The 260,094-nt window shown below is 49.0% G+C and overlaps 7 protein-coding genes and 2 pseudogenes across 14 annotated transcripts in view; 4 read left to right on the top strand and 5 right to left on the bottom strand.

Annotated features, from left to right (window-relative positions):
- Positions 1-24,362: 24,362 nt before the first annotated feature.
- On the bottom strand, positions 24,363-51,781 carry EPHA2 (EPH receptor A2). Its single transcript, XM_054579692.1, has 17 exons — positions 51,633-51,781; positions 46,878-46,945; positions 44,417-45,086; positions 36,208-36,363; positions 35,766-36,098; positions 35,138-35,253; positions 34,569-34,722; positions 34,040-34,139; positions 33,515-33,570; positions 33,112-33,237; positions 32,834-33,019; positions 32,584-32,645; positions 32,273-32,482; positions 31,893-32,042; positions 30,956-31,149; positions 30,198-30,353; positions 24,363-25,232 (listed from the first exon to the last, which is right to left on the bottom strand). Exons 1-17 carry the CDS (start codon positions 51,712-51,714, stop codon positions 25,127-25,129), a joined length of 2,925 nt encoding a protein of 974 aa, XP_054435667.1. The 5' UTR covers positions 51,715-51,781; the 3' UTR covers positions 24,363-25,126.
- On the top strand, positions 51,713-53,499 carry LOC129075612 (keratin, type I cytoskeletal 18-like; annotated as a pseudogene).
- Positions 53,500-84,801: 31,302 nt separating this feature from the next.
- ARHGEF19 (Rho guanine nucleotide exchange factor 19) lies at positions 84,802-93,460 on the bottom strand. Its single transcript, XM_054579624.1, has 15 exons — positions 93,031-93,460; positions 92,350-92,613; positions 92,071-92,179; positions 91,917-91,993; positions 91,333-91,595; positions 90,409-90,569; positions 90,156-90,308; positions 89,813-89,942; positions 89,590-89,664; positions 89,327-89,416; positions 88,991-89,151; positions 86,972-87,130; positions 86,625-86,704; positions 85,379-85,483; positions 84,802-84,959 (listed from the first exon to the last, which is right to left on the bottom strand). Exons 1-15 carry the CDS (start codon positions 93,443-93,445, stop codon positions 84,802-84,804), a joined length of 2,400 nt encoding a protein of 799 aa, XP_054435599.1. The 5' UTR covers positions 93,446-93,460.
- A 10,475-nt stretch (positions 93,461-103,935) lies between these two features.
- On the bottom strand, positions 103,936-107,331 carry CPLANE2 (ciliogenesis and planar polarity effector complex subunit 2). Its single transcript, XM_054579623.1, has 6 exons — positions 107,306-107,331; positions 106,797-106,945; positions 105,602-105,754; positions 104,881-105,005; positions 104,430-104,566; positions 103,936-104,185 (listed from the first exon to the last, which is right to left on the bottom strand). The coding sequence occupies exons 1-6, from the start codon at positions 107,329-107,331 to the stop codon at positions 103,936-103,938; spliced, it is 840 nt and encodes a 279-aa protein (XP_054435598.1).
- An 8,219-nt stretch (positions 107,332-115,550) lies between these two features.
- On the bottom strand, positions 115,551-193,049 carry FBXO42 (F-box protein 42). Of its 3 annotated transcripts, none has more exons than XM_054579689.1 (10): positions 192,831-193,049; positions 160,239-160,505; positions 157,334-157,450; positions 148,461-148,595; positions 124,890-125,043; positions 124,143-124,253; positions 122,624-122,720; positions 122,086-122,142; positions 120,824-120,940; positions 115,551-120,322 (listed from the first exon to the last, which is right to left on the bottom strand). In XM_054579689.1, the coding sequence occupies exons 2-10, from the start codon at positions 160,486-160,488 to the stop codon at positions 119,207-119,209; spliced, it is 2,154 nt and encodes a 717-aa protein (XP_054435664.1). In that variant the 5' UTR covers positions 160,489-160,505; positions 192,831-193,049; the 3' UTR covers positions 115,551-119,206. The 3 variants fall into 3 exon arrangements, with proteins under 3 accessions (XP_054435664.1, XP_054435663.1, XP_054435666.1); XM_054579688.1 differs by lacking the exon at positions 192,831-193,049 and adding an exon at positions 192,505-192,682; XM_054579691.1 differs by lacking the exon at positions 192,831-193,049 and adding an exon at positions 182,535-182,786.
- LOC129075628 (60S ribosomal protein L21-like) lies at positions 139,462-140,001 on the top strand (annotated as a pseudogene).
- Positions 193,050-200,022: 6,973 nt separating the features above from the next.
- SZRD1 (SUZ RNA binding domain containing 1) lies at positions 200,023-224,605 on the top strand. 6 transcript variants are annotated; one of them, XM_054579685.1, is made up of 4 exons: positions 200,028-200,108; positions 218,208-218,257; positions 220,054-220,305; positions 221,520-224,605. In XM_054579685.1, exons 1-4 carry the CDS (start codon positions 200,058-200,060, stop codon positions 221,620-221,622), a joined length of 456 nt encoding a protein of 151 aa, XP_054435660.1. In that variant the 5' UTR covers positions 200,028-200,057; the 3' UTR covers positions 221,623-224,605. The 6 variants fall into 6 exon arrangements, with proteins under 6 accessions (XP_054435661.1, XP_054435660.1, XP_054435658.1 ...); XM_054579683.1 differs by having other exon boundaries at positions 221,493-224,605; XM_054579684.1 differs by having other exon boundaries at positions 220,051-220,305.
- Positions 224,606-225,345: 740 nt separating this feature from the next.
- Positions 225,346-248,879, bottom strand: SPATA21 (spermatogenesis associated 21). Its single transcript, XM_054579662.1, has 12 exons — positions 248,830-248,879; positions 245,803-246,022; positions 240,268-240,566; positions 239,845-239,893; positions 235,766-236,220; positions 235,284-235,372; positions 233,904-234,041; positions 231,583-231,654; positions 231,351-231,468; positions 226,966-227,141; positions 225,925-226,099; positions 225,346-225,403 (listed from the first exon to the last, which is right to left on the bottom strand). The coding sequence occupies exons 1-12, from the start codon at positions 248,877-248,879 to the stop codon at positions 225,346-225,348; spliced, it is 1,899 nt and encodes a 632-aa protein (XP_054435637.1).
- A 7,611-nt stretch (positions 248,880-256,490) lies between these two features.
- NECAP2 (NECAP endocytosis associated 2) overlaps positions 256,491-260,094 on the top strand; it is a 13,113-nt gene continuing 9,509 nt past the window's right edge. Inside the window, exons 1-2 of the mRNA XM_054579681.1 lie at positions 256,491-256,644; positions 259,036-259,136. Of these exons, the coding sequence (XP_054435656.1) occupies positions 256,553-256,644; positions 259,036-259,136 (193 nt within the window). The 5' untranslated portion in view covers positions 256,491-256,552. The remainder of the gene's footprint in view (positions 256,645-259,035; positions 259,137-260,094) is intronic.

Below are 260,094 nucleotides of genomic sequence, written 5' to 3'. Positions count from 1 at the left end.
GGTACCAATGTTTTCCCCCTTTTCTAGAGGGATGAACTGAGTGCCAGAGAGTTCAGGCATTTGCCTAAGGTCCCCAATCCCTCACATTTGCTAGGTGTTTGTTGAGTGGATGAGGGCGCAAGAGACTCGTCCAAGAGCACGCGTTGGGTCAGGATTTGAATCCAGGTCTGGTGCTGGAGCCCCTTGGCTTCCCTGACTCAGTGGAGCTTCCCCGTGGCCTTGGGACCAACAGACAAAGCAGGGTGGATGTGTGCCCTCCTGGGCACTCTGTGTGACATGGCCAGCTTCCCAGGGCTCCACGTCTTTTCCTCTCCAACTAAGAAAGACACAAGCAGCCCTCTCAGTGGGGCGAGAGCATGCTCCTGTTACCCATAAGCCATTTCACAGATCACCAATGTCCGACAAGGCCGCTCAAGGACCATGATGTGTCAAAACAGAAAACAAGACAACTCTGCGATCATGTCTGAATGCAGAGAAAAATATGAACATGGTCCAAACCACAAAAATGACCCCATGCCCCTCTATCCTGGCTGCATGTGTGACGGCTGCTTCTTTGCCAATCACAGCTTTGGCTTCAGTTCCTCCTTCTTCCCTTTTAGATTAAAATTAAGATAGAGATCACAGAATTACCCCCTTCACGCTGGCATCCAACCCAGGGCGGAGCTCCACTCCCTGAGCCCTCCCCAAATCACCCAACGGCAGCCTGGACCTCGTCCTCAGTCCTTCCTGATGGCCGCTCCCTGAGATGACCCGCGCTCGCCCCAGGCGTGCGTTCCTCCTCCCCCACCCCCGGACCCAGCTTTGTTCAGGTGTGTGCCTGGTGGTCTTTGGCTGGAAGGCATTGACAAGGTCTTAGGACGGCTGAACAAGACGTGCTTTGTTCAGCCCATTTTGTTGATGCCCCTGGAGCCGCAGGCCAGGAAAGTGTCCGTATCCGATGAAGCATGACGGGGGTGAGAGAGGAGGCTTCATCTCCCTCCGTTCCCAGGAGGCCGAATTTCAGGCTCCTGGGCTGGAGAACGGTTAACTCCTTGGTTAACTCCTGCAGCACCTGCCGGCTCCATCCACCTCAGCCCAAATGTGAGCCTGGAGCCTGCACTGGGGCAAGGCATCATCGGGCATCTGCATGGGGAGGGCCGGAGAAGGACTGAGCCCTGGGCCAGGGTTCAGAGGCCTGGGTTCAAGCCTCACCGCTCTCCTTTGCCATGTGACAGGAGCCTCAGTTCATTCATCTGTTCTAGCGCACAGGTGGGACCAGCGGGATAAACGATCAAAGGAAACCCTCCTCAGTTAGAGTGACTTACCCCCTCCCTGCTGGAGACCTTGCAGTGGTCAGAACAGAAATCTGGTCCTCCCCCCTCAACTCCTGGCTTCCTGAGGATTAACCAATCTTCCCCTTTCAAGCTTGATGTTGGGGTGACCTGGGGAGCCAGTGAGGGGCCAGAAGTCCTACGTGTCCCCAGTCACTGGAACCCTGGGTAGACAGAAAGCATATCACTTAAGACTATTTGGAGGGTTTGGGGATTGGTGCCTCTGCACCCCATCCCTCCCCATCCCCAGACCAGGGACCACATCCAAGCCAAACAGGACGGTGAGGACGGCACTGCAGGAAGGGCCCCGGGGCCTGTTCAGTGGACACTCTGGCAGGGGCAGTTAGAAAAGACAGTTTCTGTAGCTTTATTCAGCTTGACATCCTGCTTCTCTGTAGGCAAGGGGATGTGGCCATTCTCCATTCTGCCCCAGGCAGGAGGAGAGGAAGGAGGTAAAGCTGAGCGACAGAGGCAGCCAAAGATGCTGACCTTGATTGAAAGGCATTGTTTAGCACAGAAGGTCAAGAGAGTTTCCTTTTCTCAAGTGCAGGGCCCTCCTGTCCTGTACAGTCAGACGGGGGTGCTGGATCCACCTCCCAGCCTCACCCTTTGGTCCCCTCCTCCCTCGCACCCCATCCTGATTCACCAGCTCCACTCTGTGCCTTCACAGAGAACGTTCACACTGCCTGGCATGCCCTTCCCCCCACCCCAGCCCTGTTCGCTCGCCAGGTGATTGGTGCACATCCTTCAAGCCTCAGCTTAAATATGACCTCCTCTTGGAAGCCTCCCCTTGTTGGCTCTCCTTACAATGTAGCCCGTGGCTCTTTCTGCTTCCCCCTCCCAACCTTGATCCCAATGGGTTACAGCCAGCTGTCTATTACCCTTTTTGAGGGTAAGGGGCAGCCTCTGTGATCTACATAGGTGATCCCCAGTGCCCAGGACGCTGAAGTGCCACATAAATGTTTGATGGTAAATAAATGCAGTGGTAGAGAAGGGACTAGGGCTGACAGCAAAGGACCTTGAGTTGGGAGAGGTTCTGCTGGCAAATCTCTATGTAGGGCTTTGAGATTACAAGTGCCTGAGATGAACAGAGAAGGGGTATATCCTGGCCTGGGCACAGCCTGGGCAAAGGCAAGGCAATGCCAATAGGAAAGTATGGCTTTGCAGGGACTTCTGCCTCCAGTAATGGGGGGATAGGTTGTAGGACTAACCCTCTTGCTAAAAACAAAGTCCCTAGATCCAATTCAAAAAGATCGTCTTCTTGGGATCATCAAACAATTAACAAGGTGGTGATGAAATCCCTAGCAAGAACCTAGGAGAAGGCCAGAGTCTGGGGGGAAGCCCATGTGGAGGACTGCATTTGTCCAAGGGCATCTGACAATCTGGAAGAAACGGCTTCCAGACTGAACTGTGGTTTTGGTGGCCTCAGCGGGAGCAGGGGGAGCAGGGAGGATAAAGGGTAAGCCCAACCTTTTTTCCAAGATAGGAAGCCTGACACCTCATATCTTTTTTAAGCTGACACATCCTCAGAATCGGGGTGAACCAGAAGGAAAACAGGCCTTGAGCATAGGGACCTGGGTGACTCAAGAAACTCAAGCTTTGAACTTGAATTAAAGTGTTTCCAGGTGCCTGTTAGATGCAAACAAAGAACATGTCTGGAGGGAGGTGTCATTATTTTAGACCTCATATTCTTTTCACAAGTAATTTTCAAATACAATGAGCAGAGCACAGTGAAAGAAAACCAGGCACCCTGAGCAAGAATCAGCACAAAACAAAAGGCAACAGAAATAACAATTACGTAACATAACATAGGGCAATATATGAATGTATTAAACCAACATGCATACACCTTAAATTTACTCAATATTATAGGTCAGTTGTATTTCAATTTTAAAAAGGTAACAGAAATAGACCATGATGGCTTCAGGTATTGGCCTTCAGAAATTATGGCCTTGGAATCACAGGTTCAAAGGTCCTCACGGACAAGTACACCCTAAAAAGCAAGGAATGTAGATTAGCAACAACAATCTTGAAGAAAAACAAAGTTGAAGGACTCACACTTCCTGATTTCAAAACTTAGCACAAAGCTACACTAATCAAGACAGTGCAGAGTGCAGTACTGGCATCTGGATAGACATATAGATCAGTGGAATAGGATAGAGAGTCCAGAAATAAGCATATACATTGTGGTCAATTGATTCCTGACAAGGGTGCCAAGAAAATTCAATGGGGAAATAGTCTTTTCAACAAATAATGTGGGGACAACTTGACTTTCAAGTGCAAGTATATGAAATTGGACCTCTGTTTCACACCATTGTACACCGCATACACCATTAACTCAAAATACATGAAAGTCCTAAATCTAAAAGCTAATGTTGTAAAACTATTAGAAGAAAACAGGTATAAATCTTTGTGACCTTGGATTAGGCGATGGTTTCTTTGCCATGACACCTAGGTACAGGCAAAGAAAAAAATAGATAAATTGGGCTTGAATCATATATAAAACTTTTGTACTTTAGAAAACACTATCAAAAATGTGAAAAGACAACCCACAGAATGGGGAAAACGTTTGCAACTCAAATATATGACAAGGGCCTAGAATCCAGAGTCTATAAAGAACTCCTATAGCTCAATAATAAAATGACAGCTCAATTAAAAAATAGGCAAGGGACTTCTGGCCAAGATGGAGCATAGGTAGATATGCTTCACTTCCTCGCACAACCAAAAGAAGGACAACAACCTATTTAAAAACAAAATACAACCAGAACTGCCAGAAAATTGAACTGTATGGAAGTTCAACAATTGAGTTAAAGAAGAAACATTCATCCAGACTGGTGTGCCGAGACAAAGAAATATGGTCCACATGAAAGAAAAGATCAAAATTCCAGAAAAAGAACTAACTGACGAGGAGATAGCCAACCTATTAGGTGCAGAGTTCAAAACACTGGTAATCAGGATGCTCACAGAAATTATTGAGTACGGGTGTAAAATAAAGGAAGAAGTGACGGTTATACAAAGTGAAATAAAGAAAAATATACAGGGAACCAACAATGAAGAGAAGAAAACTGGGACTGAAATATATGATTTGGAACAAAAGGAAGAAATAAACATTCAACTGGAACAGAATGAAGAAACAAGAATTTAAAAAAATGAGGAGAGGCTTAGGAACATTTGGGATAACTTTGAATGTCCAACATCCAAACCATAGGGTTGTCAGAAGGAAAAGAGGAAGAGCAAGAAATTGAAAACTTATTTGAAAAAATAATGAAGGAAAATTCCCCCAATTTGGTGAAGGAAACAGAAAGCAAGTCCAGGAAACTCAGAGAGTCCCAAAGAGGTTTGACCCAAGGAGGACCACACCAAGGCACATCATAATTAAATTACCTAAAATTAAAGATAAGGAGAGAATCTTAAAAACAGCAAGAGAAAAGGAGACAGTTACCTACAAAGGAGTTCCATTAGACTATCAGCTGATTTCTCAAAAGAAATCTTACTGGCAAAAAAGGGCTGGAAAGAAGTATTCAAAGACAAGATCCAAGATTACCCCATCTAGCAAAGCTATCCCTTAGAATGGAAGGGCAGATAAAATGCTTCCCAGATAAGGTCAAGTTAAGGGAGTTCATCATCACCAAGCTCTTATTATATGAAATGTTAAAGGGACTTAGATATCTAAGAAAAAGAAGAAGATCAAAACTATGAAGAATAAAAAGACAACAAACAACTATCAACAACTGAACCTAAAAACAAAAACATACTAAGCAAACAACTAGAACAGGAACAGAATGACAGAAATAAATATCACATGGAGGGTTATCAGCAGGGAGGGGGAGGAGAGAGAATGGAGGAAAAGGTACAGGGATTAAGAAGCACAATTGGTAGGTACAAAATAGACAAGGGGAGGTTAAGAATTGTATAGGAACCCTGGCTGGTGTGGCTCAGGGGATTGAGTGTTGGCCTGCGAACCAAAGGGTCACTGGTTCGATTCCCAACCAGGGCACATGCCTGGGTTGTGGGCCCGGTCCTCAGTAGGGAGCAGGCAAGAGGCAACCACACATTGATGTTTCTCTCCCTCTCTCCTTCCCTTCCTCTTTCTCTAAAAATAAATAAATAAATTTTAAAATAAAAAATAGGCAAGGGATTTGAATAGACATTTCTGCAAAGAAGATATGAATGGCCAATAAGCACATGAAAAGATGCTCAACACATTAGTCATTAGGAAAATGTAAATCAAAACCACAATGAGATACCACTTCACACCCACTAAGATGGTTACAAGAAAAAAGACACATATTAACAAGTGCTGGCAAGGGTGTGGAGAAATTGCTGTTGGGAATATAAAATGCTGCCGCCACTTCGAAGAACAGTCTGGCAGTTTCTCAAGAGGCTAAATATGGCCGCAGCCCCAGCCTGCGCCCGGCTGCAGCGTCCCTGTGAGCACTATGTGGGGCAGAATGGGCGCCTCCTGCCCTTGCCGCCCCCGCCTCTGCCTGCCACATACACCTGGCATAAGGGCGGCCAGGCTGAGCCCTGCCCGACCACCGGGGCTTTCGGTCTGTCCCCCCACCCCCCAACCCCAAGCCTGACCCTTTTTAGTGGATGTCTCAGGGCCAAATTCCCTCTTGCAATCCTGGTGGGCACAAAACTCCAGACAGGTTTAGGAAGAAGTTTGTGTCCCTGGGTCCCATACCGGCTCAACCCTGACAGTGGTCCCCACATTCACATGGCACACGTCTGCCCTGCCTTGGGGGTGAGAGGGAAGAAGCAGCGCCGAGCTTCTAAAGGAGGCCCCTGGCCTTTTGGAGCGCCTCATTGAGGTGCCCCTTTGCAGCTAGTATCCTCCGTCCGCTGCTCAGGGCCTCAGCCTCCTGTGACCTCTGACCCTAGCAGTGTGCTTCCTGGAGAGAAGACTTCAAAGACCACAACTTACAACCAGGAGATTTTGTCCATGGGAAAAGACATCTATTAAAAACTCTCTCCAACCTTGTTGGAAGGGACCTTATCAGGCACTCGAGTGCAAATGCACGTTCGTCTCAGACACTTGCTCCTGCCTACAGGGGATGTCAAAGACTTCTCGAGGATGAGAAGCTGTCAACATCAGTGGTAGACAGCTATCCCAAGACATTGAGGTCTGTATACCTACAAGCTGATGTTGAACTTAAAAAACCATCCGTTCGTCTTTAACAGTCTACTAATACTATTAGTCATAATAATAGTGGCACTTGTTCTTTGGGTTTCCCTCAAGACTTGTTCTTACACAACTCAATGGTTAATGATTGCCAAAGATGTATAAGAGAACTTGTTGTATTATCGATAATCCTTTTTTTCAATGGTTTCTCTTTGGAAATTTAGAAGGAATGTTATTGCATAAGGAAGGAGGGGTGTGTGTGTGTGTGTGTGTGTGTGTGTGATCCTCACCTGAGGGTTTATTTTTATTGATGTTAAGAGAGAGAGAAACATCAATGTGAGAGAGAAACATCGATTGGTTGCCTCCCCTACGTACCCGTAACAGGCACCGAACCCTCGACCAGGCTAGGTATGTGCCCTGACCAGGGATCAAACCCACAACCTTTTGGTGTAAGGGATGCGCTCCAACCAACTGAGCCACCTGGCCAGGGCGAGGGGGTGCATGTTTTTGAGAGATGTTAAAAGCAAGTAGTTTGTTCTCGTTAGTTGGTTATTACTAAATGAGTAAAAAGAGACATACTGAGGAGGACAAAGGAAGTTGTAGAAGGCTGGTTGAAAAGGAATCTTGAGAAAGAAATTTTACGTACAAATGCTAGGACCCAGTTATGGGAAGCTGCTTGCCCCTAACTCAACAAGGACTACTGTGTTAATTCCGAGGGGAGCTGAAGTGGCCGTGAAAAAGTGGCCTTCTGTAAACGGCCGCTGAGACACAGGAAACTGGTTTATGAAATGCTTACTGCGCTCCTGGCCTCTGGAAATTTTTGACGGTAATTATAATTTACACCATTGTATTCTTACAGCCTCGAGCCTGATTAAACCTTAAAGCTACAGTTCCCAATTGTACGACTAGCAGTAATCAGGTTGACAATGAAGGCCACTTGAGTGCTTCCAGTGGGAAGTGGATGGGCCATATTAAAATACTAATAACAACAACATCAAATGGGGACCCATCTCACGGTTAGACTGTGGAAACCAAAGAGGTGCATGGTTGGGCCCTCGAACTATAGACACAAAATACAGAAAAGTGAGCCGGTCATGGTGAGTAGTCACATCCTAGGCCCGCAGCTGCTTTGACAAAGGTCACTCTTTACCGTAGGTGAGCCTGTCTGTTGTCTTTGTGCATCTACGACATCTCCCTCTGAACGGGCAGTACCAGCAATCGGTCCACTGTTTCAGCCCCTCAGGCCATGACCTTTGAACCAGCGCAGAGACAACTGTTATCTTATTCCCAGAATACCATCTCCTTGTGCTGTGAATGTTAACTGTCCTAAACCCACCGATGTAAAAGAAGCACGTTACTCTATTTAGCCTTTTTACCCACTTGGGAAGGTTACCTTGCGCTGCTTCTCCCTGCTCCTTTGGTCCACCGTCAGTGGAGGTCACGTAACCGACTCTCCGCCTTGAATGGTCCTGTGTGGAACAGGCTGCAGAGCCGCCATTCTTCGGAGCATTTTCTCAGTCCATTTAGATTCTTCTTCTCAGCAATTGTCATCAGTTTGGCTCAAACACACACACAGAAACCCTAAAGAAATGAACACTGAAAAAACCCCTATGAGGAGGTACTATTATTATTCACACTTGACAGATGAAGAAATTGAGGCTAGAGTTCAGGAGGCTAGTAAGTAGCAGAGGCAGGATTGAAACCGGAGCAGTCTGCTCCAGAACCTATGTTCTTAACCACTATGTTACAATCTAATCAATAGGTTTATCTAAAATATACATAACGAATCTTATATCCAGTGAGCGGAGAATACTCATGTTTTTCAAACACACTCAAAATATTTAGAAATATATTAACTGACAAACTAGTTCATTTTTTTTTAAAAAGCCTCAATAACTTTTAATTTTTAATTTTTATTTTTTAAAGGTTTTAATTAATTAATTAATTAATTAATTATTTTCAAGAGATGGGAAGGGAGGGAGAAAAAGAGGGAGAGAAGCATTGTTGCATGAGAGATACATCGACCAGTTCCCTCTTGCAAGCCCATTACTGGAGACCTGGCCCGCAACCCAGGCATGTGCCCTGATCGGGAACTGAACTGGTGACCTTTCAGTTTGCAGGTGTGTGCTCAGTCCACTGAGCCTCACTAGCCAGGGCAACAGTTTTTTTAATAGGAAAAAAGAAAAGAAAAGAAACCTGTGTTTGGAAACTAAAAACCATACTCTTAAAGGAAAGATGGTTAAAGAAGTTATAATAGAAATTACAAAGTGTTTAGAATTGAAAGACAACTGAGATGCAACTAACATACTCTTAAAAATAAATGTCAAATAAATAATCAAGGCAAAAATAAACATTTAAATTTAGAAGTGGAAAAAGGACAATAGAACAAACCTAAGAAATATTTAGAAGTAGAAGTTAAGAAATGTTTAAAATAGGACCAGAAATTCACGAAATAGAAGACCAAAAATTAGAAATGATCAAAAACCAGATGTTGTTTCCTTGAAATAGAAAAAGTGATCTGAACACATGAGAAAAAGAGAAGGCACAGGTAAGTAATATTGGAAATGAAAAATGAGTCATTGGTGAGTCAAACGTTTAAACTAGAGTTAAACTTTTTTCATGCCATCTTTATTTTGATTGCAAATTCAATGGGAAAAATTTTAGTTTAACCACCAAATATGATGATTAGAGTTTTTGAAGAGGTTGGTTTTTTAGATTAAAGAAGTTATTGTATATTCCTTATTTTCTAAGAGCTGTTTGGTTTTTTTGTTTGACAATGGATATATAATTATACCAAATGTATCTATTGAGATGATCATATAATTTTTCTCCTTTTGCCTACTAATATGATAAGTTGTAATGATTTTTTTTTAAAGCTAAACATGGAGTTCCCATATGATGCAGCAATGCTACTCCAAGGAAAACACCTAAGAGAATGAAAAACATAGATTCACACAAAAGCTTATACTTGTTTAAAACAGCATTATTCATAGTAGCCCCAAAGTAGAAACAACTCAACTGTCCATCAACAAATATGATACATCTATGCATTCAATAGAATGTTATTCAGCCATGAAAAGGAATTAAATACTAATACATCATGAATGAACTTTGAAAACATTATGCTAAGTGAAAGAAGGCAGACATAATACTAGACATTCCATTTTATATGAACTGTCCAAAATAAGCAAAGCCATAGAGACAGAAAGTAGATTAGTGGTTGCCAGGGGTGGGGGGCATGGAGAATGGGGAGGGTCTAATAGGTCCAAGGTTTCATTTTGGGATGATGAAAGTGATCTGGAATTAGACAGTGTCGATGGTCGAAGCAGGATGGGAGGAAGCTAGCAAAATTCCTGGGCAAGAGGAATGGGGAGACTGAGATATGATAATTAAGCAAAGCCAAACAGCCTGACCAACTTAACAGCCAGCTAGCGAATTGCAAGACCTTCTCTCCCCTACCCAAGGACACTTGGGAACAAATAGTTTTTACCTCTCCTCCCTAGCTGGAGAATATATCCCTAACCAGGGAGATAGAGGACAGAGACCCAATTAATGCCATCTGTGCCAGCCAAACTCAAGGGCTGATGAAGTCGGGGAAACAAGCAACACAAACCCCGTTAGAGACAGGCAGACGCAAGATGGAAGCAAAGCAGTGCCGCTGGCCAGAGGATAACCCCAAACTCCCTTATACGCTCATTCTGATGCATCAACATATTAAAAACGCACCTGGAGAGCTGATGTATATTCTGCTGAAAGCTTCCCCTAAGAGAAATTAAAGAAGAGGAACTTAAAACCCTTAAGGCAAAGGATGGCAGTATGGGCTCTCTTTGGAGCACGAAATTTTCTCGGGCATGAAATTTTCACCTCCTTTTTCCTAAACTCTCAGGGCCTCCATGAGACTTGCAACCAGGGGAGCAGCGGGCAGTGGCCACTCATTCTGGGCTCACCCCCTGAACCTGTCTCTAAGGGCCCCCTTTTCTCGGACTTCCCAGGAGGCTCAGGCAGCCCCGCCCAGGCTCTCCTGTTGCTGCTTCTACCCTAAGCCCTTCCTTGTTTCGCTGTCCCCAGCTTTAATAAACATACTCTCAAAATCACCTGGACTTGTGTCGTGAAATCTTTCCTGCATGAAGTCAAGAACCCCCACACTACACGGCGGCCCGGGGCGGACCCACTCAGGCAGACCCTTCCACTTACCCCATCCAGTGGTGCGGCTACTCAATCTTGCGAGTAAACTAAAAACAACTGAAATGTATGTTTTAAAGGGTGAATTTTATGATACATAAATTATATTTCAATGGGAAGAAAGATCCTCAGAGATAACGGCAGCTAATAACAACGGCGCGCACCCTGTGAGCACTATGTATCGGACTTATTCTAAGTGCTTTACATCTATTAATTCGCTTATTGCTCTCAGCATTCCTGTAGTTTCTGTTATGAAAACAAAGACAAAGAGAGGACGCTTGTCTGAGGTCATCTAAGCCAACTGGTCATTGTTCAGCCAGGGAACCTGAGACCCAGAGGGGGCATTACCTTGCTCAGGTCACATAGCAACCTAATGGCTACCCAGAACTAGAACCCTGGGCTCCTGCCTGGTTCGCATCAGGAGGCCTCAGAACCAGGTCTCACTTGGGCGGAGGCTGCTCTTAGGGGTCTGTGTGTGTCCCTACAGCCGTCAGGAAACTTTTTGTGGAGAATTTAAAAAGCAAAAAAGGCTCCTGTGAATTAAGCCCTTACCACGAGCTAGGTGCTATGCTCAACACCCCACGCCTCCTCCCAGTGAAGGCTCCCAAATCCCTCTTTACCTTCCTCATCTTTCCTGCTGCAAAACTGAAGACTCAGAGAGATGATGGGACTTGCCCAAGATCACACAGCTAGTAAGTGGTCAAGGAAAATATTGACCCAGCCACGCGGATTAGCATCCATGCCCTAACTACAACACTGAAAGAACGAATGAATGACAGCAATTCAGGAGTTCCCCAGAAGAAGATGCGCTGTCACGATTGCCTCCACAGATGCCGGGAGAGGGGCCAGGGCCAGAAAAAGAAGTTTTAGGGAGACTGGGACAGGACTGTGAGCTGCCGGGTTAGTGGGGAGGTACTAGCGCCCCGCAGAGAGGACTCAGGGATATGGAAGGAGAGGCGGCCACTGGGGTCTGGACTGCGAGGGGCCTCCTAGTCAGCAATCTGGGCAACCAGCAGCTCTGGGCAGCCTTCCAGCTTCCTCTCATCCACAATGGGCAAGGGCACCCACAACTTCCTCCTGTCGCCACCGTCCCCACCGTCCCCACCCGGACGGACATCCCCTCTTGGTTGCGGTTCTTCATGAGGGGCTGCCAGCTGGAGGAGGGAGGGGCCTTAGCGCAGGGCTCAGTGCAGCCCTCAGACTCACCCCCGCTCAGCCCACCCCGCCCTGCCAGGGAGGCACAAGGAAGGGGTGCGTCTCTGCCCCTGCGCCCAGGAGTGCCTGGGAAAGTCAACAGTGACTCAGGGCGGCAGCTGTGGCTCTGGTGCGGTGACTACAATGGGGGATCCCCAGGGTGAGGAGCCCTCCTCTCAGTGTTCCTGAGTCTCCTCACTGCAGGGACCTGAGAACGAGGCCTCTCTCCCTGCTGACTTGAAGCAAAGATAAGGAGCGCCCCCGACCTCTTCATCCTCAGACACCTTAGCTCTACTGCCAGCAGCGCCCCAGATCTGGGGCAGGGGGCCAGGGGCCAGGGCTTGGTGTGGGGAGGCTTTCCCATGGAGAAAGACAGGGGCCTGGGTTATTGGGACAGGTGTCCTGGTGACCGCGTCGTACACTCACTCAACTCACATTTGCAGGAGGACCGTGCTGTGGCTCTGCTAAGGTCGTGAACGCCGGAGCCAGGGTTCCGGAGGTTGGGTTCGGATCCCAGCTCCGGCGCTGACTGGCTGTGTTACTTTGGGCACGTCACTTGACATGCCTGTGCCTCAGTTTCCCCATCTGTGAAATGGGCATAACAACGATGCCTACCTCACAGAACTGAGATGAGCTGAAATACGTAAAGGGTTCCAAGCAAAGTGTTTAGAACAACCCCTGGCTGTTCTAGGCGAGCTCTCCGCCTTCACACCCTGTACTTAGCATCTGGGCACTGCTGAGAACCAAAATCTTCAGACTCCATGGAGCTCACAGCCAAGTGGAGGGTAGGCAGACTATAATAAGGATCTGAGTAAATAAACAAGATCGCCATGATGTGGAGATAAGTGCTGGGAGGGAAATAATCAGAGGTTCCTGACAGACAGTGAGGGAGGGATCGCGGGAGTCAGGGAGAACCACTCCAGAGAGCAGACTCTGGAGGAGCCAGAGGGCAGGAGCTGTGTGATGATCTGAGGAAGGCCTATCCTAGGCAGGGCTGACAGCAAGTGCAAAGGCCCTGAGGCAGGGGCTAGCTTGGCATGCTCTGGGGACAGAAAGGAGGCGACCGTGCTGGACTCTGTTGTAGAGGCTGTCGTAGGGGTGGTCCCATACGGTTGTACCTCGGTACTCGTCAGCTTCGGAACCCATCAAACCCTACACCGGTCGCATTTTGACGAGGGGAAAGTGTTTCGGCCCTCCGAGCTCGTTTGGTCCTCTGTTGTTTGGCGTCAGTTTCGGCACCTGTCACGCGTTCCAGAACGAGTTAATGACGAGCGCTGAGGTCCCGCTGCACCTTCTGTTTAGCAACATCCCTGGCCTCTGCCCTCCAGAGACTTGTACATTCCGCCCCAGCCGTAGCAAACAGAAATGTCTCTCCCCGTTGCCAGTTGCTCCAGTTGAGAAGCACCGGGTTAGGGAGAGAAGGTGGCGCTGAGGCGGCCGTGGGGCTCGGAAGCCACTTCGGGGAGCTGGATGGTGGGAGGCCCAGCGGGGCTGGGTTGTGGCTGGAGGGAAGTGGGCCTGGCCCCTGCCCAAGCCCTGCCAGCGCGCGGCCCGGCTGGGCTCTGCACCAGCTTCCTCCATGGTGCCGCTCCGCCTGAAGGCAGCCTCCTTGCCCCCCGCCCCGTCCCCCGCCCCCCGTGCCCCGGGCATGCCCCGGGAACACCCCCTGGGCTCTCCAGCCTCTGAGCTTTGGCTCCTTCAAAAAGACCCCGCCCTGAGGATGTACATGTAACGGGTCCTCAGAAACTCGTCTTAAGGCTGGGTGACCTCAGTCCTCCTGACCGGGACGAAAAACAAACATGAGGGGTCTTCCCTCAGTCCCCTGTCAGGGGAGGACACGGGAATAGAAAACCTCTTGGACTGAAGCCCCCGCCCCTCCAGGACTCCCCGCTCCCTGCTCTCTGGCTCCCTCTTTCTGAAACTCAGCCTTTCCCTGGACCTCTCCTTGCCTCCCCACCCCTGACCTGACACCCCTCATCACCCTGTCCATCTGTCTGCCTGCCCGCCCCCACCCGCACCTTGTCCCTCTGTCTGTCTGCCGTCTCCCCCCTCTCCTCCTGGGTCTCTCCCCCCTCGGCCCCGGCACTGCCGCCTCCCCCTCCGAGTCTGTCTCTCTCCCCCAGCGGCTCCAGTGGTTTGGACCAGCTCAGCTCCCTTCTGCCCAGATGACCTCACTTCCCACCGCACGCACGCACACGCGCACTCACCGCCACACTCAAGCACACACACACACAGGTCTCTGGCTGGGTTTCATCAGGAATCTGAAGGGCCCCGCCTGAGCCCTGGTCTACCTGGCCGAGTCCCTGGGAGGTGAAGGCCCGGGTCAGGCTGGCCGAAGGCACGCTGTGCTCTGACCGCACCCGGCCCGCACCCTGCCGGGTCTCGCCCAGCAGCTCCTCAAGCCCCTTCCCATTGACCGCCCTCCCATCTCCTGGGGCTGAGGGGGCTGGCTCACGGGTCAGGGTCCCTCTTCTCCGTCCCCAGGAAGGACGACCTGTCACTGCTGTCCCCCACCCTCCCCGCTGCCTTCTGCTAAGGCTTCCAGCCCTGGCTTGAGAGCTGGAGACCAGGGTCTGTCTAGCTCCGCCACCAACACCCTTGGGCTCAGGCCTCAGTTTCCTCCTCTGCAAAAGGGAAGCTTGACGTCAGTCTAGCTGTTCTGCCGGGAGGGTCGAACGCGCTGATTGAGCCTGGTGCCTGGCACGCAGCGGGCACTTGGCAGTGACAGGCATGAAGATTTTTCTGGATAGTCCCCCGCCTGCCCAGCCTCTCGGGCCCCCCAGTCTGCAGCCTGGGCACCTCAGTCGTGAGCCCCCCACTGGCGGCCTGTCTCCAGGAGAACTTCCCGGCAGACTTGGGGGGTCAGAGGGAAGGGGGAGCCAGCCTCCTGCCTTCTAATTTAGATTCCTGGGTTTATGGCAGGAAGCGCAGCGAGGCTGATGCTGTAATTAAGGCGATTCCTGAGGCTGCGGGAGGAGGCAGGGAGAGGAGCCCACCGCAGGGCTGGCCCCCCACTTCTCTCTGCCCCTATGCCAGGAGGCCCAGCCTCAGACCTTCAGCAGCCACGCTGCCTTAGAGGCCTGCTCCCGTACCCCATTTTGCAGCCCAGGAAACCAGAGACGGGCATTTGCATACCAAGGGTCATAGAGGAAGCAGGGACACACGCCTGAACCACCCGCCCTTGGAGGCCCCTGTTTGCCAGCTGTGGCCCAACCCAGAGGTGCAGGGAGAGTCCAGACACGTGGCTTCTTTGTTCTGTCCACCCCAGACCCCCAGTTCCATCTTCCCTGACTCCCCCTCCCCCTACATTCCTGAGGTGTCCGGGCGGAGTCTGGCCAGGGCTGTGGCAGGAGGGGAAGTCCCGCCCAGGGCCCAGGGGTCAAGACCAGGGCGGCAAGGGGCCTGGGCCCAAGCACGCTCCTCCAGGTGGCCAGCGGCGGGGACCCTGGAGCCTGGCATTTCTGACCATCCTTCCTGCACACGGGGCCCTGGGGCTGGAGCTCCAATCCTCGCTCCGCTCCTCACTGGGTGACCTTGGGTCTCTCCTTTCTGACCCTCAGCGTTCACATCTGGACACAGGGGACAACCGTGACCGCCTCTCCCTGCCCCTGGCTAGGGCCCAAATGAGATCCCACCGGAGCCTGTGTGTGCCCCGCACTGGTGCCCACCCTCCTTCCAGCACCAGCCTGCCAGGCTCTGGGGCCTTCGGTAAAGCTCCACCCAGCCCGGGCCCCGCATCATCTTCTGTAAAACACGAGGGCCTTAAACAGAGTCAGGGGCTCAGACTATGGGATCTCACACCAATTCAAAAAAATGGGGCAGGTGTGAGTGGGGCTGTGACTCCTCGCTCTGCCAAGTTAGGATGTTTTTAAAAACATCCTCGAGCACAAAGACAGGAGCGCAACCAAGGTGAGGCAGGGCGCTCGCCCTCAGCAGCCTTTCTCCTTCCCAGCCTGGCTGCCTCCGGCGCTGGACCGGGCTCAGCGCTGCACCCCGGGCCGGGCTGTTTGGAGGGTGCCTGTGGGCATGTGCATGTGCGTGCATGCGTTTGTGGTGGGCGGAGGGAGGTGCTGAGGGTCAGGGATGCACTCCCACCCCACCAAGGGGCAGGCTACCTCGCAGGCTCAGGGCAGGGCCAGTACCCAGCCAGCCACCGCCTCCTGCCATGAACCCCGAGCGGGGGATCTGGGTTAACAGATATGGATCAGGGTGGGGACGGGAGGGGGTGCCAGGCATTCCTCAAGCTGGGGAGAAAGGGGACTTTGTTGCCTGAAACTGAGCCACCCCCGGGCTCCTTGTGTGCGCGGGCACTCTGCCAGGACGGAGGAACCCACTTGGGTGACAGTGGGGTGTGCCAAGGCCTCTCCTGAAGCTGCTTGCCTCCCTCCCCGTCCCCGCCCCACCGCCTTGCTCTCCCCAGTCAGGTGGGCCCTCCTCCCAGCCTGGGGCCTCAACAGATCTTTCAAAGGGTGCAGATGCTGACCTGGGAGGGGGCTTGGCTGAGGGCTGAGCCCCAGGACAGATGGAGGTCAGGGTGGTGTTAGGACGGGGAGGTGGCCTGCCCCCACGCCCCGCTGGGGTGCGGGGAGGGGTGGGCTCCTGATGGGGAGCAGCGTGGCAGCACTCACACAGTCCGCTCACACGGTTCCGTCCAGCCCTCTCGACAGTCCTGGGAGGAGCTACAGCTAATCCCGTTTTATGGGCCAATAAACAGAGGCTCAGCGAGGGGAGGGCGGAGGGCTTGCAGGTTCCAGAGGAGGAACTGCAAATCAGGCCAGCCCATCACAGAGCTCACGCCTTGGCGAGCCCTATTACCTCCTCCCTTAGTGACACCTGGGAGGGGGCCACCTAGCCATCCCCAAGGTAGGCCTGTCTCTCAGAGTGCCTGTCCAGAGGGGCCAGGTCTGGGGTTGGCGCAGACCACACCATGTTCCAGGCTTTCAAGGATCAGGTGACCCGCAGCACAGAGCAGTGCGGTTCTCAGTAGGTGTTTAATACGTGCTTGTTGAGCCCTGACTGGTGTAGCTCAGTGGGCTGAGCACCAGCCTGTGAATCAAAAGGTTGCTGGGGCGATTCCTAGCCAGGGTACATGCCTGGGTTGCAGGCCAGATTCCCAGCTGGGGGCTTGTAGGAGAGTAACTCTCAGGCATTGATGTTTCTCTCCCTCTCTTTCTCCCTCCCTTCCCCTCTCTCTAAAAATAAATAAATAGAACCTTTTTTTTTTTTAAAGTGCTCACTGATGCTACTGGGTGACAAGTCCTGTCCCTGTCCAGGTCTCAAGTCCCCACACGTGCCCTGAGAGGCCTTTCCCCCCAGGTCTGTCTCACTGGGGCCTTTGCCTTCTCTGGTTCCAACTGGCTCTGCCCCCATCTCCCAGCCCAGCGTCCCCGATGACCCCCCAAGGCCTCCCTTCCTCGTCCCACAGGCTGATTATCCTGCCGGGGACCCAGGAGGAGGTTCTGCCTGTAGCTGCTCCTCACAGCCTCTGGCCCTGGATCTGAGGGTGAGATGGGGCGGGAGCCCAGGGCCTGGAGCCCCTTTATCTCTGTTGTCCCACTTCCTGGGAGCCCAGAGAGGAGGGCTGGGGACGTGGGGCCAGCACTGGTGGTGCCGGCAGGGTTTCCAGCCTGAGCCGGAGGCCCCGCGGGGGGAGACGGTGGGCTCTGGAATGCACGGCCTCCTGCTGTCCCTCCCTCTGCCGCCCTTGAGTCACTTCAGAGGGTGAAAGCACAGAGCAGCCTCCTTTGTCCCCGGCCCAAGCTTAATAGGATTGGGCGGGGGTGGGGAATGGGCCGCTGGTGGGGCACTTCCCCCTCGGAGGCCACAAAGGGGCCCTGTGACATCACGCTGCCCCCTGCTGTGATGTCAGAGGCCACCACAAAGGGCCTTTCCAGACAGATGGCTAGGGGTGGGGCGGGTGGGGGGCAGGGCATGAACACCTGCATCCTCGGTGGGGGCAGGCGGGGGCAACAGTGCTCTGCTCTCACAGATGGCCGGCAACACTTAGATAATTATCAGTCAACACACACATTTTTTACCAGGGGACAGCACAATTTTGGAGAAAATGAAAGTTGAAATTGTCTTGTCCATCCTTCCCTCTCTCTAGTTAAGAACGATTAGGATAAAAATAATGTCCTTAGCTGGGCAAGGAGGCCCTCTGGGTTCAGGCCCCTCCCTACCCCACAGTCTCCACGTTCCCTGCCCCCAAAGCTGCAGCCACACTGGCCTTCCCCCAGCTTCCAAGCTGAACACCCTTCTTCCTACCCCTACCACCTCATCCTTCAAGTCCACTCAGACACCACTTCCTCCAGGAAGCCTTCCCTGACCTGTCCCAGACTAAGTGGCTCTTTCTCTGGGTCCCCTTCTTCTCATGCTGCCCAAACCATGGCAATTATTTTTTAAGTGATCTTGATGTTTCCATAGGCCTCTCTCCCTGGCAGACTGGGGAATCTGCCACCAAGCCCCGTTCATTGATGCCGTCATCAAATATGTGGGCGTACCCTGGGTGTCTGGGGATTCAGGAGCCACAAAACAGATCTGTCCTTGCCTTCATGGAACGGGCAGTGGGCAGAAGGTGGGGCCAGTAACAGACAGTCATCGCGTCCTGTGAGCCTAGAGCTGCAGAGTCAAAAGTGCACAAAGGAAGCGTGACAGGGTCGGGCCGCCTTTAACATGGGTGACAGGCACACTCTGAAAAGTAAGAGGTTGGTGGGTTGTGCCAAGGGCGTGGCAAAGCGCTCCAGGCAGCGGTGGCACAGAGTGGGCCCCAGAGACGGCCTAGGCTCGCCCACTCCGGAACCCATTGATGCAGAAGACGGCGCCGGGGCTGGGGGCTAGGTTCGAATCCTGCCCCCGCCACTTTCTAGCTTCAGGGCCTTCAGGCAAGCCTTTCACTTCTCTATGCCTCCTGCTAGGGTGACCAAATAAAATGTCATCCAAATAGAGACAGAGTGAAAGGGGACAGTACTACTAATGATACAGAACAATAGGCCTGACACGGGTCCTGGGCAACTGGGGTACGTGTACAGTCCCCCCCATCTGCGTGTGGATAATAATCATTGCAGTCCATAGAGTTCTTGAAGAAAGTAACGGGGAGAAGGGAACTGAGGCTGCTCAGGGGAGCGAGCTGGACAGACAAACGCTCCTCTGAGACCGTCCCAGCCCTGCGGGACCTGTGTGCTGAAATGGGGACGTGGGGAGGTGGGGCTGGTTTTTCCTAAACCAGCTGGCAACAGGGGTGGTTCTTGAGGTTTCTTGGGGGACGAAGCATCTGAGCTGGGCTTGGGAGGGTGAGTATATTCTCTACAGGCAGAAGTAAGCGGGGGAGGATGGGGAGGATGGGAGGGCTCCGTCGGAGAGGCGAGGGCCGGTTTGGAGGGTCTGGATGGAGCAAGAGTGAGATGGGAGGGGTGTGGAGTTTGGGGCAGTGGGCAGGGGGGCTGTGTCCTGGGGATTTGGGGGTATAACTGCTCCCAGATGCTGGGACTCGTCTTCCCCGGGCCTCGAGGCCTGGCCCTTGGGGACAGGACCCCTCCACCCAGCAGGAGACCTGGTCATAAGTTTCCTGGTTCTGCCAGACCAATGTGGAAAGTGCATCCGTCTGTCCAGGCTGCCAAGGCTGCTGGGGAATGTGATGAGGCTGCTGAAATGGGGCCCAGGCCCAGGGGGAGAGAGGGGCCCCCGCCCCTGGCAGGGCGGGGTATGGCCGCAGCTTCCCAGAAACCCAGCCTGGTTCCGCCGACAGAGAGAACGGCTGACAAGGTTCGGATGGGGAAAGCCAGATCCCGAGGGGCTGGAGCGGGGCCTGCTGCCTGGGGCTGCGGCGCAGAGGGTGTCAGGAGAAGGGAGCAGGCAAACCCAGGGAGGGCGGGAGCCAGCATGCCAGCCAGGATGGACTTCGTCAAGCCCCCCACGTCACTAAGGGTTAAATGGAGGCCCAGGGGGCACAGAGGGTCCCACAGCAAAGTCAGCAGGGGATGCCCGCCAAAGCCCGTCTCCCTCTTCCCGCCCGAGGGTCTTCCTGGTGTTCTGCTTCCTAAGGACCTCCAGGACCTCCAGATGTCACCTCCTAGCTGTGGGATCTTGGTCCGATACCATAACCACACTGAGCCTCAGTGTCCCCATCTGCAAAATGAAGAAAACTCCATGTTTTGCAGGGTCACTGTGATCCTTCAATATGACAATGTGGGTGTCAGGCTTGGCACACTGACTATCACATAGTAGGTGTTCAAGTAGGTGTTCAGAAACACTGGATCCCTTCTCCCTTACTTCCTGTGCAGTTCTGGCCAGCCAGCGGGAGCCGGGAGTCTGTGTAGGCGGCACCCCACGCCACCGGCATCCAGGGATAGCGAACAACCTGGCCTCTTATGCCCCCACTGGTCCCTCGGGTCCTAAAAGTGTGGCTCCCCTTCCCTTCATTCATTTGGTTACTGAGGGCGTACTGGGTGTCAGACACCGTTCTGGGCGAGGGCGATGGGGAGATGCAGCACCCGTTCATTCAACCTCTGCTCTCGCAGCATCGGCCACCTGCCAGGCCCTATCCAGCCCCTTGGGCCGCCGCTGGAAATGGGGCAGGGGCAGAGAGCTTGCCCATTCTTCTAGGATTTGCTAATTCAATAGAAAATCCAAGGCTGGTGCCTGGTGACGCTGTTTTAATTTGCCCCCCGGACTGGGAGCCCCGGAGAAAGGGGACAACTCCCAACCAGACACCCTCCTACTTGCTGCTTTTGCCTCCTTTGGGGCTTCGTTGGTGCATCAGAGGGTTGCCAAGCCCCCGCAGCGCAGAGCCCAGGAACGGCCCACTCCCCAGCCGAGACGGCTGAGGTCGGAGATGAGGGTTCTGCGTGGGGTGGGGACAAGGGCAGGGCTGGTGTCGCAGGGCTGCTCACGACACGACGGCCAGGGACTAGGGTGGCTTGGGAGCCGCAGCAGGTCTTGTCCTCGTCAAGTCAAGGGACTCAGACCTATCCACAGAGGTCTGGCTTATGGAGGGCAGGGACAGTCTCTTCTGGGGACATGTATTTCCCCTTTGCCTGGTGGACGCCTCCTGGACATCAGCCTCAGCGTGGAGGGCTCCTCTTCCTACAGGAAGCCTGCCTGAACTTCCAGGCTGAATCAGGTCCCCTCCGCTGGGTCCTGTAACACCCAGCCCCTCCCACTCCTCACCTGAGTCTCCCTGTGTTGCCGCGGCCCCTCCTACCTGCCTGAGGGCCCCTTGGGGGCTGTGAGGGCCTTCCTTACTCTGCGGCCCCAGGGCCCCACCTGGCACAGAGCAGGAGACATCCACTGAGGGACAGCGTCAAGCAGGAAACCTGCCTCTGTCCTCTCTGCCCCCTCCCCAATCTGCGTGCCTGGGTCGCGGGGCACTGGGGCACTAAGAGACCTGGGGCGGAAGGCTACCTGGCCTTAGTTTTTCCCAAACCAGTGGCTTCTTAGCCCATATCCACAGAGGTGGCCATGACAGAGAATGTCCGCACGTGGCAGCTGAGAGCGGCAGGTGGAAACCATTTTCATCAGGGCTCTGCAGCACGCGACCAGGAGCCCAGGAGCGTCTGGGCTGGGCTCCCGCCCCTGCTGTGCAGGAGCCTGCGGCTCTGGGCTCTGGCGAGTTACTTAACCTCCAGGTGCCTCAGTGTTCCAATCTGTAAAGTGGTAATGCGGGCGCCCGCCCCGAAGGGGTGTTGAAAAGATTAAGTAAGTAAACACCGGCAAAGCGCTCAGAGCGGTGGGTGGCACCCAGTATATCTTTTCTAAGTGTTTGATGATACCTGATCTTAAATTCAAGCAACATATTCCTGCTGCTCTGGGTTGGTTTGTTTGTTTTTTCATATCAACTTGGTTACCATGGTGGTGTTGCCAGGTTTCTCCAACGTGAAAAAAAAATTTTAACCCTTTCTACACTTTGTTTCTTTATAAGGGTATCACGAGGCCAGTCCACACTCAAAGCCGTGGGAAATTAAGCTCCACCTGCTGGAGGGGGGAACCTATGTGGATTATTTGGAATTGTTTTCTAAAGAAGATTTATCCAGTTTCCCCATTTATTTATTTCTTCAATTATTGTTTACATCAGTATGGACACATGGATATGTAGTTTCTGCTTTGGGTTATAATCTGATTCTGTTATTTGTTGGTCAGTCTGGTCTAGGTTTGGTCATTTGGGGCCTCCGTCGGGTGGGCCCCCGTGTCTCACACCGCGCCCCCACCTGTTTATTTTGCAAGCATTTCCTTTCTCTCTAGAACTACGAGATAGGTGCTCCAGACTCATTTTGTGTTTTCCATGCTTCAGACCTGGAACCAGTCATTTCTCTAAGGAGCCCTGGTTCCTTTCATTAGAGAGTGGCACTTAGGAACCAAGATCTGGGGCCTGGATGTGCTTATTCCTACCAGGGTGTCACAGCCTCTCAGCCCTCTAGGGGACAGAGCCGGGTTTAAGTTTTCCCTTTGGTCAATTGTGGGACCTGTTGGAAGCTCCAGACAGCTGCCCAACTGCCTTTGAACAGACCCCAGTCTGCAGCCCAGGCCTGTGTGACCTCTTGTGACCTCATGTGTCCTAGGAGGGCTTCTATCAGGATGCTGAGGGAGGAGGTGCACGAGGTCACCTTCCCCATGCTGAGCCACTTCCTGTGTCCACTCCTGCTTGCCAGTGGGGCCCCTGGGTGGTCGAGTTGCTTTAGCAAGGGGACTCAAGCCTGGCCTCAGGTGACCTTGCAGCCCAGACTGCTGGGGGAACGCAGGCTTGCTCCCTGCAGTGGCGGTGGCAGGAGCCAGAGCCCAGTAACACAGCCAAGGTCTCATGCAGGCCTGACGGGGCAAAAGCTAGGTCCCAGGACGGCCTGACTCAGCCACATGCCCCGCACGCCCAGGTGGCCCAGTGCTAACAGAAGGCCTGCTGAGCTGGTCCCTGTGCTCCCTTCCCTTCCCCAACCCCAGCCCTGCCTGGCGCCCACTGGTGCTCTGCGGGCCGGGCCCAGGAGCTGGCTCCCCATGGAAGCAGCTCTCCTGCCGCGGCAGGGGGTCAGGGCAGAGTCTCGGGCCGGCCCTGAGACACAGAGGCAGGCTGAGGGAGGGCCCTCACCTTTGCCAGAACCTTTCTTCTCTGCCCACAGGCCGGGAGTCAGGAGGCCTGTAACTCAAGCCTGACTCTACCAGTGACTTTTGTCTGGGGCACAGGAATCGCACCTCACCCTGCTTCAGATCTTCAGTGGCTCCTCATTGCCCTCAGCTTAAATGCCCTGTCCCTAACCCTGGCCAGGGGGCTCAGTTGGTTGGAGCATTGTTCTGTACACCAAAAATGTTGCAGGTTCGATTCCGGATCAGGGCACATACCTGGGTTTTGAGTTTGACCCCTGGTCAGAATGCATATGATTGGTGACAGATATTTCTATTTCTTCCTCTCTCCCTTCCTCTCTCTCTAAAATCAATAAACATATCCTTGGGCGAGGATTAAAAAAAAAAGCTCTGCTCCTAGATAGGCCTTACAAGCCTCTGGGCATCTCTTCAGCACCCACGTCCCACCCTGATACTACCACGTCGCCCGTGGCTTCCCTTGCACAACCCCATGGTTTCATGCCTCCACAACTACTCTGCTGCACCACCCTCTTCTGCTACGTAGCTGGTTGATCCCGAGTCCCTGAGGCCCCAGCTCTGGGCTCCCCTCCTCCAGGAAGCCTTCCTTCTGTGCCCCCGATCACCTTGGCTCACCTGGGCATGTCCGGCGTCACCTGTGTGCCACATCTTCCTAAGATGCGAGCAACCTCTGGCATTCAGGGAAGCAGCCTGGTATGGTAGAGAAGGCTCAGGCTGTGAAATCAGAATTCTGGCTTCCCTCAAGGCCTCTGCTCCTTCCTGCTGTGTGACTTAAAGCAAGTCACCCCAATAAATTCCATTAAAAATTTTTTTAATTAAAAAACATAGCAAGTCAGCGCACATCTCTGAGCCTTCGTGTCCTCTGTGAGAAATGCATCTCACTGGGATTTCCAGCCCTGCTTTCAATTTCGGGCCCCGCCTCCAACTTGCTGTGAGGCCGTGGTGGGCCAGTCCCGTCGGGGGACCCGGCCTCAGTTGTCCTTGTCTGTAACATGGGGCCACCCACAAAACTCGGAGTGCTGAGGCTCCAACAAGCCAAAACTTGCGAAAATCTTTTGTCAGCCTCAAAGCCCAGCATGGGCAATCGAAGAATATATTTCAACAGCTCCGTGGAGACACGTAGGAGGGAGGCTGGTGGTGGCTCTCACCGCGCTCCCGCCTCCCAGCCCTCCACGGCCTTCAGATCAAAGGTGACGGAGGCCTGCTGGCATGGAGGCTGGGCTTGGCCGGGCCTGCTCCCTGGCTCGCTGCCCACCTCCCACCCAGCCCCACTACCAGGGCTCCATGACACGTGTGCCTTGCGAAAGAAGCTGTTTAAATGTGCGGGGTGGGGGTGAGCCCCTTTACCTACCCCCCGCTTTCAACACAGATGGCCTCTGTACCCCGCTGCCCCTCCAAAACTCAGAGCCAAGATCAGTTTGATCTATCTGCAACTTTATTCCAGAGCAGAAATGTCATTTCCTAACAATAAATATAAAAAAAGTAATAAATTAAGGTTCGAAAAAATAACCAATAAAACAAAATCATTAACACTGATGGAGTAATGACGTTGTCTTACGCGGCAAGAGGTGGACGGACCAGCCCCCAGCCCAGGAATGTCTGGCACAGGCTGTCCTCTGTCCCAAGCCCTAGCCAGGCCCCCTGTCACACACACATTCTCTCCACAAAGTACAAAATATACATTTAAAAAACCTCAACACAACCAAGCATCCTGTGAGGGCCCTGGGGAAGCAAGAGTCAGGCCCACGGGGGCTGAGGCCAGGGCCTGGCGGAAGGCACTAGAGGGTGAGGGAACTACTTTGGGTCTCACCCAGCTGAGTTCGCTGTCTGTCCTCTCCTCGTGAGAGGGCGGGGCTTGAAGTACCCTGTGCCCGTGGCCACCTCCTGAGACAGCAACAGGGAGGCAGGTTTGGAAATGTCCCACATGTACGTGCGAAGGCTTCGGCGGGGCTCCTGCCTGCCCTGGGATGCTGGGTTCAAGTGGCGCCATCTAAGTGCTTGGCTGGTTGTCCTTTGTGGGCGAAGAGGCCCCCGGCCCGGGATCCCTGAGCATCTCCTCAGTTCAGGCCAAGGGTGTCGTCCGAGACGCCCCCAGCCGAGGCCTCAGGGTGGCACCAGTAAGAAACAACTAGAAATAAATAAGGTCCCTAGTGGCCAGGTGCAGGGCTGGTAGGGAGGCCACCGTTGCTTCAAGTATTCTTGGCCAAGGGGCGCAAGACCCTGTCGGAGCTCAGATGGGGATCCCCACTGTGTTCACTTGGTCCTTGAGTCCCAGCAGGCTGTAGGCGATCCGCTTCTGGTGGCCGGGCAGCCGCACACCAATCTTCTTGATGTCACTGTGGGCGGGAGGGAGAGAGGGAGCGTCAGGGGCTGGCGTGGAGAGCTGGGCGGCTGCAGGAGGGCGGCCGAGGTGAGAGACGAGAGGGGGGCCTAGGGGACCTGGGGGCGATTGAGTTCCCTTCAGGCAGAGGCCCGACTGCATCATGAAAGCTGGCTCCCTTGGACAAAATTTAAAAATGATACAAGCGCTAACCCTGTGAGCAGCTTTTTTCTTTACATCAAATCTGCAGGATTATCTGTGAAGCAGGTGCTCTTCTCAGGCTCATTTTTTAAAAATAGTTTTAATGTATTTTTTTCCCATTACCATTTAGTCCCCTTAGAGCCCCCTCCCACACTCACTGTGTTGATTGGAAAACTGAGGCTCAGAGAGGTAAAGTGACTTGCCCAAAGTTGCACAGCTAGGAGGGTGAAGAACTGGGAATCAAACCCACTGTGGACACTGCATTCCCTCTCCCATCTCGAGTCTGTCCCTGCTGCCCCCAGCTAAGGCCTCCTACCAGGCAGTGCGGAGGCCATCAACAGGGGCAGGGACCCTCTAAGGCTGCTGCTCAGAGGTCTCTCCCCTTATTCCACCCCCACTCCTTCCAAGTTCCCACAGCTGCTAACTGACCAAGGATTCAGGAAATACTTGCTGAGGGGCCACCAAAGTCAAAGCCCTGCTGGTCCCTTATAAGAGGGGCTTGCAGGTCACCTGAGGCAGGTGGGTTCCTTTCAGGACTCAAATTCCTCTCCTGGAAAATGGGATAACAGTGCTCAAGTGCAGAGGGGGGAGAACTGGACACCGGTGGCAGAGGGGGAAGGCGGCTCGGGCGCCAGGTAGAAAGGTGTGCCCAGGGCCCACAGCGCCGCCCCGCCCCCCGTGCTTCCCCATCCCCTCGTAAAACCACTTATGCTCCCAGAGCCCTGGAGCGGGATGGTTATTGCTCTCTCTGGGAGTTTTCTCCTCAGCAGTCCTCACCCACCAGCCCAAACCCACGAAAACACCCAGGTTTTTATGGGCCGTCTCCTGGCTGTAAACGGAGCTAATTATATGGTGCAAGCTCCTATTTGCAATTCTGGAGACATGACTTTCCCACCGGTGCTGGGAGCCCTCAGAGGGGTGCTGAGCAGGGAGGGCAGACTTAGGTGGGTGGGGAGGGGGGCCTCCAGGAGGGGCTGAGGCTCCCACTGCAGCAGGAAGGCCCGGAGTTGGACATCTGGGAGGACTTCCTAACCTTCGCTGCAGCACCATTTCTTTTTTTTTTTCTTTTTTCTTTTTTTTTAATTAATTTATTTACTTTTTAAATATATTTGTCTCTGCCTTCCCCCCACCTCTTTCCCTTGCCCCCTCCCACCTTCCCTCCCTCAGCTCTTCCCCTTCGGTTTTGTCCATGATGCAGCACCATTTCTAACCTAAGCAGTTGGGGGATGTTACAAAAGAGCTGTTTTCCTCATCCCTGGGGGTCTCACCATGGGGCTCGCTGAGAATCATCTGCAGCATTGGGGACAGAGGCAGGATCCTGAGCCCACCTGCAGATTCCCTGGCCTTGAAGCCCAGAAGGTAGGGCAGGGACTGCACCGTATGGCTCCCAAAGACCCTGGTGCCTGATTTAAGAATCTGTGGGTTATGTGAGCTACCGGAGGATAATGGCTGAGGCCGTCCCTCAGCCCCACACCCTCCCGCGGTCTAGGAAAGGCCTGGTACACGGCAGGTCTTCAAGGAGTGCCTGCTGACTGAATGAAAGAATGAGTTCTTTGGTGGATACCGAGCCACAGCCCGGGCCGCCTCCGGCCACCTCCCAGGCCGGTGTGGTCCACGTGACAGAGTGGGTGCTGAGGTTGCTTCCGAGGCCCGAGGCCTGTCTAGGAGGCAAAAGCCCTGACCTGGGAGGCAGGAGGCCAGATTCCAGTCCTGGACTCCGACAAAGCCTTGCGCAGCCCTGTCCTGCCTTTGGGCCTCGGTTTCTTTACAGGTAAAATGAAGGGCTTTGATTAGATGCTGCTGAGCCTCCTGCCTGAGCCCCATTCTCTTCTAGCACAAAGCCCCCCAAGACTCCCCAGCCTCCTTTCCTTGCCACAGAGACACACGGCTTCCGTTTCCCCATCGGGATCCAGGGCCGTCGCTCCCATCAGCCCCCATCATGGGGCGAGGAGACGTGTGGCTGAGGCCACCATTTTCAGGGACACTCGCAATGCCAGCCTAGGCCTCAGGAAGTTCAAAGGCCACACCTCCCTAGGGAGCACCCACTAGGTGTCCCCTGGACACGAGGAGAGGGGAGTGAGAGAGGGTCTCGCATGTCCGATCAGCCAATCTCTCAGCAAACGCATCAGCGCCAAGCCTGCGCTGCGGGCGCGCGGAGCCGGGGGCCATCAGCCTGTGTTCCCCTCCCTCTCACAGGGCCCTGTAGGCAGCGGCCTCAGATACAGACGGGATGGGGCCTTTTGTGAGGCTGAACATTTTTCTGGGGTACAAAACCACCGCTTTCACTAGCTCCTCAAAACCGTTAAGGCCCTGACTGGTATGGCTCAGTGGGTGGAGTGGTGGCCTGCAAACCGAAAGGTCGCTGGTTTGATTCCCAGTCAGGGCACATGCCTGGGATGTGGGCCAGGTCCCCAGTGGGAGGGCGCGTGAGAGGCAGCTGATGGATGTCTCTCTTGCACATAGATGTTTACTCTCCCTCGTTTTCTCCCTCCTTTCCCTTCTAAAAAATAAAATCTTAAAAACAAAACACTTAGAACCACTAGTCTGGCTACAATCTCTGTGACTCCAAAATAATAACGTGGTGAATGCTGAAGCTGAGAAAAGATGGCCACTGCAGGACCCCAGGGGACTGTGCAGTCCGCCCCTGGGACGGGTCTGGGAAGCAGGGAGGCCACAGCGCGGGGAAGGACCTTGAGGCCTAAATCTGGACGCATGGAGAAAGCTGAATTCTTCTGAGACCGACTCAGAGCTCCCACTGGGACCCACGGCCTGGACGGTCAAAGCACTGTTGAAAAAGTGCTTTGAGATCCCCATTTATCTCATTTATTTCCAATAAAGGAGGAAGCAATGATGGTATGAGTCACGCAGACCCCAGCTCTGAGCACCAGTGGGTCGATGGGAGGAGGAGGGAGCGTGGAATGACTTCCTGCCTTTATCTAGGCCTTTTCAAAACACAACACGCACACACACACACACACACAGACTCCATCCATCCAAGATAGCCCTGTCCCTGCTCGTGGGAAAGGAATTGGCCGAGGAGCACCCCGGGCTATTCTGGGAAGCCTTAGAACATGTGCTTCCTGAAAGCACGTCTCCTACCCTCTGCTCTGATCACCCAGAAGAGAGGCCACGCTGTCCTTGGTGGGAGCCCCCGGAGCGGTAAAGGGGGGCTATTCCACGTTCCCAGGGAAAAGGAGGAACCAGGCATTTGCCTGTGGGCTGCGGGCAGGAAGCCAGGAAATGGAGGGTTGAGCCCCCACTGCATACAGGGTGTGCCGTCTGTATTGTACCCATGCAATCCCCACAATGGGGAAACGAGAGCCAAGGCTCAAAGAGGGAACTGGATTTGACCAAGGTCACCTGCTAGGAAGTGGCAAGTGTGGGGCTTGAACCCAGCAAGCTTGGGACCCTGTAGCTGGCTGGCAACCAAAGACACCCTGGAGCCTGTCTCCTCTCTCCGCATCCCTGCATCTCCCTCCGGCCAGCTCTGTCCTCGCCTGACCCCCGTCCCCAGCCGTCCCCTAGGGTGGGCCATGGCCTGGTCTGGGAGGCCTCGATGAGCAGTTTAGAAGCCCAGCTGAGCGGTCATCAGAGGCTCTGGAGAATGTCCATGCGCAGGCCCAGATCCCAGACCTGCTGTGACCCAGAACTGTGGGAGGCTGGGGTCGCCCCCTGCGTGTGGTTCCCAAAGCCTCCCAGCCCCAGGGCCCGTTCCTGCCATAACCTCGGACGCTGTAGTGAGGCTATGGGCGGGGGTGGGGGGGAGGGAGAGGGGGGACATGACGCTATTTTTAGAAGCACAGAAGGCTAAGAGGACAATGTCTTCTCCCTCCTGGGGTGGGAAGAGATGTCCCTGCCAAGGCCCTGCCAGGAAAGGTCCCTGATCCTGGAGCTGGAGGGAGAGATGAGCTCCCGTAGCACAGCCTGACGAAGGACAGAGCCAGGGCCGGACGAAGAGTGGCTGGCCCTTCCTGTCAGGCTGGGCCCCAGGCTGACAGTCAGCCACGCGGAGAGGGTACCTGGCAGGGGTTAGCCTGGGCCCTTTCTCCTGGGTGCGGCCAGGGAGCCCCACGGGTCTGGCCATTTCTCCTCAGCATCCTGGAGAGGAACGCTGCCCTGAACTGGCTGTGTGACCTCAGGCAAGCTATGTACCCTCTGAGCCTCAGATTCCCCACTCATGAAATGGGGAAGTGATAGCAGCATCTATTCCAAAGGCCAACAGGGGCTCAGTCTGCAGTGGCTGTGAAGGGAGGTCATCCTTTTCCCAGATTTCGGGCTGTGAACTGTGCGGCCTGAAGAAGGCCATGTAATCTCTGAGCCTCGGTTTCCCCACTAAGGACCTCTGCGGTTCCTGAGCCCTGGCCCCTGGCTGACCTGGGCTGAATCCTCCTTGCGCTTAGTGGCTGCAAGACCCTGGACAGGCCACCGCCCTGCCCTGCACCTGCTCCTCCCCTGCCCCCCGAGAACGCAGATGGGACCACCCGCTGAGTCAGCACGAGGACAGGGCTCACGCACAGAGCCAGCGCGTAGCCTGCCCTCGACAAATGCTACTGTTGGGATGACAATTGCTATTACTTTCCCACTCTGGAACAAAGATGCCAGAAGAAGAGGGAGCCAAGCAGAACTGCCAGTTGCCAGCCTGGTCTGCCCGTCCTTCGAAGCTTTTCTCCCCAAAAGAGGAGAGAAAGAAAAGAGAGGAGGATGGAGAGAAGAGCAAGTGGGTTGTGGAACTGGGGGCAGGAGGCTGGGTGGGAGGTGGCATGGGCAGAGCCCAACTCACTCGTTGGTCATCTGCACCACCTTCTCGATGGCGGTGTAGCCGGCCGCCAGGAAGTGCTCTGTGTACTGCTGCATCTTGATGGACTCGAGCCACTCAGGCACCGTGCGGAAGGGCACTCCCTCCGAGCCGCTGGTGCTGGGCAGCCGGATGGACACCCTGCAACACAAACCGCCCACCCTCAGGTCAGGGGCTGTAGCACCCAGCACCCCAAGGCCCTGAGCCTGCAGCTCCCTAACCCGGGCAATTCATCCCGCTGCCCCAGGCCTCCGTTTCTGCGCCTGGGCAATGGGAAAGCCAAGTCAGGGAGGTTCAGGGAGACAGCCTGGCATGCTGGGAGCACTCAGTGCTTACAGCTTCCTGCTGCCCCCACTACCCCTTCTGACAAGACCACCACCACTACATCAACAGAAAGTCAGGGTCCTAGAGTCCCAGTCCCGGCCTGGCCCCTTGCCAGCATGTAATATACTTAATTGCCCCATCTCAGTTCTTTATCTGCAAAAGGCGGATGATTACAGGACCCACCTGTAGGTTGTTTAAGTGAGTTACAACATGTAAAGGCTGAGCGCAGTGCCCGGCACACTCACCGTATGTGCTGATGATGGCTTTTATTAGTGTTACCCGGGCCAGTCCTGTACAGTCTAAGTAAAGCCCGTGCATAACTTCTGAGCCCCTCGCCCACTCTCCCTGGCGGGCCACTCCACCCAAGTGGCTCAGGAGTAAAAGTGGGGGCCGCCGCGGGTGGAGGGCACGGGACTCACCGGGGGTCAAAGTCAGCCAGGGCCTTGAGGGAGTCGGGAGCTCGGATGAGCTTGTCCAGGATGCTGACGATGTCGGCGAACTTGGGGCGGCGGGCCCGCTCCTGCTGCCAGCACTGCATCATGAGCTGGTAGATGGCCGAGGGGCAGTCCATGGGCGTGGGCAGCCGGAAGCCGTCGTTGATGGCTTTCATCACCTGGCGGGGGTGGGGACAGGATGGTCAGGGTGCCTTCACAGCCACCAAACCAATGCAGGTTCCCTAGGGCGCCCCCGTACATGGAGGAGGCAGAGGACAGAAGGGGAGCCCCAGAGACAGACAGGATGGGTCCCCTTTCTTGGGCTGACACACCTTCAGAACTGTACAAGGAGCAGGTGCTAAGGGGCTGTCTCCAGAGTTCCACGGAGGAAGGGACTCCCGACCCATCTCCCTCACAGCGCAGCCCAGGCGGCAGCCGCGCCGGGCACCCTGCAGCCAGCCGCCCTCCAGTCTCTGGGCATCTGCCCTACAAAGTGCCTCCTTCAGGTAGAGTGCTCTTCGCCTCCCCGGGTCCACCTGGCTACCTTACCATGTTTTGTCTCAGTGGAGACACAGCCTCCTCTGGGGAACCTTCCAGACCTCCAGGCTGGGTGAGGCACCATGCATGTGCCCACACATGCTTGCATGCACACGCAGATACACACACTCACATGCATGCATACTGCTAACCGGTCTCCTTGTCCTTCCATTGATTATATAGTGAGAGGCTGGGTCTGAAACCCAGCACAAGGCCTGGCACATAGTAGGCCCTCAATAAACATTTACTGAACAAACCCATGAATGCGCTATACCAGACGAAGATCGGCCCGCAAAACTCTTCTCTGCCTAGCCCTCGGGGTTTGGGAATGAGTAGAGTTCCCGTTCGGGTCCAAGGCAGGCCTGGGCAGGAGGAGAGGGCTCACCTCATGGTTTGACAGCTCCCAGTAGGGCCGCTCGCCGTATGTCATCACCTCCCACATGACAATGCCGTAACTCCACACGTCGCTGGCTGAGGTAAACTTGCGGTAGGAAATGGCTTCCGGGGCTGTCCAGCGGATGGGGATCTTGCCACCCTGTGGGGGACCCAGGCCCAGTCACCACTGTCCCCTCTGATCAGCCTCAGGAGTGCTGCAGCCAGACCAGATTTTGTAGTCCGGGCCCCTCCTCTGCACTCCCGACAGCTGCTCTTGCCTCCTGAGGTCCACACCCGAGAATGGGCAAGTGCAAGGACCCCAGACAGGGCCAAGGCTGCTTCACCCTCAAGTCCCCGACCCCCAGGCGTCATAGCCCCTCTGGCACTCACACTGGTGGTGTAGGTGGCCTCAGGGTCGTCCTCCAGCACGCGGGACAAGCCGAAGTCAGACACCTTGCAGACCAGGTTGCTGTTGACGAGGATGTTGCGGGCGGCCAGGTCGCGGTGGACGTAGTTCATGTTGGCCAGGTACTTCATGCCGGCCGCGATGCCCCGCAGCATGCCCACCAGCTGCAGCACGGAGAACTCGCCGTCCTTCTCCTGTCAGAGCACAGGCATCAGCCACCAGCAACCCCGAGCCCGGCAGGGCACCCTCAAGCCTGTCCCCGTGGGTCCCGGCCCGCCCCAGCCCACGTCCTTACCCGAAGGAACTTGTCCAGGGCCCCGTTCTCCATGTATTCAGTGATGATCATCATGGGCTTGTCTGCAGGGGTTAGACACAGTGTAAGGGGATGGCACAGAGCGGGGCGTGGCCACGGCTGTGGGTACGGATGGCGGGAACAGCTACAGACCGAGTCCCGGTGCGGTGACCCTACGGGGGGCTCCTCTCCACCCCCCTGTGGGTCAGGCCCCCAAGGGCTCCCCACCCGCACTTCTGGGGACAAGCCTCACATTTGGAGACGACGCCTTCCAGGCGGATGATGTTGTGGTGGCTGAACTGGCCCATGATGCTGGCCTCGCTGAGGAAGTCCACCCGCTGCTTCTCCGTGTAGCCGGCTTTCAGCGTCTTGATGGCCACAGGTACCTCTTTCTTCCCTGATGCCTTCAGCGTCCCCTTGTACACCTCCCCAAACTCTCCTACAGGCAGGCACGGTGGGAGGAGAGCCCCGGTCAGCCCGGACCAGGCGCGCCCAACCCATGCCAGGCCCCTCCGCAGGCCGGCCACTCACCTGCTCCGATCACCTTCTGTCGCGTGACACAGGACGGATGGATCTCGGTGGTGAACTTCAGCACAGCTTGGTTGGGGTCCTCATATGTGTGTGGGTCCACATATGTCTTCAGGGGCTTCAGTTGTTCTGGGAGGAGGAGGAAGGGCTAGGTCACAGGCAGGTCAGGGAGGGTCCCGGGGAAGGGTTGCGCTAAAGGACAACACGGTAGCTACACAACCAGTGGCCAGGAGACTGGGACCAGAGCATGGGACATGGAGCTTCTGGCTCAGTCCCTTTGGGCTTCCCGGGGAAGTGCTGGGAGTGTGCTGGCTGCTGGTTGCCCCCACCCCCACCGGTCTCTGCCACAGAGCTGAGGAGCCCAGTGGGGACAGCAGGGATGGGGACAGAGGGGGCAGCATCTCACCTGACTTGGAGAAGTAAACGTCCTCTGGGGACTGGCGCGTCCGCAGGCTCTTCCTCCTGAGAACCCGACAGGGACCAAACACACAGGGAGGTCAGCAGCCTGCTCTGGCCAGGAGCCTCCCGACCCAGCTCCGGTGCTGAGCGGGGACTGAGTATGCTCAGCACCCTGCTCCCTTGGCAGAGGGCGCGGGGAAGGCTGGGGCGGGGCGGAGAGGAAGTGAGCAAGTGGGCTCGCTCCTTGGGAGCTGTGCCCTGGCACGGCCAAAATGAGGGCTTTCCTCATTAACGCTCCCTGGTGCTTCCTGCCCACGTGTCCAGAGGAAGTGTGGACACGCCATTAACAACAAGAACGAAGATAATGACCGCCATGTCCCAGGCCCCAATGGCCTGCCGGGAGCAGTGCCCAGCACGTCCTAGCTCTTTGCAGCTTCATACCCCCCAAGCGGGGAGCAGATACCATCAGTCCGTTTTCCAGACAGGAAACTGATGTTCCCGCCCCTCTGTGTCCCACCTAAGCCCTACGAACCTGCGGAGGATGAAGAAGCCGATTCCTGCCAGCACCAGAACCAAGATGACGATGCCGATTACTCCGCCAATCACTGCCATGTTGGCAGATCCTTCCGCGGCTGTCGGGGGAGACCAACTGATGATACGGGTGCCCCCCCAACACCGAGTCCACACTCCCTGCTGAACCCAGGGCCCACTTTAGGGACCCAAGACATGTGCTGAGTTCTTTTACTCGTGGTGGTTCCGAAGGATCTTTATTCCCATTTCCCAGACCGGCAATGAAAGGCCTCCTCGGGGACTACAGGAGGCCCTCCGCAGGGGAGGGTTTGAAGTGGGTCTGCCAATGCCAGAGCCCATGTCTGTCCTTCCCACCGCCCTGCCCCGAGCGAGCCCCCAATTCAGCCCCTTCCCGCCACAGGGTTGTCCTAGGACCGGGCTGTCCAGGAAGGAGGATGGCTAAGGTTTTTGACCCATTTCGACCTCTCAGGATTTCCTAGCAGCTCCATGCCAGGGCCCTGGCCTGGCTCCCGCCCTGGTCTCCGACTCACACAACGTCTGGAACTCGTGCACCTTGCTGCCGGCGCCCTGTCCCTCCTGTGTGAGCGCCTGCACTTGGACCAGGTAGGTGGTGTCTGGAGCCAGGTCGTCCAGGGTCACAGAGAAGTCCTCAGTGCGGCGCACGTTGTAGCTGTTGGAGTCGCCCTGTGGGTGGCCAGCGGGCGCAAACACAGACAATGAGGACAGGCAGGAGCCTCAGCCCAGCCCACCAGAGACCACCCCAGCTTAGCTCGCCTAGCCAGCAAATGCGATGCTCTCCATACAGAGGAGGAAACTGAGGCTCGGAGATGTCACAGGCAGCAAATGCATGGCTCGGGACCCAAACCCAGGTCTGCCAGGTCCCCCAAGATCCTCCCCCAACTGTCTTGTCTGGGAATTCAAAGACACTGAGTCTTCTCGCCCACAAATCTCTGCTGTGCTGGCTGGCCTGGGAGGTTTGACTCAGCAAGTGCCCAGACCTCAGTTTCCCCATCTGCAGAATGGAGCTTCCTCAGATGGCTGTCATGCAGCGAGCATCTACGTGACCAGTTGGGGCCAGCCCTGACCCTCTGTGAGTTACCTTCTTGCGGTAGGTAACCTCGTACTTCCACACGCGGCTGCGCTGCGGCCGCGGGATGGTCCAAGACACGCTCAGCGAGGTGGTGGTGCGGTCCTCCAGCCTTACCTTGGGGGGCTCTAGGTGGAACAGCAGGTGTGGGAGGGGTGTGAAGAGCCACCCAGGGGCTGGGGGGGGGCGAGTGCCCCCAGACCCATGCACAGCCCAGGCCCTTTAGACCCCAGACCCCAGCCTGGAATTCTTAACTTTCTGTTCCAGAGCACAGGCCCCACAACAGCCAGCACAGAGGCGCCCTGAGAGCATTTATGAGCGCACAGATAATAAAAATAAAATAATAGCCGACTCCTGCTATATCCTTTGTGTGGATCAGACACTGTTCTAAGAGCCTTATACAGAAGAATTTACTAAATCCTCTCAATAGCCCTGTTACCCCATCCCCATGTTACAGGTGAGGAAACTGAGGCTCAGAAAGGTTAGGCAGCTTGTCCCCAGTCGCAGGGCTTGGAAGTGACTCCAGAGGCTGTGCTTTGACCACTTGCTGCTGCCTCTCTCTGACCACGGCTGAGCCCTGGGTGGCTGTCCTCTCCCTGGAAGCCCCACCTAGGCGACAGCCGCCACCAGCAGGCCTCACCTGTCTGGTTGATGCTGACGCTGGCGGTGCGGATGCTGCGGCTGGCCACCAGCTCCGAGACGCCATTGCGGGCCTCGACGGCGAAGGTGTAGTTCATGTGGGGTTCCAGGTCGCTGACGGTCACGCTGGTGTGGGTCAGCCTATTCGGTGACTCGGAATAGCGCACGCTGGCCTCACAGGGCCTGCACTCACCCGACTCGGGCAGGCACTGTTCACAGGTGACCCTGTAGGTGATGTCTTCACGGCCCCCTTTGTCCAGGGGGGGCATCCAGCGCAGCTCCACTTTGGCACCCATGCCCACGGCCGTGAGGTAGCTTGGAGCAGAAGGCGGGCCTACGCGGAGGGCAGAGGGCAAAGCTCAAACCCAGGGACCCCTGGACATGCCAACCACCAGATCACGCCTGCATCCGTCAACCTCCCTGACCCACCACTGCCAACTCACGTGTGCAGGGCATCGACAGCGTGTCCTGCGGTGCTCGGAAGTAGCCTTCCTCACACTCACAGTAGGTGGCCCCCTCGGAGGACAGCAGGGTGTGTGCAGGGCACTCCAAGCAGGGGCTCTCAGATGTCTCGGACTTGAAGAATCCAGGCGAGCAGGCTGGCAGACAAAGGGAAGGAGAGCAATCAGTTCCAGCCGTTCCTACCACAAGCAACCGTTCCACCCCTTGGCCGCGGGACCCCAGGCAAGTCACTAAGCCTCTGTGGGCCTGTGTTCACATGGACACGAGGTCTTGTGATGAGAAAATGCATGGCAAGCACCTAGCTCGCACTGGCACTCAGGGAATGCCTCATCTGCCTGCTCCAGACCTTTGCATCCCACCCCCCTGGTTCTTGCAGGAAGCGCCACGGCCCGGAGCCGGGCACGCAAAGCCCACGCCTCACCCTTCAGCTTCCTAAGATTCCCATCTCACACCTGGCTCTGCACTGGACAGAGCGTACTGTATCTCTAATCTGTGTGGACCAGCCCGACAGGTCCCCACCTGGACCGAGGGCTGCCCGGGGCAATAACTGTATCTTTTTCACCGTTCGTTTTGGTGACCATTGCCACCACCTTGATGGATCAGCCGGGCACACCGGCTCAGGATGCCACCCTTGTAGGTGCTCCCCTCACTCCAAGACCCAACCATCTTCCTGTCCCAGGGCTGGCCGACCAGAAAGCAGGAAAGGCCAGGCCCCGAGCATTTTCTCTGGATCTGTTTCCAGGACCGAGTCATTTCCGCCACTCACAAAGGCGGCCAGGAAGTGGCTCTTCCTCCCCCGATGGTAGGTCCTGTCCGGGCCAGGACAGCTAGCGGCTCAGGCACCTGACTCCAAAAGCTTCTTCCTCCCACTGCCCTATCCTGCGCCTGCTCCAGGCCCCTTCCTGGATCCATAGGCAGGAAGTTGCCCAGACACGAGGACTCCTGTGCAGGGCTGCCCAGGCCTTGAAGTGGCCAGAGTGGAGTGGGGTCACCTTAGGGACGTCTCCCAGAGCCCTAAATTACCAACACCCTCCTTCAACCTAATCTGCGGAGGGGCTGCTGGGATATTGCAACCCCAGCACCATGTTCGTCAGACACTCACGGGTCCCCTCCTCTGTGCTCAGCCCTGCGCGACACATGGACCCTGACCCTAGGCAGCAGGGGCCCGGGCAATGCCGGCCATGGAGGCATGGGCAGAGGGCTAAGGCGGCAGAAACAGCGGTGGCCAGAGGTCTGAGGAGTCCTAGAGGAGGTATTTCAGCTGGGGCTTAGAGGCTGGGTAGGAGTTCAGCGGAACAGAAATATTGGGAGGGTTAGGGGTGAGAAGCAGCAAGACTAACAGAAGGTATGAGTGGCTTCGTGAGCACAAACTGGGGGGAGCAGCAGGCAGTAAAGGCTGAGAGGTCTCAAGGAGCCGGAAAGAGAAAGGCCTTTAATGCTAGGCCAAGGAGCTGGGACTTTATCCTGAAGGCCATGAGAGCCATTGAAGGTTTGGTGGAGAGAGGAATGGTACCGTCAGATCTACCCTGTCAAGAAAAATCTTGGGCCAAGTATTTGAACAGAGGTGGGCGGGGGAATGGGAGTCAGGAGACAGGACTCAAAGGACACCCAGTTCTAGTCAAGGTCTTGGACAAATGACTTCCTGTTAATGACTTCTTACAGGGGGGACATAGGGACCATCCCAGCAGTCTCTGTCACCCTCTCTGCGTGTCAGAACCTCAGCACAGACCCTGGAACAGCTTGGACATGCGCTGTAGGAAAGGGGGCTTGTCCAGGACAGAGGTGCCTGGGACCCAACTCCTGCTCTGTGCAGAGCGCGGAGCGCCAATGACAAACACTAACCACTGATTAAACAACCGCTCTGTGCCGCTTCCGGGCCAAGCACTTGACATTTCATTTAGTCCTCACAATAAGCCTGTTATACTTGGGCACTGTTACTATTCATTCTTCTTCGGAGGTAGGGGAGCTGACGTGCAGAGAGGCAAACCAGCTTGCCCAAGGTCAGCAAGCTCCTAAGGCACAAAACCAAAACCTAAACCCAGAATGTTTGACTTTGAGCCCCTCTTCTTCCGTGTGAGCATCTCAATTCAGAGCAAAGAGGAATCGATGTTCTGGAACAAGCCCCAAGAGAGAGGAGATGGGGCCTGACCTGCTTCAAGAGCCAGAAAATCCCAAGACTGACTTCAGGGCAGCTGGGAAAGGATGGGGCGGGAGGGAGTGTGCTCTTAACATAGGTCTTCTCACACTGGGCACATTTATATCCTAAGGGAAGAAAAGAGTAGACTCAACCCCAGGTCGGGGTGGCCTCAGTGGCCTCCTTCAAGCCCCAAAGGTCCTTTAAGTCGCCTATTGCATTTAAGAAATCCATGTGTGTTTTGCATTCACCCTCCTATCTCTTCTAATACAAAAAGAGCTCTCTCCCACATCTTCAAGTAAAAATGAAACTCCAGAAAGCTGAGCCATGTTTATCCTGGGATTTCAATTCCCTCAGATGCTCTGACTTGTCTGCCAGGGGCCTAGTCCCTGGGGAAGGGCTGGCTGCAGAGGGTGCAGCCCCAGCAGGGACGGGTGCTCCAGGGCCTCTCACCCAGCCCAGGCTCTCAGGCTGGGGAGGGGACCACAGGACCCGCAGCTCGGGCTTGGTCCTGCTAGAGGGTTTAGCCACCTGCAAACCCCCACAATGCCCCCGCTCCACACCACTTCCCCCACTTCCTCCCCAGCCCCCCAGCCCTGTGCCAAGAGGAGGAAGTGAGGGAAGAGTCGGGTTCCATTCTTTGGCCCCTGAGCCTGGGGGTGGCCTGCCTGTTGCCGGCAGGAAAGAGGGAATTTGGAGAGATTTCCGCTGCGGATGTGCCAGATAACACAGTGGAGAGGCAGCATCAACAGGGCATGTGCTTGCCTGACGAGAATGTGCGGCCCCCTCCTCCCACCACAGAGCTCCGAGAGGCTGGCCCCGGGGCCACGCCGGAGTGCGCCAGCTCTTGGGGGCCTCAGAGTTCATGTGTAGGACACCAGCAAGCTCCTGTGTCCTCCTGACTTTGCCTGGTTGGGTTTCTTGGTCTTCTGGGTAGGCGAGTAGGGACAGGGGTCACACACTGGGTGTTCACACACACTTGGAACCCAGCCCCATACACAAAATGCTCACCGTCCCTTAGCCAACCTGCAGACTCCTATGCATCCTTCAATACCCAGCTTGGGGATTAGAGGGCTCCTCCACACGGCCCTCCCGGACTGCCCAACTGCTGGCCCCCCTCAGCCCCCTTAGGGCACCCGTTGCTCAAGTTCATGTTTAACAAATAGAAATTGAGCACTTTCTACGCGTCTGGCACAATGTAGGGTGCCAGGATCCCGTGGTGAGGGAGTGAGACACCATTTCTGCCCCAGGGGGATTCACAGTCTGGCGTTAGGGCTCCATCTGAAACCACTGCTGCACATTTTAGCCTCTATGAGACTGGCAGTTCCTGGGCAGCAGCAGGAATGGAGTCCAATTTATCTGTGTCCCATGGCCCAGCACAGGGCCTGGCATGCGGCAGGTGCTCAGCTTATGTTTGGGTGGACAAATGAATAAATGCCTGAGTGGATGGCAAAACCTACAAAATGCACATTAAACACACAGTCTAGGACCAGAGAAGCGAGCGGTGTCCCGGGGCCCAGGGAGACCCTGTGGGGAAGGCGCAGCAGGCCCGCGGGGATCTTCTCTGGCCCCAGTCACCTGGGAGGCCCGGACCACTCTGAGAAGGGGAACTAGGGCACGGCGGCTGCGCCCCGAGTTGCACCCCGGTTTTTCCAGTTCCCAGTGCTGGCCCCTCAGGTGGCGGCGTGGGGTGACTCAGGGACAGACGCCCTCTGATGTGACGCAAATCCAGCCACAGGCAGAGCTCCTCCCCCCAGGCCCAACCCCCTCCCAGGCCAATGGTGGTGAGGTCATAAGGTCAGGCGGTCACAGTGGCAATTCACCTGGGGCCAGTCACTTCCCCAAGCCATGTCTGGCTGGTGTGCGCCACCTCAGGCCAAGGATGTGGACTTTGTCGATGGCAACTCGGAAGTTACTGACCCAGCAAATGAGAGGAACTGATAACTCCAGGCCCCGGGAGCTTCTCACTCCACAGCGGGCCCTGTTGTCCCCACAGAAGCAGGTGTCTCCATGGCCCCGATTGCTGCCAGCACCTTGCCTCTTTCACACACGCCCTGGGGAATTATCTTGGGGCACATTCCTCCACCAAGCCATGATAAGCACAGGGGCTTCCCCCTCCCCCCCCCCCCCCCGCCACCCTCCCCATGCCTCCCAGCTTCCTGTTCTCTCCCTACCACCAGCCTTTTATCTTCTGTTTGCTTTCCCTTGCCTCCTTCCTTCCCTTCTGGGGACCCACTCACCTCCGGTGAGAGAGGGAGGGGCCTCCCCAAGGAGCTGCCAGCCCCTGAATTTGTCCCCAGTGTGAGCTGAGGGAGGGGTAGCCGAAGCAGGGAGGAGGGGGCTGCCACCCACGCCCCCCCGCACTCCTGCAGAGCAGTAGTAGTTCCAGGCACTTGAGGCCTAGTGGCACTCCCCAGGGAGGGGACAAGCCCCAGAGCACACAGAGCCCCCAGCCAATTCTGACAAAGCAGGTCCCCTGCCACGCATGGACCATAAGAACCTCCTCAACCAGGGCCATGTCCTGCCCAGGGGATGCCTCCCCTGCAGCTGTGGACCCTGGGCCAGGCTCGGGCCCCTCGCGAAGCCAGTGTTGGGACTCTGCTCCTTGCCACAGGCAGAGAGTCACAGGGTCAACCGTCTGCCAGAGCAATCACGCTCTTCCACTGGGCCACAGCAGAAAGTTGCAGCAGGTGGACCCTCACCACTGAGGCTCGGGGGGACTCATCACAGTCATACTGTTGTCGGTAGAAGGACATATGCCAGGTGCTAATGGGGACAGTGTCCTGCCCTACTCCTGCCAGGCCCCAGCTCTTTTGGTCATGGGTCACTGTTTCCATTCTCTGGGCCTCAGTTTCCTCATCTGTAAAGTGGGAATAAAAGTCCCAGGTCCCTCTGGGTTGTTTGTGAAGATGGAAGAGAACCTTGCTTGTAAAAGGCTTAGCATGGTACCTGGAATGGGGTATCCCTGCGTACCAGGAATAGAGAAACTAACGTGGAGAGGGGACATTCCCGAGGTGCTGGACCCCTTAAGGGAGCAGGAGTCTCCAAGGAGGGAATTCCCAAACCCCTGCCGCCCCCACCTCCAGCTCTGGCCTCCCAGCTGCTGGGCTGAGCCTCTGGCCAAAGCCGCTGGCCACCTGCTCACCTGGCCGGCAGTCCCCATGGCCGAGGCGCCAGCCGGGGGGCCCGCCAGCTCAGCTGCCAATGCCAGCACAGGAAGCGGAGACGAACAGGGAGACAAAGCAGCCCCAGGGGAGATGACTGTCAGCCTGAGTGACTCCACTGTCCTCCAGGCAGGGACGGGGGACAGGGTGGGGGCGGCTGGAGTGAAGCTGGCTCATTCCTGACATAGCTCACGAGAGCTTGCCGGGCAGTGTGCCCACCTGTCCAACACAGCACCTGGGAGGTGCCTCCCTTCCACTGTCCGTTTAACTCTTTCCTGAGCTCCAAACATCCTGGGGAAAGACCCCTGAGGAGAAACAAACTCTGGGAATAACCTGGACCAGGTGCTGGGTGACCTCAGGCCCCCACCCCCCGTCTCTGGGCTTGATGGGTCATCAGTAGAAGCCCCAGCGGGAGAATCCAGGTCTGTGGTCTGTGGAGAGTCAGGCGGAGGGGTGGACCCTGCGCCTCCCTCAATTTCCCCCTCAACATGCTCAGTAACTGCCCGCCAATCACTCCACCTCCTGCTCCGGGACCTTGCCATCCTGGGGCTGCCCTGAGAGCTGGCCCCAGGGCCAAGAGCTGAGTCAGGGATTCCAAAGGAACTGGTCATTTCCCGCTGCACTTCCTCACCCATCCTCTCGCCTGGACGCCGGCCTGGATTCGAATCCTGATGCAACCGTATCTTAGCTGGGTGACTCCAGGCAAGGCTCTGAGCCCCTCTTGAGCCTCAGATCCCTGCCTGTTAAATGGGATTGATAGCAGTTTCTACCTCTCAGAAAGGCGGTGCGAACTCAGCAGGAGCATCCAGGTAAAGCACTTGCCTAGCTCGCGCCTACCCTTGGAGAACACCTATCTGCGGAAGTTACTGTTATTCTCTCCACCGGCGGTGGCTGGGAAAGGTCTGAAGGGACACAGAGGAGCCGGGCTGGAGGTTCCCAGGCACACAGAGTGCCCCTAATGCACACGGAAGGGAATTTTGGTAGCGGGATCCCAAGGAAGGAAAAGCAAGGCAGCAGGTGGCTGGCAGTTGAGAGGGTCCCACCAGCAAAGTCCAAGATTTGGCTCTTGGAAGCCAGTCTTCCCTATCGGGGGCTTTCTAGCTCTTCACAAACAAAGCCTGCCAGGATCCTGACCCCCCACCTCCGGAGGAGGGAGGGCCACCCCCCTTTCCTGGAGAGACCCCCCCACCCCGACCGTCCACTTATCTCTGCAGGGCCTGAATCACCAGCCTGTGGAAAGTTTTCAGCAGCCCCTCACCCCCACCCCCGCATTCCTGTGTGAGGATGTCATGTGGGAGGAGCCCGCTCAACCCACTAGGCTGCCTCAGCACCACCCCCCACCCCCAAATCCCACGGTCATTGTCTGAAACTGGGAGTGTGCACTTGTCACCTCAATCGGGGGCCGCCTCACTCAGCAAAGGGGAGCTGGGAGGTCCGCCGGGGTGGTAAGAATGGCCGGAGCAGAGACTACACCACAGGCTTGTGGCCGGAAAGGCTCTGAGGGATCTTTTCATCCGAGGGTTCCCAGACTGTGTTAAGCAAGGTGCTGAGGGTGTGTTTTTAGGAGACAAGCATTTTAGGGGGCCTGTCAGGAAGGGCTTCAGTCCCCTCCAACACTGCGACCCACTTCATCGGCTGCAGGGTCTGCAGCTAAACACCATGTATAAAGTCAGCTGTGAGACTCGAACTTGGCATTTTATTGACAGGAAACCTGAGGCCAGAGATGAAGAGACATTGACCCAAGGTCGCTCTGCGGGTATGTGCAACTGCAGGGCCTAAACCTCCCATTTCTCAACACCCTGCTTACTTCAGCAAAGAAGCTCCCAGAGAAAGGGGATGAGCTGGCCTTCCAAAGGTCGGCCTGCATTCCACAAATGTCCTGCCCCACAGCCCTTTGCAGAAAAAAATCACCCATTGAAAAAAAAAAACCACGTTGCCGTGGAGATTTCCACTGTCATAGGCCCTGGCCGTGCCAAGCCACAGCCTCCCCGTGTGAGCTCACCGATGCCCAGGCCCTGCTCCCAGAGAGAGTCTGGATTAACTGGCCCCCTCTCCGGGCTTGCTCTGTCATCAGGAGAAGCCCCTATGAGAGAACCTGGGTCTACGGTCTGGGGAGGGTCAGGCGGGGAGCAGACCCTACGTTTCCCCGCCACCTTTTCGCCTGCACAGGCATTTTTCAGAAGCTGCCCAGGTGATTCTTATGTGCAGCCAGAGAATGTGAATCCTGGATCCGATTCACTTACCTCCATGTACAAAAAAGGAGCTCGAGACCCAGAGAGGTTAAGTGACTTGCCTAAGGTCACACAGTGAGCTAACAGAGATGGAACTAGCTCTTGGGGCTGTACCAGGTGCCCACAGTGCTGGCATACATGCAGTCGATACTCAAGAGAGTCTTGTGGGATGGAACAAAAATAACAACCACACTTAAAAGCACTTATGTGTCAGACACTGACCTAATCACTTTACGAGCATTAAGTCATTTAATTATCATAACCACTCTACAAGAGGGGCACTATGTCATCTCCATTTTACAGATGAGAAAACCTAGGCACAGAGAGGTTGGGGAGCTGGCTTACAGTCTCACAGCTAAATGTAGGGCTGGGATCTGAAGCCAGGCCTTCTTGTCCTAGAGTCCTTGCTCATAGCCTCCATACTAGCCTCAAATCATTCATTTCTCCATTCATTCATTCTCAGTGAATGCATGAATCGAGACGTAAGTAAAAAACCTGAAGTCCAGGAAGGGCCTGCGATTTCTACCAAGAGAACCACTGCACATCAGAGCACCAACGGCCTTACCAAGGTCCCACAGTCTCTGAACCAAGAGTAGGGGCTTGGGGACACATCCTCCACCCCGACGCCCCCTTTCCCTGCCACCCCTGCACCATCACTCACCCTGGCAGGCGTCCTCCACCTTCTCGTACCCTGCCTGGCACAGGCACTGACCGATGGGCACCAGCCACTCGCCGTCGACCGCGCAGTGCATGCGGGGTTCATCACCGCCAGGTGGAACCACAGCATGCTCTACACAGGTGCCAGCCACGGTGGCCAGCGAGGGTGCATCAGAGCCTGCGATGGTCTCAGGGAAGCGGGCCAGGCCCTGTAGCTGCTCGGGGCACTTTTTGTAGTAGACTCGGACAGAGAGCAGCGCCACGCAGGCACCAATGTCCTGGAAGGCGAGATAGAAGCCCTTGCGGGTGAGAGGCCCCACAGAGCGCTCCTCCACATTCAGCTTCACGTTGCGGGCCTCGAAGTCGCTGCTGCCCGTGATCTCGTCGGGCGCGATGGTGTCGATCTTGGTGAACTGGCGCTTCTGGAAGTTGGTGCCATAGTCCACATCTGACTCGGCGTAATAAAGGTTGAAGGTCTCCTTGCAGGAGCTGGCGCCGCCGGGGAAGCTGTTGCAGTCACGCACAGTGAACTTGAGCTCGATGAAGATGCGCTCGGCCTCACCACGGTACACCCAGTTGGTGCGGAGCCAGTTATCCTGGTCACCGGCCACCACGTTGCACACGGAATACATGTAGATGGGCACATCGTCCATGATGTTCTGCATCAGATCCCACTGTGTAGGGCAAACAGGTTAGTGTGGGCAGGCGCTGGGGGCGACCTGAGGCCCAGAGGTAATGCCCGGGCGGCAGAGCAGGGCATCAAGAAGACGCCTGTCAGTTCTCATTATCCTCATTCTACAGGGGAGGAAGCTGAGGCCCTGAGAGGTACTTCCTGTCACTGCCCCCGCCACCAGAGGTATGGAGCCAGGAGGTGCCTCCCTGGTGTTTCTGATCCCAATGTCAAGGTGCTGGACCTCTAATATTAGACTGTGAGTTGGGAGTGGAGACGGGGGTCCGTGGGACCTCGGGTGGAGCCCTGAAGCTTTCTGCACCTCAAAGGCTACATCTGCATACTGGGGACAGGATCTAGCTCACAGAATTGCCCTGAGGATACGTGACATGATGTCTACAAAATGCTGAGCGCACTGCCTGGTGGGGTAGGATGAAACAGCCGCAGCATCGCTGTTACTGCTCACCGCGTGCCTGTGGGTAGGTGAGTGTGGGGGCAGGGGAAGACGCTAAGTCAGGAACAGCGGACGACACCCCCATCTTGCAGGTTTTGGCTTTGGGACAGATGAGTGCATCTTCCCTCCTCAGAACAAAGCTCAGCCTCCTCCAGGGAGACTTCCCAGGCTGGGCCAAGGTTGGGCCTAACGTCCTTCTCTGCCTCCTAGTCTCATGGCCCCTTTGTCACAATCTTTGACATCTATGTCGTAACACCTACATTTGGCTCCCACACTAGATTCGGAGCTCCTTGGGGCAGGGACTGCGCCTAATTAATTTCTGTACACCCAGGGCCTACCTGGAACAGAGCAGGTACTTGGGAAAGTATCTGATGAATAAATGAGCAAATGAATGAATGAAAGCCAAGGGGCCAAGGAAAGAAGCCTGGGCCGCACAGTGTGACATAGGCCAAGGTCTCAAATGCCCTTGGGCCCCAGATTCCCACTTTGTATAATGACTAGGTTCCATTAAATGATCTGAGACCCTCCCAGCTGGACATTCCAGGATCCTGGAAATCCGCTAAAGCTACACTCCAGGCCTCCTCGGAGCTCAGGGGACCGGGGACAAGCACCTAAGTCACACAGGTCTAGCCTGCAGTGGGGACTATCTCAACTAGCCCCCTGGACATACACTCCTCCCTGGCTAAGGGCCTCAGGACAAGCTCGGCAAGGACAAGCCCACTGTACAGAGGGACAAACTGAGGCCCAGAGAGCAGCAATATCTTCCTCAAGACCACAGGGCCATGTCATGCAAAGCTGGAGATAGGACCCCCGCGTCTTGCCCTCCAGTCCTGGTCCTAACGGGCCAGGGCAGAGGGGAGAAAACTTGGATGGGGATGAGGCAGAACAAACTGAGCCCGAGGCAGGAAGGGGGAGCAACAGCTGGGGGAGCAGAAGAGGGGCCTGACAGGAAGGAATCTGATCCTTTTCCTGGCTGGGGGTGTGGGCACCTGCGGGCCAGAGCCACCGCTCCCTGCCTCCCCCTCGCCCCACACCTCCTGCGCTGGGACCTGGAAGACACGGGGCGGCTTTAACCCCTTCCCTCCCAGGATGGTCTCCCTGACCATCAGCCTTCGGAGGCATCCATGGGTCCCTGCTCTGCTAGGGTCTTCAGCTGTCTCCCAACTCTCCCCACCTCTCAGGTCCCTTCCCTACCGCCCACCCTGGGATGGCGGACTCTATGCTGGTGTGAGAAGCAGGACACTAAGTACGAACGCTGGCTGAGCTGTTTGATGTAGGCTGGCCCCATTCCCTGGGCCTGTGTCCCCACTCCCACTCCCCTGCCCGACCCGGAAGGCTTACCCCTTTGCCATATGGGTGTGTGAGCCAGCCGAGCTCCCCCTTAGCAGCAGCGAAGTCCAACAATACAACTGGAAGAGACAGGAGAGGAGACCAATGAGCTTCGGGGGTACCTCCAGGGATAAGGCCATGGTGGAAAAGGTGAGGGTCCCCTGGGGGCCCCAAGAACCCTTGCCGGCTTCCTCTCCTCAGAGGGAGACCCCCCTCTATAGGGTCACCAGATCCAAGAGACCCGTCCCTCAATAAATAAGGAAACAGAGGCCCAGGGAAGGGATGGGACCCAGTCAAAGCCACAGAGCAGGCTGGGGGAGGCCTAGGCCTCCTGTGTCCTAGGCCACAGCTCCAGTCACGCCACCCTCTCTGTCAGCCTCCAGCTGGGCACAGCAGGACAGAGCTCGGCCCAGCGGGGGGACAGCAGCTGGGCAGAGGGCTGGGGCCGTCAGGGCTGGGCTGTTAAATGACACCACGCTGCCCAGCCTGCTTCCTGAAGCGGGGCTCTGGGCGCACTTCACACAGAAGGGGCTTTGGGTGCCCTGCTGTCTGCCCCCGCCCGTCCTCTCCCCCAGCATGAAATACCCACAACCCCACCACACACATATGTACACGTGTGGCTCCTGGCACCCCAAGGAGGGAGGGCTGTTAACAGGTGGGACTGGCTCCAAGGAGGGGAGGGGGAGGCAGTGGGGGGTGTCTGGAAATCGATCTTCCCACCACAAAAGCCACAGAGCAGGCGGGATAAAGCCCTGAACCCACAGGAGCCTTTAGGAGGGGCCCAGAAATACCCACAGCTGGCAAGGTCCCCTCCTTGGGAAAGCCGCTCTCACTGGCCTGTCCCTCATGCCCTGGCCACTGCTCTGCCAGGGGTGCCTGTGGGACCAGGTTTCAGGACAACGCTGTCCCCAGAGAGGCTGCTGGGGCCTGAGGGAGGGACTCGCCGCCGGGGCCTCCCCTGGATCTAGCAGCCCCCACCCGTCTACCCGGCTCTCTGCCAGGCTCCATGGCGGCAGCCGAGACCCAAGACCCTGGGCACCGCCCCTCCTCCGTTCCCGAGTAAAGTCCAGGTAGCTGCCAACATGTGCCACCCAGCCTGGAGGGCGAGGAGATTGGGGAAACTGAGGTATGGACCCTAAACAAGGTCCCCAGACTCAGAGGGGAAAGCGCTAAGTTGGAAAGGGTCAGGGACCAAGTACCCCCTTCCTTTGGACCATGGAGCACGAGGAACGCTGGCCTCAAGGGGCAGTGTGCCTGAGGGCCAGGGCAAGGGCCAAGGAGCCTAAGGGTGGAGCTTCGGGCAGGCAGGGAGCAGAGTGGGGCCGGACTGAGATGGGGCTGAGGGTGCGTCAAGCCAGGGACCCGATAGGAGTCTTAGAAATCCTTCCCTGAGGTGAGACAGCCTGGCTCCCCTGACCTTAGGTCCTGGGTGTCAGACACTGCCACCTGACTGCTGACCAGGGCCAGGTCTCTCTAGGAAGGGTCCGGCAGCCCAGACAAGGGATCGGAAATCTGATATGGCACCTGCCCCAAGCCTGTGGGGTTTGGGGTAGCGGGGCAGGAGGGTGGATGAGGCAGGGATCTGTTCAGACATGCCCAGAGCCCTGGCTTGGAAAACTCACTAACTCCTCTCGCAAATGGAATGTTCCGGCTACACAGGAAGGAATCCGGAGGTTCCTGGCTCCGGCTGGGTGGGTTGGAGGACAACGGTGAGTGCTCCTCACAGTCCCGCACACCCACCTCCCCAGACGGGCGGGAAAGCTGCAGTCCATGCCCAAGGGAGGGGGCTCTTGGCTCCCAGGCTCTGAAGGGTTAATCTGACACAGAGGGACCCCTACCACCTCTGCCAGAGCCAGCCCCCAGGCCTGGCTCTAGAAGTATCACAGGCCTCAATCTGAGTGGACAAAAAGCTTTCACACAGGAAGGAACCACCCCCCCGGGGAAATTCCCTAGAACCGATCACCAGGAACAGGAGCCCGGCCCTGCCGGCACCCCCCGCCCCCCGCCCTGGCTCGGGTGCGGCTCTCTCTGCACCTCTTCCAGGGACCAGGGGCGGGGGCACCTGCTTCCCCAAGAATGGGGTGCTGCCCAGGGGCCCCTCAGCTGCCCCAGGAGGCTTCACCCAGAGGCATGGCTGGGCAGGGCTCATCCAAGAGCCCTGGGACCCTCACTCCAGCCCCAGGAAAGCCTCCTTCTCGCCCTTAAGTTCTATTACCATCACCCTTGCAGGTGCAAAGGCAATACTACCACCCACTCCCTTAGGGTCGCCTCCCTGACTCCCCCATACCTTTTTAACCAAGACCGGCTAAGGGGGGAAGGCAAGGGACTCTGAGGGAGCCCTGGCCAGTGTGGCTCGGTTGGTTGGAGATCATCCCATAAAGCAAAAAGTTGTGGGTTCAATTCCTAGTCAGGGCACCTGCCTAGGTTGTGGGTTTGGTCCCTGGTGGAGGCCCATGCAAAAGGCAGCCTATTGTTTCTCTCTCACATCAACGTTTCTCTCCCTGTCCCCCACCCTCCTCTCTCTCTCTAAAAATCAATGAGCATGTCCTTAGGTGAAGGTGAACTCTGCAGGGGGAATGAAGGAAAAAGGGAAGGAGACAAAGGGCAAACTAGGCTCTTACAGAACAAGAAGCCAAGGACTTTCCAGGCCCCCGAGCACTCTCCGGGTCTTTTCCCATCAGCCACCTCAAGCCAGCAGCCCCTGTACGCCTGCCCAGCTATTCCCGCTGCTCAGGAAAATCCACCATGAAACCACAAGGCAAGGGGCCCTGGGCCCCGGCAGCCCCAGATGCCAGATGCTCAGGTTGGACCCTCGCTGTGCAGACAGCCCTGGCTGGTAAGGCTTAGGCTTCCCTCAGTTTCCCCCTTCGTAAAGATTCAGTGTCTGTTGAGAATCTAACAGGCCCCATCTGAGTCTCCAAATACAGCCTGGCGCCCCTACCCACAGGGAGTGGGGGCAAGAAAGAAGAAGGGAACTGAGCAGCGGCCTGGGTTAAGGGAGAAAGGGGCATGTGCGTCCTCTCCCCCGCAACCCACCCCTAGGCAGATCCACCAAGTCCAGCCTGAATCCCAAAGACCATAAACCAGCAGCTGCCAGCTGGGTCATCATTCCCCAGCCCCCCACCCCCAAAGGCACACCTCCCTGCTGGGGTCGCTCACAAGGACTGACTTTTGGAGCCCACCAAAAACGTTCCCCCATCCCAGGACTCGGCAATACACACCCTTGTCCTCCCCCACCCCATGGAAGTAGGCAGCTAGTCATCTGGGCTGGAGAGCGCTCAACATGGGAACACAGGGACAAGGCAGCTCCAGGCTTCCAGGCTGCCGGCTAGGGCGGCAGGATAACAATCACCCAGCAGCGTCAGGCCAGCCTAATCCCCCAGCCCCCACGGGCAGCCTTTGAGAAAGGCCTGTAGTGATTCCAGCTGTCTCTCCCCTTCTCTGCAACCACAGTCCCCAAGGAAGGGGGAGGACCAAAAGTTGATGGGGCGCGGGGGCGGGGGGGGGGGGGGGGGGGGGGGGTACTGAGGGCCACAGAAATCCCTGCCACCCATGCCTCTTGCAAGTTGGAGCCAGGAGCCTTGATGGATCTGGGACAGAATGCTACCCCACACCTCCTCCCCCAAGAGCTCCAGCTCTGACTTTTACGTCCCAACTTGAGAGAGCAAAACCTCCAACCTCAGTTTGGGAGGTGGAAAAAGAAGGCAAGGCTCAAGGAAACCTCGCACGGGGCCAGGACTTCCTCTGTACTTCCCCCTGGTGGAGCCTGCGGAAGCCTCCTCCTGCCCGGACCAACGGGGAAAACTTGTTCTCACTATTGGAAACTGAAGTCAGCCTCTGCTGGGTGGACAGCAAGGTCCTTGGCCACGAGCAGGAGCCCCCATCCTCTCGTGGACCCTGGCTGAGCGACAAAACTCCCATCCACACACCCGCCAGCCCAGGGCAAAGTCTGTGGTCCCCTCACCCAGCGCCGCGCTGGCAGCTCCGGGGCGGGGGTGAGTGATTCAGGCCCCAGGCTCGGGTGCTCGGACTCCCTGGTGGCCCAGGGGTGATGGCTCCACACCTTGAGGCCGCGCCCCCACCTGCCGCATTTCCTCTTTCTGAGTCACCCCTTGCTCAGAACGCTTGACTTTGGGACTTCCTGTCCGCACTCGCGGCCGCGAACCTGCCCCCAGAGCCTGAGAGTGCGGGGTGGGAAGAAGGAAAAGTTGCGCGTGGGCAGATGGCCCGAAACTCCCCTCGTGCTCTCGCCCCGGACTGGAGGGAAAAGGGGGCGTGGAGAAAATCTCAGGGAGCAGGGACTTCCGCAGCGTGCTCCCCGCCAGCCGAAGGGCCCCCTCCTCAAAATGAGGAGTCTCCGCGTAAATGTCTTCTTCGCAAAATCGGAGCAAACGGGTTAGTGAATTCAGGTCACCAAGAGGCTGAGCCCGCGCGCGGAGAGCCCTCCAGACACCCCATTCTCCAAGAGACCCCCGCACCCTGCCGGGGCTGCAACCACGCGGCCCGCGTCGCGTTCCCTTCTCGGCGGCCTCCGAGCTCCGCGCTCCCAGGCCGCTACCCCTTAGACCCCGCAGCCCCTAAAACCCCACGGTGGGGGTAGGTCCCAAATTCGTCCCCATCGCAGCCCGCGCGCCGGGACTGTGCGGCGCCAAGTCCGTTTCCAAAGTTGCGCGCGTCGAGGCGCTCGGGGCTCCGGGAGACGCCGAGGTCCGGGAATCGGCTGCCCGGGCTATGTCGAGATGGGGCGTGCGCCGAGCACACACTCACCTTCCTTGCCCTGCGCCGCGACGGCGCCCAGAACGCAGCCCAGGAGTAGGGAGAGGCAGGCACGGGGCGCCGGACGCTCCATGCCGCTCTCCTCTCTCTCCGCTGGATCCGTGCCCCGCTCCCGCACGCTCGCACGCACGCCGTCCTCGGTGTTCCGCTCCCGCCGGCTGCTCGCGCGCAACTTCTGCACCTCCTGCCCCAAATCCTTAATGGAAGTTGGGTGAGAACCGGCTCCTGTTCATTCATGCCCCGCGCTGACGTCACCTAAGCCACGCCCTCAGGAATGTCTTTAAAGGGGCCGGGCTGGCACCCGGAGAGAAGGGAGGGGAAGTCCCGAGAGGTTTGCTAGGACCGTGAGGTCCTCTGGACTCGCTGGCGCCCCCCTAAGCACTCCCACGTTTGAGTGCCTTAAAGTACCAGCTCCCGCAGGGCTAGTCTTAGGTGATCTCTGAGCCGGGATCCTCGCCCCAGGTACAGCGATGGCAACGCTGAGTCATCTCCACTTTCACCCGTTGCCCTCTGGGACCTGGCTGAACGTTGGCCTGGCCTGAGACCTGGGCAGAATTGGGGGGGGGGGGAGGGGCAGGGGCAAGGAACATTTGCCTCCTTAGCAGCATGCATAGGAGGGGAGCTGGGAAATAGACCCAGATGCCCTTTCTCCTAGACCTCTGAAGTTGGGGAGAGCATCTCTGCTCGTTGTCTCTAAGAATACAGTAACCTTCAGCTCGAACCTGAGTCTTGGTCTCTCGCTTTCCTCCCTGAAGTACATGAGCTTCAACACCCGCTCCAGCTTCTCCACCAACTGCCAGACCCTGGGCTCCAAGCTGTCACACAGGCACTGGCCCGCCCTGCCCACAGCGTGGCCAGTGTCTATGCAGGCGCCTGGGGCTCAGACTCCCAGATCTCTGTGTCCCACTCCTCCATGCCCGGGGAGGCTGGGGAGGCTGGGGAGGCTGGGGAGTCTGGGGTACTTGCCCTAGGGATGGCCGGGGGTCTGGCTGAAATAGGGGGCATCCAGCAAGAAGGAGATTATGCAGTGTCTGAATGACCGCCTGGCCTGCTGCCTGGAGAGGGTGAGGAGCCCGGAGGCTTATCATCGGAGACAGAGACTGGAGAGCAAAACCTGGGAAAAACTGGAGCAGGAGGGGCCCCAGGTCATAGACTGAGGGTGTGACTTCAAGACCAGAGACAGAGATCAAGGCTTTCAGGGAGGAGCTGCTCTTCGTGAAGAACCACGAGGAGAAAGAAGATGGTCTACAAAACCAGACCGCCAACTCTGGGTTAACTGTGGAGTTGGATGCCCCCAAATCTCAGGACCTCGGCAGGATCACAGTGGACACCTGGACCCTGTGTGACAAGCTGGCTCAGAAGAACTGAGAGGAGCTAGACAAGTGCTGGTCCCAGCAGACTGAGCAGAGCGCCGCAGCGGTCCCCTTGCAGGCGGCTGAGATAGGGGCTGCTGGGGTGACACTCACAGAGCTGCGACATACAGTCCCATCCCTTGGACATCAGCCTGGACCGGTGAGAGATCTGCAGGCCAGTTTGGAGAACAGCCTGAAGGAGGTGGAGATGCGCTGGGCCTTGCAGATGAAACAGCTCGATGAGATCCTGCTGCACCTGGAGTCAGGGCCGGCCCAGACCCGGGCGGGGGCAGTGTCGGGCCCAGGAGCACGAGGCCCTGCTGAACCCCAAGGTCAAGCTGGAGGCCGAGATTGCCACCTACCACCACCTGCTGGAAGAAGGAGAGGGCTTCCATCTTGGTAACACCCTGGGCAACAGCAGCTCCGTACAACCCATCCAAACCACCACCCCTGGCGGGACTGTAGATGACAAGTTGTCTCTGAGGTCAAAAACACCAAAGTTTTGAGGTGCTAAGGCAGCAGAAGCAGGGCACCCCTTGGTGGGGCAGGAGACCTCTAAAAAGTTCAGCGATCATTGAACATTAAAAAAAAAAGAAATACAGTAACCTTAGAGCAGCCACCTCTAAGAATGAGTCTGACATGCATTATCTCATTTAAATCTCATCTGGGAAGTAGGTATTATTATCCCCATTTTATAGAGGAGGAAACATGTTCCAAGGGCTTAAATGATATGCCCGAAGGTTGCACAGCCTGAAGGTGGAAGAGCCAGGATTGGAATCTGCATAGTTTCTGTTTTGACCCCTGCCTTTGGCGGGGTAAGGGTGGGCAAGGCGCAGTTGTGCAGAGCACCTATCCCCCGTCCCTGGCACAAACAGAATCAGCTGGTCTGTTTGATACTTGGGAGGACACCTGCTTCCCACCGGCCCCTTCAAGGGCCTCTCTCCGAAGTTTCCTCGGACATGAGCTCACCTTCCCTCCTGACGGAAGCAGCTAGCCTTAGTGAACAAACGGGAAACGTCCTCTCACCGCCTGCCCGGCCACCCACGGCTGCTGTTGCCCAATCACCTGCTGGCCGGTCTGGGAGGAACAGCCATAGCCGACCTGACTTCCCAGGAGGCCCCAGCCCCTCCGCTGGCCTCCTCTCAAACCCTATCCTCTCCTTGACTTCCCTGGACCTGCTGGCTCAACTGCCACTCCAGGCCACTCTTGTACCCAGGTCCTCCCTGCCAGATGTGGACTTCTCGGCCTCTTGGCCTTGGCGCCTACCCTTGGGAAGCGGGTCCAGACATCTCCCCTGGAGGGGGCAGGGTTAATTACAGGTGTTGGGCAGTGTAATTAAGGCCTCTGACCAACGTGGTTGGAGGAGAGTCTTGGTCTTCCGAGAGTGAGTGTGCAAGTGTCTGTGAGAGCGAGTGCATGTGAACGTGTCGGGGTATGTGTGTATGGGTGTGTGAGCGCTTGTGGACGGGGGGGGGGGGATTTGTCTGTGAGTGGGAGGGCCATAGTTGGCAGTGGTCAAGAACGTAAACTAAGGAGTCGGCCTCTAGTTTTTGAACATTTCACTTCTTAGAGTCTCAGGTTGCCCATCTGGAAGATGTATAAACCTACTTCTGAGATCAAATAAGGTCATGCATGTAAACCACATGGGCCATGACTACAGAATGTGCTTGTTAAACCTCAGCTGCTGTTACAGTTACACATGGTACCGCCAGAGGAAGTAGCCTCTGTGGCGAGAGGACATGTGGTGTGCACAGGGCACCTCAGTGGCACATGAGTGTGTATGCATGTGTGTGTGTGTAGTACATGGTGTGGGTAAGTCTTTTGCATGTTGCGTTGGACCTCGAGGCTGTGGACACTGTGCTGAGTGCAAGACTTCATGTGTGTTGTAGGTAAGACTGGCTGTACCTGTGTGTTACATGTCATTTGCAGGCTCTGTATGTTGGACATGTCACTAGAAGATACACTCCAAGAAGGCAGGGAGCCTGTCTGTACAAAACAGACAGTGCCTGACACATAGCAGGTGTTTGGCAAACCTTTGCCAAATGAATGAACTAACGAGTGAATGACAGTGTTGGCGCGTTCTGTGTTGGTTGCTGCTGTGTGTGGCAGGCGTGGGTTTCCGCGCATGGCTCCTCAGGGTTGAACCCATGTGCCCAGAGTGCAGACAGGCCCTGCTGACTGCATGAGCTGTGTGCCTGGGGGCATGCGCCCAGCTAGGGGCTGACAGCACATACTTGGTTATTGCTCATCTATGACATGCAATGTGAGCAAAGACCCGGGAGAAGGGGTGGTGTGTGAGGTGGAGGGAGGGTAGGAGGTGGGGCAGCTCCTTTGTCTTTAGTCACTCACCTGGTGACACACTCTCCCTTCTCTTCCTTTTCCAACTATGAGTCTTTCCCGCTCTGGGTGACTGAATGCTGGGAAGGAAAGTTCTTCAGTGAGTCTTATAAAGCGGCACAGAACGATGGTATTTATAGTGACATAATAAGCCCTAATGGAGATGGAATTACCCCATAAAGGCCCCAAAAAGCCCTTGGGGCCTGAGTGCCACTGCAGCACGCAAGGCTTCTGGTTCCGGCGGGGGAGCCGGGGTGTGTCTGGGTGCCCGTTGCTCAGCCTCCCCTGCTCATCCCCTGCGCATCCCCACCAACAGCAGCCCACAGGCCTTTTCCGGGCCGTGGCCGGGGGCTAGGTCAAGCGGATGACAAAGATAAACGTTCAAACAACAGTTTCACCCAGCCCATCCTTGGTCCGTGCCTGCCTCTGGCCAAGAGCGTGAGAAAAAATCATTGCAGCCAACACTCAGAAAGTGCTTCCCCTAGGCACTTCACCTACACTGACCCCTTTAGTTTGCATCATACCCCCTGTGAGGTGGATAGTGTTACTGCCTCCATTTTGCAGAGCAGCAAACTTGCTTGTAAAAGTTGGAGCTGACCCTGGCCAGTGTGGCTCAGTGGGTTGGAGCCTTGTCCCATAAATCAAAATGGTGTGGGTTCGATTCCCCGTCAAGGCACAGGGCCTAGGTTGCAGGTTCAGTCCTGGTCGGGGGGTCAGGGCACATACAAGGGGCAACTGATTGATGTTTCTCTCGCATCGATGTTTCTCTCCCTCTCTTTCTCCCTCCCTTCTTCTCTCTTTAAAGCATATCCTGTGGTGAGGATTAAAAAATAAGTTAATAGAAGTTGGGGCTGGATTCTAGCCCACAGTCTGGATCCGGCACACACCCTCACAGGTACCTCTCTTGCCCACTGACTCTCCAAGCACGGAATCCCCTAGAACCCAGGGAAGCATCCCCCACCCTGGAATGATGTGCCTATTCTCTGATTCCAGAGTCTTCAAGCCGGTCCAATGACAACCTCCCAGGGATAAGGCCCTCCCTTGAGCACCTGGAGCCCCACACTCCATGCCCCCCTGGACCCTGGCCTCAGCGAGCTGAACTCTTCCTTGTCATCTGGAGCCTCCGAACTGTCTCCCCAAAAAGACTGTGAGCTCCGCAAGGCATGGGATGAATGAGACACCCCTTTGGCTTCCTGGAAACCAGCTCGAACAGGGCCGTGTGCACAGGAGTCATTCAACAGATGCTCAAACATTTGATGTTGCTGCTCTAAATCGGTTCCCTCCATTTATTTCAATTCACATTTCTCAAAGGCCTCCTATGTGCCAAGCCACTTTCCCCATCCTAAACTCCCAGCAGCCCTGAACAGAAAAGCTAATACTGTCCCCATTTTGGCAGGTGAAGAACGTGACGCTCAGAGAGGAGAAGCGATGTGTCTAAAGTGACCCTGCTCGTACACGGCAGAGGCAGAACTAAAAGGTGAGTAGATCTCACCCTCGAGCCCGGTCCACCTGCCCTTTTTTGCACACTCCATGTTTTTATACCTGCATGCCTTTGTCCAAGCTGTGTCTTCTCCCCGGATGCTCTTTCCACCTTGGCGACTCCCACTCATTCTTCAAGACCTATCATGGAGCAACATAGGAGAAGGGGGATGCTGGAGCTCCCAAATGCAGGCAATGGCGTGGCCTATGCTGTGTGCAAAGCAGGTTTGGTGGGTGAATGAATGAATGAATGCAATGTGGGCCCAGCAGACCTCGATTCTGCCACTTGACCAACTGCGTAGCCTTGGACGCGCACCACGTTTATCTGTAAAATGGGCATGGTAAAGCTTGCCACGCTCCAGGGCTCTGCTGGGATCAAACAAGATTGCATGTGTGAAGCCCTCGGCACAGTATCTGGCACACAGCGAGTGCGCGTTAAATCTTAGCTGTTGTTACCTTCACCATCAAAAGTCACTGCTGAAAAGCTGGCTGTTCACCCTGGAACAAACCTCAGCTCTCACACCGTTATAATGGCTTCCTCCTTGTCCCTCCCCCTTTAGCAGCGGCTCTTTGAGGGACAGAGCCCTGGTTTTTGTTGTTGCTGGGTTGTTTTTTTTTAAGGTTTTATTTATTTATTTATTTAGAGGAAAAGGGAGGAAGAGAGAGAGGGAGAGTAACACCAGTGTGTGAGAGATACACCCATCAGGTGCCATGTGTGAGAGGTCCATCCATCGGCTGCCTTTCACTGGCTCCCAGCTGGGGGCCTGGCCAGTAACCCACGCTTGTGCCCTGACCAGGAATCCAACCGCCCACTTTTTGGTTCGCAGGCCGGCGCTCAACCCACTGAGCCACACCAGCCAGGGCCAGAGCGCCGGTTTTACTCCATCTTACCATACAGTAGGCGATCAGTCAATGTTTGGAGGTTGCACGCACATGGGGGTACTAGGGCCCCATCTTTTTCAAAAGAACACATTCGCAAATTGCAGCCGCAAAGTGAAACTCCATGTTCAGCTTTCCAGGTGAGTTTTTTGGGGTGGGCTCGCCTGAGCAGTTTTGCTGATCTCCCCTCCGCGATGAGCCGGTTTGAGGTCGGGGGCGGGGGGGGGCCGGGTTGGGGGGGGAGAAACTTAAATGTGGGCTCCCGCACTGGGAGGGGGGCAGTGTGGGAGGAAGCCCCCCCATAATTGCGGGGCTTCCCCCACCCCCAGAGCTGGGTTAGAGGCTGTGCTACTTCCTTTGGAGCTTGGTGAAACTTCCTGGGACCCTTTGAAGTGGGTTCCGGATAAATCCTGCCCGCAGGGCCTGGATACGGGGCGGAGCCTCCGGGCGGGGCGGAGCCTCAGCCTGAGCCAGCGGCGGGGGCGCCGCCTTCCGCCCACCTCCCACCTCCCACCTAGATACACAACCCTCTTCCTCTGGCCCCTGGATGCGGGCAGTAACCCCTCATTCCTCTTGGTTTTCCCTTCCCCATCTGGCCACATCCTCAGACCCCTCCAAACTCAGCTTAGATCCCCCCCACGCCCCAAAGCCTTCCCCGACTGTCCGATCGCTGGCCTTTCTCCCTCTCTGAGGGCCAGCCTTTAACCAGGTTTTTGTTTTTTTTTAAATCAAAGTACAGGCAGTGCCCCCCTTCTTGAGCCCTGATTATGAGCTAGGCCCTGAGCTAAGAGCTTGGCAGCGCCATCCTGCCTCATGCACACAAGCACGTGAGTGAGATGAAGGGACTACCCTCATTTTACAGATGACGACTTTGAGGATCAGAGAAGTCAGTCACTCACTCAAGGTCAGAAACCTGAGGGGCCAGAAGTATCTCCAAAAACCTTGCTCTGACCCACAATCCCCTAGCCGCCCTTGATCATGCGTGGGGAACTAACTAGTCTATAGCATGTCCTGTGAAATGGAATCTTGGGCAGTGAAGTCCAACCCCCGTATTTTACAAAAGAGGAAACTGGAGCCCACAGAAGGGAAAGGACTTGCTGGAGGTCACAGAAACAGCGTGAAGACTAGAACCCTAGCTCAGCGCTTTGCCTGCTCAGTCGATCACTTGTCTTGTCCCTCGGTGCAGCACCCAAAGGCTGTCTGCGGCACCCAAGGTGCCTGTCGACAGCCTCCTTTGAAAGCAGTGAACTGAGAACACAGAAACAGGGCAACCCTGCCTCAGGGCCTCAGCGCTGGCTGTTCCCTCTGCCCCATCGCTCCCCCCCTTTCTGTTTTAAGGGCTGGCTCCCTCGCTCCCCCAGAACCCTGCCCGAAGTCCAGCTCCACTGTGACACTTGACCTGACCGCCCGGCCCCGGCCTCTCCATCTCCCTCCCTTGCTGTCTTTTTCTCCATTGCACGAGCTGCCGCATTCTACGTGCCATGGCTTATTGTCTATTGTCTGTCTCCCCCTCCCCCCACCACCGTGTAAGCCCTCGAGGGGGCTGCGTTGCTGCCAGCCTTGCTCATGGCGTACTTCCCCCAACAGTCCGGCCCTGGGCTTTGTTGAATGGATGGGCAAAAAGTATGGGGGCTTCTCAGCAGAGTGGTACCGAGAACTCACCCGCTAAGACCTGGGCCGGTTACTTCTCCTCTCTCCCTCCCTTTCCTCATTGGTATATTGGGGGGTGACAGTGGCTCCCCATCTGAGAGAGGCGTGAGGATGGCACAGGTTACTATATGCCAAGCACCGAGCTCAGTCGCACCCAGGAGCCCACTGTGAATTCCAGGACAGCAACTAAGGGGTGAATGGCGGGTGGCGACTGCTGCAGGAGGTGGGCTGACCAGCGCCCAGGGGCCACAGTGGCCTTTCCTGAGTTCCAGGGCCCTCTGCTGCCGCCCTGGGGTGCTCTGGCCTGCCACGTGCTTCCCCTCCATTACCTTATTTCACCCTCACAACAGGCCCTGTGAGCCCATTTCACAGACAAGGAAACTGAGGCTTAGACAGGGGAAGGGGCTGCTCAATGTCACACAAGTAAGTACAGGGCCAGGATTTGAACCCAAGCCTGCCAGAGTCTATGGAGCGCAGTGCCACTCAGCTAACTGCATGACCTCCCCGTCTTTTGTCCACCCCAGACTCCTCCCAGCTCTGTGTTTTGATGGTCTAGCCTGACAGGCAGCGTTCCCTGGGCAGATGTGGCAAGGAGGCTGGGGCTGTGGGTGCCCAGGGGCCGAGGGCACACTTCCGGCTTCCCAGGGCCATCACTTACTGTGAGACCCAAGGAAAGAGCTTCGCCTCTCACTTAGGGCTTCTGTTTTCTCCTCGGGCAAGTGGGGATAAAAAACGATGCAATGCCCACCTTGGTGGGGGGGGTGCCAGGAGGGTGTGAAAAACCCTTGGCACAATGCCTGGCACATGGCAAGTCCTCTGGAAATGCTGGCTGTGATTATTTTTATCACTGACACCATATTTGGGGGCCCGGGCTGGCACAGTACCTGCCAGGTGCCGCCCCGCTTCCTGAGTCCTGACAGTTTGGCTGCTGGCCTGGTGGAGGCTGGGGAGGAAGAAGGAGGAAGGGTAGGGAAGCTGCTCTGTTTGTCTTCTGAGACCCTCCGGACGTGGCCCCAGGCCCTTCCCCTCCCTGATAGCACAGACAGGCTATCAGGGAGGGGAAGGCCCCATTCACCGAACTGGTCCAGGCCCCGGGTCCGCTTCAGGCCACATTCCCTGGATAAACCCACCAGGACCCATCCAGCCTCTACGGACAGGCAGGGACCACATACTCCAGGCTCCTGTTTCCTCGTCCATCTCCTGCCTACGTCCTCCCAGGCCTGCGCACATACTGGGGAGTGTGAGAGCGCAGCCTGGCCGCAGCACCGCGCACACACACACACATACCCACTCTCCTGCCCGCAGCCCTCAGGGGCTCTGTAGGGACCACCTCAGCACAGGATGGAGGCTCCTACCTGCCATGCCCCTGTCCCTCCTCCCTGTCCTGTCTCCCTCCATGTGTCTATCCATCTCTATCAACCAATCCATCAGTTGCTGTGGGGCCCAGGTCACTCTTCCCCAGCTCCCCCTTGCCATGCCCCCACCGTGGAGTCTGCCTGTCTGCCTGTCTGTCTGTCTGCAGCCAGCAGTCTATCCTCACCCAGTCCTAGGCATCGCTCCCAGCAAGGCCCCTCCCCTCCCTCAGCGGGGTCTCATCACTCCTCCGCCATCCCTGCCCATCCATCCCCACCCCCTCGTCTGTCTCCCTCGTCTGTCAGTCTGTCTGTCCATCCATCCACCCTCCTTCCTTCCTCCTCCATCTGCTGGCCCCTCTCAGCCCCTCTCTGGCCCATCCATCACTTTCAAGACGGCCCTGCCCAGCCAGGTAGTCACCTCCTGGCAGCTCCCGGCTGTCTGTCAGTCTGTCCGCCAGCCCATCCATCTCTTTGTCTGCCATGCCATCCATCATGTCACAGCCACTTGTCCATACTTGCCACCACTCACGTAGACTCGGCTGGGCCCCCTCAGGTGCCCCCCCGCCAGCCCCGGGCAGGGGGCCGTGTGTGTGGACACAACTGCCCACATCTGTAGCCCCCTCTGTGACCTCTGACACCCATGTGTTCAATCCTGTGCCCAGCGCCGAGGGACCAGCGACTGGGACACAGGCCTGCCTTGAGGAGCCTGTGTGTGAGCCTGGGGCGTGGCTGTCAACTGGGAAGCTTGGCGGGGCGAGCGGTCAGGGGAAAGGGTCCGCTATTTTCCTGTGCATTCTTCCTGTTTGTGCTTTCACCACATGCATCAATGATCTTTTCAAAAATAAATACATAATTTGAAAAATATCCAGCCTCTATTCTTCTCTCCTGATTCCTTAAGAGGGGCTTGACCACGTGCCTCCATGGTGAGGGGCACAGGCGCCCCTCACCCTGGAAGTCCCTGCCTGAGGCCTTCCAGTCCCTCCCTTTCCTGGTCCTGCTGCTGAGAGACGCACACGGAGGGGCAGAGACAGAGGTGGGAGCTTCCAGGGAGCCCAGAAAAGCGCCTGAAGAACAGGGCGCGTGGAGAGGAGAAAGCCGGAGGAGGCAGGAGGAGGGGAAGGTGGAGCGAGACAATGAGGTTGCCGCCTTGTGGGGCTCCGGTGCCCTGCGGGCCCGGCGACCGCAGCTCGGCGAGCGGTCCGGGCGAATTAAGGGGCCCCGGCGGCCGGCAGCGCTCTGTGGAGGCGGGCGCGGGGGGTGGGGGGCAGGCCCTGCCCCGGGATAACCCCCTCGCCGTCTCGCACCCTGGCCGCCCGGGCTTCCGGCCCTGCAGGTGCCGCCTTTGAGGGTCGCCGCGTGCGGTTTACGGCCCCGCCGAGCCCCTTCCCCGCTGTGAGGAACCGCCTCTGCGCCTCGTAAAAGGGGTGGGGGCCTGGGGAGGGCTGGCCCCCGTCTCCATGGAAACGGGGGCAACCCTGGGGACGGCGGCAGGGGACCGGCGCATCCTGGTGCGCTGGGCGGGGAGGTGGGGGCGAAGGGGGGTGACACTTTGCAGTTTGCTTGTTCTTTCCCCCCAGCTCCCAGCCGCGCCTCCTTCCCAAGCCCCCTTAACTCCACCGGCCCCCACCCCCACCCTTACAAATCACTTCCTCCAGAAAGCCTTTGGCCACTACCACCCGGCCTCGAGGCCTCAGTGGTGCCTCATAACGGTAATAATTAATGATAATCACAGCTCCATTCTGAGCTTTGACTCCGTGCCAAGCCCTGGACTACCTGCTTCACAGCCATTATCACATCCGTCATCATTTGTCCTCATACCAACCCCGAAAGCAAGGCGGACAAGGAACCTAACGCTGGCAGACAGTCCGCTCACGGCCTCAGGCCAGACAACGACCCCCTTTTTCTGGCCTCAGTTTCCCATCTGCAGAAAAGGAAGGTCGCGCCTGAGGCGTGCCCGCCGGCCGGCCAAGCACAGGAGCGAGACCGCAGGCTTGTCTGGGTGCGTTGGACAGCGTGCAACACCCGCCCTGGCCCACCCCCGCCGCTTTGAAGGTACACGGAGCATGCAGCTCCAGGGGGTCGCGGAGCCTGTGCTTCACTCCCACTCCCCCCGCGGGGAGTCCCGCCCCTGTGGTCCCGGGCGGGTCTCCCCAGGCCAAGCCCCTGACGACTCCAGAGCCATCTCTAAGGGGCTTCCCAGCTCCAGCATTCCGGCTGGTCTTAGGTCGTCATAGGATGCCTTGCTGTACTGCCTCCCCCCTCTGACTAGCCGCTCCTGGTTGTGCCTCTCCCATTAGACGGGGCCCTTCTAAGGGTGGGTGCATCTCTGACACTTCCCCAGGTCTGTGGTCATCAGAAATTCAAAGCCCAGGGTGGCTGACCACGTCAGCTCATGGACAAGCACACCCTGGGGCTCCGCCCCACCCCTCACCTTGCGCCTGAGATCTGGGGTCCGTGTGACTGGGTCCATCGTGAAGAAATGCAGGCTCTGCTGTGGACACAGCCAGCCTCCCCCCAGGCCCTCGGACCTTCCCCAACACAGGCTCAGAAGGGCAGAAAGGGCCCGGGGATTACACCCTGGGCAGCAACCACACAGAATGAGCAGCCTTCTCCTTCGTGGCTAAGCCCCGCGCCTCCTCCAAAATGGGGACAACAGCCCAGTGAGCTGGTTGTGTTCATGCCCATTTTATCAAGGGGGAAATTGAGCCTCAAAGAGGGAAAGCCACTTGATTAAGATCATCCCCTGATACGTGGCCACCCATTTTTCCCCGGCACCCTGCTGCCTGCCTCTGTTCGCCTCCCAGCACACCCCATTTTGACTTGAAACTGGTTGTTGACTCTTCATGTCCAGTATTGGGTGCGCATCTTGAGGGAAGGAAGGAAACGGGGTTTGGTTTCACGCTGTTTTGTTTTAAATCTGAGGCCCCAGCGCCCAGCCTAAGGCCTGGGAATATAACAGGTTTGTTGAATACACCTGGTAGATAATATCTGTTATCTTCCACACTCCAGGAAGGAAGGCACTGCCTCCCGGGTCAGTCCAGCCAGTGTTTATGGAGCGTCTACCATGTCCTGGGCACTTTATACACGTCACACTTCATATAGACCAGCTCATAGAATCGACCCCCTGTCCTGTGATCTTTCAATGACCATTCATGTACCCATTTTACAGATGAGGAAACTGAGGCTCAGGGCCAGAGTTGGCGGTTGAAGCCAGATCTACATGTCTTTCACACACAACCTCCCCCTTCCAGATTGGCACCTCCCCAGGAGAAAGGGTAAGGTCCACACCGAGCCTGCCTGGGGCCTGGCTGACTTGGGGATCCTCCCCAGAGACAGAAAGCTGCTGGTAGATGGATGAGGGCTCCCTTTGGGGTCCTGGGAATCCCACCACAGCCCCTCGACTTTATATACACGTGTACATGCACTTCCATGAAGCTTTACGAGCAAGGATGTGTGGGCATGTTGCATGTGGGTGAGGGGGGATCTGAGCGGGGCTGCTCAGGCATATGTGAGTACCCAGGCGAGTGTATAGGAATGCGTCTGTGCCCGTGTCCCCATTCCCAGGGGAAGGGACTGGGGCGGGGCCGGGGGGGAGGTGCCAGCATATGCTGATAGTGTCTATCCAGGGGTGCATGCTGTGGCGATCCTCGTAATATCCTCAGAAACTGGGGCTTAGGGGGGCGAAGGCACTTGCTCAAAATCATACCGCTAGCATGTCCGTCTGCATGAGTGTGCAGGTGTATGTCTCTGTGCCTGGGGGGGGTGTGTGTGTTCGAGAGCCGTGGGCAGGGTGGGGTGGGGAGGGACGGGGCGAGGAGGGAGGGCTGCAGCTCCAAGCCTGTAATAGACCCTCCCTGTCTCGCCGGGCCTGGAGGAGCGGGTGGTAATAACTGTTTTGCACGGAGGATCCACCTCATGTCACAGCCTGAAACGTGCCTCTCAACCAGCCTGACACGGACCCCCACCCCGCCCCAGCCAGAGCCTGACCCCAGGCTGATCCCTGGGGTGTGGGTAGTGGGGGGGACAAGGGGTGTCTCTGGACCCTGCCCTGCTTTCCTCATCTCCAAACCGGCCTCACCAGGGGAAGGGCTGGGGCGCCGAGCCATCCTGCCAGTTAGCATCCCTGCCCGCCGCCTCCACCCTCAGGCTGCGGAGCTCCCGGGGAAGGGGCAGGGACTCCTCGGGCAGACTGGGGGCTTTCTGTCAGAGCAGAGGTATTCCCAGGGCAGAGGCAGGGACTTCCCCACCAGACCGGGACCTCCTCCAGCCCGTCAGCGCCACGGGGCACATCGCAGAGGAAGTACCACAGACACTTTCTCTTTTAGCCCGGACCCCCCAAATCACTGTCATCTTTTCAAGTCCCCTCCCTGTAAGCCTGACAGGGGAGCCAGGGCAGTGGAACAAAACTGCTGAGCAGCCTGGGAATCAATCCCCGCTGCTCCTTTCCAGCCCACTCTTGCCAGGCCATCTCCTCCTTCCTCTTAACAAAAAGCCACCAAAATGAACCATTGACACTTCCGGCCTCCCGACCCCCGCATCCGACCCTGCCTACCCCTCTGCCCCACCCTGGTGCCCGGTGCCCACAACCCATCAGTTCTGTTCCTAGGAGGACCTGGTGCGAGGGCAGAAGCGGCACCATGAGACCCACGTCTAGGGCTCCTCCAGTCCCCAGCCCTCCTGGCACAGCGCTGCCCCCGCCACTCTTGGCTCTCCTGCCCCGTGGGCCCCTCTGTGCCTTCCAGATGCCGAGGCAGGGTAGGGTGGTGTGGGGGGCAGGGGCAGCACCCATCGAGATAAAGGGATCTGAAGGTGGGCAGGGAGACCAAAGTCTGGCCAGAGGGCGAGACCCATCCAGGGGAGGTGCCTTGTCTCTGAGGAGGAGCAAATAGCGCTGAGGAGGAAGCTGAGGGGCCCCTCATTTTCGCGTCCTTCTCAGGGCTTGGAGACACTCAGCTGAGCACAGCAGAGTTGGGAAAATGAGGCGGGGGAGGGGCCGCACAGCCAGGCCGGGTGGACCAGGGAGGCCCACCTGCCCCCGGCACAGTGAACAAGGGCCTGAGTCAGACCCGTCCACGCCCTTTACTCACTAAGGGCATGGTGCACCTCAGTTTCCCCACATGAACAGCGGTGGATAACGATAACGAGCCAGTTTTATTGCAGGAGATAAGGGAACCGCACAAAGCAGCCGACCGGGCGCCTGGCACATAGAAGACGCTTAGGAAAGCGCGGTCGCCTCCCGTCTGGTCTGAAGTCCTCATGCTGGGCCTGAGTTCACTGACCCCAACTTTTTTCTGGGGCGGGGCGACGGGGAGGAGTCTTGCCTGCGCCCTGCAACCCTCCTCGCGCTTCCACTGACCCCCAGCTCCCAGCCCGTGTCTCCAGGTGCCAACCCCAAGGAAGACCCCCATCCCTTCAAGGGAAGTAGAGCTTCCTCTTCCACTCTGCCACCACCTTCTTGGTGATGAGGATTTGCTGGGAGTGACGGGGCGGCCCAGCCTGCTGACTCAGCGCCTGGAGCTGGGGCTTGCATAGCAACAGGCACAGGCCCTGGGCAAACAGAGCCCTGGGCAGCCACACCCCCGCCACAGGAATGCCGCCGCCGGATTCCTGGGGGCAGAGTGGCACTGGGCTTGCCGGGGTGGGGGTGGGGGCAGGTAGGCACCTTCCCGTGCCACCGTGGCTCCAGAAGGGAGGAGTTCTCCCGCCAGGTCCCAGGGCCCCACAGCCCCTCAGACCCTCAGGCCAGCCTGCTGGGGTCCGGCCCACAGCCAGGGCCCGGCATCCCGAGGCAGGGGCGGGGGCCAGAGAGAAGTCACGAGGCTCTGCAATCTTTACAGGCTGTCTGACCTCGGGCATGGCTGTCTGAGCCTCAGTTTCCTCATCTGTCAAGCGAGGAGGAAAGAACAGCAGCCTTCTGGGGGAGCTGCAGTGAGGATCAGAGGAAAGGACGCAGGGCTTAGCCTCGCCGTAAGGGTTCAGTGACAGGGACCCTCGGATATCGAGCCCACATCCCTGGGACAGAATGAGGGAGGTCTCCGGGCCCTGGGGCCCTAGAGGGAGTCTGAGGCCCAGGGAGAGATTTGTGCTTCCCAGAGGCCACACAAGGCCAAGCCCCAGGACCATCTACCCATCCTGCCACAGCGACACCAGGGAGACCCACAGCCCCTTGTCCCCCGGGCCGGTCTGAGTCCCAGGGCTGTGAGGGTCCCCAGGCCCCACTTCAAACACTGCCCGGGGCAGACCCAGCTGCAGGAGGCTTGGGGCAGGGACCCCAGCCCTTCCTCTGCTCTGGGACCAGACCGGGCATTGCTAAGGGCGGGGCCCGCCGTGTCCCTGCAGCGCGGCCCCCGGCATGCTGCTCAGGCTGCCGGTGGAAGCTTCCCACAGGGGACCCACCGCCCTCTGCTCCCGCCTCTGCCCACCTCATCCCCCTTCTCTGTCTGCCTTTGTCCTTCCCTTGGTCTCTGGAAGAGGCCATAGGACAGGGTGTCTTCAGCACAAAGGGGCCCTGTTTCATGAGAAAAGCCCTGACTGGGAGCTGGGTCACCTGGATTTGCACCCTGGTTCTGCCTCTGACTTGCCGAGTGACCCTGGGCAAGTCCCTTCCCTTCTTGGCCTTCCATTTCCTGCCAGCCCACCAGTCGCCATGAGGACTACGCAAGATTAGAGGGTGCCCAGCACATAGTAGGGAGTTCCATGTGAGTGCCTCAGCCCCCCAGCTCCCCCCAGCCTCTCCCACTGTCTCCTTTAATCCCCCCAGATCAGCTTGCCTTTCACATCCCCATCGTCCATGGCTGAGCCGGGCTCTGGATGGAAGCTGAGGGCTCGCAGGCAGCCTCGGGGTGCAGGCAGGAGCAGCGCCTGCCAGGCCTGCCCGCGGGAGCGGGCTGTGGGCCCCTCACCATTCACCACTAAGCCTGGATCCGGACGCCTTTGTGCCAAGAACAAAACCCAGAGGATCAGCTGTTCTCAGAGCTGCCTCTCTCAGCTCCGGAAGGGACGGCAGCCTGGGCCTGAGGGTAGGCTCTGCCCTCTCCATGGGCCTCAGGGTGCCAGCGTGGCTCCACGCCCTGGCAGCTCCCCACCCCCCCGGGGTGTGGGGGCTGCGATGGGTGAGCAAACCTGGGTTCAGATCCCACGTCTTACTCATTGTGAGACTTGGGTAAGTGGGTTCACTGCTCTAAGCCTCAGTTCCATGATCTGCAAAGTGGACATTTTAATGGCCCAGCCCCATGGCGCATAAGGATTACATGAGATGAGCTATTCTGCGGTTGGCAGTGCCTGGGGCCCAGTGGGTGCTCACAGGCTGCAGCTGCCATTAGACTACCTTCATTCTTGCCTGGATACATGGGGGTTAGGGCAGATCAAATATACGGTACAAGTGCAGAATGTAGGTGGTGTGTGTGCGCACGCATGTGTGTGTGAGAGTGGGGGCTCTGAGCAAGCCTGGCCAGGCGTTCTGGGAGTCAGCTCACAACCACACCCCCCATTCTCTCCCCCATAACACCCTCCACAGTCTCCATGGCGCATGGCTCACTCCTAGCCAAGTACCCTGGGCCTGGGGCTATAGGGACCTAGACTGCTCCTAGAGAGGAGGAGTGGATCCCTGCTGACCAGGCCCCAAAGGAAAGCTGATCCTGAGCCCGTCTCTTCTCAGGCCCTCCTCCTGGCCCCTGTCCTTTGCCCGGCCCTCAGCCCCAGGCCTCATGGTGGCTGGTTGCTCTCAGCCAAATGGCCAAAAGGCTTTGGCAGGGGCTGCCCACTGTGGGGCATGGGGGAACGGCCTCAGGGGTCTCTCCTGGGACCCTTGGGCCCAAGCCAGCATCAGGGGACAGGCTCTGTGTCAGAGGTGACCAAGAGCAAGGCCCCGGGCAGCCATCACTCAAGTTTCCCAGGCGGAGGGCCAGGAGGCCTGTGGTCACGCGCAGCCTGGGGCTTGGGCTCCGGCCAACCGTCAGCAGCAGAGATTATTAGGTGGGTTTTATTTTAAACAAAAAAGAACTTTGAGTGGAAACATGTGTCTCTTTTCCCCCTCTGCATCTCTCCCTCCCTTTCTCTCACCATTTCGTTTTCAAATATTTCTTTTTCTTGGTGCCTCTTTCTTGGTTTGTTTTCCTCTGTCTTGCTCTATTTCTCTCTCTCTCTTTCTCTCTCTCTCTTTCCCCCGCTCTCTCTCTTTCTATCTCTTGACTTCTGTGCTTCTCTCCATCCCTGTCTCTCCAGCTTCCAGGGGTCAGGAGCAGTACCACACTCCTCGTTCGCAAGTGGCCCAGGCCCCTGGCACTCCACCCTCCTCGCAGGTGACATCCGCAGTGGGTGTCATGGCCCCAGGCAGGAGTTCTGCCCCAGGCAGGGCTAATTGTCCCCTCCAGGGCACCGGGTGTCAGAGCAGCTGCAGCTCCAGGACCCAACGCCTCCACCCTCCTGTCTTCCTCCTTCCAAGCCCCAGCTTCACCCAGATCCACTCCTCTTGTGTTTCTTTCTATACCAAGCATCTAGAAATCATTCTGTAGCTTAAAACAAGTTTTCAACCACTCATGTGATCCAAACCACCCATTCTGCAACCAGAGAGGCTGGTGCCAAGGGGGGCCATAACTTGCCCAAGACCCCCTGGAGAATTAGGGGAAGCGGGGCAGACCCAGACACCTTCACCTGCTCCTCAGGGAGGGAAGCATCCCCCACCCAGATTCCCAGCGCCCCCTCTTCTAAGGCCCAGGTCTCCCAGAAGGGTGGTCTGCTTCTTGGTGAGTGACAGGCTTTCCCTGAAGTGGTCACCAGTGTGAGGGATGCCCCAGGGAAGTCACAGGCCTTGGCTGGTCACCCTTCCCCACAGGACAGCCCTGTTGTTGGGTCCCTCCCTTCTAGCCCCTTCTGGTTCTCACCAGGGAACACAGAAAAGGCACTGGTCACCCAGGGACAGGAGCCAGGTCTCAGCTCAGCCTCTGAGTCCTTCTGAGACTGTGCACATACGCTTTTGCCTTGCTGGCCTCAGTTTCCCCACCTTTGTAGCAGAAGGCTTGTCTTTGCCACTAGGCACCTTTCTCCCTGGTATTTTATTGTGTTCTTGTCCCTAGAACCCCTGGCCGGGAATGCAGCCTTCTCTCCCAACGTGAGAATGATCTTTCTCGGCAGGACCGGCTCCCCTTAATTTCCAGGATCACTCACTGCCCCCTGGGCACAAGTGCCTTAGATGCCAAGGCCAAATGAAAGATGCAGAGTGGGGGATATCACCATGATCTTGTACCTCATTGTCCATGGTGTGTCCCTGGGGTGCCCAGGGTCCTGCCAGAACGCAGGTAGGGATAGGAGGGGTAGGGATAGGGATCCCAGGGGGCCCCTGCTTGGGTGGCAGAGGGGAATTTCTCCCCTCTTCTGTGGTGCCAGGAGTTAAGCCAGGTAAATGAGGGGGATTAGCCAGACTGGGGCAGGTGAGCCTGTCTTTCCAGGTTTGGGCAAACTCTGTCATCACTGCTGAGCTGCTCTGCCCTCCCCCTGCCCCACCCCCAGCTGGGCTTCAGGAAGTGGCCCAAAGGGCAAGGGGCTGTCTAGTCACCTCCTGTAGCAACCCAGGAATCCTCGGGCCAGGGGTCAGGAAGGAAAGATAAGCCACCCAGGAGCCCAGGGATAGGAAGGGGATAAGGTGCTGGTCCCCATGGCTGCTGTTTCTCTCTGCCCTCTGGGACCCCCACAACAAGCCCAAGCCAGGGCCTTGAAGGTGTGACCTTCCCCCAGTCTTGCTGCTTTCTCCACATCTGGGTGGGAACATGGAAATGAATCATTTCATCCTCACCACAGGCCTGCAGGTAGGAACCCTTAGCCCCCCCACTTTACAGATGAGGACAATGGGCCTGGAAAGGGGAAGAGGCTTCCCTGACTATACACAGACCCAGTGATGGGCTGGCTCGGGGAGAGCAGAGTGTTCCATCCTCATGAATTTTGGGAGCCAGGCTTCATTCATACCTTGAAATCAAAGGTGAGCGGAAGTATTTGCACCACGGCAATGGGCAGATGAAACACACCTGGGTGTTTTTTGTTTTCTTTCAGAGAGCAAGTTGTTAAACATTTACCAGCTCCCTGGCTGGAGGCCACGGCTTTTACAGTGTCTCAAAAAGGTCCCCAGTTTAGAAAGTTTAAGAGCTTAGCAAGACTGCTCCCTTGTCTTGCCTGTGACAGATCTGAGCTTGTCTGACTTTAAAGCCAAAGAAATTCCTCCTTTTCCTCCTGATGCCAAGGGTTAGCTTCTCTTTCTACTCCGCCATGAAAACTTCCTGTCCAGGGCAAGAAACTGTCCTGGCTGTCCCTTTAGGCAGGGATTAAAGGTACTACAGGGTTCAGAGTGCCAGGCCAGCAAGCCCTGCCCTGGGACACTGCGTGATCAATTCCATAAATATTTACCAAGCACCTCACTTAACCTCCCTGAGCCTGCCTCTTCAGCGGCAAAACGAGGCTCTTCACCCTGACGGCATCCAGCCAGCCATCTCTCCCTTCAGTTAATGGCTCTCCTGCGGCAGCCGACCCGGCTCTGAGTCCTGGCCTGCCGGCGGCTTCCTGTGTTACTTCGGGCCTCAGCCTTCCCATCTGTACATTGGCATCATCTGTGAAGGTTCCTCGCCCCTTCTCTCCCCATTTCAGGAGGTGCTGGGTCCCAGGGGAGGCTGTTGGGGGAGAAATGGTTGGCAGGGTAACGAGCGTAGCTGGGGACACAAAGAATCAGCAGTGGCTCACGCCCTGGACACAAAACACACCTGAGTGACTCAGGCCAATGGGGTCCCTGTTTCTGTTTACTTGAATGCAGAGTTCAAAGAGCAAGGGGGTGTGGAACACTGGGGCCAGACTTCCTGATGGGATAATAATACAGTCACAGCTAATATTTGATGAGAACTTACTATGCGCCAGGGTTTGTGCTAAGCAACCGCTTTATCTCACTTAATCTTTACAACAAATTCACAGAGAATCATATCCATTCCTTTAGATAAGAAAGCTAAAGATAAGGAAGTGACTTGACCAAGGTGCCTAAGGTGCTTATTCATTCAGAAAATATTTATTGATAGGAAGTTATTGTCTCACAGAGACAGTTTCCAGTTCGGGATGATGAAAAGATCTGCAGATAGTGGTGATAGTTGCAGAACAGTATAAATATACTTAATGCCACTGCGCTAAATACTTCAACATGGTTAAATAGTCAATTTTATGTGCACTCTACCACAATAAAAAAAATTAATTTAAAAAGTCTTTATTAGTCTTCAGCCATGTTCCAGGCACTGGGCTGGATGCCGTAGACAGCAGCGAATAAAGCAGATAATTGTTCCTCCCTTCATGGGACTGACATTCTAGAACAGTGTTGACCTAGAGAACTTTCTGTGGGTGGAACAAAGGGTGGATGTTTCCTCTCTCCTCGGTGCCATATGGTGGCCATTAGCGACATGTGGCTAGTGAGCACTTGGAATGTGGCTGGTGTCACTGAGGAACTGACTCCAATTTTATTTCATTTTAATTAATTTAAATTTAAATAGCCACCAGCCCTGGCTGTTGTGGCTCAGTGGATAGAGCACTGGCCTGCAAACCAAAGGGTCGCAGGTTCAATTCCCAGTCAGGTTACATGCCTGGGTTGCAGGCCAGGTCCCCCGTAGGGGGCGTGTGAGAGGCAACCACACGTCAATGTTTCTCTACTTTTCTTTCTCCCTTCCCTCCCCACTCTCTGAAAATAAATAAAATCTAAAAAATAAATAAATAGCTACCAGTGCCTGGTGCCCACTAAACTGGACAGTGCAGCCTAGGTCAGTCACATGACAGGTGGGTGGTAGAGCTGGATCAGACCCTGAGCTGGTCTGACCTAGCGTTGCTTATACCAGCTTTTCCCCGCTGCGGTTCTGCAGCAGGGGCTGCCTGCGCCAGGATTGCCAGGGCAGCGTGCTGACAGTTCAGATTCCCTGGGCTCCACCCTGCGCAGACCAGACACGCAGAGGATGGGGCCCTGGGGGTCTGTATCTTTGTCCGGGTCCCAGATGATTCTGATGTACAAGAAGAAGTCCAGTTTGAGACTCATCACCCTACTTGCTCAAGGCTGCCAGCTGGGAAGACCTTGAATTAGGTCTGACGTGTGCCGGGTCTCCTGGGCCCAGACCAGGCCTGCCGAAGGGACCGTGCCCCACTCAGGGCTTCCCCAGCCCCGCTAATGCAGCCTTGAAGACTCCTGGCTACCAGCCTGCGACTCCTTATCGCTGTTCCCTGAGGAGCAGGAAGAGATGGCCTCGTCATACTGCAGGCAGAGAGGCAGGGGAGGGCTCCTGAATCCCCTAGGTCATCTCCCACCCGTCTCTGGGGCTCCACAGTCAGTCGGCTCGAGGCTCTGGCCCTAGCGGACGGGCAGCGGGAGAGAGAGGCTTGGCCTGGCGCCCCACCCTGCAGACCAGCCTGGTCAAGCAAGGGAGGAAGGAAGCAAAGGCAGGCCAGGGGCCCAGCGGGGATGGGGTGGTGGTGACGAAGGCCTCAGGAATTTGAAAACAAACATTTAGCCAGCGAAGGAAGAGGCTGCTTTCGGTTGCTGAGCCAGGACAGGCCCAGTTCCCTCCCTCTCGGGGCACGCAGGAGTGAATACCGGCTCCAGTGCCTGGGAAGTTTCCACTCCACTAGGCAGATGGGAAGGCCTTTGGGGGCTGTGGGGACCCCTGGGCTCTGCCCAGACACCGGAACATCCTGGCTGGAGTGGGGAGAGGAAGCCGCAGAGAACAGGGAACTCTGAGAGTACCAGGGAGAAGGCCCAACACCAACAGGGTGCCTCATCTAGCATTTATTGAGTACCAAAGATATATCAAGAATTCAGAGACAAAAGTACTTCCCAGCTGGTAAGAGAAGCAGGCACAAGGGAAGATGATACTGAGGGAAGCCAGGAGCATGTGGACCCTCTGCAAAGGAAGTCAGAGAAGGCTTCCTGGAGAAGGTGGCAGCTGAGCCGAGCCCTAAAGCACAAATTCTGCCTGGACAGGACAGAATTTTATTAACCTTACCCCTCCATCTCCCAAAGCCAACACACAGTGAGTAGATGAGCGAGCAAGTGAGAGGGAAGGAAGGAAAGATGGAAGGGAGGAAGGAAGGAAAGACGGAAGGATGGATCAACTGAAAAATCTAAAGTCTGACGTCTCAAGGTCCAGAATGCAAGTTCCATCTTCTCCCCCCTCAGCTATGAACTCTCTTCATAGCACTGGGGCCATGCCCCCATTTGACACCCGGAGACTCTGAAGCCAGTCTGCATGGGTTCGGGCGCCGACTCAGGCGCTTACCGGCTGTGTGACTTTGGACACGTTAGGTAACTTCACTGTGCCTGGGGTCCATTATCTGTAAAATGGAGGTCATAATACTGCCTGTTCAAAGTGTTCGTGAAAACTGAGTGAGTTCAGATGAATGCTTAGAACAATGTCGGACACGCCGTCAACGAGAGTTCCAGAAGCGTCAATATTCTTTAGGTTCTAACTTATCCATTAGTCACTCTCTCACTTATGCATTCACTGATTCACTTCCTCATTCAGTCCCCCATGCACACGCTCCTCCCCTTCCACCATCATTTGTTGAGCAATCCCTGCGCGCAAGCCCGCTCCTCCATGCCTGCGGAGCCCCCTTGGCCAGCCCTGGAAGGCTGCTAATTACTGTAGCGACTTCATTAATTCCTCCCGACCCCAAAACAAACAAGAAGAAGCTGTCCGGGGTAGGAGTGACACTAAGAACCAGAGTGTGGGCACCAGGCCTCCGGCATGAGCCCTATAGCCAGGGGTCATTACCCAGAGCTGTCGCAGAGGGTGCCAGGCCGCCCAGTCTGGGGGTGCCAGCAGAAGCCCTCCACAGGGCAGCCTTGCCTACTCCCCTCTCTGACAGGCTGGATTCTTCCAAGTCCCAACCTTGCCCAGCCAGCGGCCCCTGCGGGGCCCCCTCCCTGCCCACCACAGGCTCCCTTAGGCCAAGAGACCCAGACCTGGTGCTCAAGCCAGCTCGGCCCAAGCCAGGAGTCTAGAACTGGAGGACGTGAGAACTCTGAAGCGCAATAGCATTTCACAAGTGCACAATTAGAGCTGCATGTTGAGCATAATGGTTGCGTGCTGATTAATGTTAGATGGGCAAGCAGAAGGTTCCACAGCTTCCTTCTTCCCCACAGGCCCTGGGAGAACAGGTCGTGCAGGGGAAGAGCCTGTAAAACCATTTCCTGAACACCTCCGGCAGGCTGGGCACCCTGCTGGGCACTTTCGATCCTTTCAACAGCAGAGCACGTAGGGGTGATAATTTGAATCTCATCGATGGAAAAACCGAAGCTCAGAGAGGTCAAGGGACTTGCCCAAGACCACACAGCCAGTAAGTGTGGTTCTGGAATTCACACCCAGGTCTCCTAGCACCTCAGGGACAATCAAGTCTGGCATCTGGGGAACTGGAGCGAGGCCGGGTTTGGGCATGAGGTGATGTTTGGGCCAGATGATGGGGCAAGAGAGGAGAGGCAGTGCAGGGCGGGTAACGGGAGCCTCGCCAGGTCCGGGGCTCCTAGGCAGGCTGTGCCGGGCCATGGACGCAGCAGGCTCTTCCTGTAGAGCTGCCAAGGTGATACCAGCCTTGATCTGCCAACTCAGCGATTGCATTGGTTTTCCTGGAAAACAGCAGACGCAGTGGGGGTGTTCAAAAGGGAGTCACCTGTTTGGGGAAAGGGGGTGTGGGCGCTCTGCCCTGCCCTATAGCTCCTCCCCCAGCCAGTCCCTTGTACTGCCTCCAGGCACTCGGGCCAGCCCCCTGCTGCGTGCTCGGACCCCAAAACCGCTGGATCCAGCTGCAGAGCTGAGTCCAGGGTGTCACTGGGGCCCTAGTGACCAGTACTGCCAGCCACCACCTCAGCCTGGCAGGACAGCCTCCCAGGGCACGTCCACACCTGCCTTCTGCAGCACCTTGTTTTGCCCCACCCTAAGGGGGGCAGGTGTAGACGGGCACCGAGGGAAGGTGGATATGACACCTTTTGGTGTCACCCTTCTTTGGAGAATGCCATGGGTCACAGCTTTAGGGACACCAAAGACCTCTGCTGAGTCAGGTTTGAGGTATCTCATGGCCCTGCTGGGGACTTCACAGGGGTTGAGAAGAGGGGCTGGGTCAGGAGCACCCCCAACCCACAGGTGGGAGGGAGGGGCAAGGGGCCCCCACTCACAGGCACTTGTCGCACCCTGGAGGGATAATAGGATCATCCTCACACGAGGCAGGACAGGACAAAGAGAGGGAGGGCAGAGGGCCTGTGGGCGTCTCCGTTCCCCTCCTGAAGCATCAGTGGTGTGCTGGTAAGTGATTAACAACTGCCTCTGTGCAGGGCGAGGTCGCAGTGCCGGGGGCTGATGTCTGTAGTGTAAACACTCCTAACACGGCCAATTTCCAGCACCAACTTGACATCATTGAATTCAGGGCTGGGAAGAGCTGCTCTCGAGGTGCTCCGTACGACTTGGGCTCACGGCTCCCAGTCACGGGCTGCCCAACCTGCAGAGCTGCTGGGAGAACCAAGGGCGCTGGGGACACGCGTAGGCTTTGTGAGCAGAGCTGGGGGAGGTAGGAGCCCCCAGCCCCCAGTCCAGCGGGCCAGGGCTCGCTGGCTGTGCAACCTTAGGCAAGGCCGTTCCCCTCTCTGAGCTGGGGTTTCCTCCTTTATAGAATCTGGGTGATGCAAATAGAACCTGCGGAGAGGGCTGTTAGGGGTTAAAGGAGGCAATCAGTGCTAATGAGGTGGCAGGACTTGGTGCCCCGGTGGCGATCTTCACAGGACTTGGTCTCTGGAGTGTCTGGGGACAAACGTCTTTCCGTCTTAGGAACACACCTTTCCCTTCACCCCTCTTCAGGGCAGTCTCAGAACGAGGGCTCTGTGGGTCCAGTTTGGACAACCCCCCCCCCACACCTGTCTTCAAGAAGCCTGAAGCACCCCTGGATGCCCCAGCCCATGCTAGGGCCCCCGAAAATGTCAGAGAGCACTGCCCGCAAGGCGCCAGCTGTCCAGTGGGAACACGGAGATGGTGACCTGCCCTGTGACACTGCTACCCTGGAGACCCGGGCGATGGGGACAAGGAAGGGGCTCCTGACCCGCTGCTGAGTCAGCAGGGGATTCCTGGAGGAGGGGACCGGGACCAACTCCCATCTTGTTTGTCAGACCTTTTCCTCTCAGAGCTGAGGTCAGAGCTGTGGATGTGATCCTATTTCCCCGATTCTGTGCCCTCCCTTGCCCTCGCCCTGCCTGCTGCCCTGTGTCCCCACCCACCCACACAGCGAAGCGTCAGGAGGTCTCAACGTTCTGGAATGTGAGGAGCAGGTAGGGCAACACCCGCCCGCCTCCCGGGCCCCAGCCCTGGGTTCTGCTGCCCCCTAGTGGCAGGACTGGGAAGGATACTGCTGCCACGGGGGTCGGGGCGGGGCGGGTGGGGGACCAGTTAATGAAGAGCAATCATTACAAAAAACATGATGATGATATTCATCACAATTGATTTGTAAATCAATTCAATTCTGACTGACTACCTTCTTAGTCAGTCAAAAGCTGCACAGAGTAGACTGAAATCAGATGGGGATTTAAGTCCTGATTCAGTTCTCAGCTGGTTATGTGACCTCAGGTGCGACGTATCCCCTCTCTGAGCCTCAGACTCTTCATCTGTAGAATACGTGACAAAAATAGGGTTGCCCTGACTGGGTGGCTAAGTTGGTGGGAGCGTCGTTCCATACACCAATAGGCTGTGGGTTTGATTCCTGATCAGGACACGTACCTAGGTTGTGGGTTCAATCCCTGGTCAGGGCGTGTATGGGAGGGAACGAAACTATGCTTCTCCCTCACATAGATGTCTCTCTCTCTCTCACTTCCCCTTATTCCCTCTCTAAAAAAATCAATAAACATATCCTCGAGTGAGGATTTTAGAAAAATAGGGTTGTTTTTTAGGATTAAATGACCTAAAGCTTGGCATAGGTTGAACGGAAGACAACAGCACCGCCATTGTTACCGGAACGTTTGCCAATGGGCCATGTATCACTTCCCTTTTGCCGAATGCTTTCTCAAGGTGTCACATCCTTCGATCTGCATCATCATTCCCATTTAACAGATGAGGAAATTGAGGCTCAGAAAGGGAAGTCACTTTCCCAGAGCGCTGGGGCTTGTAAGCGGTAAAACAGGACTGCAAGCCAGGTCTGCCTGGCTCCCCTCCAGCGCCCACTTCCCCACACCCCGCTTTGGAAAGTCTACTGCATCTGAGGATTTCCCGTGTGCGCATCACCACATCCAAATAAGCAGGCACAGCCTCTGCCCCCTTCAGCCTCTTCCTCCACCTTCTCCCACACCCACACCAGCAACCAGATGCCCGGCCCAGCAACCAGCGCTCCCTCCTTCCTGACCACGTCCGCAGCCCTCGGGGCAGCTCAGGAGCCAAGAGCTTGAAAGCGGCTTCCAAAGATCACCCTGTCCGTCCCCCTGGACCCCACCCCAGCAGGGGACTGTTCATCCTGTTCTTCACACCGCTCAGGGAGGAGATTTCATAACTGCACTTCCTCCTGCTGCCCTGGCGGTTGTTACAGCTCCCCGCAGTCGGGAAAGTCTGCCTTTTGTCTCACCGGAGTCCCTCCTGCCCGAGGGGCAGCCCGCGTCCTTTTGTTTTCTCTCCCACAAGTGCCAGAAATACAACCTGGGGAGGACACTTGAGGCCCAGAGAGAGAGGGACCCTGGAGTGGGGAAAGGTCACTTGGGAACAGGAAGCAAGACTGAGCGCAGGTTCAAATCCAGGTCAGGGTGGCAAGAGTGGTCCAGCCAGTCTCCTGGTGCCCACGGCGGTCTCAGCCCAGGTGGGGCAACCTCACCCACAGCCCACAGGCACCCAGCCCACTCCTGCCCCTGTGGCTCACAGCAAAGGCTGGAGCAGGAAGTGGAGCAGGCCTGAGGGGGTGACGAGCTCAGGCTCGGGATTCGGGTGGAGCTGGGTTTGGAGCCCTTTCCGAACACCTGTGTACCGAACACCTGTGTACCGAACACTGCACCAGGCACTGAGGCCACAGCCAAGGCCCCAAGGACTGAGCTGCTGTCCTCATAGAGCTCGCAGTCCAGTGAGGGAGGTGACAGTAAATGGATTAATGAATGAACGAACGAGGGACCAGAGTGGTGAGCCGGAGGATGGGGAGACCCCCTATGTGAGCGTGATCAGCGAAGGCCTCCTGAGGAGATGGCATTTGAGTCAAGGCCTGGATAACAAGAAGGAGCCAGACTTCAATATCTGAAGGGAGAATATTCCAGGGAGATGAGCAGCCAGGGCAGATGCCAGAGACTGGCATGAGTTTGGAGTCTGAAGAACAGCCGGAAAGACGGCTGGGGCAGCGCGCCTGTGTCGGCCCCACCTAGTGTACGGGCTCTCTCAGTGCCTTGCTCTCGGGCTTCAGTTTCCCTATCTGTGAAATGGGATCTCTGGTACTGCTCACCATGGATGGAGACGGACACATGGGCCTCGTCCCAGGTGGGTGGTCTACAAGCGGTACCTAGCATTTTATCATTGCTCTAATATCACCTTCATCAATGACACCCTTCAGGGCTTAATTTCAACACTGTCCCCAGCCCAAAGCACCCATACCGGGTGCTGCCCAGCCAGTCAGTCAGGTGTGGAAGGGTTTTAGGTTTCTTCAGGTGCACTGCACTTCCCAGTTTATAAAGCGTTTCCTCTGACCCTTCCGTCGCCCTATCAAAGTTAAGTTGCTGAGGCAACCCTTGGGGTCGGTCCTGGCAAAGGGCTGGCAGTCCCTGACCCACAGCCGGTGCTCAAAGAATGTCAAGTCCAGGTCCTTCCACTCACACCCCCTTGATGAACCTTTAATTTCCAAAGGCTTTTCTTACCAAACTTCCTCCATAAGAAGAAAGGATCATTTTCCAGCCACACAGATCCCTGAGCCCAGAAAGTTCTGGCTCACAGCTCAGTTCTGTTGGGATCAGAAGGCAATTCCACTGAAAACCAGAAAAATTACTGGAGCAAGGAGGGTCTTTGGGCCCTCCCATGTGGAAACAGAGCAGGCGCAAGCCAAGGCCAAGCTCCGCTCATGACTAAGCCACTGACTCCTTCTCTCTTCCTTACTCCTCCTCAAGCCGCTGGTTCCCAGAGGACAGATACTGAGTCTTGGCTTGGTCATGTCCCTGACCCACTACCTCCATTTCAGTTCTCAGGAGGTAGCTTGGGTGGCACTGCCTCCAGGAAGCCTGCCCTGAGCCTCAGTGAGAGCTGGCTTCTCCCTTATTTGCCCATCCACCGCCCCAGGGTTTCTCCCACCAGGATGCTGAGTACAGTTTCTGTTGAAGTTTAACTCACATGCGCAAAGGTGCAGACCTTAAGTGTGCAGCTCAAGGGGGTAGTCCCAAAATGAACAGCCTGTGTAAAGAGCACAGGAGTTATTACCCCTGCCTCAGGTGCCCCACGTTGGCCTCAGGATACCTCATCCTGACCTCTAGCCAACTATTTGGTGGCCTGCTTTTGTACTTTCTGCAAAAACAACTGTCTAAGAAGTCCTCTGTTGTGTCTGCCTTCTCTCGCATTATGTTTAGATTTGTCCGTGTCTTCACATGTAGTTACAGATGGTTTATTTTCATTACTGTATCATGTTCCCCTGTGAGAATAGACCACAACAGATCCATTTTCTCACTGACAAACATTTGGGTAGTTTCTAGTATTCTGGCAATGAATGCATAGTGCTGCTAAGAACATGCTAGTTGGTGTCTTCTCAGGCGCATACGCATGCATTTCTTTGGGGTGTATACCCAGAAAAAGAAGTGGAACAGCTGGGTCAGAGCGTAGGCATATACTCCACTTTGGCAGCCGCAGCCACACTGTTTTCCAAAGCGGCTGTGCCAGTCGATGCCCCGCCAACAGCACAGGAGGGTTCCTGCCGCCCCATGTCCTCGCCAGCTCCCAAGGCTGCCTGGGAGTGCCTGTTCTGGGAACCAACAAAAGAACAAGTGACTATCTCCTTGCTGCGGGGCTCTACGCGGGTTGCCCCAGAGGCGAGTGCCTGGTGGCGCTCCTGGTTCACCCTGAAACCTCAGTGTGCCCTGAAAAAGAGCAATCGAATAAGATTCTTTGTAAATTTCAATTCAGGATAAACTCTAAACAGGTCCAGGTGTGGGGGAGGAGGGCGGCAGGATCCCGTCAGGCACTGCAGCGAAGGGGGTTGGCCCTGGGTGGGAAGGGGGTGCCGGAAGCCATGCAGATGGGCTCCTGACAGTCCATGGTTGGGACACTGACTGAGCAGACACCACACCGTGTTTCCTATCCTGCCCAGGACTACCCCTCCTTCTCCCTCCTCCTGCAGCAAGCAAAGGCAGGGCCCTGGGCCCTCGACCAAGGCCGAATACCAGGGCAGGGCCTCCTGGGCAGAGGCAGGTCCCACTGAGAAAGGGGCTTTCCCAGAATGCCTTGCTTGGACCCACCCCCTGGGCAGGTGAGGAATGAGGGAAGCAGGCCTGGTGCACCTTCTGAGGCCCTGGTCTCCCTGCCTGGCAGCATGACCTCAAAGTAGGCCGTCCCCCAAGCCAGCCCCCCAGGAATCTAGCCCAGACGCAGGTGCCAGCCAGAATCCAGGTACGCCAGGGCAGGCGGAAGGTCGTTTCCTCTGCTCTGCCAGCCTTGGCCCTCCCCTTGCAGGTTCGGCGCTGGAAGAAGCACAGAGGCCCTTTGGTCTTCGTTCAGAGCAGGAACCCTGTTCTCAGACTTCCTGAGCTCCTTAAATCCCCAAAAGACAGAGGCCTTGCCACCTCCCAAGGGCCCCCATGCTCTGGCGATGCAGCTCCGACTCAGGAAAAAGCCACCACTTGTTTGCAACTTCTTTTGGGCCAAGCGCTATGCCTACCTTACATAGTTAATTTCACAGCGGCTCCATGAAGTAAGTATAGTTATCACCATCCCTGTTTTTCAGAAATGGTAACTGAGGGCTGAGCCGTCGTCTTGCCTTAAAATTACACACACGCACACATTTCCTGCTTCTGTCCAACAGGAGAGCCAAGAAGCAATGACACCTCAGTAGCAATGCACACACCCAGCACCCACACGTTGGTTCCTAAACATCACTCACCAATAAAAGGAACGACACGCCGTGGTGAAATGGCTGATTGAGCCACTGAGGCAGGGAAAATACAAGATGAGCTCAGAGCATCTTAGCCAGAAAGTAAGGAAATGCTCAAAAACAAAAGGTTGGGAACAACAGACACAGGAGCTAATCTGAAGGAGCTGCCAATGGCCCAAACTAGAACAATTTACCCAACAAAATAAATGCCTTAGGACTGAATTATAACCCAAAGGATAAGATAGATAAATGCATGGGTCCTTGCTGGTAGAAATAAATGACTGGTGAAATAAATTTCGGGGGGAGAGGTGGCACAAATCCCCCTTACAGCAGAATTCCCAATGCTACGTGTAGATGCCCCTCCAGGAGGTGGAGCTTGCCTCCCACCCCACCTCACACACGCTTTAACGTGGGCTCCACGTGCCTCTGGAGAATGAAGCCTGGCAGAGACCAGCTTAGCTCTGTAATCAAGGTTAATAACACCAGGAATAAGTCGCACACCTCCTGAGATCACGTGATGAGAAAGGCACTTGGCCTCTGCGGTATTCTTGCCCCAAACCCACAATTCCTGTCTAGTCAGGAGGAAAACATCAGACAAACCCAAACGGAGGAACAGTCTAACAAAGCACTGACCAGAACTCAAAATTGTCAAGGTCATGAAAAACAAGGGAAGCCTGAGAAACTGTCACAGACCAAAGGAGACTGTGACGACTAAGTGCAATGTGGGTTCCTGAATTGGATCCTGGAACAGAAAAAGGACATTAGTGGAAAAACTGGTGAAATCCGAATACAGTTTGTAGTTCAGTTAATAGTCATGTACCCATGTTGGTTTCTTAGTTTTGACAACTGGGCCATGTTGATGTACGATGTTGACAACAGGGAAAACTCAAAGCGCTGTACGGAACTCTCTGTACAACCTTTGCAACTTTTCTGTAACTAAAAGATTTATTTAAAAAAAAAAAATCACATGGGTATAAACATCTGAACCAGAATTTAAATTCAGAATGTGCTCACCTCCTTAGCCTGTACACTCCGGGCCCCGTGCCATCTCCTATTAGAAAGCCATCCCCAAAGGTTCCCCAAGGGCATGAGTTTCTCCCCATTTGTCCACGTTTGCCCTCTGGGGACGCCCCAACTCATGTTTTCTTTGCCCCACAATCTCCTTCTGAGGGCCGAAGGATGCTCCCACCCTCGCAAGTGTTCTCTGTTCCCTGGTCCTTCTGTTCTCTTGAGTGACTGGATTTTAGTGAATTGTCCTCCCCAGCATTTACTCTTCCTTTGCAAAAGCCACCAATTCCTCTTGGGGATCCATAGAGCTTCAGGGCACACCATTCCCCAGCCTGACTCCAGGGATAGAGCCCACGACCTAGGTTTAGGTCTATCAGCTCGCAACACCCCTTGGCCTCTGTGATCAGCCCAGAGGTGATCCAAGCTGGTCCAGTCAGAGAGCATCCAGGACTTTGAGAACACAGATACAAGCACAGTTCTCTTCTTCCAAGTTGAGTATGAATGAAGAAGCCCCTGGGAGCCTTAGGATGAAGTTGACACCAAGAATAACAGAGTTGAGAAAGTGAAGGGCTGGGTCCTCAGTGACAGCGATGGGCCACTGAATCGAGCCTTGCCTGAAGCCCACCCTGACTCTATGCTTCTCAGCCATGAGAACTGTGGTAGACTGAAAAAAGATCTCCCAAAAGACATCTACATTCTAATGCCTGGAACCTATGAATGTCAGCTCATATGATTAAAAAAGGGGTGGGTCTTTGTAGGTGGGATTTAAGTTAAGAATTATAAGATGGATTTTTTTCAGAGATTTTATTTATTTATTTTTAGAGAGATGGGAAGGGAAGGAGAGAAACATTGAAGTGTGAGAGATACATTGATTAGTTGCTTCTCACACGCCCACAACCAGAGACCCAGCTAGCAACCCAGACATGTGTCCTGACCAGGAATCAAACTGGCAACCCTTTGGTTTGCAGGCTGGCACTCAATCCACTGAGCCACACCAACCGGGGCTATAAGATGGATTTAAGTTAAGAATTAAGAATCTGGATGGGCCCCAAATGCAATCACATGTATCTTTATAAGAGGGAGGCAGAGGAAGATGATACGGACACTGTGAGAAGGCAATGGCCACAGAGACAGAGACTGGAGAGATACAGCTGCCAGTCTAGGAATGCTGGCAGCCCCCGAAAGCTGAACTAGGCAAGGCACAATTCTCCACCAGGGCACATCTCCGCTACAACATGGAGCCTGGACCTCCAGACACCTAGATTTTGGCCCGGCGATACCAATTTCAGAGACTTCTGGCCTCCAGAACTGTGAGAGAATACATTTCTGTTGTTTACAACAACTAGTTTGTAGTAATTTGTTACAGAAGCTGTAAGAAACAAGTACAAACAGTAATAAAGTCTCTTTAATATTTAAGCCTATTTGAATCTGCTGTTTTGTTAATAGCAGCCCAGAGCAATCTGACCCGCAGCCCCTTGCTCAGCCTCCCCTGGTTAAGTGGGGAGCTCTACAGACGGGCAAATCCTCAGTGGGAGGCAGCCTGAGACCCTCCTGATCTTTAGCTGGGAAAATGGGGCTGGGTCGGGACAGCATCAGAAGGCCCACAGACTCCAGGCAAAGGCATGATTGGAATTTATTTACAGACAACTCACGACCAGGGCCCACGCAGGCTCTGGCCAGAAGACCCCAGATACACATAGGCCCCAGGACCCATTAGTACCAGAGCCCTTCCTGGCCAGGCCCCTGGTAAAGGGCCAAGAGTCAGGCAGGGTGAAGGACATGGAAGACAGAGGGCCCAGTCCTAGCTAGATATCAGAGGTCACCCCTAGTGGCCCTCATGCCAGAGGAAGAAACCATCTTCGGCCCTAAAGAGGGGACACTGAGAAGCATGAGGACAGCTCCGCTCTCGACGCCTGGCCACGGAGCAGAAGTCCCAGCAGCGGTGGCCTGGGGCATGGAGCTATGGCAGGACCCCTCCAGACCTGTCCAGGAGCCGGGCATGGAGCCAGGGTCCCAGGCCACGGCTGCCCATCACGCAGGAGGCTCCCCGAGTTTGCTGGTGGCACTTGTGATCCGCTTACTCTCCCGGAGGTTCCGGAGGCGGGCACTGAGGCTGCTGATCTCCTCCACGTAGGCCTGGGGCACCCACCCCTTCTCGCCATCTGCCAGGCGGACTCCCTCCAGCCAGCCTGGGGGCACACAGGCCAGGAGCCGTGTCAGTGGCATCAGAGCGACACCAGGGCAGGCCTGCGAGGGAAGGCCCCTAAGCCCTGATGCAAGCCTCGTCCGTACCCCTCGGGCCCAGCTGACGCCCTCTCAGCATCTCCCAGCTCCAGGAAGGGCCCTGCCTCTAGCAGCCTCGTAGAGGAACTTCTGACCTGTTTTTCCTGACATCCTCAAAGGGTATTTCCCACTCTCCCCCTTCAGTTCCTCTCAATCCTACATCTTTACAAGTAGGAAGTTCCTCCTCTTGTCTAACTTCATTCCTGCATGCTGAGGCCGGTTAATCAATATGTGCATAACCTTTTCCTGTGATGTCTCAGCCGTCTAGCTCCCTCCTGCTCACCCAAGCCCCTTGGGGGAGGCCTTCGCAGAGGGCCTCTCTCACCATCACTTGTCTGGGTCCTCACTGCCAGGATGTCAGTCTTCTCCAAGGTCAGCTCATCCGGCTGCAGCGCCTTGTACGTCCTGACACACTGAACCTGGGGGCGGTCTGACGGCCCAAGAGAGACTGAGGGAGTCCCCAGAGCATGATGGGGCGGGCAGGGAGGGGCAGTAGGAGGAAGTAAGGGGTGGGATAGTGGTCGCTGCTGCTCCTTTTCGTCTGCCCCTCCCTGCCCAACCCTGGCCACTCTTCTCCTCTCTTAGCCTAAACACACGCCCTACGCGATCCAGCCCCTCGCAGCTTCAGTTACTGTTTCTGCGCCCAGAGCTCTCTCCTCCCCAGCTCAATCCGACTCCTTGCTCCTGACCTCCAGGCCAATGCCCAGCTGCCCCCAGAAACCCCTCACAGAACAGTGACGGCCCCTTCATATGTCCCCCAATGCCGATCTGGTGCTCCCGCCATGCTGTTCTCCTGGACTGGGATTCAAGCCATATCACTCCCCCATTTATAACCCTCCAAGGCTTCCTGCTCTCAGGGAAAAGTCCAAAGTCCTCCCTGCAGCCTCAAAGCCCTGCGTGGTCTTATGTTGCCCCTTGCTAACCTTATCTCCTCTCCTCTTCTTTCCTGCTCCCCCTCACTCAGGAAGCTCAGCCACACTGATCACCTTGATGTTCCTCAAACACTCGAAGCTCCCTCCGGCCACAGGGCCTTTGCACTGGCCATTCCTCTGACCGGGAACACTCTGCCCCAGGTCCTTTCATGGCTGCCCTCCTCGTCCTTCAGGGCCCTTCCCTGACCACCTCTTTGGAATGGGAAGCTCACCCACCAGCATAAACAGGACCCCTGACTCAAGCCAGAGAAGCTATTCCAGTCCAAGCCCTCAGACCTTCCTGCCATGCTAGGTGGGCTGGTAGTATTGGGTGAACTTGGACAAGCCACTTTACCTCTTGAAGCTCTGTTTTCTAACTTGTAAAATGGGCTTCTGTGGGGATGAAACAGGAGGATATAAAAGGCTTTGTCATATCCCAGGTGCTGCCTGTGCATATGGGGGTCGGCCTGTCCTATGTAAATTCTTCCTGTCCTTCAAGGTTCTGCAGAGCCACCCCTGACTCCCCCAGGCCAGTGGATCCCTCTCCTTGGTAGCCCCGCTGGCCACATGGCACCCAGGATTGGAGGGAAGGGGGAAAGCAACGAGGTACCCAGGCCAGGGGATGTGGGCCTTGGAGGGAGGAGGGTGGCAGGCTGCTACCTTCCCCCTCGCTGATGACCTCCTTGTCCTCCTGGGGGCTGGAGGGGCACATGGCGGAGATCCACCGCTGCTTCTCGCTTCTAGGGAAGGGAGGCTGAGTTATCACACCATGCAAACTGCATTTTCCCAGGGCCGAGGTGGTGAAACGGCTGGGAGAATGTGGTATGATGTCCAGACTCGGGAACCAGGTCACGTCTTCCCCACCCCAGGACACACACCCCTGCCTGGAGCACAGAGCAGGCCCAGAATCCATGGGCGCCAGCTCTGCCCATGCCCTGGAGCCAGAGGAAAAAGGCCAGGGCCTGCCTGGGGCGGGGCCCCCTCTCCCCACGGCCAGGCCCACTCACTCTGTCTGCGCCCTCAGCAGGAACTGGTGCTTCGCATGCTGCCCGTGGAGGAGCTGAAGGAGGAACACGTGGCCAGGGATGCCCTGGGGCTTTAGGCTCAGGTCCTTCACCTGCAGCTCGGCCATCTTGGCATGGACAAAAACGGCAAACTTCCCCAGCCTGCAGGACCAGGGCAGGCGAGGTCAGCCGGGCTCCACCCTCAGGACAGCTCAGTTCTGATTAAAGGGAGAAGGGGTCATCTGTCCCTCTAGAACCTTCCCCAAGGAATCTTGGTGGCACAGGGCGCTGCCTCCCTGGCAGCCAGCAAAGTCCACAAAAGGAATTGGGAGCTCTGTTCCCGCCAGGTTGCTGACAGGTGGAAGGTGAGCGGGCCAGCCCCTGACCACAAGCTGTCACCTTCTCTCTGAACCTCTGCCCTGAGCCCATTCGAAGAGCCAACCAGGAGAAACTCTGATGAGACCTGACTCACTGACTGGCCTAGAAGCTGGACTTTGTCTCTTGTTCTGCTTTATTTGGTCCAATAACCACTTGTAGAAAAGATGAGTGGTTGGGAGAGGGGGCGGGATTTGAGGATGTTCCATAGGTTCCTTCACGTCAACCCATCTAAACAGAATTCAGGATCTCCCACTCCAAACCAGATCCCTTCGCTGCTCCTCACCCCAGTGAAAGACCCCACCAAGTTCCCGGGAAGAAACTGCTTCTCTTCCCTTTCCCCTCACCCCACACCAGCAGCTACTTTCTATCTGTGTCCTTATTGTCCCCAGAACCCACCTATCCCCAAGCGCCCTACTACTCCCACCCGGGCAAGTGCAAGCGCTTCCGGTCTCCCCCTCTGGTCCATCTTCCAAATTGGCCAAGAGTAAAATGCCACACCTCTGCTTAATTCTCCATGCTCCCTACTGCCCTCAGAAAGCCCAGCCTCACTGCGCCGACGTCCAACATTCCAACTTCCCCCTCTACAAATCCGGACCCATAGGCTTCATTTTCCACCACACACACTCTGCTCTCATGCCTTACTGTGACTTTGCTATATCCCCCCAAACTCCTTCCCTACCTGGAAAACTCCTACTTATCCTTCAAAACCCACCTCAAATGTCCCTTCCTCTGTGACACTTTACTGATTCTCACCCCACACCAGGGTAGGCTATAGTACGGGTACACCCTTCCATCAAAACCCTGGCCAGGTGCCAATCAGGATGTGTTCTCACTGGTGCGAGAGCTCCTGTGAGCCGAGAACAAGTCCCATTCATTTCTGTATCCCCAGCAGCCATCAGAAGACCCAGTACAGAACAGGGGTTCAGTGATGCTGTACTGAATAAAAGGAATAAATCAGAAATGAACTCTTCCTATAGCAGAAGATGTCCATTCTTCCTCCCATCCAGTCTTCAAGTCTCACCTCATTCAGGAAATCTTCATCCCAAACTTTAATAAGCACAGCTAATACTGAGTGAGCGTTCACTATGTGCCAGGTACGTGCTAAGTTCTTTTCATGTATTATTATCACATGGTTCTCCCTACATAGTAGCCTCTACTTTACAGATGGAAGGCAGGGTAGTACAGTGGTTAAGAGCTGAGATCGGGCATCACCCAGACCTGGCCTCCTGACTCCTGCATGTACCAGCTCCAAGACACTGAGAATAACAACGGCGCCTACTTCCCAGAGAAATACTTAGAGGACAAAAGGGAGTGATCCACACAGCATGCCTGGCACAGAACAGGCACATAGCAAAGGTTGGCTGTTACCGCTGTGACTCAGGGCAGACCTGGGACTCCACGGCTGTCCTCTTAATCTCTGCTCTCAGTGACCTAAGCTCAGAGCTTCAAGTCCTCTGTACATAGTCCGGCTCTTGATTCTGGAAAATGAACTTGCCTTGAATCTGTGCTTTTCTTGCTAGAGCTTCCCCGGCTGGCGCAGGCTGGGGCTTCCAGGCCCAGTGATCGACTGGTTGTGAGCCCATTAGTGGGGCAGAAGGGAGCCCAGCTCCAACCTACCTTCCCCTACACCCTGCCCCAACTCACTCCTTCCGCCGGGAGAGAAGCAAGCAGTCATTGAAGAGGTGCAGGTAGACTGCCTTGCTGGACAGCTTCAGCTTGGCCGGGGGGGCAGCGGGCAGCGGTGCCAGCTCCACCAGCTCCCCATGCCGCACCAGCCAGCGGGCCTGAGAGATCAGTGGGAAGATCTGGGAAGGTGGAGGAGGCAAGGTGGGGGACAGGTCAGACCCAGGGCAGCAGGGCAGAGGGCACAGGCTAGGGATGGGAGGGGGTGGGCATTGATGCATTGGCCTGCAGCCCTCAGGGAAGGAGGGGACAAGAGCTGCCCTTTGTGTGCCCATCCCGCCTGCTATGGGCATGCACCTTGCCCTCAAAGTGGATCTTCTTGCTCAGGTGGATGAGCTCCTCTGTCCTCTTCATGGACTGCACACTGGCATTGCATTCTTGCACCAGCTGGGGAGGCCGTGGGTGGGTCACCTGCAGCCCCACAACCCCGGCTCCCAGAGCCCAGCCTCAGACTCCCACCTGGTGACCAGAAGCTCTGAAGGCTGGGGCTCTTTCAGAGGCTCACTGGGGCTCCGGGGAGGCCCCTGGGAGCCAGATAGCCCCTGCCCTGCCGAGCTCACCTCCTTGAGTGCATTGAAGGCCTTGGTGGCCATGTCTTCATCTTCAGAGCCCTGTGCTGTCCGCTTCAGGATGTTCTAGAGGGTGGGGTTGGTTCAATGAATCAGGCCACGACCTCCCGCCATGATCCCACCCATCCGTGGGTGCCCAGAGGGGCTGCGGAGGGCACAGCAGCCTCTCCTTCACCAGCCCTCACTGCAGCGTGATGTCCCCCCCTCTAGGTACCTCCACCAGCATCTTGAGGCGGGTGATCCTCTGAAATGGCAGGATGAGGAAGGAGGTGAGGGGCAGACGTTGGCACACGGGAGACTCTTCTAGGCGAGCCAGGATGCCAGGGAACTTGGGGTTCTCCAGGCTGAGAGATGGGGAGGGGTCTGGGGTCACAGTTGATCCAGCCACCCCACTGGTTCTTCAGGTGCTTTCTCAGCACATCCTTCGTGCATTCTGGCCACAGATCCCTTTTCAGGGACCCCTCCCTCTCAGGTCACCCTTCCTCACCCAGTCCTCTGCACCTAACGCCACCTGAGAACCCCTTTATCCTCCCCCCTGTCAGAGTCCCCAGCCCTACAGCAGGCGCTGGTACGTGCGCTCCTGGTAGGCCTGGTTGGTAACGTAGGGCAGGTAGACACGGCGGAAGGCCGGGCAGTGGTGCAACACAACGTCGCACACGCTGAAGCGCAGTACATCTGCCTCTAGTCGCTGCTCCAGGTCCTGCAGGAACCTAGGGATCAGTAAGGGGTCAGGGCTAGGGTGAGGCCCGAGACCTGGGAGCCTGGCCAATCACAGGCTCGGTCCCGCCCCTAGCCAGGCCAGTCCCTCACCTCTCGCTGGTGCTCTTGACCTCGGGCAGTTTGGAGAACAGCCACTGTTTGTCCTGCGCCCCCAAACACTCACTCAGCTCAGCTGAGCCTAAGAAGTGGTCCACGGCCACCGACAGGCTGTGGATGTATGAGGCTTCGGACGTGATCAGCTCAAACTTGGCCTGAGCAAGGGTGGATGCAGAGTTGAACCTGCCGGACCAGACCACCCGGGCGCCCTCTCCTCTCATAGCCCCCACCCCAAGCCCTGGACACCACCTCCTTAGACACAGCCTCATCCCCTGTTTCTGGCCCCATCTCTAGTCCCATCTCTGATCTGGTGCCTTGTGGGATTTGGGACCCATCTTCTGCCGCGTGCAAGTTCAAACCAAACTGAAGCCCTAGATTAAGCCCCCAACCCTGAGCATCGAGCCCTGCCAGTCATCCGACGGCCCCGCCCTTCAGTTGACTCCGCCCCTGCTTTTGGCCCCGCCTGGTCCCCCACCCACCACGCGGTTAGGCTACCTTTGGCTCTGAAGCTTCCCCTCCCCGGCTTTCAGCGATTCCCTTTCTGTGGCCCAGCCTGAATCCGCCCCCGCTCTGGCCCTGCCCTATTCTAGGCCTCCCCCCGTTGGCACCGCCCCTCGCCCAGCTTCTCCAAGGGCTTTTGGATGCCAGGCTCCTCCTTCTTCGCTTGCAGCCAGCCCCGCCTTGTTAGGGTCCTGGCAACCACCTTCGGATACACCGTCCCATCGGTTCCGCCCTCCTGTGGCCCCAAGTTCCCCATCTTCTTCAGTTTGCTGTCCCACTAAATCTCGGGACTGGTTACTTCTGAACTCGCTCATTCTGTTGCCCAACCCCCTCTGGGCCTCAGGACCACCTCCCCGGACTGGCAGCTCTGCTGGCCCCACCCCGCCCCGTCCCGCCCCTCCAAGTCCCCGCCCGCACCTCCTGCAATTTGCAGTCGCGCAGGCTCAGCGTGGCCAGGACGCCGCTCCCGCGCACATCGGGGATGTCCTGCCACAGCGAGAAGGTGGAGCCTCGCGCCGAGCGCTGCGCCCGGAAGGAGCTGCTTGGGGAGAGGTTGGCGCGCGGTGGTCCGGGCCCCTCCTCCGCGCCCTCGGCCTCGTCCCCCGGGCCCTCCTCCTCTCGCTGCTGCCGCCGCAGTTCGCGGGCGCTGGCCACGTCGCTGTATTCCTGGTAGAGGACGGCTGGGCGGGGAGAGGGGCAGGGGAGGGCTGTGGGGCGCCCGCCAGCCGCGGCCGGACGCCTCCCGGGCTCCCCTAAGGGCCTGCCTCGCTCAACAAGTCTTTCCGAAGGTTCGGATAGCGGGACACAGTGAATTCATTCATTCATTCATTCACTCACTCATCTCAAAAACACTGCTTGAGCACCAACTGCGTGCTAACCGCTGTGCTGGATACTGAGATTCAGTTCCTCTTACACGATCCCTACCTCTCAACTCTCGGAGCCCCAGTTTCCCAGGTTCCCTAAACCCCTAGCCTCTACCTCTAGGACCCCCTCCCACGTACAGTTAAGGAGGAACCGTGACTGTCGTCTCTCGCTGGCGCTTCTGGAACCCAGAGCTGGCTCTTCCTGTGATTCCAGCCTAGGAAAGAGAGAATGTCAGGGCTCTCCTTTGCCTGCGCCCCAGCCTCATACCCGATCCGGACTGGGAGGCGGTACCTGGACTCAGGCCGGCTGCCATGGCCCCCGCTCGGGTCCACAGGGGCTGCGGTCATCGCACCGTCCACCCTCATCTCTACACTGCGCGAGTCCCTGCCAGATGCTTTCCCTGAAGAGGACAAGAGCTGAGGTGGGTAGCCCAAAGAGAGTGGCCCTGGGCACCCAGGCGCCGCACTCCAGCTGACCAGCGCCCAGTCTCGGGTGTCCAGTGAGTGAGCCTTGCTCCACCCCGCATCTGGCTCATGGGCTGCTCTAAGAGCCCAGGGGAGGGGCAGGTACCTTCCCGGGCTCCTCCAGTGCCTGACCCTTGGGTCAGCGCCCTGGCTGCCGAATTCCGCCCCAGGCGCAGGGAAGAGTGCAGCCGGGTCATCAGCTCAGAGGCTGAGAAGCGCCTCCGCTCAGGCCCCTCAAGGCCCACTCGGCTGGGCCCAGACAGCTCCAGCGACCTAGGCTCCTCTGTGCCCAGGGACTGCTCTGCCACCTGGCCAGGCTCGAGGAAGACAGCCTGGGCCTCTTCACGCTGGTACACCCGCATCTTGCGCCCTGCAGGTGGGGTGAGAACACAGGCTGGCGTCCTCTGGGGTCTCTCCCCACCCCCTCTCTGCTGCTGCCGTGTGGCCCTGAGCATCTGGGCAACATGCCCAAGTGAAAGGGCAATGTTTTTGCCAAGAGCTGGTCCCCACAGAAATGAATTCGATGAGAGGGGTAGAGAGAGCACAATGCCTGAATGCAGTGGGGAAATGGGGGGCAAAGGGCCAGGGAGACCAGGACAGCCACTCATTTGCTGTGTGACCTCAGACAAGCCATTCCTCTTCCTGGAGCTCCAGTTCCCTATCACTGAAATCCACCACTTGTCCTGCCTGTTTAGGGAACTCTGGGGCTTAGGAGTCCTAAAGAGCCACCCAACCTGTCCCCTACTCACTCCAGTGGGCCACCACCCCCTCACCCAGAGTGACTCACAGGCTGACTTCTTCTCTGAGCCATGGCTGGCCCGGCGCTGCGGCTGTGGGTGCTGGGGACTCCAGGATCCCTCCAGGGCTGGGGGCTGGGCACTAGGGCAGTGTGGCCAGCTGCCAGCCCTGCTGGGCCGCATCCCCCCACTGGTAGCCGTCTCGGTGTCTGGGACTCCTGGGGATGGTGGCCATAGCAGCCCTTGGAGAGGAGCAGGGGTCCCCAGGGACCAGCGGCTGCCGGGAGCCTGCAGCTCCTCTGGGGTGACCGGAAAGAGATCCAGACACACAGGGCTTGGGGGCTGCAGGGTGGGCAACTCCACAAAGGACAGACTCTCCTGCTGGCACACAGCCACTGGGTGGCGGGCAGGACCAGGTGGCCCGGCCAGGTGGGACTGGAGGGTGGCAGGTGGCCCACAGTCCATTCCTCTTTTGCTCTGCCACTCACCTGGGCCTGCAGGGGAGAAGGTATGAAAGCCAGACACAGGGCAGCAGGGCTGGCCAGTAAGCGACCACGTCCTGGAGGCCTGGACAAACCCTCGTGTAGACATGCGTGCACATCCACCTGTACCAGCACACTCACACCCCTAATTCTACAGGAAAAGCTAATACTTGGCACTTAATGAAGGATAGGCCAAGTGCTTTACACATATTATCTCACCTAATCCTCACAACAACCCTGAGTTGGTGCTATTATTATCCCCACTGTACAAGTGAGGGAAGTGAGGCACAGAGGTTATTTGGTGAATGGCCAAACCAGGATTCAAACCCAGGCCGTCTAGCGTCTGAATCTGTGCTTTAAGCCACCTTGTACATTTTCTAATTCTCACTGACATATGATCAGATGTACAGACATACACCCTATCCCACAAATCCATGTATGTTTCATGTAACGTCCACACACATTTTCTCCCAAATACACATATTGACATACACACTTTCACAGACACACTCAGACATTTCACATTCGCAGGCTCACACAGTCACGCCACACACACAACTACATATTTACACACACACTGGCCCATCAGTTATTTACATATCCACTCAGGCTTTCTCACACTCTGTTCCATTCACATTCACCAGGATGCAGACAAACACACAGGCCCAGAAGTCCTGGCTTTGGTGTTACCCAACCTCCCTTCCCATGCCCAGAGTTGCCGCCTTCAGTGCTGAGCGCTGCCCACACCCATGCCAAGCTGGCTGGGAGGGTCACAGACTGGCAGGCGTGCCACCACGCAGATCAGGCTGGGCCCTCCCAGGAGAAGGACAGGGAGGTGTCCCGGCCCCCCAGCTTGGGGTGAGGAGGGTTTCTTCCCTACCCCGGCTCCCAGCCCAGGCACCAGGCCAGGCTGAAGGGATCCTCTCTGTGTAGGCAGCCATCCCAGGGAGGCTGCCGAAGCCTCAGGACAGGCCTAGGGATCCAGGGGGCCAAGCTCCCACAGCCCTTGCCCCGTGGCCCTCCGCCGGCGGCCCTCCTACAGCCCCTCACCTCTCCAGACGAGGCCCGCTGCTGCTGTTCGATTGCTCCGGCAGGGGAAGCCCTCTCTCTGCCCAGCTGGCTGGGGGAGATCCCACCCAGACAAAGAGTTTGATTCATCAAACCCTGTGGTGAGGCAGGCGGTAGGGAGGGAGGGAGCAGGCAGCGGCTGGGCGGGGGCCTACCCTAGCCTGGCCTCGCTGTGGGCAGGCGGGGCAGCAAGGACCCCCCGCCAACCCCAGAGCTCCGTTAGGCCAAAAGGGCAGTGCCCAGCCTGGCAGGGCCAGGAGGCCCAGGAGACAGACACCAAGTTAGAGACCTGGAGAAAGAGACCCTTTAGACAGCAGCTTAGAAACAGACCCAAAAGGCTGAAAACCAGAAATCACAGACACTGAGACATTCAGGGACACAGAGATGGCGACAGAAAGAGACACTGAAAATTTCAGACAGACCAGATACTCAGAGACAAATGTGAAGCCCAGAAAAACCCGGGGAGACAGATGGACGAACATTTCATGCCCCGAGGGGTTGCCAGTCCAGTGGGGAAGCCAAAAATGAGATGGTTACAATCTAAGTTGGCAAGAGCAGAGCCAGAGGAACCAGGAGAGCAGGGTGCTGGGCTCAGCGCGATCTGAGCCTTCCTAGATGGCTTCTTGGAGGAAGTAATAGCTAACCGTTCTGGCTCAAATACCTAGGGACCTAGTACACACAGACAGGGAGAAAGCCATGGCCTGAGAGAAACAGTGACAGCGTCAGTGACCCAGGGAGAGAGGGAGGGAGGAGACAGCCCAGAGGGGACAGCTGGATCTGCGACTGGGCCCCGCTCTCTCTGCGCAGACCCTCAGCTCTTCCCCTGTTCTCTTCATCCCCTGCCTGGGTGGGGAGCATGCCGCTCCTAAGGGACAGTTGCTGTCCCCCCCAGGGACTGCTTCAGCTCATACCTTAAACCCCTCTCCATCTAAGCAAGTATCTCAATTTCCTCATTTGGTAAGTAGGATAGTCATGCCAACTTCAAAACGCTAATACGAGAACTAAGGATAACATAGTGGGAGCTCTGTCATTGATGGTCATGCTTCTGAATATTATTATCAGCCTTTCTCCAGTTTGGGAGATGGCTTGGACTACTACACAGATGGGGAAACTGAGGCAGTGAGGGTGAGACGCACTCTACTTTGTCGAAGCACCTGGCAGGTGACATGGGACCACTGTCTGCTAGACAGGTAGGTAGGTCTCTTTCTCTCTGGGAACCAGAAGTCCTCAACACAGGAGTCCCGCTTGCTTCTGTGGGCACACACGTGCAAGAATACATGCATGCCCCTGTTCCCTTGTATTCTGGGAGATTTTCTCCACCTGGGTTCTGGAAGCACCTGAAGGGCAGGAAGGAACCCCTCCACCCCTCTGTCAGTTGCAGAGATAAACATGAGCCCTCGGGGCAGGAACAACCTCCTAAAGCTTCAGGGCAGGCGGTGAATGTCGGTGGTGGTGGAAAGCTTGCTAGGGGAGACGGGGCTGGAGGCAGGTCTCTGGGGGAGAAGCCAGGGTCCAAGCCAGGGGATGACCCATCTAGCTGTGCTGCCTGCCCCGTGACCTTCCAGGGATGTGGCCCGCTCAACCTCAGTGATGGGGACCATGGAGGCGCAGATCTGTGTTTATATTGCGTGTAGCTCATCTCTGCTAGAAAGGAAAAAACCTCAAGAAGAGACCTGGCCAAGGGAGCAGGGACATTCCCTGCCCAAGACATGATCACAGGATGCTCCAGTGCCCGTTAGGCCAGAGTCACTCTGGAACCCACAGGGGAAAACCCCTGCCAAAGTTCAAGGCCCGGTGTGGATGTGGACAACCTGTGTGGCCTTATGCCCTGGCTGGTGTGGCTCGCCTTAGTCAAGTCATAGTCTGTCCCTGGACCTCAGTGTCCCCATCTCTAAAGTAGCCCCTAAGGCCCTTCCTGGCTGCCCCTTCTAGGAAAGCTGTGTCATCGAGAGTGTCTCTGCAGGCTGAGAAGGATGGGCAGGGGCCAAGAGTCCCATCCCATGGGCACTGCCAATCCCAGGACAATGGATCCCCTTGGCAAGGCTGGCAGAGAGGGTCCCTGGACACTACCAAGGTCCAGGCAAAGCACCTCTGGCCTCCTGTGCCCGGTTTTTCCCTACCCCTTCTTCCCTGATGCCCCTTGCCCTGCTGCCCAGAGGAGTAGGAACCCTGCTAAGACCCCTCAGCCCCTAAAGGGACAAAGCCAGGTGGAAGGTCATGGCTGGAAAGGGGATCCAGGCCAAGCAGGCTGTGGAGTCCCAGGAGGCCCTAAGTGAGTGCGGACCAGGAGCAGAGGCCAGTCAGGCAGCACAAAGGACTCGCTCTGGAAGGCTGGCGGGAGGAGGATGGGGCTGCTGGCAGCCGTGCAGGGCCCTACCTCAGCCAGGGAGCTCCGTCCAGCCTCCGGCACGGTCCAGGGCTCCAGGCCACCCTGGGGGCTCTGGGGTTGCAGCCAGGTCCTCAGGGGGCGATGTCAGCATGGCCCCTGAGCCCGGGCAATGCAAGCTCCTGGGTATTGTGTGGGGCAGGGAGGGGGGGAGGTGAAGGCGGAGGGAACCTTGCAGGCGGGCAGGCGGCTGTCTCAACGTGCCTGCTCCCCGCCCCCCTTCCCCAGAACCGGTTTGGCCAGTCTGGGGTACAAGAGGGGGGCTGGAACAATGGGAGTCCTATGCCCAGGAGAGGCTCTGAAGGACCCCAGACTGACGTCCTAAGGATGGGGAGGCACTGCTTTTCTTCCCACGAGACAGGTCACCCTCTGCTAGAGCTTCCCAAATGGGAGACAGGCTCAGGACTTTCCTTGGGGATGGGGAGCATTGCGGAAGCTTCGCAGGGAAACTCTCAAGCCTTGGGCTCCTCAGGGACCTCGAGAACCCCTCGGTGTGCCAACCCTCTCTGAGCCCGCTACAGTGGCTATCAAGTGGGAACACCCACCTCTATGGTTGGGAGACGGAAATCAGGAAGGTAGGCGATGTGATGCATCTGGCATCATTCGGGCCAGCCTGTCCAGCATCACTGCTCTTCATGAATGACCCATCTCACCATCTCCAGTGGCCTCCTCCACCAGGAAGCCTTCCCAGACTCTAGTCTCCACACCCAATGAGCCCTCAATAAACCAACTGAAATAACCCAAGCAGGACCAGCATCAGGTAAGGAGGGCCTACCCTTGTCTGGCATGCATGCTTCCCAAGCCCCTGAAAGGAAAAGCTGCTCTCTTCCTAGTACCACCTGCCATTTGAGCACTTGGTGACTGCCAGGCACTTAGCATTAACATGAATATGTATATAAATACTAATATTCATGTTGCTAATAACTCTTATTGCACACTCGCTACATGCCAGGCACTGCCCTGGATCCTGATACAGCTCCCACTTTTCAGCTGAGATACGAGGCTTGTACAGGTTGTAATGGGCAGGATCCTGTTTAAATCTCTCATCAGGTCTATGATGCACCCCTCTCACAGATGGTGAAATTGAGGTTCCAGGAATTAAATGACTTGCTCAGGGTCACACAGCTAATAAGAGTCAGAAGTAATATCCAAATCCAGGTCTGTCTGACTCCGCCACCAGCATGTGCCCTTGATCGCTCTGCGGTACTGCCTCACAAGGCTTTGTAGAAGATCTGGTGAAAAGAGTGTGAAAGTCTTTTGGGAGGTGTCTCAGCTGACCTAACTAAATCCTTTTATTTTTATCCATACACTACAGGCCTTGATGAACATATGGGGCAGGGATCCAGAGCCCAGACTCCAATGAGCTCCCCCTACCAATGGGTGGCCATTCAGTCAAAGTGATCAGGTGCCTCCACTCCCTCATATTCCCCTTGCCCTACCCAGAGCATCACATAATGAGGAGAGACTGCTCACAGGGAGTGGGGGCCAGGTGTCCAGGGAGAGTCAGCACGCAGGGGTGCAGAGAGAGGTTTATTGCAGCATTGCGCATAGGGCAGGAGACGGGGAACAGGGAGAGGAAGGCAAGGCAGACCTTGGGGTCTTCAGAGAACTCTAATCCTGTCATCCAGCTCCCTCTGGGGCTACCTTGAGGACGCTGGCCAAGGTACTGCCCAGACCCCTAACTAGAAGCAGAGAACCATAATCGAAGGAGCATCTTGGGGACCTAGGGTCCTGGAAGCGCAGTCTTGCCTCGCTCGCTCCTGCATCCTGGGCTCCGGGAACAGAGCTGCTGCTGCAGCGAACAGAAAGCACGACTCGGTCAGGCTGAGCAGGCCGGCCCACAGAGCAAAGTAGACTGGAGCCGGGATCTACTTTAAAAGGGGGCGTAGCGTGGGTGGAGTTTGGCGAAGGGCGGGGCTAGGAGATAATTAGAGGTAATCCGAACAATCCCTCCCTCTGGGCGAGGACAAACCAGAAATGGGGGGGAGGGGGGGGTGGACGCTGAGTTAAAGCCTGGGGGCGGGCAGGGGGCGTGGCCAGAGGGGTGGGGCCAGGGTCCGCAGGCTCACTGACAGACGGCGGCGCCCCGCGGTAGTCCGCGAGCGCCTGCTTAGCCAGGTAGGGGTAGCGCTGTATCTTGGTAGCCAGGATGCTAGCTGGCACGTTGGGCACGAGCCAAGCAATGAAGTGCAGGAAGAAGAATACCACGTGCTGGGGAGAAAGGTGACCAAAGAGAGAATGATTGCCTTAGCAATCTTAATTTATAGAGCGCTTACTAAATGCAAGGCACTATTCTGAGGGTTTTCCGGGTATTAATTAATTCATTTAATCCTCATGACTCTAGGAGGTAAATACAACTACTACTCTTGTTTTACAAGTGAAGACACCGAAGCATAAACAAGTTGTCATTTGCCCAAATCACAGAGATATAATTAGAACCCCTTAACACTGGGACCCTGTTAGAGGCACGGCTGGAAAACAGGAATCTTGAGCAAAGCTGGAGCGAACATGCTTCCTCTCTTCCTCCAACTCCGTTGCCAAGGTAATAGTAGTTGTACTAGTGATACTAAATCACCGAGCACCTATGACGTGCTAGGCACTGTGCAAGTGCTGGACATTGAATCTTCGTAACGATACTATGAAATAGACCCTATTTTGTAATATATCCCCATTTACAATCAGTAGGCGGCAGAGCCTGAACTTGAGCCTACCTCGAAAGCGATGGTGAAGCCCAGACGCACAGCCAACAGCTTCCAGTAGAAGAGAGTGAGGTTCCCCTGCGCGAAAGGCCTTGCTTGTACCTGGGCTGTGGAGCGCGCCGGGTCCTGCGGGGATCTCGATTCCACTCCTTGCACTCCCGCCCCTCCCGCTAGAGCCTGGCCCTGCGCCTCCAGACCCAGCTTCCGGCCTTCCCAGCTCGGCCCCGCCCCACCCCTTCCAAAGGCTCAGTACCCCTCCCCTTCTAGAAAGGTCCGGCCCCCTCCGTGCCCGGTCCCCCCCGCCATCCCCGGCCCCCCCGCGCCCCGGGGATATCCCACCTGCTGGGCACGTGGTTGCTCTGGGCAAGGTAGGCTGGAGATGCAGGCGCTAGCGTTGAAGCTGTCCCCCCCCAGTCCAAACGCACTTCCACAGGGGTATTATTGTCCCCATTGTACAAGAAAGAAAACAGGCTTATAGACAAGCAAAGACAGAGCTTACAGGAGGCAGAACCAGCTTGCGTCCCCATCTCCTGACCTCCAGTCCGGGGGCTTCTGCTTCATTCTCATAGAAGCCCTCCTGACTAGGCTCAACCCTGTGCCCCTACCCCTCCTGTACTCGTGGCATGAGGAACTCCTCCATGTTACCGGCCAGCTGTTTGCCCACCGTGATGATAAAGAGATGCTAAGTGAGCTCGAGGAGGCAGCTGCTGGGGCCACACTCTGGGTGGCAGACACGGGACACCTTCCTCCAGGCTTAGAGACTGTATAGGGCGGCCTAACCTCCCTGTCAGAGCATGGAGCTGTCCCCCTGCTCTTTGGAGGCCCCGCAGGGGATCCTGCCCCTGCCAGACCTGAGCGTGGGACAACCCTCACCATCTCCGGAGAGCCGGCCCCCTGGGGGGTACTCATGTGCTCATGGTGCATGCTGAGCGGCTTGCCTTATCAACCAAGGTGTCCCACACACCTGTGCGCACGTGCCCTCCTGCTGTGGAGCCAGGCCGCCGCTAAACTCCATGCTGAGGCTGACCCCTCTGCCCACTACGCCCCTGATCCTCTGGCCTCCCATCCACTGAGAGCTAAGGCTGGTGACAGGGCTGCTGGGAGGCCTTGCCCCCTCCCCACTAGCCGCAGAGGGCTGTGTTCCCAAGGGCCTGTGGGACCAGGGCCCGTATCTATTGCTCAACCCATGAGAAGCCAAGGAAGGCCCGGGAATGAGGGTGTCACACTTCCGGGGACAAGTTCTTTTGATGATTCTCCCTCTCATTCCCACCAAATGACAAGGGCAATTACTCAGTAACACCACTTCTGGGGAGCGTAGCCCTTTAGGACCTAACCAGGGTTCATTAAAAACTGGAAGCTCCCTGAGGGAATGAAAAGTTCTGGTTAACTTCTGTGTGCCCAGCATCCAGTCCAGGGTGCTCAGCAAAAGGTTGCCACAGAGATGACAATGACCCAAACTGCAGCACGAGGAAGTGGGGGTGACAGACCTGAGCCCCCCAGGGAGGGGGAAATAAATGAGTGCAGGAGTTTCACACTTGCCCTGTGAGGAGCTGGTATGTTCTGGCTGAGAAAACTGAAGCCCAAAGAAATCAAGGTCCAGCTTCAAGGTCAACACCAAAGCCGCGTCATTATGATGAGAATGGCTGCAGAGCCAGTGAGTGGGCCACAGAGGCAGGTGTGGGGCAGGACGTAGGGGTCCTTCAGGCCTGTCACCGGGCTCTGGGCCATCTGCGGGGCTGGGACAGCAAACTCGGATTGGAGCACTCCTGTCAGAGGGATGGCAAATGTTTATCCCAGGGCCCAAGAAGCGGGGTGTCATGGCCCTGGGGTGGGGGAAGGCTCCCCCCTTGCCCTGCCCGCACAGAGAGCTCTGGGAATACGGGAATGAGGGGTGATTCATTGCTGTTTCTGTGCGGCCTTCCCCTCAGGGCCTGGCTAGGAACCTGTGGATGGGTGGGATGGATGGATGGACGGATGGACGCAAAGAGGGGCGGGCAGACAGAGAGGTTAAAACCAAATGAATGCACATGTGGGAGAGGCCTGGACAGACTGATGGATGGGTGAGTAAACTAGACAGGAAAACAACCGGCAAATCTCTATAAACGAGTGCACACATGGAGGTGTATGGGCAGATGGGTGGACGGATGGACAACGGCCAGGCGGGGGGGCAGACGAAAGCATGGACAGTGGACATGAGGATGGAAGGGTGGGTGGATGGATGAGTAAACAACACATAAGTTTATTCAGTGACTACTAACTGACAGCATACTGCTGTGCAGCAGATACTGGATATGCCATGGTGACCAAACTGGGAAGGCCGGTGGCCGGACTCCAAATCCCAGGCCCATTGTCCTCCCTGGTTTGTTCTTTCCCGAGGAGATGGTGAAGGGAGCCGTTCACCGACGGTTCGGAGTGACGGCGGGTGACGGGCGATTCTCTGACTGGAGCAGGGCTCCCAGGGTAAGACGGGCCTGCCCTGTCGTGGGGGGACCTGGGTTATTTCGCAGAGCAACCTTATGGGTCTTAGCGGAGCTGGTACTGAAGGAGGATTCGGAAGCTTCCTTTCTGGGGGAGTTTTAAGCCCAGCGATAACTGGCTGGGATGTGGAATAGCTGGTACCTGTAGCTGGAGGGTGATAGTCAGGCCCAGGGACTACCTCCACCGGGTCCCCCTCCCACAGTTTGCTGCTGCCCTGGTGGGGTAAGGTCAACGGGAGCTAGGAACAGAGGGGACCAGGCTGAAGGCCGCTGCCTGGGAGCAGAGCTGGCGGCCGCCGTGGGAAGGTCTGGGGTCTACAGGCTGTGCCGTTGTGAGCCGTGGGTCCTGCCCCGGGACGTTCCTTTTCTAAGGTAAGATCAAACCTCAGCTGTGAACCGAGGTGGTGGTAAGAAGATGCTGATCAGTCCTTTAGGTCCTGGAAGGGCTGACAAGCATACAGGCAGCGTCCAAGGTAGACAGACGTGGCAAGTGCCACGCAGGCAATCAGTGTGCTCCGGAGTGTGAGCAGGGGCGGTGCGGGGAGGGGGCATGTATGAGCCTCCTGTGTGTGCCAGGAGGGGAGAGCATTTTAGGTCAGTGCTGGCGGGTGTGTGCACACATGGTCACGTGTGTGAGTGTGGGTATGCAGAGCTGCCAGTGCTGACTTCTCACGAGGGGGAAGAGCCTCACTTCTCGTGAGAAGCCTGCATTCACCAGTGTCTCTGGCTGGTGGGACAAAAGTGAGACACAAAAATGAGTAAGTTCACTCACCTTCTTGTTCCTGTCCTTGCTGGCTACCCACAGGGCAGAGATGCCAACAGGCCAACTCACTCCCTGGCCGCCACCTGGTCCAGTGAAGCTGCTTTCTGATCCCCCGAGGCTGGCAGGCCCCTGTCCTAAGCGTGGCGTGACAGCCTCATGATCAAGAAAGGCACTGCAGAGCAGAGGCTTGCCTCCTGGACACACAGATGGACTACATTTCCCAGCCTCCCCAGCAGCTTCATGTGACCATGTGTGCAGGAATGAGGTACAGTACCCTAGGCCAAGTCCACAGAAACCTCGTGGGTGACCGCTCAGTCGCACTCAGTGCCCTGCTCACTGGATGGTGATGCCCCAGGGCAAATTGGGAAGCCATGTGTTGAAGATGTCAGAGCCTGGGTCTCTGAGTGTGTGCGTGGAGGAGAGACCCCCACGGCCACCTTCCCCTCCACCTGAGCTGAGACATGAACAAGAAAAAAACTTCTAGAGAGTTGGGCCACTGAGACTTCAGGGTTTTCTGGTACAGCAGATGGTACTACCTCAACTGCAGAGTGGGATGAAAGGTTTATGGTTGTGAATATGCGAAAGTTTATTCTTGTAGTATTATTTATTGATTATTGTATTATTTTCCATAGAAACAACTGTAAACCTATTTTTTCCCCCACCCTGTAACATGGGCTCTCAATTGGTCACTTGAGGTCCAGGGCCCCACTGAGACACCCCCCCTCCCCAGCCACGCCCCTGTGTGCTACAGAAGCGAGGGGATCGCAGGAAGCTGGTGGAGATGCTTGAGTTCCGGGCCCTGCCCATGTGGTTCCTCAGTTTCCAGAGCCTCGACCTCCAGGGCCACGGGGGAGGGCAGAGGGCCTCAAACCACCGCTCCACAGAGCGTTAAGCCCCCACCTCACCGCCATGAATTCTGCAAAGAAAGTGCTGCTGGGGCAGCCTTCACAGGCCACCATCCTCCCTGACCAATCCTCAGGATGAGATCGATATCCCTGTCCCGGTCCTATGTCGTGGGTCCTGTCCCCTGCTGGGTGTCACCTGAGGGTTGGGAGTAGGGGTCACACGTGCCCACTCATGTCAGCTGGGGGTGTTCTCTTGGGGGCTGGGGAGCAGGCCAGCTGCCACCTGGTCCTGGTGCCACAGCTGCTCCGCCAGGCTATTGAGCACGTGGGCAACGTCGGCCAGCCCCGCCCGCCCATCCAGTGTGTGCCCATCTGCCAGCCGCCGCCCGGGCACACTCTTCACCCGCAGGAGGGGCAGATCCCAGGCCTGGCGGAAGGTGGTGAGGTCACGTTCAGGCACGTCCGTGTGCATGTACTGGTCAAATCTGGAGGAGGATTAAGGAGCCTGGTCAGGCATCTCTGCTAATGATCTCCCCCCCAAGAACACCCCCAGCCTTCAGACCCAGGCTTCTCCCTCCTCCCCGGAGTCCCGCACCCAGGGTCTGGGGGAGGCCAGCTCCAGCCTTTAAGGTAAAGCCCGTGGGGTTGGGCCCCATGGCTGGACAGAGGCAGGGTCCACGTCTTGCCAAGTGTGGCCTCTGACCGTCCTAGGGGCCAACCAAAGGATACTTGGAGCCGATGACCATCCTGACGACACCAGGGGCCTCCCCTGCTATGCGGGTCAGCTGTCCAGGGAGGTCTTCAAAGGAGGCACGGTCGGTAAAAGAGAAGAGGAAGAGGAAAGCATCTGTTTTCTCCTTGCAGGCCTAGGGATGGAGAGGCTGATTCAAGGCTCTAACCACGGGACCAGAACCCTCCCATCAGCTGTAGAGCCCGCCTTTCACAGACTGGGAAACTGACGCCCAGAGCAGTGAGTGCCTGGTCCCAGGGCAGAGCACAGGCTGGGACCCAGTCCTCGATGTCAGCTCAGAGCTCTCCCGGGGGGCAGCACCCGCAGCCCACTCATGCCCCATTCTGGCTCCTGCAAACCGGGCAGGCTGGGCTCAGACAGCTGGACTCAGAGGCCCACCTCAGACAACCAGCCCCTCCGGGACCCACCCGGGCCCGCCTGCCTGCTCACCGGCAGCATGTGATCGAACTTTCTGAGCGCAGACTCCCCGCAGTCCCAGAACTCAAAGCGGAACATGACGATACGGTCACTGACCTGCAGCTTGGCTGGCCAAAACACCACGGTGGTCTGGATGCCTAGGGAGGCCAGGGCCAGCCACTTAGCATGGGAGAGGCGGAGGCGGAGAGAGGCTGGGGGCTAGGAAAAGACGGGAAGACTACATCCCTGCCCTCAGGAGTCCAAGTCTGACGGGGAAGGCCAAGTCTCTGACCTGGGGGAGTTCTCAGTCTGATGAGGGAAACCGACCTGCCCTGGAGGAGCCTCCAGTCTACCAGGGAGATACAGCCCTAGCCCCAGCCTTGACAATGAAGTTTCACTCATATGGACAAGGGGACCCAAAAGTCCCAGGATACAGGAGGACGTTGCAACGTGATGGCCAATCAGCATCGAGGGGGTGGGGGGAGACAAGAAAAGATTAGTGTTTCCTGAGCGCCTACATTGTGCCAGCTCCATGCTAGGCATGTTACCGCCCGTATCTCTAACACCAACCTCCCAACAATCCCATGGGATTGGTACTATCGTCCCTGTTGGACGGAGGAGCCAACATAGGCTCAGAGAGGATCGAAGTGACTTTCCAAGCCTGCAGAGTAGCGGAGCTGGTTCACATCCCAGGTCGTGTGGTCCAGAGACAGTCTTTTCCCCACCCTGAGGAGGCCTCCAAAGATGGACTCACCAATGGTCTCGTGGTGTACCACGGGCACCTCCAGGCCAGCTAGCTTGGCCACCAGTGCCGTCTTGCCCACGCCACTCTTCCCAGACACGAAGATCTTGTAGCTGGCCGTGTCAATGGCCACGGCTGGGGGCAGCACCGGTCGCTCGAGCAGCCCTGGGGCAAGTAGGGAGCCCTGTGGGGTCAGGTTGTCCCACCCAGTCTTGCCCAATCAGACTCTGGGTGGCACAACTTCATCTAAGGGCCTTTTCACTGCCAACCAGCTGTGGTTCTCTCTACTCATTCCTGGGGCCTGGGGCCCGAGCAGTGTCCCTGGATGAGCAGCTCTGCTGAGAACACTTGCGCTCTGTGGGCAGGGCCAGGGCCCACTCCAAGGAACAGCAAATTACTTTTTTAAGTTGGATGCATGAGATAGTTTTTATTGATATTATTATCGCATGTTCTAGATTTCTTTGTCATTAACATTCTAGATCTCTCACCCATAAAAGCAAGGCGTTTCAAAATTCTTAGCAGAGAACGATCAGCAAAAGTATTCCCAATTACTATAAACTCCTTAGAGTTAATGCATCAAGATCTTTATGAATGTTTTCATTTTAAAACTTGCTAAAGAAAAATCTAAATTGTGATATGTCTGTAGGCATAGGACCTCAAAGACCTAAATTGTTGGTTGCCCTCTCATTATCCGGCTTTAAGTCTTCGGGGGCTTTGTCCCTCCTGGTCAGAGCTGGACTCTCACAGCCGATGCCAAGGGTTTCTGCTGGCCTGCCAACGCGGCCCTGCCTGGGGGAGCTGGCTTCATCCAGCAGGATATGAAAGAGGCTTGTGTCTACTCGCTAGTCACAACAAGTCTGTAAGATGGGCTGTGGAGAAGGTGCAATGGGAGTCTATTGTGTGAAGTGCCCAGCAGAGGGCCTGGCCCCGGGTGCGGGCTCAGTCAACAGCCTCTCTGGTGACAGTAGATCTTGGCAGGATTTCACTTGTTTCCATGTTCCTGGCACTGGTGATGGAATTAGCTCTTAGGAGATTTTGGGGTGGGGGCCCCAGGGATAGTCCAGGGGTCCCCCAGGCTGGGGAATGCAGTGGAGCAGGCCCTCACTGCCCTGCTTCTCTGGTCCCCCAAGGGAGCGACAGGTGACACCATTCTCCCTAAGGAATGGCAGGTGACAGGCTCGGGGAGGGGAGATTGGGGGAGACTTACCAAACACCCGCCGGCGGTTCTTGCGCAGGATGCAGGCCAGGTACTCCTTGCCTTCGGCACTTTCGTGCCAGTCTGGGACAATCACCGAGCCTGGGGCGGGTGGTCTGGCCATGGCTGGGCACCCGATGGGGTAGGGAGATGGCAGAATGCTGAGAGCAGAAGGGAAAGGGTAACTGTCCCAAGCTGGACCTGTGAGCCTTCTTCACCTGCCGTCTGGCTCGCCCCCTCCTTGGATGCTGGAGAAGTCTGGAGCCCCACCCTTCTTATTATGCAGATTAGCATTTTGGGAGTCCACGCTCCCTTTCACTGTCCTGGGAGGTCACTCATTCCTGTCTACCTCTTATTACCCAGAAGGTACTATTCCATAGTCTCTCCTACCCCCGTACTGCTCCCCAGGGGGCAGCCATCCCATTTATTGCCTTGAGGGTATTTACACAGCTCTTCTTTCCCTTGTCACCTCCAGGAGAAGTCACACGGCCCTGCTTCTCCTCTGCCTCCTCGATGCTGACACTCGGGGCCACCCAGCCCTCACCATCGGCAGTCCCTGCGGGCGAACAGGCTAGGATGGAGAAGGTCCCTTTAAAAGTTCTTTCCGCGCTCCCGCCGCCGAGCCCGCCGGGCCTCCTTCCGCCCGGCCTGCGACCGGCTTCGGCGCGCGCTGCCCGGCCAGGCGCGGGAGCAGGAGGCGCATGTGCGGAGGTGTTGTCATGACGACGCCAGGGGGCGGGGTTGGGTTGCCTTGTTTGGGGCGGGGGTGGTCTCCGGTGGGTCAGCAGCTACCGCGGAGCAGTGACAGCTTGGACAGGGCCTTCCCCTCCGACCAGGGGTCCTCTTCTCCTCTATTGCTTAGTCGGAGCCCCAGTCTTTCTTCCGAAACTTAATCAAATCCCGCCTCTCCAGGCGGAGAGGGTCCACTGCCTCTGTGCCGGTTCCCTTTTCTATAAAGTGGAGGTGAAATACTATTACCTCCTAGGATTCTTTACAACAGTGCCCTGTCCACAGCAATGCTCAGTAAGTACTATTACTGCTCTATCAGTCCTGCTAGGCAGGACGTCGAGATGACTTACACCCCTCTGCCTTCACGGATGGGGGAAAAGCAGCTCCGAGAGAGCAAGGTCTTAAAAACTGAGTCCGGGGCCCACTTGTACTTGCCAGTCATTTGTTGATTGACCGATTCATCCCGTTCATTCAACAACTAATTACTGAACACCTACGCTGTGCTCAGCCTTGTCTAGCTGCTGGGAATACATGGGTCAACAAGGAGTCCCTGCCCTGCTGGAGCAGACATTGCAGCACTGAGGCCATGAAGCCATCTACACTGTTCCAACACTGGGCGCTGGGCCTCCTACCTGAAGGTGTGTGCTCAGTGAGTGCCTGTTAGCAGGATGGGATGCAGGTAGGTCAGTACTGAGAGGTTGCCTATTACACTTGATTTTTACCAGTGTCCTGTTCCAGTGCCTTCATGTAGGGCGGAATCGCTGTTCTGTAAGGAATAACCTATGAGTTCACTTTAACTAAAGGCCAACTGAGTTCCAGGCAGTGGGGGCTGTACAGAGGTTGCCTTGTTTCTATAAAAAAGCCTGTGTCGGAAATACTATTATCCCTTTTTTCCTTCACAGATGAAGAGGCTCAGAGACAATATGATTGTCTAGGGCTACACGGCACAGCTGGTCAGTGGGAAAACTCAACGCAGAACCCAGGGTTTCTGGACTCTGAAGTGTGTATCTGTTCTGCCAGATGGGGCCTTCTGTTTTTAAAACTTTGATGGCTGTTCCTAATAAAGCTGGAAGCAGCCAGAGGACCACAATCCCACCAATTGTGGGGGTCCATTATGTCCAGTGGGGTGGAGGGGACCAGGATGTGTAAGACAGGGCACTTCCCTCAAGTTGCTGCCACTGCAGCTACACAGAGATACAACAAATGAATAACCGCTGCTGCAGGATTTTGTGCTTGAAACCTGCCCACACTCCCAGGTGGCTCAGCTCCCCTTCCTGCGGCCCTCACCGGATCTGCCCGGAGCCAGCGTACTTCACAGCTGTGGTCCCTCCGTGGACCAGCCGTGCCCCAGCGGCAGGGCTCAGATCTGACTCACCTCTGGGTTTCCAGACTTCACACCCAGCCCTGCGCTTGCTTGCCTCAGAGCGGACTCAGGGGGAGTGTGAGGAAGTGAAGCAGCTTGGCAGAATGAGCCTGCCAGTTAACCTGAAGGCCAGAGAAGATACGAAGCCCTCCCAGGCACAGAGATGGGGGCTGATGGTCAGAGGAGCTGGCGGCCAGAGCGTTAGCCTCAGGAATCAGTCTTGACTGCGCTCGGGAGCTTCGGGGGGCACCAGGGGCCCGTTGAAAACATGGATTCTTGGGCTCCATCCTCCCAAGATTCTGTTTCAGGGCATCAGATGGGTCTGTGAGCCTGCACCTGTGACAAGAGCACTAGGCAGTCCAGGAAGCTAAGCTCTGTATCAGTCCGCTGGGGCTGCCGTGACAGGTTGCCAGAGACGGGGTGGCCTAAACAACAGAGATTTATTTTCTCACAGTTCTGGCAGCTAGAATTCAAGATCAAGGTGCCAGCAGGGTTGGTTTGTGGTGAGGCCTTTCCTTCTGGATTGTAGGAGGCTGCCTTCTCACTGTTTCCTCGTGTGGCCTTTTCTCTGTGCATGCACTCCTTTTTTAAAAAATTTTATTTATTGATTTTAGAAAGAGGAAAGAAGAGAGAGAGGGAAAGAAACATCAGTTTGTTGTTCCACCTATTCATGCATTTATTGGTTGATTCTTGTACATGCCCTGACTGGGGATTGAACCTGCAACCTTGGTGCATCGGGATGATGCTCCAAACAACTGAGCTACCTGGCGAGGTCCTGTGAGTGCACTCTTAGTGTCTTCCTCTTTTTATAAGGATACCAATGATACTGAATTAGGGCCCCACAATTATTACCTCATTTAACGTTGTATCTCCTTGAAGGCTCTATCTCCAAATAAGTCACATTGGGGGTTAGGGCTTTAACATACATAAATTAGGCTTATAGACCCTATGCACGCAATTCAGTCCATAATAGGGTCCGTAAGCCTAATTTAGATAAACTCCGCTGCTGGGGACAGGAGGCCAGGCAGCAGTTGGGATCTGGGAGTAAGGTGGCCAGAACGGCGTTGCAGAAGGGTGCTTGTGACCCATCTTGATCTAGTGAGTTCCCCTCCCTGGGCCCCTTTGACCACTGAGTAGTATATCCCCTTAAGCAAGTTGCTGCTCCTCTTAGGGCCTCAAGTGAAGCAGGTGACCATCCATGTACAGGTACTTCTAGGGTAGAAGCTTCTGATTAATCCACTCTTTTCTTCATGGCCTTCCCCCCACGTTGATTGAACACCTCCTGGGTGAGGCCCCACAAGGTCTTGAGAGGAGAACTTAATCCACACAGTCACCAGCCTCAAGTAGATGGCCCAGGTGGGCAGACTCCCACAAAGGCCTGAGGCCCTGGACAGCAGGGGCAGGGGGCGGGGGGCTGCCCGGGTCCGGAGTGTGCCATCAGTGGAGAAAGGACACGGTCAGATTTGTTTTCATCGCTTGCCTGGCCCCGGGGCAGCTGCTTCCTTCGGAGTTTCCCTGCCTGCCCTCTGGGATGCCACACAGGGGCCAGAGTGAGGTCTTACAACGTAAATCCAGCAGTGCCACACCCACAATTATAGTCTTCAGATAGTCACTGCACTCAGAATGAAACCCAAAAGCCATGCCTTCGAGGCCTTCTGTGACTGGCCCCTGATCTCTTGCTCTTTGATTCAACTGCCACCCTCTTCTCCTGGCCCTTTTCTGCTGCCCTTTAGGGCCCCTGCCTTGCCGTTTCCAGCGCCACCCCCAGTGCCGTACAGGGACAGCTGCTTCCCGACTCCGGCCCCGGTGAATGTCGCTGCACAGGGAGGTCTCCCCTCCACCGCTCAAGGATTTGCCCCAGGCTTGCTCTCTCACACCACCCTGTCCTTGACCCTAACATTTTAAAATGGGTGGTCCGGCTCCCTCACCTCGGACAGAAGCTCCCGGAGGATAGGGGCCGCAGCTTTTTGTAGTTACACCCCTGTATTAGTTTCCTCGGGCTGTGGTAACAAAGCACCGCAAGCTGAGCGGCTTAAACAACAGAAATGCCTGTAGTTCTGGAAGTTAGAAATTGGAGATCAAGGTGTTGGTAGGGTCAGTCCGTCTGAGGGCTGAGGGAGGATGCGCTCCAGGCCTGCCTGCCTCTGGGGCTCGCAGGTGTCTTCACCCCTTTCCTTACGAGTCCCTATCCAGATTTCTTCTCCTTCTTAGGACAGCAGTCATGTTGGTTTAGAGCCCACACTAATGACCTGCTTTTACTTTAATCACCTCACTAAAGACCCTATCGATGAGTATGATCACATACTGAGGTCCTGGGGGTTAGGACTTCAACATATGAATTTTCCCAGGAGCATAATTCAGCCCATAATAATCCCTACTACCTAAAATATGGCTGCCATACAGTAAAAACTTAATAAAAATGTGTTGACTGACAACTGGCTAGTGCTGCAGCTTGGAGAAAGGCCTGCGGAGCGTGAGCCTGGAAGGACCAGTAAGGAAGCAGAGTGAACATTCTGGGCATGAGTGGGCTAGGACAGTATTTGTTGAATATTTATGAGCATTTCTTGTGCCCAGCCAGACACTGGCAGGAAACAGTGAAAAAGATACAGATCTTGCCCTTGGGTATTCCACACTCTGGTGGGAATAAAATCGAAGAACTAGATAACTACGCTTAGAAGCAGGGCAGCCCTGGCTGGTGTGGCTCAGTGGATTGAGCACCAGCCTGTGAACCGAAAGGTTGCCAGTTTGATTCCTGGTCAGGGCACATGCCTGGGTTGTGGGCCAGATCCTCAGTTGGGGACGTGCGAGGGGCAACCTATCAATATTTCTCTCACACATCGATGTTTCTCTCCCTCCCCTCTCTCTAAAAATCTTTAAAAAAAGAAGACAAAACAAACAAGAAAACAGGGCAGTAGGGTAGAGGGGCAGATTAAAATGTCCAGATTCCATTACTCAATACAGGATTTGGGCTTGGAGCTGCTAGATCATGCCCAAGGAGTTCTGGAGGCTGCAATGTGCCAGGCCTGGGCTCTGGGCTTGGCAACAAGGTTTGTGTCCTTGACCTGGACAGCCTCTTGTGTCACCTCCTGCTTGTAAAACCCTCTGGTGGCTTCCCACCGCACCTACTGTATGTCTCAGTGCCCCAGGGCTCCGTACTTGCTCAGGGCACAGCTGCTGAGAATGAATAATCCCCAGGCTCGTCCTGGGCTCCCCTGATCTTCTTAAGGGTGGGAGGCAGCCCAGGATCCTTGGCTCTGGGGCAGGAGCCTCCTTCTTCCTCCCAGACTTCTGTCTGCTAAGGCCTGGGCCTCAGCCCTCCCCTTTGCTGCAGGGGGTAAGCAGACCAGTTCCCTGATGAGGGTATGACATACTCTACCAGCCTCTTAGACATTTACTTAAAACATCAGCTTAGCTTTGTGCATGCTGACAGGGCCTGGGCCCAGAGCCCAGCCCCGTGGGGAAAACACGGGCTTTCCCACAGGTGGGGGCTGGGGCAGAGAGGGCAGGCAGGCAAGCCAGCCTGGCAGTGGTGCTCGGAAGCACGGCAGATGCCAGAGAAGGGGTCCGACCCAGGCTTTACCAACAGAGATGGGGGGGGGGGGGGGGGGGAATGAGCCTTTTTCTCCTCCAGTACGTTGTTTCCTTCTCAAGGCTGCCTCCGACAGAGCACCCAGGACTCAAAGCCTTTCACAGTGTGCCCCCAGGTGGTCTTTGGGGGAATCACACCCATTTCCTATATTAACAAAGATTGCTGGTTCCAGCTGAATTGCTAACCTGTGAGGCTGGCAGCATCACTGCCATTTTGTTGACAAAACTGACAATTAGAGGGGTAGTCAAAATCACAGGGCCAGGTTTTGAACCAAGGTCTTTCCTGGTCCAAAGTCGATGCCTATGTTCCTGCCCTGCATCCTCTCTAGGAAGTCCTTTCAGAGGCCACAGAATGTCTCAAGGTTTGCAAGGGCATGTAGGACTCCCTTGGTTCCATTCTTGATCTGATGCATAAATCACTCTGTCACCCAATCCCATGCAATTATTTCCCTCTGCTTGAACACTTCCAGCAATGGGGAAATCATTACCTCACAAAGAATCCACAAGAATGCTGAACTGCTTTTGTCACACATTGTAGAGTGGTGGTAGGGGACAATTATGGCCATAGGGAACAGAAGGCAGACTGCAGCTGGGGGTCCTCCCCTGTGCCTGGGGGAGGTGGGAAGGCACAGCAGAGCCAGGGTAAACCCCAGTTACAGGCAGCAGCACGATCATCAGGCCAGCCTGCAGGATGTGGAGGCAATGCCTCCTGTCCTGCCTGGACCTGAGGGTGCCCAAAGCCTGGACTCTCCCAGGTTCGCTGGGTTAGGGTGATGTGAGGCTGAGTCTTGGGCTGAAGAGCTACTCAGGGTAGTGATACGTGCAAGGCCTTGGTCTCCTGAGTGATTCCTGCACTACCTTCCCAAAGAGCCAGCTGGAGAAGAACTGCAAAGACCCGAGGAGAAAGGGCAGTCTTTTTCCCTGGCTAGGCGCTGTAACTTAGACCTAAATGTGCAGAGGCCTCTGGCCCTTTGGTCCCCATGGGCGTGGCCACCGAGTGCTGTGCTAGGCCTGCATGGGACACAGTGGCTGCCAACTCCTCTGAGGCCTTGGTTGAGTTACTGACAGTCTTGGAGCTCTGTCCTCAACATTAAGGTTTCTCCCCAACTCAGCAAGTTCCCTCTTCTCTGCTCCCACACGTCCTCTGACACAGGGCCGATCACTTGGCTGTCTTCATGTTGTGACCTTGTTCACCACAGGAACATGCTCATCATCGCCTCTGGCATGGACAGTCAGGATGCTGCAGGACGCCTTACAGGACCGACCTGCCTGGAGGCTGGGCACCTGGGGTCTTCCCCAGGAATGGTATCTGCCTTCCTTCCGGGACCACCAATCACCCCTGGCACCTTATGCACTGAATATCCCGTAGACTTGATGATCCAGGCAACGCCTGAATTCCACCCATTACATACAGCTGACTGTAACAAAGTTCTTCCCAGCGACCCTGGAATCTCTTCCCTAGAGCTTCTACCCACTTGACCTCGTACAGCCCAACCTTTCACAAGGGCAACTGTGGAAGCATTCAAAACAATCGCTCCACTCCCATCACCGCCGACACAGCAGCTGTCGGCACACATTGCTGGGCCCTTTGCACCCAAGGCCCTTCTTCACACCACACTCCACACACTCTATAGTTTGCTGTGCGCCTTAAAGTACAGTGAACGGCATGGTCAGTATCAGACCACATGTTGTTAGAAATCAAAGTTTTGCCCTGACCCACGTGGCTCAGTTGATTTAGCATTGTTCCACAAAGCAAAAGGTTGACGGTTCGTTTCCTAGTCAGGGCACATGTTTGGGTTGCAGGCCAGTCCTGGTTGGGGCACATGTAAGAGGAAACCAGTTGTTTCTTTCCCTCTCTTAAAAATAAGTATCTTCAAAAAAAAAAAAAAAAAAAAAATCAAAGTGTCGTTGGGCAGCTGGGACAACAGGGCCTACAAAAACTGAGCCTGGAACAAGGTTGATGTTCCATATGTACTGAATGAAAAGAATGTAACAGGGCTTGGCACAAAGACCCACGGGTGTAGGACACTGGCACATACTCAGCAAATTGCTTCAGGGCTCTTAGCCACTTGCCCTTCTAGTGCCTGGCTCCTCCTAGGTCCCCACACAGGTGGGGTAGGCTCATGTCATTGGCCCCCAACTGATACTTCCAGATTGAGACCCAACTACATGTGCCCTTGAATCCAGGCAAAGAAATGTACCAGAGGCCAGACTTGATTGGCAAACCAAAGAATAAAGTCTAAGAGGGAGATTAAACAACAGGACAATTCTGACCTGATTTATGGCAGCAGCTGCTACTTACTGCTCTTGAGAGGCAAAAGCCTTTGAGGTTCTCATGACATCTAAAAGATGACCCTGACAACTGCAGACACACATAATCCTTAGTATGGGCATGCTCCTAACAATTTACACACTGAGCCCTGCCCATTCCTTCAAGATCCTGTATCTTCTTCAAGGGCTGATTATAAATAAGAGCCACCATTTTTTGAGTGCCTACTATGTGCCAGGTACTGTGCTAGTGCTTTTCACATGCAACATCAAATCAATACTCACGATCCCGTAAAAGAGAAACAATTACATTCATGGATGAGGGAATTTGTATCCAAGGTCGAATCACAAGTAGAGGAAGGCAGGGATTAGAACCCAGGCCACTAAGGGCTTCAGGCCTGTGTTCCCAGGCCCCACTTGCTATGCTGTTTCAAGACCCTGGAGCCTTGTGCTGTTGTTTTTGCTGAGGAGCCCAGCGATGGTGTAGGTGTCCACTGGGGCCCTGGGTCTCTGCTCCAAGCTCATCATCTCTCTTTGGTCTCCAGTGCAGGGAGTATTGAGGCTCTGAAACACCAAGTCCTTCAAGCACGATGGGGAGAGCTGCTTCGGCATTAAGTGGCGCTGTCCTCAGGGAAGAGCAACTCTCCACCTCCCCCCAGAACACAACCCACCCGAAGAAGAGACAGCTTTCCAGCTGCTTTGCTTCCAACTTCCATTTCCCGCCTCGATTGCTTTCCATCACAGCTTTTCTACCAATAAAACAGTTCAGACGATTCTATTTTGTTTTATTTGTTAAATTGCTAAAAAGTCATCAGGGGAAAACAACAAAAAATGAAATCGACAGATTTAAATATCAATGAAATCATATCCACTTTTCATTCCTACGCAGGTATGTGCCTAAAATGATCCTCTCAGGGTAGGCCACCCAGGACCCCTGAGTTTTATGGGAAACATCGCTCAGCACCAGCTTCGCCAGGGCACACTGGCTGTGCGCTGACAAGAACCCTGGTTGGTGGGAGGGGAGCAGAGCAAGGGGGGAAGAGTACAGATGGGAGGCAAAACCTCAGATTTGCTCTCATTCGACAATGACCATGGTGAGAGGGAGCCACTTACTGGTGACCATGCAGAACATGCCTTCTGCAGTTTGTGGGGAGGCTGCACAGGACCCAGGCCTCAAAATTCAGCTTCCTTGCCCCTGGGTGTGTCCAGATCCTCCCCACTGACTTGTGCGCTGGTTAGAGACCACAGATAATGCAAAGCAGATCACATCACCATGCCAGGATCACCACACGGACAAGGACAGACAGACAACCCAACCAGGAGTATCTCTTGTAAAGGGGAAGGAAAGAAGCAAAGCAGAAGGAAATCCAGAAAGATACAGTGAAAGGGAAGGGAAGCATCCCTTTGTTCTCTGTCAGCTGGTGGCTTTCTGTCCTCCAAAGTCAAGATTTCTTCAGTTGGTTCTTTCTTCTTCTTTTTTTTTTAAATTTTTATTTTAAAAGAGTTCCAACACAGTTCTTAGGATAGTTCATAGATTTTAGCTCTTGATCTAAAACTCAAACATTAAAATCAATTCAATCCACAGAGGGAGGGGAGGAGAATAAGCCCAGTAGAGACTTACAACTAAAGTTAAGTTTATTCTGACACCTAATTTGTGCTCCCAAAATGTGGAGTGGGTGGAGGTTGTGGAGCCCACCACCCAAATGTAGAATAAGGGTGAAAACATGAACAAAAATACAGAACCCTCTCTGCTGCCCAGATTGCAAAATGAGAAAACAGGAAGTCTGTCCAAGAGGGTGGGGAGAGACTCAACTTCTCACTTGAGGTCAGCAAGGGGGCCGGGGAGTCAGTATGACACGGGGCTCTCGAAGGCACACTTGCAGGAATGGAAGGGGTTAAAGCTTCAAGTAGAAAGAAAATGTACTTTAAATACTTAAATACTGATAAATATTTGCTATAGGTGCTCCTGAGGGTTTAAAAAAAATATTTTGTCTCATTTTTCTGAGTTTTAAGACAAAATTGGCATCATGTCAAAACCAGAGTCGTGGTTAAATCAGATCTGACCGAAGTATCCGAGGCGTTGTGGAAATGGTCACCTCAGCTGAGACACCCGAAGTTCCGCTGCACACGTGGCCTCTCGGGCCTGAGGGGCCATCGCTTTGACTGTGCTGAGTCGCTCTCCCAAGGTACATGCACAGAGTGCCCCGGCGCCACCAAGACCAACACCGCTGGGTGGAGAAGAGGCAGATTGTTCTTAAGGAGCTGTAAACAGACAGTCCGGTGCCAGGTGGTGTGGGTAATACTGGGATGCCAGGGAGTTCCGAGGAGCGGGCTACCTTCTAAGGAATCATCTCCGTTACCTGCCTACTTGGGGAAAGCAGAGGAATCAACAAGTTAACAGCTGGCTTAGGAAGGCCACAGGACAAAAGGAAAGATTACGAAGTTGGGATTCTGCACTTTCAGGCTTCCGAATACTTTAAATAGGAACTGAGTTTGGAGGCACTGTCCCATGCACAAATGCAATCTCATAAATAAGGTTCAACGACAGCAGTAATGCCAAAATTGCTGATCTTTCAGGCTAGCTTTCTCTCGTGAGTAAGGACCCCGCATGATCTAACAGTCTTTGCCAAAAAAGAACGGGCAGCAGCCCCAGAGCAGGGAGTCTGGAAAGCTGTGTTGAGCTATGAGCAGTGGGACACCATAGTAAGTAGGCACGTGGTAGTTCCCTCATCTAGGGGAGCACACAGAGCAGCCTCCGGAACACACACCCCTCCCCGTGACCTGCCCTTCCCACCGAGACTGCACTGTGAAAGCTAATGGCTAGGGGAAAGCATTCGACATGATGTGACAGGAGAAAACATACCGCTCAGACAGGCTGCAGAGCGCCGGCTGAAAGCCAGGGCCCAGGGCCAGCTCCAGCAGGCTTGTGCTTGAGGAATGCTAACAGGAAAGAGGAGTGTGGGGAAGGGATATGCAATGTTTTGAAATTCAAATCTTAAAATAAAAATCCTCTTTCCATTGATGAGAAATCATCAAAAATCCACATTTCAGTGGTTCCAATGTGTCCAGGCCATGGGTTTAGAGACCATGTAACTTCCTGCATCCACTGAGGAAATGTCCTAGTTGGTCGCATCTTACCTCAGAAATGACATGACAGTAAAAACACAAGCCTTGTCTGGGCGACACATGAACAAGACAATCACAAAGAAGGAGATGCTCCCAAGGTCAGGCGTGCGTCAAAGAGCTCAAGCCTCTTTGGGTGACACTCAACCCAATCACTGGTTAATAGTCAGGCAGAAAAATGCGTGTCACAACAAGGGCAAGAATAGTTTCTAGAAGGAACTATTATTGGGATTCCCTCTGCCAGGATCAATTTCCACATTTTACAAAACAGATGGGTGTCCACTGTGCTTTGGAAGTGAAAAGAAGCCCATAAGAAAAAAATAGTAAATGACGCTTCAAGGATCTCTCATGATACTGGCATCTTGGAATTCCCTACGGGCCCCTTAGTGACACCAGAGAAAGTGTTTCAGAAATATTTCTAAGAGATCTCTCTGGGCACTTGAGCTTTATAAAAGAAACAAAAAGTGAGAACAAGGTTTTAAAGCTTGAAAAAAATCTAAATATGCAAAAAGTAAAAAAGAAAGGCAGCTTCTGAAGATCAAGTTTTAAGGGAAGGAAAAGGAGAACAACATCTTTTATCTTTTTTGGCAACTTGTAACCAAGTACGACTGTCAGGAAATTCCACAGACACCAAAATGCTTTCTGAGACATGGAGGGAGCACTCAAAAGACCAAAAGACACTAGGTGGACAGGTGTCACTGCATACACAGTTTCACAACGGTCCTGGCACACAAATGTGTAAAAAAACCCTTTGTTGGATAACTGCCCCCAGTCACAAAGGGCAGAATGGGCCAGGCATAGGGCATTACTGCAAAGAGAGGCTTTCGCTGGTCCTCTGTGGGTTTAAGAGAAGGGGAAGAACAGTTTTCTATAGGTTACTTTTACCCTGCCAGCACCTGAAGCACGCGAGTCTGAAACCTCCACTGGTGCATCCGACACATGTCCTTCCTGTTTCTAACTCTGAGGAGGCCACACAGAGATTTACAGGGGCTCTTCAGTTCCTTTAGGAAAGTTCTGATATTAGTCTGTTCTCTAAATTCTTGGTCTAGTTACAAGCAAAATAGAAAAAGGCAGCACAGCCTCTGCTAAAACACAGCAACAATTTTGTCTGAACCAGGACAGAGATCTCTCCCTCTTTGTAAACAGAGTTGGCTATAATAATATATATTTATATATAATTTTTTTCTTAATGGAGATTTGATCCCAGCCTGGAGAGAGTGAGGTTGGGAACTGGAGTTTTGGTTTATGGGAGTAATTTTGTCCTTTGTTTTCCTAATTTTCAGTCCAAACACTTGCACGTTGGAAAATTCCAAATTAAAAGCCACAGAAAGGGAAAGGGGTTTACAACATATTATCTCTTTGCTCGCACAAAGTACAAGGCGTTTGTTTTTGGATAGTACTTCACATTCTGTTTTTTGTCCATGAGTCCTCCAAATATGATGAGCTCACCCCTGCCTTGTACCACTGTATGCAGGCTGGTTTCAGGAGGTCCCACGACAGAACTGCTATTAAATACTTTCCATTTGACCCGCCCCTTCTCCTTGGTGTCTTTAATGTCCAGCACATACATCTGCATGGGCTTGCAGTTCATACTCTGATACAAGGGTTTGCCAACATTTAGGGACTGTGGAGGGTGGTGGCCTAGGCGGCGGGCAATAGGGGGTAAGGAATGCCCGTCTCCTTGGGCAGGCCCTGGCCGGGGAATGGGCACCGTTTCTCCACTGCTCAGGTTCTGATTCCCTGGGGAGCCTGGGGAAGATCCCAGAGGAGGACTCAGTGCTGCGGAGGCCGAGGGGCCTTTGGATGACATTGCTTTGATGGCTTCTAGGCTCCGACGCAGGGCACCTGGGGAGACAGCTCCTGTCAGGGCACTGGCCACATGTGGTGGGGTATGCACACCATTCGCCTGTTCAGGAAGGTGTCTCACACTTCCCCCAACTGTCCTGTTGTCCACGCCGTCCATGTGATTGCTACTGGAAGTGGGTTTCAGATCCCAATTGAGATCTATTGATCCTAATCTCAGATCTTTCTGATCTGGTAGTGACCCTCGTCGAGGGGCCAAAGTCAGTCCCATTTTTAGGTCATATCCTTCAGTGGTAGATGGAGTGCTAGGAGATATGGCCTGTACAGGGCTGTCCAAGGAAGAACCACCTACGGCTGCTGTTCCTGGAGATAAGCTCCCACCATTGAGGATGGGAGAGCCATCTCCTCTGGCTGGGGAAAGACTTCCTTCCCGGGAACCTGAGGGGGTCTGCCTTTGAGCTCTGGGTCTCAGTGTTCCCCAGCGGCCGTTAACACAAGGAGCTTCATCCATACTCCTTACTGGAGACTGTGAGCGGTACTCTCGGGTTTCAGGAACCAGGGCTGGAGGAGTGGCACTGATAGGTGATGGGCGAGAGTTCAAACTGGGGCTGAGCGGGGCTCTCCCACTGGGGGCCTGGCTGAAGACCACCACACACTGCCCCACCTGGAAGGCAAAAGACTTGTGCTCAGTTATGATCATTCATTCAGGTATCACTCATTTTATCACGAGCATCTGGGATATGCCAGGCTTTTTACTGGTACCTAAGGGATGAAAATAACATAGTCTGCTTTCTAGGTTAGAAGGGCAGACAGACAGGGAAACAATTTGTTGCTATAGCGTGACATGCTATCATTAGAATTACGTCTACAGAATATGGACAGAGTGGAGGGAGGAGTCAGTTTTTGTTTGGGGGATCCTGGAGAAAAATTTAGAGACAAAGAGATGCTTAAAGCTGGGACTTAAAGGATGAGTGGGGCCCACTAAGTTTTCTCTTCTAGTGATTCATAATGTAATGTAACCTATGAGCTACGGTTAATGTCTACCTATTTTGTGACATCAAGATGTTTTTCTTTTCCATACAAATCTGTCCGGAAATCTGGCAAGTTCACTTGGCTTTACAGTTCAGGACATCATCTCCTGCTGGTGTGACAGTTCCCCGCTTACCCGACAAGCTGGATGGCACCACAGTTCTGGAGCCCCATGATCTTCATTTTCTACCTTGAGTGGCTGCCAGGCCCAGGCACCTGAGTGCATGTGCAACAACCAAGCATCCTTGAACAGCTGTAAGAGAAGGACCAACAACAGGACTCAGGTGTGGTTCCTGTTACAAAGCATACACAGACCTGGAACCTCAAAGCTGTGCCATCTGGTCTAGAGAGTGTATGGGCTCTTCAGAAAGAATAGCAAAATCTTTGTCATTTATTCATCTGTGCCTTTGCTCATTCATAGATCATCATTGGCTGGGCACAAAAAAATCGTGCTTATGACCCATGAATCAATTTTAAGTGGTTCTGAATTTTGCCTGTGGTTTTGTGTGTGTGTGTGGGGGGGGGTAAGGAGGTAGATAATACATCTTCATAACTTTCAGAACTTCCACTCTTTTTTTTTTTTTTTTTTAGATTTTACTTATTTATTTTTAGAGAGGGGAAGGGAGGGAGAAAGAGAGGGAGAAAAACACCAATGCGTGATCGCCTCTTGCATGCCCCCTGCTGGGGACCTGGTCCACAACCCTCGCATGTGCCCCAACTGGGAATTGAACTGGTAGCCCTTTGGTTCACAGGCCAGCACTCAATCCAACTGAGCTACACCAGCCAGGGCCATTCTTTTTGTTTGTTTGTTTAATATTTCATTTACTTATTTTTAAAGCAAGGAGAAGGGAGGGAGAAAGAGGGGGAAAGAAACATCGATGTAAGATAGTAATATCAACCTGTTGCTTCTAGCCCATCCCCAACCAAGGACCGAACCCGCAACCCAGGCATGTGCCCTGATTGGGAATAAAACTGTTGACCTTTCAGTTTGCAGGACAATGAATGCCCAACCCACTGAACCATACCAGTCAGAGCTGCATTCTTAAAATAAATTCCACATAAATTCTGGCAGCTATCAACCTGCTTTTACATCCCATTCCTCCTTGAGAAAAATGATAGCAGCAAACCTTATAGCCTAAAGAGGAAGTGGGAGTAGGAAAAAAAATACAGCTATGAATATTCAAGAGATGAATGTCTGACTGTTTCTGGTTAAAAGTAACCCCCGCTCCCCACAAGAAAACAGGGAAAATAGCCAGAAAATACAAAGATTATACACCCAAAGGGAAAAGGTACTCTTTAATGAAAATGCCACAGAAAGTCTTATGAGATGAGACAGGAGAAGCAGGTTTTGAACACTTAGCAGCATGTGCAAGGGAATGCCACAGCAGCAATACTCACAGCATTGGGCCCACCACACCCTCCAAGGATTAAGATAGTTGCATCATCTATGACAATCTGGGGACAGAAAGAAATTTAAAATAAAACTATAAAGACATGGTATCTTACCTCCTATGCTTCAGTCATACATGAAAATAGCCTACCAAACTCCTAAATGAGAGTCTTACTTCTAGTTACCATAGTAAGCTCTCTATTCTCCCATGTCAATTTTGATCCCTGTGAACAAAATGATGTTTCATCTGAATATGAATATTCTTTGTTGATCAAATATTAACATGAGAGCGCCAACCATATAAAATGCAGGGTTTTCTTAAGAAATGAAACAACAAAGTAAATGGTTTGGGGAGAGGCATAATATAAAGCCACTAAAAATAAATATAACCCATTAGAAGTTGAAAAGCAAATACCAGCAAAAGTAATGACAAATTCTCTTTTGGCTTATGCATGTTGGCATCTTACCTGACTCCCTCCTCCCTCTCCCGTCCTAACTGAAAGATGCTACAGTGTTTGCTGAATAGTTATTTTAATTCCTGAGCACCTGAGATTGGCCACCTCGAGGATGAGGACTGGGGCCAGAGATGTTTGGCTTGGACCACGCCCACTGCTCCAGGTCAAGGACCCAGACATCATTGCTCCTGTAAGATAAGGACATAAGGATGAAGGAGGTGGGAGCTACTGGGGACCGCAAGAGCTGATATAAATGATGTTAAACTTAAAAAGATGCTCCATAAAGTGCTATGCTCATAGCTGGCGTTTAAACTATATTTTTCTTCTGCTTCTTTCTCTGGAATCCATCTCTAGACCTTCAGACCTCTGCTCTTTCCACTGACCCAGAAGGCCTTCCTTGTCTGAGTCATGTCCATCATCACCCACTAATAACTAAAGAATTAATTGATGACAGCAGGAAATAGCTACTAGACAAGATATAGTCTTTCTTTTTTTAAATTTATGTACTGATTTTAGGAGGGGAGGGGGAGAGAAAGAAACATCAATTTGTTGTTCCACTTATTTATGCATTTGTTGGTTGATTCTTTTATGTGCCCTGACTGGGGTGGGGTGGGGGATCGAACCCGCAACCTTGGCATATCAGGACAACACTCTAACCAACTGAACTAACTGGCCAGGGCTAAGGTACAGGTTTTCAAAAGCAAAAACCAGAAGGAAGAAAAAAAAAATTATTCAAGAGGCAGCTCTAACTTTGTCCAGGAGATAATGATTTATTGATTCTAGCTACAAAAAGTAATTTTACCATGGTTAATGAGAGCTGTGGTTTTATCAAGAACAAACTGGCACCTCCAACCCCCATGGAACCAGTATGGCAAGGATAGACTCCTAGATGGCAGTCTCTACTTTATGGTCCCCTCTACAAGGTCACTTATTCACACACTGGAACACAGGAATAAGCGCTCCAATACCTTAATCCCTTAACCCCCTCACCTGGAGGAGAGCTCACACTGCCAAATCAGATAAACAGTGATTCACAAGGAGCACTCTGGCTCTTGACTCTTGGCCTGAGCTGGCCAGCTGTGGCCAGAGGTGCAGAGGACAGTGGGTATGGAGAACAGCCTAACAGAAATCTGCCAAACCTGACACAGTTTTCTTGCTCCTACCCACTCCCCCAGCCCATTCCATTTGGAGAGTGAATCATTTCCACCTGTACTGTTAATCTACCGCTCTCCTCTCCTTCTCTAAAGCCCCAAAGGGCACAAACTGGGTCATAGAGGAGAGCAAGAAAAAGTAGTTATCTTGGAAGGTGGCCTTCTGTAGGCAGAGGTAGAAGCAGACACAGTGGATGTTCCATCAGAATTTGATCCCACTGAAAAGAACCACATACCAAACCAAAAGAGACTATACAGCCCTGATTCTATGGAGCAAGTTTTCCAACTTTACTGGTATGTGACTAGGGAATCAAAAATTGGAATGTTAGGGTGAGACAACTAATTGGATTAATCAGAACCATGTTCAGGAATACTGATCCTGACTAGTTCACTTTTCTACTTGTTAGTCCCAGGAGTACTTACCTTCAGGTTGACAGAGAGCAAACCAAATATACTTACATTTGCCGAGATCCTAAGGAGCCACCAAAGACAATCATTTTATCATCTATCACACAGGAGGAATGGCCGGCCATGGGAGGCGGCCCATGGGTCGTCACAATGCAGTTCCACCTAATACAAAGACAGGAGGAAGCCGAGAAGTCAAGAATCATCTGGATCCACAGCACTCCTGGGGAATTAGTAGCCTCTCTGTTCTTCTACTGGCTCATTCATTTTTCTTGGAAGAGGAATGAATCTCTCCCACTTTTTTTTTTTTTTTGGAATAAGAGTTCTTAACTTTAGGGGGGTGAAATGGGGGGGTGTGAGTGTGGGGGTGTGTGTGTGTTTGTGTATGTTAAAGATTCTATGTATTTATTTTTAGAGAGAGGGGAAGGGAAGGAGAGAGGGAGAGAAACATCAGTGCATGGCTGCCTCTCACACACCCCCTACTGGGGACCTGGCCCACAACCCAGTCATGTGCCCTGACTGGGAATGGAACAGGCCACCCTTTGGTTCATAGGCTGGCACTCAATCAATCCACTGAGCCACACCAGCCAGGGCTTAAATTTAGGTTTTAAGGAGGCCCTGGAAACCGTCTGAAACTGTAGGCAAAAATCTGTGCATGTGTAAATTTTTTTTTTCTGGGAAAAGAGTCCATAGCTTTCATCAAATTCTCAAGGAGATTTCTGAACACAAAAAAAGACAAGGAAATCCACTCATTTAAATTATTTTACTCCAGATTGAAAAGATCTTATCTTTGTGGCTTACCAGTTTTTAGAGGGTGAGTAAGTGTGTATTTCATCAAAGAATCTCTCTGGTTGGTGTAGGGGATAAGGGCTTGGCCGTGTCCAGCCACCAAACAGCACCAACAGGTCCTTGTACACGACTAGAGTTGCTCCAGCTTTGGGGGAAGGATAGGACCCTGGGAGAAGTCAACAACAGCATCGTTAGGATTCAGGGGCTTATGACAAGCCACAGGTAGGCTGTCTATAGATCACCTTTCCATGGAGGAGTGACAAAATAGGAACCAATACTACAAAGCATAAGAGAAAGGGGGAGACTACACTGGGTTTGTAGGTGTGAAAGAAAACCGTCACCAATTTATACATCTTTCATAATAGAGAAACCTGAGTTAAAGGAAAGTTACTTAGCCTCTTCAGCCTTAGCTTTGCTCACCTGAAATGAGGGATGAGAGTACCTAGCTCATTAGGCTGTTTTGGGTATTAATACATTTAAAGCACCTAGCACAGTGCCTGGTACATAGCAGGTGCTCCATACATGCTGACTCTCTTGCCCATCCCTTTAATAAACTTAATAGAGAGTACAAAGGAAAGAATGTAAGGGGCCCAGGGAGGCATATATATAGAGCCTATAAACCTGGATGCCACTTAAAAATAACTGCTGCTACCAAACACAGGTAAAAAAAGGAGGCAGAATGCAGTTCTCATTTGTCCTATGAATAAAATGTTAATATAGTGACCTCTAGGCCCTTAGCCACGGCCTCACTAGCACCCATGGGAGCAGACTTCCAAGGCTCAACATGAAGGCACTCCAATGAAACTGCCCGTCTTATACCAAGACTCACTACTAAAGCCCTCTAGGCTGGACCTCTGAGCTAGCTATCTTGACCAAATTTTGAAACAACAGAAATTTGGCTTATGCTGGAAAACTTTAGGAATAACAAATGTCCCAAAGGAGCATAATTTTTTTTTTGTTTTTGAAACAACAATTGCTATATTTATTTCATTCCCTTACTCTACATGCCAACTTTAGATTGCTCAGGACCAATATCCAGGGTCAGTCCATACTGGAATATTAAAAAGAATTTATTGTTGCTATTATTAAAAGTAAAGGATCCATTTTTCAAAGGAAATCTTAAGCAGAAGGAACTGCAATAGTACAGTATGTTAACCTGATAGCAGTTGAGGTGTTCAAATTTAGGTGGACAGCTTGGCCTGGGGTTATGGGAACATGGGTTGGAAAGCCCTACTCAGGCTGCTTTAATGATACCGATCACAAGGTCTTGAGGTTGAAAAGGTAAAAGCAGATGACTTTTTCCCTAGGATACAACTTATGAATAACATCACATGATTTACTGAGAAGGTACCAGTCTTCAGAATATGGAGTAAGCATCTAAAAACATTTTGTGGCATCAGCTATTTTGCATTGTTTCTTAATAGAACAGACATCAAACCAACAGGAAACTCACTACAGAAATCAATCTTCTCTAGGAACAGTTTTTGGGCCAATCAGTTCTTGCTGCCCTCATATCCCACAGGAATTATGACTAGGGGTTATTCAAGATCTGTTGAACCTCATGATTACTATTTAAAAACTTTTGCCTTCCTAGGAGGAAGCCCCCTAGGCCCAACTAGAAATCCTAAATAAACATAATAGTCTAGTTAAAATGCTGGTCTACCCAAAGATTATTTAATTTGTGATATAGCAAATAAAGCTTCAAGTTCTTGTCCTTACCTTGGAACTCATAAGTACTGTGAAAAAGTTGGAAAAAGCAAATAATATATGTAAGACTTCACCAGAGTAGTAACTTAAAAACCTTCCAAGCTGAAATTCAGATTTGGATTTGAGATACTGGAAATCCTGGCTTTTAAAATCAAGTGTATAAATTGAAGCAGCAGACCAAGGGTCCATAAAATAGCAAAAACATGGAAACAACAAAAAAGTTTTACTGTACATTGGGCAATTTATATCAAAAAATTTTAAGTGCATATGCTTTAAATGAGCAATTTTACTTCTAGAAATTAATCTAATCAGATAGCTGGGCAAATAAAAAAAGAATTAGCTACAAGGATGCTCATTTGCAGTGTTTAAATAGATCAAGGAATGTCCATATAAAATACTATGTGGCAATTAAAAATTATGTGTCTATTTGTCTTAGAATAACTCCCATGCTCTATTAAGTGAAAATTGAAAGTAGCAAGTGACAAAATATGGAATAATAACAGCTAACAGTTGGTGGGCACTATGCTCTCAGCACTGTTCCTTAGTGTTGTACACAAAATTAATTCATTTAATCCTTACAAAAACCCTAAGAGGTAGGCACCATTGTACTCTTCACTGATCATATAAAGAAACTGAGGCACAGATTGGTTAATTTCTCCAAGGCCACATATCTAATTAGTGTCAGAGAAGGAATCTGAATCTAGGTAAATTGAGCCCACTTAAAATAACCTATTCTCCTACATGTGTTCACTACACATAAAGAAAGTCTAGAAGGTCACCTAAGTGCCCATCAGTAGTAGATGAGTGGATAGAACTATGGCACACATACACAATGGCATACTACTCAGCCATAAAAAAGAAAATTTCACCCTTTACGACAGCATGGATGGACCTGGAAAACTTTACACTAAGTGAAATAAACCAGTCAGAGAAAGACAAATACCATATGATTTCACTCATATGTGGAATCTAATGAACAAACTGAACTAACGCGCGAGAGAGACTCACAGAGAGCAGGCTGACAGCTACGGGGAGAGGGATAGAGCAAAAAGGAAAAAGAACTCATGGACATGGGCAACAGTGTGGTGACTGTGTGGGCGAGGGGATATAAGGGAGATAAATGGCAGAGGAAAAAATAAAGTAAAAATAAAAATAAAAGAGAGTAAAATAATAAAATAAAAAAAGAAAGCCTAGGAGGTCAATAGTTGATCTCTCTGATTGGTAAGATTACAGATAATTTTCACTTTCTTCTTTATAAAAGTCTTTCTGTATTGACTAAACTTTGCAAAAAGTGATACTTGCTCATTGTGATTTGAGCAAAACAAAGCTATTTCAGTTGTTTAAAATGAGAACTATGAATTCAATGCAACTCTCTTTTCCTACATCTTCCCTTAACTCACTCCATTTGGTGAAGGTCTCTGTGAGAGGCTATATACAGTAAATTCACAATCACTTATTCAAAATTCCAAAATCCTCAGGGTTCTGAAAATCATTTTTTTCAAAATTCATTTGGCAACAAAATTTGACCTGAAATGATGAGGCTATGGATTGTCGTTATTTAATCTGCTCAATATGAGTATTCATTATGTGTTGCTGCAGAAATATTAGTAAGTTTGATTATAGGGTGCTGCTCCAGACTGCACTGGAGGTATTATAAAGGCATATACATCATATTCCCATTTTAAAACCTGAAAAATTCTGAATTTCAAAACACAATTAGCACCAAAAGTTTAACATAAGAAACTGTGGTTAAGAACACAGGTCTGAAGCCAGCCAGCCTGGGGTCAGATCCTAATCCTGCCACGGAGCTAGCTGTGAAATTCAGGCCAGTTAACAGACTTCTTTCTGAACTAGCTTCTGTATTTAAAAAATGGAGTGATGACAGCATCTGCCTCATACAGTGGTTGTAAAGATTAAATAAATTAAATCGTGCAATGCTTTTAGAACAGTGCCTGTTATTGTTACTAAAGCAAATTCATATGAAGTTAATACAAGGTCAATTAGCCATAGACATCTGACAGTACTGCCATCCACATGGAACGGTTTATGAGAACAGAACCAAACCAGTGAACATATTTAACGACTAGTATTCAGTGGGAGTATTCCTGGCATAACTTATTTGGCTCAAGAAAGTATAATAGAAATAAAACGGTAACTGAAAGTAGATGATATGAAAGGAAGGTTATTCAAAGTCCCAGGAAGGTAAATCAAATACAATCAAAAGTGATTTGGAAACAAACAATCGTTAACAAAAGAAAGTCAATGTTTACCAATTCTGGGTTCAAAGAGATTACAAATGTAGTGTAAAAATACATACCTTGCCCTGGCTGGTATGACTCAGTGTATGAGTGCCGGCCTGTGAACCAAAGGGTTGCTGGTTCGATTCCCAGTCAGGGCACATGCCTGGATTGCAGGCCAGGTCCCCAGTAAGGGGTGCTCAAGAGGCAGTAACACAGGGATGTTTCTCTCCTCTTTCTCCCTTTCTCCCTCCCTCTCCCACTATAAAAATAAATAAATAAAATCTCAGGAAAAGAAAAACATACCTCTTAAGGGGGAAAACTATTTAAAGAATTAAAAAGAGTGTTGGTAAAACAGAATTTTATATATTTATATAAAACAGAATTTATATAAATTTATATATAAATATAAAAGATTTTTATATACATATAACTTAATATACATAATCAAACCAGTGAGAACACTCCACGCATGTTAGACCTGCACTGTCCGACACAGTCACCATTAGCCACACGTTGCTAGTGGCTATCAAATTAGAAAGTCCAGATACAGAACATTTCTGTCATTACAGAAAGTTCTACTGGGCAGCACTACTTTAGAAAAAGGATTTTAACTTTATAAACTGTGCCTATGTTTACAAGGAATAGGGAAGGTGGTAGGGATAAATGGGGTGATTTAACTTTTAGAGACATTACAATTACTGTTATTTATAAATATTATTACCGTTGCTATACTAATGATAATGGCTAATATTTATTGAGCATTTACTATACGCAAGGCACCTAAGTAGTTGTTGGCACGTATTAACTAAATCCTTCCAAAACTCCTACTTTTATTCCCATTTTACAGTCGAGAATACCGAAGCACGACTCATTTAAGTACTTGCCCCACGTCACAGAACCTGGGGCAAGTGGCGGGGCCAGGATCCCAGTCCATTTACTCTGGACTGAAAACTCAACCTCTTGACCTTTATACCAGACTGCTCTTCATGCACACAGGCACGTTCATTTTGAGGAGCTGTCACAAACAAGTCCACAACCTTAAAAGGCCTGAGTGCTTCAAAGCCGAAGAAGCTCCTTCCTAAATTTTAATTAAGCAAGCCACAGATCTAGAGTAGACAGAGAGGTAAGTAAATTGAACAGAAGGCTATTCTTAGGAACTCTTCTCTTCATAAGGCTCTGGGTCACACTCTATCGCTACTACGGGACCCACTGGTTTGTTCCTGGACTCTCCCAAGGAAAGGTAAGCTGGGGCCAGTGACCATGATAAATCAGTCCTTAAGGATTATCTTAGGAAAGGGTTTTGCAAAGCAATTTCTCAAATATCTTGGTATTTTAGGAAGCCAAATGCTCTCCCTCTACTTATCCCAAGGAGTGGGAGAGTTCCCTTATCCAGTATTTCCAATGTCTGTTTTAGGTCACAAATAGAAGCTTTAATTTCAGTGTCTTAAATACCTCTACAACTAAGCAGGATCATACTAAAAATTAATTTTAGTTATGCTCCTCAATCTGGAAGGTATGTGGGAAAAATTATTATACAGTAACAAATGAAGCAGCGGAGAGAGAGGGTACAGAATCAATATACAACACAGAGTTAGTTCAGAATTAAGAGGTCGAAGACACGGTGCATCAAATATTCCATGATCCAATTACGCATATAACATTTGCATTATTTGTTGCAAATCAAATATTTTTAAATTCTTATTACTTTCAGAATTGATAGTATGAGGTATTCATAGAGTCTCTACTTTTATCATTTCCAAAAATCTACATATTTTATATTTTGAGTTTGTATAAAGCAGAGGGTCTTTACCCTCCCTTCTAATATCTTAATGCTGGGTCCACAGATCAAGTGAATTAAATTTTTGGAAGTCAGAGAACTTTAGCATAAAGTTCTACATCTTAAATAGTCTCTTAGCCAAGTGGAGTTCTAGAAAGCAAATAATAAATCTTTACTAGAATTTTGAGAAAAACAAGAAAAGTCATGTCCAAATTACATACCTTTATTCATTGTTTTAAAGTTCTAAGAAAAGCAAGCTTTTTAAATGTTTCTTACTAATAAAGTTTCTTTAAAAACCCACATGACCATATATCATTAGACAAGGGAAACAACCTATTTAGATATGGAATGGACCTAGATAAAATGTCAGGCCCCAAGGTCTGAAGAACTGGGTATACTCTAACAACAGACCCTCCATAGATAAAAGACCCATCATCATCATGGTGACATACGAACTAAATACCCTTCCTTCAACAAAACTTAGAAATGAAGGTTTTACACTCATTAGGACATTTCACAAAGACTTCAAAATAATGAGGCCATTGGGCTTCTAGACATAATCTAAATACTGTTGTATCACAAAAGTGGAGGAAGAAAGGGTGTCGTTCGCATGTAGCTTCTCACCAAGTACCACAGGACAAAATGTGCCCATATCAAACTTGGACACCATGTTGCTCGAGCCTGCTCCTCCAGAGCCAATGTTCTCCTTACAGGTCTCATTCCCCAAACACACCGAAGGCCGCCTAATCGCACAGCAGATATGATCGATGGAGCAAATTCAAAACAAGCACAAGCCAAAAAGGCAGCTGTGGGAAACTGGATGATCAGATAGGCACCTATACACAGAACTAGCATTCCCTAAAACTGCTAATTGGTTCAGATGTTTCCCAAGGTTCCTATGAATCAGAAGAAAGTTTCACATGTGAAAAACAATGGTAGAATTACAAGGCATTCTTGTTTACTTTTGCAAAGATGGTAAAAACAGTGAAGCAATTCCTAATTCTGGTTTGGTTTCTATGTCACTTTCCCACAACTGCAGTTTCTATTCACATAGAATCTAGGGCTGGAAGAGCAGCTCATCTGCTTGATACACAATGAACAAGAACCTGTTTTCATTGGGATGCCTGTCTTTTATGCATGACTAAAAATTATTTTTACGTCTTCATACTATGATTATTTATTAAAAGTATCAGTTTATTATTAAGGTGTTATGAATAATATTACCATTCCCCTACAGCTGTAGTTTTTTTATGTTGACTTATTTTTTAATTTTTCATTGAATTTATTGGGGTAACATTGGTTAATAAAATTATATAGGTTTTAGGTGTACAATTCTACAACACATCATCTGTACACTGCATTGTATGTTCACCCCACACACGTCAAGTCTCCGTCCACCGCTGTCGAGCCCCATGACCCCCGCCCCCGCCGGCCCTCCCACAGCGGTGGTTCTCGTCGCGGTACACTGCTGGGCCCCCTCGCCTGAGTTTCCTATTCAGTAGGAAGGGGTGGGGAAGGAGATGGTGCATTTCTAACAAGCTCACAGGTGATTGACATTTGGGGTCTAGACTTTGAAATCCTTCACTTTGATAGTAAAGACAAGGGTCCAAGGTCAGTTGTCCTTGGCAAATGCTTCAATCAAAGAGGCACTGAAAAGAATTACTTTAACATTTTCAATATACAAACATTTCCCTGGTCATTCTCTCATCTACAGGTCACTGAATATATACTCTGCAAAATAAATTTTAAAAATTGTTCCACCTACTGGCTTTCAGGCAAATCATTTTAATTTCAGTATTTTACTTAAATATCTCCACAACTAAGCAGGGTCATACTAAAGGTTAATCATGCACCTCCTCAATTTGTCACTTATGCTGTGACCTAAGTGACAAGCATAATAATTGTGACATAAGTGACTTGCTAATAATTGTTCTCCATGACTTTGAAAATAGAAAAATCTAAAACTAGGCATTAGGGGCTTATAAGAGGTAAAGTTTGAAAACAAGAAAACTATGAGCATAAAGAATTTCACTGTGGGACTCACTAGCATGCCAATGAAGCCAGAAGAAAAGCACTAGACAAAAACATTTCCACTTCCCTCACACAATTCCAGAATGTTTTTGTGCGTGATTTGCCTTTTAAAAGGGGCATAGATGAAACTGCTTTACTGGCAGTTAAAAATTTTTCCCTGAATGCTTTCAAATTATTTTATAATAATGATGGCAAAGGGGACATTAAAGAATGAATAACGGTACTGATGTTTCAGATCATACTCTCCATTTCATATTGACGACTCTTCACACACACTCACTTTCTCAAGGAAGGTCCAATGAAAGGCATTCATTCCACATGTAGTTCACCAGTCCTTCCCACACAAAACTGGCCTTGAGGGCAAAATGAGAGATAGACGAGATTAACGAACAACCCAAACTCACAGTTTCTTTTGTGTGGGTACTTCTGTGTGGTGGTGAGGAGTCTTGAGTTGGTGTGTGTATGGGAGGGGGGTGGGGGGAATGAGATTTTGCTGATAGAACCCAAGCTGGGTCTCGGGAAGCCGATGGAGCCTCTGGCTGGATAGAGCTGTCATTATGGTGGTGTGTGAAGCGACTGACCTTGATAGCAAGAGTTCAGAGGTTAGGAGAAGAATAGCGTGCAGAGGCATTTCCCAGAACACCACATTAGCATCTGAATCAGAAAATGTAGAGGGCTCAAGAGGACAGGTTGGCACTTAAATTTAGGAGACAAGAGACCCAGTAGTTTTTCTTTGAACTACCGGAGTTATAATTTAACTGCTTACATATCTAAACTGTTTTAATTGTATAGGTAATACTTTGTAATGGGAACAAGAAAAGCATGCTTCACAGTTTTATGATTTGAGGAATAAGGAGACAAAAGAAAAATTGAGAACACTTCACAATTCTTGAGTATAAAAAAACCGTCTTGGGCTGTAAACACCTGGAAGACAAGAACTATTCAGAATGGCCTCCAAAGTAGGCAGCCAGGACCACAGGGGTTCTATCTGGAACAGATATCAACTTCTCTTCTGATGATGAAAATACTTCCATTTTAATATCAATGTGGCCAATAATTATAGTAAGTCTGCATTTAAATAGAAGCCCACAGAAGATACAAAACTATAATGCTTATCTTACTATTTATTGATTGATTTTAGGGGAAGAACGAGGAGGGGAGAGAGGGAAGGGAGGGAGGGAGGGAGGAGGAGAGAGAAGATCCATCAATTTGTTGTTCCACTTACTTATGCATTTATTGGTTGATTCTTGAATGTGCCCTGACTGAGAATCAGAACCCACAAGCTTGGGGTATGGGGAAGATACTCTAACTAACTAGGGCTATAATGCTTACTTTAAAGAAGGAGAAGCAGGAGGCAAATAGAAAGTTATTCTCTGGCAAAGTCATCACAGAATCCCAAAACTCCTGCTTTCTAAGACTTGGTTCTAGCTTGTCTGTATCCCAGGCTTCAGGGTACACATTTTTATTATTCAAATTATACCCACATCTTTATAAACATCACTCCTTGGGTCATTTACAGAACATCCAAAACAAGAGAAACTTTTGTAATGGGCACGTGAAACTTTTAGGTCCTGTATAACTATTTATGTGTCACAGGTAGAAATAAAAGAAATTCCCTATTGGCATGTTTTCACTTCTAAACAAACCCACATGAAAGACCATTTGATAAATAGAGTAGCACTTATCAGCTACAAATGAACAACATGAAAACCTGTAATAGTTCCTTGTTACCATTTCAAGCAGTCTTTTGATTCAATTTCTGGGGAAGGAGAGGAGGTCCAGAGTCTCCCTTTAATCTGATAAACTGTTAATTGCAGTTCTAATGAGGGGGAGGGGGGTACTCTTTTAAGTGGCTCTGTTTAAAAGTGAAAACAGTGTTGCTAGTCATAAAGTTTCTGGCCTGGTGTCAAAACAGGAAAATCCTAGTCAGGTGGGAGAGAGCCAAACTGAAATATGGTGTTATCTTATTTATTCTCCCTCCCAGAGTATCAAAGTGTACCCAGATTTGAGCTATGCAAATTTTCCCACTCTTCTCTCTAACAAGAGAGAATGTGTACCCACCTTAAAAGCATGTATTCTGGAAAAATCCCAGGATCTGAACTTTATTTATAAACAGGAAGGATTCCTTCCTTTCCTAGGGGAACCCACTGGCTCTGCTCTCATTCACATCTCCTGAGACCACCACAGATCCAGGTTGTTCCAGGATTGCATAGGGCTAGAGGAGACAAGGAGAAATCACTGTCTCATAAAGAAGATTAACCAGGACTTGGGTCCATGGATCTGGAAGAAGCTAATACAACAAAGAATTCAGCCACTTAGGTAACATCCTATACCTTCTAGAGGGATTAGTATATGTAAGTGGTATATGGGCTCTGGGTGTCTTCATTTCAGGAAAACAAGAAAATGTAGATGGAGATTCAAATACTTCAGAGTTATTTTCATCAAATACATCATCTTAATAAAAAACAATCAGCCTTATAAATAAATTATAACAAACTGTGAACAGAATCCTGTTTGTTACTTTTCTCCTCATAAATCAGATTTTCTTTAAAAACCTATCCATCCATATATGTAAGTCCTGGCTCTGTACCCATTTTGTAACTTAAACACCCCCATCTACTCTCTTGCATTAGCAGTTATTTTCTTCTTAGTTCTTTATATTTTCTTTGTATCGATTTATTTGTTTATTGTTTCTCTTCCCCCAGCAGACCTTGTTTCTTGTTCACACCTGTATCTGTGGTACCTAGAATAGCACTGAGCATAAACACTCAATAAACAAAGGCATGAAAATGAATACACAAAGGAATGAATGCAGTCACTTTTCAAGCTTTGGGAGCTAGAGGATAACTTATGACCACTGTCCACTCCTTAGCTAGTACTTCAGTTTCCACATCTCCTCTCCATCTGAGTATTATATTGCATGTAATCTGAACAAAAAATATGAAAGGTAGGTATTATCACCTCTATCCTAAAGGTGACGCAAATGAGATATTAAGCAACTTGTCTAAGGTCATTCAGTTACAAAGCAACAGAGATCTGGACACAAACTTGTGTTTGCCTGGCACAAAAACCATTCTCTTAACGGTATTACTAACTAACCTCCCTCCCTCTCACAACATATTCCTCTAATCACTTTAGGCCATGAGGTCCTTAAACAATGAGTAGTACCTTTAATTATTAGCCAAGTGGTTTTTCCTACCCAAACCTCTGTAATACTTAGTTATATCAAAAAAATCTTCCTATTTAGAGCAGGGCTAAGCGAATAGAGGAATCTCTGGGATATTTACTATGTCTAGAATATTTCTTTAGGTTGATAAATCTTAAGAAATGAGTGCTTATGCCCTGGCCAGTGTGGCTCAACTGGTTGGGGTGTCATCCTATAAACTGAAAAGTCGCAGGTTCAATTCTTGGTCAGGGCACATGCCTAGGTTGCAGATTCAGTCCCGGGGAGGCAGGCATACAACAGGCAACCGATTGATGTTTCTCTCCCTCTTCCTCTCCAAAATCAATAAGCATGTCCTCAGGTAAGGATAAAAAAAATGTTATAAAGGTTGCACAAAAACCTTTTAAATAGCTAATAAACAGAAATAAAGTTTAAAAAAAAGAAAAAGAAATGAGTGCTTATGTCCATAAACAAACTTATTTAAGAATGTTGATTGCAACTCTATTCAAAGTGGAAATAATCCAAGTATCCATCAACAGGCGAACGGGGTGAAAAAAAAAAAGTGGTATATTCACATCATGGAATATTTAAACAGCAATAAAAAGTAATACACTACTGATAGATGCAACCACATGGATGCATCTCAAAAAAAACAAAGACAAAAACAGAAACAAAATCTAAGATGAATCACAAAAAACTGTTAGAAGGCAGAAGAGCAGTTACCTCTGTTGGGAGCAGTATTAACAGGAAAGGTGTTTAAGGACACATTCTGAAGTGATATAAATATTCTGTATCTTGATCCAGGTGATCACATGGCTGTGTACATATGTAAAAAAGTCTTTGAGTTGCGCACCTAACATCTGTTCATTTTGCTATATGTAAATTATATTTTAATAAAGTATTGTTAGGAGGAAAGAATGGCTAGTGTCAAAGCTGGTAGAGTGAACTATAAACCCTACTTACGCTGTTGTCACACAGAACCTACTGCTTTCACCAGTAAACAGAAATATCAGCAATCCATTGTCAGAATTAAAATTCATTATATGAGATCTTCAAGAATACATTACTAACTTAAAATGCAGCCACCCTGTAACCCATATATATAAATCAAATAGCAGGAAACATCTTCAGATTGGGCCATGGGATTTCAGAAAGCTTACTAAAATAGGAGAGAAGGCAAAAGAGCACAGTGTAAAAACCAACACATCAAATATAAAATCCATAACCCATAATCACTTCCAGAGAGAACTATGAAAAAGAGGAAATCATGAGGACACTACTTGTTTGAAAACTATAACCAATTAAAGCATAGATCAAACAAACGTTCATCTCCCAAAGAAGAAATGAGAGGTGGCTTCAGAGATTTGAAAAGATAAAGCAGTCTCCTAGAATTCAAGTTGATACAGTATTTTTAAGTTAATAAATGATTACAACTCTCAATAGCCTAGGAAGATCACTCTGTAGATTCTTCACAAAATCTCCTCAAATCACAAGAGCTAGAAAACTTGAGAAATGGGCCTGATCCTGATTATGTAAAGAATAAAAATCAATGTATACTGGGCATGAGTGGGTACATGGCACTGCTGAGTGTCCTGGAAACCAAGAGAGTCATTTATGGGGAAGTGGAAGTTAGAAATGGCTCAAGGACAATATCTTTTGCATTCCCCCATATACGATTAGACTTCTACAACTTTGTTCAGAATGTAAAATAAAGTTAATATATCTAGAATGCATTGGAGGTACACAGGGACAGGGGATCAGACAAAATGAAGTTTATTGTAGTCATAAAACACCAAGTGCTTCTGGAGGAATTTTGTGGATACCAGAGAATAAACAGAAATACTATATAGTCTGAGAGGTACAGAGACACCAAGAACAACCAAAAATTGCTTGTCAAGATGGTAGGCAGACAAGATCACAATGTGCACACATGAAAGCACTCAAAATTCTAAGTCACTGCTTATTCTCAGCGACACTCTGGATTTCCATCTAAAATAAAAGGTTTAGAGGATTTTAAGAAAGGGTGGAAAAGGCTCCTGACTTGGATCAAATGAATAAAAGTTAAAGAATGCTGGATTTTCAACATGGGAGAGAAAAAGCTAAGGTCAAGATTTTACACATTTTGGTCATCAATACATTTGGTATCAAGAAAAGATCTGTAATGTAGAATTAATTGGCCTCCACATTCACAAAGAAAATATTAAAATAGTGAAATCAATTCTCTGTTTTTAGGATAGAGAATAGAAGCTTGCAGTGTACTGGAAAGGCAAGTATGTCCTCTTGTTACATGGTCCAACTGATAAGCATCCACTTCTGCATCTCCGCAAGCCTGGCATTCTTATAACGTATGGCAAATTTTAAAAATGTATAAAGTGCTTAAATGTAAAACAGAAACTAATGATTATGAGTATACTAATACATTATTCTAAAAAATTCCACTTGCAGTTACTTCAATGTCGGCACTGATACCTGGGACCTAAGCCAGGGGAAGAACTGGCTGATGTTTTCCAGAACAGACTCTCTAGTCAGCCGTTTTGATTATACCTGGTGCCAGGTAGCAGTTCCAGACTCCCTTATTTGTTTTGACATTTCCTGGTGACATTACCATAGGTTCAGGAAAGGGCAGTAGCAAACCTAAGACTAAACTTTTTCACTAGATACAGAACAGAAAGCTTCCTCCACGAATCTGAGAGTCCTATGTGTATCCTTTGTAAGGTACCATTTACACTTGAAAATGCCTGACAATACTCCTTAGTTGCTGTGGGCAGTTATTTCTGGACAGATCTAGCACATTCTAGCTGGTAAGGGTGTCCCGGCTTTCCTATAGACACCTAATATGACCAACGTTTTTTTCTTTTTCCTGCCCCTGACTCCAAAAGTGAATTGGCTTTTCTGAAGGATTACTTAGTGATTTTAGAAGATGTGTTTATTCTTTTAGGGGATAGTTAAAGGAACAAAATTATTTCCAACACAGCTTCTGATTCTGGATTATTAGAAAGATCTTGATTGTGTTAGATACTAATAAAAGAGATATGTGGTCTTCAGATCCTGCTTTCCACCAAAAAATTTTAAAAGGCAAGTCATGTTGATACTTAAAAATTCTCTAAGCTGTGAAAAGTTTTCTTCAAATGACAGACCCTTTGTTCATTATCCTTTCCTGACTCTGATAGCAGAATAATAGCCAGAACTTAGTTATTCCCCCAAATTCAATGGAATGTTAAGAAACAAGGGTAACTACAAATAAAGAAAAAGAAATAAAAGAAAAAAAATTATAGAAAAGAATTTTAAAAGGAGGGGAAAAATAACTTTACAGCGCAGAATTCTACAATAAACACTAATTCAGCCAGGTGATCAAGGTTAACAGTGAAAAATCATGTTGACAGTACGTACCCCTGATATCATGTGATGAAAAGGGCACTTTACCTCTGCGGTCTTCCTCCCCCCAAGCCCATAACTCTAGTCTAACTATAAGAAAAACATCAGACAAACCCAAACTGAATGACAGTCCACAAGATACCTGACAGTACTCCTAAAAACTATCAAGATGATCAAACAAGGAAGTCTGAGCAACTGCCACAGCCAAGAGGAAAACTAAGGAGACGTGAAGACTAAATGTAATGTATCCTGCATGAGATCTTGGAACAGAAAAAAGACATTAGATTTAAAAAAAATAAGGCTTCTTTTTGGCCAGAACCACCATCTTCCAGTAATTTGCCAAAATGACTAACACAAAGGGAAAGAGGAGAGCCACCCCGCTATATGTTCTCTGGGCCTTTTAGAAAACATGGAGTTGTTCCTTTGGTCACATACATGCGACTCTACAAAAAAAGGTCATGTTGTAGACATCAAAGGAAGGGCAGTGTTCAAAAAGGAATGCCCCACAAATGTTCCCAGGGCAAAAGTGAAAGAGTCTACAATGTCACCCAGCATGTGGTGGGCACTGTAGTGAACAAACAAGTTAAGGGCTCTAAGATTCCTGCCCAGAGAACTGATATACGAATTGAGCATATTAAATGCTCTGAAAACTGAGACAGCTTCTTGAAATGTGTGAAGGAAAATGATCAGAAAAAGAAGGAAGCCAAAGAAAAAGGTACCCTGGTTCAACTGAAGCATCAGCCTGCTCCACCCAGAGAAGCAAACTGTGTGAGAACCAGTGGAAAGGTGCCCGAGCCGCTGGAGCCCATTTCCTATGAATGCATGGCGTGATGAGTGCAACAAAAATAAAAGACCTCTTTACTGATAATAAATTAATTAATTTTAAAAAAGACATCTAAATAAAGTGTGGACTTCAATTAATAATAATGCATCAACACTGGTTCATTAACTTCACAAATGCACTATTGTGACTAGATGTTAACAACAGGGGAAACTGGAGGTAGGATAGAAACTGTTGTATTCTAAAATTAAAAAGTCTATTTAAAAATTGGAAAATAGGAAATAATTATAGAAAAAATAAAACTACTCATAGCATGGCAAGGTAGAAAAAACACAGACTTTAGAGACAAAATATTGGGTTTCAATTACTGTGCCATCACTTTCTGGTTGTGTGATCTTAAATAAATTACTAGGTGATTCTCTAGCTTTAGTTTTCTCATCTGTAAAATGGATATAATAGCAGTGCCAACCTAACTGGGTTGGTTTGGAGGTTAGATAGTACATATGCAGAATCGGGGCAAACAACACTGCACCCTCCAAACCCTCTCCATAAGCATTTCCTCTGACAGTAGGCCACCCCTGACCTGACCAGGGGAAAGAAGCAGCTAAGACTGCACACAGCAGCTACCCTTCTTCCTTAACAACAGTTAGGGAGTCCAGGCTGGTGCGTTATACACCTACCTAATAGACTGTGATAACAGAGTGAGGTCACAGATTGCACAAATAAGAAAACAAGAAGCCCTGGCTGATATGGCTCAGTGGACTGAGTGCCAGCCTGCAAACCAAAAGGTCACTGGTTCGATTCTGAGTCAGGGCACATGCCTGGGTTGCAGGCCGGACCCGCAGCGTGGGGGTGTGTGAGTGGCGACCAATTGATGTGTCTCTCGCACACTGATGTTTCTCTCCCACCCTCTCTCTAAAAATAAATAAATAAAATTTTAAAAAAAGAAAAGATTTTGTAGGGGTCCAGGATTTCCAAATTTAATTAGGTTTAGAATCAACTGGGACATTTTCTCTTTTTTAAAAAATGCAGATGCACTACTCTGTCCCCGGTCCCTTGAGATTAGGTGAGCAAGTCTGCTATGAGGGATCTACAGGGTGGGGCAGCAGTAGGTTTACAGATGTGAGTACACGAAACAGAGTTGATTCTTGTATTATTATTTATTGATTATTGTATTGTTTTCCATACTAACAACTATAAACCTACTTTTGCCCCACCCTGCATATTTTAAGATTCCCAGTGATGGGAAAAAGGCCATCTGCTATGTGGGTTTTAGAACAGTCTCTTCCTCTTTTTACAAAGAGGGCTATCCGGGCCCAGAGAATGCAGAAATAATTAGGTTCAGAGACAAGTAGGTAAGGAGTGGCAAGGCCGAGAGTAGCACAGGCATCTAGTTTGCACATCTCTGTCCTTGAGTGCTTTTTTTTAGAAAACAAAGGGCCTGAACCACAAGCCATCACTTGGAACTGCATGTGTGACTGAAAGAGAGGAAGTTGGAAGGGAAAAAAAAAATCCTTGGGAAAGGAGAATCTATGGGGAGAATGTGGTGGGGAAATCAGCTGTGCTCTAGGACCAGTTAACCGAGATGACAGGCCGAGCTTTAAGTCTTTACCTAACATTAATAGACTCTCCCCCAATATTTATAGACTCTCCTAACCGAAATGGGTGTGGGCTAATATTTAAGAAGTTTTGAAAACTTCTATTTTCATTTAAAGTTTCCAAAAAAGGCTGTGACTTATGATGATATTACATATTAAACAGATGCCAAAATTAGCCTCAGCCTGAATAAAGGGCACCGTAGAAACAGTGGTTTAAACATTAGTCTTTTGAAGTACGTTTCCCAAGAGCTGCTCATTTGCTTTGGGAATTGACCACAGGCTGAGCCAAACTAACTGATTAACTAGGGTGTTACCTTAGTATAATACCAAAAGGGAAACAGTCATAGAACCACCTAGCAAAAACTACAATGTACACAATTGTACATTCATAATCACTAGCCAGGATTTCCAACCGTTTCTGTTCTGTCCCACCCACATTTTTTTTTCTGAGTGATAAGGCAATCAGTAAAGAACTGCCACCAGTTCCCAAATTTAGCCATCCATCAGCCTCAGTAATTATACATCCCTCCTTTGTTCCTTTGGCTAAATGGTTAATGTTCCAGTACAAGGCCAACCCTCCGCCCGTATGGTAGACTCTGCTCTGCTCAACCCTCAGGCACACTGCTCTAGCAATTCTTCCTCTCAAGCCAGATCAATCCCTTCATCGAGAAGATCATTCCCATCAGCACATATGTTAAAAAGTTGCCTTTTAAAAACAACAACAAAAAAACCCGCTGTTAATCCTGTATCTATCTCCACAGTCTCATTTCTCAGCTCTTCAGAGCAAAATTCTTTTAAAAAACGTATTGTTTATACTTACTGTCTTTAACTCCTGTTTTCCCATTCTCTTAAAACCATTCCAACAGGCTTTCATCCTTAGAACTCATCAAAAACATTCTCTTGAATTTAAATTCTTTTTAAATTCAAGGTCAATTCTCAGTCCTCATATGACTTGGCCTCTTGACATGGGTGATTATTTCCTTCTCTCCAGGAAACACTCTGGAGTATGGTGGCTTCCAAGATGCCACATTCTCCTGGCTTCTTCCTACCTCTTTGGTGCTCCCCCTCTAGTCTTTTGTTATTTCCCCTTCTCCTCCTTGATTTCCAAATGCTGGAGTCTCCCAGATTTAGCCTTTTCTTCTTCACTCACTCCCTTGGTAATCTCTTCCAGTCTCTCGGCTTTAAATCCATCTAGATGCTAATTACTCCTACGTGGCTATCTAGACAAATGTCTAACCTGCACGTCTTCCCTGAACTCCAGACACATACATCTCCACCTGGATGTCCCAATGTGCATTTCAAACTTCACATGTTTCAAACCAAATTTCTTATCTCTTCTGTACTTTGCCAACCTTGACCACCCACTTACAGTCTTAACCATCTCAGTTAACGGCAACTCCATTGAAATGCCAAGGATGAATCCTTAGAGCCATTCTTGATTTGTCTCTTTCTCTTTCACACTCCGTATCCAAACCATGGGCAAATCCCATTGGCTCTATTCAGTCCGTCTGGTTTTAGCCTTTCTGTTAACACGCTAGTCCAAGTCACTGTCCTTTCTCATTTCTCACCTAGATTACTGCCACCACTTCTTAATTGGTCTCCTCATTTCCACACTTGCCCTCTTACACAGTCTTCTCAGAAACCTTAATAACCAGCCATTCACTCAAAAAATATGACAATGTAAAGACCTTTCTGGTACATCCCCCTCTAGTACATTCTCTTTTGTTCACTCTGTTCCGGCCACACTGGATTCCTCATTATCCCTGACTGCCCCCTGACTGGACCTTTGCACCAGTTATTCTCTCTGTCTGGAATGTCCTTTCCTTAGATACCCCCATGGTTCACTTCTGGTACCCATCAAGTCTTTGTTCTAATATCACTTGCTCTATGAGGTCTACCTTGATCACCCTAGGTATAACCCCCCTCTCACTCCTGCCCCTCCTCTAGATTCAATAGCATTAATTATCTTCTAACATACTATATTATGTATTCATCATTTTAATCTCTCTCTCTCTCTCCCCCCTTCCTTTCTTTCTATCTCTTGACTTCTCTGCTTCTCTCCATCCCTGTCTCTCCAGCTTCCAGGGGTCAGGAGCAGTACCACACTCCTCGTTCGCAAGTGGCCCAGGCCCCTGGCACTCCACCCTCCTCGCAGGTGACATCTGCAGTGGGTGTCATGGCCCCAGCCAGGAAGAGAGTTCTCACTAGCTCTCTAATCTCAAGACGCCTAGCGTCTAGATTTGAGAAATTTCTGTTGTTTAAACCAACCAATTTATTTTGTAATGGCAGCCTGAGCTGACTAAGTAAGAACCCAACCAAAATGAGAACGCCCCACTCTCAATATAACCAGGTAAACATGTAAAAAGAGACCTTCTGCAGTAGCACTGTCTATCAAGACTCTCCCAACCCAAACTCTTCCACTGCTTGTTTAATGCTCTTCCCCAGACAGCTACACTCTTGGAGACTAAACACCGTTAAAGCTATTGCTTTAAATATTCATGGCTTGTAAATACTCAAATACTAGAAGGAGACTTCACAGCTGGCACCAAAGGGTGGTAGGTAGCACACTCCCTCAGCCACCCACCAATCTTCCCACCTCTGTGCACTAAAATGGGTGGGTGACTCAGGCACATCAAACATATCAACAACTGTGTCTTGTTCAGAAACACTCATTGATGTTTCAGTTAGGAAGTAATTTTGGTTGAGACTCATGACAGCGTATAGAAACACTGCCTCAGGCACTATTCCCATGGGATTTCTGCCTAAATGAGAATCTCGGCGGCTCTTTATTAAACGTTTGTTTGTTTGTTTTTAAAAAAATAGACATTTCAAAAAGCTGAGTTTTCCCCCCTCTCTAAAACTAAGATCTAATTGTAGATTAGAGTGATGCAGCAACTAGATTCTTTGAGATACTCTGTTAGAAAGCTACTTAAACATTCAGGAACTTACATGATTTTATAAAGGGGAACAGTCTACAGTAGTATTTTTAAAAATTCAGATTCTTTGTAGAATCTGAATTATCAAGTCAGTTATTTCTCTGATATGTTCTACATTATTTTTCATTTTAAATTTTAAAACACAGTCTTAACACTTAGTGGTTTTTTTTAAAAAAACACCCATGTCCATCTTATAGGGAGAAGTAAGGAAAAGTAAGCAAAGTAGTTGATAACAGTATATGAAGGTCCCAAAGTCAGAGCTCCACTTCTATAAGATAGAGTAACACCCAACCCAAATTATCAATGGCATTAAGTTTAGCTACAAAATGGAGAAAGGCATTTTAAGTATTTTACGACTGGAACAATCAAAGCTGTTCTGGGGCCTGGACACCAAGTACAGTGGCAATAGGAGGTGTGGACTGAAAAGACTCTCCACATTTTAGAACCTGTGATTCCAAATATTAATCAATATTGCATTAAGTGCAATAGGGGACAAAGGGCTAGAAAAGGAAACCATCAAAGTACAAAATTCTGAGGGCCCTAAAATAGTACTAACTCTTAACCTTTTTAAAAGATTAACACTTGTTCCTCTTTCCAATATTTTGATTTTTTAAGTATATTTTATTGATTATGCTATTACAGTTGTCCTATTTTTTCTCTCCCCTTTATCCCCCTCTGCCCTGCTCCACCCCCTTCCAGGACTCTCCCCCACCTTAGTTCATGTCCATGAGTTGCACATATAAGTTCTTTGGCTTCTCCATTTCCTATACAATTCTTAACCTCCCCCTGTCTATTTTGTGCCTATCAATTACGCTTCTTATCCCCTGTACCTTTCCCCCATTCTCCCGCCTCTCCCCTCCTGCTGATAACCCTCCATGTGATCTCCATTTCTGTGATTCTGTTCCTGTTCTAGTTGTTTGTTAGTTTGGGGATAGTTTGGAGGGTTTTTTTTAGGTTTAGTTGTTGATAGTTGTGAGTTTGTTGTCATTTTACTGTTCATAGTTTTGATCTTCTTTCTCTTAGATAAGTCCCTTTAACATTTCATACAATAAGGGCTTGATGATGATGAACTCCTTTAACTTTACCTTAGTCGGAAAGATTTCATCTGCTCTTCCATTCTAAATGACAGCTTTGCTGGATAGAGCAATCTTGGATGTAGGCCCTTGCTTTTCATAACTTTGAATACTTCTTTCCAGCTGATAGAGACTTATGGGAACTCCTTTGTAGCTAACTCTCTTCTTTTCTCTTACTGCCTTTAAGATTCTCTCCTTACTTCCTGGCTGGCATGGCTCAGTGGACAGAGTGCTGGCCTGTGAGCCAAAGGGTTGCTGGTTCGATTTCCAGTTAGGGCACATGCCGGGGTTGCAGGCCAGGTCCCCAGTAGGGGATACACAAGAGGCAACCACACAATGATGTTTCTCTCCCTCTTTCTTCTTCCCTTCCCCTCTCTGTAAAAATAAACAAATAAAATCTATAAAAAAAAAAGAACTTCACAAGCCACTTTAAAAAAAAGAAAGGTTCTCTCCTTATCTTTAATCTTGGGTAATTTAATTATGATGTGTCTTGGTGTGTTCCTCCTTGGATCCAACTTCTTTGGGACTCTCTGAGCTTCATGGACTTGCATGACTACTTCCTTTGCCAGACTGGGGAAGTTTTCCTTCACTAATTTTTCAAATAACTATTCAATTTCTTGCTCCTCCTTTTTGCCTTCTGGCACCCCTACGATTCGGATGTTGGAACGTTTAAAGTTGTCCCAGAGGTTCCTAGGCCTCTCCTCATTTTTCTGAATTCTTGTTTCTTCATTCTGTTCCAGTTGAGTATTTTCTCCTTTTGTTCCAATCATTGATGTGAGTCTTGGTTTCCTCCCCTTCACTGTTGATTCCCTGTATATTTTTCTTTATTTCACTTCACATAGCCTTCACTTCTTCCTTTATTTTGCATCCCTACTCAACCATTTCTGTGAGCATCCTGACAACCAAGTGTTTTGAACTCTGCACCTGACAGCCAACCTATGGCTATCTCCTCATCGGTTAGTTTCTGGAGTTTTGGTTTGTTCTTTCATTTGGGCCATATTTCTTAGTCCCGGTGCACCTGTTACACTGGAAGGGGTGGAGCCATAGATATTTGTCAGGGCGGGGCAACCCTTTTCACTGTATTGTAGTGCTGTCTGTGGGGGAGGAGTCAGAGAAGGAACAATGCCTCTTGCTCAGCTCTCATCCCACTTTCAGTCACTTCCCCTGCTACCCAAAAGCGATTTGCACCCTTCTGGTGCTGATTCCCAGGTGGTGGGTTTGTGTTCATTCTAGGACTACATGGGCCTCTCCAACAGACTTTTCTGTGAGACTGGGCATTTTTCCTGTCCCCACAACCCCAACAGGTTTACAGCCAGAGGTTTTGAGGCTTTACTTTCCTACGCTGAAACCCTGGGTTGTGTGGTCTGTCTCACTCTCCAGTTGTTCCTCTCTGTTTACCCACACGTGAATGTGGGACACCCCGGTCCACCAGCTGCCACCTTGCCACACGTCCTCTCCATCCAGGCTACCCGTCTCCACCCCTCCTACTGGTCTGGATAAATGTTTCTCCTTTAACTCCTTGGTTGCTGGACTTCCATACAGTTTGATTTTCTGACAGTTCTGGGTGTTTTTTGTTTTTAAATTGGCTGTTATCCTTCTTTTGGTGTGTGAGAAAGTGAAATGTATCTACCTATGCCTCCATCTTGGCCAAAAGCTTCCAATACCTTTAATAAAGAGTTTCATCTGTACAAAATCGAGTCCCATCTATGAGTATCCTCCACTGTCACTGTGCTGCTCCCTCTTCTATTTGCCTGTTGCCAGGGGAAGGAACAGAAATGTACAGCTTTGGGGAAGGAAACTGTAGAAGCTTCTTAATTAAAGGGTTTTAAGCCCCTGGCCTAGACATTCATAGCAGTCGTTATACAACTAAAGAGAAAGATGTAAACTAGCCTTCCCAGTCCATTTAAAAATAGAATAATCTAGTCCTACACCATATGTTTCTCAGAGAGATGCAGTAACTTGTTTATAGTGACATGGAGAATTGGTGATTATGCCAGGAAATGAAACTCATGTCTCCATGCTCAGTCCAGTGCCCTTTTTAATATACCAGGTTGCCTCCCATTTAATAATCAAAGTACTAAATCAAGACCAAAATAAGTAGGAAATCTGCACAAGAAAAACCCAAGTTGCCTTAGTCCTAGAGGGAATTCCAACCTTGAAAAGCCAAATAAAGAATGTTTGGGAAAAGCCTGCCAACAAATCTAGCAGAATACTCTAGACACAGTGGACTCTATTTCTCTCTCACATCAGCCCCTCAAATCTTATAACTGTGCCTTTTTAAATTGTCCTGCCTCATGAGTTCAAAAACAATTGTTTTTACTTTATTTTTTTACCAATAAAGTTTAAGTCTAAAAAGGAGAAAATAATCTCATTTCTTTCTGCCAGAATTTTGGCACAGTGGGGCTGTGCAGGAATGCACCTACTGTGGAATCTTCCCACACTCCTGTGTTGTTAAGAGTAACCAGCAGAGGCATGTTCCATACACTCCCCAAATATCTCAGCTGGCAACAACAAAAGATATTCAGAGATCTTAGCCCTGGGACAATAGCTTCTGTCAGTCAACTACAGTTCTCACGACTCTGTGTTTCTGCTCTTACTTCAACTTCATACCAAAGAGCATATCACACCTGTACAAGTACTTGAGAAAACCAGGCAAATGAATTCACACAGTAGTATTATAGCAATTCTGGCAAGGCACAAACACTAATGATAAAGTATAAATTAGAAAAAATTCAAAGACCTTATACAAGCATATTATTCTTAGCATTTACACAGCATACTTGACAAAGAACCTAGGGCCCCATTAACCTGTCCTTGAGACTAACACCAAAAATGATTCGATAGTTTCCATGCAAAGGGAGTTACCAGGTAAGAAAGCAAAGATGAGCATTTTATCTCTTACCTGAAGCCAAAGGTCGAATCCACTCTTTGCTATTCAGGTCAAGTCGCCAGAGGTCATTGAAGGCAGCATTGCAGCTGCTTTGGGTACAGCCTCCAAACACATACATAGACTGATTAGCATCATAATAGCAAGCGCCTAGAAAGAAAACAATAAATAAATAACTGATGTTTAATTTTGAAGCCCCTTTAACATGTTAACTATAGCCTATATCTTTCAAAGATTAATTATTTCACATATTTCGTAACTCTTACCAGCTACCAGTTTTCTATAATCAACCTGTTGTCTTCAGACTGGTCAGCATTATACTAACCTTTATTTTTATTTTTTAAAAAGATTTCATTTATTTATTTTTAGAGAGGGGAAGGGAGGGAGAAAGAGAGGGGAAAAAAATATTGATGTGCGGTTTCTTCTCATGTGCCCCCCACTGGGGACCTGGCCTGCAACCCAGGCACGTGCCCTGACTGGGATTCGAACTGGCGATCCTCTGGTTAGCAGGCTAGCACTCAGTCCACTGAACCACACCAGCCAGGGCATAGCCTTTAAAATAAGGCCCAGAGAAAAGCAAGGAAAAGGTTACTTCTGAGCACACTAAACAAAGTGACAATCATGTCATTAAGTAAGACAGTATAATTCTAGCAAGAGCACACAAGAATTCAGATTAAGGGCCCTCAATGAGTGAAATTTCAGCACAGCTGCATACTTAATCTAAATCTGCATAGGGTTAGGGAAAGAGAGTCAGTGCTAACAGATATACTGTCTTCCCATTTCTCTCCACCAGTTCTCTTATTGGTTTTGTTTTCAAATGAAACCCAAAGCACAAACTAATAAAGAAGTCTTTATATGAAGAATGAGAGAAAACACTTTTAGCCAATGCCATGAAGCAACCACACATAAAGACCAACGTAGCTCAGGGATCTCAGAAGTAGTAGGGTCTCAAGACAACTGAGAGAAAAAGCATGAAAGTCCCTAGGTATAACCTGAAGCCCCCAAGGCAGGCTACTTGGTGCTAAATAGAAAAACAGTACAGTAACATTTAAAAAGCAACAAGGTTTCAATTTTTAAAAAAAGCACTGAGGTCTCTGCGAAGAGCCTTTTTAATTAGTTGATTATACAGACTGCACCAATGGGCATCATTTTGAGGAAAGAGGTAGTGATTGTGAGAGCAGCGGTTCTTTTACAACTAGAACGATCAGGGCCAGAGTCTAGATGAGAGACTTGGGAGCTAAGCTCTGCCACCTTGCTTCTCACTGAAAGATCATTTAGTCTCTGTCCTTTGGAAAAGATGACCGCACTTCTTACAGTCCCGCATTTAGCATCCTGGGTCTCAGAAAAAAGGCGAAGAAGAACTTCCCTTTCTATTCACCTCATGCATACCAGTGGGAAAAAGACCTCTCAAAATTCATGTGAAGCTAAGCTTGAACAGTTAAGGGTCATATAAAAGGAAGGGGATGGGAAAAGAAAGTCAGAGATTCAATCCACTAGTGCAAGGTTTCAGTGATCCTTTAGCTTATTTGCAGATCTAGTTCAATTTAGCTCGCCACTGATTCTAAGATCTCTTCTAAACTCTGGCACCACTTACTCGAGTTCAGAAAAAGGGAAATGCCACTGCTATAATTACCTCTGTGATACACACTAGCTCTGGGAATAACTCTCCTTTTTATTTTTTCATAACTGAGCCCATCCAATGGACCCTTTAAGGAATCTCTCTAGTAGGAAGGCCAAGTCAGAAAACTGGGTGACTTAAGAGCCAATAAAAGCAGCGTGTTTAGTCCCTTACACCCAGTAACTTCAGTCAGTGGAAGAAGTACATCCAAACCATCAGACCTCTGACACTGTGCATTAATGGAGCTGCAGACTTCTCAAATTAACAAAGAAATTAAAGAGACTAGAGATGTGAAGAAATGAAATACCATTTAATTATCCATAAGCTCACACCTGCAAAATAGTTAATATATTCCCAAAACTCAAACACACTACAATGGCATATAAAGATTTAAATGATTTTACACCTTCCACTGACTACCTCTTCCTTTGAAAATAACTTCTAATTTATATCTAAATCAGTTTTTTTAATCCACATCCCAACAACAAAGTCTATTAGGTAAAATTCTATGGAATTACATTGCTCCTGTCTCAGATTTCTTAAAAATTATAAGTAACAAAGGATCAAATTAGATGACATTAGATAAACAAAATGGACAATTAGTGGTGCCACATTTTAAGCTCCACCAAAGAGCTAAGCTTCAGATGATTTTGGTCTTCTCATACGTTCTTTCTTTCCTTTTTTTTTTTTTAAATCCTCACCCAAGGACATGCCCATTGATTTTAGAGAGAGAGGAAGGGAGGGAGGGAGAGAAACATTGATTGGCTGCCTCCTGCATGCACCTGAATAGGGGCCGAACCCACAACTGAAGCATGTGCCCTGACTGGGAATCAAACTCACAACCTTTCAGTTTTATAGGCTGACACTACAACCAATTGAGCCACACCGGCCATGGCTCCTGCACCTTTCTTTAACTAGCTATTCCAACAAATGGGAAAATTTTGAACCTAACCAACTGGTGCCAAGCTTAAAAGAACATTCTTTTCCTCTTGATAATCCATACCTCCAGAACAGACATCAGCAATGTCCTACGGCTTCTGAAACTTTAATTTGTGTTCATTATAACAATGTTTAATAAAACAATTTTGTGATGTCATAATTAAAAGAGTCAGGGCTCATTTATGTCTCACCATTCCTCAAAGAACAACTCTTAGCAGCTGCTTCCTTTGTGTAGCAAAAGAGCACAGGGCCTTTATCAAAGAGGCAGCAAACATTCTTCTTTATTTGGATTGCAAACCCAGCCAGCAGCTGGGCCCCATTAGTTTCTTAACCACATGTATTTTAATCCTATACTAAAATAAGGCAATTGGCATTTTCCTGCTTCTCTTTGAGCAAACAAAGGTTTCTGGAAGAGGAAGGCACAGCCCAAACTACGCAAAGATAATAGGACTAAAACGACATTTCACACACTATATTTTCAATGTCCAGCAGTCAATTATCAGAGGGGCTTCGAGAGGAAGGGAGTCAGTTTAGTCAACTGAGTTCTAAGTTTAGAACTCAGATATAATGGAATGAGAAAATGGCCATCGATAATACACTCAAATATTTTAGGCATCCTAGTGAACTTTGTTTATTGTTTATTTTTATTTAAGACATCTCCCTTCATGTTGGTCTGGGTGGGGATGGGGGAACTGGAGAAGTTCAATGGGCCTTTTAGAAAAAAATTAAGAATTTACGCAAATACCAGTGTTCAAGTAGTCATTTCCCTTTTACCAAAGTTCTCCACCCAAAGAGAGTATTTTCCTTTCAGAACATCTAGACCATTGGAATGTGCCATACAAAAGTTACAGTTCATAATACAGTATGAATAACCTGCTAAGAAATAACATTAAGAAGGTTTATTCCAACTGTTAAATCTCTTCAATCTTCGGAAATGGGTTTGATTGCTCCATGAATTATTGCAAGACACATACCTCAAGTTAATATATAATAATCCCTATTCAAAGGCAAGTCAAATATTCCCAATTACACACACAGCAAGCACACAGTTCTTCAGCATTCCAAATACTTCCCTCCTATATTACAATCCTTTCAAATGCAAGGTATTCCAGTTGTTTCACATTTTCCATGGTGCCTGGTAATCACTCAATAAATGTCCACTCTAACTTCTGCACTTTCAGATGTTAAATTCTCTTTTGTTTCCCCACTTGTCTCCAGGGAAAGGTCCCGAGGCATTTATCCCATGCTTAAACAGACTACGCTGTCATGTGTCTCACACCTACAAGCCAGGACATATTTGATAAGGCCTGTAATTACATAACTATGGAACAAGCAAGGTCGGTTACCCAGTCTGGGCCTGCTGGCTATTGCAGGGACACGACCAGCATGTGTGTGTGGAATGACCTGACTGTGTTTGGAGCCTAAACACTAAAACCTTTTTCAAAGCATGATGCTGGGGACTCAATAGACCACTACATCAATCTGAAAAAGGCATTCTACAACCTGAAAATAATCTCCTACATTAATCAAGGCTTGAGTGACTGGTCATGCACTCACCAAAAACCCACAAGAACTGGTTTCATTTTACCTCCACTGCCTTTTTTGCCCCAGGCTTTTTTTTTTAAACACTTAGGAAAGAAGCTATACTGCTCATATCTTTGTTATATTTAATCACACATTATTTAATAAATTATCAATTATGGTCCAGGTATTGTGAAAGGTGCAGAGATGTCTCAAGACACAGAACCTATCTGTCCTCAAGCAGACATCTATCTTGTGGAGGGTCATCATCATCCTATCACTTTGCAGTTTAAAACATTTTTTAAATATATGTTTCTTCAATTCAACTTCCTAGCAACTCCGTGGCACAAGAATGTTCATACACATTTTACAGATGAAGAAATTGTGGGTTAGAAGAGCCAAGGAAGTTGCTTTCCAAGTCTGGAGTTCTTTTACATGCAGCCTCTCGTATGGGGGGGAATTATAGTAAGAGACAGATGGTTATAAACAATAAGGGAAAGGTATGAAGAGTGTATTAGGGGAGTATAAGCAGAGGAAGAGAAGAACTTAATCTCCACGGTGGGAAATTTGAGAGTAGTTTTTGAAGAAGGTGGCTTTTGGCTTTGTTTCTGAGATGGGTTTCAAAGAATGGGACATTCTCAGTCAATTAATGAGGGGCAAACAAGTCTAGGGACAGAAAAGGAACAAGAGGAAAAGGGTGGATGAAATCAGTGCATCCAAGAAAAGCCATGAGGTACAGAAGTTTAAGACATAACAAGGAGTCTTATGGTGGAGTCTGACTGTATAATGATACAACAGTGAGTTAGACTGAAAAGGTAAGCTAGGGCCGTGAAAGCCAGGAGGAGTGGAAACTTGTATGTGTAGTACAGAGAGGCAGAGGCTTTTTGGCAGAGGAATGTGAAAAGACTGGTTTTATGTTTCAGATTTGCAGTGTTTCCCGACAGGAGCTCCTGTCATCTTGGGCAGGCCAATTCTTTGTGTGTAGGGTCATCCCATTCACTGTAAGACACTTAGCATCCCTGGTCCCTGCCTACTAAATGCTTGTGATTCTTTCCAGTCAACGATGAACAATGACCTCACACATTCCCAAATGCCCTAGGAGGTGGAGCTGTCCTCGGTTTTAGAGATGAATGCCAACAGTGTCTAGTACAGTTTCAAATGAAGAGAGAGGAAGGGCAAGAAGACTATTTAGACAAGACTTTGGAAAGATGGAATGATTAGATCATACATGTGAGTAACTGGGAAAAAAGGAAATACATGAGAGACACTGCTGAGAAGGAAAAAATCAACAGGCTCTGACTATTGTTGTAGAAAAGAGGAATTAAGGACGAATCCAAGATTTCAAGCTTGTATAATTGAAAGCATGATAATGCCATTAACTAAATTAGGGAGAGGAAAAGATTTGGGAGGTATTACTGAATTCTCCTTTTAGCTGACTAAATATGAAACATCTGTGTATATCTGCGGCAACAGGAGCAAAGAATTGGAAATGTGGATCTCGAGCTCAACATGAGCTGGGAATAAGAAATGAAGTTGAGCTCAAGGGATAAATACAGGGTTGGAAGAGGTAGAATCTAAGGAAAGAAATTAAAGGAATTCCTTGTTTTCAACCTATTTTGAAAACTGCTATTGCTCTGTAACAGTCCTCATCAGTTTGCCAGTTAGATAGCATGTAGAGACCGATGGAAAGAAACATGACAGACAGAAAGAGACAATGAAACACAGAAACAACTCCTAAAAATCTATGGCACCTTTTCTCATATTTCAAGTAAAGATATGAAAAAAAATTTTAAGTAAAAACAAATATCAAAACCTACCAATCTCTGAACTTCTGGGAGCTTACTAACTGTACTATTCTTTTCATTTCCCCTTCAAACAATTGCCTCTATTTTGCGATATTTTTTCAAAAGCTAGTTAGCCCTTGTTGGGTAGCTCAGTTGGTTGAAACATCGTTCTGTAGTCCAAAAGACTGCAGGTTCAATCCCCAGTTGGAGCACACTAGGATGCAGGTTTGATCCCCAGTTGAGGTATGTACAAGGCAGCAACTAATTGATGTTTCTCTCTTTCGTTGCTATCTGTCTCTCTCCCCGCCTTCCTATCTCTCTAAAATCAGTAAAAATATATCCTAGGGTAAGGATTAAAAAAATAAAATTCTCCCTCTCATCAGAAAGCTGAACTGTTGCTATGATAATTATTCACCCCTGAATCCTTCCTACTCTGGTTTTTATTTTACCCAGGTTCATTCCATTTCCCTCATAGTTCTAAAATGCTTTTTAAAAAATCCATCTAAAATAAACCATCTTCAGACTTCAGAAATCTTGTTTCTATTTTTTATTCCAATTACCTGTAGATAACCGACATTATCCTTCCCTCCACAAAAAATACTGGACCTAACATGGATTCTTCCAAAATTGCATTAAATATTCTCAGCAAGGATTCATTTTACTGTCTACTGCAGTACTGTCTAAGTGTGATCTGTGGGCTCCGGAAAACATTCAAGACCCTTTCAAAACTATTTTAATAATAATAATAATAATAATAATAATAATAAAAAATAAGAGGAGCAGGGGAGGAAGCATAAGTAGTTAATTGCCCTTTTGACTGTGTGGACATCTGCACTAACAGTGCAGAAGCAATGCTGGGTAGAAGTGCTGCAGCCTATGCATAATCAAGGCGGGACCTTGATTCCAGGGATCACTGTGTTCTTCACTGCCAGACATTCACAGCTGAAAGCAGACAAAGCCAGTTCTGACTTCCCAGATCCCCACAGGGTCTCAAAGACAACCTCCTTCCCAGAGGCCTAGGAATCACTCTTGAGATTCATTGCTGTAGGGGGTATACAACAGCACAAGTGAAAATAGCTTCTTGAGAAAACTAAGAACACAGCAATAGTTTGACCTATTCCTTTGATCTATTTAGATACCATTCAAACATAATAATGAATTATAATTATTCACTGAACTATCTTCTGCATAGAGTACAACATATGATCAGGAGCCAGCCTCCAGGATAGCCTCCAATGATCCTCACTTCCTGGTATTTATTCCTTTGGTCAATCGCTGTGTGACCAAGAGAATATAGCAGAAAAGATGGTATTCACCTGAGATTAGGTTGTAAAAGACACCATGGCTTCCGTCTTGGTGTCTGTGTCTCTCTCAGATCATTATTCGGTGGGGAGCCAGCCACCAAATTGTGAGCAGCTATGAAGTCCATGTTAGTAAGGAACTCCTCTGGTTCACAGTGATCTGCGCGAGCTTAAAGGCAGATACCCTCACAGCCAAGTCAAGCCTTCGGGTGACTGTAGCTCTGGCTGTCAGACTGACTGCAATCTCATGAAGAGACCCTGAGCCAGAACCTCCCAGCTAAGCCACTCCCAATTTCCTGACCAACAAGAAACTCCATGAGATAGTAAATGTTTTAAACTGCTAAGTTTGGGGAATTTGCAACATGGAAAACCAGTATACTCTCCTTCCCCTCAAGAGTTCAAAACATAGTTTTTAAAAAAAGACACATACATGTAAGCTAACAATGAAAGATATTGTGAGTTAAGTGCCAAATCAGAATTTCAGGCAACAACATAAGCTCAGAACAGAAAATATTTTCTATGGGCTAGGGAGTTGAGAAAAGGTTTTTATGAAGGAGCTAGAACTTTGAGTCTTCAAGAAGAGGCAAGCTTCTGCTAAGTGGATAGGAATACTCCAGGGAGGAAGAAACACGTATGGCAAAGTGATAGCTTGAAAGAAAAGAGCTCTTGGGAAAATCTGGGAGATGAAGTGGTAAATGTAGACACACGTCAAATTAAAGAGGGCTCTAAATGTACAACTACGTTTAGCTTTTATCTCGTAGGCAATGGTCAGACACTAAAGGTTTCTGAACAGGAAAGTATAATTAAGACAGTAATTTTGAGAACTTTCTAAGAGGCATCCCCCTCCCCAGTGAGCTCTCTTTTTGCAGAACCATTAATAAATACACCTTTACTGACCTAAAATATACTATGTCTCAGTTTCACTTTGATGAAGGGATGTGAATCACAATAGAATAAAATATATCTACAAAAGTCAATTAAAATGAAGAGTTAATTCTAGAATAATTTAAAAACCCTATATTATGTCTATTTGCCAGGACATTTTATTTATAATTTTACTATTTAAATTTGTATTTTATAATCAATAACTTTCACAAAAATTTTGTGTGACTCCAGTCAAATTCAGTGTTTGCTGAGCATATACTATGTTAAAATAAACAGTAATTATAAAACAGTGCTAAATTCTACTCCCTAAGCAAAATCTTAGAAATACCCTTATGTATGTCATTACTTGTTTGTCTCCTGCAAGATGTCAGATGCTTAAAAATCTAAGCAGAGCTCTGACCAGTGTGGCTCAGCTGGTTGGGCCTTGTCCCGCAAAGCGAAACTCTGCTGCTTCAATTCCCCGTCAGGGTACATGCCTGGGTTGCGGGTTTGGTTCCTGGTGGGAGTTTCTCTCCATTTTTTTCTCCCTTCCTTCCCCCGCTCTCTAAAAATTAATAAATAAAATCTTTTTTTAAAAAATAAATAAAAGCCAAAGCATAACCATGACCTCTTTGGAGTAGAGACACTACAAAAATTCAATGAAAAGCAGAATATAAAATTATACCAAAGTACCTACACAATGTATTCAGGTTCATGCTCTTCCCTCACTCTAATTGTAAAATTAATATAAATCCTCATTTTACATTCTCTTCATGAAAAAGTCAGACAAAATACATTATCTCCAAAGTAGTTTTTGGAAACACAGGCAGTGTGGGATCTGCTTTCACAGTAAATACTTACTGTGTGAGAACCGCTGAGTGATCGGGGTTCCAGGATAAGGGTAAGTCCGACTCTCCCACTGAATGTTTCCTTCCTGAACAGCCTTTATGAAACCATGATAACACTGGTGGGCTACTCCTAAAGGCAAAAACAACAAAGGCCTCAGCCTAGACACTTCACTTATAAATCAAATTATTAAAACTGCATCTATTTAAATGTCTTGTCACTTTTTTATAAGACGTAAGTTTCTTTCAGGTACTTCAAATTTCTTTGATTTTTTCATTCAAAGAAAGAAAACAGATCATATACTTTTAAAACTGGAAGATCCAGACCTAGCTGGTGTGGCTCAGTGGATTGTGCACCAGCCTGTGAACCAAAGGCTTGCTGGTTCAATTCCCAGTGCAGGGGCTGGGGGCACACAGGATGCAATCATACAATGATGTTTCTCTCTCTCTTTCTCCTTCCCTTCCCTTCTCTAAAAATAAATAAATAAATAACATCTTTAAAAAAAAAAAGGACAATCCAATCCTTTCATTCACCAGGTTCAGGAAGGTTAAATGACTTGCTTAAGGTTACAAAATTAGCTCATACTGTAACTCCGCTCCCTTTTGTTATATCATGATGCAACATATCAAAATAATTGGTATTATTTACTACAAAGCAAAGGGGCTGGGGAACAGTTTAGCTTTGTGATAAAGAGTACCTAGAATATAATAAGTAAAACAGTACCTAGAATATAAGATGTATTGAGTAAATATCTATCATTAGACCATGGCAACTAAGCATTCTCCATTTTAAAGAGGAGATAAAAATTAGTTTAGTGATTATTTATAACTGAGTTATTATTTATAATTAAGAAAATCTGTTTTAAAAAATGACAACTTGGGAGTATTTTTGTTTTGCTTCCCAGCATATGTCTGATTCAAATAAACACACACACACACACACACACACACACACACGAGCACTTTCACTATAATGGCAGATACATATCACTATACGTTTGTCCAAACCCACAGAATGTTTACCAAGTGAGAACCCTAATATAACCAATGGACTTTGGGTGATGATTATGTGTCAATGTAGGTTCATCAACTGTAACAAATGTACTATTCTGGTAGAGAATGTTGACAGTAGGGACGGCTATGCATGTGTTGGGGCAGGGGTATATGGGATATCTCTGAAACTGCTCAATTTTGCTGTGACTCTAAAACCACTTTAAAAAATAAAGTCTACTTCAAAAAAAGTGAAAGCTTTCAGGTGACTTGAACGATCTATTTTTCTTACACATGAAATCTTATTTGAGCAACATTTTGAATACAGAGTACAACCGATTATGTTACATTTTTAAAGAATGTATCATACTTATATTTATGCCACTTCAGTGGATCTATAAGCCTGGTCACTCTACTTACACATGTTTTCCAAAGATGATCACTGTCCCTTGTTTGAACGCATATTTAAGAATTGGAATATTAGACACTGCCAACTATACACTGGTCAAGTGTGTAACACAAATTTACAAATGTTGAATGCAGGTAAGGCAGTAATGAATAAAAGACAGATGATACAAAATGATTGAAAGAGGGAAAACAACTGTCTTGGCAGTGACTTCCCCCAAAAGATCTAAAACTGTGAGTACATTACAGTTCCGCTTTAAAAAAAACAAACAAACAAAAAAAAAACAAACAAGGTGACATAAATGCTAAACAAAGCCTAAGAATAAATTCATATATTGATTAGATCACAGCCTCTCATCTATGATTCTTCCCCCTCTATTTTAGGGGTAAAATCGTCTATTTCCACAGTGTAGGAAGCCAATCCATCCTGAAGAGTCCACTAACTCTGCAAATAGAAGTAGGCTGTGCATACCAGTATTACCAGTTATAAGCAGGTGAGTCTAGGACCCAACAAGCAGTTTCAACACAGCTGGTCTGTCCTTAGACCTCCCAGATGGACTTGGATAATTGACAAGAACCATACTCCCATGAGAACCATTCTGATGCAAAGAAAAGATTTTAAGACTGATTGTTATCTAAAAGTTTTTCTTTCATATTTCTGCTACCTTGCTCCCACCAGGAAAGAACAAACTGGTACCAATCCTTGCTTTGATCAAAGATTATTGAACTGGCCTGGTCATCTTCATTTAAAAAAAAGGGGGGGGGTCATTTCCACTTAAAATGGAATAAGGCCAAATAACTGTTATCTTTTAATTAAAAATACAGCACAGCTAGTAACCTCAACGTTTAGCTGAAGTTAAAATCTTGATTAGAAAATGAAGGGAAAAGGAGGAGAAACTCATTTTAACAAGTAACAGGTATCCATAGGCCTGGCTGTTTAGAGATAAAAATCAAGGGGTGAATGCTCTCACAAATCCACATTTGCTACTATTAGCCACTTTAAGAGACAATATGGCATCCTCACAAGAACAAGGACCTGAACAACAGACTGCCTGACTGTGAATCTTTGATCCTTCATTTATTACCCATGTGACTGTGGATAAGTCACTTTCCTGTGCCTCATTCAGTTTCTTCACCTATAATGGTTTGCCGAGAGGATTGTAAAGCAGTTACAATAGTGCCTGACAATGGTAAGAGCTATATTAATGTTAGTTATTACTGTTATCCCATATCTATCCCTATTTTGCCTATTCAAGAACAATGTAATTTACCATATCAATGCTGAGAATATGCAGAAAAGAATCTTCATTATCAAACTTCAAATTGATTAAACACTATAGTATTCAAGCTGCTCATAAAACTAACCAGGAAAAAGAGAAAAGGGAAATGTACAATGTTAACTAACATTAAATTTAGAACGACAGTAAATTTAAGGACGAAAAGAGAAAATAAAATTGGGAGTTTGAAAATAAAGCATTCAAACACATCTTAAATAAACACATAAACATCTCTAGGGCCCACAGTACCTTTGATAAGTCGATACCACTGTTTGCAGACAAGGGCTGCAGTTTTGTGTTCTTGGTATGGTGAAAGGAAGGACAGGATGTATTCCAAAACCTCTTCTGGCAGCTCAGACATGGATCTATTATGTCTAGTCTCCTCAACCTCTAATACTGGTTGAGGCTCCTCATCTTGCTCCATTGTCCCTTCCAGCACAGTTTCTTCTTGGTCCACTGCCATGAAACTGTCATCATCACTGTCTGAGGAGCTGGCCATGACATTCCACTTGACAGCTACAGTGGGAAAGAAACAAACATCAGTATGCACTGCTGGAAGCTCTGAAACTGCACAGGCACATGCACACAAATTGTTCAGGATTTGTTTGAGACCCTCAATATGAAATCTGTTCTTTAGCACCAGTTGTGAGCCATCTTAATTTGATAGGTACAGCTCAAGGACCAAACCCACCCCAAATATCTAACAATCCCTAAAGGCTTGTTATTTTTTTACTCCACCAACAACTGCAATACCCAAGTTCTGGTGTAACCAGAAAACCAGAACGCTGGTTCTCTAACAATTCCCCTGACTCAAGGATCTGACTGAAAGACAGCAAAAGGAATAATAATTTGCTTCCCCTGTCCAATAACATAACTTAAGACCTCAAACTCAGAAGTAAAAAATAACTGTGGGAACTACAAAGAGTAATAAGAATATTCTTAGGATTTGGTTTTAGAAATAACAGTTTTCCTAGCTTTTACACAAGACAATTCACTTAAGAGGATAATAAATGTTCTAAGAATAGGCTTAACTAGCTAAAATACCAAATCAAGGCAATATTTATACTAGAAAACACCATAATAAATCCAGGAAGTAAAAAACTGGAAATAATACAAATGCCCCTCAACGACAGAATGGACATACTGCATGCAGTACATTCATACAGGGGAACGCTATACAACAAGGAGCCACAGATAAACACACAGCTAAGACTCAACATAATACTAAGCAAAATGATCAGAAGAGTACATACACATGACCATGCTGATATCAAATTCAAAACTAGGCAAAATTAATTTATGCTGTTGCAAGTGAGGAAAGTGGTTAGCTTTGGCAAGCACTGGGAGGCTCCTGGGCTGCTGGTAAAGTTTTTTCCTAATTGAGTAATGGTTACACAGATGGGTTCAGTTTGTGAAAAATTCACCAAGCTGAATACTTAATGCTTAATTCACTTCTCTAAAGTTTATCAAAACAAGCCATGATCAAGTTACCTCTAGTGAAGGTAATTAATTTTAAAGACATTTTATGAGTGATTTTAAAATTTCTTCTTAGTGCTATCTGTATTCTCTAAACTTTCTGGAAGGAGCACAATGTGTTAAACATATACACAGAAGCAACATGTTTACACCACTCCCCTGATGTTTCATGCAATGCCTGAGGCAAAGAGTCAAATAGAGTAAATAGGATGATTTATGTTGAAGTGTGTCGCAGCTTAGATTCCCCAAGAAGCAGATGCTAAAATATAATTAGGAATCAAAAAGGGTTAAAGGAGAGAACTCTCGTGAGAAGAAAAGAATTGAGCAGGAGGAGCCATCAGAGCATGATGCAGATCTGACAACACTTGTCCAACGGAAAGCTCAGGGGCGAGGATGGTCAGTGAGAGGACCGCAGTATTGGGGGAGAAGACTAGGCTCTTATATCACTGCTCTGCCCAGGCACTGGCTGGGGGCTGCTCTGAGAAGGTGACCTTGGCTCCAAAGCTGAGGCAGTCACTGAAGGGACTTAACAGTTTTATTTAGCTACACTCCTGATATTTAGGCAACAAGTCCTTTCCTGAAGGGGCATCTGAGTTCATTTTATTGTTTTTTTAATACATCTATTCCCCTTGATCATTATGTACCTGCCCAGACCATGCACTATGCTACCCACCTTATAAATTTCCAGCATTCTCTCTAGCACTGATGAAAACAATAAGAAATAACAGGAAGAGAAGAGTGAGTCTGAAATATACTTTGGGGCTTAAAGAAAGATCTGAAGTGTTCCAAAAAGTAAGGAGGTTGGGGAAAGTAAAACCTAGAAGCTTCCCACTTCACCTCTACTACTCCTGAAATTCATATACTAATTATGTACAACACCTTAAAAACTGGAAGAATGATCACATTCAGAAAAAAGCAAACATAAATCAATACTCAAGTGGCAACTAGACTCTTGATGATGATGAACAAATGGCTAACTGAAAGTACTGGAGAAGCCTAAATCCTGCGAGCTGGTGGAGCAGGCAACAGTGGTAAAGGATGGCCAGCAGCAATTCCCTCCATTCCCCCAGAGTAGAGAACGTCATAGGTTTACCCTAAGTTGTATTAGATAAAGGATCCTAGATAGTCATTAGTCCCTCTCTGCCCCACTTCCGTGAGCTGTTTATCCTGTGCTTCACTTGCTAGAGGGAGGGCCTTTCCATTTCCAGCCCTAATTCCTATCCAAAAGTCATGTACATATAAAACAAAAATTAGAATATTTTTCTGGCAAAAAAAGAAAGCTGCCTTTTTCTACTGGAAAAAAAAAATTGCTTCCCATATTCCCTCTTATTCTTTCCCTGCAAGTTACCATTTCTCACCTCCCACTGGCTATCTTCCCTAAATTGTTGACTTTCTCGTATTTTTAATCCCTACTAAGCCCTGAAATTCACCAAGGAAGAGTACAAAAAACCAATTCCTTGAATTTGGCTGCATTTTTCACATCTGAATTAAATACAGCATCTCCAATACAGTTCTTTCCTATACAGACTGCATACCTAGCGTCTGCTTTAGCACAAACTGAATCATAAAGGCTGCAAAAAGGATTTTTTCCCCCCAAGCAAAATACATCTGTTTGGCTCAATAAAACAATCTACTTCCTTTCCAAAACTTCTCAAAAAATAATTAGCAAACCCAAAGAAAGGGGCTCACATTTTTGTAATAGCCAGTTTTAAACAATTCTCACCATTCAACCACTTCACTGTCCACAAAAGCTTCAAACCCTGTGCCTCTGAAGGCTCGTCTGCTAACCTGGTGCCTGAGCACAGATGCCAACTGACAACACACAGGGATAGACTCGGGTGCAGTTCCTCTGTAACTACATGCCCAGCATCACTTTGCGCAGCCCTTTGTTTTCACTTCCTTGATTAGGTAATGAAATCATCACTCATATTCCCAGAAGACATAGAGGTATTTTGAAACAGTTTTTCATTTTTTTCATGCAAAAAAAAAAGCCCTGCAAATATTTTACATAGAAGTATTAACTTAATGAACGTGGTTTTCATGAAAGTCTTTAAAAGAAATCTTCCTCACACTTCACATTTGTGTTAGGCCTTTCAGTTTCTCCAAAGTGAGAAACCAGAGTTTGAAGTCAATTGACTGGACAACTAGAGGGCCAAGACCACCTGCCGAGGTGCCTTGTCTCCAAATGAGCCAAGGTTTACAGACATTTCTACTTATAACACCCTGTGTTAACTTCATGTTATTTTATAATAGAAATTACATCATTAGTACATCCAGGAAATAGTGGGTCCTATCCTTATATATCACTGGATATTATCGAGATATTTTATTGGTCAGAATGAATATACTTTTCTGGGTCCTTGAATTTTGACCTTTTAAGGTGTACACTGGCTCGAGAGTGCCGCCAGATGCCTGATCCATACCCAAAGATAGGAATGGTACTGAAGAAATCATTTATTATGCCCAATGGTATCTTTTCCTTTGAAAAACTACTATACTCCATCCAAGCTTTGAAAATCCTTCTGAAGTACAAATTAAGGTTAAGATCTTGAGAGCAGGAGATCTGGTTACTGTTTCGAGCTATAGTGCTGTGTGACCCAAAGTAAGTAACACAGAGTTAAACAGAAAAACCTCTCTATCCCTAAGGAATGAAAGTTCCCCACCTACTTCATAAAGAGATTGTAAAAATAGCAGATATCCACAAACTACTCTGTATTCAGGGGAAATCAATTAAGTTGTGAAGAGTTAAAATTGACTCAAAGAAATTCAAGATGGGAATGAAACTACTTTGTATTTTCACTTAAAAGTAATTGCTAGTCTTATCTATTTGATTAATTGTGCCTGTGATTGTATACAACCAGGCATCTGACAATCCTCTTGGAGTAAATACACCTTTATGAAAATCAGAATACACTTCACATACGTAAAAGGAAACTGAAGATTTAAAATGCAATCAGGCTTATTCACAATTTCAAAAGGTTAAAAAAGATGCAATTAAGGGATCTTCTTTCAAATAATACAATCAAGTACACAGACTTAACTAAAGACTGCACGGCTGACTGAACTGAAAGCACCCAGTCATCCCTCAGCATAAAGGCTTCTGAAGCTTCAGGGGCAAAGCAAAAGCTTCGCACAGATGTCACTAAAAACTCATGAAATTACCCACCTCAGCCGCACTGATGTGAGCTAAAAAGTATTAAAGTTACTCTTGAAAATATACTGTTGAATGAGAATTAAAAAAAAAGACCACAATATGATTCACTCTAAGAGGATAATAAACCTTCTTATTAATATACCATATTAACAACAATGTACTAAGTCAAATAAAAAGTTATAAAAAGTGGGAAAATGATAAAATGTAAATTTCTACCTTACTTCAGGCATTCAACAAACATCAACGGAACCTCTGCTATTTGTGAAAATACTGTGCTTAGATCGCATGGGAGTTACAAAAAAGAGGATATGCCATTATTTTCTCTCGAAGAGAGTATTAGCCCAGTAAGAGCCAAAGACACAAAAATAGAGATACCAACATAGGACAGATCTGTGGTACAAAACAAGAAGCTGTAACAGTTCAGGGAAGGAAACGGTGGCTTCCAATTAGTATGAGAAGGAAGTTACACAGAAGCAAGCATGCGAGCTTTGAAAAATAGGTAGGATTTCAGAGAATGAAATGAGGGAAGGTAAAGGGATAAAGGATTTTCAAATTACTGTCTCTTGAACCGATATTCTTTGCCACTTATAGAATAATGTTTAGGACAAAAGGATAAACACTATTTTCTATCTGATGGGTGTTTTACCAAATGCACATGCTACTTCATATTTTATCGACATTAACAAGCTCATAATCTGAAGACTCCTTAGTTCCTGACAGTGTTTTGACAAAAGTCTAGAAATAGAATAACCTGACGTAACTACTGCTGCTATTAGCAAACTGTGAGCTATTTTGACAAGCAATTTCAGAGGGCTGTTTCTATAAAACATTCCAAATTTAATAACAGATATCAGCTGCTGTGAGTTTTTTAAATGATTAACTCATCAGTCTGTTATGCAATTAAAATTCCCTTTAATAAAACAAAAATAAACTACCCACCAGTATACTTTATCATTCTTTATAATGGTTATATTAAATGAAACCACCTTAAAATTATCACAGAGTAGTAGCAGAAATGAACCAGTTCTGCCCTGGCTGGTGTGGATTGAGTGCTGGCCTGAGAACCAAAGGGTTGCTGGTTGGATTCCCAGTCAGGGCACAGGCCTGGGTTGCAGGCCAGATCCCCTGTGGGGTGCGTGTGAGAGGCAACCACACCCTGATGTTTCTCTCACTCTCTTTCTCCCTCTCTTCCCCTCTCTCTAAAATAAATAAATAAATAAGTAAGTAAAGTACTAAAAAAGAAAGAAAGAAATGGACTGGTTCTGAGACATCCTCTGTATTCATATGTAGCAGCTAAAGGATTTGTTATTACTAAACATAAATGGTCAAGAAAAATGTACTGGTTTCAATCATCAATGAAAATACTCTAGGTTCTGCAAATGCTACATGGAAAACCATACATTCTAAGTTTAGCAAAATGTTTCATGTGGTAGAAAAAGTATAACAGAACTGTAAAATCCAAATTTAAATTTTGTGGGAGGTTGAATTTTCAGATTTTAAGAGAAGATAATAATAATATACAAAGTATAGGATAGTCCTGATTGTAATAATTTAACATATAGCAATGATTTAAAACAAAAGACTTTCATTTGAAGTACAGTATCAATCAGAAGGGAGTTAAATGGGAGAAAGGTGCATTAACAGACATTTTTCTGGCCTTGGAAATTTTTTTCTTCTCAAAAATAATTATTTCAGAAAGTAAGAAAAATGTAAAAGGAACAAATAACCATACTGCAACAATAAAAAACTGTATTAACTCAAAATTGACTGCATCAGGCTGCAGAAATGCCCAAAGCATTTCTATGCATCCATAATACTAAGAACCTACCTGCAGGCCAGAAATTACTACATAGTAGTTCCCCCCCGTTTCTGCTGGGGATATTCCAAGACCTCAGTGAATGCTTGAAACCTCAGATTGCATCAAACCCTACATACACTATATATTTTTCTCTATACATACATCCCTATGATAAACTCTAATTTATAAATTAGGCACAGTAAAGAGATAAGCAACAATTACTAATAATAAAAGAGATTATGACAATATTTTGTAATAGTAAGAAAAATAGAAGCCTCCCTTGGGCTAAGAAAGCCTAAAGCAATCATCACCTCATGGCGTCACTTTTAAGAAGGGCTAACATGCCTTTCAAGTTCACTCATCCATTGCAAATCTAGTTCAATGGAAGAAATAACTTTTTAAAATCAAATTTATTTTGTTTTGCACATTTAGTTCTTTATCGTTAAATATTTTCCCCGTAATTAAAAAAATTAAAGAAAACTTCTATTCTGATTTATAATTTCTTCTAAATACATCTGTATATCTTATACAAGTATCTCTGCTATTGCACAGAAATACTTGGGCATCCTTCTTCAAAAGGAAAAGTTCATACAGAAATAGGAAAAGTTCCAGAATGTATTGGATTTGGCAATATTTATCAATTTAAAATGTGTAATCCTTTTGACTCAGCAAAATTAACTATCACGTACCTTTCTAACACAAACATCCAGATATGTGCACAAAGATGTATGAACAAGTGGAGGTCTGTTGCATCTTTTGGTAATGACAAAAACTTTCAACTATATATATGTCCATTAATAAGAGAATGGCTACATAAATATGCTATATCTACTATAGAATTCAAAGCACTACTTTTAAAAAATGTGGGTATTTTGGCATATGTTGATGTGAAGAGATCTCCAAAACAAACTATTATATAAAGATGTAAAATAATATGATTAATAGCATTTATGTTAAAGAATACATCAATGGCTGACCATCAGAATCATCTGAAAACTATTAAAATTCAGATTCCGAAATCCAAACCAAACAAATCAAAATCTCAGGGGAATGTGGGGAAGTTGGAGCCCACTCATTCTTATTTTTTTTTAAGATTTTATTTATTTATTTTTAGACTGAGAGGAAAGGGAGGGAGAAAAAGAGGGAAAGAAACATCAATGTGTGCTTGCCTCTCATGCACCCCCCCCCCCCACAGGGGACCCAGCCTGCAACCCAGGCACATGCCCTGACATGGAACTGAACCAGTGACCCTTCGGTTCACAGGCCAACACTCAATCCACTGATCCACACCAGCCAGGGCTCATTCTTATTTTTAACGAAGCACTCAGACAACTCTTTCACAGCCAGTTCAACAACAATGACAAAAGAATAAATCAAAATTATATATCCACATCAGTATAAATGCATAGAAAAGTGATCTGACACCTTGGTTGGTGTGGCTTAGTGGATTAAGTGCCAGCCCACAAACCAAAGGGTCACAGGTTCGATTACCAGACAGGGCACATGCCTGGGCTGGGACCACGTCTCCAGTTGGCGGTGAGCGAGAGGCAACCTATAAATTTTTTTCTCCTCTTTCTCCCTCCCTTCCCCTCTCTCTAAAAATAAATAAATAAAATCTTTTTCAAAAATCACAACGAAATTTTCTATTTGCTTAAGTATATAAAAGGCCAAGTACTATATAATTCCATTAATATGAGGTACTAGTCAATTCACACAGGGCGAAAGAATAGTGGTAGCCAGGGACTGTAGGGAGGGGAGAACAGAAGTTATTGTTTCATGGGTTCAGAGTTTCAGCTGGGAAAGATATAAACATTCTGGGATGAATAATGGTGAGGGTTGGACAACAATGTGAATGTATTGAATGCCATTTGCCTGTACACTTAAAAATAATCACAATGGCCCTGGCAGGTGCGGCTCAGTTGGTTTGAGCACTGTTCTGTAAACCAAAAGGTCATGGGTTCGATTCCCAGTCAGGGTACATGCCTAAGTTATATAAAATCAGAATTAACCTGTTCCTTGAATATTTGACAGAAATCACTTGTAAATCTATTTATATCTGGAGTTTTCTTTGTGAGATTTTTCTGTCCACTAATTCCATTTCTTTGTAATAGGTCTACTTGAGGTTTTTGTTTCTTTTTAACTTTGATTACATTCCATTTTTTATAGAAATGTATTTGTCACTTAAGAGAAAATATACTAGCCAGAATCAACTATAGCTTTCATTTCCCACATAATTTAAACTTAAACTATTGATAAGACATAAAGATGAGTCACACAGACGTCAACTAAACAATGGGAAAATGCCCTTAAACGAGGTATATCTGCTCTGTCAATTTATAGCCATTTAGCCTTTTAAATCTCCAACAGATGTCACCAAAAAGTCTGTTCACTTATACAGCCCCCCATCTCTATTACTGGCTTCTAAATTTCATTTTAACTTTCTTTCTTCACCACTACATTGTATACTACTTGAGGGCGGAGACTAAGTCATATTCATCTTTGTGCATCTAGCACATATAATTCAGGCACCACATCACTATTAATAGTTTTTTAATGAATGAAGATCATAATATCCCTCACTGAAGAAGATGTTACTGACTCACTTCTGGTTGCCAGGTGTATGCTTTTCTTTGTTTTTAGATTTTATTTATTTTTTATAGCAAGGGCAAGGGAGAGAGAGGGAGAGAAACATCTATCTGTTGCACTTGCATGTCCCCAACTGGGGACCTGGACTGCAACCCAGGCATGTGCCTTGACTGGGAATTGAACTGGCAACCTTTCGGTTTGCAGGCTGGCACTCAATCCACTGAGCCACACCAGCGAGGGCGCCAAGTGTACTCCTGAGATATTTAATGTTGAAGGACTCCTACCTGACCATACTTGAACACAATCCTCCTTGTGACCAAAAGCACAAAGCCATCTATAAGACAGTTTGCTTTAGCTGGGAGTAGAACATAAAACAGGCTTTCCTTCACTGATGAAGTTACTGAAATAAAACTAAATCTTGAACTATTTGCTGTACCTGCACTCCTTGCTAACTTAATAAGTCAAACATCTAAGTACAAAACTTTAAAGTGAACAACAGAACTTAACACAAAAATTATCAGGGAGAAAAAAATGCCACGATACCACTCTCTACTAGATTATGAGTGTCATCATTCAATTGTACATTCTATGACACCTGGATTTTTTGAGGACATAACTATTCCTTTACGGACATCTTTATGTTGCCAGGGGGCCTAGCTGAAGAAACAAAATCACCAACTTTTTAAATTATATTTTATTGATTATGCTACTACAGTTGTCCTGAATTTTTCCCCTTGCTCCCCCTCCTTACCCAGCAACCCCCACTCCCTCAGGCAATATCCCCACCATTGTTCATGTACATGGGTCATTTGTATAAGTTCTTTGGCTACTCCATTTCCTATACTGTATTTGACATCCCCATGACTATTCTTAACTATCTAATTGTACTTCTTAATCCCCTCACCTCTTCACCCATTTCCCCATACCTTCCCCATACTGCCCTCCCATCTGGCAACCATCAAAACGTTCTCCATACCCATGATTCCGTCTCTGTTCTTATTTGCTTAGTTTGTTGATAAATAATGTATTTATTGCCATTTTATTATTCATAGTTTTGATCTTTTTCTTAAATAACTCCCTTTAACATTTCATATAATAATGGTTTGGTGATGCTGAACTCCTTTAGTTTTTTTCTTGTCTGGAAAGCTCTTAATCGGCCTTATCTGTGGTTTACCTGGTCTGTAAGCTGTCCACTGGATGCACTGGCCCTAGGGTTTCCTGGGTGGTGCAAGCCAAAGTCAGCCTCTACTTGTATTTTGCCCAGGCCCACTCTGCCTGAGCTATAAAACAATCTTAGATGGCTGCTACTTGTGATGGGCTTGGAGGTTCCCAAACAAAGCCAAACTGAATCCAGGCTGGCTGCTCCTAGTGCCGGGCCTGGGGCTCACTGAGGCCAGCTGTTGTTTTTCTGATAGGATTTAGGAAGTTGTGCAGCGTCAGCCAAGACCAGCCGTTCTTCTGGAAAAGCAGCGTGGGTGGGCCTGTATGTTGGGTGCAACAGAGTCTCTGAGGATTTCTAAGGTGAGTCAAATAGTGTAGCCAGGATGATGGAGTCTCAGGTATGGCACCAGCTTGCTTGCTCTGTGGGGGGAGGGTTTAGAAAAGGGGCAATGGCCTCTGCTCTCCTTGATGCCAGACACTTCAGTTTCTCACTGTATATCACTGGTGCCTTTCAAGCTGCTACCCTGGTGCTGGAGCTCAGAGAGAGTCAATCTGAGTAGGTGAGTCCATGAGTGGGTTCTTTAAAATGAATTGCTTGGGGTTCCAGCAGTTTCTTTCACCAACTCAGTCACCACCGGTTTTTGCAGCCAGAAGTTGTGGTGCTGGGATTCCTCATTCCTGAGATATCCCTCCCAAATTTTTATCCACCACATGTGGGTGAAGGACCAGGCCATTCCGTGTCTGCTCCCCTCCTACCAGTCTGGATGGAAGTGGTTTCTTTAATTTTGTAGTTGTCAGACTTCCATTCAACTCGGTTTCTGACGGTTCTAAGTGATGGCTGTTCTATATTTTAGTCGTAATTTTTATGTGGCTGTACAAAGAGGCAAGCCATGTTTGCCTATGCTGCCATCTTGACCAGAAGTCCCCAACTTTTAATAATAAGTTCCAGAAGAAAAACATTAAAGGGAGGCCAACGCAAGAAAGATGAATATCTAGATTCACAGCACTTTAGAGTTAAAAGTAGACCTGAAAGTTATTTTGGCCAAATCATTTTTTAAAGCATAAAACTCAAGTAAAACTTACTATCCCAATCCATACTTGTCAAAACCCACAGAACTTTACAACACAAAGAGTAACTTAATGCAAATTTTAAAAAAATTACTAGGGAAGGAATGAAACTATGACCAGAGAATCTACCTGTATTACAAATATATAAAACGGTCATGGGTAGAAGTAATGGTGCTGAGCTAAGTAATTTTAAAAATGAGTGACATCTGTAAGAATAAATGCAAAAGGAACTGCATAGAGCACTGGACTTTACTTGAAGTTGTTTCTCACAGGAGCATAGTTAGTAATTCTAATACAGCTATACATGTGTGTTAGAATTGAACAATTAGGTAAATAAACAGCGGATGGCTGGAGCCCAGTTTCCCACAGCTGCAGTGGGAATTTACAGATAAGCAAGGGGGAAAGCACAGAATGATCATGTGATAATGGATTAGAATGAGAGGCATTAGTATGAGCTCACGTTTAGCTTAATATACAGGGTTGGCACAAATAACACCCCATTTTTATTATAAAATCTTTTATTATAAAATCATAAGCATGTAATTCTGTAACATAACAATATCATAACCAAGCACACCATATGACATTTTAGATGAACTGTTCAAATTAAAATTATAGATCAATACACCCATATTACCGCCCTACCAACCACACTCAAGTAGGTGCTACTTCTCCAGACCCTGTAGATAAAGATAGTTACACAAATATTTATAGATTTATATATATATACATGTTAGTATACACACATATACTTCCTTGCTATGTAGCTGAGAGGGCCTAGAAGCAAAAACACCACAGTAGCAATGAGCATAGCACTCACATCTTGACTTCTAATAACATTCTCCAATAAATGGAACTAAGGCCCCTTGGTGAAACTGCATAATCTATGGCCGGCACAGGAACTATACAAGATAAACCTGGATAAACATGTAGAGCTGGTAAGTAAGAATGTGATCCAAAAACAAAACATTTATAGAATGGTGTCAAAATAGCACAGGAGACAAAGGAAAGAGTCAATGCTGAAACAATTTGAGCACAAAATAAATATCCATGAGTTCATATAAGCTAAGTAATTGACTTTAAAAGAGGAGGGCTCCCTTGCAGGTTTCTAAATGATTCATGTAGGTTATCTCCCTTCTAGTAGGTGGGGCTTAATTTCACTCATACTCTATTCCTAATTTTTTGCCTCCACCCTGGTAAAATTCTTATTAGCATTCAATGTAGATAGAAACTAAGCTAGTTTTGCAAAGCAAATTGTTTCAACCAGAAGACAGCTGCTTAACTTCATTGCCTTGAGCAAATAAAACTTCTGTGTATACCTATGCCAGGAAATTCATGAGAAAATTAAGCTTAAAAATAAATGAAAACCAACAACTACTTTCCATAAAAAGCCATCGCCAAGGTACCTAAGACCTCATTTCCAACTGTCATATGATTTCCAAGTTGTGTTTACCCCCCAAGCACTCCTTTACATTTGCACTCCTAGAACTAGACTCTTATAGTTTGAGTAGATGACTTATTAATTAAATAAGTATATCACAAAACCCTTGCTTACAAATTATTCTTCCCTTTAGCTGAACTATCAGTAGTTATTAATATATATTCAGCTTCTTTGCAAATAAAAAATCAAAACAGAGATGGTAAAAGAGTTGTGTGACAGAGCACATCAACATTAAGGAGTCATGGTCTCGATCAACCCCCATGTGAGGATTTTCTGAAACCCAGTTTTGATTACATTATTAAGCAAACTCTTAAGATCTATTCATTTCCTTCGGGAATTTTCTTGAAATTACAAAAACATAAAATACTGATGAATAACTCTCATAATACTCTGCTGGGAATGAATGTTTGTGTCTCCCTCAAATTCATATGTTCAAACCCTAACCTGCAATGTGATGATATTTGGAGACACAGCATTTGAAAGGTAATGGGTTAGGTGGAGTCATAATGGAGGGACCCTTATAATGGGACTAGTGACCTTATAAGAAAAGACACCACAGAGTGCGCTCAGGCTCGCGCACGCACCCCCCAACCCCACCAAGGCAGTCATGTGAGTACACAAGGAGATGGCAGCCACCCACAAGCCAAGAGAAGAGACCTTAGAATGAACTATCTGCCAGCACCTTGATCTTGGACATCCCAGTCTCCAGAAATGTCAGAAGTAAATTTCTGTTGTTTAAGCCACCTAGCCTACAGTACTTTGTTATGGCAGCAAAGTGAACATCACTAAGAGTACATAGGAAGTAAGCTACTATGGACTTACAGCATAACAATCAAACTAACATTTTAAAGAATTTAGAGAAAGTATGCAGGATCAGTTACTGGTTATGTATCTCATTATCTTTAATATTTAATCACTTCTGATACAGATTTTTTCCTTAGAAAGATCCATTGACTCAGGGATGCCTTTTATATGTGTAACTTTGTTTCCCTCCCCCAAAATTAATGATAACTTGATTGATTCTGGGATAACAAATAGATATGCGGAGGGGGAAGCAAATGAAATCAAAACGTAACAGTTTCTTTGCCATCTTCAGTAAATTTAACCATATATATCAGAGCTTTTCTTACACTTAAAAATGATATTGGTTAAATCATTTATAAGTTAAAATTTTTTAATTTCTGCAATATGGTAGGAAAGCAGATTGCTGCTATTATTATTATTATTATTATTATTGAAGACCAAATATATTCCCCTCCCACAAAAAAAAAAAAAAAAACATATGGAATAGATGAAAAGATTTATTGGATGAAACTTTAATATGTCACCTGGACAGAAAGTAAATAGAAGTTATACTTCTGGACCCTAGGAAATATCTTAATTTGATTCACTTCTTCCTATAAACAATATAAATGCTTTGGTAAAATGAACAAAATTACCAGGCAATAGCTACCGAAAGTAGGCCAAGGATTTAAGAACAAGAAGATTAACGCCTCTTTCTAAGAGATTTCAAAGCAGCCATTTTGCGCTACTTCTTCCTGAAATAGCCTAAGCTTCTTTTTCATCTCCAGTCTTTGCTCTTGCTGGCTACTCTCTCTTCCTAAAATACTCTCCTCTTGCTTGCCAATATGTCAAAGTACTACTTGTTATGTTTTGTAAAGATTTTATTCATTTATTTTTAGAGAGGGGAAAGCAGGGAGAGAGGGAGAAAAACATCGATGTGAGAAACATGGATCGGTTGCCTCTCATATGCACCCCGACTGTGGACCAAACTTGCAGCCCAGGCATGTGCCCTGACTGGGAGTCAAACCAGCGGCCTTCCACTTTGTGGGATGATGCCCAAACAACTAAACCACACTGGTCAGGGCCCAACTTGTTATTTAAGAGTGTCTCTTCTCTGAGATTCTCATTCCCTCCAACCTATTCTGTATTCCTCTGACCTTCTATTGATTTTGTACAGTATCTTTATTATCTTAGAGTTATATAAATATTTGTTGAGGTAGGTATCCTACAAGACTCAGGCAAACATTAGATAAATAACACAAACTTTTCACCACTTCACAAGTCACAATTCTGTTCATTAATAAACTTGGCTAATTGAAAGCCATGTTTTACTTCTATTGCTTTGGTTTCCAATAAAGTCTACACAAAGGCAACAGCACAAATAGCAGTCAAGATGCAATATATACAGCTAGAATTTTGCTTTAAGGCAAACAATATGCCTTAAGATTGGGTACCCAAGAGCACGTGAAAATTGTCATTGCCAACTGCCCTTTTATATGTGTTGCACCATACTGTACTTCTCAGATGGGCAGTATGAAGGCTGAAAATCTTTTAACACCCTAATTCAAACTTCAGAGTCTACATTTAAAAGGATGTAATCAGAAAAAATAATTTCCATCTTAGACCTTTCTTAAATTTGCCGTAATCTCAAGGAAACTAATTTTGCATACTTATCATTTGGTTAAAAAAAAAAAACAGAAATTTTAAATTGCAGTATTTTGTATCATTTCTTTAAAAATAAGTGAAGCCCTTGACAGGTGGCTCAACTGGCTGAAGCATCTTCCTGTTCACCAAAAGGTTGCAGGTTTGGTCCCCAGTCAGGGCAAGTTTGATACCAGGTCAGGGTGTGTAGAGGAAGCAACTGCTTGAGTTTCTCACATTGATGTTTCTCTTTCTCTCTCTAAAATCAATAAAAACATATCCTCAGGTGAGGATTAAAAAAATTAAAAAGCACACAGGACCCACTTGAAGGCACTCCCACAGATCTTAAAAGGAAACAATCTGAGCATCAAAACCACCCAGACACACATACACACAAAACTACTATGGATTCAAATATTGTCTGTAAGTTTATAATAAAATTAAAGAAAATCCACTGGTCAGCATTGGCTGGCCAGTTCAGTTGGTTTAGAGCAACTAAAGTTGCAGGTTTGATCCCTGGTCAGAGTACATACGAGAATACAACAATCAACCAAAGAATACATAAGTGGAACAACACATCGTTATGTTTTTCTCTCTCTCCCTCCCCACCCTCCCTTCCTTCCTCTCTCTAAAATCGATTAATTAAAAAAAATTCACCGGTTACCAGGAGGGGTTGCTAAGGGACTAGTTCATGACTGCTCTAAAACATAATAAAGGGAAAGAATCAAGTCCTTTTGCTGTCTTTCCTATACTAACCAAGAGAGTAACCAAATAATGTGGGGAAGTTCTTTGTGAGGAATCCATTTAGATGAAGAAGGAATGACAGAATAAGAAACCTATCATTTTTGCAAACTCTAATAATTTATAACAAAAACAAACGGTGTTAAAATCATTATATGAATGGTTGATGGAAAACATTCTAAAGGAGACAGCAGGCTAATGTCATCTGCATGAACCCAGAGGTCAATCTGAGCACAGCTAAAAGGCAAGACCACCAGAAAGTATGCCTGAATGATACAATGGGAAGTATGCAACACTGCCTGTGAAGAATTCATGCTCTGAAATTTTAATTTAATCATGCTTCTAGATAAGCTAATTCCCAGAGGAAGCAATCAGACAAATCCAGACTATGGAACATTCTGCAGTTTAAAAGACTGATTGCCCAGGCTCTGTGCCTGAAGGCAATTTTTGGATCTCAATGAGGTGAGGGGGAACTAAAACTGTCCATCACCCTCTCTGAGTTGTAGAACCAAATTCCACAAAGAAACAAAGCTATGCAGAAAACGAAATCCAGAAATATGCATAGTGTCCTCTTAAGTTTTGCTAAGTACTGGGCAATACATACTGAAACTCCACAAAGTCAGGCAAGGAATGACAGGGAAATTCAAAGTTGAGATCAATTCCCACAGCTCACAAGCAGGAAGAAATTCAACCTCCAGAAAGTCAAAGTAGAGAGTTCTTGGCAATCTCCTTGGGTTTTCAGTGGAGCCCCAGAGAGTTCATCCCTTAGTATAGGGCTGAACTGTCCCTGAAATAAAGACTACGCTAAGTCTACCTTAGTAAAACATAAAAAGATCTCAAAAATATAAAGAACTGAACAGCAGGCAACTGAACTGTCTGCCAAAAGAAAGCTGAAACACTCTTTAAAGAAAGACAACCAAAGCCAGAAGCTCATCCAATAATCAACCAAAAATTACTAGACATGCCAAGAAACAAAAAAAAAAGGGGGGGAGGGGGCATATTAAAAGAAAAGTCAGTCAACAGGAACAAACCCAGGAATGACAGAGCTAGAAGACAAGGACTTTAAAACAGCTGTAAGAAGTGGACCTGGCCACATAGCTCAGTTGATTAGTGTTGTCCCAAAACACCATGGCTGCAGATCCCCAGTCAGGGCACATATACGAATCAAACAATGGATGCATAAATAAGGTGGAACAACAAAAATCAGTGTTTCTCTCATATCAATAAATAAAAATTTAAAAATAAAAATAAAATAAAACAGTGATAAGTACACCATTATTATGCTCAAGGACGTAAAGGTTAACTATTACAGAGAAACCGAAGATATTTAATAGAAAAAAAGGAACTTCAAGGGATTAAAAATATATGAAATGAAAATATCGCTATATATAATTAACAGCAGATTAGAACATACAGAAGAAAAGAATCTGCTGAAATTTAAGACATAGCAACACAAACTATCAAATTTGATAATTCATTTTGGATGAATTTGCATTTTCATCCAAAATGAAAGAGAAAAAGATTTTAAAAAATTAACAAAGACTCAGTAACAATGGGGACAACATCAAGTCTAACATACATGCAATCAGAGGCCTGGTAGAAAGAGAGGGGCCAAAGATTTTAAGAAATAATCGTGAAAATTTTTCCAAATTTGGTGAAAACTATAAACCCAGAGACCCAAGAATCTGAACAAACCTAGCAGGATGAAACACGAAGACAAAACCATACCAACGCACATCATAATCAAACTGCTGAAAACTAGTGATAGAGAATGACTGTGAGAAGGGACAAAAGACAATAGAATGACATCTTTAAAGTGCTGAAAGGAATAAAAATCAACTTGGAATTCTATGTCCATGAAAATATTCTTTAAAATAAAAGTAAAATAAAAACTATTTTCAGACAGGTAGCGTGGAAAGAACGTAACACTAGTACACGTACATGACAAGAAATGTTAAAGAAGGTCCTCCTCCTAGGGTAGAAGAGTTTTCAACTAGAAATTTGGATATACACTAAGAAATAAAGAGCACAGGAAATTACAGCTACCTGGGTCAACATAAAAGAATTTCATTTTCTCATTTTCCTTAAAAGGTTACTAATGTGCTGTGAGATTTACAACATGTGTAGAAGAAAATGAATACCAACAATAGCTCAAAGAATGAGGAATAAGGGAAGTATAAAGTCTGATATGTGAACAAGTATATTCCTCTGCAGATAAACTTAAAGTGCATGTTGTAAACTGAGATAAATCAAAAATGTATATCGTAAACCTCAGAACCACACATACACATTCACACATGCACAAGGAGGCGTATCTAATAAGTCAACAGTGTAGATAAAATAGAATACTAAAAAATACTCAATTACTTACTCCAAAAGAAGGTAATAAAGATAGAGAGAAACAAACCACAGATGGCACAAAGAGAAAACAAACATCAAGAAGGTAGATTAAAATCTACCTATATGGAAACACATTAAATATATATTGTTTAAACACTCCAATAAAAAAGATCGAGATTATCAGACTGGCTTAAAACAAAAGCAAAGCCTAATTTAAATGCTATCTACAAGAAATGCACTTTAAGAGCTGCAAAATACATGAAGCAAAAAAACATTAAAAAAACCCCCAAAAAATCCAAGACCCTAAAATGATTTAAAGATGAGTATCTGAGTATTAATTAGGGATAAACAATCTAGAATTTGCTTTAAAATACTCCACCATTCCCCTTCCAAAAGTGGGGAGATAAATGAAATAAAACAGGTAAATTACTGGTACTTTTTGAAGTTAAGTGATGAATATACAGAGATTCACTATATTATTCTATTTCTCTCTCTGTATATATATATACACATCTGAAATTTTTCATTACATAAAGTTAAAGAAAGAAGGAATAAAAGGGGTTTACTACCAGACACTAATTAAAGGCATACTACTGATGGAGAGTCACTGAAAAGAGTGGCAAAACTGTTATTCTACCCCCAAGAATCCTCAAAACAAAGGTGCTGTTTTAGTTGTTAAAATGTACAGAAATACTTTTGTACACAAATGAATAAAATTAGACTTGAAAAGAAAGTATGTCCTAGAATCACAATTGCCTGAAAAGTTACATTTAAAATTTTAAATTTTGTTGTAGAATTTCTTTAAAAAGCCTTAATTTCCTTTCCATAGATCTGGGTAATAATAATTCTGTACCAATCTCATGGAGATATTGCGAGGATTAAATGCTTTTTCTGTGCATACTCTTGGAAAAGCGTAAGGCATATAATAAAAGTTAAATGGTTTTTGTACTTTTATTTACATTTCTATTTGCAGAACTTATGGTTAAAATAAAACATTTTAAACAAGCCAGTAGTGAAAATAAATTTGTTTTACCATATATACCAATTTTATACCAGAAGATATGTTAACTAATCAGTTTCCTTTGAGGAAAGCAGTTGTATATTCTAAGCAAATTAGATGAACCAATGTTTTCAATCAGCACAAAAAATTTAAACATACTTGGTATTTTCTTCAAACTGGTTAGCAAAATAGTTTGCCCCATACTACTACAAAGGGAGGCAACAATTATTCAAAGAAAAACTTGCACTTTACAACCACTTGTACCTAGAGTTCTAAGTCTAGCAAAGAAATTTCTATTGAAAGTACTGCCACATACAAGTCCAAAGGGAGATAAATCTCTTGCAGGACTTGTTTCATTTGATCTTGGTTTTTAATGAGCATAATCCTTGTTGTGTCTTTACAGATGCAAGGCAAACACGAAAAAATAATATATGTGTACGTACAGTCTATATCTTTTTAATGTCAACTAATCATTCCACAATTAAAAATCTCATGCTGTTACCTCTAAAAGTTCCTGAAACTATTTTTCATCATGTAAAAAATACGTATTTCTTCACTTCGAAATGATTTTAAAATTTCTAGTTGCATTTTAATAGAAATTACTGTTACTTCATACAAATAATATTCCTATTTCTGCCTTCTGAGTAGAGGTGAACACTCTATATATAAATAAGTAATTATTTTCTTTAAATATCCAAAAGCAAACAATTTTCTAATTATAGCCTTTACAAAAAATTAGTGTAGAAACTATATTTATGGATAAAGTAACTAAACCTAGGCATTTTATTTATACTAATGTTTATCCGCTTATATTACACTAGAAGAGAAAAAATTTGTTCTCTCTTATTTTGCTCCAAAGTGATTCATAGTTATGGTTAAAGTAAAACATTTTAAACAATCCAATTAAAAAGATATTCCAAATCAAAAAGCCTAATACAAAGAAAACTTTCTTTTAAAATCAGCTTACCCTCAAGTTCTGTTTACATACATTTTTTATAAAATGCAACAGTACCTGAGGGAAACCTAAAGTTATGTTTCTAAGTGTTTATTTTAATTTTATAAAGAAAAGCCTACTTAGGCCTAGCTGGTGTGGCTCAGTGGATTGAGCACCAGCCTGCGAACCAAGGGGTCGCCGGTTCGATTCCCAGTCAGGGCACATGCCTGGGTTGCAGGCCAAGTTCTCCATAGGGGGAGTGCAAGATGCAATCACACATTGATGTTTCTCTCCCAAATCTCTTTCTCCCTCCCTTCCCTTCTCTAAAAATAAATAAATAAATCTTTTTTAAAAAAGAAAAGCAAAGCCTACTTAACTAAAACAGCAGGTTAGCATAATTATCTTCATTATTACTTCCTATTTACATAGTGTTGGCCAGAACAAGGAATTATCTGTAAACTTAAAAGAATTGAAGGGAAAAATTATTTTTCGGATTCCAAACAACACAACTGTACCAAATGTTTGCTGCCTACCAGAATCTGATTTAGAAAGAAATGTAAAATAACACATATGTATGGGGTAAGAAGGGGGGAGACATCACTTAGATGTTACAAAAGATTTTTGGTATTAACATTTATTTGCAGTAATAGGGTTATGAAGTTTATAATAATCAAGATGTAGTCAATTACATGCAAAGACAGCATCACCAAGACTTTTCTATTTATACTACTTCTACTCGTAACTAAATTTTCAAGTTTTCCAGAATTGACCATTGGCAGTTTTTTACATTGCTGAGCCCCCTCTGCTGGTTTAGTAGTAGTAATTATCCAAAAATTAGTTGCAGTATGAATGAATACACTTTCATTAAATTAATAAAATAAATTAGTATTTCATTAAATATACATACTTTCAGCTTAAAGATAGCTGCATTAACTTTAGACTTTAAAAATAAGGGAACTCATTAATAAAAAAAGTTATATACATTAGTAAAGATGTGCTTCACCAACTCATCTTTTACATTCACAAAAATGACTCTATAAAACAGACTCTAATTTGGACAATATGGCTCATTTTTTAAATACTGTCATTTATATTAAGTAAACACTTTTTTAATGTCATAACAATACTATCACTATATTATTATGCTGTAACAATATTATATTGTTATAGTAATATAACATAATCGAGGGGATGTTTCTCCCCCCCTTTCTCTCTCCCTTCCCCTCTCTCTAAAAATAAATAAAATCTTCTTTTAAAAAAATGAAATGTAAGAAAAGCAGTAGGAATTTTATTTATATTTTTTAAAGATTTTATTTAGTCAGTTCTAGAGAGGGGAAGGGAGGAAGAAAGGGAGAGAAACACCAACGTGCGAGAGAGACATCGATCTGTTGCCTCTCACACACCCCCAACTGGGGACCTGGCCTGCAACCAAGGAATGTGTCCTGACTGGGAATCGAACAGGCAACTTTTCAGTTTGCAGGCCAGCATTTCCACTTACATTTTTTCTGGTGGTGGTCAAATAAAAGAAATTCATGAAAAGTAAACAATGTCTTGGGTACTCCCTACCTCCAGGACACCTAAAGGACAGTTGCGGCCTATGCAAATGAAGTAAATCTTTGTTTCACAAGCTTACTTGGTCATAAAAATATCACCTAGCAGGTAAATTCCCTGGATAGTGTTTCTGAAGATAGGGATGGGTCCAGGAATCTTCATTTTTTTAACAAGCACCACAGCAGACACAAGTTCAGAAAACCCTCAGCAGTACCTCTAAAACTTAAGCTTATGTTCTCATTTACAGTTTTCCTATGCCTTACATATTTTACTGAATAGGTTTAAAATATAGCCATTAAAACTTCCAGAAAAATATAAAATATTATAGCAAAAGGTCTTTAAAATTATTAAATAGACCTGGCTGGTGTGGCTCAGGGGACTGAGTGCCAGCATGCAAATCAAAGGGTCACTGGTTCAATTCCCACTCAGGGTGCATGCCTGGGGCAGGCCAGGTCCCTGGTTGGGGGAGTGCAAGAGGCAACGATCGATGTCTCTCTCGCATGTTGGTGTTTCTCTCCCTCTCTCTCCCTCCCTTCCCTTCTCTCTAAAAATACAATCTTTTAAAAAATAAAATTATTAAACAACTGAATCCCTATTATATTAATGAGGAAACTGAGGTCAGAAAACCTAAGTCACTTCCTCAAGGTCACAAAGCTAATTAATGGCAAAACAGAACCTCTATCTTTTGTCTTTCAGCCAAGTGCTCCTTCTAACATGATAACAAAAATCTATTTTTCCAAGATCAGCAGTAAAGTATTATTTATTGATGTCCATCAAAAAGTGACTAGCTTTGGCCGGTATGGCTCAGTTGGTTGGAGAGTCCTCCCGTAACCAAATGGTTCCAGGTTTGATCCCCAGTCTGGGCACATACCTAGGTTGCAGGTTCAGTCACGGGTGCGTACTGTCCCTGGTGCGGGCGATCCCTAGGTCTGTGAGATCCCTGGTCCAGGTGTGTAAGGGAGGCAAACAATCAATGTTTCTCTCTCCCCCTTCCTCTCCCTAAAAAGCAATGAAAATGTCCTCAGGTGAGGATTAAAAAACAAAAACATCTGACTAGCTGAACACATCTCATTCATCTGCAAAATAAAGCTATGAAAATGATTAAGGATTGCCTCTTTTCCAATATGGCACAATCTCCATGATACATTAAAGTGAAAAAAGAGGTGCTGAACAGTGTAAATAGTATGGCAACCTTCTGTAGAAAAATAGGTGCTGGCTGGTGTGGCTCAGTGGACTGAGTGCCAGCCTGTGAACTAGGAAGTCACAGGTTTGATTCCTGGTCAGGGCACAGGCCTGGGTTGCAGGCCAGGTCCCCAGTTTGGGGGTGTGAGAGGCAACTGACTAGTGATGTTTCTTTCGCACATGTTTGTCTCCCTCCCTCCCTCCCTCCTTTCCCGTCTCTAAAAATAAATAAATCTTTTAAAAAAACTTAAAAAGGAGAAAAATATACGTGTAGATATTTATTTTTGCAAAAAGAAACACTCAAAGGATAAACCAGACACTAATAAAAATTAGGAGGAGGAGGATGGCTCAAGCACCAGCCATGCGGTCCTGGTCAATTCCTGCTCGTGGCCCCAGCTCTGAAAGTGCAGGCAGTGCTTGAGGTGGTGATCCCTCCTGCATATTTAGAAGTTTTAGGAATAACATCTATCCCTTTTGTTCCCCCAACTTCTGAGGTAATAGTTTCATCCTACAGTTATTAATCTCTAAGTTACCCTACCCTACTCTTTTCTGTTCTCTCAGTCTTATAATACACATACAACCAATTCTCTATATTAAATCTTCTCTATTTGAAATATTATGTTTTCTTTCTTTCTTTTTTTTTTTTTTTTGACCTGATCCTGGCAGGCAGAATATCCTAAGCACAAAAAGATTCACAGCCCTGGCTGGTGTGTCTCAATGGACTGAGCACTGGCCTGCAAACCGAACGGTTGCCAGTTCAATTCCTAGTCAGGGCACATGCCTGGGTTGTGGGCCAGGTCCCCAGTTAAGAGACAAGCAAGAGGCAACCTATCGATTTTTTCTCCCCCTGTCTCCCTCCTTTCCCCTCCCTCTCAAAATAAATAAATAAAAATATGCTTTAAAAATCACAAAGCAATCTTAAATTTGCTTTAGTAATTTTGTTAGTAGTAATATAGATACTATATTTTTAAAAACTTCTTATATATACTGTAGGATAAAGCAAATAGGTGTGAACAATACTAAAAATCAAGACTTTCAGTTTAAGAAAGGAGAGACATATAAAATCTAAAGAAAAAACCCTGTTATACATTAAAATTAAATTGGAAATATCAATGTAAAGTTTTGATTTCTAAAAAACGTATTTTCTAGCTCTGCCCATTCAAAGGACCTATAAATAATGAAGACCTAACAGCAATGAGCTTGGTTCCCTATGGCATTCCTTGTAAAAAATAATAATAAAACAAAATCAAAATAAAAATAAACCCAAAAAACACAACCAGGTCTTCCTAGAAAAATGACTGATTTCAAGTCAAGGATGGGGAGAATACAAGGTTAGCCTGAGACATCTTGTTGTGAGAGGAAACAACCCAAACACCAATGAAGGCATGTCAAAAGGACACACCACCAGCCTGAAGAAGAGGCTTATAAGGGCCAAAGGTCAGCATCGAAAAGACTAATGGCTGTAACTATGTGTAAAATAATAAATAAATAAAAATTCATGTACCTACAATGATACAGAAAATAGTAAAGAAACTTATTTGCCATCATTGCAGAGATCAATTCTTTACTAAGAAAATTTACAATGAAAAGCAGGATTAGCCCTGACTGGTGTGGCTCTGTTGGCTGGGCATTGTCTCACAGAGAAAGGTCATAAATTTAATCCCTGATCAGGGCACATGCCTAGGTTGTAGGTTTGGTCCCCAGTTGGGGCCCATATGAGAACCAACAGTCAATGTTTTTCTCCCTTTCTAAAAATAAATAAAATCTTTTTTGCCCTGGCTGGTATGGCTCAGTGGATTGAGTGCCGGCCTGCGAACCAAACAGTTGCCGGTTCGATTCCCAGTCAGGGCACATGCCTGGTTGTAGGCCAGGTCCCCAGGAGGGGACGTGCAAGAGGCAACCACACACACATTGATATTTCTCTCCCTCTCTGTCTTCCTCTCTACCCACCTTTAAATAGAAATAAATAAAATATTTAAAATAAATAAACAGATAAATAAAATCTTTAAAAAAGAAAAAAGAAAAGCAGAATTAAACACCCTGCCATATTAGGAGAGACTGTTAATAGCTCATTCTCAATTGATAGTATCTTGTCAGCTAATAAACGTGGAAGGAATGAATATCATCATCATTCTTTTGCAACCTCCAATGAAACAACTGATTCAGGCCAAGGCTTATTAATAGATGCTAACACCATAGGTGAGATATGGCTGAGAAAATAATAGTAATTGCATTGTGTTAAACTGCCACCCCACAAATTTTCTGATCATTGTAAAGAGAAACCTTTATAATGGAAAGATCTAGGACTTTGACATTAACCAAGTCATCAAATTAATGGAAAAATGTGACATCAAGTGATATGAGTCCACAGTATCACAAAGTATTGCAAATATGAATACAATCAAGCCTGCAGTCTTGTCTTAAAAGTGTGTAAAGGAGTTAAATTACACAAGGAAACACTGAGACAAATCATGAATTTCAAAAAGTCTACCAGAGAACCAGACTGGTCTCTTCAAAAAGTCAATGCCACGGAGGGAAAGAAAACAAGGGGGAGGAGGTCTGTTAGATTACCAAATACAATTTGGAAATAGCCATTGAATCCTGGTTTCTACTTTTTAGTCCCTTGCACTTGCTATTCTTTCTGTCCCCAAAGTTTAGCGCTACACATCCTGCCTTGTGTCTTTCAGCCTGAAAATCACCTTCTCACTGAGGTCTACTCTAAACCAGTAATCTCAATTACAGTCATATGCCACAAAATGATGTTTCTGTCAAGGACAGATGGCATATATGATGCGATAGTATACCAGATAGTCTCAGTGTGTAGTAGGCTATACGACACCTAGGTTTGTGTAAGCACGCTCTACAATGTTCACAAAACAACCAAACCACCTAACGATGCATTTCTCAGAATGTATCCCCATTGTTAAACTGCGCATGACTGTAGTTAGTCTTCCCTTTGTGCCCCATGTTGTTATCACATTCTGTTTATTTTCTTTGTAGTACTTATTATCTGAACTTTTGTTCATTCATTAACTGCTTTCTTTAATCTCAGACTAAAATCCAGGAAATTCAAGACCTTGCCTATTTCTGTCCACTGTATCCCTAATACCTAAACCATGCATGCCTAGCACATAGTGGCGCATTCAATAAATGTTTGTTGAATGAATGGACCAGTGAAACAAAAAGGCAAGAAAAATTCAACAGCTGGAATCAGGTAATGCTTCAGAAAGCTCATGAGGAACATCAATGTGTAAGAATCAAAAGAACAGTTAAGTCCTCACTTAATGTCCTTGATAGGTTCTGTGACTTTAAGCAAAACACATAACAAAACCAATCTTACCATAAAGATGATTGATATAAAAGAAGTTCCCCTGGCATCTCATCAACAATATAAGGAAATGACATTGGACAGAATGTCCAAGGATCTGCTACCGATGCTGAATGAATGTTTGAGTGCCTAGTATGTAACCACTAAATGTGCCTATAAGGTACTAAAACATTACATATCAATTATACTGCATGATATATCATTTTTAAGCTATTTGGCAGGAATTAATTAGCATAATAATTTTCTTCTAGGATATACTCTTTAACCTAATTGTACAAGGGCAACAGTGGTTAAATGATAAAGCATACAGGAGATACTCTACAGAATTGGATAGAGTAAATGAAAAAAAAATTGCCTCCTACATAGGAAAATAAATGCTCCAGTTGTGCAAATGAACATGCTACATATGAGAGGCAGTGAGACTATCCTGGCTGGAACAGACTGCATGATAAGTATCATGGAAAATAAGGCTGGAAATGTACAATGAGGGCCATATGGAAACCTTCAAAGATAAGCAGGAGAGATAGGCAATAAATTAAGTAAGTTTTTAATCAGGAGAAAACATTCAGATAACAGTCCTTTAAGACTGGTCTGTCATAAACTGTCACTTCAATCTTAACCATTTCCAAAGATTACCAATGAGAAAAACTCAAATAACAGTAACTACTGTTTACTGAGTGTTTACCATATGTTAGGCCTTTAGTTAAATATTTTACACACATGTCATGAGATGGGAATTGTAATTCCCATTTTGAAGATGGAGACTGAGATCACACACAACTAGCAAATGGCAAAGCACTGGCAACAAGATGAACTAAGAACTGTAACACTAATTTGGTCTGCCTTCAGTTCATAAAAGCCTGGTCTAGAGTCATGGCAGCAAATATAACAGTAAAACAGGAGGGATACTGAGGAAGATAATACAGAACTACATGGCAGGATAAAGAGATGAAAAAGTATAAAAAAAAGATTCAATTTTACAGTCTATCAGACCAGAATAAAATTATTCTAGCTACAGAAATGGGAATATTAAGAAGGGAACTTTGTTGATGTAGGGTTTTTTTTTTCTTTTTTCTTTTTTTATTGTTCAAGTACAGTTGTCTCCATTTTCCCTCCACTACTTTCCCCTGCCTCCACCCATCCCCTCCTTCCACCCACAATCCTTCCCCACTTTGGCTTTGTCCATGGGTCCTTTAGGTTTTTAACCTTAAGGGAAGAGAGATGAAATAATGGCCTCAGCTGTGAATACATGGACAGCCAAATTAGAGGATATGCTCTATTAATATCCCTGGAAAACCAAGAAGCATAGAAGATCATGTCAGATGGATTGGAGAGACATCAGCAATGATATCAAAGGAAGCCACAAATAAGCCCAATTCTCCAATCAAGGACAGAAGAGGAGCACAGGGAGAAAAGAAAACATGTACTTCTGATGTGGGATAAGTGTGCTACTGGGACTACACCATAAAGAAGCTAGGAGATAAGTTGCCCTTGTCCCAGCTGTAAAGTTCCATAAAACAATATAATAATGTTTAAGATTTGAGTGTTTACTATGGGGTAGGCAACATGCTAAGATGTTCACATGCACATCCACATTTAATTTTCCCAAAATATAGACACCATTCTTCTTATTTTATAGATTAAAAAACCTGACACTTAGCCCTGGCTGGTGTAGTTCAGTGTATTGGGCGCCAGCCTATGAACTGAAAGGTCGCCAGTTCAATTCCCAGTCAGGGCACATGCCTGGGTTGCAGGCTGGGTCCCCAGTTGGTGGGGTGTGAGGGGCAACCGATATCTCTCTCTCACACAGATATTTCTCTCCTTCTCTTCCTCCCTCCCTTTCCCTCTCTCTAAAAATAAATAAATAAAATCTAAAGACTACATTCCTTTTTGGCAAGAGACAGCAAGACTACTAGAGAAAAGAAAAGCTAGAAGAAATACTGAAATAAAATGATAAATTCCATTTTCCTTTGACTTCCATCTGACATTTAGTAAAATTACACTGACGAATTAATAATTAACATCAATCTTTCTTCAAACAATGTGCCAAGAGGTTCATTCTGGAAAAAATTCCTTGTTCTCCAAAGCACAATGCAAATTAACGATTTAAACTTAAAATAATAAAGGAAACAAATTTGGAGAAGTATGTATGACATGCTAATGGATTTCTTAAAGTAGATGAATAGTAAATATTCTAAGGGAATATTATTAGCTAAAACTAAAACTTGTTTGCCTTTATAGAATTAAATGAACTACCTCAAATCTATATATTATCAAAAGAGAGAAAACAAGTTACTGTCCAAAGTAATTATTTTTTATTATTTATTGATGAGAGAGAGAAAAAGGAGAGAGGAAGAAGAGAACAAAGACAGAAAGACACACTGATTAGTTGATTCTTGTATGTGCGCTGACCAGGTATGAAACCTGCAATGCTGGTATATATCAGGACCACACTCTAACCAACTGAGTGCCTAGGCAGGGCCACAGTAAGAAAAATTCTCAGCCCTGGCTGGTATGGCTCAGTGGATTGAGCGCTGACCTGCAATCCAAAGGGTTGCCAGTTCAAGTCCCAGTCAGGGCACATGCCTCGGTTGCAGGCTGTTTCTCTTCCTTACTTATTTTCTCCCTTCCCCTCTCTCTAAAAAATAATAAAATCTTTTTTAAAAAATGTTCAAGTAATTATTGTTTTATATAATATCTACACATTTATTGGATTTATATAAACAAACAGGCATCAAAGCACCACAAGACTCTTCTCCCTTTGATGCAAAACAGAGCAGCAACACTGGAACAATAAATAAATAAAAACTTGGGAGAAAACTTTATAAATTAAAAAACAAAAATTTAATACAGGAAAATCAGAATTCAAAGCAAATGTGTTTTCCAATAGATGCATGAGTAAGGAAAAGCAATATTAAACTATAGTCATAATTTTACAGGACACTTGGAAGAATATCACAAAAAAACAATTTTAAAAATAGGGTGTGTTATGAGCATGATAGTGGGCAATTTTTCTGTAGGCCACGCCCTTCTACACATTAACAACCTATCATACTACAGAAAATGAAAAACATATCTTCACTTTTCCGTCAACCACAACCTTGAAGCATTCATTTTCAGTTAAGACACAGATTGCACACATTCAACTAATACTGCACCCTTAAAGATTCCATTCAATCCGAAAACTCACAAAATTTTTGCAATGTAGACAACACCATGAAAATTAGTTATAAAAACTACCACTGCACTAAGATGAAGAACTTGTAATGAGATACATAATAAGTTCATTATCAGAGACCCTAAGCAACCTCAATTCATATAGATTCCTAAAGTAGTTTACTCTATTCTGGCTTAAGTGGTCAGTTTTACCCAAAAGGAAAAGGACTTTCTCATTTTATTTATTATTGGGAGAAAAGAGACAGTACTAATCACCACTTACAGTTAACATTCGGAGTGACAACTGAACATTTATTAACAAAATGTGGTCATATTACAATCATACAGTGCTGCCCTGCCTGGTGTGGCTCAGTGGACTGGGCACCCTCCCCCAAACCCAAGGGTCGCTGGGTCCTTTTCTGGTAATTGCATATACCTTGGCTGCGAGTTTGGTTCCCAGTTGGGGGTGTGCAAGAGGCAACCAATCGATGTTTCTTTCCCACATTGATGTTCCTCTCCCTCTTTCTTCCTCCCTCCCCCTCTCTCTAAAAAAAAAAAAAAATTAATTAACAAAAATAAAAAACAAAAAACAAAAACAAAAGCATCATCACTCTAAGTTAGCACCACTCAGTAATCTGAGATATTTTCATTGCAGCTGCAGAGTTTGTGGTAGCTGCCAGTGCCTATGACTCACTCTCAGAAAGGTTCTCCCAAGACTCTTGGATTTTTGAGAATGCAGAAACCATAACTGGGGGATACTGCGTGGGAAGTGTCATGACAGTGAATGAATAAAAGGAGAAAAGGACTCATGATAGGATTTTTTAAAAGTTTTTATAAAAAGCAATTCACTCAAAAAAGGCAGATTTTTCTTCAGAAAAAGGCAAGTTGGGGAAGCCATCCTGGCACTGAGAACCCTTGGTTGGTTGGATTCGGGCACTTCTTACACTACAACATACGGTACTTCACTGGTTTTCTTGTCTGACTGCCCACCTAGACTGCAGGCAATGTGAGACCAAAAGCTGCCTTGTCCTAGAATCATTAGTTCCTACTTTCCAAAATGCCTAACACAAAGAGAACCCTAGATAGGTGTTTTCATAACACTGATTTATTGAATAATCAATCTTACACTTACCTTTTATTTTACAAAGTAGTTTTACAAACACTACCTCTTTTGATCCACAAAAGAATCCTGTGAAGTGGGAAAGGCATTAAAATGGCTGTTGGTTTTATAAAGAGCTGTTAGCCCTGACTGGTGTGGCTCAGTGGGTGGGGCATTATTCCGCAAACCCAAACGGTCGCCCAGTTGGAGGCATAAGCCTGGGTTGCAGGCCAGATCCCCGGTTGGGGGCATGCAAGAGGCAACGCCGTTTCTCTCACATATCGATGGTTCTCTCCCTCTCTTCCTCCCTCCCTTGCCCGCTCTCTAAAAATAAATAAAGTTTAAAAATAAAAGTTGTTAATTCACAGACCTAAATAACCCTGAAATCACAAAGGTAATCATGTACTTGTTCATCATTGTGATAACAACTCCTTGGGACCTCAATAATCTTGTAAAATGCAGAGGTTTTGCTAGCATTTTCTGTGCTTGCTCTTCATAATAGGTAGGAATCACACAGCTCTGAATTTTACAAAATGGTTTGAACTACACAAAGCAGTGTTAAATGAAGGCTCTTCTAAAAATCATACGTTAAGAAGCATCCTAAACTATTTTTCCTGACTCTATTTTCTGACTCTGAGAAGGTAAGGAATTGCAAAAGGCAAAATGCTGGAGAGTGAATGATGTCATGGATATCATGAAGTTGCATCAATACCTGATGATGATTTAGCACAACAATGCCACACATTATGCCAAGCAGCATAATGTGGAACCACCAGGATGTTTTACTGCATTAATTTTGTGACTCTTAATTATTAGCAAATTGAAATATAGAGTGGTTCTCCAATGTCCTGTGACAGAGAAGTTGTTAGTTCAAGTTTATATCCTTAGCAAAGGCACTTAAAAAAAAAGAAAAGCAAACTAAAAATCTATATGGAGATGGCATTAAGGTAAATGGTTAAAGAGTAAGCTGATATTAAACTATTGTCATTTTAACATTAAAAGTGTTTTAAAATAGACAAAGCATCAGTGGGTCAATGTAGATTAAATAATATATTTATACTGGGCTTGTCAAAAGCAAATAATTACAGAGTATAAAATGAAAACATACAAGTGAAAGGACATCCAATCAAATTATACACATGAATATGCTCAAAGTTAGGAATTTGATACAGAGCATCGCTATTCACTGTAAAAGCAACAGAGTGAATTTTCAATGTTCAAATTTAATGATGGCATTTCCTCCCAAATTTTCCTTGTCCCCTTCAAACCCACATGTCATCATTCTTAAGCACTGCAAAACAAATTTTACAAAACGTATTTGAAGTATCCAATCCAAAGCCATCACCTCAACAATTCCCCCCAGCACAATTCCAACTGAAGTCATCAATTCTTAAGAAAAAGACTGGGACTTCAAATCGACTTCCCCAGAAAAAGAAACTGTATCAGCCTCTCAATTAGCATTTGAACAACAAAAAAGTTACTCTCAAAACAGAACAAGCATAGTACAACGTCCCCGCCAACAAGTGAGACTGGTAATGTGTCTGAATCTTCATCCAGAGCAATCAGAATCCTACCATGGAAAAGTCCAAAAGCTTGGCAATTACGAAATGAAGCTTTCACTTTACTAATAAAATTCGGGAGATTTTATAGACAAAAGCAATTGGCTATTTGGAACCGTAGCAACCCAAAAGGTTTCAAACGAACGTGGACTTCATTAGCACTGAAGTTACTCTGCAGAGACTTATCTTTTTTTCCCTTTGTTTACAAATTCATTTCCACCCTCTCACCGTTCCGTTTACACAAACAATTCTCTCACCAGAAGGCTTCCACAGTCAACGTGGACTGCCGTCTCAACCAACGAGATCCACAGTTCCCACTTCGCTGGCGGAACACTCGAAAAGCTAAGGGGTAGGAAAGGCTGCTTGTGTTTTATTTTGTAGGTCAATTCCAAAAATCTTTCCTTTGCAGCTGCAGCTTCAGAGATGCTGGCCCCTCGCCGCAGCCCCAATTTTGTAGAGCACCGGCCTCGGGCTTCTCTCGCAAGACGTTAAGCATTTAGGGGCGGGGAAAGATTACCTGACATCCCTTCAGCCATCCATGCCCACGTCACACACCCTTTCGTGGCCCCGGTGAGGGGATGAGAACCGCCCTGCTTGAAGAGAGGGGCCGAGTTCACTCCCATCCCAATGGCTGGCTGGAAAGGGGCTCTCCTCCTCCTCGCCTAACCCAGGGAGGCCGAGAATGACGACGGCAAGGTCTCCAGTCCAGCCGGCACCGACAACCGCGCGGGGGGCAGAACCTGCGCGGAACCCGGGGCGCCCACTGCCTGCTGCGGGCCCGGGTCATAAAGGGCAGGAGGCTCCAGCTCCCCGCCGCGGCCCCGGGATGGGGAGAGACCTCACCTGGCCCAGCCCGCGCCACGCTCTCGGGTTAGCTCCGCTGACGACAGCGGTGAGGGAGCCGGGACAGGGCCAGTGCAGAGGCGGTCCGCCTCAGGCAGCGCTTGCCGCACTCGGGGCTCCTCACAGATGGCCAGACCCCAAACCGCCAGGAGCCGCCATCTTCCTCCCCTCAAACGCCGCCGCCGGGGCAGCTGTGGCCGGGAGAAGACAGCGCGAAACACGCATGCGCCCGGGCCCGGCGTGGAGGACGCGCGCGCGCATACACGTCAGCTCGGCGGGCCCGCGCTGGGCGGCCTGGGGGCGGTGGACTTTTGGGAAGGGGCGTGGTCGCGGGCTGAGTCCCCCCGGCCCCCGGGAAGGAACCCGCCCCCTGGGGTGAAGAAAAGTCTTGCTTCCGCGCCTTCTTGCTTTGGTCTCAGCAGCCTACCCCAGGTCTGTACCCGCCGTCCTTTTCAGTGCCTGGGGCAACGGGCTTGAGACTGTGATAAAAGTTCGGCCAGGAATAAACTCATTTGTACCTCTAGGGGCTCAAAGAGCGTCGGGGTGGAAGTTGGAAATGGAGTTGCATCTCTTGGATGTTAACTAAAGGAGTGAAGCCTCCCTTAACTGTAACAACCACTGTGTGACTTGTTACTAGCCCCATTTTTCAGATGAGGAAACAGGCACAAAGAAGTATCGGTCATTTTCCCAAGGCCACACATCTTAGGGGAGAAGAGGCAGGGTAGAATTTTAACTCTGGCTTATCAGGTTCTCAAGCTCCAGTACTTTCCACTATCACCATCACCAGGCCAGGCAGCGGGGTCCAGCAAAATCCCCCTTCCAAGGAAGCAATCTGGTGTGTTGGTGAGAATCTTCATGAAACCAACGGGACAGCATGTGGACTAAGGAAAAGCAAATGCCAGAGATACAGAGACCAAGGGCTTCAGCCTTCATTTCTTGCATGGAAAACCAAAGGAACCTTGAGGTGCCTGCCAGTCCACCATCCTGGGATAGAATGAATCTTCTGGGATATCTCTTGGGAGATGGGGCTGGATCAGAACCCAAGTCCCTCTCAAATTGGGTGGGCACTATTGAGGAGACTTGAGTCATCCTCATTCTAGAAATTATTAGATCTGTGTTCCTGTAACATGAATAAGGCAGAGACCCTGGAAATACATTCATGGATTTATCTCAGTAGGAGAAACACTGATTTAAGAAAGTCAAGTCTTTCAGTTAGAAAATGTCACTGCAAAAGAAAAACTTGGCAATTATAACTGATAAAAATATTAAAATCATGTCATTAAAAATCCCAAGCTTAAAAAATCGTCCTTTAAAAAATCGTCCTAGAATTTGTAACTAATCCCCCCACCCACCATGTAGGAGTCAGTGTTAGAAACACTGGACCAGCTATTAAGTGCTTCCTTGTAAAAATGTTGGTTCCAGAGCCCATGTTAGATCCTGCCTCAGACTTTTTCTAAAGTTCCCTAGGGATTCTGATCCCAGTTAGGTTTCAAACTGCTGGATCTTGTTAGAACAGGTTCAGATACAGAACCACTTCACCCTGAATCTCCTAGATCAAAGACAGCAGGGGTTTTTGTCTGCTTTGTTCACTATTTTATCACCTAATCTAGAGACTGGCACTCAGTATGGACTCACTAAATATTTGATGAATGAATGCATGAACAGGGAATTTTTTTACAGATTTTATTTATTTATTTTTGGACAGAGGGGAAGGAGGGAGAAAAAGAGGGAGAAAAACATCAGTGAATTGCCTCTGCTATGGCCCAAACCCACAATCCAGGCATGTGGCCCGATGGGAAATCCAGCCCCGCACCTTCCCCTGTGCAGGACGACACGCCACCAAATGAGCCACACCGGTGAGGGCTGAACCAGGAATCTGATAACTAAGAAGGCAGTCAGCCAGATATTTAGTGAGCACATTATATGTGCCAAACCATGTGATATGTATAGTGCCACATGTGATACGTGATAGATAAAAGTAACAAAATCTCAGCCCTCATAAAGGGGCCCTACAGTCTACTGGGAGAGGTAGACAATAAACAAATAAATAAGCCATATAAAATTATAAATTATTTAATAAATTTATAAAATTATAAATTATTTATAAATTTAAAATGCGATAAGCATAAAAGTACTATTATTAAAGCAAAATTAATAATAGTCACTGTTGATGTGTGTTAGGGACTCTTATGTGCCAAACACTGCTAAGCAGCTGCCATTATTGTGCTTATTTTGCAGATCCAAAGCTGAGGCACACAGGGATTAAGTAACTCAACCCTGGGTCACAAGCAGGGTTTGAACCCAGGTGGTCTCACTTCTAATACTATGCTCTTGAACTCTATATAGTGTAGCTTCTGACAAACAGGAGGAGATAAGTTTTGAGGTCATCTTATGTATGGTCTAGAATATCAGGAAGAAAACAGGATATTACCTCCCAGGTGGTGGAAATTTGGAGGAAGGAAGGATATGTGATGTATTAATATAATTTTTTTAATAGTCTCTCAATAGGGTGAAGGCCTTTTGGGACACAATTGGAGAGAAGGAGACAAGAGATGAGGCTAGGATGAAAGGACTGGCTGTCACTTCTCTTGTATGTATAAACAAAAAGTTTTCCTCCAGAGTCCATCCCAATAATCAATTATTGAAATTCATTTTTTATTTATGTAATTATTTAGGGTGAGTAAGTTATGGACATAGAACAACATTAAAAAAGTACAAAAGGACATATAATAAAAATTAAGTCCATCCTACCAGTCCCCTGGCTACCTGGTAAACTATTTTCCTCAGCCAGTCACAAGTGCCTGGTATCTTTCCAGACGTTGTTAATATAACAAGGATGGTTTGTACAACATGGATGTAACCTGGCAGCCAAGGCGAGTGAACTGGAATACGCTTGTGTAAACAATGATGACTTCACTGTACTACTTAGTGGGAGTGGTAGAGGCCATTGAGTGAGCATGTGTACTGTGTCACAGTTGCATTCAAAATGACTGAGCAAGTAAACCAATGATTTTTGCATCAAATTTTGCTTTAAGCTTGAACATTCCTCCATGGAAACTATTCAGGTGATTCAGAAGGCTTTCAGGGCAATGCAATGAGTGCAGTGCAAATAAAAATGTGGCACAAAGGCTTTAAAGATGGTTGAGAATGTGTTGAAAGTGATCCACATTCTGGAAGGCCTGCAACAAGCAGAACACCTAAGAATATTGAATGGGTGTGGCATGCAATCAACAAAGATTGGTGACTGACAGTGCGAGAACTAGAAGTTGATCTGGGGATTCCAAAAACTATTGTGTCCAAAACTTTAACTTACAATCTTCGCATGAAACATATTGTGGCAAAATTCATTCTGTGGCTTCTGCTACCAGAGCAGAAGGAACATCATGCTGCCATTGCAAATGACTTATTCACACTGCTAACAATGAACTATATTTCCCCAAGAAGGTCATAATGGGAGATGAATCGTGGGTCTATGATTATGAATATGATCTGGAAACAAAGGCCCAGTCATCCCAATGGAAGTCACCGGGCTCTCCAAGCTCAAAGAAGGCACAGCAAAGTGTTTTTTGACTGAAAAGGTGTTGTCCATCACGAGTACACCCCTCTGGGCCAAACAATTAATAAGGAGTACTACCTCAATGTTCTTCATAGATTGAGAGATGCCATACTGCGAAAACAGACAAAGCTATGGTCAACGGGTGATTGGCAGCTGTATCATGACAATGCGTTCGCTCATTCGTCCTTTCTGGTGCAGAGTTTTTTTTAATGAAGCGTCAAATCACCCAGGTGACTCAGCCCTCCTCCCCACAGCCCAGATTTGGCACCTTGCAACTTCTCGCTTTTGCCAAAACTAAAATCACCTTTGAAAAGTAAGAGATTTCAGACCATCAGTGAGATTAGGGAAAATATGACGGGGAAGCTGATGGCAATTCCAACAAAGGATTTTGCAGAGTGTTTTGAACAGTTGAATGAACGCTGGGAGAACTGTGTGAGGTCCCAAGGTGCCTACTTTAAAGGGAAATGAGACACAATTGTCCTATATACAATGTTTCTTGTATCTTCTTCAATAAATGTCTCTTTTTCATAGTACGTGGCTGGATACTTTCTGGACAGTGTACACATGTTGATAAATAAACCTAAAATACGAGCAAAGTATATGCACTGTTCTGTACCTTGCCTTTTTTTTTAAAACTATAGTCCTTCGAGGTCATTTGATGTCAGCATATTTAAAACCATCTAAATTTTGTTAACAAGTTGTATTCTATTCTTCTGTATGGAGATATATATGTTTTTACACAAATCTTCTAATGATGGACACTTGTTTCCATTCTTTTGTGATTATAAACAAAGTATCAATTAATATCTTTGTATTTTTGTTATGCATATTAACAAATGTATCTACAGAGAAATTTACTAGAACTACAATTTCTGGTTCAAATGACAGTTGCATTTAAAAAAAAAATTTTATTTGTTGATGAGACAGAGCACGAGAAACCTCGATTCGTTGTTCCAACCCTTTGTGCATCCATTGGTTGATCCTTGTATGTGCCCTGATGGGGGACGGCACCTGCAACCCTGGCTCAACGGGAAGATGCTCCAACCAATTGAGTTACCTGGCCAGGGGCGGCATGTGCATTTTAAATATTGGTAAGTTGCCATTTCTTTTTTTCTCTTTTTTAAAAAATGTATTTACTGCTTTTAGCAGGGGGTGGGAAAGAGAGATAGAGAAACTTTGATTTGTTATTCCACTTATTCATGTATTCATTGATTGATTGTTGTATGTGCCCTGAGCTGACCGGAGATCGAACCCCAGTAACCTTGGTATATCAGGACAATGTACTAACCAACTAAGCTACTCGGGCAGAGCACCATTTATTCCTAAATACAACTGTCCACATAGCCTCAGTTTATACATCAGATGAAAACTTCATTATGGGCTTTGGTCTTATATTCCCATCACATATCAGTGTTTTATATGGTGTATCATAGATGCCTGCTGTTTTGAGTGCAAGTCGCTAAGTTCCAAGCATGAAGGATGTATCAAACATATTTCACAAAAAAAGGAAGCGCATGCTTACGGTCTCTACCACTGCCTCAATTTAGGGGGCTTTCCCTCTGAGGAAGAAACGTCTACCACTTCCTCAACTGTGGAGCTTATTTAGCTCCGTCCTCTCATACAGAGGAGGAAGGGACTTGCCCATGGTCACAAGGGGCCTAATATGATTAACTAGGGTTGGCCTCCAAATTGCTCATTTGGTGCAACAAAAACCGTTTCCTTTGTAGCATCCTCAGATGATCTCCAAGATCTCTATTTTTCTGGTCTCCTAGAAAATTTAGCCTGGGGAATGCCTTCCAAATTCCTATGTTAACAAGCTCATTGCCAAATATAACAAAATTGTAAGAAACTATCTCCCTCTGCTGGTAACATGCTATAATGACAAAGCCCAAAACTGCTGAGGGTCAGTTGCAGTTACGAAAAACTAGTCACACATAGACAAGTGTCTACCACCTTGCCCTCACCAAACCTCCATCAGGATAATTGACTTAAAATAACGGTTCACAGGAGGATGTATTCAAAGTAAACATAGTTCCAGAGAGTAAACGAGATGAAGTCCTTTATCTTTGAAGTTGGTCAGGCTGTTAACAGTATAATTTGTATTTTAGACACAGAGAATTTGACCTGCTAATGAAACCCATGTAGTAATGCCAATAAGAAGTCTATCTACATGAATCAGAAACACCAGGTCAGTTTAGGTCTGGAAATTAAATTTGGGAGTCTTCAGCATACAGTAGGTAGCTTACACCATGACCATCTAGGTAAGAACAGTGGACTGAGGACAGACTCAAAATTGAGCAATATTTCAGAGACAGGAAATTGTGAAACCAGAGAATTAGTGAGCATGTCATTGTAACTTCTAAATAAAGACTGGTAACATTTAACACATGACTGCAATTTTTAATAATAATCATTAAGAATACAAAACGCAAAATTTCACAACAGGAAGTTCCTTAAGAAAGATTAATGATATGCTAAAAACACATCCCAATTAAACACACACACACACCCCTAATACAGATAACTTGATTTTAGCAGCCAAATGCAACACGACTGAATGGTATGTTTTTAATTCTGTGGAGCCTATTTAAATATGTCAGTGAGAATAAAAACATGTGGTGCTTGCTTTTCTCCCTGCTTTTGTGATTTGAGAAAGAAAGCATGATCAGAGATGTGAGAATTATAAATCTTACAGCAGGCAAGACATCTCCATAATGATAATAGGCAACTCTTAGAACTCTTACTATGGATCAAGCACTGTTCTAAGCTTTTTTGCATAGCAATTCATTTAATCCTCACAATCTACTTTTGAATAAGCTACTACTACTATTATTAACTTTTTTTACACTTGGGGAAACTGAGACACAGAAACCTTAACTAACTTGTATAAGATCGCACAGCTGTTTAGGTTGGAAGCGTTCGAAATTGAACTTTAAAGTCCAAGGTCTCCACTTCTATACTGGAGAAAAATAAAACAGAACACTGTTCAAAACGACGCACACATACGTTTTAAGGTAATGCTAAAGTATGTATCTTCATTAAAGACTCAGAACTTTAGTAGTTCTGGTTGTCTAACTCAAGTGCAATATAACCAACTAACAGTAATGTTTTTCCCCTCACGGTAGAAAATATTATTGTTAACAGATGTTTGGAATACTGCTTTATGAGCAGGAAATACTGTAATAATTTTCACCTTATCAAATAGAAATAATAAAATGTTTTATGCATCAACAAATGTTTTTCACTATTGGTTACGTATAAAAGTGTTTTCAGAATTTTGAAATGAAAACATAATCTGCACTTCCTGAAAACTACGACTCAAAACTTTTTTTTTTTTTTTTTTTTTTTTTTTTTTTTTTTTTAGTAATTGCTTGCCCTTAGGAAGGATGGTTCTAAAGATCACACCTCCCGTACTCCAGACAGCGATTCACGTGGACTTCCATTCGGTTTAACACGTTGCCCTTAAGAAAAATGGTAACATTCTAATTTCACTGCCCTCTTCCAAGATGGCTTCCTGGACAATCAAGGTCCCTGGTGTGGCGCCTTTTCCGGGCTTGACAGGGGGCGGGGTCCATTGAGTAAAGCCTTGCGTGCTGGCGCCCGCGACGGAGGCGCGTATCAGGGCGCAGGCGCGGGGAGGGGGTTGGGGGAGGAGGAAAGCGGCGAGTAAGATGGAAGATGAGGAGGTCGCTGAGAGCTGGGAGGAGGCGGCAGACAGCGGGGTAAGGAGGAGCCGCCGCTCTGGGGCAGGGCCGGGCGGGACCTGGCGTGAGGGAAGCCTCCAAGGAGCGGGTCAGAGTATGGTTATCCCCAAGGAAGGGCCCCGCACGCCGGGCCGGGGGTGGCGGAGAGTCCCCCACTCTGTGAGCCCTGTGAAGGCCTCTTAAAGGGGCCGCGTTCCATTTCTCCCTCCACCTTGGCTCGGTGCGCCTCCTTCCATCCCCCCCGACATGCGCGTCACCCAGGGCGCCCCACCCGTCACCCAAGTCCTCTTTTCTTAGCCCCCGCGCCTGCTTGCTCACCCCGGCCCGCCTTGACCCTTCCTATCCGGGCCCTCCCGCCCAAGGAGCGACACCCCGTGTGTGTCGTGGGTGGGGGGAGGGTGCGGGTTGGTGCGCGGACTGGGGCGGCGTGCCGGGCTCCGGAGAAGGGCTGGCAGGGAAGCAGTTGTCTCTGGGCCCCTCAACTCTTGACTAAAATCCCCCACCGGTTGCGGCCTGCGCCACGGTGGGTGAGTGTGGGGTTTTTTCTCTTTCTGTTTTATTCTGAAAACCCGTTGCAGACGGCTCTCCTGGGGACCCCGCCAGAAAGACCGTAAACCTAGCGGGCATCCCATCTTCCCGGGGACCCACACACCGATCTGAGCCCGGAGGGAGGGTCTCGGAGTGTGCTCGCCGGGGTCGAGAGGGGCGGGCTGCGATATATACAGTATAAAGTAACCGCATTCCAGGGAGAGGAGGGTGAGATGGATCGTTCGGCTCGCTTTTGGAGTTTTTATTTGCCTCCAGAAACTGTAGAAAAACAGTTCATCCCAGGCCGGAGCAGCCAAGTCTGTTAGATCCGTGATTAATTTGGTCCTTTCAGAGTTTGTGGTTTCATTGGTGACCTTTGTGAAGATGGGGAGATGTCTTTTTGGCCTCCCCATGTTTGTGTCTGTCCAGTCAGTGCTGGCTTGAGTGGCATCTGCCTCAGAGGTTTAGTTGTTGGCAGTCAGGCGTGGAGAGCCGAGTGTGCGAGGGTAGAACAGGACCTGGGTTTTCTTCCCCAAGCGCCTTTCGGGGTGCCTGTCACCTTGGGAAGCGGATAAGAAATCGAGTCTCGCAGCATTGGGTGTATCTTCTACGGAAATGTTGAGGCTTGGCTTCGAAGTTTTTTCTGGTGGTTCAGCATTTCTCTCACGGTGGTCGTTTTTTACACTTAGCATGATTGAGAATGTGAAAAATTAATTATTTCAAAAGGTATTTGGCACAGTTCTTATGTGCTGACCGTCTTGGATTTTGTCTTGAATAAGAAGAGCAATTGAAAGATTTTATAGGGAGCAACAGGTGTCATGTGGATATTTATTCAGTCAACAAACATTTTTGAGTGTCTGCTCTGTGCTAGGCAGAGTGTGCGTCGAGCAGTGACTTCGTGCCAGAGAATGCGAAATTTCCGGTAGAGGCGTCTATTGCCTACCCTAACGTGAGTGAATCATTCAGACACCCCTTTTGCCCGCCCTCTGCAGAAAAGCGTGGCCTACATTTTGAATGTGACTCAAATGATAAATTTCTTGAACAGCTTAGCCTTTCTTTGTTTTTTCTCACCTATTTCTAAGGGACGTGAGTTTCTCTTATTAAAGAAGTAAGAAAATGAAAAACAGAAATGAGTGTAGGATTCAGAAACTGGGACTCACATTAATTTTCCAGTATGGGTAAGCTTACCTAGCCCAGTACTGCATTTTATAGCTAAATAAGCCCCGGAGATGTAAAGTTTAGTTTAGATCTTTCTGATGCTTGCCCAGTATTTTTTTCTACTGTCTTTTACTTTAGTAAAACCCTTTAGAAGTTCTAGGTACAATGAGGGAACCCAAACCATGCATCATTGCCCTAATGAGCAGTAACTGCCAAAATGCAAGATCCTTTACATTATCTTTTATTTAATGGAAGCATTGAAATATCTGTAGAGGTATTCTCCTTTTGTAAACAAGGAACCTGAGTTTAGGGTGTAACCTGTCTTGTTCAGGGTCACACAGACAGTGAGCGGGGAAGCCGGGATTTGACCTCCAGCTTGTCTGACTCCAAAGCTGCTTTCCTTCTCTAGCATTCTGCTGCCTCCCTTACCTGGAGGCCTGTAGAAGACTTGGGAGTTGGGCATTCACTGTCCTTTATAATACATTTACCTTAAGCTTATATTTGAAGGCCCTCTTGAATTTGATTCCCTCTTCAAAATTCGCAAAGGATCTTGTCAGTGTGCACGTTTGGAGGGGAGACAGCATGAAGCACTATGTCCATATCACTGGAAAACCAACTGACTGCACAAGTCTTTCAGAAGTCTTAGCTCCAGGTTACCCTGCCTCGCAACTGATGTATGGTAATGAGCATTAAGTTACTTCCCCTTTGCAAAACAAACAAACAAACAAAACAAAACAAAAACCCACACCTGAGTGACAAAAGCAAATGGGGGTGTTGACTAATTCTTGAAGTGAACATTAAAACTTTATGTAATCTGGAGGTGGTTCTAACCCTTGAAAGTAGAGGTTTTTGGTGATCCTTGTCCTCCACAAAAAAAATTTGCCATTGTGCTAAAATTACTCTCTTATTTGTCAGTACATCTAAGGTCACTGTTTCCTGTATATCATCAGAATACTCTGTACAGTCCTGTAGTGTCATTCCAGAAAGACTGACTTTGAGAAACACCTCAGATTTTCTGTAAATAGGCAGCTTTTTGCTTTTAGTTAGTGTGATGAACGCTGCCTGTTTCCTCCCAAGGATTTACATCCCAATCAAAGGACAATTCAAGAAATATAACTTACATTTCACCAAGGAAATGCATCTTTAAAAATAATACTGCCTTTGGGAGAAATGAAAATACAAAATTGAGTTATTGTTGATTCAAACTTTAAATTGTGTCCTTCATCTTAAGCACATCTCAAGGGACAAATAGAGCATTTTGTAATTAATTGGAAGACAACTTTGTGCTCCTCTGCAAAATCATATCAACAGCTTGCCCAGTTTCTGATGGTTTGAAGCTTTATATTCACTTGTCTTCCTAGACCATCTTTTTGATCGTGAGCTAACCCAGTCCTAGGGAAAGGCAGATGGAACATAAATGAAATTGGACTGATAGGTATTAGAGATCATTGGTAACCTCTCTGATTTCCTTGCATCTCAAAAGGTTGTCCTTTATTCTTTTTCACAAGGGAAAGTCATGTAGTAGTTGGAAGATAATGCATCTTAAATAAGCTAAAGGTTGACCAGTCTTTTGGACTAAGAATTCAAATTTACTTTCTACCTTCATTGAGCCAGTCATTACCCCATCAATGATTATGGGTGGTGTATGAGCCTATAGAAAGGTGTCAGTAAACATTGAATACCTACTGTATACCAGGCACTGGGAACAGTCCAGTGGAGGAGTCAGACAGGTAATGCAGCACTTTCTTGAAGAGGCATAGATGAGGTACCATCGCTGGGATGAGAGTCTTGTAAAAAAAAAAAAAAAATTGATGCCTAAATTCAGAATCAAAGGACCAGTTGAATTAAGCAGTAGTAAGTTTGGGAGGGGCAGGTAGAATGTAGGGCCAATGCCCATGTAGGCAAGGAGGCAGCAGGGGGAAAAAGAGTCCAGCATTGGGAGAGCTACAGTATTTCCTTCTGGCTGGAGGGTAGGTGGTTGGCAGGGCTGAGTGGAAAGAGATGAGGCCAGAGAGGTATGCAGGGGCCAGATTGGGAAGGGCATCCTTGTACTTGGTTCTAGGGAGCTTGGACTTCTTCCTGAAAGCAGAGGAGAGCTTTGAACCCCGCTCCCCTTTCTTTTTTCTTTTCTTTTCTTTTCTTTTCTTTTTTTTTTTTTTTTTTTTTTTTTTAGGAGAGTAGTGATATAGTTAGATTTTAATTTAAGAGGTAAGAACTTTGATTTACTTCTCTTTTTTTAGGTTAGAGGCCATTCTCCGTGAGGCATGGCTGCAACCTCACTTAGGAGTTTTCAGCGCCGCCTGTCACTGCTGTCATGTGGCATGTGTACAGTGGCTGTGGGTAGTGGGCAAATAAGAGTTATTTCAGGGCTACCTGGTGCTGATTTCTTTATGTCTGCCTTTATAGTGAAGAAGGCATTTAAGATTTGTGGTATCAGAAAGAACAAACCCAGGTGTGCTGTGCCTACAGGAGCCATTTCTAGCTAGTCCTGGTCCTTTCAGGAAGATAGAGTGCTAGGGACTGTGAGGTTCTCAGAGGGGCTTTCTGTAAAGCAGCTGACCAGTTTAGACATGAATGTGCTAAGCAGTCTGTCCCTGGACTCTGGAAAAAGATCTGTTTTCCTGTGGTTTCAATGAAAGGAGGGTAATGAGCTTTCCACTAGTAACGTCTTAGCTCTTTTCATTGAGGCTGCGTGGCCGGCGGGGGCCTGCTCCCAGCATGCTCTGACTGTCCAAGAGAGCCGCCATGCTGCTGTGGTAGATATTCGGGCAGTCACGGGCCTTCTTGCTTTTCCTTATATAACAGAAGAGAACTTAGTGTTTTGTTCTAGCACTTTTGGTAGAATCCTGCAAGAGAAAAGGCACTGTTGTTTAGGTCTGATGAGTCCAACATACCCTTTGGCCAGCTCTTTCTTTCCATGTTCCATCTCTGTACTGTGGTGCCCCCGCCCCCCCACAGTTAAACGTCAGTTTCTGGCTGTATCAGGTAGCTATCCTTCACAAGGTGTAGTGTGTTCTTTCCTGCACATTCCCACAGGAATAGAAAATTTTTCCTCTTAGGACAACTACTGACTTGTTGGTTTCCTAAGAGAAGATTGAGTTTAGCTACTTATATCTGTGGCCAAAATACAGAATGAAATAAAATTTTTAAAGTCATAACCGTAGAGATTTCTCCTCCCAAGTGTTTTTAACTCTGCTAGCCTCTCCCAAGCAGGCTTCCCTTTAACATCAAGTTCTATGCAGGATGTGGTTGGGAAGATTAAGGTTAAAACCAGCCACCACAAATAATTGCTAATTGCCACAATTAGCAACAAATCCTAACAGGGGTCCGTCTGTGTGCAGACAAAGAATTTTATCCCTGAGGGTAGGACAATTCAAAAAGTCCCTCACAGTAGGCGATCCCCTCCCCACACCCAAACTCTTTCCCTTGTAAAATGAACACAGGAAATGTCATTCTTTTCTAAAAGGAGTAAAAAGTTTGTACAGTTGAAATTGCATTCTTCACAGGCACGATCCTTAGATGAGCTTGTACAGGGCAGTTATGACTCGCGTCTGGAAAGGTAGGACTATCACCACCCTTCATTGACCTAGAGAGCCCTATTCCCATCCCTCATGCCCTGGATGCCCTGGCCTTCTTGGCTTATGAAAGCATTTGTGACCCTCCCGCTGTCATTTGCTTCTGCTGCCTAGTCGCACATCTCACTGGTGAATGGACACTGCCCATAAGCCATAAGGCTTTTTTTTTTTTTAGATGGCATCTTGAGGGCTCACTCTAGGCTGGGTAGAGTACGTTTTTACTTTCATTATCCCATTCAGTCTCAGTGGCCTAATGGAGTGTAGATGCTAATATTCCTGGTGTCCAGGAGAAAAAAAAATCACGTGATGTATTCTAGCCCTCGTGGTTGGCTTCACTCTTTGGGATCTTTTTGGACAGTTTGTTTACCATTGCTTCTCAGCAGATAATTAACTAGTTAAGTGTTTAGAATGCTTAGTTTATAGTTCCTTTTAAGTATTGTTACTTGTTTCTCCTGGGATTGGCCCCCTGCTTCAGTAGCAGGGATGATGAACTGATAAATTTTGTCTCTCTTGAGACACTTGAACTTGAGAGCCAAAAGGTCAATGCTGCTGTCAGTTTTAATACTAAGAACAGTGACTGCACCTGAGATACTGGTTGAAATGTTGATCGTAGTTGGGAAATAACTTAGCATCTGGCCAATGGAAAGAGACAATAAAAATAACTTTTGCTCAGATCTCTTGAGGAGATTTAACAACTCTGCTATCTTAGGATTCTATATCTGTAGTTGCAGACTGGCAGCCCTTGGGTATTCAGCAGAGGATATGTTCTTGACTTGAGAGAGAGAGAGAAACGTGGATTAGTTGCCTTCTGTATATGCCCTGACCTGACTGGGGGCTTGAACCCTCAACCTAGATATGTACTCTGACCAGGAATCAAACCCGTAACCTTTTGGTGTACGGAATGATGCTCCAACCAACTGAGCCACCCGGCCAGGTTTTTAAAATATTGAATACCTTTACCTGTGTCTTGGTTGCACTCCTCTCCTCTGCACCCCACCATGCTACCCTCTGTTACCTACTGTGTTCTCTCCTGTTGGCTTTACCCATTTACTTTATTGGCTTAGCCCTGTAGTCATTGTTTGTGGACCCCGCTGAGTGCCTTTGATGACTGAGCACTTGCCCTTGGGTGTTTGAATAATACCTAGTACTGGGGAGGAGGATTAGTGACTTTGTTTCACCCCCAAAGTTTGTGTGCCTATTTCCTTTGGCAGAGGAGCCTCTCTGTCTTCATTACATATAAACGGTAGGAAGAAAGGGTAAGTCACTGCTGCCAGTCAGTAATCCATTTTCTCCATCCATGGCGATAGAAGTCAGAAGACGGGGCTCAGGGTTCAAATGTCAGGTCTGATTTTTGGACAAACCACTGCCTACCTTCCTCTCAGTTTCATTTCCTCATTGGTAAAATTGGGTTACTCTGCCTTGCCAGGTGTTGAGAGTTAAATGTCATTTAAAGGCAGATGTTGGAGCAGTGAGTGCTGTTGCCCTCACTGTGAGGGACATTGTCCCCTTTCTCTCTAGCCACTGACAGTGTGGCCTCTGTCCAGTTAAGGTGCGAAGTTCCTAAGACTGGGTCTTATTCTTGCTCTGCTGAGGACTAATATTAGCTGTTTCCTCTAAGAGTTGTATTGCTTAGTGCTGTATGACAACCAAAGGGGAAAAAGCAGAAACAAACTCGAAGAAAAGGGAGCCCCATTAGATTTTACCCCCTATTTTTTCCCAGGGGCAGGTCTCACCACAATTACTCCCACCCCCTGCCTGCCCCACTTCCTTAAGGTAAAGGCCTGTATGGATATCCTCCCCATGGAGACCCTTGGAAGACGTGCTCAAAGCAGAACAATACACTGCCTGATGGCACTTAATGAATTTCCAAGCCCTCCAGGCTGGGATGCATCTAAATTGCTAGGCCTGTTCTTGTGGGTACTTCTTCATAGATTTAAGACCTTGACTTTAGATTTCCCCTCCGTTGCAGTCTGCTGCAATAGTCCTTGGCCTGGGGTGTGGGCAGGTTGGTGTTGCTTGTCAGCCTTTGTCCTACCTTCTTAGTTCCTGCGGCCACCCACCAGCCACTCTCCTGAATCTTTGCTTTCTCCTTTTGAGGTTTAGGGTTCAGGCCTGTCATTCTCGTGGAGTGGCTTTAGGCAAGTCACGTACCTTGGAGCATGCTGTGTCCATGCTTGTAAGGACTTCCAAGGCTGCTGTGCCAGTCATGGATTGGGTGCGGGCTAGCGGTGGTGGAGGGAGGACACAGCACCTTTTGACACAGCGGCTTTTGACACAGCCCTCTGGCAGGCTTGGAGAGCGCTGCTGCTGCTGCCGCGGCTGCTGCCGGGGCTGCTGAGAAATGCTTTAGGCGTCCTTAGCTCTTGCTTTGCTTATGGATAGTGCCTTTGGTTTCAGACCCAGAGAGACTCCATTCATATTCTGGCTCCACAAAGATTGCTTTCTAGTGAAGAAAGGTGGGCAGTAAGCAATAATGTTTTATATACTCACACGAAATGAAGAAAAATAAAACAGATTGAGGGTATAGACAATGACTGGCAGGAGTACCATTTTGTTAAAAAAAAAAAAAAAGGTCTGAGGAGGCCTCTCAAATGAAGACAGGCAGAGAGACCTGAGGGAAGTGAGGAAGCAAGTTGTTCAGAAGCTGGTGGAAGTGCATTTCAGGCAGAGGGAGCTGCCAGTGCAAAGGCCTTGGGGCTGGAGCACATTCCTTTTACCTGAGGAACGGTGGGGAGCAATGTAATGGGAGTGGGTGAAGGGAAAGTGGCAGGAGATGAGGTCAGCGGTAGCAGGGAGCCAGATCCAGTAGGGACAAGTAGACTACGATGGCTGTCACCTTGAAATGAGAAGCCATGTGAGGGCATTGAGCAGAAACTAACTTAGTTTCTAGAGTAATCGTTCTGGTTGTTATGTATAAAATAAACTTGGGGTAACAGTGAAAGCAGAGAGAGTGAATAGGATGCTATTGTAACTGCCCATTCAAGGACTATTGGTAATGTTGGCCAGAATTGGTCACAGCAGCAGAAAGTGTCGAGGATATTCAGGCTGTATTTTGAAAGCAGAACCGACAAGATCTGCTGATGTGGGGTGGGAAAGAGGCGTCAGAGATGATGGACTCAGTCCAGAGGCTTTGGACTGAGCTGCTGGAACACTGGAGCTGCTGAGGGGTGGGAGAGGGAATGTGGGAGGAGCCGGCTTGGGTGACTGGTGAAATCAAGAGTTTGGTTTTGGACAAGATAGGTCAAGCTACTTTTTGAAATCTGATTGGGACTGTAGGGTTGGCAGTTGTATAGCAGAGTTTATAAAGCTGTGGAACTGGAAGAGATCACTTACTGTATTTTGCTGTGTATATTGCACTTTTTTGTGCCCAAATTTTTGAGGGAAAAATAAGGATGTGCATTATGCATGGGTAGTACTAATTCCATATCTATATAAATGGGTTTTTTAAAAGATTTCATTCATTTATTTTTAGAGAGAGAGGAAGAGAGGGAGAAAGGGGAAGAGAAACATCAATTTATGGCTGCCTCTCATGTGCCGTCCACTGGGGGGACCTGGCCCCCAACCCAGGCATGTCCCCGACCCTTCAGTTTGCAGGCTGGCACTCAGTGCACTGAGCCACACCAGCCAGGGCTATATAAATGGTTTTAATTCTTTTATTTATGTTTATGTGTTAAAAAAGCGTAACTCTGGAAAGCAATAACAATGTCTGTATGCAAAATAATAGCCTGGAATATGATAATCGGTTTTGTTCCTCTATATAATTAAATAAATAATGGAATTACAAAATTAAAAGGAAAGTTTTTTTCCTGAAAGTATGGGCTCAAAACGTGGGTGCGTGTTATACATGGGAGCACATTATATGCAGCAAAATACAATAGTAAGTCAGCATAGCCTACAGAAGAGAAGAGGTGCAAATTCTCCAACCTCCAGGGATCCACAGAGGGAAAGGAACCTATCCTGTTACGGGAGAAATCAAATATGGAGTGTGAGAAGGAACTACCAGGGAGGTGGAAGGAGACCAGCAGAGTGGTGTCTGGGAGGCCAAGTGAAGAAATGCTTTAAGGGAGGGGCACTGAGCACTGCTGGGTGCTGCTGAGAGCCTGGGTGAGATGAAGATTTGGAATTTGCCAGTGAATTTGGCAGCAGTGGATGTCATTGACAACTTTGACGAGAACAGTTCCAGTGGAATGATGGGGCTCAGAGAGCTGGATTAAAGTGAGGTGGTGAATATTAGCACCTGAGCCACACACTAGGCCCTGGGTTGTTGCTTTTGTTGGTTGGCTAGTGGCTGTTAGGCTAAAATGACAAATAGGACTAATCGGAGTAGGTTTCTCACATCGATAAACAACATGCCCTTGGGTCCTCAAGGTGATCAATCGCTAGTACTGAAAGATTAAATGCACAGCAGATGTATCTCTACACATCTTATTTATTTAGTCTAAGGTTAGATCTAAAGCAGCGTTGTCCAGTAGAAGTACCATGTGAACCATATATCTAATTTAAAATTGTCTAGAAGCCACATTGAAAAAGTATAAAGAAACAGATGAAATTAATTTTATTTTTTTAATTTTTCAATTATAGTTAACATTCAATATGGCTTTATAATAGTTTCAGGTAAACAGCATAGTGGTTAGACACTTATATAATGTATGAAGTGATGCCTCCAATAAGTCTAGTACCCACCTGGCTCCATATGTAGTCATTAGAATATTATTGACTAATTCCCTGTGCTGTACTTTACATCCCCATGACTGTTTTGTAATTAACCAATTTATACTTCTAAATCCCTTCACCTTTTTCACCCACCCCTCAACCTCCCTAATTTTAATATTTTTAATTTAACCTAGTGTATCCAAAGTAGTATGTCAACATGTAATCAATGTTGAAAATATGTTAATAAACTATTTTATACTCTTTTTGTACTAAGGCAGGGAAATCTGTGCATTTGGCTCTTACAGTGCATCTCAGTTTGGACTGGCCACCTGTCAGGTGCTCCCCAGCTCCATATGCTGTTGCCAGTGTACAGGAGAATGTGTCCAAAGGCTTTCCTCTTCCGGGGCAGGCGCAGAGAGCTCTTGAAGGCTGCAGTCAACTTGGGAAAGAAGCATACCACCCCAAAGCCCATCGTGATTTTCTCGTGCCTCAGATTTCTTCAAATTTGTATCTTGCCGCCTATAGAAATTAAAACTAATTTTCTGCAGCAGCTTTTTGAATAATATCGATACCGACTAGTCAGGATCATTGCCAACGGTAGCTAAAGTAATCGCAGGGGGTTTTGCAGACCTAGATTAAAAGAGATGGGTTCACTGTAGAAGACCTTTCTAGATTTGAATCTCTTAGTTTAGAAAGTATCTTATTTTGAGTCCCTTTTCTTTTTTATTTCTCCTTTCCTTCTATTCATGTTTTCATCTCCTTTCTCCCCAACTTTTGTTTATGCCCTTTCTTTTCTCCTTGAAGTTCTTGTTCTTCAAGTCCCTGTAGGTTTCCCTGGCTTGTCAGAGCAGGGTTGCACCCTCCATTTCTCTGTCAAAACACTGTTCACGCAACTAATACAGCAGCTGTGATTTGTTTCTCTGTTTCCTCATCCACAAGGATTGCCTTGCTCGCCTCTGGGTTTCTAGCATCTGGTTAAATTCTACTTAAGAGTAGATTTTCTGTAAATGCTTGTCTCTAACTTTTTTTGTCACAGTGAAGCAAAAGGAAAATGGCCTTTGAGATATATTAATCAAGTATAGACTGCCTTAGAGAATTTTAGAACTATATCCTGTGCCCTACAGTAACCCAGTTAAAGAGGAATGTTTTTCCTTGCTGTGGAAGTAACAGAGGAAGGACGAATGTGTTGTGGGAAATGGAACCTTCAAACACACTAACCTGAGCCTATATTACAACTCATAAAAAAGCAACTGATGAATTTATGACCTAGCTCTGCCCCCATAGAACTTGTTTCTCAGCCCATAAATTCTGCTTTTGACTTACCCAATCAATTGTGTTTGCTCAGGAGTTAATTCTTTGAACCTGACTGTGACCTTGCAGCATCACTGTAGAATCAGACCTGGGGTGATGTGACTTCGGGTGCTTCCGTCCCTGGAGTTGGCCAGGGGAGGCAGAATAAGCAGGAGCACTAGAGATGGCCGGCCCTATCAGGCAGGACACCGCCACGCCACTGACATAGAGAAACAGGGCAGGGATGAAACACAGAATTAAACTAATCAGTAGGAAAATTCTTTGAAAAAGTCTCTATGGATTGCACATCTGGACTTGAAAATAGCCACTGATGCACTTTAAAGGTACAGAGACCTTTCCATCTGATTGTGGTAGGCCAAATTTTGCTGGTCCTATGAATTCTTTGGCATTCTTCCTATATGAAATTGGGGCCCTCATGGGAGGAGCCCAGATCTCCTCGTGAGGCTTGGTATAGGAGATAGGTGCCTTGCTGAGGAGACCGCTTTCCCAGTGGGCCCCGATACGGGCAACCCTGTGGCCAGGGGAATGGGCACTGGTGTCCTTCCCAAGACTTAGAGCGCTGAGGACCGGCACGGGCGTTGCGGCTGTGGCAGAGTTCAGGACCAGACCGGGCTGGAGGTCACTCCCGCCGCCTTCCACCTCACAGGATCTTCTCTTTGCTTTTTTCTGAAATGGTGGCATTGTGTTCATTGGGACATGTCTGACGCTGGTTCTGAGAGGAATCCTTGTTCCGCTGTCAGGATTGCCGTCTCTTCTTCAGATCCGCCCAACCCAGTGTCTGTTTGTAGACATGTGTTCTCCAGTTTGGGACAGCTGGACAAGGCCAGATGAGCCTGTGCGACATAGTGGTTCCCAGAGAGCACAAGACCATTCACTGTTCCTTGGGTTTGAGAGGACAATCAGGAAGTGTCATCTTCTGAAATGCAAACTGGCAAAAGAGGGGCAAGTTATCTGAAAAAAGTTACATAGTAGTAACTGTTGGTGATAAAAAGAGGGTATTTTCTAACTCAGTCAGGAACCAAGGGTGCCTCTTGGACTTCCATTTACTACAAGATGACTTGGATTCTTAAGGGTGTGTAAGTCGCGTTGGTGACCAGAGGACTCTGGTTATCAGAGAGAGGGACGCAGCGGTGGAGCGGGATGTTTTGCTCCGTCGGCACCAGGTGGGAGGCCCTGGGGTGCAAGCAGCACCCTCTCTCACTGCCATAGTGGACAGGTAGATGTGGGTTTGTTCACCCTGTCTCACGTCAATTTGGCTGGTTTGAATCTCTCCCCCAGGGCTTCATCGCCCCTGCGTGAACTGATAAAGTCTGTTTGTTCAACTTTTGGGTCTGGACAGAACAGTTATGATGGTGCTGTACTTGGCCGTACTTTGCACCAAGGCCTGTGTACTTCCCTCCATTGCCTTTCTTAGGCTCCTTTCCCTTTCTCTCCTTTTTTCCTTGCTCATTCATCTCTTGCTGCTATAGGAATGACCCTGTCATTGTAATCTGCCTGCCCTTGGAGATACATTCCTGCCAGGTCTTTGTTCTTTCTGAAGATTGTGACTGTTACAAATTAGGCAGTTTGAGGTGTCCCCTACTCTGCCTTTCTCTCATATGCTTCCATCCCCCAACTTTCTGCCAGAGTTTCACACAAGCAGCATCACTGCAAGGTTAGGGGCATCAGCAGCCAGTGGAGCTGTGTTTTCTTCCTCAGATGAGTTGAATTTGCAGTTGGCGTCTGATGTCATTCACCTTGTGGCTGTGGTGGCCTCTCCCTTACCTCCTGCAAGGGACCAGTCCTGTCCAGAATCACCTTGCCCCCCACTGTGGTTCTTCATGCCACTGCCTCTACTCTTTCCTTTGGTTTCACTTGTTCTCTCAGATCCAGAAGTGTGTACCTCATTTTTGTAGAGGTATAGCCCCACAGGGCAAGTGATACCTGTGTTTGGTAACAACAGATCTTTTTAGGATTTTGACCCAAAGCAAGGAGGCCTCCCCACTTATTAGAGCACAGAGCGTCATCTACAGGAGGCTGCTTAGTGCTACCTAGCAAAAATAAATAAATAAAGAGCCTTCCCAGGAGAAGCCATAGGAAATCAGACTTTTCTAGCACCTCTTCTCCGAGTGCCTTATGCCCTAACACTTGCCTTGTGCCCCATGACCCTCACGCAGAGCAGAGTCAAAGAGTGATGAGCTTATGGGTTTCTTTCACTAGCCTTGGAGGTTGTGGTTTTAACACAGGAAGAGTCTTGACCTTGGGCTGCGGCTCTGGGCAACCTTGTAGAAAGAGAAGGTGACTTTAGGAGATAAGATTTCTTGTTGGTGCCCACATCGCCTGTTTGGACTGTTGCATCTCTGGAGGAGAGGGATGTTCTCCTTATAGTGCGCCCTGTAGGAAAGTTTCAGCTTGGTCCAGCTCTTCAGAGCACAAGTCTGACAGCAGATTGATTGCAGGGCCTTGTCCAAATAGAGAATGGACTGACTCATGATACCTGGATAGGCTCCAGAGTGAGATGCAGTGCCCGCTCCAGCTGCTGGCAGAGCAGCTCCGTCTCCTGCTTGGACGACTCTGAGCGCGCTGGTGTCCAGTGGCCATCTGGAGATGGCCAGGATCAGCTTTCCACTGCGGCTGTTGGAGTTCTGTCCCACTCCCTAATCTGATGGAAGAATTCCTCCTCGGCTCTGATAAGCTGGCCTGCCTGATGTGACGGAGTTTGATGGGCGTGCAAGGGGGCAAAGTGGAATTCAGGGGAGGTGAGGGAGGAAGAGAAGATCAGGCATTTCCAGGGGACTGAGCAGCTGTCAGTATGCGACGGCATGGGATAGGGCCTCCAAAGGCTGTAGTTCTAGGGCTGCCTCTGTGATGTACTAATTTGTGACCTTGGGTAAGTTCCTTTACCTCCCTGAGTCAAATTACCCTCACCTGACAGAGAAGAATAAAAGCTACTCTGCCTACCGAACACGATTGGTGTGAGCAGAATGAGTGTTTGGGAAAGGATATGAAAGCCAATAAAGCATTGTATTGACATAAGGCTTTAAAAATTTTTTATTTATTGATTTGAGAGAGAGGGAAACACTTCAATTTGTTGCTCCACTTATTTATGTAGTCACTGGTTGAGTCTTTAAAAAAATTTTTTTTAATTTATTGATTTGAGAGAGAGACCTCAGTTTGTTGTCCCATTTATTTATGCATTCATTGGTTGCTTCTTGTATGTGCCCTGCTGGAGATTGAACCTACAGCCTTGGCGAATCAGAATGATGCTCTAACCACCTGAGATACCCGGCCAGGGCCGTTGGTGGATTCTTGTATGTGCCTTACCAGAGATCAAACCCGCAACCTTGGTATGTCCGGATGACGTGCTAACCAACTGACCTACCCTGCCAAGGCATTATTTTTAAAGCCAGTAGTTTTACATTACATGCCAAGTATTCTGGTCATGTCCTTGTTTAGGGACAGAGGCACATTTACTCAGACACAGGCCATATGCCCTCTTGAAAGGCTTTTCTTCACTCAGGCTCCATTTGCTGGGCCTGCGCAGATTCCCTCTCTTCCTCAAGGCCGTGGAGAAAGACAGAAGCAATTTGCTCTCCTGAGAGGAAACCTGAGTGAGACTCCTCAAATTCAGCTAATATGTATATTAAAATTTTTTAAATGGGTTTTTGATTTTAAGCTTTTCTTCTTTTTATTTATTTTTAGACTGAGGGGAAAGAAGGGAGAAAGAGAGAAACATCAATGTGTGGTTGCCTCTTGCACACTCCCTACTGGGGACCTGGCCCACAAAGGTTTTTGATTTTAGAGAGAGGGGAATTGGGGGTTAAGGGGGAGCAGGGAAAGACATTGTTTGGTAGCCTCCAACACATGACCCTACCAGGGATTGAACCTGCAACCTAGGTAGGTACCCTGACTAGGCGTCAACCCCCAACCTCTTGGTGTACAGGACAGTGCTCCAACCAACTGAGCCACATCAGCCAGGGCTGTAATGTATATTTTACCACAATTTTTAAAAAAATCAGCTAATGTATTAGGTCCATTTTTTTATATGTCTTACTTGGCCCTTACAGTGATGCGAAAGCAAGAGTTCATGTAATAAAGTTTAAAAATTTAGAGCTCTCCCATAACAATATTGAATTAGGTTTCTCCTAAAATAACATGGCAAGTGCTCCTTGGTGCCTTCATAGCCCCTTCACTTCCCCACTATGCTCCCTGCATATGGAGTTTGGTTACTTGCCTGGCCTGTGAGGGCATTTGGTGTTGACCCTGTATGAAGATATGTAAATCCCTTAGGTGGTAGGCAAACTTTGCATTAATGGTGGAAGGATGTGAAGAGGCAGGCTCATTATTATTATTTATTTATGTTTTAAAGATTTTATTTATTTGAGAAAGAGGGGAAAGGAGGGAGGGAAACATGAATCGGTTGCCTCTTACTCCCCAACTGGGGCCTGAACCGACAACCCAGGCATGCGCCCTGGCTGGGAATCAAACCCGCGATCTTTTGCAGGCTGACTCTCAACCACCTGAGCCATGCTGGTCAGGGTGGCAGTCTCATTTTTAGATTGGAGCTAAATGATACATATTGGAACTTTAAAACCATAACTTATTTGTGGAAAGCCTTGAAAAGCCCTTAAAAGTTAATGGACATTAGACTAACGTGAGACATAGTATTTTCTCAGGCAGTGACACCGGCATTAATTTTTAAAGTTAGGAGAATTACAGTTCTGACAGACTGTGCTATAGGCATAGATTTTCTTTGTCAGTTCACAGAAAACATCCATGTCATTCCTTATTCCCGGTGCCCCTTGTACATTTTGTCATTAAACAGTCATTGGATGCCAACTTGTATTACAAGTTTAAGAGAGAAGTTTTCATTCTAGAGGTTTCCTGGCCAGAGAGTTCGTGGCGCCCTCAGAGTACAGTCTGTTGTGTTTGCCTAAATATGTTTTCGGTCTTTCATAAAACAGAATATTTTAAACAACTCAGCGCCAATCAGAATGAGTATCACTTCAAACTGGACTTAAGTCTAGGTTCACATTGTTCATAGGAGACAAAAACAAGGACATTGGAGAGATGAAAAGTAAAAGATAGAGAAACACGTTCCAGGGAATACTAACTAAAGAAAACTGGCACAGTTTTATTAATAATACTAAACAATAGATTTTAAGGATCACTTCATAATGATAAACTATTTAATTACTAAAAAGAATAATTCTTGATTCTTCCCATAGTCAATAGATCAAATTATTAAGAATTGAGAAGATTTGAACAATATAGTTAAACAGCTTGAATGGTACCTATAACTGTAGAATACAGTCATTTTCAGGACATACAGAACATTTGTGAAAACTGGCTACTCCTTGGGCCCTGAAGGGGATGTCAGCAAATTTCAAAGACTTTGTACTAAGGCAGTGATTCTTAACATTTTGCAAGTAATAGACTCCTTTGAAAATCTTATGTATCTTATAAGTCAGGGTTTCTCAACCTCAGCACTACTGGCATTTGGGACCAGATAATTCTTTTTTTCCTTTCTTTAATTTGTTGATTTTAGAGAGAGAGGGTGGGAGGAAAGGAGAAAGACAGAGACATCTATTTGTTCCACTGATTTATGCATTCATTGATTGATTCTTATATGTGCCCTGACTAGAGATGGAACCCACAGCCCTGGTGTATTGGGACGGTGCTCTAACCACCTGAGCTACGCAGCCAGGGCTGAGACCAGATAATCCTTTGGTGTGGGAGCTGTTTTCTATATTGTAGGATTTTAACAGCATCCCTGGCCTCTACCCATTAGATGTCAGTAGTGCCTCCCTTCCTGTAGTGACAACCAAAAATGTCTCCAGACCTTGCCAAATGTCCCCTGGTAGGCAAAATCAACGCTGATTGAGAACCACTGTTACAGATCTTCTCTCCAGAGAAATACATAATTTTGCATACAGTTTCTCCTCTCCAGTATCTAGATGGTCTTGCCCTCACTGAAGACAGTTGAGTGGAGCATTTTGTAACAAAAAGCAGTGGGACAGCCAAGGAGTCTGGCTATGTGGTCTGTGTTCTTTCTGCAGCTTCCCCTTGTCTAGTGTATAGACTGGTGTGTGGGTGTGTAGAGGCTTCATGGAGTTCCAGGCGCTGAGGGTCTGAGGCCTGAGACTGCATTCAGTTCCATAGACTTTAGGCTTCTGTTCTGTTCTAAGCCTTTTGCTGGGTGGTGATTATAGAGAGTTCAAATCCATGACAGTTAAAAAAAAAAAAAGTTATAAAACGTGATGCATATAATCAGGAAGTAATGTAAAAGAGAGCTTCTCCCTCGTGGAACAGGTGATTAACTATATGGGATCAGAGGGGACTTCACAAAGGAGAGGCGGCCGGCCACGCTGGGTTTTGCAGAATACAGATGGGAGTGTGCAAGGGAGAGGGCATTGCAGGCAGGCAGGTCAGCACCCTGGGTTCTGCGGGTTAGTAGGAGCTCAGTCTTGCTGTGGTATAAGACAGGAACAGAAGATAAAGGAAGGTATGGGTGAGGCGTGCTTAGGAGCTTGGACTTGATTGGGCAAGTAGTTAAAGCATTTTAAGTGGGGAAGTGACACAGTCAGATTTGTGTTTAGAAAGTTGACTTGAGTGGCTCTGTGGAGGACAGCTGGGAGGCCAGGAGACTAGTCGGAGGCCATGCAAAGAACCCAGCTGAATGATGAGGGTCTAGAACAATCACCGCGGCTGTGGGATGGAGGGAGAAGAACCTGCAGGGAGTCAGGCTCCAAACCCCAGAGTTTAGTACAGGGAGGTCCAAATCCGTTACCTCAGAGGACACAGCCATGTCCCTGGCCAGAGAGGACACTGCCCTTAGCTCTAAAAATAAAGACATAAGTTTTTATTTGAGAGAGATTTTTTTCCTCTTTTTATATACATTTTTTTCCTCTAGGAAATAGACAGACGGTTGGAAAAAAAACTGAAGATCACACAAAAGGAGAGGTAAGGCTGCTGTCTGGTCCGAGGGCTCATGCTCTCTGCCGTTTGAAAGCTGGGCAGTCAGTGCTGTTCTCCAGCTGGTTGTTAGGGTAGGAAGGCCAGGCTCCTGAATCCTTCCCTCGAGGACATGGTGGCTTGAGGTTTTGGGAGCGAGGCAGGAGTGTGGCACCTGCCCTCCTGCCTCAGTGGGCACCCTGTGTGAGGTGGTGTGATGCAAAGTGGGGAGGTGACAAGTAAGACGGGTGTTAGGCCTGGCTCTGTTCCCAGTTGCTCTGATGTATGGAACAGGTTGTTTCCCCAGCCTGGACATCAGTTTATTTCTCTCTGCCATTAGGAGTTTGGACAGATGATGTCTCTGGGTCTTCTGTGACTTGGTGGCTTAGGGCATTATGGGGTGTCCTGAAAGAAGAGATTCTCAGAAATTCTTAGACCTTGAAGGATAGCTTCGTTCCCCACACACAAAGCAGAGGAAGTGGGTTTCCAAAGCAGGTGAAAGGTGACTTCAGCAGTTTGTCGTGGGGCTTAGGTAGCATGTCAGCTTCCCACAGGGACTAGAGACAGGGCGGAGGAGAGGGCCTCCCTGGACTTGCCTCATGGGCTACAGAGACATTCCCCAGGGAACTCCGGGGTGTCCTGCCTGCCCACCAGCTTTCCTGGCTCCCTTTCTCCTTGATCAGATTGCTGGCTCCTTGTCTGCTCCTCTCAGCAACCATGCTGACAGCTGGTTACAGTCCCCTTGCCATGTGTCCTGCCCAGGACTTGTTTTGGTTCTCCTGATAGCAGCTGAGTTCCTCTAGTTCCTACCCCTCCCGACAAGCGAGGCTCTGAAAACAGTCCCCTGGGGGCTGTTTGGTTCCGAAGAGAAGTTAGTTGACTGCTCTGGGTGGGGGGTGCGGCGGGGGCGCAGGTGTCTTTGTGGCTGTTGAGGGGTGGTTGTTCCTGCTTGGATCCTTTTTCTCCTGTGGCTTTTGTTTCTTTTCCTTCCTATGTTGTTTTCCACCTCTCCTTGTGGACACATCGCCTGATGTGGACATCCACCAGCCTTGGACATTGCTTCTCCTTTGAGCACTGCCAAGCACTGTTTCTAGGATCATCCTTCACCCCAACCCTGCTGCGTCCAGCATACCCGAGAGCCCTGGTGAGGGAGGTGTCTCTGCTCAGAAGGTCTTCTGAAGAGGTGATCGGTTGTTTGGTGTAGCTCATCTCAGGGAGGCTCAGGTCACTTACCAGAAGGCCGAGGTAGTTTGGCAAATCCTGTCTTGGTGCCAAGGAAGGATGGCCGAGTGGGCTCCTTGGTAGTTTGGTGTGAGCACACGTGGTAGAAGACTGCTGGGAGGAAACACTCTGAAACCACACACCCCCTCCCCTGCCCGAGCTAAGGGGCTCCCGCTATACCAGCCTGTTAACACGCTGCTCTGTGTCTGGAAGCTAGGGTTTTAATGGAGGTCATTGGATTCTGGATGTGAGATGTTTTGCCACAGGGGCCAAATAGCGGTTGATTATCTGTGATGAACATGGGAACAGAAGTCCCAGAAAATGAGATGGTGTTCCAGCCCCCTTTGCCTGGGCTCAGGTCTGAGGAGCAGACCTGAGGCCTGTGTGAGCTTGTGCAAGGTTGCTCTTTTGAGAAACCCCTCCTGAGGAGTGAGGATTCTGATGTCTGGTCAGAGACCAGAGAACAATGAATAGAAGTAGTAGGGTAGGAGGAGGAAAGTGATGAGGGCTGGGTGTGGGACTTGGATGGGGTCTCTTCAGTCAAGGGCAGGGCTTGTGAAGCTGTGTTTGCTCTTTGTCAGCAGGAAATCCAAATCTCCTCCCAAAGTGCCCATTGTGATTCAGGACGATAGCCTTCCCACGGGCCCCCCCCAACAGATCCGCATCCTCAAGAGGCCCACCAGCAACGGAGTGGTCAGCAGCCCCAACTCCACCAGCAGGCCAGCCCTTCCGGTCAAGTCCCTAGCACAGCGGGAGGCAGAGTACGCCGAAGCCCGGAAGCGAATCCTAGGCAGCGCCAGTCCCGAGGAAGAACAAGAGAAACCCATCCTTGACCGGTGAGTGTAGGTAGCTGGCAGGGCTGACTGCCGGCCACCCCGAGGGAGAGGGGGGAGGAGGAGGACAGCAGCTTGGCTGCGCATCGTGAGAAGCAGGCCTACTCAGGGCTGGAGGCCGCGCAGCCCCGGCTGTCAGCCGGCCTGCTGGCCAGCTCGTTGTGCTGCACCGGCGCCTGGGCCGCTCTGAAAGGCGGGGTCGTGGTTGGCTAGCACACTGCCTCTGCAGAGGCCCGGGGGCAGAGCGGCGCAGAGGTTCAAGATGTGGACTTTGAGTCGTATCTGCTAGCGAGGTGGGGTTGGAGCCCACCTCTGCCTCTTGCTTTAGCTGTTTAACCTGTGTCTCCATAGACTAATCTGAAAAATGGGATAACGGTAGTACCTTGTCTCATCAAAATTGTTGTGCGATTAGATGAGTGTGGGGTTCTGCGAACCCTCTGTGACACGATGGAAGGTGCCCCGTTGAGTGCTTGGATGTTGCCTTCTGGCTGTCGTAATAGCCCACTGTGACGTTTTTCTCAATTCTTTTATTCATGGTATTTCTTCTCTGCAATCCTAGAGGTTGTATTTAAGTTTGTCGCCCCCTACAAAAGCAGTATTCAAACAGCTTCTTTCTTTGAGAGGCCTCTTTGGGGCTTGATATTCTGGCACTTAAACTAATCTGTGTACTTTCTTTTTATCCCTTCATCCTTTTGTTAGGCTTCTGTTACCTCTCCTCTAAGTGTTCACTTGGCAGAGTAGAAAAAGTCCATTTCCTTTAGTCTTCCTTAGTAATAGAAGTCAGCCATTAACCCCATGATTTGGAGGGAAGCGGAAGGGCAGCAGTGACGGGTGCTGGGGTACTGCTGAGCTCTGGGTTAGGAGTTCAACACTGGAAAGTCTGTGTTCATGGTTGGTGACTGCGCTGTCCATGGTCCCTGCCTCTGGACAGCTTAGGCCCTCGAGCACTCCCCCTGCCTTCAGATGGGTGATGGCGAGCCACACTGCGGGGCAGAGTGCTGCAGGTGCTAGGGGCGGACAGGAGCCTCCTGCCCCGTGCAGGGGCTTCCTGACCTGGAGGTGACCTGAGTCTGCTTGCCAGAGAAGCAGGCTCGGGGAGCCAGATGGGCTGTTAGCCACTGTGACTTCTGCCGCAGCTGCAGGGGTGGTTGGTTTTAAGATTTGGGAACTTCTTTTAAATCTTTTTTCAGGCCTACCTCTGATCTTCTTCCCTTCAGGCCAACCAGGATCTCCCAACCGGAAGACAGCAGGCAGCCCAACAATGTGATCAGACAGCCTTTGGGTCCTGATGGGTCACAAGGCTTCAAACAGCGCCGATAAATGCGAGCAAGAAAGGATGCCACCGCTGCCACCATTATCGCCTCCTGGGTCGTCCGCCACGGGCTGCACTCCCGTGGCAGACAGCTGGACTTGAGCAGAGGGAAGGACCTGATTTACTTGCACTGTGATCCCCTTTGCTCCGCCCACTGTGACCTTGAACCCCATGCACTGTGACCTCCCTCTTTCCCCCCCTTCCCACTGTGATTGGCATGTCTACAAGGGCTTCCCAAGTCAATGGAAAGGGAAAGGATTTGGGTTAGGGGACTTAAAAAAGAGAATAGAGAGTCAGACAGTGCCACATGGCCACTTGGGGTAAAGCCAGTGCCAGCAATAACAGTTTATCATGCTCATTAATTTGGGATTTCAAAACAAATGAGAAGTCCCATCCACCCACCCCCAAGTGCATGTCTCCATCACTTTAAAGCAAGTTCCATTTGAAAAATATCCTTTCTTTTTTTTTCCTTCCTATTTTTGTTTATAAAAATATCTGATTTGCAAGGAAAAGTGCATGGGAGGGGTTTTAGCAGTTTAATGAATTTTTAATTAAGAAAGGGTAGTTTGGTAGTCTACTTAAAAATGTTTCTGGGAAATTCACTAGAAACATTAACCAGTAGGTTTTTGGTGAGCTTAGCTTCTGTATTCCTACTGCCGCCCAGAAAAGGGGCAGGGCTCTGTAGCCCCCAGGACAGATGAACACCCCATGCCTATACCTCCCTCCCCCCAGCTAAGTCCCAGGGCATCATGGCCCTACCTGGAGACTGGGCTAGTTCTATAGGCTCAGAGAGCCTGGGGAGGGTGCCAACCCCACCTCTCGTACTTTGGGAGATAGGGAAAGTGAACAGACTTTCCCTTCCCGTTCCCCTCAGGGTGGTTCCCTGCCAGCCACGCTTGCTACTTCTAGAAGAGAGCGGGGACTGAGACTGTACTCCTGAGATTTAGAAGTAAGGGAGGTGAGACTTGCTCACTATTTTTCTGTCAGCACAAGGAAAGCCAGGAGAGTGTCTGGCTCCAGGACTCAGCCTCCTGCCTAGTGTGCTCAGAAGGTGTCTGTGGAGTGCCATCTCTGTTGATGGCATCAGCTTGGTACCTGTAGCTGGTACATCTCCTTTGTGAAATCACTACCTTGGGAGCAGACCATTCTGAATACATATGAGAAAAAACAGGCTGTGCATTGCAGAGATTGGTGGTGACAGACTGGTTCTCCATAGACCTAGGCTACCCTTCACCCTTTTTCCCGAGCGAGGGCCTGGAATGAAGGCAGTTCCCCTCTGTCCCTGGAGCCTAGAGATTTCCTGTGGCTCCCTGAGGTGGAAGAGACTACGAGGGCAGCTGCCCCGAGCAGCTGTGTGTGTGCAATCTGGCTCCTCTCAGGCTTTCTCCGGTCTCTCCCGTTGCACTGCGCCTTATCCCTCGGCTAGCCAGGCAGCCTCCCCACTCGGTGGATGAGTTTGGAGTGGCTGGTGTGACGTTTTTGTGATTAGGGCAGCTTGTGGTGGCCAAGGTGGCAAACTAGGTTTTGAGGGCACACTCTCGGCCTTGCCCTGTGGGAATGTAGGCCAGACTCAGCAAGCCATGTCCCACTACATCTTCCGCTTAGAAGGAAGGGCCAGCTGCCAGTTGAATCAGCCACTAGTCCATAGTGCAGTCTTACAACTGTGTGAAGCCAGGAAATTGTCTATGAGTAGAGCCGGAACAGAGCTCCGGTCAATAAGAACCTATAGGGGGTTGAGCTATGCCCAGAGACTGGGGGAATTACCCCAGGAGTGGGCAAGGGAGAAGGTTGGCTGCTGTTTTTAGAGTTCCACTGCCCTGACCAAGTTTCCTCATTCTTAATGTATAGTGTCCGTCCCTTATGTAATAGTGGTTTCTGGCCCAAAGTGAGACTGTCCTTTCAGTTGGAGAAGGGTACAAAGGTAGGCCAGGTGGAAAGGCCAGAAGTGCTGATTGCCCAGCCATTGGGACGACATATTCTTGCCCCCCCTCCCCCTCCCCTAATGGAGCCAGAGGGAAGACTGGCTGATGGGTGTCTGTGGACTGAGGATATAGTAGGGACTGGTGCTCCCACCTCCCTCTGGCCAAAGATGGGGCTCTGCCCGCTGTGTGCCTGTCACCACCCACAAGCAGTCATATCCTTGGCTTCCCAGATGGAGAGAGGGCAGACGAATTTTTCATTTTTAAAGAAATGAAAACAGGAAACTATTATGTTGGGGGAGGTGGGAGGGGAGATGGGAGAACGGTTTGGATTTTTTGTGTGTGTGTTTGTTTGGGGTTTTTTTCTTTTTTTTTTTTTTTCTTGGTAGTTGTCTGTAACTTCCCTTAAGTGCTTTTTTTTTAAAACTTTTTTTTTTTTAAGTAAGCTGCAGGCTTTGGCTTGGAAAACCCCAAGAGGGTGGGGGGCAGAAACTTGAGGCTGCTGCCCCTTTATCTGCCTTCATGGTTCTGTCCCCTTCCCCCAGCTCTCCCCTGACCCCATAAGCCAGGCCTCAGACCTTCCAGCTAACTGCTTCCCATGAGCCACTACTCTGTTGTCAGCCTATAACCAAAGGAGCTGGGGGTCCGGGCCTGGTGACCAACCCTTCTCAGCCCACTCAATCAGGGTGCTCCCCACCTGCAGGCAGGAGGCAACACCCTATCTGCTACCATCAGCCCCTTCCAGAGCCCACTGCCCCGCCCTGCCCTGTCCAGCCCAGCCATACCCTGCTCTGCCCCATCTGGGGATGCTCTGCTCAGGGATGGGCCGGTAGGGCTGCCCCAGCCTCCCTGGTAAGCAGAGACTCTGGAAACCTCTGGGGTCCTGTTTTCTGGCCATGTCATCCCAAGGGTGCACATGGGCCCCTTGGGTGTCTGAACAGAGGGCATGGGAGGGAGGGCCGCACCCCTGCAGTCCTGCTCTGCTGGTCTGGCGGGCAGCTGCCCACCGCACCCCGCACCGCGGGCTCCTGAGTCGGCAGATTAAGCATTTTATAAATTGTATTTTAAATACATGTTTTAAACTTGTCAGAGCCTTGTCCTCATTTTAGTCCTTGGCCTCCTAACTTGCTGTGGCTGCTTATTTAACCACTGGGAGCTGCTTCTGCTCAGTCCCAGGGAGGGGCTCTTTCTTTTTCTCAGAGAAGTAGGTCTGGGGTGGTGTGTGTGTTGGGGGGCAAGGAGTCTCGCCCTCAGGCTCCAAGGGAAGGGGGCCTCTAGGTCCTGGGGCTCCGTTGGTGAGAGCATGGGTGAGGCGCTTGCCTGACCTTCCACGGGGTCTGCCCCTTTTCAGGATCACGGTCTTTCCCAGGCACTTCCCGAGCAAGCGGAGAGAGTTCCTGCCCTTGTGGGGCCCCTAGTCCGAAAGGAAAACCTCATCTGAGGTGAATCGCAGCCCTGTCCTTTGAGAGTGCACAGAAGAGCACCCAGGGCCAACTTGAGTCAGAGGCCTGACCCTGGGCAGGGTTTTGAGGTGCATCTTGCTTTAGGGGTTCCCACGCCTGAGGGAGGCTGGGGCCCTGTGCCCTGAGAGCCCAGTGGAGGAGTGAAAACCGGGGGTGGGGGGGCTTCGCTGGCACCAGGATCTCAAGGAAGCAGGTGAGCGCCCAGAGAGCAGGGGCCCCAGCACCACCCAAAAGGCTGAGGTTCCTGGTGTTTATTGGCCTTCTGGGCCACAAAAGCCAAGTCCAGCAGCGGTCCCTGCCCGGTGACGTATCTGTCTGCAGGCTTTCAACAGCCATCCACAGTCAGGGGTCAGTGGGTTCGAGCTGGCACGGAGCTGAGCCACTTTTGGCTGTCGGAGCTGTGGTCCCTAGGGGGAGAGGAGGGGGAGACGGTGGGAGGAGACGAGCCACCCCAAGTGCCTGAGGGGAAAGGAGGCCTTTGGGAAGTGGAGAAGCCACCAGTCAACTTGGGGGGCCTGATTCCAAGTCCTGTGTTCCTTTATCCCCAAACAGCCAGAAGGGCAATGCTGTAGGGGAAGCTTCCTCTGCCCAGATGCTAAGTCTGTTTCCTGCTACTCCTAACATGGACCCAGACTTGGGCAAAGGACTTCAGTCGTAAAGCCCTTGATGGGCAGGCAGTGCCAGCCTGAGAGAAAGACTGTGTCATTGAGCCCTGGGCACAGGAAGGCGTAAGTTAAGTACCCTGACTTAGGAACAATCTACTTGGTGCACAGACCCTCAACAAAGGTTTGGGGTTTTCCCCCTTTTGGGTCCCTGTAGCAAGAATCTCCCATTTCTTGGAAGGCTGGATTCTCAGGTTAGGCCAAGGGCCTAGGAAGGAAGGAGGTGGATGGGCCTGGGCTGGGGCCGCTGCTCTTCAGACACCTACCTGCTTCCTCGAGATCCTGACTGAAAGAAGAGGCTGTGGATGTCAGGGCCCAGGTTGATGGGGGTGCACTGGTCCAGAACGTAGTGGCTGCCCTGCTTCCGGCCGACAGTCTTCTCCAGCCTCGGGCAGAGTGGGATGCAGGGCACCTGGGCATAGGGGCTCTGCAGGTTGGCAGCTGTCGAGGGAGGAGACGGCAGGAGAGGGAAATGCATGAAAATATACCAGCCTTGGAAGCAGGCAGACCTGGTGAAATTCTGGCTTTGCCACACACAACGAGCTGGGTGGGTTTGGGCAAATCCGCTTTCCCAGCCTCTCTGTAAGCTGGAGATAGTGGTACCCACCTCCAGGTGGATGGTGAGGATTAAAGGGATAGTGCATGCAAAGCACTCAGCTGAATGCTGAGCACAGTGTGAGGGCTAATAACCACTTAAGAGAGAAGGTGTCTTGTGACGGGTCCTGGCAAAGTCTGGTAGGCACACTCTGGACTCTGGAAAGCTCCTAGCCCATCATTCGGCCCACGGTGGGAGTCTAGTAAATAGTAACTACTATTATGGGGAGGCTGCCTCACCCAGTGAAGAGGACACAGGTTTTGGAATCAGACCTGGGTATAAATTCCCTTTTCTAACATGCGGAAGCTTGAGCAAGTTGCTTAGACTTACCTGGTTAGTTATCTGTAAAATGGGGTAAATATGAAATTACGGGGATTAAATTCTAGCACATCTGCAAAGGACCTAGCACAGTGCGTGACTCCACTGGGTGCTCAATAAATGATGAGCTGGGATCACTGATGCCTTCTCAGTCCTGGCCCTTGGGACCAACCAACCTGTGGTCAGGGCTGAGACACTGGGAAGAGTCTGCAGCAGGCCTCTGTCAGAGGGCTGAGGATGGCGTAATGATTATCAGCCCATTGACTGATGCACACAGCCAACCCCGAAAGGGGAAACCGTGTCTGTCAGCTCTTCGTTCGGGCTGTGTGGGGACCCAGGGAAAGGCGCCACATGTGCAGGAGGGCAGAGTCCCCACCTTGTCCAGGGCCCTCACCATAGTTCTGCTGCTTCAGCCGGCTCAGGATTCTGAGGACCCTTCGTTCTGGGACTTCCAAGATGTTTGCCTGCTGCGGGTTGTAGGGAAGCTTCTTCCGGGACCGCTGCTGGCCTGTGGCCGATTCCATCTCTCGGGCTTTACATGTGCCTTCCTTCAGCTTCTTCTGGTAATAGCTGGAGAGGCAGTGCCCAGCCCGGCCTGGCCGTGACTCACCCACCCTCCTCCTCCCTCACTCTCCCCTCAGTTCCGTCCGGCCAGCTCTGGAGCATGAACACAGGCCAAGGCCCAGCAGTTGGGAGACCTGGGTTCTATCCAGTCCCCACTCTGCCATTAACTTCCTGTGACATGGGCAAGTCATTGCTCTGCTTTGAGCCTCAGTCACAGTCCTCCCTATGTAAAGTGGGGGGAAATGGTTATCTCGTTCCTGTTACTGCAAGTCCTTGACTTCTCTAAGTTTCAGGTGTCCCCTGGGTGAAACGGATCAAACAGTCCACATGTTACAGGGTTAAATAACAAGGCCCATTGTCCTCCTGCAAACCGAAAGGTTGCCTGTTTGATTCCCACTCAGGGCACACGCCTGGGTTGCCAGCCAGATCCCCGGCTGGGGTCATGCAAGGGGCAATGGGTTGATGTTTGTCTCCCTCTCTTCTCCTCCCTCTAAAAATAAATAAATAAAATATAAATAAATAAATAAACAAGGCCCAGCAAGCACTCAGCAAGCGTGTGGCCCATGGGAAGAGCTTGGTAAATAAATGTTACCTTTGATTTCTGTCACTGGTGGTATTATGGTACTATGGTACTTAGATATGCAAGTATTTTAGAAGTCAGCTGTGCAATTAACTCCTGCTGGTCTTCCAGACTTCAGTTTAAGGGCTATCTCCTCCAGAAAGTTCTGGCTCCTCCTGCAGACCAGCTAGGCTCCCATTGTGGGTCCCCATAACCTGTCCTTACTCCATTGTAACCCACAGCTCACTTTATTTTAACACATCACTAATTGCCTTTTCTCCACTACACTGCACCCACCATTCATTCATTCAACAAATATTCATGGAGTATTGACTGTGCACTGGCCACTCATCTAAGTACTTGGGAAAGAGTGTGCAGGGTACATACTCATATAGGATCTCTTACCCTAGCCCCTTGGCCCCACCTCTCTAGCCACTGCCCCAGCAACCACTGGCAGCAGCTTTGCTCAGTCAGCACCTTAAGCCTGAGCCCCTTGCTTCCTGCCCTAGAGCTTCTCTGACCCATGTGCCACCCAGAAGTGTAGGGGAACTCAACACCTTGTAGGGGGCCACCTTTGGCCAAAGGCGCTAGCAGCTGAAGTATACAGGCTTTTCTCTTTCTTCCCCTGAGTTCTGAACCCTGTTCAGAGTCTGCTCAGAAGGTCCTGGGCGTGGCTGACTCACCAACACATCCTGGTACTGGCTGCTCCTCCTTTGCTGTTCAAGTCCCTCCCCCATGCCCGTTCCCTGCTGTTACTTTCTAAATCAACTACCTAGGCCCATATCTAGTAGGAGAGTCAGACCATGAGCAAGAGAATAAAACAATACCACGTCAGTAGTGATGGATGCTCTAAGGGAAAGTCAAATCTGGGTAGGGGATAGTGATGAGGGTCTATTTTGAATCTTGGAGGTGGTGGCATTTGAGCAGAATGAGGGGAGGGAGCAAGCCAAATGGATAGCTAGAGGGAGTGGCATGTGAAAAGGCCAGGAAGTTACAAAAGAGCTTGGTGACCTCTAGGAATAGCAAGGAGGCGTGTGAGGGAGAGGGCAGATGTGGGCAGCAAGATGGCAGAGCCAGCCTGGGGCTTTGTAGGCAGGGGCGTTGGGAAACCATTAGAGTTTAAGCTAATGGTTCTGTAAGGGCCTCTGCCTATCCCTGGGGCCTGGGATTTGGGGGTTTAATGGGCTTCACACACAGAAAATAGAAAATGAACACTAGAGCCCTCACATGGAGATTGGATCTGCACCCCTGTGTAAAACTGGAGCCTGAAAAGGCAATGCACCAGAAAAAAGACGGCCTAGAAAACAACTTCACTGCACAGGGGCCAGGAGAACGTGAGCTGTGCTCGCACAACTTTCACGGTCACAATTATAAAGGGAATCACTGCTTTTCACCTCTTTTTCCCCGCCCTTTGTGCTTGAGTTCAGGTGTGTTGCTGGTAACTTAGTTTAGGATTGACCTAGGGAATGGTGGACAATAAATCAGAAAGAAACTGGGTGCCTCGGGGGACCTTGTCTTCCTGCCTGCCTCCTCCAGGCTGTCAGTGTTAGAGAGGGATAAACTATCTTGTTTGAACTATAATACATGGGGTCAATTCCTTAACTAAGACACCGAGAATTCTATACCCAGCTAACGTATTTGGCAAGTTTGAGGGTAGAATAAACACTTCAGCAGGCCTAAAAATATCACCTCCCACACATCCTTTCTCAAGAAGCTACTAAAGAACACGTGTTCTTCCAGAATGAGTGCATAAGCCAAAAAAGAAAAGGAAGATATACATACAGAAATCGGGATCTAACACAGGAGAGAGGCAAAGATAAAGGAAGACAAAGGGAGATCCCACAAGGGCAGTACAGCTGCCACATAGCGACAACCAGTTTAGATCGGATCACTGTAGCTTAAACAACAGAAGTTTCAAGGGCTGATATTACTGTGCCTGTTGTTGAATTTTTCTCTGTCTTACTTTTTTATTTTTTAATTTTCTTTCTTTCCTTACCTGAGGACATGTTTATTAATTTTAAAGAGGAAGAAAGAGGAAAAGAAACATCGATGTGAGAGAGAACCTTCAATTGGTTGCCGCCCTTGAGCACCCCAACCGGGGACTGAACCTGCAACCTACGTATGTGCCCTGACTCAAGCCCGCAACCTTTTAGTGTACAGGATGATGCTCCAACCAACGGAGCCACCAGCCAGGGCGCAAAACAGACTTTAAAAGAGCCTATGTGATCAATCACTATTTTTGCTGCACTTACATAGTCAAGTCTAGTTTAATGAGACTAGGCTTATTTTTACAAACAAATTAGTCTCTGATTAGCTTTGATAAAGATGGAAGTGATTATAGAGAAAAAATTTCTATGTTTCAATAAAAACTGTATTGCACCTTTGTGGATTGTTGAACAGTGTCATGGTTCCTGACTTTGCGCTTTCTGTCCCCTTTATAAACTAACTTTTGCCATATTTTGTCAGTAATTAACATTTCCAGTTTTGCTTCTACCCTCCAGACTTGGCATCACTAAAAACTAGATTGCCCTTTTCTCAAAGCCCTGCAAGCTAAAGTTGAATGAGTGAATATAAACTTTCCCCCCAAGTCACAACAGGTCATGTATAAACAATCTCTGTGCCTGCAATGGCACGGGCCATTCTCTTGTTCACTGGACTAGCCCATCACCCAGTGCCATTACCAAAGCCATTCAAACTGCAGGCCAGGAAATTGGACAGATTGCCGCTGCCTGTCCTCGCTCCACCATCTAAAGGTGCTTTCAGCCCAAGGGGAAAAAATCTCCTTGACCCACTGTCTTCTGGACTCAGAAACTGAGTTTACGATTTGCATGAACCATTAACTTCTGTTTCTCTCTTGTCTCAAAGGGACGGCCCTCATTAAATGCTCGGCTGCTCACACCTCACGCGGGCCTCGCTGGTGTGGTGCCCTGCTCCCACCTGCTCCGAGCCTCTGCAAGTGCGCCACAAGCCTGACCCAACCACTCTGCTCTCAGGACCAGCAAGAGGCTGATTCAAGAAATACAGGACAATGTGCTCAGAAACGTCCTTTTCTGCTTGCTCCAATCTATGTTTTCCTCCCCCTCTTACAGAACTCTTAGCTTGAATTTCTCTCCACAGCCACCAACTAAGCTTTTAACATGTGAAATTTCTAGGGAAGTTTTGGGCGGGGGCGGGGGTGGGAACGGGGGTAAAGAGGACAAAAGAGTTCAGGACAGGCCACTCCAAAATAGGCTACTTTGGTGTACTGATTGTTTTGTGTTAAAGGCACTTGAAAAACAGCAGGTGCAAACAGGGCACCCTGACCTTCCTTTTTCTGAAAGCTGGAGGAAAAAATTCCCACATGACAGGTGCCCTCCCTGTGCCAAGAGGAAGAAACATTCTTTTTTTTTTTTTTTTAAATCCTCATTTGAGATTATGCTTATTGAGAGAGAGAGAGAGAATGCACCCTGACCAGAGATCGAACCTGTAAACTTTTGGTATAGGGACAACACTCCAACCAACTGAGCCCCCAGCCAGGGCACTTAAGCTAGTCTTGTTTGGGTTTCCTTCACGTGCCGTTAACAGTCCTCTAATTACCAAAAGTCCTCAGCTGCCAAAACACTAGGTGCCATTTCTGTGTCCCCAACCCTCCACCTCCAACAGCCAGCCCCACTCACTCAGTGATCTCCTCTAAGGCTGCCTCGGGTAAGGCCAGCATCTCCACCAGCAGGGACAGGATCTCAAAGAGCAGAGTGTGGGGATTCGGGGGAGCCATGTCCGTCGAGGCGCTCTGTTCTGGGGACATGGGATGGTGGCTGCCGTTACAATTTGCTAGCCCTGGGTGCTCCCCGCCCCCAACCACCTGTTCCCTCCCCCAGCTCTGACCGTCCTGGGTTCATCCCTGCTCACCCATGGAGCAGAAGAAGCGCTTGGTATCCGTCATTACGGCCAAGAAGTCTTTGAAGCCCACGTGACCATCTCCTGTGGAGGCCAGAAGAATACGGGGTGTCCAGGGGCCTTCCAGGGCGGCTTCCGGCATTGCAACCCCGGCATGATTATTAACATATATTCCTTGGGTTTGATGATAAAAGTAGCACATACTGAATGCAGAAAGCATGGTGCACACAGGGAAGTAGAAAGCAAAAATTAAAATGTCCTGGGCTAGAAACCACAGAACTTGAGTTCTTCAAGGCAGACGTCTGGGTTCATATCCCAGGTCCACCACTTGCTACTCGTGTGGCCTTGGCAAAGTCTCTTAATGCCACTAAGCCTTAGTTTTACCATCTATAGGGAAGTAGTATAGTTTATATGGTTATCTATCTATAGAGGATAACCGTAATCCCTATCTCATGGGAGATAAAATGAGGCAAAGTGCTCAGAACAGGGCCATGCATATAACACATGCTCCCCAAATAGCAACTATTGTTAGTATTACCACGTGCTAGTCACTGCATGGGAATACATGTGTACACACAAGAGTCCCACCTGGGCCCTCCAGGCCCTGCTAGACCTGCCTGTTACCTGCCTCCAGCCTCTCCTAGGGACAAGTTCCTCCAGGACTAACCTGCTCTCCCATCAGGGGCCACGTTCTTCCCTGTTCAGGGCCTTTGCACATGCTGGTTTCTCTTCCTAGGTTTTTCTCCATCACCCTCCAACTCCTTCAGTTAACGCTTCCCCTGGACCATCATCCCTTCCTCAGAGAACTCAGAGCAGCCCAGGTCACATCCCCCATCAAACACTCTCATAAAATCCCTGTACTTCAATCACACACTCAGAAGATCTGAAATTTAATGGAGGTTCTGGGAGGCAGGAACGGGGCCTTTTTTGTTCTGCATGGTGCTCTCAGGGCTTAAAACAGCTAGGTCTTAGCCAATGTTCTCCGACTACCTGACCAAGGAATGAATAATCTATAATCTCTGTGGGGGCTCAATACTCTTATCTCCCTGTCACAGATGAGGCCTGAGGCCTAGAGGAAAGAAGCCTGTAGCTAGGGTCCTGTAGCCGCAGAGCTGGGGTCAATTCTTGGCTTGCCTGTGAACATTCGCACTTGTGTAGGGAGGGAGGAAGCAGTGGCCCGGGGCCCAAGCCCTCCACAACCCGCTGCTCGCCATGTCCTGTGTCTAGTAAACACAGCGAGTTCAACCGAACAAGCATGGTTGCGCTTGCCCTGCAGCCTCTCCCCTGTGTCCAGGTAATCTCTTCCACCAGGAATACCCCCTTTTCTCCCCCGTCTCCTTGCCTAACTTCTTCTTCATCTTTCACCATTTGACTCAGGCATAGTCTCTTCCTAGGAAGACTTCCTTCCTGATCCCTTGCTCCAAGCCACTTTAAGTGCTATTTCTTTTGGTGACTCTTAACTTGTGTGGCAATGTCTGTGTGAGCACCTCAAGGGCAGGTCGCGTGGGTCTCACGCATCTCTTTATTCTCAGTGCTCAGCACAGGGCTGGGCGCACAGGGGGCATTTTAATATCCAGTGGATGAATAGTACCAGCAGCTAATGTTTTCTGGATGTACTCTGTGCACCAGGTGTTTTGCTCAATGCTTTGCCTGGATTATCTCGTTAAACCTTTTCAGCAGCACAGCAAGATGGATACAGCTCCGGGGAGCTGTACAGATGGGGAAACTGAGGCTCGGTGAACTTCAGTGACTTTTCCAAGGTCATATGGTTGGTAAAATAAGTGACCAAGTCACGAGGGAATGTCCACTGAAGCACACCGGGGGCCTGAAAGTGAGAGATCTCAGAGATCATGTCCATCTTGGGGTCAGCAGGTAGGTCTTGGTCATTTCCAAATCCCCAGACCCTGGCACCGAGTGGGTGCTCAGAGGGTATTAACTTTTAGGGCCAGGATAAGCTACATAATTTGTAGGGTCCAGTGCAAAATGAAAATATAGAAACTATTATTAAAAGTTTCTAGCCCTGACTGGTGTAGCTTAGTGGGTTGGGCATCATCCTGTAGACTGAAAGGTCACCAGTTCGATTCCCCATCAGGGCACATGTCTGGGTGGTGGGCCATGCCCCCTGGTTGGGGGCATGTGAGAAGGTACTGAGTGATGCTTCTCCCTCTCTCTCCTCCTCCCTTCTCCCCTCTCTAAAAATAAATAAACAAAATCTTTTTAAAAATTTCCTAGACTGCGACAGTGGAGCATTAGACCAAGGGCAGGGCCTTTTACACTCGGAGTCCCGTGCAGCTCACAGGCCTCACACTGCTGTGGAGCCTGCCCCCACTCACCGTCAACGTCAGCGCTCACCAGGGCCTCCTCCACCTGGGCCGGCGTCAGGGAGATGCCCACGAGGAGCAGGATGTTCTCCAGGCTGCGTGCGTCCACCTCGCCGTGGCCGCTGAAGATCTCAAAGTAACTGTGGAAGGCTGGGGCAGGCAGTGGGGTTATGTGACGTGGGGACATGTCTTGTTTTTAGCATTCATCTCATTCCCCTCCCCACCACCCCCTTGCCCAGGGTCCTCTACTAGCACGGCTGGGTGGAGGGACAAAGGAACCAAAAGAGGGAAAGAGGAGGGGTGCGGTCCCATCGCCTTACTCCGCTCTCTACATAAGGTCAGGCCAAGGGCTCAGCTGGTGTGGCAAAGGCCAAGCTAATTAGCACTCTTCGCTCTGCACGAGGAACACCCCTCCGTGTGCCAGGCCCTGTGTGAAGCTCTTTATAGCCACGTTCTCATTTAATTCTCACAAACGGCCTTGGAAGAGTAGGATGCTTGTTTCTGTTGTAAAGCTGGGGAAACTGAGGCTCAGAGGTTAGGTCATCCACAAGACAGGTCTTTCTTTCAGTCTGCACCCTTGACTTTGGTGCCCTGTGGTCCCTTCCCTGCGTGAACATGGCTTCTAGGGTAGCTTCTATTGAACTCTGCTCAAGGAGGCGGGGCAGAGGGTTCTGTACTAAGACAAGCCCCTCCAGCAGTGGCCGGAGGGCTTTAATGCTGAAGGGCGTGAACGTCAAGGATGGGGTCAGAGCATGTATTCAGGGAAGGCGGAAGAAGGGGCCACTGTGGTGAAGAGCGCCCCAGATTTCGGGGAGGAGTGAAGGGCGGAGCAGGATGCACACCTGCTCTTTAGGGCCAGGGCGCGGTGTGGCCAGGCTGGCAGTGCGCGCGGAGGGCTGATTCGGGACCTCTGGAGCCCACAGGAAACAGCCATCACTGCCCTTTGCCCCTGAACACCAAGGGTGGGTGTTCAGAACTTTTACATTTTTGCGTGGCTGTAGGATGGGGTAAGAGATGGGGCCCTGCCTCCCACCCAGGCGGCTCCTAAAGACGATCTAGGGTGTGCCTGGTGGGGAGAGGCCAGAACGCCTCTAGAACCTGGGCAGGCTTGCTCCAGCTACTCAGCGAGGAGGCCGTGGAACTGAAAAGCATACTAGACCCCAAACGATAGGACCCAGCATGAGGCCTGGCCCTCCACCCAGCAGTGTGTGAGCTTGGTCAGCCTCCTACACTGCACTGTCCCCTAGCCAGGTGACCCACTGGGTCCACTCACAGGGCTGGGGTGGGCACAGGGCAGCGGTATGATCCGAACCCACCCCAGGTCTATGAACGCCAAGGCCTGAGGGCTCGGCCTGGCCCTGGAGAGCCCTCCCTGGCCAGGCCTGCCCCCACCTTCCTCTTGCTGCGGGGTGAGGCGCTCCTCGGCCGGCTCCTCCCAGTTCTCGCCCAGCTGCAGGTGGCAGCCTTCCTCCAGCTCCTGCCTGCAGAGGACAAACTGGGCTGGGGCACGGGCCAGCCACCCGCCCCTGCCGCAGGCTGCGGCCCGAAGCAAGGGAAGGCAAGGGGGCAGCAGGGCACAGGAGGTCACGGGCGGGGCCCTGGGGGAGGCCTGGAGAGGTCAGGAGAGGCTGAGTGACCCAGAGGAGGGGCGAGGCAGAGGTGAGGGGGATGAGAAGAGAGCTACTGTTGCGGGGCAATAGAGAAAAGGGTCAGAGGTGGGAAAGGAGAGCTGGATATAGGGACGCAGGGCTGGTAGAGGGGACACAGAAGTGAGGAGCAATGAAGAACGGGACACACAGAGGAAACATGGATGGGGACAGGGACAAGGCGACAGAGGCTCTGATCCTGGACACCCTCCTCGGGGTGGCTCCTACCGTGCCTTGGCGTGGCTCAGGCTCTTCTCGCTGCTCTGGTGCAAGACTGCTGTCTTTCTCCAGCCCAGCTCCTGGGTGGGCGCTGGCAGGACCGCGACAGGCACAGAGCCTGGGACAGGGGCCGCTGCAGGGGCAGGGATCGACCCAGGGGCTGGCAGCCGGGCCCAGGATGGGGCCACAGCAGGGGCCGAGGCTGGGGCCTGAGTCGGTGCCAGGGGCAGACTTGGGGCTGAGGTGGGCACAAGGGTCAAGGTCCTGGGGGACTTCCGGTTTGGCGGGGCTCGAGCCTTGGTGGCCCTTCGATGCGAGGCCTCCTCCTCCTCCACCTCCAGAAGGCACTTCATGAAGCCCTGCCAGCTGTTCCCGAGGTTCTGGGCACCTGTGGTCTCTGTGGACTCCTGAGGCTGCTTCTGGGCACAGTCCTCCTCCTTCCTCTCTCCCATATCCCTCACCTCCTGGGGACAGGACGGGGGTGGAGAATTGGGGAGGCCTCCAGACAGCCAGACTGTCCCACAAAGTTTCTTTGTGCCACCCACTCTCCAGGGCATCCTCACACTGCCTCTTCCTCTCTGGGCCCCTGGAGGATGTCCCCTAAATCTCACATGCATCCCACCCGGCTCCCACCCCATGTGCTCCCTTGCACTTGGCCTGGGCTCCGCCGCCTCCCGGCTCCCCGAGCTGCGGTCCCGCCGCTCATTCATTCCCATCACTGCAATCAGCACAGCCTGCCATGGGCTGGCCACACGTAAGCTTCATGAGGGCAGGGACCTTGTCTGTTCTCTACCCAGCACTCCGCATATGGCGGCCACTCAGTAAATTCCCACTCATTCATTCAGCAATCGCTCCACCTCCTGCATCTGTCCCTCCCGTTACAGGGAGGGCTGTCCTCGGCCCATCCCCAGCCAGGCCATGCCCTGCAGGCTCCGGCCCAGTCTTTTCATCCTAAAGATGTATGTAGCTCTTGTCACACACACGCCCTCTCTTCCTAAAACATCAGCTCTGTTTTCCCACCAGACTGGTCCCATCAGCATGTAAGCAGGCCATGTTATCTTCCCCCTTTAAAAGATAAAACATTCTCCTGATGCGACGAATGCCTCCAGCTACTATCCAGTTCTCTGCTTTTTCTAGAGCAAAATTCCTTGAAAGACTTGGCTGTGCTCCATCTCTACTGTCTTCCCATCTCCAATCAGGTTTCCATGCCCCCCACCCAGAGCTGCCCTTGCAAGGCCACAGTCTGGTGTCTGCCCTCCTCACGGTCCACCCCTCGGCAGTAATGGCCACAGATGACCGCCCATCCTTCTGGAAATGCCTTCTCCTCTAGACTCAGGGGCTACTCCTTCCTGGTTTCCTCTGGCTCTTCCTGACTCTTCCATCTCCAAATGCTGTGGATGGAGCACCAGGGACTTGTCCTCGGGCTCCTTCCTGTGCTAAGTTCCCTCTCTCCTAGAGGCTATCTCCCTTGTTCTGACATTTACACCTCCAATCCCGACTCCTCTGTCCTGCCTAACTCCAGATGTTCTCTGTGACATTTCTTCTGGGGTGTCTAGAATAGGACCAAAGCAGAACTTTAGGTTCCTCCCGCGTGCTCCTTCCCCAAGGTCACCACCCTGGTCGAGGACACCACCTATTGCTCAGGCCCCAGACCTAGAGGCCTTTTTGATCCCTCGTTCTCCCATTTTCCCACCATGCAGCCCATCAGCAAGTCCTGCTGCCGCATCCCCCAACTCTGCTGCTACCACCCTGGTCAAGTCATTCCACCATCTCCTGTCCAGTGTGCTGCCACCGTCTCTGCCCTTGACCCCTGCCCAAGTTCATTATCCACCCAGCTGCCGCATCAGTGTCTCCAGATTACCCCAGGTCATCTCATCTCTTGCCTAAAACTCTTCAGTGGCTTAGTGTAGAATTAGAATTCACTCTAAACCCTCACCCTGGACTTCAGGGCCCTGGGTGATCTGCCCCCCGACACGCCTCTAACTTCATCTCCCCTCCTCTCCCACCCTGGCTTCCTTCCTGACTCTGGTCTTCTTGCTGGACTTGGTCTTGACAAGCTCATGTCCATCAGGGCTTTGCCACTGCTGCTGGGTCTGCCCAGAATGTTCTCCCCAATCTGTGCTTGGCTTGGTTCTTTTTGTCTTTTGAGACTTAACTCAAATGTTACCTTCTGGATGGCTGAGCGCTCCATCAGGGGATATATCGTCTCCCTCCAAGTCCCTCCTCTTGTCCGCTGGACTGGCATCACTGCTGTCTACAGACAAACTAGTTATCAGTTCACGTGTTAACAGTCTCTCCCCTAACTAGATCGTAAGCTCCGTCCAGCCTTAAGTCCCCAGTGTCATGACTGGCACATTGTCTTCAATAAATTTGTGTTAACCGATGACTCTGATTATGTCCTTTTTCTCAGTGACATCTGAGGAGCCAGTTCATGTGACTAAAGCACTTAGCACATACTAACTTTCGTTGAGAATTCTGCAGCCCAGGAGGGGGACCCTATTTCCCCCGCTAGACTCCTTTGACTGCTGTCCTGAGTTAAGGGCAAATGCTCAGCTTCTGTCAGGCTTCAAACAAACAAACATCAAAACCAGTTCTGGAGCTCTTACTCCGTGGTGGTGGGGAGGTCCCAGGTAGGGACCCCAGGTGGCAGCCATGAGTCTAGTCTGTCATCATCTCTCCCAAGGCCCTCAGGGCTGCCAAAGTCCGGGGCCTGTGGCCTCATCTCAGATCTAGATTCTGAGCCCTAGGAGGGTAGGGGTCTGTCCCAGAACCTGCTCAATTATTCCAGAAACCGGCACTGAGCCTATCTCCTTGCAGTTGCTCAGCTCAAGTGAAGGATGACGCCAAGGCCCCCCCATCTCTCCTTGATGACTTTCAACCCTTGCACATCTGGCTCCTCCCTCTTCCTTCCCTGAGCCCCTTCCACCCAGCATCACCTGTCTTGCACATGCTGCTGAACCGACCTCTGTGTAGCTCTTCTGCTGCCAGTGCCCTGCTACTCCTGTGCCTGCCGTGGCTCCCTGTGACCTTCAGACTCATCTTCCATCCACCCATACAATCAGTGGCTGGAGGGGAGTGTGGGCCAAGGGGCGTGTTTGCATTTGGTGTCTAATATTGTAGATAGTAACCCCTGTCTCTATGCTGATGGGACTGATCCTGTAGATATGGAGAGACTGATCATAAGGGAGAGAGGGGACAGAGGACAGGATCTAATGAATCAGTGGGGGACTAGCAGTTGATGGGGGCAGACACCCATCTTCATGGCCTCCATTATAACCAGGTGAAGGCAAGGGTGGTGGAGTTGGGGGTGGGAAGATGTGGTGGATGCTTCTCGCCCTTCGATGACACATGAGGCCAGATCATCAGCCCAGATGCACGGCATGGAGAGAGGTACTGTGAAGTGACTTCCTGGAGCCGAGGGAAGGGTGGCATGGCCAGGGAACAGCAGAGGATTGTCAGGAGCTTCTGACACTAGTGGTCATTGCTTGAGAGTGAAACCCATCAACAAGACAGGGTTTTTCTCCAACCGTGTTGAGCTGCTCATGCGCACGTGGAGGGTTAGTGGGTGGCTGGGCTTAGCCAGGGTTGGAGTGGCCAGTGGATACAGCAGAAAGGGGCATGGGCAGATGATGACTATGTGGTCACAGGATGCCAAGTCAAGTCCAAGAATTAGGAAGTGGCAGAGATGGCGGAAGTTGGGGGGTGGGGCACGGGATGGGAGGGAGTTGGAAGCCTCGCAGATGTTCAGGGAAGCTCTTGGTTGTATCTGTGACCCAGAGAAAATGTGTGGAAAAAAAATTATGCTGATGTAGAAAAAGCCACAACACGACCTGGGGCGAACCCAAGGGCTCAAGAGTGTAAGAGCATCATTGACCCTCACCCCAAAGGCACATACATGCACACATACACATATGCATATATGCCAATTCATGTGTACATGCATGCACAGATGTGTATACACTCACACAAAAACACAGGAACACACATATTTCCCAGTTTGACTCCAAATACTGTCCCATTTCTGCCTCTGTCCCCTTCCTCCTCCTGATCCTCTCACTCGTCCCTATGCCCACTCTGGCTCTACTTACAGGTGGAGGAACAGGCTCCGGTGCTGGCTTGGTCTCTACAGCCTTGAACCTAAACAAGGGGGAAACACCCCATGGGTGAGGGGCTCAGCTCAGGGCTAGCCCCTTGCACCTACCTCCTCTCAGCCCCCTGGACACTCATTCCCACCATCCCAGCCTCAGAGCCCCGGCCTTTGATTCTCAGAGGGCCTCCGCGCTCCCTCACATCCCCATGTGGGGACATGGCTCACAGAACAAAGAATTCTTATATTAGAGCTCTCATACAGATGGGGGAAATTCAGACCCAGAGACACACGACTTGCCCAAGGTCCTACATCTGGTCTGAAGCAGTCAGAATTAGAATTCACCTCACCTGTAACCTAGCAGAAGAGCAATCTGGCTGGGGTCAGGGAGTGGGGGAGGGGGCGGCATCAGAGGATGGCTCACCAGTCTTTGGGTGTGTTAGGTCCTGGCGTGGGCGGTGGGAAGGAGCTGTCAGTCTTTTCCTCCAGAGTCATTGAGGCCATTAGTGGCATTGCTTCCTGGGAACTGTCTTTGTCTCCCTGTGGGCCAGGCTCTGGCAGCACCCACTGTGGCCTAATGTGGGGGGTGCCTGCCTTCTTGGGGGGCTTGTCTTCCAATTGTTGTCCACAGCTGTCCAAGGTGCAAGAAGGCTCTGTTGCCTGCACTATATCTGACCCATCTTCTGCCTGGCGACCTGGGGTGGGCAGACACTCCAGCTGCTGCTGAGGACAAGGATACGAAAATGGAGAGCCCATCCTGGCTCCCAGGTGAACCTTAACACTTACCTGGAGACCAGTTATCACATGCGTGTCTGTCCAGATGCTGCGAGCGTCATCTGACTGAGCTCTCCCAGCACACCTAGAAGGTGGCACAAGTCAGTTGCCCCACTTTGAGGGAGGAGGAAGTTGAGGCCCAAAGAAGGCATGCATGGTCAACCCACAGTCGATCATGATCCCTGCTTCTCTGCAGAGGTAGAATGGGAGCCTATAGCAAGTGAAGTGATCCTCTGCAAACGGGATCCACCAAGGGATGTTTCAAAGGATAAGAATCCTTCATGAAACACCCTCAAAAGGAGATTTTTATACCAACTGACTTCAAGACTTACTATAAAGCTATTATAGCGAAGATAGCATTGTGTTGGGAACACAGTTTAGGCGGCTACCTGAACCTGTGACTCCCGCGCTGCAGCTCCTTTTTGCTCAAATAAATGCCTTTTACATATTTTGTAAAAAGACAGTGTGGGGTTGGAATAAGGATGGATAAATATATGGATGGAACAAAGTAGAGTCGAGAAATAGACTGACACTGATGTGGTCAACTGATTTTCAACAGGCGTGGAAATTCAGTAGAGAAGACTTCTGGTCAAGATGGCTGCATAGGCAGACATGGTTCGTCTCTTCTCATAATCACATCAAAATTACAACTAAAATATAGAACAACTATCACTCAGGAATGTCAGGAATCAAGCTGAATGGAAGCCTGACAACTATGGAATAAAAGAAATCACATCCATTCACACTGGTAAGAGGGGTGCAGGCATGGAACAGGCTGGTCCCACAACCACGTGGATAAAAATTCGGGAGGGATACCTCAGGAGCGAGGATTCTCAGCCTCATACCAGGCCCGCCCACCCAGGGTTCCCGTATCAGGAACATAAGTCCCCCACAACTTCTGGCTGAAAAAACCAGCAGGGATTGAGTCAGTGGAAGAAATTTCTGGAGCCCCAACAGCTCCTCTTAAAGAATGCACACACAGACTCACCTACTCAGACTGACTCCCTCTGAGCTCCAGCACTGGGATAGCAGCTTGAAAGGCACCAGTGGTATACAGGGAGAAACTGAAGTGTCTGGTTCAACGTGAGAAGAGGCCCTTGTCCATTTTCTAAAACCTCCCTCACAGAGCCTGCAGGCTGGTACCATATTTGAGACTGTATCAACATGGCTAAGACTGTTTGACCCACCTTGGAGATCCACAGAGGCTCTGCCCCAACTCAGCTTATGGGCCCACTCAAGCTGCTTTTCCATATGAATGGCTGGTCTTGGCTCCTAAATCCTATTAAACAAGCAACAGGTGGCTTCAGTGAGCCCTAGCAGCAGCCAGATTAGATTCACAGCTTGGCTTCACCTGGGAATCTCCAAGCCCAGCACAAGAAATGGCCATCTCAGATTGCTTTACAGCTCAGATAGGATGCCCCGGGCAAAACACGGGTGGGCGCTGATCTTGGCCTGTACCACCTGGCAAACTGCACGGCCAGTGCACCCAGTAGACAGCTACAGACCACCTCGGAGCACCACCGCCCTGTCCCCTGCACAGCTGATCCTTCATGGAGGGCAGAAGTTGGTGGTCAGTGGTCACAGCCAGTCCTTCCAGCTGACTGGCCTGGGTAAATCCCTCCCACTGACCAGCCAACAGCAACCAAATCTCAAGTATAAGAGGAGGGTGTACTTAGCTCGGGCACGGTGTGCCCGAAGTACCCATTTTGGGTGATGGGGAAGCTGTGCCACTGGACCCTACAGGACACCTATTACATTAGGCCACACTGTCAAAACATGGAGTCAAAGCTGCTCTACCTAACACATAGAAACAAACTCAGGGAGGCTGCCAAAATGAGGAGACAAAGAAACATGGCCCAAATGAAAGAACAGATCAAAACTTCAGAAAAAGAACTAAGCAACGAGGAGATAGACAATCTATCAGATGCACAGTTTAAAACACTGATAATCATGATGCTCACAGAAATGATTGTGTTTGGTCACAAAATGAGGTAAGAAATGAAGGCTATACAAAGTAAAATAAAGGAAAATATACAGGGAACCAACAGTGAAGGGAAGGAAACTGGGGTTCAAATCAATGATTTGGAACAAAAGAAGGAAATAAACATTCAACTTGAACAGAATGAAAAAAAAAGAATTTTTAAAAAATGAGGAAAGGCTGAGGAACCTCTGGGACAACTTTAAACGTTCCAACATCCAAATCACAGTGGTGTCAGAAGGAGAAGAGGAAGAGCAAGACATTGAAAACTTATTTTTAAAAAATAATGAAGGAAAACTTCCCCAATCTGGCAAAGGAAATAGACTTCCAGGAAGTCAGGAAGCTCAGAGAGTCCCAAAGAATTTGGATCCAAGAAGAAACACACCAAGACACATCATAATTAGGTTACCCAAGATTAAAGATAAGGAGAGAATCTCAAAGGCAGTAAGAGGAAAGGAGAGCGATACCTACAAAGAGTGCCCATAAGACTATCAGCTGATTTCCCAAAAGAAACCTTATAGGCAAGAAGGGGCTGGAAAGAAGTATTCGAAGTCATGAAAGGCAAGAACCTACATCCAAGATTACTCTATCCAGCAAAGCTATTATTTAGAATGGAAGGACAGATAACGTGCTTCCCAGGTAAGGTAAAATTAAAGGAGTTCATCATCACCAAGGCCTTATTATATGAAGTGTTAAAGGGACTTATCCAAGAAAAAGAAGAAGGTCACAAACTGTGAACAGTAAAATGACAACAAACTCACAACTATCAACAACTGAACCTAAAAAAAACAAAAACTAAGTAAACAACTAGAACAGGAACAGAATCACAGAAATGGAGAAATCACAAATGGGGAAAGGGGAAAGGTACAGGGAATAAGAAGCATAACTGGTAGGCACAAAATAGACAGGGGTCAGTTAAGAATTGTATAGGAAATGGAGAAGCCAAAAACCCTATATGCAAAACCTATGGCCATGAACTAAGGAGAGGGGGAATGCAGGAGGGTGGGGGGTAGTACGGGGCAGAGAGAAATATCGCTATGTGAGAGAGAAACATGCACCTTGACCGCGAATCAAACTTGTGATAAAGGGGAGAAAAAACTTGGGACAACTGTAATAGTATAATCAATAAAATATACTTAAAAAAAGAGAGAATCCAAAGAAACAAGGATAGTGTAAACAGCCTGTGGAACAACTTTAAGCAATCCAACATTTGCGTCATAGGGGTGCCAGAAGGAGAAGAGAAAGAACAAGACATTGGAAATCTATTTGTTTCATTGGAATGAAACAAAACTTCCCTAATTTGGTGAAGGAAATAGCAATGCAAGTCCAAGAAGCACAGAGAGTCCCAAACAAGATGTCTGCAAAGAAACCCACTCTAAGACACATCCTAATTAAAATGACAATGGTGGCCCTGGCTGGTGTGGTTCCATTGATTAAGCGCCAGCCTGCAAACCAAAAGGCTGCCAGTTTGATTCTCGGTCAGGGCATGTGCCTGGTTTGCAGGCCAGGTCCCCACTTTGGGGGCGTGTGAGAGGCAACCAATCGATGTATCTCTTACACATTGATAGTTACTCTCCCCCTCTTTCTCCCTTCCTTCTCCTCTCTCTAAAAATAAATAAATAACATCTTAAAAATAAAATGCAAAGGTTAAAGATAAAGATATCGGAGGGGGTGAGATAGAATGGGCAAGAGGTGAGGGGATTGCGAAGTACAAATAGGTAGTTACAGAATAGTCATGGAGATATAAATTACAGTATATGAAAAGGACCAAAGACCTTAAATGCATGACCCGTGAACATGAACACGGATCAGGGGATTGCCTGAGGGAATGGTGGGTGCTGGGTGGAGGGGAGAGAACAGGGAAAAATCAGGACAACTGTAATAGCATAATCAATAAAATATCACTTAAAATAAATAGATAAATAAAAATAATAAAGTAATGGGCAAAGTATTTCAATAGACATTTCTCTGAAGGTATACAAATGGCCTGTGAGCACATGAAAAGATGCTCATCATCATTAGTCATTAGGGAAATACAAATTAAGACCACAATAAGGTTCCACAATACCTCTATTAGAATGCTTTGAATGAAAGAGAGGAACCATACCATTCTGAGCCGGGGAATGTGTGGAGCTGCTGGAATTCTCAGACATTGTTAGTGGGAATGTAGAATGGTGCAACCACTTTGGAATAAAGTTTGGCAGTTTCTTCATAAGTTAAACATACACATACCATATTGTCCATTCCACTCCTAAGTATTATTTGCCTAAGAGAAATGAAAGCATAGGGCCATGTGGACATGACTGTTTTTTTTGTAATAGCCAAAAAGTGGGAACAAACCAGGTGTCCATCAATAGGTGCAGGGATAAAGAAATTGTGATACATCCATACAATGGAATGTTACTCAGCAACAAAAAGAATAAAATATTGACCCACGCAATAACACAAATGAATCTCCAAATAATTTGGAGCCAGACAAAAAGAATGAATATGGAATGCTTCATTTGTGTAAAATTTTAGGAAATACAAACAAATCCATAGAGACAGAGTGCAGATCAGTGGCTGCCTGGAAACGGCAGGTGAGGGGCGGGGAAGGATAAAGGGGCACGAGAAAACTTCTGGGGGGTGATAGGTACGGTTATTTTCTTGATTGTGGTGATGGTTTTGTGGGTGTCTATACGTATGTCCAGAATATCAAATTGTACACTTGACGTATGTGCAAGTGTATGTCAATTATACCTTCCTGAAGCTGTTTAAAAACACAAAATCTTTAACACAAGTAGAAAGGTATTTTGAAATCAAATAAGTTTGGAAGAGACACCATACTCTAACCAGCTCTTACAAGTCCCACGGGGCTAAGACGCAGCTTCTGGGGCATCCTGGCATAAAGAAACCAGTTCGAGCTTTGTTAAACCCAGCCTGTCCCAATTCTAATTGCAGGCAGAGCCCCGCCACCTGCTCCCTGCCTCCAGTACCCATTGACATACCACAGGGCCACCTTCGAGACGAGTCTAAAAGGCTTGCTGGGGACAATCAAGACCATCCAGAATTAGGTCAGTAACCCACACGGACTGTGTGCGTGACATCTCCAGGCACAGAGAGGAGCAGACACAATGCACCAGAATTGGTTGCGGGAGGTGGTTGGTCCTTGGTCTCCCTATGGGTCAGTCACTCCACGCCTTCCTGCTCAGTTCTCACGGACATTACCTGGCAGCTGCCGGGGGCCTGACTCTCCACTGTCCCTGGGTCCTGCTGTCTCCTCTGCGTGTCCTCAGTCTCCTTCCCTGAACCCTGCTGCTGCAGCCCTTCCGGGGCTGCAGGGACCCTGGAAGGCAGTGCCCCCAGCTCACTTCCTGGCTTGGTCTGATCCTGGGCTGCTTGCAGTTCCATGGGCCTTTCCTGGGGGACGCAAGATGCCAGCTTCTTCCTGGGAGAACAAAGGGATACCTCAGCTGCTGGACTGGGGCGTAGTTTTATATTCTCATAAGTCTTCATAGTTCCCAGAGCACCAGCGCAGAGCTAGGTACACCATAGGTGCATAATTAATGCCTGGGAGAATGAATGAAGGGCTGATGTGAATTCCTCAAATCATAAGCACTTTAATGTCAATGTTTAGGGGAGTTAGGATTTAATATTCTTATTATATATTATTTTTTAGAAAAATCAGGGAGAACTGGAATTCAGAGGCTGAGAGACCTGAGCGTAGGGTCATAAAGCTAAGGTGACAGCTCAGGATCTGGATCTGTGAATCGGTGTCGATGGATGTCACTTCAATACTCTGGAGTAGTTCCTACAGGTTTCTTCCTATGGATATACATATATATTTGCAATGAGGATTCATTTAATTACCATTTTCAAGTAATTGCACAATTTTAACTATAAAATTTTACATAGTTAAAATTGTATTGCATCTACAATTTTGCAGTCTTTTCTTCATTCAACATTATAGTCTAAGTGTTTCCCATGCCAAAAATCTTTCATAAACATGCTTTTTTAATGAAAGCATAAAACACTGTATTTTACAGATAATCATAATTTACTAAACTGTTCCTCTATTGTGGGCATTTGGGGCACACGAGCTCCAATCTTTTAGTGTGTAAAATAATGTGATGGTGAAATTTTTTCTGCATAATACTTTGCTTGAATCTCCAATGATTTCTTTAGGGCATATTTCTAGAAATGCACGAATGGACAGTTTTAAGTCAGTTTAAACAAATGCCAGGTTGTTTAAACATGTGTTGACATGGTTTTTATTTCCACCAGCATGGTATGTAGTACCTGTCTCAGGGGACTCGAACCTGGCTTTGACTGAGTCCCTTAACTTTTCATGTGGAAAAGATTATGTAGTGATTCCTAGTTATAATTCAATTTAAACAGTAAGCTAACTGGGCTTTACTATTCCTGTTTCCAAAGTCTTTTACTTTGCCTTTCTCTGGCTCTCTCTTGATTTTCTCTTTTTAGAAAGAATGCATTCTCACTGAAGAGAAGTTTAATATATATAATATTTAGAAAATAATAACTCCATGTAAACATAGATTTCCATGTCTCTCAGCCTCTCTTTTGTTCACTCTTCTATTAGTTCGGTGAATACATATTTATTGAGCATCTACCATGCTCTAGGCACAGCCCCAGGCATGAGGAATTTGAGGCTGAACAAGGCACAGCAGAAGGCTGTGGTCCAGAGGGAGCTCAGACAAAGGCCAACACAAATAATCATTTAGTGCAATTTGTGCGATGAACGAGAAGTTCAGGTGCTGTGACTGGGAGGGTCCGCCTTGGTCTGGAAGTACTCCCTCCCCTCTCCCCCTGCTCCAGGTGGATCACAGGGGGTTCCTTCCTGGATCTGCTCTCAGGGAAGCCCCCAGCTCACCCTGGGTCTACCAGATGACCCTGTTCTGGCGTCCTGAGCTCTGGAAGCCCCTCTTCAGATTCTCCTCTGTGTCCAAATCTCTCCTCTGGCCTTTCTGGGGCTAATGAGGGCTCCTTCCCACTGTCCATCCCTGCAGCATCTGGAAACATGACCTGGAACAAAAGTGCTCTTGGTGCCAGCTCAAGGGCTGGCTGTGAGTACCCATTCTGGAGGGATACCCCCCACTCCCTGGGCATGATCCCTGCCTCAGGGACAGGGAGGTTCTCTGCCTCACTGGGGAGTGTGTGGAGAGAGGCAGGGAGGAGACAAGAGGCGGGGGGAGAGAGGCTGGGGTGCTGAGCCAGCCCAGCTGAGAGGTTGTCGGTCAGCACTCACGGCTCTGATGTAAACCTGGGTCCAGAGTAGTACCTGAGCCAAGGGTATCCCGCCAAGCATGGCTTGACGGAACACCCTGGGCCACTTGAACACCCTCACGAGGTCTGAACGAGGCTTCCACCATTTCCACTACTATTTCATAGCTCAGGCTTGGAAAACTGGGTTGTGATGCTCATCTTGGTGCGTCACTCACTTGAGCCAGTGACTTAGAGCCAGTGACTTAGAGCCAGTTCCAAGCCTCACTCTAGTTAGCAAAAATCCAGACAACTTGGCTCAACCACTTGACAGTATTTGATGTAAGATTCTGGGGCAAGCCAGCGGTAAGGCCACCTGCCAGGAACCTCTGAGATTTCACCCAGTCGGTCCTCACCATGACACATATGAACAATGAGGCTCAAGGGGGCGCAGTGACATGTCTAAGGCCCCACGGCTGGTTGAGTGGCAGGACTGGACCCCATGACTATGCTGTTAAAAAAATGAATGGGTGGGTGAAGGAAGCCCTGACTGTTTGCCCCAGCCTCCCTTCGAGACCCCCCTTCAGGCTCTCTCCTGGCCCCCAGGAGATGCCTGGATTTACATCAGAGGCTGCAGAGAGAGGACGATACTTAAGGGAATGTTGACTTTGTTTATGGTGACATTTTGGGCTCTGGGGGAACTAGACAGGAAGGAGAGCCTTCTTTGTGCTTTCAGTTCATGCCACGGGACACTTTTTAAAAAATCAATGGAAAAAGGCTGTGAAGTGCATGAAGGCTTAGGATGCAAGGTGGAGGCTGGGAGGAGCATGGATGGGAACCCCGGGCAGTTGTCAGGGGAATAAAGGCCTTAAGGGGAGCTGGAGGTCAAGGTCGCGGAAGGCACCTTGTAGAATCAGTAGGCAATTCTTGTTTTGCTCCTGCAGCATCTCACTGGTAACAGAAGCCAGCATTCTTTTTATGGGAACCTTTCTTTCTCTATTTGGCTAATGGGGCTCAGTGGACTCAACTGAGTACCACCTCTGGTTCCACTCTGCCAAGAGGTCCAGGCCACTCTGCCCTGCCATGGTCACTGGCTCAGAAATAAGCATTTATTACGTGAACACAGTCTGGGCCAATGACAGTGATACCAGGCTTTTTTTCAACTATGGCAAAGAGAGGCTCTCTTCCTGCTGGGGATGCTAAGTCAGAGGATGTAAGCTATGAAGATGTAAGTTTGGAGTGGCCAGGGCAATTCTTGCCATCTTTCAGGGAGAGCCTTCCTGGGAATGGCACAGAGGAAGGCAGGGCCAAGAGATACTCATTTAGCACCTTGATCCAGCCATACCTGAAGGCTACTGGTAGATTTGTCAGTTACCCAAGCTGATGTGTCCTCCTTCCTGCCCACTCTAGTCTGAATTGGGTTTTGTGTCACTTATAACTGAGTCTTTCTTAAAAGATTTTATTTACTTATTTTTAGAGAGAGGGAAAGGGAGAGAGAAAGAGAAGGAGAGAAACATTGATGTGAGAGAGAAACATCAATCAGTTGCCTCTTGCATGCCCCCAACCAGGGACCTGGCCCGTAACCCAGGCATGTGCCCCGACTGAGAATCGAACTGGTGACCTTTCGGTTTGCTGGATGACCCTCAACCCACTGAGCCAGGCCATAACTGAGCCTTTATTAAAGCAGTTGGGGAGGAAGCCTGGACAGGGGTGGGGAAAGGTGTTCTTGGAAGTGGAGAGGTCAGAACACAAGGTGCAGGTCCCTACCTGGCTGGTTCCTGATATGACAGGCTCGACACCAGCACTCTTTCTGGCAGTCCTCAGGCCAGGACTTGGCTGGGCCCCTGGAGACTTGATCCTACCCTCCATGCATGTCTGGATGTTTCTGTTGTCCATTGTGCCACAGTGAATGGTGGTATCACGAGAGAAATCCAATCAAAGTTCCACCAAGCCCATTACCTAACCACCTCTCCAGCAGTCAACGTGGAGCTGGTAATGTAGGGAGCCTGGCTCAGGGGAAAAGGCAGGCCAGGCCAGCACAGGATGGGCACACAGCAAAACCAGAGAGCTAACTGCATGCAATTTACCCAAGTATTTTTCCTAATTTTCACAATGACTCTGATGAAAAGGAGGTTCTGGGAAGCAAAGTGACTTGCTCAAGGTCCAACACTGACTAGGTCACAGAGCAGAGATCAAAGTGTGGCCTGGCCTGTTGGATCCCCAAACCCACACATTTGTCCCTACAGCCACATTTTCTAACGGGTGTTCTTCGGACTATGAGTTGCATGAGATGTACTACAAGAAAACGGTTCTTGTAGACCAAATGCGTTTGGAGTGTGCTGAGTTAAAATTAAACGGGCTCCGTCCTGCAGGACTTCTGAGCCCTTGATACACTAGCGTGCATTATAGATGAAAACTCCAAGTTCTTCCTGGGACTGAGGAACAGGAGTTGAGCACATCTGTCTGTGGGGGACTCTAAGGTCTCCAATGGCAATATGTAGTTCACCAAAGCACCCCCACCCTGCCCTGGACACATCGCTTCGAGAGCCTTTCTGAGTGTCTCCCCGCTGCCTCTCTCATCTAACTTCATGCTCCACCCTACCGCCAGCCCCCGCCCCCCCCCCCGCCCCGCCCCCGCCCCCATACACAAACATTCCGCTTTCATCTGCGCAGACTCCTGCAGTCCCGAGGCCACAGTGCCCCAGCCTCTGAGCCCGCCTCCCACTGCTCCATCTCTCCAACACTCCCCACCTCATCCTTCAAGCTCCCACTGCTTTTCCAAGCTCCCAACCATCTCAGCCCTCTCTCTAGCTTCTGAATTCTCTTGGGGCAACATCAACACCATTTTTAAGGGCACATCATGGATGCCTTTTCGCAGTTTCTCCAGGTAAATCCTACCCCTCAGTGAGAGCATGTGACCTCGAAGCTCTAGACGGGGATGCGTCCACTGGAAATCACGGCAGGCCAGCCAGCTTCCATGGGGGATCCTTCTACTTGCTGGTCATGTTTGCAAATGGTATTCTCCTAACCACCCTGTGAGGTCAGTGGGCTTGGCCCTGTTTTAAAGATAAGGACACCGAGGCTCAGAGTAGCCCCTCTCTTGTCCAATACCCCGTGGCTGGCCTGCAGAGGAACCAGATTCAAACCCAGGCTTGTGTGACGCCCAAGACTGAGCATCTCACCGTGTTATCTTGCCTCAAAACAAGCTCGCGGCCATGCGATCAATCACGGTTTAACGGACATGTGCCCATGGCAGGCGGTGTCAGGCCTTGGAGATACACTAGGTGCATTTTACAGGGTCACGGGGGAGGTGCCTCTAACAAAATGCCTTTGCCCACCTCCTTTCCTCCCAACCTTGTCTGCCCTGAAGTCCTTCCTGCAATTAGGCTCGGGCCCCCACAATGCAAACAAGACCTCTGCTCCCAGGAGACCCCGCGCCCCAGGTGGCAGCTCCAGCGTCCCAAGGGCCTAGGGCTCTCACTTCGCACGACGCAGCCAGCATTGTGGCCAACTCGCTCTCTCTTCCCTTGGAGCTCCTCTCTCCTCCCGGACTCTCTCCCGTGAGGTTCCCTAAGCATTCCCACCCCAGGGGTGGATGCCCCACCTGAGGGAACCCCCCAGCAAGCCCCAGAAACACACCCCCCATTGTTCACTCTCTCCGCCTCAGAAAGCGCAGTCTCAGTCTCGGAACGCTCAGGCCCCAGGGTTCCGCACGCTGACGTTGCAGGGGGACAGACGTTCCAGAGGGCAGGCCCCTCGCCCCCATCGCCAGCTTACAGACTGAGAATCTGGACCGGATGGGGAAGCCCACACCCTGGCAGCAAGGCATGGAATCAGAGGGCAGAACTGAGGGGCATGGGTGGCACATGCATACTGTGCACCCCCTTTTGGGGCACTTGGTGCCCTTTTTCTTCACAACTACATTGATCTTTAATTCAGATACCATACAACTCACTCATTTAAAGTGTTACAGTTCAATGGCTTTTAGTATGTTCACAGAACTATGCAATCGCCACCCTTACAACATTTTCGTCACCACAGAAAGGAAGCCCACCCCCCTCAGCCATCACCTCAACCCTCGCATCCCACCCCCAGCCCTAGGCAGTCACTAACTTGCTTTCTGTCTCTGCTGATTTGCCTGTTCTGGACAGGTCCTATAAATGGAGCCGTACAATATGTGGTCCTTGGCTACTGGCTTCTTTCACTTAACACAATGTTTTCAAGGTTCATCTCTGTTGTGGCCTGTATCAGTACTTCATTCCTTTTTATGGCCAATATACCACATTTTATATGACCATCCATTGGCTGATAGACATTTGGATAATATTGCTATGAACATTCACGTACACAATTTTATGTGAACATGTTTTCATTTCTCTTGGGCACATACCTAAGAGTGGAACTGTGGGGTCATACAGTAACTCTACATTTAGCTTCTTGGTATTGAGTACCCTTTTATAAGTGTTTCCCCCATCTCAGAAATGGGGGCATTTCTCTTAGAAATGTCTATGATAGTAGGAAAATACAACAGAGAAACATGATAAGTGACCTGTAATATGTATTTCTGGGGGCCCCCAAGGAAAGCTGCTCACATCAACCCCCACCTTGGCCCTGCACCTACCAGAAAGCAGTGAGATTTTATACCCCCACTCACCTCCTCACACATGGGATGGGCTCTCTCTGAGCCTATAGTCCAACGAGAGGACAGTGTAGCTTCCTTGGGCCGTCACTCTTTCAGTGGCCTCCCTTACACAATGAGGATAACAACTCTTGCTCTGCCTACCTCACAGGGATTATTGTGTCAAGATGACCTCTTCCAGGGAGCCTTCCCTGACTGCCCCCACGCTGAGTGGGGTCCGTCTTCTCTCCGCTCCCTCAGCCCCCTGGGAATTTCCTCCATGGCAGCACTTTTCTTTCTGCATGGCAAATGATTTTTCCTCTCTGTCTCCTCCAGCCTGTGAGCCCCAGGAAGGCAAAAGCAGGGTGGGCCTCGTCTTGGTGGCCCTGGCACCTGGAAGGTGCTCAATGCCTGTCTTTGTTAGACTGAACTGCACTGAGAGTGCTCTGAACGCATTGTAAGACTGGGCTGCCGCTGGCACAGAGTGATAATTCTCTTTGTGGCTTGTGAGAGGAAGGTTTCCTACCTGCGGCAGCCACATGACAAGGCGCAAAGCGGTCACCGTGGACTACCTTCACACTCCTTGGCTTCCAGAGCAGAAGTGACAAGGCTTGGTGCTGATGGTAGACACTACCCCAAGTTCAGCTCTCAAGTCCTGAATCTAGATGTTCTCACAGCTGGAAGTTTCTCTGACTTAATGGTCCAGGTGCTTTCCTCCTGGGATACCCTATTTTCCCCGGTGTTGTCTGGCACATGCTGATGCAAGGAGCCAGAGTGTGGAAGAGAAGACACAGTGGTCCATTCCCAAATTGCCACTTGGCTTTGGGATGCAGCCAATTGATTACACACATGTGCGCACCCACCCATTTACTCCTTCATTCACTGAGCACTTACTCTGTTCCAGGCCCTGTGCTGCTGAATAGGGGGGTCCACAGGTGGCAGGGACAGTGTCCTGCATTCAAGAAGCTCACAGCCTAGTGGAAAAGCAGACGTAAACAGAATGATCAGAATGGGAGGGAACAAGATTGTCCCTGCAGGAGTGGGCCCTCCCCTGCCCTCTCAATAGCTCTCCCCCTCCACTTTCTAAGGGGAGTCCGTCTTTGCTACTCCAGGACATTAAGAAAATGAGAGAGAGGACCAAAGAGCTGGGAAGAAGAAATCTCATTTCTTCTTTGCTGTGGAGAATCAGGATAATGAGCAAAGTTGAAATTTAGAAGTTGTCAATTTACATAAAGAGATTTAACTTACATCTTCCAGGATGGCTGTTATCAAAGAAAATGGAAAATAAGATATATTGGTGAGGATGAGGAAAACTGAAACCATTGTTCACTGCTGGTGAGAATGCAAAGTGGTGCAGACACTGTGGAAAACAGTTCGGAGGTTTCTCAAAAAGCTAAATAAGGAATGATCAGATGACCCATTAAAAGGTATGAAATTCTGATACATGCTGTGACATAGGGGACCTTTGAAAACATTATGCTAAATGAAATAAGCCAGACATAAAGGACAAACACTGTATGATTTTACGAGGTATCTAGAATAGGCAAATTCATAGACACAAAGTAGAAGAGGGGTATAGAGATTAACCAGGGGCCAGGAAAGGTGGGAAATGGGATGTTCTTGCTTAATGGATATAGAGTTTGTGTTTGGGATGATGAAAAGTTCTGGAAACAGTGGTGATAGGTATACAATATTGTGAATGTATTTAATTTCACGGAATTGTACACTTAAAAATAGTTAAAGTAGTACTGTTTATGTTATGTATATTTTACAATAAAAATTTTAATTTAGGAGGTTAGATCATTCCTATAACAAAGAGTGTACAGAGTGAGTAAAAGAGATACAAAGAGATCTGACTAAGAGAACTCAGATTAAAAACAAAAAAATACCTCAGATCCCTGGGGAGAAGTAGGGAGGGTCCATGGGAGGGGTTTGCTGAGATAACTGTGGGCAGTCTAGGACAGGATTGGCTGAGAAGCTGAGTGCCTCCAGAGCCAAGGGAAATAAAAAGGGAGAGCTCTGTGGCTCCTGAGCTGGCTCACTCTCAGACTCTGGCTTGGGTTCTCAGGCTCGCTCTCAAGCTCTTCTTCCTCGACATAGCCTGGATGATCATGGTACAGCTGCCTGAATTTCCCAATGGACGGTATTTTGTATGGAAGGAACTCTGGGCACAGCCTAGGATCAGGCTGGCCTGGCAGAAGGTGGCAGGTTTATTCTTTGGGTGTTCTAGAGGGAACAGGCTCTGAAGCAGAAGCCTGCCATTTTTCCACAATTGTGTGGTTTTTGTATGTTATGTTGTTTTTAGTTTGTAAACTAACCCTACAGAAACTAGATAACTAAAAACTAACTGGGAAAAGATAGGAGAACTCAAGTGACCTTTTGGCATCTCTGGGCCACACTGATAGAAGAGTTGTCTTGGACCACACATTAAATACACAAACACTAACAAAAACTGATGAGTGAACAAAAGGTCTTAAATAAATTTATGATTTTGTGTTGGGCCGCATTCATAGCCATCCTGGGCTATCCATAGGCTGTGGGTTGGATGCCCCTATTTAGAGTTTAGCCTTGATTGATAGACTTAAGTAACTGCTTTTTTAAAAAAAATTTTTTTATTTATTTATTTTTAGAGAGGGGGGAAGGAAGGAGAGAGGGAGAGAAACATCAACGTGTGGTTACCTTTCACATACCCCCTCCAAGGTTCTGGCCCGCAACTCGGGCATGTGCCTTGTGTGAGAATCAAACCAGCAACCCCTTGGTTTGTAGGCCAGCACTCAATCCACTGAGCCATCCAGCCAGGGTTAAGTAACCACTTTTGAATAAAGACTCCTTTCCTTTATCAGCAAACCTTTTCCTCTGCAGTTTTTTCCTAGAGGGCACCGAAGGGCAGCAGAACCCCAACTACTGTTGGGTAACAAAATAGAGAGAGAGGAGAGGATAGAAGGGGGTGGAGAAAGTTTGGGAGTATTCAGTGAATCAGAGATTTGGGATCCACCGTGCCCTCATGGGACCTGGCACATTGTAAGAACTCAATAAATATTTATGAAATGAATGAGAGAATGATAGAGGAGGAGAATGGATTTTAAAAATCTGATTGTGGTTAGACCTTTCATCCCCTGTAACATTCTGTGAGAAATCCAAGTGAAGACTGGGATTCTTTTTAAATTACATAGGACGACCTTAAAAATAAAAAACAGCCAGTTATTTTTACCAGCGCAAAAAAGAAAAAATTATTCAGCACAAGCACCGCTACAGCAAAAAACTAGTCCAGTCCACAGAAAGAGGAAGTTGAGAAGGGGTACTTTGAAGGAAAGTGCTTGGAGGAAAGTGAAAGTTGTGGTTGGTGATGGTTCTCATTGGCTGAATTGCAAGGGTTCCCATTGGCTGGGCTTGCTGCTGGGCGAGAAAATCTTCCTCCTTCTAGGGTAGTAGAGACCCTTGTTGGGAATGCAAGGTAGTTTCTTCTTGCTGGGGTGCATAATTGAGGTGGCAAGGTAGTTCATGAGAGCTGCTTCTTCTGGTCTCGTGACTCCATTTTAAATGGGGTTTCTTTACTCAGTTTCCCACTTCATGTTACTAAATTTTGCTTCTTTGAATACAGCTCTTCACTGAGTCACAGGAGGCCTTGGGCACATGGTGGGTTCGGATAAGAGTGGCCGGGTAGGGGCCTCCCACTGAGCATAGTGGGTCACGTAAGGATTTCTCTGGGAGGAGACGCCTCAATCGAGTCTTACAGTCAGGAGAAGGGCGTGGCACAGGCTGAAATAGAGCGTCTTCAGGGTGAGCTGTGTAAGTCGCTACAGCTATGACTCTCAGCTACCTGGGCCCCAGATGTAAGTGTCGAAGCGGTAAGGATGATCCGCAACGAGACAACGGTGGAGTCTGTACTGACGGTTTCTCTGCAACCCATGAAGCCTGTGGGAGGGGAAAGTCCCCAGACAACCCTGATTCTCACCAAGTGGATCCTTGCGTCTGACCGCCGTACGTCTGGAGCTAGGGCTCTCAGCAGAGGACGCGCTGAGCCGAGAGGCGTGGAGGCTCGCGAGCTGCCGCTCTAGCCTGACCCGGGTCATAGAGTCGCGCCGCTTCCGTCCCTGGACTGGGAAGGAGCCGGAAGTTTGGTGGGCTGTGGACATCGAGATGGAGGAGGGCGAGTACGAGTCGGTGCTCTGTGTCAAGCCGGAGGTCCACGTCTACCGCATACCGCCGAGGGCTACCAACCGTGGCTACAGGTGACCGCCCGTTCCCGGCCAGGGGAACCCCGACTTAACCCCTTCCCCGCCGCCCGACACGCCCACTCTGGGAACTGAGGACAGCGCGCCAGTTTAGGGGCGAGAGGGCAGGTAATGCTGCGGTGCCTCCTGGCTCGTGGCCAGAGCAGGGAAAGGAGTCCAGACTTTCGGCTATCCCCGTTGGAAGCACCGGGCTCCCAGTGGCGGGGGAAGTATTAAAGCCCGCCTTGCGCTCGGGCGCCAGGTGGGCTTCCAGGTACCCTAAAAGTGGTCGGGAGTAGGACTGTCCCAGACATTTTCCTTTCAAAGCTAACTGGTAGCCTTGAAGGGATCCTTGAAAAACTTTAAGGGGGAGGAGGCCTCTCACAGGCGGAAATCCCAGAGGGGAAGGAAGGGAGCTCCAGGCAGGAGCTTTAAGCTGATGGCGGAAGCCCAGGGACCCCTCCCTCTCCAGCTTCCTTTTGTGAACTTCTTATCTTATCACAGTTTATGGCAGTTGGGAGGAATCGTCGGCATTCCGCTGGTGAAAAGTCCCTGAGATGAATAAACACACATAGGCTTGTAGACTAGTATCTGGAAGGGAACTGCCCCCCCGCACAGGAGGGGAATGGGATGGGGGATTTGTACCGTTTGTATTGTGTTAACGTGTATGTATTACCTATCAAAAGATGAAAAATATTTTTTAAAAAAGAAGTATCTTATCGAGACAACCTGTCCTGTGGCTATTTTGTGCCACAGATGGGCGAGGGGAGTGGGGAGGGTGCGGGTGGGGGGGCGAGGTGGCTCTTGAAAGCCCTGTTTGTTCAAGTTATTTGGAAATACAGAACACAGGATTGGCCCGCACCACAGGAACGATGGAAGTGTCGCCATCTGACTTCTTGTTAATTTCCAGTTGTGTTAACAGGGGCTCGTAGCTGATTCTGTAGTGAACAAATATTTTATTGAATGCTTGCTACATCCATGACATAATTTTAAAATAGTATGAAAGCAACAATAATAACAACAAAACCACATTTGCTTTCTATCATCAAACTGGAGATGGGCCACCAAACCAGGATGGTCCTCGACCCCCATCCCCTTCAGTAGGATAGGTTTGGCCCCTCTTGAACTCCCGGAAAGTGAGGATGCCAAGTGTCAGGGCTGGCCAGTTTGGTATAGAGGAAACTGTCAGCCGTTGACCTTCAACTTGAGAGCTCTGTTTAGCCTGAATCTAAGGCCTGTTGCCCCAATAAGAGGAACTGAAACGGAGTCTGCTGACTTGTGAATTGAGAGTCTGCCTTTGTGTGGCCTTCCAAACAACCTGTGTCAACAGTTATGTTGTCTCTCCGAGTCCTGGCATATGCTGAGGGACTTCCAAGGAAAGCCTCATGGAAACACCCAAGGTTCTTGCTCTTTCGGGATTTTACTGAGCTGCTTCTTAGTACTAGAATGTGAACTTAACTGCCTCTGTTAAGAGCCAAGAAAGGCCGTTGCGATAGGTCCGTACTTTCCTGGGTTTCTTTCTGCCTAGTCTGCCTTTGAGCGTATGTTTCTTTCTTTTTTAAAGATTTTATTTATTTTTAGAGAGAGGGGAAGGGAGAAAGAGAGGGAGAGAAACACCAGTGTGTGGTTGCCTCTTATGTGCCCCCTACTGGGGACCTGGCTGGCGACCCAGGCATGGGCCCTTGACTGGAGATCGAACCAGTGACCCTTTGGTTTGCAGGCTGGCACTCAGTCCACTGAGCCACACCAGCGAGGGTGAGAATGTGTTTCTTAAACACCCATTCATTTTCCTCTTGCTCTCCTTTCCTTTACTAATGACCGCTCCCCTCTCTGCTTTTTCTCCAAGATAGTCTCCGGTCCCAAATGGTCACACTGATCACTGCTGCTTAGCAATGTCTTAGGCCCCAGGAGCCACTCCCTCTACAGAAAGAAAACTGGAAGTCCTACTTCAGAGAAGGTCTTTATAATCTAAAACTGGCGCCAGCAAACTCTGACCCACTGCTTTTTTGTATGGCTCACAGGCTAAGAATGGTTTTTACATTTTTAAATGGCATGGGGAATTTTTTTAAAGAAGACTATTTCATAATGTGAAAATTATATGAAATTCAGGTTTCTGTGCTTACAAAGTTTTCCTGAAACACAGCCATGCCCAGAGCATTTGGTTATAATCCTTAAAGCACCAATTCACTCACGTACCGTGTATGACTAATCTCACTGTGACAACTGTGAAAGTGAGTAGTAGTGACAGAGGTTGTGTGGCACTTTTCAGGGAAAGTTCGCCACCGCCTGGTCTAGAACAAGCAAGCAGCCTGTATGCCTTCCCCAACCCCACCTCCAGCAATTACTCCAGCATTAGAGTAATTGGAGCTGGAGCTTCTGGCAGAGACTCAATGGTTCTTGTCCCCTTAGGGCTGCAGAGTGGCAGCTGGACCAGCCATCATGGAGTGGCCGGCTGCGGATCACTGCAAAAGGGCAGGTGGCCTACATCAAGCTGGAGGACAGGACCTCAGGTAAAGGCAAGGGAGGCCTGCGTGGGGCTGGGGTGCCATGCTTCCCGCTGCGAAGGGAGAGGCAGCCCTGGCTTGGCTGCGTCACCCTGGGGTCATGGGAACCTGTCCTGGAAGTCGAAGACCGAGTGTGCCTTGAAGCCTTCTCCAGTTCCCCGCCTTTAGTTGTAGTAACCGCTGTCCACAGGTCCTAAAAGGAGTATTTCCTGCCAAGCACCGATTCTTTTTGGGGGTGCTTAAGAAAATACTACTTTTGGAGCCCAAGGAGAGGAGACCTACAGGTGGTCCCCAAGTGGGAAGCCTCGGAGGTTGCCTTGAGACAGGCTGGGTGAAGGTGCAGCCCTCTGCTGCTGAGCTCTCCTTCTCAGGGATTCTGTTTATTGACTAAATGGTAACTCCCCAGACGGACCACGCCCATTAACTGAAAGCTGAAACTGTCTCCTTAGCTCATCCTGTGGTGAGAGGACAGCCAAGCTGGCTGGTGTTGCGGGAGCTGGTAGATGCCGCTTTTGGGGCAACTCTCTGGAAATCCTGTGCCCCCAGTGCCTCTGGGTCGTCTGTGGGGGATAGCACGGCCTGGAATAGCCCGGCCCCCAGAGCAGGGATTTGGCACCATGCCTGTTTGGTCAGGTGCCTCGGCATCCGGCCACCTATTTTTCTAATATGTAGAGATTTTCCTTTGTGGGCTGGAACAAGGTGCAAAGATTCATAGGCAGATGAAGTCTCAGGACTGCGTCATTTGTGTCTGCACTGTGGGGCCTTGGGCAAGTCACATGACCTCTGGCGCCTTGGCCTCCTTTCTGTTGAAATGGGGATCACAGTAGTTCCTGCCTCACCAGGTTGTTGGAAACCCTTCCAGTTGCTTTGTGAACTGCAAGGTGACCCACAGCATTGCTTTGTTCAGGAGCATGGGCTTGGCAGAGTGAGCGTTGTCTGCAGAGGAGTTCGAAGAGACAGCGGC

This window comes from Pteronotus mesoamericanus, unplaced genomic scaffold, assembly GCF_021234165.1.
Source record: "Pteronotus mesoamericanus isolate MK-2021 breed Mesoamerican mustached bat unplaced genomic scaffold, CSHL_Meso_final contig_557, whole genome shotgun sequence".
NCBI lineage: Eukaryota > Metazoa > Chordata > Mammalia > Chiroptera > Mormoopidae > Pteronotus > Pteronotus mesoamericanus.
The sequence above is the reverse complement of the archived record's forward strand: the minus strand, read 5'-3'. Positions and strand labels throughout refer to the sequence as shown.

Coding starts and splice junctions, on each gene's coding strand:
- EPHA2 (XM_054579692.1), bottom strand. CDS start 51,714: ATGGAGCGTCCGGCGCCCCGTGCCTGCCTCTCCCTACTCCTGGGCTGC. Junction 32,043..32,272: donor AGGCCACCTACACCACCAGT/GTGAGTGCCAGA, acceptor GGTCCCCCACAG/GGTGGCAAGATCCCCATCCG. Junction 31,150..31,892: donor GGGAGCTGTCAAACCATGAG/GTGAGCCCTCTC, acceptor CACCCCCGCCAG/GTGATGAAAGCCATCAACGA.
- ARHGEF19 (XM_054579624.1), bottom strand. CDS start 93,445: ATGGACTGTGGGCCACCTGCCACCCTCCAGTCCCACCTGGCCGGGCCA. Junction 89,152..89,326: donor AGATCCACTTTGAGGGCAAG/GTGCATGCCCAT, acceptor CCACCTTCCCAG/ATCTTCCCACTGATCTCTCA. Junction 87,131..88,990: donor CTTCTCTCCCGGCGGAAGGA/GTGAGTTGGGGC, acceptor CTGGTCCTGCAG/GCTGGGGAAGTTTGCCGTTT.
- CPLANE2 (XM_054579623.1), bottom strand. CDS start 107,331: ATGGTGAGGGCTGGGTGGCCCCGAGT. Junction 106,946..107,305: donor AGGGCTGGGTGGCCCCGAGT/GTCAGCATCGAG, acceptor TTCTGCTCTCAG/CATTCTGCCATCTCCCTACC. Junction 105,006..105,601: donor GGTACACCACGAGACCATTG/GTGAGTCCATCT, acceptor TGGCCTCCCTAG/GCATCCAGACCACCGTGGTG.
- FBXO42 (XM_054579688.1), bottom strand. CDS start 192,610: ATGGGAGTGAACTCGGCCCCTCTCTTCAAGCAGGGCGGTTCTCATCCC. Junction 124,254..124,889: donor TACTCACCCTCTAAAAACTG/GTAAGCCACAAA, acceptor TCTTTGTATTAG/GTGGAACTGCATTGTGACGA. Junction 122,721..124,142: donor TCCTTAGGATCTCGGCAAAT/GTAAGTATATTT, acceptor CTTATCTTACAG/GAGCAATGATGTCTGGGTCC.
- SZRD1 (XM_054579682.1), top strand. CDS start 200,058: ATGGAAGATGAGGAGGTCGCTGAGAGCTGGGAGGAGGCGGCAGACAGC. Junction 200,109..218,207: donor AGGAGGCGGCAGACAGCGGG/GTAAGGAGGAGC, acceptor TTTTTCCTCTAG/GAAATAGACAGACGGTTGGA. Junction 218,258..220,050: donor AAGATCACACAAAAGGAGAG/GTAAGGCTGCTG, acceptor GCTCTTTGTCAG/CAGGAAATCCAAATCTCCTC.
- SPATA21 (XM_054579662.1), bottom strand. CDS start 248,879: ATGGCAGGGCAGAGTGGCCTGGACCTCTTGGCAGAGTGGAACCAGAGG. Junction 231,469..231,582: donor GCGCTTCTTCTGCTCCATGG/GTGAGCAGGGAT, acceptor CCATGTCCCCAG/AACAGAGCGCCTCGACGGAC. Junction 225,404..225,924: donor TCAGGATCTCGAGGAAGCAG/GTAGGTGTCTGA, acceptor CTCTCCCCCTAG/GGACCACAGCTCCGACAGCC.